Source organism: Tenrec ecaudatus, chromosome 2 (assembly GCF_050624435.1).
Source record: "Tenrec ecaudatus isolate mTenEca1 chromosome 2, mTenEca1.hap1, whole genome shotgun sequence".
Taxonomy (NCBI): domain Eukaryota; kingdom Metazoa; phylum Chordata; class Mammalia; order Afrosoricida; family Tenrecidae; genus Tenrec; species Tenrec ecaudatus.
Window position 1 is genome coordinate 22,694,003 of NC_134531.1, and position 288,358 is coordinate 22,982,360.

At 37.6% G+C, this 288,358-nt stretch overlaps 1 protein-coding gene and 2 non-coding genes across 3 annotated transcripts; all 3 read right to left on the reverse strand.

Annotated features, from left to right (window-relative positions):
- Positions 1-69,364: 69,364 nt before the first annotated feature.
- Positions 69,365-194,575, reverse strand: CDH10 (cadherin 10). Its single transcript, XM_075542552.1, has 11 exons — positions 194,345-194,575; positions 132,040-132,334; positions 129,398-129,517; positions 128,843-129,010; positions 98,579-98,766; positions 96,565-96,818; positions 91,083-91,219; positions 81,107-81,228; positions 73,956-74,064; positions 73,006-73,257; positions 69,365-69,855 (listed from the first exon to the last, which is right to left on the reverse strand). The coding sequence occupies exons 1-11, from the start codon at positions 194,573-194,575 to the stop codon at positions 69,365-69,367; spliced, it is 2,367 nt and encodes a 788-aa protein (XP_075398667.1).
- Positions 166,864-166,990, reverse strand: LOC142441618 (small nucleolar RNA SNORA27). Its single transcript, XR_012782982.1, has one exon. It is a non-coding gene; the product is annotated as a small nucleolar RNA SNORA27 (small nucleolar RNA).
- LOC142441995 (U1 spliceosomal RNA) lies at positions 192,783-192,946 on the reverse strand. Its single transcript, XR_012783267.1, has one exon. It is a non-coding gene; the product is annotated as a U1 spliceosomal RNA (small nuclear RNA).
- Positions 194,576-288,358: the final 93,783 nt, after the last annotated feature.

Consider the following 288,358-nt stretch of genomic DNA (forward strand, 5'->3'; position numbering starts at 1 on the left):
TTGGACAGAAAGGCTTGTTTGTATGTTACCTATATGCTTGTTTAGCAAACCCATACAATGATAGGTTTATTCTTAAGCCTTATCCCTTTGCTATGTGCTTCAAGGGGAAGGAAGAACACAAAAGAAGCACCAAGGACAGGAGGAAAAGCTTATACGAAGATCCATTCACAAGCTAAGCAAAGCCATAGAACCCCGGATGTCTAGAGAAGCTGAAAGGAATTAAGAATCTCCTAGTGACAACAGACAGCATGGTCCGACAGACACAAATCTAGTTGAAGGTGACTCATAGCAACCCCACAGGCCTGGCTAGGGCTGAGTTACTCAGAGTGTAACTTTTCATGGAAATAGAAAGCATCATCTTTCTCCTGAGGAGTGACTGGTGGTTTCTAACTGCGGACCTGCAGATCAAAGCCTAGCATCTATATTTTATGTCTAAAAATAAACAAAAGCAAAGACAATATAAAGGTCTAACCTGCCATGTATGAGGTCAAATCTTTTTATTTTCTTTTTAAAGATAGCTATTCCAGACAGATTCTAAAGCAAAGAAAAACTGTAGTTAAAATATTATTTGGCAGAAGTCACTAAAGAAAATAGAAATCTTAGACACACAGAGAACCATAATTCAATTATAAATCAGCAAGGTCAGTAATGAGAAAGAGCAGACAATGACTTAACCCCAATTATAAATATTCTTGCAAACATCTTAAGGTCATCAATAGTTTTTAAAATTAACAATTTAAACAAATTGTAGTCATGTTCACCTCACACTTACAAAAACAGTTTAATATTAAAATATTAATAATGAAAATCATCACACTAACAGATTGTAGAAAATCTGATAAGCATATAGTCATTTCAATAGATGCAGAGAAGATTACATAATATGGAAATATTTCCACATTTAAGAAAAGTAGTAAACATTTACAGATGCTCTCTGACTGCACCTCATAAAGATACAAAAGCACACTTTGAAAATAAATCTATGGTTAAAAATGTTTAAAGATGAAATTCTTCAAACTGTATGATTATCTAAGTAGCCTACTGGATACAATCCACAAAGCATAAAATAATAAGCAGAGTTTCATGTATATTTAATGTAAGAAAAGCAAATGTATTTTTAATATATCAACTATACATAATCATAATAGGTAGCAGGAAATGCCAATTAAAATAGTGACTAGAAGTAAACCTAGTGTATGATATTGATGAGATAACAGGTGAACATGGTTTAAACAAATTGCATAATTTTAACAGGTGAAAGACTGAAATAAGAATGATCCTTATATTAGGCCTCTGTTCAAGCCCTCCCTCAACACAAGAACTCTTCATTCTAATAAACTGGCATTCTGTGATGCTCACTTGCCTGTCACCATCATTGAAGACAAAATGGGTGCATAAGCAAATGTGGTGAAGAAAGCTGATGGTACCCAGTTATTAGAAGATATAGGGTCTATGGTCTTAAAGGCTTGAAGTTAAACAAGTGGTCATCAAGCAGGGAAGCAACAAGGTCCCCATATAAAAAGCATGCCAGTCTGTTTGATCAGGAGGAATCGAAGAGATCAAGTACCAGGCATCAGAAGATTAAAATCAAACAATTAGATTGATGTGAACAAGGAGGGTCAGAATGGATGCCAAAGGCCCATCTAAAGACAAATGGATAGCCCTTCACAGAAGGGTCACAAAGAAAGAACGGGTCAACCAGGGTGCAGTCTAGTACCAAGGAAACACACAACATTCCTCTAGTTCTTTGATGCTTCCTGCCCCCCCACTTTTCCCCAGTATCATGACCCAGTTCTACCATACAAAGCCAGCTATAATGGAGTATGTACATTGGTACAGATGAGAGCTCTAAAGACACGGAATCCAGGACAGATATACCCCTCAATAATAGTGATGGGAGTAGCGATAGCATGAGGGTATGAGATAGGTGGGGGAGAACGGGGAGAATAGGGGACCTGCTCACAATAATCAACATATACCACACACACACACACACACACATACCCTATGAGGATGAGTAACAGAAACGTGGGTGAAGGGAGACAGCGGGTTGTGTAAGATACCAAAATAACAATTATTTATAATTTATCAGGGGTTTACATGGGAAGGGTGGGGGTGGGAGGGGAAAAAAGGAGCTGATACCAAGGGCTCAAGCAGAAAGAAAATGTTTTGAAAATGATGATGGCAATAAAATCAACAAATGTGATTGATACATTTTTTGTATGTGTTCTTATAAGAGTTGCAAGTGTTGTCAATAAAATGTTTAGAAAAGCAAAAAGAATTGTCTTTATGTATGCTAAAAGGTTGAGAATTTATAAGAATCAATTATACTACAGTTTTATGTACAGTGAGTAAGTCAATTTTATTAAAAAAGGGAAACAAGATTGGGGGAGAAAATAAAATTTAGAGTTCAGACAGTGTATTGTTGTCTTGTTATATAAGGTTTCAGAAGTGGTCCTTATTTTCCTGATGAACTAATGGAACTTGAAAAGCTGAGTTGCCATAAAACAATATTTTAGGAAGATTAGTACTGTATGTGATAGACTGAAACCGAGATGCTGAAGACAGAAAGACCATTTAAATATATCTATCATGTTCTAATTCTAAATGCAACTATCTCAAATTTCTAGTAAAATTACTCTTGTAATCTATAACCATTCAAGGAGTGCTACTTTGAATATGCATTATGACAGTCTGTTCTCCCAGCGTATTTATTATTTTGTAGCATATAAACTTATTCATACATCTTCTTAAAATGGCAAATACTGTTATAAAAATTTCCTGACTGTCTTATTAATATTGCAATAACCATTAAGGCTTTGCAACATATATCTCAGTAATATGGAAGTACCCATTAGCTTATTTTAATACTAATATAATATATAAACATGCCACTTAGAATGCATACTGCAAATTTCCTATGAAAGCATTGGTTGATGGCTTTAATGGTATAATAGGAAAGGAGATTAGTCTAAGAGTGTAAAGGCATGGCCTTTATAGTCAGAATGCTCTGGGCTTAATTCTTGGCTCCACTCTTTATAATTGAAAAACTGGGTGAATTATTTTTCCTTGATCAGATTCAGTTTCCACTCCTTAAAATTGATCATGGTTAGTAATGCCAACCATACAATGTGTTGGGAGGATTAAATTAGATGATTTCTGTGAGATTTCTAGCTCAGTTACTTGCATATCATAAAACAAAACAAACAAAAACATTGCTGCTAATTCTTACTCATAGCGATCATATAAGACAGAGTAGGACTGCCCCATAGGATTTCGAAGACTGTAAGTGGTACACAGGCAGCCTTCTCTTCCCCCAAGTAGCTAGTGGGTTTGAAGTGCCAAAGTTTCATACATATTACAGCCCCCTTCCAGGTTCCTTTAAGGTTGCATTACATAGAGATAGAGAAAAGGGAAATATGCTAGGAGTGATTCTACTCCTGTGAAAAAAGTCTTCTTCAGGCTGAATAATGAAAAATATGAAAATGAGAAGTGCAAATATTAATTATTCATGCTCAATAAATTCAAATAACGGAAAGCATACTTATGATTGACTAAAAGTTTTAGCCGTTATTATAAGTCATCACCAATGTCATGGTGGATTAAATGAAGTCTCTAAAAATAAAATCTGCAGAATAATGATACAAATATTCAATGAAGTTATAATTATCCATGGATGTATTACTCATACAATATATAATTAATAAAATACCTATCCTATTTGATGTAACACCTGTTTTGTAGTAATTACATATTTTTAGAACCACCTTTGTTTAAAATTTACCAAAATTGTTAGAAAATAAGTACTATAACAGATTTGAAAGCATTTTTGACTCTTGATTGACTGGTTATGATTTATAATGTACTATACTCAGTGAATTGACAGGAGTGTGTATGCATGCTAGTGTGCATGTATGTATGTGTGCATGCCCATGCATGCATTTTTATTCAGAAGTTGAGAAGACAGAAACACTAATCCAATTGAGAAGATGAGATGGTTGTGTGAAATAAAGAAAGCAGTCAGAGCCCAGAATGCTGACTTTCTGCTTTAACCAAGGGCTCCAACCTGCATACAGCCATGAGACCTACAATTCAGTATTCTGTCATCTCCCAGCCCGTGCTTCAGCATGGAAACTGTGTCATTCAAGGCGTTTTATTCAAGGAAAGCATTTATGAGCCAGCAATCTCTCTGATACTCTCACTGCTGCAAATGTGGTCTTATTTTATGTCACCTACATCCTTTATTTTATGAGTGATGCTTTTATTACTATGTTGGTTTGGGTCTACTGAGAAACTAACCAGAAACTTGATGTGGTGTGTAAGCAATGTCGTAGGAGGACAGCAGCACGGATAAGAGGTGAGTATTAAGGAGATAGACTTGTGGGATTTTAGACACTGATGGAAATCTAATGTCTGGGAAAGGAGAGAAAAAAGAAAAGATTATTGGGTAGGAAGAATCTTGAACTTTAAGATATTCTTGGAATTCACTGACCTATGACTTTATAAAAAATGGTATAAAATAAACATTTTAAACATTCTTTAATAGCATATTTGAGAGTATGTGTCCAGATCAACACTATGATATAAATAAAAATAAAAAAACAACACTTTCCAATAATGGTTCAGCCAGACCTCTGGGGAGTTCTCCATTCAAATATTTCCATAGAAGACATACACTATCTGTTTCTACTAGGGATACCTCAGGACCCTTTTTATTCTTAATTATAGGCAGCCTGCAAGAAGTGTCACCATCTTCTAAACACAATGATGACAACAGAGGCTCAACGATAAATTAAGGTACCACAGCGGGAGTGCTAAGTGGAGCATTTTCATGGTCTGTATCTCCATACCTGTATGGGGACCATTCTGGGACTATTGGACCTGAGAATTCTTAGAAGATGGAGGGTAAGAGATGGAACTTGAATAAGAGAAGATTAAGAGAAAGTGACTTCCAAGAATTTGTGGAGAAAGTGGAATTAAAAGTTAGAATTTCAATGTAAATTTATTTCTGAACAAAATTGACAGAACTTATGACATTTTTATTACTTCTTGCAACTCTTCTGGCAACATTTTCACTGCTAATATTTGCCGATGAATCATACAGTGAGATCTGATGACTTTTGGTGACACATTCAGTACCAAACTTTGAAATCCAGATTGACATTTTAGCATTCCCAAGAGATCTTATGCTCTCTCAGAAATGAACCAACTGTGTCAAACACATCACATGCACTAGTTGTTTCAAGAGGTTTGATAAAAAGAAACTTATCTTTAAAGTCTCCATCATTACTATAGCTCACAAAAACCAGTAACTGAACAGTTTGCAATGTCTGTAGATTCATCAAGCTGGATGCTAAATATTGGAAGTGGAGCAGATTTGATTTCCTGGATTACATGATCAAGAATATCAGCAGACATGTCATCTATTCTTCTGCGGACTGTGTCATTAGATAAGGAAATTGCACTCAACTTAATAACAAATTAATTTCTGATCATAACTCAATGTCTTTGGCTGCTGGCAACAGTACATCCTCAGCAATAATGTGAGGTTTCGTAGCTCTGGCTATTCTGAGTGCCACCAAATACAAAGCTTCAGCAGCTGCTACGTTTTGTTTTTACTTGCCACCAGTGTCAAGTTTAGCTGTCTTGAGTCCATCAGTTTTGCTTCTAACATAGTTGGTGTCTTTACCAGCAAAGCTTGGATATTTGCTATCAAAATGGCATTTTAGTTTGCTCGGCTTCATAATTAGGCTGATAGAACTTCACAACAAATAATACATTGAGGTTTCTCAATTCCTGCTATAATTGAGGTAAAACCATACTGTAAAAAAAAATCCTTAGTATATTTTCTTTTCCTAACGTTCTTTTCTACACGATCCAATGTCATGGGATGGTTTGCTAATGAAAATAATATATAACAAAGCTTTAATAATACAAAAGATGATACATGGCACAGTTCAGTCAATACCGTTCATTAAAGTTTCCTATGAAACTTTTCCATACCTGTTACTATCACATGGGGGCAGTATTCACATCAACCACAGCTGAATATAAAAAGACCAATCAGCATCCAGATTAAGTACCCATGGTGCAGATAATTTTTTTGCAGTAGTTGATGATTTTATAGTACATGATTTTATATTTACCCAGTAATTTTAATTCATGAAGTGTCATTTTACCTCCAATACTGCTGCTTTCAACACAGCAGCTGCTCTCTACACAGCAGCTGCGCTCTACATAGTAACTGCTCTCTATACATGTATGACTGGTCTGCATAAGTACATCATGGCGCCAACTCTGTCACATACACTTATATTTGTACAGGGTGTATGTGATGGGGTTGGTGTGATGATGTCATCATGCCAGATACTCATATGTGGGCATATTTGCATGTGGGCGGATGGATAGAGGAGCGATGTCTTTGTTCCTAAGAACATTAGAAAGATATGTTTTCTGATGGTCTTAGGCAAACTCTTTGAGAGGGTTGTCTGACCCACAAAGGGGTCATAATTCACAGGTTGAGAACCTCTGGGCTAAAATGCACATTGTAGTGGACATGGCAAAGCTGGAAAAACCTAGCCTAACAGCCTCAGGCTAGGTCATGTCATTTAGTGAAGCATTGGCCTATTTTCCAGTTTTCCTGTGTCCGTCTGAGAAGATCCCCTTCTATAGAAAGTTACAGAAATCTTTCAGGCAGCATGGTATGCTTTCCCAGTCATCATCTAGATTCACTTATTGAGTGGAAGTAGGGGAAACAAAGCAATGGAGAGACAGCTGGAATTTGGCCATTGGCTCACATAGATCTGATATACATGGACTAGAGATAAGAATAGAATAAGGATTGACTGAGCTGAAGTTTATCAGTAGCAAACTCAGGAATTCATATTGACTTCCCTCTCCTTCAGGCCAACTTCCTCCTTCACATATTCTTATCAACACTAGTCCCCTTAGGCAAGGTCATGACAAACCCAAATTCACTGTCATCGAGTCAACATCAACTCATAATAACCCTATAAGACAGGGTAAAACCTACACTGGAGTTTCTGCGAATGTTACTCTTTATAGAAGAAGAAGGTCCCATCTTTCTCCCACAGAGCAATGCCTGGTTTCCAAATGCTGACCTTTCTGATCGCAGTCCAACCCCTATCCTTTATGCCACCAGAAATCCTAGGGCCTGCTTTAGGCAATTATATGTGTAAAGTTCAAGATTAGCATTACTTTGCCTATTGTTAAGTTTTCATTTATCTTTTGTTTATGATCATTAGAAATAATTTATCCTTGGTAATCTATAAATACATAAAAATTAGAGAACATCTGTAAACAATTTTATGGTTTTCAAAAATATCTAAACTTAGAAAACTTTTTATGAAATCTTCATATTGATCAGTTTTCATGAACACTTCATTTTCTCTTGAGTTTAATGTATATGTGGTTTACACTAGTCTTAGGGTCATTTCTTAAATATAGCTCCTGTCATCTTGACTGTAGGTGACTCACCCAAACTACCTGCATTGTGGTATAGAACGCTGAGCTGTGTCACCTTGGACCCAGCGGCCCACATGAATTGAAGTACTTCCAGTATATTAACTGTTTCATGGAAGTGAGTTGTACTAGTTCCTCTGTTCTGTGTGGACTAATAGCTGTTATTTTACTTCATGCTGTATATATAGATATTCTCATATATATTACACATATAATGCTTTCTCAATATTCAATCTCTTTTGTATATAAAGCTCTTTCTTATGCACATATGCATGTTTATGAATTTGTTTCTCTAGTCTACCCCGACTGACACATTATGGTACCAGGAGTGGGGTATGAGAGGAACAAATCAAAGATGGAGAGTAGATGTCTGTTTGACCTCTCCCTCATGCTAGTGTTTCTTCATTGGCTAGCCAAAAGTCAGATATGTCCATGCAATTTACTGGGTTGTTTTCTGTAAAGAACATGGGAAGTTAAAGTTGTCATTATTGTCTTTGGTTCTGTAAGGTCTCTCTCTCCTGGCTAGATTTCAGCCTCAGTCCTTGGCTCCGCACAAGAAAGAATTCATGCCGAAGCTGGACTCGTGATCCAAGTGAATTTAATGAGAGTTAAAAGAAGCTTCAGGTTTTACACAGCACCCACAGGATTCCTCTGACCATGCGGCCTGGCAGAGACTGCTCAGGGTCATGCAAAGATCTCTCTCCCAAGTTTTCCTCCGAAAAAGACCAGACAAACCCCTCTCCCTCTCGGTTCCTGCCTTTTCAAGGATTCCCTGTGGAGGCATGGTGAACGACCCCAGGTCGATCCCATTGGCTGAATTGCAATCACCTGGCCCAGGTGGGCTGCTCCAGGTGTAACACCCATCCACGCCCACCGGCGAGAAAATCCAGCTTTGTGCTATGCTGGCTCTCCTGGGTATGCGTCAATGGACATCTCAATCCCTAGGCTAAGCTGCCTAACGGTTCTAGCTTTGGGTTATTCCTGTTTGAAATGGCAAAAAAATAATGTGATTACTGTATATTTTGAGCTCAGGGGTAGAAACCACTATTTGAAATTCTCAGAAACCATGCTCCTTAGAGAAAATGGCTGACAGAAGGTCAAAATGGCTGACAGAAGGTCTGGATCTGGTTTGATGTTTTCAGAGGCTTAATTCCATATTTTTGTATGAATATTGTAGTTTAGATATGAATTTAGATAAGCTAAATAAGGATTGAATTGGACTATTTTAAGAATTGAGCTAAGCATCTGATTCTACTTTGTTTAAACTGATTTCTTCTGCTTATTATTGTTGATATAATGATTGATAGAAATGTTTATTGGAATGTATGAAAATAGAGTGCTTGTAAACCAACTTGTCTTCAATCATTAAAACTGAAACTGTAAATGTGTTTAGGACAGGCCACAAAGAAGTCTTTTAAAAGATAAACCCCATCAGGTGCTTTCAAGTACTCAGGATTTTTGCATTCCAAGAGAGCTGCCTAGGGGCAAGATTGACAGATTGAAGGAAATAAGGGACTCTTTGGATTTTAAAATTTGTGAACTAGTGGTTTGTGCCAGTAGTTAGAAAAAATCTGGGACCATTAAAAAACACCTCTCAAGGACTGAACATTAAAGAGAGCCTGGGTGCAAGCTGAAATTCTTGCTGGTTGACCACCTGGATCTATTTGTTGAGGGCAGAAATAAAGAGAGAGGTTGAGTCTGGTCACTGACATCAGTGGACCAGTTTACAAGGAACTAGAGGAGAAGACGAGAGCGGATTGACATGTCTGAAGTTCATAACCTAGCACAAGGGGTCTACTTGTTAGGTATTTGTGTCGAGGCCATGGTCTAAAGGCAAGGTGACCAATGGGAACCCTCGTGAGGTTAAGTGAGTCAGCCCACATTGAGTTGATCAGAACTCAACCTGATGAAGCGATTTTTAAGCCTGTGAACTGGTGCACATTGTTGCTGACTTTACAGATGGCCTGTTCTGCTTTAACTTTGTTTATAAATGCGAATTTCACAAGTTTCCACTGGAATAAAGATTCTTCATGTCAAAGATTATGCTTTTCTTCTCAGAGCCCTGGGTTGGTTTAAGTGGGCAGAATAGAAATTGGATACCCAAAATTGGAGAATAAAAGCATGAAATGGTTGGGTTATAAACTTTCACAGGTGGGGGAATATATTCATAGAATTACAGGATGAAAGTGTTACTTAACTGCAATTATTAGGAATAGAATATTTTTGTTTTGTTCACTTATAGAATGTTATGTTTACATGATGGTGGCACAGATTGAATTGCATGCATTTTATTTTTATTCTGTTGTACAGTTGTGCTTTTATTATTATTTGTTTGAAATGTGTACATGGCTAAAGAGTTGTGTGAAAGTTTCCAAATGAAAAGGGGTGGTCTGTGGTAGTTATATAAACTGTTGTCCATTTAATAGTATTATGAGTGAAGGGATAGAGTCTAGCCTGCCAATCATTGTATAGCCAATAAGGCCTCTGGGTGGGCATGGCTTTCCCCTGAGGATTCTGGAAATTGCTGTACTTCCTCCTTGGCAGTGGGAGACACACTCTCTCCCTGCTCACTTCTTGGAAGACTTTTCATGTTACAAGACACATGGAGTTACACTGGTGTTCTGAGCTGGAGAAGCCAGGCATAGATGCCTGCCAGCATTGAGCTGCTTATACCACCACTGGACCCACAAGACTTACCACCCACTGGCCTGTGATCTTCCTGCATTCGGCATCATTGCATGGGTTTTGTGTGTCTGAGGAGGACTTTATAGATTGGTATCAGATATATGGACTGATATCAGACTTATGGACTTGATCTGGACTGTTGGGATGTTTTCTCAATATTCAATATCTTGTTTATAAAGCTCTTTCTTATATTCATATGAATGTCTGTGAATTTGTTTCTCTAAGACTAGAGAACCCCGGAGTGACACAGGCAGGACTGTGCAGTGTTGTATTCTGTTGTACATAGTGTCACTATGGTTAAGAGTCAACTGATTGACACCTAACAACAACTCACCTCTGAGAACTGGCTGAACTCTTAACAGAGACTGAGGAGATATTTGGTAGCTGTTCATATCTCTTTCCCTGTATAAGATTGCACTCAGATCTACAGAGATAAGGAACAGTGTTGAAGTCCAGCACATTCATTCTTTCTGCTGATTGGATCACCAAAAATGTTACTGGTTCTTGCCTTCCCAAAATATAGATTTACTTTCAGAGGTGAAGAATGGATTTTTTGCCTAACTAAATGTATTGACACTCCAAGGGGAGAGAGAAAAATCAACACATCAGACCCTATAACTGACTCCCGGTGCTCCTTTTTTTCCTGACTAAATGAAGTAGATTTTGAAATATTTTCTGGGAAAAGGGAATTCCATGGGGGGTAGCCAGAGTTTCTGGGAAATGAAGTCTGGGGATAGTGCAGTGATTTTGTGTATTTCCAGTTCAAATCTTCACATTCATTCCCATGTGTACCACAAAAATTTATAATTGAAGGCATTATTATTTTGCAATATAAAGAACATTCTATTGTAATGAAATTTTAAAAAAACATTATAGAAATCTAGTTTTACATCTACTAAATAATTGCTATCTCCTGTGTTATTAAAATTATAGCCAGAAAATCCATGCATTATATGGTCATCAACCTAAGATGGTCCGTGGCCAATGTGCCTAGAAATTCCTCGTATAGACATTGGCCTTTAAGAAAAAGAAAGTAGCTTATTTCAAAGAATAGTTCCTCAGATCTAACTATGTGACTAATTAGGTTTTTATACTTTCATGGTCTTGGTTAAAGAGAAATTATACATTTTCAAATACTTCTTCAGAAACCTTTTATTTATGCATTTTAGAACAGACCAGGGTGTAGGCACTGCAGTCATGCATCCCATGTCCAGAGAATTACATCCTTAGCATGTGCTGTTTTGGAGGGGTTGCATCATAAGTCCATTTTTAAGCCAAGGGCAGGTCCCACTGTGACGGTTCAGCTTACCATAACTAAATAGATCCACATCAGGCAAGTCATTGAAGCTTCCTTTTTCTTCCCTTTTAAATAACTTAAGTTAAAGGAAGTGAATCAACTTTTTGATTATTAGTGTAAATGAGTCAGGTATTTTTTCTCTAATATACTTAATTTAACACAAACTGGACAGACTTCAGTATTATAATAAATAGTCTCATATGTCTTATGAAATAGAAAATTGAATGTTTAAATATTGTCATCATTAGCTCACCCAAAGAAGTATATACCAAGAATGTGCCTTAGAAAGCAGTATACTGAGACTTGGTCCTATTCCTGAATCCATTGATGCAGCCACAGTAATGAATCCATACACATATATTATGTATATATGTTGTATGAACACAGACACATATATAATTATTGAATGGGAGATAGACAGATAGACACAGAGTGACAGAGTGCTTTAGTGACTTAGTGGAGAAACACCAAATTTGCTGCCCAGCAGGGGACAGATGAGGCAGTATATCTCATAAAGATTTTGTTTCAGACATCCTAATGATGCTCTTATGGTTGTGGATATGAGCAATAATGAATTCCCTGGCACTAGGTTTGTCTAAGAGTGACACTGTATAAAATTTTTGAGACTATTAACATTTTCTGTAGCTGAGAACTCCATCAAAGCAGCTGGTGGGGTTGAACCACCAATGTTAGATCTTATGATTAGCAAAATCTAATAGGATCATATGATGGTTAGGGATTATGGTACTTACATAATCTCATGTCAACTTGAGTGAAGACGTGAGATCTATCCTGTCAATCAGGCCATACATAGTCAATAATGCCTCTGATGGGCATCACCTTCACCTAAGGATTCTGGGGACTTCCTGCCTTCCTCCCTGGAGGCAGGGTGCATTCTCTCTCTCTCTTTCTCTCTGCTTTACCTTCCTGTGGACAAGCCACACTGGAGCCATACTGATAGCAGTCAGAGCCCTGGAGAGGCACTGGATCCACGTGACTTTCCACCTACTGGCCTGTGATCTTCCAGAAATTGGTATCATTCTTTATGCTGCATAAATATGAAGAGGAATTAATCGACTATTATCAGACTTGTGGGTTAATATTGAACTATGGGCTTGATTTGGACTGGGCTGAGATATTTTATTGATGCATAATTACTTCTTTATATAAAGTTGTTTCTTACATATATATGAGTGTCTCTGAATTTGTTTCTCTAGTCTACCGGGACTAACACAAGGATGATATCAACAAGACAGAGATATGGAGAGATGAAGTCGAATGAAATGTCCCTTGGCCCTTCACTTCCAACTGGAGTTGTTCTTTTATTTCCCTTTGCACCATCTGTCCATCCCAGGATCTGTCAGTGGACTTACAGCCAATGGTTGATTCATTTGGCTGACTTCAGATTTATTTCACTTCTACATCTGCCACCCTGTTCCCCCTGAGTCTCTGTTTCATCATCTTGCTTTCTATTCATCAGCTTCCAGGAGTCAGGAGAAGCATGGCTTTAACCAAACTGGATTGTATTTCTACAATGGTGCAAGCCATTTCTTGATATGAATCTCTTATATCTATATACAATATATACAAGTGTCACTGAGTTTGCTTCTCAAGAGCGCTCTTATCTCTCTCTCTCTCTCTCTCTCTCTCTCTCTCTCTCTCTCTCTCTCTCTCTCTCTCTCTCTCTCTCTCTCTTTCTCTCTCTCTTAACACACACACACACACACAGGAGGGGGTACCCCAAAACACCAGAATTGCCCTAGTTAAAGCAAGGCTTTCATAATAGACATTTTTTCCGCTACCCGAGAATCCAGCATCACTGTGAGTTTGCGCACCCAGTGGCATCGCCTGGGAAAGTTCTATGAGGGCACAGTGATTTTCTTGTTAGAAGCAGTTTTGCTCAAATCTTGCTTTTTTTGTTATGGCTGATTTAAGAGGACAGCATGAGGCTGTGAAATTTTGTTTCCTGATCAGGAAAATTGCCACAAAAACTGTTGTGATTTTGCACACAACTTACAATGACTGCACTATAGGAAAAACTCAAATGTATGAGTGGATTTCTCATTTCAAAAAAGGTGAAATGTCAATTTATGACAAATCTCATTTTGGATGTCTGTCAAATTCCTGAATGGATGAAAATGCTGACTCACATTGAAGTTGGAGTTTATTCCACCAAGCCAGGGTGTTAACAAAGCTTTCTATTTAAAAGTTCTGAAAAGATTGTGTAACAGTGTGTGATAAAAGAGGCCTGGTTTGTGGCAGACAGGGAACTGGTTTCACTACCATGACAATGGACCTGCTCACTATCATTTGGCCAGTTTTTGGTCAAAAAAAGCACGCATCTCTTGCTCCACGCACATAATTCACCTGACCTCTCTCCATGCGACCTCTTTTTGTTTCAATAAATAAAGAGGAACATGAAAATTCAGAGATGTGATTATATTGAAGTGAAGAATAAAATGAGGGTGGTGCTGTCAGCCATCCAATCAGATGAGTTTGAAAAATATTTCTTGGAATAGTCACCGATTTGACAAATGTGTTGAGCGTAATGAAGAGTAAGTACTTTGAAGATGATACAGATGTTTTGTAACAAAATTTAAACACATAGCTTGTGAAAAAATTCAGGTTTTTTGGGGTCCCTTCTCACTTATATATTTACGTATATATACATGCACACATACATCTCTCTATTCTTTTTCCAAAGAATTCCGTGCTCTGATTTTTACCACCTTCAGAATTTTTTAACTTTTTCACACCATACATATTTCCAATTTTCTGAAATATCTTCCTAATAATTTCCTCCAATTGTCCAATATCCTTCAAGATTATTTCACAAGATTACACATAAGGAGTTACCAAAAATAAAAAAAATGTTGTTATAACTTTCTTAATCATCATCTTTTCCAGAATTATGTCCTTTATTATTAAATACTTTTATTAGGGGCTTTTACATCTCTTATCCCAATCCATATATTCATTCATTGTGCAAAGCACATTTGCACATGTGTTGCCATCATCATTTTCAAAGCATTTTCTTTCTACTTGAGCCCTTGATATCAGTTCCTCATTTTCCCCTCTCCCGGCTCTATCCCCCTCCCTCATGAACCCTTAATAATTTATATATTATTATTTTCATATCCTACATCATCCTTTGCTGCCCTTCACCCACTTTTCCATTGTTCATCCCTCTGGGAGGGGTTTATATGTTGATCCTTGTGATTGATAATCCTCCTGGTATCTAATCCTAATCCTCCTGGTATCTCTATTCTCAAAGTTGTTCTTGAGGGGTTTATGTATCCTGGATTCCCGTGTTGTAGTCTCTTATCTGTAGCAGTGTGCATGTTCTGGTCATATCTGATTTGTAAGGTAGAACTGAGTTATGATACTGAGGGGAAGGAAGCAATAAAGAACTAGAGTAAAGTTGTGTGTTTCATCGGTGCTATATTGAACCCTGAATGGCTCATCCCTTACTTGTGATCCTTCTGTAAGGGCATGTCCAGTTGTCTACAGATGGTCTTTGGGTACCACTCCATTCCCCCGCCTCCCATTCATAATTCATGTTTTATATAGTATATCATTTCCATAAGCTTGTTGCTGTTCTAATGAAGAGGACACCCTCAATCCACACAGAAATTCATTAAGTCTTAAGGAAAATAAAGACAAGGATAACACAGAACAAATATTCGCATGAAGGAACACATTACCATGAGGGCATAATGGTGTTCAAGGACTCAAAAGTACTCAAGACAACTCTTTGCCATTGAGTGGATACCTGCTCATATTGACCCAATAGCGCAGGACATAAGTGCCCTTGTGGGTTTCTGAGACTGTGACTCTTTACAGGGGTAGAAAACCTTCTTTTTCCTGCTGGGGACTTAAATAGGAAACTTAAGTAGAAAACAGACCAGTAGAAATGGTCATCAAACCATCACTGATCAATCCACTCTAGTTCTAGGCAGGACTTAAGAATTGAGGAAGGGTACATGATTAGCATGCATACATTACTGCAGATGAGAGACGGTCAACCTGGTGGAATGTGGCTTCCCAGTTGGACGGATGGCCACAAGGTGAGCAGTTTGAAAATGTCAGCCACTCTACTCTTCAGGAAAAAGATACTTTCTGCTGATGTTAAGGTTTACAGTCTCAGAAGCCTACAGGAGACTTATTATCTGCCCTACAAGATCACAGTGGGTCAGAATGAACATGTTGGCAGTGAGAGTGCAAATTACAAAATTGTATAAATTTCTATCAGATGCTTTGGTGACCTGTGTCAAGGTATGACTCCTGACCATTTGGCCCTGGTTACCCCAATTTTCGTAGAGAGCATTCCCAGGAAAGTTGCTGAGAGTGAGATTACTGCTTCATGGGTGAGCTACTGGATTCACAGAAAACTAACTGCAGGGGATTAGACCAGCTATCTCACATCAAGCTGGGTCTGAAATGAGGCGTGCAGATGAAAGGAAAAGAAACATGTACAAAGTATGGGATTGTGAGGATTTCAATCTGATGGACTGAAGTCCCGAGTATATTCAAAACTTGGTTTTTATACTTTTCTTACACAAGGGAATGGTTACAGAATAAACATCAAAGAATTTGCTTTAAAAAAACATTCTGAACCTCTGATCTATGCAGGTGTTACTTAACTAGGCACACTTTCTAAACACTTGAATAATAACAGCACTATATTCTAAGATAAGCACAAGGACATGCAAGGTTCAAAAGAATCTTAAAGAGGTCTTAAAGAACTGAGTTATCTCACGCTGCTTTTAGCTACAAGGTAAACAGAGGCACAGGGGACTAATTAATCACCCACCAATAAACACCTATAAATCTATAAATTATATGTGTTTATTGGTGGAAATAAATTACTCAAATGTCTTGTCTTCAGAAGTGCATCTTATATTATTAGAGAAAAGCTCTATATTGCATTACTCCTTTACCAATTCTGCAATTTGTGATACTTGACCATAATTTTTCATCCAGTCTTGAGAGGGAAAAATGGTGAGGTAAGGTTCATACAGTGATTTCAAGATATACGCCAAGTACACGTCTTATGAGACTTATAGTCCCCATATAAAGAAAATCGGAAGCATGGAACTTGCTGATATATACAAGTGTGGCACAGAAGTTCTGCAGATAGATGTACACATATTGAGTTAAGCACTTAAAGTAATTGCTTTTAGTAATAAACATTCACAGATGAGAACTGTGCTTTTGTGAGGAAAGAACTTGGAAAAAATTTAAGTCAAACCCACATTTAACATTTACCTCATTTTGGTTGGAGAAGAGAGAATTATACTTGAGAATGTATTATATTTTGTTGAAATGCTCAAGATGAGTTAAAATTATTTCAAATATCAATTATACTAGAATAATGTGAATGTGCCCAGGTAGTGAGAGAAAACACGGCATTTTGTTTTGTTTTGTTTTTGTCTTAGCAACTGAGAAATCCAACTTAGTAAACTTAATTGCAGTATGAGGATTATGTTACATACTGTGTTAGTCCAGGTTGACTAGAGAAACTAAATCACAAACATGCATATATGTATAAGAAAGAGATTTATATACAAGAACAATTGAATATAGAGAAAACATCCCAGCCAGTCCAGATCAAGTCTAAAAGTCCAGTATTAGCCCACATGTGACCATGTGTCCCACCTCCAATGAGCTCTTTATCTCCTTAGCAGCTCCAAATGAGGTCATCAAGCTGTGACCTGGTTGACACGCTAAACTCCTCCACCCCTTCACTCTTAATAATTCTCAAGTTGACAACTGATTATGTAACTACCATGGATCACCCCTTCTCAATTTGACACTTTCACACAACTCTTTAGCCATAAATAATTTTCAAGCAAATAATAAAATAGTCATATCTGAACCTAATAAGATAAAACTAAAATATATACAATTCAATATGTGCCACCCTTAGTTAAACATAACAATCTTTAAATGAACAAAACCTAAATATTCTATAGTTTTGTGAACACCTACATCTTAATCCTATAAACCTATGAATACATTCCTTATATATGAAAGTTTGTAAATCTTCTTTGGGTATCTAATTTCTATACTGTCCACCTACATCAACCCAGCACACTGAGGGGACAATCAGATTCTTGGATGTGAAGAACATTCTTTCCAGTTGGAACCTTCTGAGTCCACATCCACAAGCAAAGTCAAATCAGGACAGGCCATTCATAAAGTCTGCAGCAATATTCAGCTGTTCACAGGCTGAAAAATCTTTTTTCATCTGGTCGGTTTCTGGTCAACTCAGCATGGGCTACCTCACTTAGCCTCACCAGGATGCCCATTGGTTGGCTTACTTTTAGATCATGGCCCCGTCACAACTACTTAACAAGTGTAGCCCCCTTGGGCCAGGTCATGAACTTCGGACCATTCAATCCGCTCTCATATTCTCCTTTCGCTCCTTTAAACCAGGTCCACAGTGTCAGTGGCCAGACTCAACCTGCCTCTCTATGGCTGCTTTTCTCCAACTTCCACTCAACAAGTGGATCCAATTGGTCACCTGGCAAGCATGTTAGCCTGCCCAAGTGGATCCAGGTCGTCATCTAGCAAGCATTTCACCTTGCCCACAGGCTTACTTTAATGTTCAGTCCTAAAGAGGAGTTTTCTCCATGGTTCCAGATTTTTTCCAGCTTGTGAAAAAAACACTAGTTCAAGATTCAAAAAGCCAATGAGTTCAGTTTTCTTCAATATGTTATCAGCCCTTAGGCAAGTCTCTTGGGATACAAGTGTCCTGAGTACTCCAAAGCACTGGATGGGGCTTATCTTTTCAGATCATTCTTTGTAGGAAAGTCTTAACCCATTAAGAGATTCAAATTTAATGGCTAAAGGCAAGTTGGCCTACAAGCCCTCTATTTTCATACTTCCTGATAATAATTATTATCATTTTATCAACAATAATAAGCAAGAGACAACAATATAAACAAAGTAGAATCAGATACTCATCCAAATTCTTTTTTTTATTGAAAACATTTATATGTCGTATTAGCCAGCTGGGCTCAGTTTATATGATTCTAATTTTGTTGGCAACATCTAAAGCTTCATAGTCAATAGCCAGTCGAACATATGCCTTCTTCTCACCTTCAGGCCTGATCAAGGTGTTGACCTTGGTTAGGTCAATGTCATAGAGCTGCTTCACAGCCTGTTTGATCTGCTGTTTGTTGGCTTTGACATACACAATGAACACAAGTGTGTTGCTATCTTCGATCTTCTACACGGCAGACTCTGTAATCAAGGGGAAAGTGATGATAGCTTATTTCTCCTGGGGGTGCTCTTCTGAGCGTTTTTGGGCTGCCTTCTTAGTCTCAGGGTCTTGGGTGATGTGCGGACCTTCTTTATCATGTGGTTGTGGATGCCTTTCAGCATGGCCTTCTTGTCCTATAAAGCCTTTGCTTTGGCTTTGGAAGGGGCAGGAGCTTCCGTCTTCGCCTTCAGCACCATCTTCATGAAAAGGCCTCAATTCTTAAAACAGTCAAGTTCAACTCTTATTTAGCTTATCATAATACTTATCTACTATTGATATGAAAATATGGGATTAGGCCTCTGAGAACATCAAACCAGAGCCAGGCATTCTGCCAACCATTGTGACCTTCTGTCAGCCATTTTCATTGATCAGCTTTGAGAAATTTAAGGGGTGACTTTGCCACGCAAACTTGAGATTCACATTGAATCATTTTCACCATTTCAGACAGGATTAACCAAAGACAAGAACCAAACAAAATAATCAAACTTTCACTTCCCATATTCTTTATAGAAAACAACCCAGTAAACTTCATGGACATATCTGACCTCGGGCTAGTCAAAGAAGAAAAACTACCATAAGGCAGAGGTCAGATAAAAAAGTCTACTGCTCATATTTATGATTTGTATTTCTAGTACTCTACTCCCAAAGTACCATAATGTGTTAGTCTGGGTAGAGTACAGATCCATATTCATAAACAGACATATATGTATAAGAAAGAGCTTTATATAGAAGTGCAATTGAATATTGAGAAAACATCCCAGCACAGTCCAGATCAATGCCTAAGTCCAGTACTAGCCCTTATGTCCGATACCAATCTATAAATTCATCTTCACACTCAGGAAGCACATGCAATGATGCAGAATGCAGGACAATCACAGGCCAGTGGATGGAAAGTCTTGTGGATCCAGTGGCTTTAGGGGCACCTCAGCACTGGTAGGGGTCTCCACATGGCTCCATCAGCTCCAGGGCTCTAGTGTAGCTCCATGTGTCTTGCCAGCTGCAATGTCTCCCAGGGAGTGACGAGGTGTCCCACCTCCAATAAGCTATTTATCTCCTTAGCACCTCCAAATGAGTTCATCAAGCTGTGACCTGGTTCACAGGCTAAACTCCAGCCCTTCTCTCTTAATAAATTTCAGATTGACTACAGATTATGTAACTACCACACATACCGTGTCACACTTTTCCCTAAAGACATCCTAATTTTTATCATGTTACCTGAAAACAAATATTTGATGAACACAAATGAAGATATTATTTCTACCATCCACGTTCCTTCACTGCACACACTTATTTCAAATGTGGGCTTAAACAAAAGTATCACACAATAAATAAAATGCCTTAAACAACTGTTCTCCCCTAATAATCCTATAGTAGTTAAAACATTCCACAATCAACTAAGAAAAAAGAGAAGTAATATTATAAACAACCATATGAAATAAAATGGAATAGCAGCAACTTACCCTTTAGATTTCTATGAGTCAATTGACACTTCACACTAATATTATCTCCAGATTTGATGTCTTCCTACCATGTGCCTCTTTCTGAAAAATACTCTTCTGTCTTTTCCATTGCTGTATAATCTGGGGAGGTTTCTTCTGGACTTTTGTCATTTTATTTAATTAATACATAATATTTTCCCACAGACCCCATTATTATTGAAAATATTATCAGCAGAAGTCAATAGTGTATTGTTGAAAAATGGACAAATGTCTAAACTAAGTGCTGTTTCAAAATGTTTTCACTTTCCCTAATACAATAGGAGACATTTGTATGTAAATAAGCACTAAAACAGAAGCACATAGCAGAATAAAATGTATGTTAGTGAGAATAAAACATGAAAAATTATATTACATTTCATCATTTTTAAAAACATGTTTTACCATTCACAATAATTCTAAATAGACTTTTTATTTTTATTTTCAATTAGACACAGTACCCATTTTTATTGTCCTAAACCAAAATATATCATCAGTTTAATATTCATCAGCCTTATTGCTTTTTTTCTTCATGAGGTCTTTAGATAGATTTCCTGACATTTACAACCATTCTGCTCTTGGTATATCGGTTTTGGCACCACCTACAATTTCTCAAAGAGTAATTCCCGTTACCTAACAGTACAACCCTAAAGTGAAACAAATCCAATGCTCCAATCAACCAAGTGCTTTTGGGCAGCTAGTGACTAATTGTTCCCCTTGCTTAAAGTTTCTCCTCTCTATGGCCAACAGTTTGTAGCCATATTCTACCAGATTTTTTTTCACACTACACCATTTAGTAGTACAATTAGGAAAAAAAGATAATGCATTCATTTTGTATTGACTTTGTCATTCCCAGAGGTTTAGAATTTATAATATTTTGTTTCATTTTAACTTTAACATTCAGCACACAAAATGTTTACCCCAAAATGTAATCTATCACATTCAATATTCCACTTACTGATATTGCTACTCAAATTGCACTGATTGGTTTGTAGTTATTAGTAGTTAATTGATTCTTATGTTGTCTGGTATTTTGCTTTCCTGATTCTATCTCAGAGAGCAGAATATCGATATTTTCTATCTTCTGAAAATATTGATAAAATTAACTGTAGATGGATTATTTTATGAGCAAAATAAATTGCAGATATTAGATACTATTCTACCTTTAGTGGCTAAACCTAATTTTGACTTTATAAGTAACCCTAAAATGGTTTTTTAATCATTTAATTAGGGCTCATACAACTCTTATCACAATCCATACATACATCAATTGAGTAAAGCACCCTTATGCATTCATTGCCCTCATCATTCTCAAAATTCACCTTCTGCTTGGGTTCCTGGAATCAGCTCATTTTCATTTCTTCCCTTCCACTTCCTCCCCACCTCCCCCTCCCTCATGAACCCTTAATATAATTTATAAATTATTATTTTATCTTATCTTATACTGCCCGGTTTCTCCCTTCACCCATTTTCCTGTTGCTCATCCCCTAGAGAGGAGGTTATATGTAGATCCCAAAGATCGTTTCCTCCTTTCTAACCCCCTTCCCTCCCAGTATCGCCACTCTCACCATTGGTCCTGAGGGATTCATCTGTCCTATATTCCCTGTTTCCAGATCCCAACTAGACCACTGTGGATCCTCTGGTCTAACCAGGTTTGCAAGGTAGAATTGAGATCATGATAGTTGGGGGGTGGGGGGGTGGGGGGGGGACAGGAAACGTTTAAGAACTAGAGAAAGGTTGTAAGTTTCATTATTGCTACACTGAACCCTGAGTGACTCATCGACTCCCCACTACCCCTCTGCAAGGGATGTTCAGTTGTCTACAGATGGACATTGTGTCCCCATTATGGACTCCCCTCATTCACGACAATATGATTTTTTTCCCAGCCTTTGCTGCTTGAAACCTGGTCCCCTCGGCCCTTCGTGATCACACATGTTGGTGTGCTGCTTCCCTGTGGGCTTTGTTGCTTCTGGGCTAGATGGCTGCTTGTTTACTTTCAAGTCTTTAAGTCCCCAGACGCTACATGTCTCAATAGCTGGGCACTATCAGCCTTCTTCACCACACATACTTATGCACACATTCATTTTCAGCGTTTATATGGGGAAGCTGATCACACAATGATGGTTTTGTTCTTTTGTGTCTGCTGCCTGATCCCTTCAACACCTTGTGTTCACTTAGGCTTGTGTGCTTCTTCTCTGTGGGCTTTGTTGCTTATGAGCTAGATGGCCACTTGTTTGTCTTCAAGTCTTAAGACCCCAGATGCTGTATCTTTTGATAGCCGGGCAGCATCAGCTTTCTTCACCATATTTGCTTATGCACACATCTGTCTTCAGCGATCATGTCAGGAAGGTGGGTATCATGGAATGAACGTTTAGTTGAGCATGGTGCTATTGTATTGAGGGAGTGTGTGCGAGGAGGCCCAATGTCCACCTGCTTCCCTACTACTGAACCTATTAATACATGCACCTAAGTCTATTTCCCCAATAATCATAAATATATTTACATATGCACATGTCTGTATTTAGGCTCCTGTGTATGCCCTTTGCCTCCTACTCCTTTACTCTATTTCCTTACGCTTTCCTCCCGTCCCACTACCATGTTCAGCCTTCATTCTGGTTTCAGTAATTCCTCTCATTTACCTTGCCCTTGGTCACTCCCTACCAGTTCTCCCAACCTCTCCCTCCACTGGTTTTGAACCACTTGTTATTCCCTTCTCTCTTGGTTGGCCTACACCTCCTCCCTTCCCCTACCTTCCACACTCTCATGTCCCTCTGGGACCATTGTTCCCTTTATTTTCTTCTCACATTGTCCAGTCTATCTTATCTAGGTGGACCTGAAGATAAAGTAATATATGCATAAAAATACAGATGGATTTGACAGCACCAAAGTGGCACATAAGTACATGGCATCGACAGCAGCCCCCCAAAATCCATCCTTTATACTCCCTAGGGATGCCATTGTTCTGCTTTCCCCGCTGTTCCATTGCACACCCCCAGTGTTTTGCCTCAGTGTGGAAGGGTCAGCTCAGTCAGAAATCCCCCTCTGTGTCTCAGGTGCTGTACTGTATAGGGCCATGGGTCAGTGAAGGATGTCACATCTCTCCATGGTGCCGGCTATGTGGTCCTCTTTGTACAAAGGGCCCTTCGAGCTGGGCTATCGTCCTCTGAACTTGGTGAGCCCAGGTGTGCTCCGCTCCATTCTCCCTCCTTCCTTTGCTTCAGCTTCCTTCTGTGTGTGGTGTGGTAGGTCAGTTCCTTTCCCACACCAGACCATCTATTTTCATTTTCTGTGGTACTCCCTTTGGTTGTGGGGGTCTGGTTGGGGCTGGTGTATGGTCCAGTCTCTTTGTGGATTCCTCCGCATTTTTCGTTGCCTCCTGGTTTGGTGTGTCATGGTGGGGTCCGTATGCATGTTCCAGTTCTGTGGGGACACAATCAATACTATCCCCAGGGTGGCTTAGTGCCCTGTTCCCCATACAATCCACTCGCTGCTTCTCCCTCTACCTGCCCCACTTCCCCTTCTTTATGCTGGGCTCTCATGTACCTCCTTTGGTGTGGCCTGCCCTCCCTCCAACTGTCTATGCTTCCAGCCGTTTATTTTGAGATAGATGTTTATTCTTTTATTCCTGGGATGCTTATTGCACTTACCTCAGGGAACTCATATTATACCTGTCCCTTTGAGTCTGGCTTACCTCGCTTAACATAATTCTTTCCAGCTCTTCCCGTGAAACAATGTGTTTCATATGATCGCCCATGCTTTTCAGTACTGCATAGTACTCCATTGTGTGTATGTGCCAAAATTTACTAATCCACTCATCTATCAATGGAAACTTAGGCTGTTTCCAAGTCTTTGCGATTGAGAATTGTGTCGCAATAAACATTGAAGCACATATGACTGGCTGTGTTTTATTTGCTGCTTCCACTGGGTATATGCCCAGTAGAGGGATGGCTAAGTCATAAGGTAGATCAATTTCTATTTTCTTTAAGTATCGCCAGATTGCTTTCCACAGTGGCTGTACAAATCTATACTATCACCAGCAGTGGAGGAGGGTTCTTACTTCACCACAGCCCCTCCAACACTTGCTTTCTGATTTGCTGATTTGGGCTACCCTCCGGTTGTTAGGTGGTATATCACGGTCAGTTTGATTTGCATTTCTCTTATGGCTAAGGACCAGGAACACTTTCTCACATGATCATGAGCCAGATGGGTCTCCTCCCTAGTGAAAGTTCTTTTCAGTTCTTTTGCCCACTTCCTTAGGGGGTTAACTGTTTTCCTCTTTTTGTAGGACAAAATGGTGTTGTAGATTTTAGTAATGAGCCCTTTGTCCAATGTGTCATTACTAAAAATCCTCTCTCATACTGTGGGTTGTCTTGTCACCCTCTTGGTGAAGTCTTTTGAGGTGCACAGGTGCTTTATTCTTATTAAATCCAATTTGTCAATTTCCAGTTCACCTGTGTGTGTACCCTTCCCTATTGCAGTGAGCCTATGAATTTCCTGGGCCAATGCTTTGAGGTTAGTCCCAATTCCCTCCTTGATGATCCTGATGGTTTGGGGTTTAACTTCTAGGTCTGTGATGCACCTTGAGTTTATTCTAGTGCATGGGGTGAGGTAAATGTCTTGTTTCATCTTTCTATATGTGGATCTCCATTGCTTCCAGCACCACTTGTTAAAAAGTCATCCGCTTCCCACTTGATATTTTTGGGACCCTTGTCGAAGACCAGTTGTCTATATGCTGTTGATTTTACTCTTGGGTTTTCTATTCTTTTCCACTGGTCTCAGTGTCTGACGTTGTGCCAGTACCATGCTGTTTTGCCCACTGTAACTGTGTAATAGGCATTAAAATTGGGTAAGGTGAGTCATCCAACTGTGTCCTTCTTGAGGAGTTCTCTGCTAATTCTGGATTTCTTCCCTCTCCATATGAAATTGGTGGTCAATTTTTCTAATTCTTTGAAGAAGGTTGATGATATCTGAATTGGTATAGCATTGAACTTATAGAGTGCCTTAGGTAAGACTGCCATCTTTACTGTCGCTTTTGGTTTCCTGTAGTAGGGTATGTTTTGTTTGTTTGTTTTTGTAGTAGGGTTTTATAGTTTTCCATATACAGGTCTTTAGTATTTTTTGTTAAATATATTCCTAGGTATTTCAGTTTGTTCTTAGCTACTGTGAAGGGTACTTCCTTCTTCATCCCCTCTTCCATGGCCCTGTCCAATGTGAATAGAAAACCAACCAACTTATTTTTGTTGATCTTTTATCCTGCTGCTCTTCCATATTCCTCTATTGCTGTAAGTACTCCTGTTGTGGAGCTTTTGGGGTTTTCGATGTACAGGATCATGTCATCTGCAAATAGCTATAGTTTCACCTCCTGCCTCCCATTTGGATCCCTTTGATGTCCTTCTGCTGTCTTATGTTGTTAGCCAGAACATCCAAAACGATATTGAATAAAAGTGGCCACAAGGGGCATCCTTGTCTTGTACTCTTTTTCATTGGGATTGTTCTTGTCGTTTCTCCATTGACTATGTTGGCCCGTGGTCTTTCATAATTTGTATAAGCTTGATGAACTTACCTTCCAATCTTATCTTCATGAGTGTCTTGATTAGGAATGGGTGCTGGATGTTGTCAAATGCTTTTTCTGCATCTGTGGATATTATCATATGGTTTTTATCCTTTTCCTTCTCGATGTGCAGTAAAATGTTGATGGATTTTCGGATGTTAAACCATCCCTGTGTCCCTGGGATGAATCCTACCTGGTCGTGGGTGGATGATATGTTTGATATACTTTTGTATTCTATTGGCCAATATGTTGTTAAGGATTTTTGCATCTATGTTCATTAGATATATTGGTCTGTACTTCTCTATACCTGTGGGGTCTTTGCCATGTTTTGGTATCAAAGTAATGCTGGATTCATAAAATGAGTTTGGGGGGTTGCCATTCTCTTCTATGTTATGGAATACTTTGTGGAGAATCTGTGTCAACTCTTCCCCGAATGCTTGGTAGAATACTGCTGTGAAACCATCTGGCCCTATGGTCTTTTTAATTGATAAGTTTTTGATGACCCTCGCTATTTCTTCTTTCACTATGGGTTTGTTGAGGTTCCTGATCTCTCACTGAGATAATCTAGGTAGAGACTGTTTTTCCAAATATTTATCCATGTCTTCCATGGTTCTGATTTCATTAGAATACAGACTTTCATAGTACTTTGTGATTATCCTTTTAATCTCATTGGGGTCTGTTGTTATTGCCTCTGATTCATCCCTCATCCTGGCTATTGATGTATGTTCCTTTCTATCCTTGGTAAGCTTTGCCAGAGGACTGTCAATTTTGTTAATTCTTTCATAGAACCAGCTATTAGCTGCATTTATCTTTTGCATTGTCCTCTTGTCTTCCCACTGGTTTAACTCCACCCTTATTTTTATTATTTCCTTTATCTTGCTATTGGAGGGGTTGTTCTACTGACTCTGTTGTAGTTGTTGGAGGTTTAGTGTTAACGTATCTGTCATACACCTTTCTTCTTTTTTCATGTATGCATTTAATTATATGAAGCTACCTCTGATAAATGCCTTAGCCGTGTCCCAAAAGTTTTGACACGTTGTATGCTCATTCTTCTTAGTTTCTAGAAACTTCCTAATATCCTCTCTGATCTGGGCCTGTACCCATTCATGTCTCACGAGATGGTTGTTCACTCTCCAATTGGTTGCCCTTGCTTTTCTTGATGCCCTCTTGTTAATCTCCAGCTTTATGGCATGGTGATCTGAGAAAGATGTCTGGATAATATCTATGTGTTTGAATTTACTGAGGCTGGACATGTGTGCCAGCATGTGGTCTATTCGTGAAAAAGATCCATGTGGATTTGAAAAGAATATGAAACCCTATGCTTTTGGATGGAAACCTCTATAGATGTCTATCAGGCCCTGTTGCCTAATTACATTGTTAAATTCTCTGGCCTCTTTGCTGAGCTTCTTTCCCAGTGATCTGTCTTTCTCTGAAAGTGGAGTGTTAAAGTCACCTACTATGATTTTTATTCCATCATTTCTTTTTTCATCTTTTTAATGGTTTGTTTGGCGAAATTCACAGCACCATTATTAGGAGCGTAAATATTCAATATGCTAAGTGCTTCCTGGTTTACTGAACCTTTGAGCCTTATGTAGTGTCCTTCTTTGTCTCTTTTTTTTTGTTTTGATCTTGAGGTCCATTTTGTAGGAGATTAAGATAGCCACTTTGCCTTTTTGGAGGTATCAATCGATTGGTAAACTTTCTGCCAACCCTTTATTCTTAGCATATTCTTATCTGTGCGCTTAAAATGTGTCTCTTAGAGGCAACAGATTGATGGATTATGTTTTCGGAGCCAGTCCTCAAACCTTTTTTTTTTTTAAGTACAAATTGCGTCCATTGGAATTCAGTTATTATCACTATCTGTGGATTCATAGTTGTCATACCCTGTTTTGTGTCTTTACCTATCTCACTTCATATTAGTGTGCTGTGTTTGAATGGAGAGTTTCTGTCATGTTCTATTTTCCATATGAGACCCTGTTGCCCTGGTAATTGTTGCTGGCATGTTGGCTTCTAGATGGAGATGGGCTCTATGGTGGTCTCCTGTTTGATCTTGGTGGAAGTTGATTGTCCAGCCATAGTAAGTCAGCCAGTATCTTCCGCAGGGTCTGGTGACTTGCAGCATATTCTTTGAGTCTTTCCTTGTCCTGGAAGACACTTATCTCACCATCTATCTTAATGGATAACTTGGCGGGGTACAGGATTCTGGGGGAGGCATTTTTTTCTTTCAGCTTTTGGAAGATGTTGCTCCATTCTCTCCTCCTCTTCATGGTATCTGCTGTTATGTCTGAGCATATTCTTATCTGTGCTCCTTTGTATGTGACTCTCTTCCTTTCTCTTGCTGCTCATAAAATTTTCTCTTTTTCCTCTAAGTTGAATATTTTTACCATTATATATCTTGGAGTGTTCTTCTTAGGATTTAGTTTAGCTGGAGTCGTTTCTGCTTCCTGTATGAGTGTCTGATTCTCCCTTATGATGGGGAAATTTTCTTCCAGAAATTCCTTTGCTATCTTGGCTGTTGACTTGTTTATTGTGTTGTGCTCTGGTATACCAATTATTCAAATATTATTCCTCTTCATAGCATCTGTCATTGATCTCAGCTGTCTTCTGTTTCTTTAATTTTCCTATCTGCCCGTCTTTCTTGCTTGCTTAGGACTGTTTGAGTATCCTTGAGATAAATGATACGGTTCTCTGCCTCCTCAAGTCTAATCGTAATTCTGTGACCTTGTGTGTGGCTTCCTTCTGCTACCTCCTCTGTTAACTCCTGCCATTCTCTTTGGTGGGTGGATTTCATCCCTCTATCGTGGATTTCATCTCCTCTATCATTGCATCCTTATTCTGGGTTGCTTCCCTCAGCTCCCGTATCACTGGGAGCATACTTCGGAAGATTTTCCTCTCTGGCAGACCTGTATCTGTTTCTTCTATAAGAGATGTTAACTCTGATACTATGTTTTGTCTGTCTGGTATTTTTGTTGGGAGTGATGTGGTCTGTTGATTTGTCCTTGATCCTTTCATAGGCCCCATGTTTCTGGGAGATCAGGTTTAAAATGTTTTTTAAAAGATCTCTAAACAGCTACACTCATACGAGACAAAAATATATTGTTTTATATAAGGTCAAAGACAATATAGAAAAGAAAATAGTTCACTTCATTAGTTTATTGATTCCATTAAAAATGTTAGCAATTTTGTCATTTTCTTTCTTCTACTTTAATTTTGCTTGATTGCTTATTCTTGATGAATAGTTATCTTTTAAATACTGATTAATAATTTCCAATTATTAGACAAAATATTAATTAGTTCATTTATGATCTGAGATGGCATCCTGGTGGTGTACACTGGGCTGCTAACATCCAGGTGTTACATTAGAGCCCACCAGCTGCTCCATAGAGAAAGATGAGCTGTCTGCTTCTATAAAGAACAACAGTCTCTGCGACCCTCCTGGGCAAGTCTAAGCTGTCCTACAGGACACCATGGGTTGGAATCCTCTGGATGGTTGTGAATTTTTGTTTTTTTGTTAGCTGAGTAAAAGAGACAAAGTCCTTATCTTCTCTGCTATACTACAATGGAAATGGAAACAAAACAGACAATCAATAATCAATTGCCACTCAGTGAAATATATGGCCGCGTTCTACAGCAACATTTACTTTTTTCAAATACAAATATACACATAAATTGTGCACCCATCCAAAAAAATTACTGCGTGGATAGCTCAATAAAATAAGGTCACTGTGATGGTTATATTTTTGTCAATTTATTTTACCTGTATGAAGGTAGAGATAGAGTCCAATTTATCAGTCGGATCACAGGCTGATGAAGCCTACTTATGGGTCTGGCATTTTTATAAGACACATGAAGGAAAACAGAGCCTCCTGCTGCCCCTTTTCACCTCCCACCTTGCCTGGATGGTGTTTCTGACTGTGGGCTTGTTAGCCTGTGGATCCTGAGAGCTGTGACACCCTGCCTTCTCCCTGCATTCTTGGCTCCATGTGGCTCAGCTTTCATGAACCTGTGACCCCCAGCTTCACCTGCTGCTTCATCTACAGTGCTTTTCTGGAGCAGCCGCCAGTAGCAACTGACCCAGACCCTCATTTTCTTTCTTGATATTAAATTATTTCTTTTGTATAAATGAGTCATCTGGTTTTGTTTCTCTGGGAAACTCAGCCAACTAAAGTCTTGCACTTCATATTGTACAATCACTGTTTCTGCCCATATTATGTCATCACCTTTACCACAAATCCTCTGCCCTATCTAGTTTTCCACTGTGTTTCATCCACGCTGCTATGGGAGTGTCATATTAAGGATATTCATGTCTGTTCATTCTGATGAACTATATTTTGGCTTAAAATGAATAATTTTTGTAAGAGCAAGGAATTGTGACCTAACTGAATTCCTAAAAGCAGAGACGCTCTCTCTCTTCCTGGTGCTTCTCTCTTTATCATCATACTATCTTGTGGTCTTAGCTCGATTGTAATGAATATAGTGTCAAATTAGTCTGTTTTAACATGCAATTTTTAATTCTATCTATATGTATCTGTCTTCTCTTTTATCTTGTAGAACACCTGAAACTATTGGTGAAACTAAGATGTGAGTATTGCACTGTTATCGGTTTTAAATTATTAGGTGTTGTTGAATCCGTTGTGACTCATTGCAGCCCTGGTCCTGTACAATCATCAAAACCCTTCCTGTGTTTGAACCTGTTGTCATAGCCACTGTCTTAATCCTTCTTCTTCATGGTCTACCTCCTTTTCAATGATTCACTAATTTACAAACATGACATCCTCCTTTGGGGATTGGTCCATCCTGATAGTCTGCCAGAAGTTCATGAGTTGAAGTCTCATCATCTGTCATCTTCAGAAATTATTTGGCTGTGCAAATTTACTTCCCTTTCTGGCAGTCCATGGGACATTCACTATTCTTTGCAGACACCTTAATTCAAAAGTATCTATTATTTTTCAGATGCCCTTATTCATTGTGAACCTCCTGTGGAATATTTTCCCTGTCTGTCCATTTGAATAATGTATGAAATATTCTAGTTCCAAACCCAGCAGTTCTTTCCTTCTAGAATCTTCTTCACATCAGCCAGCCCCCCAAAATGTTTTGTATTGTACATTTCTAAGCTCAAGTTAAAGTATACATTTTCAGCAAGAACATTGTTCCATCAAGTATTTTCTTCTACGTTTTGTAATTCTTTTGTATTCCATGAGGAACTGTGGTATATAATTTCTATTTTTTCAAATATATATCACTTAATAAAATAAATAATATAAATGCAGTATTTTGCTGTTCCAAGGAAATTGCATAGGAATTAATAGATTCAATATTCAGACTATTGTTATAATGTATACCATTCCATCCTTGTTTTAGAATTTAGAAACCAAACGCATAGAGAAAACATAAATAGGTTCACAAAACCCAGCATAGTAAAGGGCAGAGCTTCAGAATGAAACTAGCCTTTTTAAAACTGAAACATACAATGTTTCCTTCATTAACTGCTTTATCCACTTGTGTTTTCACACATCATTTGGCGACAGAGGAAAATAAGCAGTTTAATTTTATTCAGAAACGCAAATCATTGTGCACACGTACATTCAAAGAATCTTGAATTTCTCAACATGGGATGTAACGTATATCACATAAAGAAACAGCCAAAGGCATTGCAGTGTACACGTTGATGTTTCACTCGCTGTGCCTCATAATCCATAATGCCTTTCAAATTACTAAAGAGCCTCCGGTATTTGCACAAATCCTTTTATATATTCCTTTTAATAATTAGACATGTATAAAATAATTTATTATATCAGTATTTTGTGCTTATAGAGCATAATTACTTCAACGATAATTAGATGCTATTTTTGCCTGAAGAAAATTTCATATTTCTTTCTGTTTGACTCTTGGGTCAGAGTTCTGAAGCTAAGTAGAAATGTGTATAATTATCCAGTGGATTTCAAAAGGTCTAGAATGTCTAATCAATCTGAGACATGCAATGATTTTTCTTTTTTCAAAACCTGAAAATTTAGAAAAAATATCAAGCCCTTCAGACATAATGCAAACAAGGCATCATATTTTATTTTGATTTTACCTGACCTAGTTATCATTATCAAAATCCATAGCTGTAAATGCTGCAAAAAGTAAAATAGCAGTAAATAATATTTTTGTTTTACTCTTTATACAGCTGGGATTTTCAAAAGCAATTTTTTTGGTTTAATTCTACATCATCTCTTCTGACACTTACTTCATTTATGCATTCATTAATGAAATATTCATTCTATGTATCAGATAGTCAGCTGCGTAATTGAATAAGAAAATAAATAAGATATGTCCTTGTTTTGACTTTACATGTAAGAGAGACTAAAGGACAGGTGGAACATGCCAAAGACTAATATAATCAGTGATATAATAGACATATGTATGTGTGAAAACAGTCAACCTGAGGGGGTGGGGAGACAGGCTTCAAGCAAGTTTCCCTATAGGTTTTCTTAAGCAAATTGCTACAAGGTATAAAACAATTTGGCAGAGGGATCAGGTAGAAGAAAAAATATATAAAGAAGGAAGAAGTCCAAAGACTAGACATCTGAAAGGGCATGGATTATTCAAGTAAATAAAGTGAACAAAATATTATTTGGGAAATATAAAACTGAAGGATAGAGACTAGATGACCTAGATGAAGGAAACTCTTTATTTAAATGTTAAATTTGAAAGTAGTATGGTTGTTTGGTACAATGAAACAAAGCAGTAGTCAGCCTGACTCTTGTTCCTACCATATAATTAACTATTTGAGCTTAGATAGATCACTTCACACCTATAAGACTTCATGATCATACTTGAGAAATGGGGATAAATATACACATATGCATTATATGAATTTGACAGATTTAAAGATGATACAATTTATGTGAATAGCTGACTGTCTCATTCAACTCTGATTTCAATTTCAGCCGTCATCTTTATTATTGTGATTTTTCTTCCTTATATTTGGCCTTCATTACATGGGAAGATCATTTTGGCAACTGTATAGAGGAATTGGAAGGGGAGAACTCCAGGCAAGGTAATCTTTTCTTGTAGGTTATTAAAACTATGAAATCTCCATTAAAATATAATACAACAATAACAGTAGCAAAATGAATATGAACAAAAGGTAATATTAAAATCCCATGCAAATGTACTACTTGTACCACTCTAAGACGGGGACTTCTTTGGTGGTTCATGATAGAGCTCTTATTTTCCATGTGGGAGATGTAGATTCAATTCCATGCTATATCCCTGATACATAGCTACCACTTAACAACTATCAATGTAGACTTGCTTGTTGCTACAATGCTCATTAGTTTTTGGTGGGGCTTCTCAACGAGTTATTCTAAGAAGAAAGGATAAAAATGAGTCAGAGAAAATATCTGTATCACAGTAGATCAATCCAAATGCATTTATTAGGTAATACATGACACAGTGGGGGTAGTTCTCTGTTCCTTTGTTCTTAGCAGTTAAAAGTAGTCTTGATAAGAGTTTTACACACACACACACGTGCACACACATATTACCATTTACCCTTGACTCAATTTCAATTTATGGCAACTACAGGAGGTTGCAGTTCACAGCTGTGTAACCCATTGGGCAATAAGGGCACCTTACTGAAAGATACAGTTGACATTATGTCCAACTCCACAGGTAAATATGTCCCTCCTATAAGTACATGGGGACAAGAGAGAATTCATGCGAGCAGTTTGTCATCCCATGTCAAATGACACAGTAAGGCAATAGAAAGCTCTTTTCTGCTTTTTGTTTTGTGTAAGTGCTCACCCAGGAGAGATTCTCAGTGGTTTATACTTTGGGCTGCTACATTCAAAATTGGCCGCTCTATGGGAATAAGATGAGTCTGGCTTGCTACTCTGGTGCAGATATAAAGCCTCAGAAACCCCGGGGGCATTTCGACTGTGTTCTCTGAGGTCAATGTGAGTCAGAGTTGGTTTGGCAGCTTTTGTTTGTTTCTTTTTTGGTTTGAAGATTCTGAAAAGAAGTGATAGTGGAGGATTTATGCCATAGTCTATTTTAAATTAGTTAACTTTTAGCTCTGATGGACTTTTAGGTCATGATCAACCTGCAGCTTCTTGTGTGTGTAAAAAAATCTTTGAAACAAAAGAAGTAAATAAAAAGAAGTCCATTTTGTCCCTCTTAATTTTTTTCAATTTTTTTTCTGCTGCTTGATAAGCCTTTTGCAATAATGCCTTCTACTGCACAATTGATTCCCTTCTCGAATTGAGGGACCCTGTTTTGTTAGATTTGTGTACTCTGCAGCCAACAAAGGGCCTGGCCCCTAGCAGCAAAGTTATTGTGGAGTAGATAAATGTTAGTCTGTCACTTTACTACTATAACCAGTTGCAGTTTGTCTGAGGCATAAATATAATAAGCTACTCCCAGAGTTTTTAACTTTAATGTCCAAATTTAATATGAAATAGTAGATTTCTTTCAGTTTCTACCAGAGTACATTTAATTTCACAAGTTTGCTGTGTCCAGAGTTATGCATCTTTTTCCATTGTTCATATGAAGATGAATTTCTCATTACGTATCACTATTCTGGTTGTAAGTTCTTGGTATTAATTGTCTACAAGAAGAGGCAAAACCTAAGTACAAGTAATACAATGGACTGATAATTATGTATTGCAGCACTGACTAAATTCATCTTCCATAAAAATCAAATTTGTGTTTCTCATGTCAGGAAACCAGAATAGATATTTAATTTACATTTTTAAAGATAAGACCAATATTTTCCTGATTTATTTCTTCATCATGGAACCCATGACAATTTGTCATTACATGAATACAATCATGATATTATACTATGATATAAAGCTGTTTAACCAATTTATTGATCCTAAGACTAGTCTTTAAAATTCTATTAATTTTAAAATGTCTTTAGGAGAAAGTACTTAAATGACAAATTATATGATTTTGCATATTATTTTGAAGAAAGAGCAATTCTTTGTGAAAATTGATTTATGCATCTGCTTTCGAGCTTCTGAAATTCCATCTGTTTGGTGGCATGGGGCCACATAATGAATAGGTCAGGTGCTTTCAGAAGCACTTAGGTGTCCAGTAAAATTGTGCTGTACTTGGCACATTGCATACCTTGTATGTCTGCCAATGGTGGCACACAAGGTCTCTCTGCTCGGTGGGAGCCACCTCCTTAGTCCTGTTTGCATCTGTATATGATTTAAAGCCAAAACTGAATGGATGAACAATGGGAGGGGGCTAGGAAATTTGGTGTGTGTATAGGATTATCTGTATAAGGAACTTTAACTTAAAGGATGATGTCAGCATGAGAAATTAAAGAGTGCTCACTAACTTCTATCAGAAAGACTTCCATTATCAACAAGAAACAATGTACAGATGAGCTCATTCATAGTTGTCATCAATGCAGAAGCTTAGAAAGTGATTTTTTTTAGCTACTGCAAATATTTTATCTGAAAGTATGCCATAGAAGCTACTGTTAAAACTTGTATCTATGAAGTTACACTTCACCTAAGCCTGTACCAGGTAAATTGCTTATTTCTTTATTCATCTCTAGTTTAATCAAGTTATTGTATTATGTGACTTTTCCTAATTTGAAGCCTCTTGAAAAGCACAAATTTATTCACCCAAAACCATTGAAATACAAAGTGTATTCTGTTTAGAATATCATCAGAACCTTAAATTCCCTGATATGGTATTATATTATGTGGCTATATTAAAATTTTTTAATTACGGTATTTTACCTACTTAATTCTAACCATGTTTTTCCTTTACTAATGCATGCTGTTTGGAAAATGTACATACATTGGATTAGCAAGTTTTATTCTGATTCTTTGCCTTAGAAATACAAGTTTATATTACCCTTCAGAAGAACATTCTCAAACAGTGCCTTTAGGAAACTTCCACAACACAGGTCACTTCTCTGTCGTCGCTATAAATTTGGACATTTTATGATGCTTTAGAGTACTCGGCTGGCATTGCCCTCATTTCATCTCTCTCTTGCAGTTTCATAATTCTGCAAGGATTTGGAGAATGCCCACTAGATGGCAGGCAATATCCTGATATCCTCCAATGAATTACTTTTCTAAAATCTTCACTTATGTAGAGGATAAGGGATAAAAATAAACATTGTATAAAAAAGAGGTAACTACCTACTACACTTTTCTACATTATGAAAACTTTCTATTGGAACCGCTTTTACAATTGTTTGATTGTATCATGATTTCTTGCACTATTGATTTGGATCGACAGTTTAATACATTGATAATTGCTATATTAAACTGATATTTCTAGCAAATGGGTGCATTTTTCACACAGGAGGAAAATATTTTAAATATAATTTTTCTTATAAGCCCCCAGTTTTCTCTCAATTCTTCAAACACCATTTCAATATTAACTATATGATAAATCTTATGCCAATTTCAGCAATGAAATACATCAATACCATGTCAAGCAGGTGAGAAATCTATATTCTCAAGCATCAAAGATTGAAATTAGATGCCAGTAAAAGATTGCATTTTCTATTTTTATACTAAAAAAGCCCTGAAGTGGTGATCATTTTAACTAAGTATATTGAGTCATAACATGAAAAAAATTAAAGATACATTTAAATAATTTGGTATTGTATTTAATGAAACCCTTTCTTCTGATGGAATCAAAATTATTTTGAAATCAAATTAGCAAATCAATTTGTCTAACTGATGTAAGATGAAGCAAAGCATGTAGAAACATTTATGGTCAAGTAACTAATGGACAAAATAGATTTGGAGAAGCTAGGCCATTTAAGCTCCTCCTATTTCAACTCAGAACCCATAGTATGGAACTTGAACTGGTGAAATGAGTCTGGTCCTGAGAAAAAAGAGACAGATAAATTCCCCTGAGAGCTAATTGCATTTAAGAGTAAAGGAACAACTCATACCCCAAACAACTGATCCTGGCACATATTTCTCAGTAATGTATTCTTCTGGTCTTTCTAAACGACATCTTAAGCCAGAGCACAATAATAAGATTCTCAAATATCAAAATGAACAGAGATTATTATAGTTTATAGAATGTGTTTGTAATGAGACAAAAGAGCTAACTTCAACGATAGCAGGAATAGAGTGAGAAAGACAACAAAAGAATTTGGAGTAGAGAAATTATCGTGGGTTATTTCATTCACAACAAGGAATCAATCAGTGAATTTGGAGGTGAAATGTTTTTCAAATAGTTTCTTTTCTTTTAAACTGAGATTTAAAAATAAAACCACATTTTAATCAATCTTTTATAATAAAAGTCTCCCAGTCCCCTCATTTGCATTTTCATTATCACTGGTTAGTTCCATATTCATTTCTTGGCTGAGCTACTGTGTTCACTTCAGTGACTGCATTCTTCCACTGTCATCGAATCAATTCATCCCACAGCAGTTACAATTCTTCTGGGTTTAAATCAGACCTCAAGTTCCCATGAATCAAGAATGTTTCTTGACAATTCCTCTTCTTAGATCATGTCCAAGGTCCTTCTGAATTTAAATAAGAATTTGAAGCACATAGCTCTTTGCTTTACCCTTCTGTTCCATCAAATTTGGATTTCTTTATTTCTCTGGTGTTCATGCTCTTTTTAGCACCTTATATTATATATAGGACACAATTAAGATGTCTAGCTACCCCCGTGTCTAAATGACTATTTTTCATGAAAATATTCTCTATTATTTCAATACCTATTTATCAGCAAAAATGATTTCACATTCTGAGAGATTGAACTCCTAGTGACATTATTTAGTCCCTTCTGTTCTCTTTATTGTTCAGTAATTTTACCTCCAGGGCTACTCCTCAATATCTTTCCCAATAACCAAAAACCTTCTGCCAGTCACATACCGTTCTTTGCATTTAGTCTTCTTCAGTGATTTATTTTGATCACCTACCTACACAATTTTCATTGGTGCCTCACTCTCCTAAGAACCCACCAATAAGCATTTTTAGTGTCAGTATTTACATGTGATTTGGAAATTATTTTTTCTAGTGATTAAAATAAGTTGGATTTTAGCAATGGTATTGGTTTAACTGACTGTGTATGGGGCTACATCCTGTAAGTTATCTGCTAAAAATGTATTTTTTTATACCTTCCTTCATTTCCAATGATGTTGTGGTGTCTCTGATATTTAGGCATTACAGATAGTTAACTAACTTGGAGGCCTGGAGGTGTAGTAGTTATGTAGTGAATTGTTCGACGCCAGGAAGGCCATTCTAAGCACCAGCTGCTTTGCCGGAGAGACTAGGCTTTCTATTCCATAAAGAGCTGCAGCCTCGGAAATGCAGAGTAGCAGCTCTACCTTGTCCTACAAGGTCCCTGGGAGCAGGATCGGACTCCATGGCAACAAGAGTTTTGAGGTCCACCTGCAACCAACATATGCATGATTCACGTAAGGCATTCAGCCTTAGCAAAATTTGTAAGCATACAAGTAGACCCTCAGGAGACACACCTTAGGAAAGGAGAGAAATTATCTTCCTGAGATAACTCATCTTAGAATAGTTTATGGTCTCAGATTGTAACTCTGCCCAAATACTGAGAGCTGAGAAAGATGTATATTAGGGAAGAAACACATTTGTTACCTCTCTGGACAGGATCACATACATCGGTGACTGTCCAGTAATGAATTAGAGTTGCTGGTTGATTAGCATCTTTATCATGGGCGTTTGCATTGAGTTTGACATGAACCCCTTATCTGAGCACTGTAACTAGAAGAGAGCTTCCTCCTTTCCACCCCAGTCCAGTTAGAGTAGCAGCATAGGTCCAGGTGAGATTATTCTCTGTTTGGACCGAGACTGCCAGCAGAGCAGGAATTAGCAGGCTTGAGGATTTTGCATTGGAGAAAGTAACCACTGGTTTTCAATTTCAACTTGTCTTAGATATCGTGATCTTTGAACAAAAAAACAAAGAAAGTTGAAACTAATGGATGTCAAAAATCAATTGTTTCAAAAATCATCCTTGAAGAGGGATATTAGCAGAGGAATAATCACCTCCAACTTAGAAGTAGCTAATAAATAACCATAAAATAGAACCAGTTTGTTTTAAGAATAATTTTTACATAAGTATATGTAAATATTTACTATGTATATAAAATATATAATTACATATGTATGTAACCCATAGCTCAAGTGAAACAAGGCATATTTTTGTATTTGGAAATAGTAAGTTTTACAAAGTAGAACAGAATTATATCATAGATAACATCGACTAGCAGCAAGCAAACATTGAAGACAATACTTAAAACAGTTCCTTTTTGATTCGGTTCCAGCACAAGGTCAAGTGAAATTTATGCAGATAAAACAACTAGGAAAAAAAAAGAAAAAAGGACAAAAAACAACTATGGATGTGATTTTACTTAGTAGAAAAATCAAATGTAACTATTCAATGTTGTTTATGCTGTTTTCGACCTCAAATAATGAAAAAATGTTTCCATACAGCAGTAAATAACTGATCAAATAAAATAAAGAATTCAATGAAAGTTCTCAAGAGGACTGACATGTTACAATTTCTAATTTTCTACACTGAAAAACAGATCATTATTAGGTTTTAAAATGCACTCACATATCTAAATGCTGCCCAAAGCAAAGTGAGTCTTTAAACAATATTGTATTTTCTCATCATTTAGCCAAATGAAACTGACAGAAAGAGGGATCCCTGCCAACAAGTCATTTATTATTTTCTGCCTAAGAATGTGATGCACATTAGAACCCTCAATTCAGTAACTACTCACAGTTAGAGGATTTTGTTGAAAGAATTTGACCTTCAGAATAGTGTTGTATCCTTTAAAAGTTTCTAAATGCTTCTTTGCGTGTGCCTCAGGTATCATCAAGTCAATTCTGACTCAGTGGTCCCAGGTAGATGCATACGTCCCAGGTAGATGCAATTCATTGGTGTACTTTTTATTAAAATAAAATAAATCTGATATAAACATATCTCTGCAGTCGGTGTCCAGGCACAGACCGGAGCCTTCAGTGGACACTTGCTTTAGTCTCCTTTGGGGGCCTTCAAAAATAGGTCACATCAGAACAGAGGCTCTCTGAGGTCAGCTGAGGATAGATTGATGGCAGGGATCACACAGGTGTAACCTTGGCAGATTTTTCTCTAAGTATGCAGGATGATCAATTAGGAAAAACATTCACAACATTAAAAACTGCATTGGTGAAGAAATGGACAGAAACATATAAGCAAGAATCTAAAATAAAATAGTATCCTTATGACAATGCCCCTACTCATTCTTCAAAAAGAAGTAAGGGCTGAAATTTTGTTGAGAAAGCCTGCTGCATACACCCTACAGCCCTGATCTTGCCCGATTAGACTATTTTGCACTCAAGACTCAAGGAATACTTAAAAGGATCGTGATTTGTGACCCTTGAGTATGCAAAACTGTTATTTTGATATGGTGTAAATAAAAAGCTCAGAATTCTCTTGAAGAAGGTGAACAAGTTGAAAAGACCACCTTCAGAAATATATAAATATGGCTGGAGGATAAATAAATAAATGATAACTTCCTATTTAGATATTTCATTTGCAGTAATAGTTTTGAACTTGCCGTCTTATTCCTCAGAGTTTAGCCTTGTTTACGGGTAGATCGGAGCTGCTGCTTCCATGTTGGCACCATTGTCCTCTTACCCCCGTTAGTTTCTGCGATTCAGAACAGAGTCCATGAACCACTCTTCATTCTGCTCGCCCACATCATCAGGATAGTCTAATGGCACATTCGTGAGCCTGAGATAAAGACAATGAAAGCTGGCTTTATTTAAAGTACCTGGAGTTGTATTAAATATGTCAAGTTATACTTTACATGGTCTCTTCCCAAGATAATATTTCAACAGTGCTAATCACATGAACTTAGAATTTTCCGCAAGTATCCCTCCACTTTAGTCAGGAACTGAGTAGCGGGAAGTTCCAATTTTTATTATTATTATTTTTAATCTTAAGAGTGCGATGGAAACAGCAGAAGAGCCCTGGTAGTTATGCATGGGACAGCTAACCACAAAGTCAGTAATTTGAAGCCACCAGATTCTGTGTGTGAAAGATAGGACCTCTACTTCTACTTCTGTAAAGGGTTGCAGTTTCGAAACCCACAAGGGCTGTCCCGTCCTACCTCAAAAAGTATTTGAGTCAGAATTGGCGCAATGGTAGTGAGTTAGTTATTGGTTGATTTTTTGTTACTATAAATAGGAGTTCGGATAACATAGTGGGTTATGTGTTTGACTGATAATCACAAGGTCAGCTCGTTGAGGCCACCAGCACCTCTGAAAGACAGAGATGAAGCTTTCTGCTACCATAAATAGGTACACTTTCAAAAACCCGCAGGGGGAAATCCACTCTGTCTTCTAGGGCACCTGTGAGTCCTCATTGAATGACTGGTAGTGACTTTGATATAATACAGAGAATCAAGAGTTCTAAAACCCAAAATGGGTCCGCCAGACTTCAAAGAGCTTATGAACATGTTCCAGTACTGTTATAAGTTGGTACAACTTCTCCATCTCTGCACAGAGACCCTTAAAAGAAAGCTTAGAGCTATGGGTCAGTGAGGGCTGGCCATATAGTCCTCTCTGTGGACTGGCTGCTCTAATTGGGAGCATCGTCCTCAAGGCCTGGTAGGTCAGGATGTGCTCCACTCTCTCCTCCTCCCCCTTCATCTGCTCCCGTGTGTGCTCTGATCAGATATGTACCTCTCCCGGAGTTGCATATTCAGTGTCATCCTTTGAAATAAATTCTTTTGTGGGGAGGGGCAGGTGTCCACTTAGTAGTTGGGGTTGGGGTTGGCCTCCAAGACTTCTCCACTGGACCCTACTCCACGCAGACACATTGTATTCACATCTTGGAGCACTGAATTGAAGTCTGGTCCCTCTTTCCCTGTGGAAATATAAACAATACCATCCCCTAGTGCCCTGTGCACCCGCTACCAATTTATATTTTATTTTTATTTTTTCCTTTCCCCACCTCCCTTTTAGTTGTCTACCATGTGTATCACTGCATTTGGTTTGGTCCCTGCCATATTACCTGGTCCTCACCCCAGTAATGTTTGTATACAGTAGCTTTTCCCCTATGCCTCTTTTGCAAATTTTTTTATTCATAAGTTTTTATTTTCTTTTTCTTTTTTAATATTTTATTAGGGACTCATACAACTCTTATCACAATCCATACATACATCAATTGTATAAAGCACTTCTGTAATTCTTTGTCCTAATCATTTTCAAAGCATTTGCTCTCACTTAAGCCCTTTGCATCACGTCCTATTTTTTCCCTCCCTCCCCGTTCCACACTCCCTCATGAGCCCTTGAAAATTTATAAATTGTTATTTTGTCATATCTTGCCCTGTCCGGAGTTTCCCTTCACCCCCTTTTCTGTTGTCCTTCCTCCAGGGAGGAGGTCACATGTAGATCCTTGTAATCGGTTCCCTCTTTCCAACCCACTCACCCTCTACCCTCCCAGTATCCCTCCTCACACCCTTGGTCCTGAAGGTATCATCCGCCCTGTATTCCCTGTGCCTCCAGCTCCTGTCTGCACCAGTGTACATCCTCTGCTCTATCCAGACTTTCATGGTAGAATTCAGATCATGATAGTTGGGGGGATCAACGGACTCATGTTGTACTTGTCCATTTGTGCTTAACTTACTTCACTTAGCATGATTCCTCCAGTTCTTCCCATGCAGCGATGTGCTTCATACTTCATTACTGCTTTTTAGCGATGCGTGGTACTCCATTGTATGTATATATCACAGCATTTTATTCCACTTGTCCGTTGATGGAAATTTGGGTTGTTTCCAACTCCTTGCAATTGTGAACTGTGCCTCGATGAACATTGGCGCACAGATGTCTGGCCTTGGTTTGTCTCGCCTCTTCTGGGTATATGCCCAGTAAGGGGATTGCTGGGTCATATGGTAACTTGATTTCCATCTATTTTAGGTATTGCCAGATTGATGTCCATAGTGGTCATATACACTTTCAAGTCCACCAGCAGTGGATGAGAGTTCCTGTCTCCCAACAGCCCCTCCAACACTTGTTGCTTTCTGATTTTTTTTTATTGGGCTACCTTTGAGGGTGTTAGGTGGTACCTCATTGTTCTTTAATTTGCATTTATCTTATGGCTAAAGATTGGGAACATTTTCTCATATGTTTGTTGGCCATTCAGATTTCTACCCCTGTGAAACTTCTGTTCAAGTCCTTTGCCCACCTTTCAAGTGGGCTATTGGTTTTTTTCTTTTTGGAAGCTAGCAGAGTATTGTAGATTTTAGTAATAAGGCCTTTGTCTGATGTGTCATTGCTAAAGATGTTTTCCCAGTCTGTGGACTCTCTTATAAATCTCTTGCTGAATTATTTTGATGTACACAGGTGTTTTATCTTCAGTATATCCCATTTGTCAATTTGTGCTTCCTCTGTGTTTGTGTCCTTCCCTATTTCTGATAGCCTATGTATTACTTGTGTCAAAGTTCTCAAGTTGGTCTCAATTCCCTCATTGATGGCCCTAATAGTTTGGCACCACTATGAGACATGATGTGCCTCACTGACCCACAGCCTTTAGGGGACAACACGGGAGAGAGTGTGGGAATTGCACCCGATCTGATGCCCCCACACAAAGGCAAAACACTAAAGGGGAGCAACAGAAAATAAGGGAATGGAGCAGCGAGGTCCCCAGGGAATGCTGAAGGTGGACATTGGGGCCAGGGTGTGGTGCCCCAAAAGACTGGACTGGAAAAGACTCCTAAAGGGCAACGAACAATCCTTGAACTAACTACAAATTTTCTTTCTTATTGTGTTTTGTTTTTTGTCATTGTTATCTTGTTGTTCTTGTTTTGTTGTATATTGTTGTTTGGTTTTGCTCTGTCTTGTTTTTGTGCATGTTATTATCTCCACAGGTCTGTTTAAATAAGACAGGGTGGATGAACAATCTGGGGGAGAAAACAGCGGGACCGACATTTCCGGGGGGGCATGGAAGAGGGGTAGGTGGGGGGAAAGGTAGTGGTGTTAACAAACCCAGGGACAAGGGAACAACAAGTTATCCAAATTGGTTCTGAAGAGGGTGTGAGAGGCCTGGTAGGGCACGATCAAGGGTAATGTAACCAAAAGGAATTGCTGAAACCCTGGTTGGGACTGAGCATGATAGTGTGAAAGGAGGAAAGTCAAGGGAAATAGAGGAAAGATCTGGGAGGCAAAGGGCATTTGTAGAGGTCTAGACAAAGACATGTACATGGAAATATATATATATGAGGATGGGGACATATATCTATGTGCCTATATTTATAGGTTTAGTATTAAGGTGGTGGAAGGACCTTGGGCCTCTACTCAAACACCCCCTTAATGCAAGAATACTTTCTTCTTTTAAATTGGCATTCTTTGATGCTCACCTTCCCAACACAACCACTGATGACAAAGTGAGTGAATAAGCAAATGTGGCAAAGAAAGCTGATGATGACTGAATATCAAAATATAAAGCGTCTGGGATCTTAAAACTTGAAGGTAAACAAGCAGCCATCTAGCTCAGAAGCAACAAAGCCCACATGGAAGAAGCACACCAGCCTGTGCAATCACGAGGTGTCGAAGGGATCAGGTATCAGGCATCATCATAACAAAAAATCTTACCATAGAGAATGAGGGGGGAGTGCAAAGTGGAGACCCAAAGCCCATTTGTAGGCCACTGGATATCCCCTTGCAGAAGGGTCTTTGGGAGGAGACGGACCAGTCAGTGTGCGTTGTAGCAACGATAAAAAATGCAACTTTCCTCTAGTTCTTAAATGCTTCCTGCCGCCCCACTACCACGATCCCAATTCTACCATGCAAGTCTGGCTAGACCAGAGGATGTACACTGGTACAGATAGGAACTGGAAGCACAGGGAATCCAGGGCAGATGAACGCCTCAGGACCAGTGGTCTGAGTGGCGATACTGGGAGGTTAGAGGGAGGACAGGTTGGAAAGGGGGAACCGATTAAAAGGATCTACATGTGACATCCTCCCTGGAGGATGGACAACATTAAAGTGGTTGAAGGGAGACGTTGGACAGGTAAAGATATGACAAAATAATAATTTTTAAAATATCATGGGTTCATGAGGGAGGGGGCACAGGAAGGGAGGGGAAAATGAGGATCTGATGCAAGGGCTTAAGTGGAGAGCAAATGTTTAGAGAATAATGAGGGCAATGAATGTACAAATGTGCTTTACACAATTGATGTATGTATGGATTGTGATAAGAATTGTATGAGCCCCTAATAAAAGATTAAATAAAAGAACACTTTGTTCTAATAAAAATAGGTTCGAATGTTTTTTATAAAGAAGCTAGAAGTCAACCTCACCTTGGACACGTTAACATGAATTATCCATAGACATCTGTATACTAAAATATGTTGTGAAATGTTTACTGCAAAACTGCTGGAAAATATTAGCTCTTAAAATATATGTGAAAATTTCCATGACACATACAGTTTCCAGACTCTAAATTGCTCTCATGCCTTCATATATGTGTTTTTCACGGTCCTTTTTTATTTACACTTTTCTCAAGTTATTTCTGGCTTTGCAGTATCTCACATACATTTTCTTTATATATAGACATACCAAAAAGAAAAACCCGTTGCCAACTAAGAGATTCCAAATCATTGTGACCTTATAGGACAGAGAAGAACTACGCCTTTGTATTTCCAAACCTTTACATTTTTTAAAGGCTGAAGAGTGACTCGTGAGTTTGAACCATTGACCTTCTAATTGGCAGTGCAATATGTAACCAAGCTATCATGGATCTAAATTAAAAAATTCCTTTGGAAGTCCTTTAATACTTAATTCTTTTTGAAACATTTCTTTCCTTTTTTGTGGGTCTGACTTTTTCTTGTATTTAAAACTAGGTTCACAAATTAAGAAATCACTGTAATTTAATAACTACACATAGAGTGTAACACCATATCTAAGAAAGTAGAGCTGATGTGGTTTATCCAGTTTAATTTTTCAAAACCAGATTCCCAAATAACCCCAGGAAGAAGCCTAAAAACCAGAAACCAAGAATTTGTTTTTCTTTGTTGGCCTATGCTCTTGGAATCAGTGTTTATCCACTTTTCTGGGTCTTTCTCCATCCCCGACCCACTGCTTCACCAAGCCTGTTGGCCTTCTTCAGGACCAAGTGTGACCAGCTCCCTACTTAGAGCTTTTCTGGTTGTACTTCTTCCAGGAAAGATTTGTTTTTCCTTCTTCTGGAGATCTAATGAAATGTTCTTGACCACAATAATAATGTAAAGGCTTCTTCTTCTTCTTCTTTGGGTCTAGTTTTTACCTGAATGTGAAACATTGGAAACATGCCTTGGTCAGGTATATCTTAAGTTCTCTTGATATCTTTCATTTGAACACATACAGTTTATGGCAAATTTACTGAGTTTAACATTTCATTTTATGGCAACTGTTATTTACATTGAAGTAATTAAGAATTCAAGTCAAACAAATTCCTGGTCAATTTCCATCTTCCCTCCATTTATTAAGATAATGCTTATGGATCCAATTGTAAGATACTCTGTCCTTTATTTTTATTTATTATTTTAAATTATTTAATGGGGCTTATACAGCTCTTATTATCATCCATCCATCCATCCATCCATCCATCCATACATACATACATACGTACATACATCCACCCATTGCGTCAAGCAGATGCATACATTTGTTACCATCCTCATTTTCAAAACACCCTCTTTCTACTTGAGCCCTTGATATCAAGTCCTCACTTTTTCCTCCCTCCCCATGAACCCTGGATAACTTATACCTGTTTCCTTTATTTTGAGGTGTAATACATACTAAAGGCTATAGTCTGCTTTTCATCAGTAAGTGCTTCCAGCCATTTGCATCTTCAGCAAGGAAATGTGGGTCACCTGCATATATTTTTGTGGTTGCTACTTGCCATCTAGGTGGCTCCCACTCGTGCCGTCCCTATGCCTAACAAAGGGAAGCTTAGCCTGCTCCTCTAAGCCATCATCACAATTGCTGTCATGTTGCAGCCAAGTGTCACTCTGTTAGTCTGGGCAGACCAGAGAAACAAAATTCATAGCCACACATATTTTATAAGAGAGAGTTTTAAATAAAGTGTAAGTGTACATTAAGAAAGCATCCCAACGCAGTGCTGCCAAGTCCATAAGTCTGACATTAACTCATATATCCGACTCCAGTCTATAAAGTCCTCCTCCATCTCACAAAACATGCACAATGACACTGACTGCAGGGGGAAAAATGAATCTATGTGTGTGTAAGCATCTCAGCGCTGGCAGGGCTCTCCACATGGCTGCTCCAGCACCCAGGGCTGCCGAGCCATTTATCTCTGTCCTTCAATTAATCCCACATGTTCATTGGCCAGTTGGCACAATAAACCTTAACTATTATGCACTCCATCTTGTCGAGGGTCTTCCTGAATTCTGCTGCTCTCATGTTCAGTCCTCCTTATTTGATGTTACATTTTCACATTCATATAAAGCAATTGAAAACGCCATGGCTTTGGTCAAGTTCACCTTAGTCCTCAAAGTAACATCCTTGTTTCTCAACACTCCAAAGGAGATTTGTGCTGCAGAATTACCCAAACCAATGGTTTGTTGGATCTTTGACTCCTGCTTCCATAAGCATTGATTGTAGATCCTAACAAGATGAATTCCTTGACAACGCCAAACTTTTTTCTATTTATTATGGTGTTACCTATTGATCCAGCTGGTTTTCTTTCCATTCATTTGCAATCCATATTTAAAATAGAAATCCTTTATTAGCCTGTTTTTCAATTCCTCCTTACTTTCAGCAAGCAAGGCATAGTCATTTTATTTTGAATGTTGTTAATAAAACTCCCTCCATTTCTGATCCTGAGTTCTTTTTTGTAGCTTCTTAGGTTATTTTCTCCAAATATCAGTCAGCATAGACTCAATGTCAGAGAGTTGAGATGGAAAAGATACAACCCAGACATACACCTTTCCTGGTTTTAAATCATGCAGGATTCTCTTGTTCTCTTTGCACAACAGATTACTGGTCTATGTCAAGTTCTGAATGGGCACAAGAAGTGCTCTAGTATTCCCCTTTTTCTCAATGCTATCCGTAGTTTGTTATGATACACAGCCTTTTTCATAGTCAATAAAGTACAAGAAAATATATTTCTGGTATTTTCTGCTTTCAACCAAGTTATATATGTTGATTGTTGTTAAAATATCTCTTCTAAATCAAAGTTAGTCTTAGCTTGGAAGCTTGACTGAAACCTGCATATATTGACTGACTATGCTGATATTTGAAGGATGAGATACTTGTAAAGGTGTGTTTTATATTGAATTGTGGCCCTCAGAAATAAGTATGTATTGAAAATCCTATTTACTATAATTGCAATCAAATTTGGATTTATGGATTTTCTTTGGTACATTAAAGAAGTTGTATCAGCATTGAGCCTATCAATTTTCAGATGTAAAAAGAACAGATTAAGCAGAGGAGTAGAGACCCAAACTGAAGAAAGACTGAATCCATCTGGATATCACCAAGGAGACAAGGAAGAGTAATGAGAAGAGACAAGGATTTTCTTCCAGACGAGACAAAGAAGCTCTTCCTCTAGAACCATTCCCCTAAATTCAGGCCATTCGCCTCCTGAATGTTGATAAAGTACATTTGCCCTTTAAAGCTACAAATGTCATGTTTTAGCACTGAGAAATTGAGACAAAACTAGAAGTAATCTAAAGCAATTCATATTAAATTAAATTAAATTGCAAAATTGAGTGGAATGTAAAAGTTCACAGTAGATGCTGGTATTTGTTATGTATGGACATAACTCCACTTTGGGAGGATTCTGGATTCTTTTTTTCTCTAAAAATGAGTGCCATTTTTGCCATAAAATTGTGCTAATTGTCTTTATGATAATTTTCTTTCTTTTAAACTATTTTGCTATAAAATATCACTCCTTCCCAAATCTGCCTATCAATGCTAGTGAAAAAAAATCAGTGATTATATCCACTATTTTCAAGAACTGAAGCCCCTGATTTTATTTTGAAGCCTAAGTCTATGTTGTTCTGTTTTAGACAGAAAACCATAACATTGAATAACTGCAAGTGAACACCTGAGAATAACATCAGCAGGTTACATGCTGCCGCATGATACGCAGTAGATGTTGCTCGTGAGCAAACAGAACAAAACAAAAGCCCAATGAGTTACTCTGGATTGACTAGGGAAACAAAATCCAGAGATGCTCATATATGTATAAGAGTGAGCTTTATATCAAAGAGTAATTGTATATTAAGGAAATATCCTGGCCTAGTCCAGATCAAGTCCATAAGTATGATATTAGCCCATATGTTTGATACCGTCTATAAATTCTTCTTCAGACATGCACAATAAATGCAGAGACACCAAATGCAGAAAGATCACAGGCTTGTGGGTGGAAAATCTTATGGATTTAGTGGTGGGTGAAGCATCTCAGTCCTGGCTTGATTCTGCACTTGGCTCCTCCAACTCCTAGGCTCTGGTTGGGATCAGCGAGGCTCCATGTGTTTTGTTAGCAGGAAGGTGAAGCAGAGAGAGTATGTAGCCCACCTCCAGGTAGGAAGACATGATTTTCTAGAATCTGCAGAAGAAAGCCATCCCCACACAGTGGAATTATTAGCTATGGCCTGATCAACAAGTTAGATCCATTTGCTTAAATTGACAGGAGATTCTGTAACTGCCACACTCAGCAGCACTACAATACCATGGAGTCCGCTCCAACGCACAGGATAGAGTGTACCAGTTCCATGGGGAAACAGAGAAAGCAAATGTTTATGCCAATAGGCAGTCTCATTTATCTCCCTCAGAGAAATTGGTGGGTTTGAACCTCTGAACATGAACTTGCACCAAATAACTGGAATATATCATAAATCAAGCAACACTTGTAGAGAATATAAATTCTTCCATCTTATTTATCACCTTCTGCAAGAAATATAAATAAATAAAAATGTCAAAAAAAATAAATGATATTTGTTTTGATCACATTTTTCCTATAATATTAAATCGTTTTTAAGTAATTGGAGGCTCTAGGACAAGAAGTAAATTGACAGAATTTCATAATTAACATAAAATTAACTAATATTTTAAATATTGTCCTGATGACAAACATGTATCTGCTTTCAGCATCCACTCCTGAATCCAGAGGAGAATGAATGAGACAGAAGAAATTTGATTTCAACTGTTTAAATTCCCTATTACTCCTTTAGCAGGAACATTACATATGGATCGCTTTGGAGACAAAGTATGTGTTGTCTCAATGATTTGGAGGCTAAAATTACTAAACTGGACATGAACTTGAGTTCATTGACTTTCACAGGGTCTGTATTTTTATGATGTGTGTCTATTATAATATTTTTATAAGATGTCCATTGTGGCATAGTGATTACATGTTGGGCTGCTAACCACAGGCTCAGCAGTTCAAAACCATCAGCTGTCCAAAGGGAGAAAGATGAGGCTTTGTGTTTTTTAAACATTATGGTCTGGGAACCCACAGGGAAAGTTCTACCCCATCCTCTTGGGTTGCTAGGCATCAGGATCAACTAAATGGCAGTGAGTGGGTGTCTTCAGATAACATTTAGGGTATCCAGTTTTGCCTCATGAACAAAACAAAGAAAAATCTACTTTCAAAATGGTTTATATTTAAAGGAACAAAAGTTGAAACGTCAACCTAACTTTCCGGGAGACAAAATTGAGCTCATGACAACAACCAGCATTACATTTTGAAAAGCTTGTGGAATTATCTTGGGAGCTCATGGAGGAGAATTGGGACTTCTTACTGAGTACATTACTGCCCTAAAGTGGAAAAACCAAATTAGTAGTTAGGGGCTAAGCTCAGGGAAACTTGAGACAATTGACAGAAAACTCAATTAAGACGATTAAAAGTAAAAGCCCAACCTTTCATCACATACTGTGACTAAAGCCTTTAAAGATAAACTGGAGGTTAAATATAAGAATGCCAGCCGGTCCCTCTGCCTCATTGTACATTATGGAATGGCACCAGTGTTCAAATGCTAAAATGCGGAGTGAGCCCAGAACAACAAGACCTTGAACTTTGTGTTCACGCTAGGAAATGGTAGGAGTCATGCTTAAAAGTTGGGAATGGAAAAGCAGTCAGCTCTGAATAATAATGAGAAAAATATAATCAAGATTTTTCGCCAGTGTTCTCAATAAGGTTTCTTCAGGGGCACCAGGGAAAGGCTTCTACCAAAGACCCTAGTGACAAGAATTCCATATGGACACACTTGGTTTAGGTAGGTGTATTTGGGGGGGAAAATTAAAGCATGTCAGCTATAATTTAAACTTAAACAGCTCAGGATAGAACTTATAATTTTCCCTTTATAGCAGCCCAAGCTAGATCTTATTAGCTAGAATAAGCAAGACCCAAGAGCATTTAAAATGAGCTCATGAAAAATGAGGAAAACAATCACCATGAAAGATCATTAGCAATGTAAACCACCTATAGCACAGATTTCCAGAATGAGCAAGTCAAAGTAAGGAGTGTGTGTGTGTGTGTGTGTGTGTGTGTGTGTGTTTGGAAAGAAAAACAAGGAGGTCTTGGAAAAATGAAGCAAATAAGAAACCGTATGATAAGTCTTCAAAGTGTTCTTGCAAAAGTTCCATTAGCTTCTGATTCCAATTAACTTCATTTTTCCTCACACTTGCTGAATTCTCCACATCATAAATAAAAAGAAATTGGAAATAGTAGACATAAAAATACAATTACTATAACAGATCTTATGTAGGTCAAAGTTTTAAGTCTTTTTATTAAATTAGAACATTAAGATAGAAAACTGATAGATTTCATGTCTGCATGATCTTTTGTTTAATATGTGAATACATACATTTGAATATGGATGTTTTACATTTCTACTATCTATGATATATGTGTTATGCAAGGTTTCCTAGAGAAACATTTATGATTATAGAAGCATTTTAAAAAAATCTATGTATTCAAAAATTTTAAAAATACACAAACCTTATAACTCTCTGCTGCACTTAATACATTTGATAAATCTGTGATTCTATTCTTGGAAGCATTTTTCAAACTTATTTGTTTGGATGGCTGACAGAAACTCCCTCAATTTTTTATTCACCTCTTCTGTGTCATCAAAACACTATCCTTCCAGATCCATCTGCAATCACAGAAGCATAAAGAAGTTTCATGGAGCGAGTTTAGGTAGGTGGGACGAGGAAGGTGCATGAGGCAAGAGAGACATGCTGGTTTTTTTTTCTGCCAAACACTGGCCTACTGAGATGGCTGTGTGAATAGGTGCATTGTCATGGTGGCAAAACCAGTCTGCCATCTGCCACAAATCAGCCCTTTTTTGTCACACACTGTTAAGCAATCTTTTCAGAACCTCAATATGGAAAGTTTGATTAATGGTTTGACCTGGTGAAACTAATTCCAAATACACAAAGAATCATTATTTTCATCCATTTTGGAAGATGATGAACATCCAGAAGATTTGTCATTGATAGACAATTCACCTCTGTTGAAATGCGGAAACTCCTCCTACACTTGAGTTTTTCCCATAATGCTGTCATTGTAAGTTCTGTTCAACATCCCAACAGTATCTGTGGCATTTTTCCTAAGTAGAAAACAAAATTTCACAGCTGCATACTCTTCTCATAAATCAACCATCACAAAAAATGAGGTTGGAGTGAAACTGCCTATATGAAAAAATTCACTGTGACCAGAGGGAAACTTCCCACATGATGCCACTGGTTGCACCAACTCAGAGAGAGTTGCTGGATGCTCTGCAAGCGTGAAAAAATGTATACTATGAGATCTCTGCCCAGTAAAGCTTTTCTTCTGGTGTTTGGTTTTTTGTTTGTTTGTGTTTGGAGGGGTGGTGGTGGTATCCCCTTGTATGGATCGATAGATAAGAGATAGATAGATAGATAGATAGATAGATAGATAGATAGATAGATAGATAGATGATAGGTTATAGTGAGAAGGAATACAATAGCTAATTAGTTCACACAGCAATAAATGAGGCTCAGTTGAACTCACTTTCAGTTAAACTCGTGTTCATGGGACAGTTAATATACTGAAGGTCCTTCCAATTCAAACTGACTGGAGGGGCAATGTCAAGAAAGCAGGCGGCAAAGCGGAAGGAGGGGTGCAGAGTCTTCCCAGAGACAAGATGAGCAGAGTCAGCCTGCATGCCATAAACAAGGCAAGGTGGGGTGACAACAGCCATAAGATGAGAAGTAGAGGCATAACAGAGGCCAGAGGTACAGCAGCAGTTTGCAATGGAGCCTCAAGGCATAGGGATGCCCTGCACAGGGAAACAATCCCCTCATTGGTAGCACACTGCAGCTAGAACTCAGGAAGCAGCATGCTGGTCTGATCACAAGGGACAATTAAAAAGAAGCTGGAATGAATCAAGGAGCCATTTAGCTCAGTCACATTCCAATCAAATCACCACCTAATTGACAGGTCTATGTGAGCCGTGTTGGCACACACAACAACGCAAGAACAAACTATCACAATTTAGTAGGATGGCAAAAATTTCATTTAGTAGTAAAACATTTCCTGCTTTCCTAAATCTTTAATTTTAGATGGTCTGTGTCTTGACAGATATTTAAAAGTGAAATAAATAAAGGCTAATTCAAAAGTAGGTTTTGTCATTCAGGGGGAAAAAGCCTTGCTAAAATCCTTTTTTAGCACCTTGTAGCGAAGGAAAATTATTCTACTCCTCTTAGTGTATCGTCATACTAGTATTTACACTTCATTAGATTGTATAGCCACTCTATGCAAAGGAATTGTGATAGAGCCATCTATGTGTGGAGTAATAGTGTTTCTTATGTATGATTCTCTGCACACATCTTTCCTTGAATGATAAAAGTCATAAGTCATTGAGTAGTGATATATGTACACACAAACACACATCCATTAGTAAAGATTCTGTGCCTTAAACATTATTAGTAAACAGGTAATACTACAGCATTTATATTACCTATTATTAGATATATAAATATTGAATTTTAATAGAGATCTCACTTTTGCTGCAAGCCAGTGGGTGGTTCAGTGAGTAAAGGTAAGCGCATGGAGAAGGGAAACTTACAAACATTTTTAGGGAAAAAGGTGATGGGGATAAGAACTTCAACCAAGTCTGACTGAATTACACTCCCTGTGTGCAGCTAGAAAATTCTAGTACTGAATGCCAAAATATTAAACACATATCTGGTATTTGGAGTTCCACAGTATCACCTACAGGAAAGTAACATGAAAGAGAAAAGGATTAGAAATGAGAGCGTGATAAGGAGTATAAAAAATCCACTCTGGAATCAAATATAATGATGATTTACAGCCTAGAGAACCCGCTAGCAGGTCACCTGAGGCAAAATCTCCACCAGGACAGTGATGTGCGTGGGTTTGTGTGTGTGCACGTACATCGGGAGAAAGCAGTCCCTGCAAATACACATCATCTTTGGTCAAGGTGAAGGGTAGCGATCAAAGGAGAAGGCCTTCGACAAAATGAATCGACACAGTGGTTGCAATAATGGCCTCGAACATAGCAACAACTGCGAGGATGGCAAAAGCAGGATCGAGGCCTTTCTATTATACAGAGATGTACCAATAGTCAGAACTGACCCCTTGCTACCTAAAAACAGTAGATATGTAGTACATACTAAAAATTCAATAAAAGCATAAGTAGTGGAAAATGGATTTAAGATTAGTATTTTCAAAAAAAAAGAGAAATAGAAACAAGTCTGGCAAACCTTAAATCTTCAATCCAACATCATCAAAGCCATACTTGAGGAATAAATAATTTGTTATATTTAACATTAGAGCTTTGGACTTTGAATCTTTGTGTAGAAAAAAATAATGGCCATTCAACGATACTCACATTCTATTCTGAGAGTTGCGTCCTTAACATTTTTCCATATATGGCAAGAAGGAATTATGATTACAGATCAGCTAACCTTAAATAAAGGAAATTTCCTGTATTTTCCCTAGGGGAAAATATCACCATAAAGGTTTTTAAGAGCAAAAGAGATTTTCACAGCAATGTAATATGAAAGAAGGTGGCAATTTCTGGATTCGGATGTGAAAGGAAGATGAAAAGACTAAGAAAGGTATACAGATCGTAGACCCTGGAAAAAATCATGAAAACAGTTTCCCACAGGATCCGTCATACACACTCTTAGCCCAATACGATAATCTTTTTGATATTTACCCTGGAAACCCATATCTGACATTTGAATATTAAATTTAGAGGCAATACATTTGACTTGTTTTAATGCAGTGACTTTTTGGTAATTTTTAAATGAGATGAAGTCAATTAAATAATATGACCCATATCCTAAATCCCTTATGTAATGCATTATAAATTCTAGTCTGTATGCCTGTTAGTATAATGACATTTTTGAGGGAGTTCTACGTTATGAAATGAACAGATCTCACCTCAAATGAACATGTGAACCAAGTCATAATCAAATTTTTCCTTGCGGGTGGAGGAGGCTGAAAAACTGCACGCTTGTATCAAAGCTATTGCTGTATGTAAAAGAGCTATTTTGGACAACGAGAGAAATCTCAAGACCATTTGGAGAAAAGCCCTTAGTGGAGCACATTCAAAAACTGAGACACAGAGACCTTAGAAAAGGGGAACTGCTAGAGAATATGAGGCTCTGTGGCTGAGCAGTGGGTAGGCTTCTTGGATGATGGAAGAGGCAAAGGCCAAGAGATCATATGCCTAAGTGACCGACGACAGGAAAGGAACGTGGCTACTGCCTGAGGAAAGGCCCTACCCTGGAACAAGGGACTCTTAGGCAAATTAAAAAAAAGATGAAATCAAAGGAAGAGCAGAAATTTTCAAAAGGCAGCTGAAGAAGATAGAGTATTATAATGAAATGCTCAAAGACCTAAAATTAGAAAACCAAAAAGGAAGATACACGCTTACTATATCTAAAGAAAAATAACTAAACAAGACAATTCAAGCCTGGAGTTGCAATATGAAAAGATTCTATGGCAAATTATTGGATGACACAGGGAGCCTGAAAAGAAGATAGGATAGGATACATAGTGTCATTATACCAAAAAGCATTTGTTGACATTCAAACATGTCAGGAGGTAGCATATAACAAGAACCAATGGTGCTGGAGGAAGTTCAATGACACTGAAGGCATTAACCAAAATTAAAGCTCCAGCAATGATGTAATGCCAATTAAAATGTTTCAAAAAGCTGATGCAGCACTGGAAGCACTCGCTTGTCTATGCTAAAAAATTTGAAAGACAGCTACATGGTCAGTGAACTGGTAGAGATCTGGATTTGTATAGAAAGCATACAAATAACCAAAAGAATACACAAATGATAGAAGAATATCATTAATACCACATTCAAGTACAATTTTGCTGCAGATCAACCAACAACAGTTGTAGCACTGCATTGATATTGAGCTCCCAAAGATTCAGGCCTGATTCAGAAGAAGACTCGGAGCAAGAGATATCATTGCTGATGTCAGATGAATTTTGGTTAAAGGAGAGAATACTAGTTATTTACATGTGCTTCATTGACTATGAAAAGACATTCGACTGTGTGAGTCATAATCAACTGTGGCTAGACTTGAGAAGACAAATTCCAGAGCACTTAATTATGCTCATCTTGAACCTGTACTCAAATCACGAGGTAGTTGTAAGAACAGAACAAGGTACCACTGCATGGTTTAACATCAGGAAAGGTGTGCATCATATTTGTTGTATCCCTGCACCATATTTATTTATTCTTTATGATGAGCAAAAAATCAGAAAAACTGGATTCTATGAAAAGGAATGTTATATCAGGTTTGGACGAAAGTGTTTGAACAACCTACTAATAAGCAGATGACTTTGCTGAAAGACAGGTGGGCCTGAAATATTTGCTGATGAAGATAAAATATTGCATCTTTAATATGAATTTCAACTCAATTTAAAGAAAACCAAAATCCTCACAAGTAACATCATGATAAAATGATTAAAGGCTGAAGTTGTCCAGGATAGTTTCTTGCTTAGATCCACAATCAATGCATGTGGGAGCAGCTGCAGAAGACCGCTTTCAAGTGTTGAGAAGCAATAATGTAGCGATGATTGGCTCACATGCATATGAAAGTTGGGCATTGAATAAGGAAGACTGAAGAAGAATCAATGCATTGTAATTATAGTGCTGACTAATAATATTGAAAGCACAGTGGAGTGTCAAAGAACTAACAGATTGGTATTGGAAAGGGTACACTCAGAATGCTCTTGAGAAGCAAGGATGGCAAGACACTGTATTATGCACTTTAGAAAGAACATGATGTTTGGTAAAGTGGAGGAGCAGCATAAAAGAACAGCTTTTACAAGACAAATTGACCCAGTAGTTGCAACCCTGAGCTCACCCATAGCAACACTGATGAGGACAGCACAAGCCCAATGTTTCCTTTTGTTCTCTATAGGCTTACTATGAGTTGGTACCCACTTGAGGCACCCGAAAACAACTTGTATCCACAGAAAGTAAAAATCATATAAAAATAAAAATGAATGTAGTTTGGGTGACATTAAGGAAAATAAAATATTATAAATAGCAAAAATTAGAAATTATAGTTTTAAGTAAGGATTGACTTGGCTAAATTCTATGAAGTCACATTTTAAAAAGATAGTGAAATGTCCCATTGAATTAAATTGGAATAAAGAAATAAATGAAAGTGGTCAGAGGTTAAAGTGTTTAAAATAATACATTGACATAAGGCATCATGCAAAAAAAAAGATATAAGTGTGTGTATGTATGTGTATATGTATATATGTATGTATATATATGTATATATATATCATATTAAATGAATGGGGAAGTGCAGAGTGGAGACCCAAGGCCCAAGTGTCGACCAATGGAGATCCCCTCATAGAGGGGTTTAGGAGAGGAGATGGGTTAATTAGGGTGTGAGGTAGTATCGATGAAGAACACAGCTTTCCCCCGGATCCTGGATGCTTCCTCCCCCCAACTACCATGATCCGAATTCTACCTTGCAGGGCTGGATAGGACAGAGGCTGTACACTGGGGCATATGAGGGTTGGAGGTACAGGGAATCCAGGGTGGATGATACCTTCAGGACCAAGGGTGTGAGGGACGATACTGGGAGAGTGGAGGGTGAGTGGGTTGGAAAGGGGGAACTGATTACAAGGATCCACATGTGACCTCTTCCCTGGGAGAGGGACAGCAGAGAAGGGGGGAAGGGAGACTCCGGATAGGGCAAGATATGACAAAACAACGAGGTATAAATTACCAAGGGCATATGAGGGAGGGGGGAATGGGGAGGGAGGAGGGGATAAAAAAGAGGACCTGATGCAAGGGGCTTAAGTGGAGAGCAAATGCCTTGAGAATGATTGGGGCAGGGAATGTATGGATGTGCTTTATACAATTGATGTATGTATATGTATGGATTGTGGTAAGAGTTGTATGAGTCCCTAATAAAATGTAAAAGAAGAAAAGAGAAAAAAATGATTAGGGCAAAGACTGTACAGATGTGCTTTATACAATTGATGTATGTATATATATGAACTGTGAAAAGAATTGTATGAGCCCCAATAAATTGTTAAAATTAAAATAATAATAATAATAATACATTGACAAAGAAGGCTCAACATCTATATTGATGGCCTTCTTGAAGACAAAAGCCAAATAAACAGAATTAAAATAAAATATAAGCTAATGTATTTAAAATATTAAACTCCCGGTTTATTTAAATTATCTCTTATAAAGGTATATCATCATCCCTGCTCAGAGCAGTCAGTGCACAGAGAAAACCATGTGGCTGGCCCCACTGTGAGACGTGACCTGTCTCACTGACCCATAGCCCTGTAGGGGACAACACTGGAGACACAGTGTGGGAATTGTGCCCAATCTGAGCCCCCACACTGAGGCAAAACACCAATGCTATGCAACACAACAGTAAGGGGAACAGAACAAGGAATTCCCGAGGGAATACCCAAAATAGACTTTGGGTCCAGGGCATGCCATGCTCTCAGACTCGACTAGAAAACACTCCTAAATGTCAACAAACAGACCTGGAACTCTTTATAGGAACTATTTACAGCAGTCCAGTCAAAGAGTTAGGGGCGGGGACATGGGAGAAGGTGAGGTGGGAGAAAGCAAGTGGTATTAACAAACACAGGGGCAAGGGAACAACAAGTGATCCAAAATCAGTGACAAGGAGGCTGTAAGTGTCCTGGTAGGGCTTGACCAAGCGCAATGTTACCAAAAGGAATTACTGAAACCCAAATGGAGGCTGGACATGATAGTGGGACAAAAGGAAAGTAAATGGAAATAGAGGAAATAACTAGAAGGCAAAGGGCATTTATAGAGGGCTACATACAGTCCTGTACATATATAAATATATTTATATACGGTGATGGGGAAATAGATCTATGTGCCTATATTTATAGGTTTAGTATTGTATTAGTCTGGGTACTTTAGAAAAACAAATCTACAGGAACTCATGATAAGAGGGAGTTTTATATAAAGGTTAAGTGTGCATCAAGAAAACATCCCAACTCAGTGCTGCCCAAGTCCACAAGTCCAACATTAACCCATTAACCCATATGTTCAACACCAATCCACAAAGTCCTCCTCCATCTCACAAAACAGACACAATGATGCCAACAGCAGGAGGAAACCTGAGTCAGTGAATGTGTAAGCATCTCAGCACTGGCTGGGGACTCCACAAGGTTGCTCCAGCACCCAGGGCTGCATTGGGGTAGGTCCATGTGCATTCTCCTGGGGGGGTGTCTTGTAGGAAGTGAGTCTTGCCAGCTAAAGCAAGGAACTGGCTAAGACAACTTCACCCTTGTCTGAACTACACAAAGCAAGAGACACAAGAACTCAAAAGACGAGGCTAACTGAGCCATTTATCCCTCCGCACTTCAATTAACCTCACATGTCTTTATTGGCCAGGTTGGCACAATAAAATAAGTACCTCAAGTATTAAGGTAGTAGATGGACATTGGGCTTCCACCCAAGTACTCCCTCAATTCAAGAAGACTTTGTTCTATTAAAATGGCATTTCATGATGCTTACCTTCCCAAGATGATTACTGAAGACAAAGTGGGTGAATAAGCAAATGTGGTGAAGAAAGTTAATGGTGCCGGGCTATCAAAAAGATATAGTATCTGGGGTCGTAGAGACTTGAAGATAAACAAGCAGCCATCTAGCTGAGAAGCAACAAAGGCCACATGGAAGAAGCACACCAGCCTGTGTGATCACGAGGTGTTGAGTGGATCAGGCATGAAAGAACAAAAATTCATATCATTGTGAATGAGGGTGAGCGCAGAGTGGGGACCCAAGACCCATCTGTAGGCAACTGGACATCCCCTTACAGAAGGTTTAAGGGGAAAGCTACTCAGGGTGCTGTGTGCCAACAATGAAACATAAAACTTTCCTCTAGTTCTTTAATGCTTCCTTCCCCCCCCCCCCCCGCCAATATCATGATCCCAAATCTTCCTTACAAATCTGGCTAGACCAGAGGATGTACACTGGTACAAATAGGAACTAGAAACACAGGGAATCCAGGAAAGATGACCCCTCAGGGCCACTGGTAGAAGTGGCAATACCAGAGGGCGGAGGGACGGTGGAGTAGAAAGGGAAAACTTATTACAAGGATCTACATATATCCCCCTCCCTTGGGGATGGACAACAGAAAAGTGGGTTGAGGGAATTATCAGATAGTGAAAGATGATAAAATAATAATAATTGATAAATTATCAAGGGTTCACGAGGGAGGGAGGGAAGGAAGGAGAGAGGAAGGGATGGAGGGAGGGAGGGAGGGAGGGGGAGAGAGGGGGAAATGGGGAGCTGATACCAAGGGCTCAAGCAGGAAGCAAATATTTTGAGAATGATGATGATGACAATAGATGTACAAATGTGCTTGATGCAATGATGGCTAAATGGATGTGATAAGAGTCACACGAGCCCCCAATAAAGTGATTTTAAAATAATAAAATAAAATAAGAACTAATAATAAAAGAAAAATATATATATCTTTTTTTAAGGAGCTATATGGTATTATGGAGAAGAATGTTTTTGTCTTTATTTTTCTTGCCTTTGTGACAAGTGGAAACATGTACGCTGATGAGTACATCCAGCTATATAGTAATTCATCCAATAGTTTATCTCAGTAATTTACTACTCACTTTCACTGCCTTCTAGTCAATTCCAACTCATAGCGAACCCCCAGGAAAGGGTAGAACTGCCCTTGTGGGTTTCCACGGGTGCAGCTCTCACAGAAGCAAAAATCCTCCCCTTTCTCGTGGTGCTGTCTGGTGGTCTCCAACTTCCGAGTTTGCCTTTTGCAGGCCCACTTGTAACCCGCTCTGCCATCAGCCTCCTTCAATGTGTTGCTAGCATTTTAAATTCTTAGATAGGGAAGTTGAGACAGGATAAGATTATTTTAAAATAATCTAGTTCATTCACTTAGCCACTAAATGAGCCAGAAATTGAATTTCAGTTTTCTATTTCTGTCTCTAAAATAAAGTTTATAAAAGTGTGCATTGAGTTTGGATTTCCTTCTATCTAGTCATCGGCATGCTGTCTGGTAGGCTATCACTTTGGGAGGATGATGTAAGAAAGTTTCAATATATAGCTGGCATAATTGCGCATAGCTGCTGTCAAGAATTCCTAGGCAGAGACTGTCATCTTAAAAGGTTACTGTGACATTTCTAGAATATGCTTTTTCAAATATGAATGAAACATGTTGCCTTTTTGATGGAGGGTGGGGAAGGCATGGAACCTGACATTTCCCACAATGCCAAAATTAGAAAACAAAGTATTGGGATTGCCAAGATTAATCAATCACTCACCAGTATTTTTGGAATCCTAACTCAGGTGTCCAAGGCACTGTGGGCAATTAACAGTCACCACGTTTATGTGTCTAATCGAACGAAACCTAAATAATCAGAGGGTTGCTTTAGCCAAAATGATGTCAAGAGAACAAAATTGTCATATATTTGAACTACGGAAGAATGTGTGTACTTTTGAATGAAGGTTTTTCATGATTAGGGTTATTGCAGGTATATATTTAAAATCTGATTACAGTATAATAAAGTTTTCACTCTGTGAAGAAACAAATACAAAATCATATTGTGTAGTTCAGAAGTTGAGTGATCATTTCAAACAAGCGTCTTTGAAATGCTAAAAATGCTAGTCTTACTCTGCTGAAAGAAAAGCGACAAAAACATGCCAGACGTAGACTCCATCACTGCTTTGTGTGCAGTGTTATTTTTTTTTACAAAGATTCATCAACTTTTTAAAATAATTTAAGACTTATATTAAACTATATCAGTGGTCATAATAATGGAAATAAATACAAGCTGTAACACAGCAACACATTTTTAATACCCGGGAGGAAAAAATTTAACTCATTTAAAATCTTCTTGTTGGTAAAAAGAGAGAGGCAAAGATCATGACAAGAGTGGTAGCGTGCTTCTAAATATTTCACCATGTGTAGGAGGTTTGCTCGGATAAATTTGGGGATGAAGCTGCAGTGCTATCCTTCCTGTGGAGTTGCAAATGTCATGTTCCAAATTCAGGATAATTCCACAGCTGGAATAGAATTCCCACAAACCATGGACAGTTTTCTATTATGCCCTCATTAATCTTTAATTCTTCACGGTGTAAGTCCGTGAATACAACATGCCTACTGGGAACTGTGTGGATACGCTAACGTAACCCTGCTTATAATCACAGTGGAACCTAAGGTTGAACACAAACTTTTCCTGTCCTTGTTTTGTTTTTCTTTTACTAATTGGAATTTGGGAAGAGTCTTCTTTTCTTTAAAAAAAATCATTTTTTATTGGGGCCTCATACAGCTCTTATCACAATCCATCCATCCATTGTGTCAAACCCATTTGCACATGCTGCCATCATGCTTTTCAAAACACTTTTGAAAATGATAGTCTTTTTCTATTTGTGTTTTTGCTTCTTTTGCAATCAAACATGAAAGTGAGGCCTACAGTTCAACACAGAGTCAAGCTCTATTTTTGTAATCCTGAACACATTAATAAGAATATCAGGAGAATCACATGTAAAATATAATATATGTAATTGAACAAAGTATGATGAATTAAAAACTGTGTATACGTTTCTCTTTGTTGGTTCCTTTTGAGCCTAAAACTTAAGGTGGGTTATTATTATTTTTACTATGATGGCTTTAATCAGCAAGGCATTATTGACTCCATAAATCACGTTGGCTCCCAGAGACTGCTTGTGGGGAAGTGAAATTACTTGGGGTAACTCTTCTATTCATTCCTTAGAAACTCCCTTTGGAATCCACATATAGCCTCCTCTCTGGGGGATGGGCAACAGAAAAGTGGGTGAAGGGAAATGACAGGCAGGGAAAGATAAGATAAAATAATAATTTATAAATTATTAAGGGTTCATGAGGGAGGGAGAATGGGGGAAAGGAAAATGAGCTGATTCCAGGAACCTAAGTGGAAGGCAAATTTTGAGAATGACGAGGGCAACGAATGTATAAGGGTGCTTTACTCAATTGATGTATGTATGGATTGTGATAAGAGCTGTATGAGCCCCAATAAAAGGATTTTAAAAAAGAAAAAAAAAGGAAAAGAAACTCCCATCCCAGTTTGGGTGGGATGATCCAAATAGGATGTGAAACACTAATCAAGGGGATTAGTGTTTCGCCATTTCACGGGGTATAAACAAGTGAGTCACCTCAGAAATAGAGCGAGACCATCCAGTGTTCAGGAAGCAAGAACAGCCATGAGTGAAGCACATGTAAGACACTGTCTGAAGGAGCGAGGCCAGTGGAGATGGTGCAGGCAGCTGAGGCCCCAGAGGCTGCAGCACTGAGACCAGGCGATCGGAGGAACAGCTTTAAGATCATGAGACAGAGCAACACATTTCACAACCTATTCAACAAGGCAGAGGCCAAAGCACCACCGGCAGGGAGACCAAGCACCGATGGGAGACTTGGTGGCTAGTATTTCTCAGAAGTAGTATTGTGGACAAAATATCTGCGTCTTCCCATTTTAGCAGCTGTTAGACAATGCCCCATAATCATGCGTATGGTTTTAGTTCTGTGCGGCAATCGTACCAGGTTATCGCACCCAGCAGATAAGGAGAGTGCCAGAAGAGGGATGCTTGCTGCCAGAGGAGATAAAGGAGGGCGGTGGAGGCCGTCTCTGCTTTCTCCCTTGCTGCCATCCTGCGGGCCTGGTGTGGAGTTAGCTCCTCCTCTTTGTGTAGCCAGAGGAGGCTAGACCAGAGCGCCACGCCATTTTCTGATGCTCCTTCTGCTCAACTCACTCAGATTGTTCCTGGGAATTCACTCCTGACTTTCCAGCCTCGGTGCTTTTAGGAAAGTTGGAAAACTCTTCCCTTCATGTATTTTGCTGTTTTGACAATTTCAAAATGTAGGATTTCTTAAAAGTGATCAAGAAAACACCAATAGAGCCCTTTGGAAGCAAACACTATAGTCCAAAAACATAAAGAAAAAGATTATGACACAAAAATTATTTTGGCAACAAAGCCCCAGAGAATCTTCTTTGGGGCTCTGGTTCTGGTCCCCTTTCACATCGCCTTTATTGACAAACTTTCAGTAAATCTTTGCTTTGTAAACCTTGCTTTCCTGCACGGACAACCCATGGGATTAGAGACATGCCTGCATATGAGGTAAAGAGAGAAATTAGGAAGTGAATACAGATGTAGTTGCTTATGTTAAAAAAAAGTAGAAGTGAGCAGGGCGTCATCTGCATGTGCTGTAGTGCTTATCAGCGCAATTCGTTATTTATAAGTCGCATTAAAAGGAAGCTGTGAGTACCTTACAGAACTGTTGGAGTAGTTTGGAACAAGCTCTTTAAAGTGAATAGAAGGAAATCTAAATAAAGTAACTGACAGAGTGGTACTCAGGCTGCCAACGAGAACATGGTGGTAGGGGAAGGAAACACATTACTTAATATTTACTTTGGAAGAAACTACAATAATGCAAGGCAGATACTAGCGTAAAAGGAAGAGGACAGAATTAAGTTTGAAAAGACATCACTTATAACTTGAATAACCTTAAAGATTTTCAAGGCAAGTAAGGAATCAAAAGAAGACATTTCAAGAAATAGTATCAGAGAGGATAAGAGAAAGGATTTAACGTTGAGTGACTACTATGTGGTGGGCAGTGAGCACTGACAGAATAATGGGGTCAAAAGATAGGCTCTGAACCTGAACTCAAAAAACACGCAGGATTTTATTACTTTCATCTCTTTCTTTCCATTTCTTATGGAATTTTGCTGTTTTTGAGCATGGACATAGCATTTGGTATGTAATAGGGGTCTGCAGGCTGCCTGTGAATTCCATGCATCTTTTTGTACTATTAGTTCAATCACAAAGACTTTCACCTTTGTGAGCTTTATCCAATTTTATGCCACAGAATTAATATTCCTCAGGGAATGCACCCTGTATTCTTCTATCTGGATGCTTATAAAGTGTAATGGGTCATGAAAAGCAGCTGTTTTCTTATTAAATAGGTAAATAAGCTGTTGGCATAGAGGTTATACATTGGGTTGTCATCTACAAAGTCAGTTCGAAACCACCAGCAGCTCCGCGGGAGAAATACAGGGCTGTCTACTCCTATAAACAGTTACAGTCTCAGACACTCACGAGGGCAGTTCTATTCTGTCCTGCAGGGTCACTGTGAGTCTTCCTTGACGTGATGGCAGTAAGCTATAGATGAATGTGTGAAAATGCACATGTAAACCAGAAAACAGAAGCTTTTCTTGGAGGCTTTGTGGAATTAGTCTCAGTATTTGGAAAACATAGTTCATATCTGTGTATAATGCAATGATATATAATAATACATATATAATATAGATATAATAGAGATAGGTTCGTAAGTGAGCCCAGATAGCTACCTACCCATAGTCCTTAATCTTCCTTAAACCCGTTCCTTTATCTTTGAAAGATCATAGGTATCTAATTACTCATAATTTATATGTGTAAGTTTACTAATGTATCTGGAATTCTGGGATTGTCTGAGTATCTTCTTGACATAAGATAGAGAAATTTGATTTAAGAGCATGGTGTTTTCATTCAATAAACTTTCTTGGATAGTTTGGTAGAGAATTGATCAACTCAATCACCACAATTGACTAAAAGATATGTAAATCATTTCATTTTGCTTTTCTGAATATTGACATCTTGGAAATGGGGATGAGAAGATGTATTTATAATGTGTAGACAAATAAAAGTGAATGTTACATGTTTTATTAAAAATCATGTGTTTAATATGTTTCCATTTTAATTTCATATCAATAGAAAACATTACACACATATAAAGTTTTGTTTAAAATTTACTACATCTCTATGATGATCTATAACATTAGTTGATTTTATAATAAATGTTCTCAACAAATACTTGATGAATGAAACAATACGTGGATAAATAAATGAAGGCCCCAAATTTTCCATTGAAGTCAACAATGTGAAACTGACAGACATTCCCGTCAGTGCATAGATAAAAGGGTGATTGGACACAGACTAGTCTAAATTAGATGACCCTTGGGAGAGGACCAGCCCAAAGAGACTACATGGAATAATTTGAACAGGTTATTCATTTAAAGAATACTTTTAAATATTTATAATTTCTCTTAATGGACTCTCTGATGAAGGATTTGCGAGTCATGTGTCCTTAAGTTGACATAAAAGACTGCTATACATTTCCTTTCTTTATTATTTTTGTTTTAAGGTGATTTGGATCACACTAAATTTCACCAATAAAGTCTCTCAAATATATGAAATCTATAAGGCAAATAAATAAAATAAGAGGGTAAGTTCATAACAATTTGAGTTTTCTGAATGAAATGAACAGAAACGATAGCTAAATAACCATCCTCATTATTAGTATCTATATATAGATTTTTCTCCCTCTTTAGTTATATAGATATATATTTAATTGTATATACATACACAGTTTTATATATATAATTATGTTCTCAAAGCAACTAGAATTCAATAATATATATATAGTTACATATTTTATATGTGCAAGAATATATATATAGTTACATATGGTATAATGTATATTGTCTAGCACGATGTACATGTGATGATGTATATTTATGTTATGTATAATGTATACTATACAATAAATAATATATAAAACCAAATATATAAATTATAATTCAATATACACTATATATTTATATAAACTCTATAATATTATATATAACTCTATATATTGCATATTATATATATATATTTATATCATTCTACCTGCCATGAGAATCCACTCAATGGCACTGTTTGGATGAGTGGGGCGTTATTTAACTTATGGAGCTCACTTTACTGTCAGAGCACATTGCACTCCAAAGGATTTCCCCTGGTTAACACTCAGAAGCCCATCACCAGATCTTTCTTCTTCCAGCCCCTCTGGGTGCACTCAAACCTCCATCATAAGATAGTTCGGGTCAGAACTGAGCATGTGAACTATTTGTACCACCCAGAAACTTCTTATTGGCATCAAATATCAAATAAGAGGCATAAAAGTTAGTGGGGCAAAAGTGGAACTGAAATGTAACACAGTTTTTTAAACAATTGTTTGAAAGCCCTTGATATTAATTAGCATACCTTGCATGAGGAATTTCAAAGACTATAGTTCAACCATATCAATATCTCCTTTTGAAACACCTAGTGTGCATTTTTTCTAGGATATACTTCATTTTTTATTATCAGCGAGGTGTTAATTAAAAGTATCCCACTAGAATAATCAGAGGTTTCTCCTTGCTTAATTCAGAATATATGGCAAATGTTTTTTATTTGAACATGTCAGACAAACCTTCATTATACCAGAACGAATCCTTGATAAACAATGTACCAACTGAGGTCTTACTGGGGGCCTCCGGCATCAGTTAGTCCTTATTATAGGACTATAAATTTAACTAGAGCATATGAGATGCTTTCTTTCATAATTACAACCTTAGGAAAACAACAAAATTGTCTCTGTTCAGAGAAATATGAGCCTTTTCATCCTGGCAGTTGACTGAGACAATTAATTTGCCATTAAGGCTATGTCAATAGTGCCTTGTGGTTTACTGTAAAAACAATGCATTTTCACTAATTGGGGAACAGATGAATCTTTGGTGTTATTTATGATATCTTCAAGCAGGAAATGTGAACTGCTAGCCTTGACCCAATACAGTGCTCCTTTTAGATGTGAGTCATGTTTTGGAGCCTGGGGAACAAGGGTCAGTTACTGGCAGTTGACCTCCAGGAGTGACAGGAAATATGGATAATTCACTGTCACTATTTGTTGCTGCTGCTGCTGTTAACCTTCTACGGAATCATTCTCTGACGAAAAAGCCAGACTTTTTTGCAACTAAATATGTAATGCATATTGGAAAACGACGTAATTACAATGTGCTCTTAATGGAATAGTCAATGTTGATGCTGCCATCACTGGGCATTTTCATGGGAGGTAAGTGTACTTTCCATTAAAGTTTTATTTTAGTCTGAAATCTGGCTTAACAACCATGGCCAATGATCCTCAGTAGCAGACATGCCGTATCATTTTTAAATGTTTTATTCATCCAGGTATTATTTTAGCGATTTATGAACAAAAATAAACTACCAAGTGTGTTTCAGGATATTTATCACGATGGCCATGCTTTCAAGCCATGCGGTAATGATTTGAGTGTGTAAATGGTTCAATACTCAGCTGCTAACTGAAAGTTTAGAAGTACAAGTTCACCCAAAGGCAGCTTTAAAGAAAATCCTGGGGATTTAGAAAAACCTGCCATTGAAATCTCTATGGAGTAAACTTTTCTGACACACTTAGGCCACCATTAGTTAGCATGGAGTTGCCACTGGTACTAGTTTACAAATTAATCCTATTGTTAATATGGTGAGTTTTCCACCAATCAGAACGCAATGAGTGTCATTAGACAAATAATTCCTATCTACGTGTTAATCAGTTAGTCTGAGCCTCAAATAATTTGGTTGATTTTGCAACCTCACCTGTAGTTAAAGAAAAGTTTCACCCCAATATTTGTTCATTGTGAAACCCATTCTTTGTAAGGAAAAAAAGACAGGAAAAAGGAATCTGGAGACAGAGTAGTTGTAAAAACTGGTTTATTTTTTAAAAATAAATACAAAAATATAAATATAAAACATTAGCAGATAAAATTTGATGAAATGAAATTGCACAAACGTTTGTATACCAGGTTGCATATCACACCTACTAACAACACATGTACATTTTCTTTAAATTCAATGTACAGAACAGGATCTATTTGAACTTGTTCCTTCGACTTTTAAAAGCTTCAGTTGCAGGAAGGGCAGGACATGTATCTAACAGAAGCGGCTTATTTGTGAGGTTATTTAAGGGAGACTTATCCTGTTCAGGTTTCAGAAATGATCTTTTATTTACTAAGATGGACAACACTGACTTTCCGTAGCTTTGGCTCTTGGAAGTGATTAAATAAAACGTCGTATATATTCCATGAGACATCCTACAGGAAAGAATTAATGCAATTAATGAACAAATTAAAAATGTAAATGGGGAAACAATTGTGATGCACGGCAGGAAAAGCATCCTGAATATCAAATATTGTGACACGTGGTGACGGCGTGGGTGAGTTACTTCCTCTTGCTTGAACGGAACTCGCGGCCTACGTTAACAGTCTTTGTCACTGTCGCCACCCCCGTACATTTCCGCTAGCTTGTTAAACCGGGGGCCCCATTCTCGGAGGTATTCGTAGTTTTGGTCTCCTTCGGTCGTGCCCGACTCTAACGAGCTCAGAGACTCAGCGATGGAATCGTTCCCTTCATAGGCGTAGGTGGCCAGCGAGTCGTAGGGAGGTGCCGTGGGGTCAAGGTCATGCTCCTTTAGCCTCTCGTTAATGAAATCCCGAACATCGGTGTTATCGGGCACGGTCGGAGTCCTCCGGGGGATAAATAGCGTTTCTGGGATAATGTCCCGCCTCAGCTTCTTTTCTTCCATCGCTGCAGGATTCCTCAGGGTGCCGATATCAAAGGCCTGGGTGTCCTCCTCTCCGCCGCCTTCATCATTGTAGCTCACAATGTTGTCTCTGATGTCTTCTTTAGACAAGATCAGAGGCTCTTTCTTCCGCTGCCGCTTCAGAGCTGCAAATAGTACGACTATAACTTGAAAGAAGAAAAGAGGAGAAATTAGACGTCCGCTGGAAGGCATCATGTAAATAATGAGTGGGAGTAAAGGGGTTGGAATGATTTCACTTTACCATCGAAGGCGTAGAATTTAAAGCCAATTTTGTATCTCCAACTGTTTTCTTTGGTGATCTGGCACTTGTTGAAAGGTTTGGGGGAGGTGTTTATGAAGTGTTACCATCTTTATGTTTTCAGGACTAAAACGTCATCCTTAAATGCCATGACTGATCATACATATACTTTTCTATAAATCGTTTAAGGATGGTTTCTGATTTGATAAGTCGTCTTTTTCTTTTATGTGAGACATGAGATGAGATGGTACAGACATGAGAATACAAACTGAAAGTAACATCAAAGGATCCAACTAAAACCAGGAAAAATCATGCCTTCATTTTTGCACCCTAATAAAGTAAAAAAAAAATACTTCACAAGACTTGTGGCTATTAGTTTTTTGTTAAATAGTGTTGCTGAGAAATTACTAAAATAAATTTACTTACTCACAGTCATCTAATTGATTCTGACTCATAGCAAGGTCGTAGAGAAGGGTAGAAATAAATGCCCCATGTGGTTTTTCCAATACTGCAACTCTAACGGGAATTAAAAGCCTTGTCTTTCTGGGGGTTTGAACTTCTGTTCTTGCAGGGAGAAGCTCAACTTGTAACCCACTATGCCACCAGGGCTCCTACCAGAACAAAAGAAAGCCCAGTAATTTGAACGCTAGTTTTGTTGAGACACGGATAAAATTTTCTGTAGTAAGAAGTAGCTTCTCTGAGTCCAAGAGATGGAAACAATTAGATCATATTAAGATGGAAAGTGCTGCTGAGGGAAATCACTGCTCTTTGAAGATGAAATCCGCAGCTAACGAATGACTTAGTGACCACAGGCAACCCTCATTGAGTCAGAATGGACTCCATCGGAGTGGGGTTGGTTTTGGTTCGAGGCAGGTCATGCACTCAACACAAGGGCAAGTCATTTTCATCCTCAGAGAAGACTTGTCTCTCTTCCCTGAGACACTAATCACAGTGATAGTAATGATGCCAATGTTGTCATCATGGCAATAATACAAAAGATAACAAGAAAACAAACAGAAAGCAAACCCACTACCAGGGAATTGATTCTGACACATGAAAAATTCAAATCAAATTTCCTCTCATGGTTTCCTTCACTCATTATTCCCAAACACTTTCGGGGTATTTCTTTAAACATAAATGTGTATCTGTAGGTTTTGGAAGATGAGTCACTTTAACTCACAGTGACTTTTAGGTCATAGTAGAAATGCCCCACAGTGTCTCCAAAACTGGCCATGTTGTTCTCCCAAGGGTAGAACTGCCCAGCATTCACTTAATGGCTGAGCACTTGACCACTGTGTGGCTGGAAGACTGTCTCTATATAGCCCATCAAGGTGACGATATATATACGAAGAAGCTTCAAAAGTTTAGTGATAATTTCCCATTATATTTTAATTCAATTTTCACAGAAACTTTAAAAAATGTGTGTATGTGTGTGTGTGGGTGGGTGAGTGTTCAGATGGAGGGAGGTGAAATAAATTTTAGATCCTATCGAAAAAATATATGTACAATGAATAACAACCAAGTGTGTGACATTGGAACATGTTTTGAATAGTTCTAAATTTTGCTTTCATTATTTGTAAAGTGTAAATAAAATCCTACAAATCCCATAATCTTGTCGTGAAAGAAAAAACCTGTTTTGAGACAAAGTGCTAATTACAGATTCTGACATGCAGTGAACACATAATGAAAACATGCTATTGTTAATACTATTTGCACTGATGATATTTATAGTACATATTTTACTGGAATGAGTTTGGCTACATAATCTAAAAGTTAATACCCTCAAATAAATATACTATCCACATATTCAAGTGCACAGTCAATTATTACAAAGCATATTTATTTTCTTTCTTCAAATATTTATTTTTTTGATGATAGTTGAATTATAAAATATAAACTTTATTAATGCTTATATATGCTATTAAATATAATCAAGTTTAATAATCTTTGCATTGTGAACAAGTAGTCTGATTAATCACTCAGAACAACAGAATCTATGGGGTCTATTTTTAAATGCAAATCATTCTCATTTTTTGAATTACATTTTATATATATTTTTAAATCTAGATAATCATTTTATACCCTTAATTGTTTATCTAGCATGAGAAATTAACCTTTAGTTTCTTTACTGCAGAACTGGAGCATATCAATGTTATGAGAAAAGTAGAAATGTTTCTTCTATAGATAAAGTAGATATAGACACATTGAATACAGTATAACGGAAGTTATTTTTAAAAGCCTAACTTCATATAAAACCTTGCTGTCTTCTAGGAGTCATGCACAAATATTGCTTCAAATCAGCTTTGCCAGAAATAATTTCAAATTTTTGAGAATGGTAACCTTTCTATGTAGCATAATTTTTGTGAGTATGAAAAGTTAGTCAGACTTAGGTCCAAACATTTTTTTTAATGTTTTGAGATTTTTCTCATGTTGTCCAACCTTAAGACTTGCCTGTAGACACCCTTTTCTCTTCTAGCCCTCGGCTGCCTGTGGTCCTCTTGAGAGGGCATTTGACAGTTGACCCAGAAAAAGGCGATAAACCCAGATTCTGCGAGTCTACTGCTGCTTGGGACATGCATCACATCATAAGCCAGCTCCACTGCCTAGTGATGCCTCTCTCTTCTTTATTCTGTGACCTCTGTTGAAGAGGATGTCTAATTTCCTCATAATTACGACTATACCTAGCAAGAGTTAAAACCATCTTTCTTTAAAACGCTTTGATCCTACAAAACCCATGAGTCATTTGGTTTAGCAAATGTATTGCAAAGATAGATATTTGTCTGTTTGTTTTGAACTAATTTGTTCACATGAATTAGCACCTGGTCCTTGTTGGTAAAGTCTTGCTATTGCCAGTACTGCTTCAAAAACTCTTTTATGTTTTTAAAGTCTGTTAGGAAAACATATCTTAATAGATTTGTTTCCATAGTTATTAATATCTTCGAACATGGGGCTATTTGAGAGGCAGTGATTTGAACAGCGAGTTTTGACTTTAAGAACATACTAAAATAGGCCGCCTAGAAAAACGAAATCTCCCTATCTCCACGGCGTCATCACTTACCCAGCAGAATAATGATGCAGAGGAGAATAGCGATCAGCGCCCCCGTGCTGAGGCCAGCAGGGAGGAGCAGGGCTTCCGCGCTGCAGGACTGCATGTTGCCTTGCCCATCACAGGCGCACACGCGGATGGTCAGCGTTCCCGTGCTGCTCTGGATTGGGTAATCATTGTCTGATATCACCACCGGAAGGAGATAAGTACTAATTTCGTGCCTATTGAATCCATTTTTTCGGGTTAAAATTCTGGCAGTGTTATCTAAAATAAATTTTATAACATTACAAAGGGTTTGGGAGAGTACACTTGTTGCCCTTTTTGGCAACACAAAATTTTTATTAAAAAAACCCTACTTATGTAAAATCGATGTCCATTTCCTAATCTGAAGCCTATAAATATTATCGATTTAAAAATCAGTCTCTGCATTCCTTGATTTTTGATTTTCTAATTCTCTGATAATGTTTGCAAAAAGTTGGTTTTTGGATAAGTGAATGAATGATTTATCAAAGCTGCATAGATGAGAATCTTTACAGCTTTCAAAATTCTTTAATATTTGACACATTAAGAAAAATACATTATAATTAAAATGCTGTTTTTTTTTAAAAGTATGTACAAATACCCTCTTCACACACATACACACATACACACATACACACACACAACAATAACCCGGAAGAAAAAATAAATCATTGGGTCAATTTAAAATATTGTTAATATGTTTCAGTTTATGAAGCAGACCAAACAGCTACATTCCAATGCCTGAGAAACAACAAGCTACCCGATTGTTCTAAATGTTTGTTTCCATTCACTGGAATGAATGTAACAAGTCACTCAAATGATTGGTATAAAATCTGAGGTGACAGATAGAAAGTGGCTAAGAGAATCCCAAGAGAAAACTTTTGAGGACATTTCCTGTTCATGTCACCTTAGAAATATTAGGAACAAGTTTTAAAGTTTACCTTCATTATCCTGTACTGTGAAGTTTGGATTGACAGCAGCTAAACTGAAGAAAAATTTCTGTCCACCTAAAGGGTCATCTTTGTCTACTGCACTTATAGTCTGTATTAGCTGCAGAAAAAAGGAAATATATACATATATATTCATCATACTCCCGTGGCTGCAATCTGCTTTATCGTATGTAAAATTGTAATTCCCCTATCTTGCCTATAAATAAATGAGTGATGAATGCAGTTGATTATACATCTTGGGTATGTAACTTTATTTGAGTCCATTCATATTTTTATTATCATTTTCATTTTATCATATTGAATCTCTTATTTTATGGCTCTTTCTTTGCCTGGAATATTATACTTTGCTTCAAAATAGCTAGTATTATTTTATTTGGAGTTTATTAATATACACTTATTATTTGAATGAACGGGTTTGTAAGAATATATTAGCAAAAAAATCAGGCATAAATTAAATAACACCAAGAAATATAATAGACGAGTAAGAATTTTTGTTTATATCAAGATAAGATCAATATGTTAACACTCCCATAGTCCATTAAAAGGATAGACTGTCTACATAGTGCTAATAGATTTTACTATGTAAATACAGTGTCCCAAAATAAAAAAAATTGAGAGGGTTGGACAATTTGAAGCACAAATTGTGTATTGTGTAAAATAACCAAAAACATTCATTTAATTTTAATATAAAATAATGCGTTTCAAACCCCAATATTGCCATTTATTTGCATAATTTATAAGACATAAATAACTAAACTAAAGTTTTCAGTGAAAATATTGCATTTTAGATCAATTATTATAACATTGCACAGCTGGTCTTTCAGTTCATCATACTGGGGTGGCTTCTCGGTGCCTATGATAATAAAAGCGTTCCAAATACAGCAGGGACCCCATGGTGAACAGGTGTCAATGGAGTTTCTAGAATGAAGACAAACTATTCAGAATGAAAACTCAATTCACGTCTGCAGCATTAGCCCCTGACAACCTGATTAATAGCAACAACCCCTGTTCTACCGCAGTGCCAGAGAGAGAGGCACATAGGATGCGCCTGGAGAAGAACGGCCTCTTCAAAGGTATGTGGACGTTGGTAACACGGAGCAAAGGCGCAGGGCCTTCCCTCAGAGGGGTGCCACCTACTCAAAATAAGAAGAGACAGCAGCAAACATCTAATAATAATTAGAATGTGATATGCATAAAATATGCATTTATGAACATTTGGAAGTCTTTGAAAATTAAGTGGAATGAAATAAGATAAATATCATAGGTGCGAGTGAGCTGAAATGGACTGGTATTGGCCAATTTGAATTGGGCGGTTTTATGGTTTACCAGGCCAGAAAGGAAGAATTCATAAGGAATGATATAGCATTCATGGTCAACCAAACCAAACAAACACATTTGATGCTTTATCTTGAAATATAGTGCTGGATGTCTTAGGTTAATATCTCTATGCTAACAAAGAAGACTAAGCCATAAGATAGATCTTGGTTGAAAGCAGAGACTACCAGGAAGATGTTTTATTGACTATGTAGAACAAAACAAACTGGATAACATTGTGAAGAATGGGAATTTGAGAGCACCTAATTGTGCTCATGAGGAATCTGCACATAGATCAAGAGGTAGTGTTCTTAACTGGTTTACAATCAAGAAATGTGTGTGATGATTGTATTCGTTCACCATGCTTAGTCAAATTGCATATGAGCAGAAAAGAAAATCTGAGATGATAGAAGAAGAAACACAGAAAGGAGGAACGTTCTTTAACAGTGTGTATTATACAGATGACACAGTTCTACCCATTGACTGCAAACAGGATTTGAAGTATTAACTGATGAAATTAAGGAGCCTGGTGGCCTAGTGAGGTTCAAGTGGGTCTGCTAACCAGAAAATCAGGAGTTCATAAACACCAGCTGCTCTGTGGAAGATGAGGCCTTTAACTCCAATAAAAATGTATACCCTTGGAAAGAAGAAGTTCTACTTTGTATCATCAGACAGCAGGAGTCAGAATCGACTCAATGGAGTGAGTTTTGCATAAGAAAGCCTTCACTATTAACAATATTAACAATCTGCAGTGTGGGGATGACACAATATTACTTGCTGAAACCGAGCACTTGAAACACTTGCTGATAGAGAACCAGGATTGCAGCCTTCAGTTTGATTCCAGCTCCCTGTAAAGAACAAAAACACCCTCACAACTGGACTAATAGGTCACAGCATACCAAATGGAGATACACAATCAAGACTCATGAAATCAACTGTTAGGAGATCAAAAGACATATTGCGTTAGGGAAACCTGCTGCACAAGATCTCTTTAGAGCTTTGAAAGTAAGATGTTACTTTGAAGATGAAGGTGTGCCTGATCCAAGCTGTGATATTTTCAATGGTGTCATGTGCATGTGAAACTTAGACATTGAGTAAGTAAGACTGAAAGAGAATTGATATATTTAAATGGTGGTGCCAGAGAAGAATATTGAAATCAATCTGTATTGGAAGAAGTAAGGACATAGTGCTTCTTAGAGTCAAGGATGACAAGACTTCGTCTGACAGATTTTGGACATAGAGTCAGAAGAGAGCAGCAAGCAAACTTGTATCATCTGCATATCGCACATTATTAATATACCTTCCTCAATCCTGATGCTACATTCTTCTTCAGATAGCCAGTTTCTCTCATGATTTTCTCAGCATACAGAGTGATCAAGTATTTGAAAGGATATTTCCCTGATGCACAACTCACCTGATTATGATTGTTTTTACATTTTGATATTTTTATTTATACAGGTTGCAATGTTTTTTTCCACACTTCAGTATTTTAAATTAATTAATTTATTTTTAATTTTTTTATTGAGGGCTCGTGCAACTCTTATCACAATCCATACATACATCAATTGTGTAAGGCACATTTGTACATTCATTGCCCTCATCATTCTCAAAACATTTGCTCTCCACTTAAGCCCTTGGCATCAGCTCCTCCTTTTCCCCCCTTCCTTCTTGCTCCCCTTTCCCTCATGAACGCTTGATAATTTAAAATTATTATTTTGTCATATCATGCACTGTCTGACATCTCCCTATACCCACTTTTCCTTTGTCTGTCCCCCAGGGTGGAGGTTATATGAAGATCCTTGTAATTGGTTCAGCTTTCCACCCTACCGTCCCTCCACCCTCCTGCTATCATCACTCTCAACACTGGTCCTGAAAGGACCATCCGTTCTGGATTCCCTGTATTTCCAGTTCCGATCTGTACCAGTGTACATCCTCTGGTTTAGCCTTATTTGTAAGGTAGAATTGAGATCATGATAGTGAGCGGGTGGGGGGGGGTATTTAGGAACTAGAGGAAAGTTGTATGTTTCATCATTGCTACACTGCACCCTGACCTACTCATCTCCTCCCCTAGGCCCTTCTGTAAAGCGATGTCCAGTTGCCTACAGATGTGTTTTGGGTCCCCAATCTGCACTCCCCCTCGTCACAATGATATGATTTTTTTGTTCTTTGATGCCCGATACCTGATCCCTTTGACACCTCGTGATCACACAGACCAGTATGCTTCTTCCATATGGGCTTTGTTGCTTCTGAGCTAGAGTGTCGCTTGGTTCCCTTCAAGCCTTTAAGACCCCAGCCTTTTGAAAGCCAAGCACCATCAGCTTCCTTCACCACATTTGCTTATGCACCCGTTTTTCTTCACCTCTCCTGATTTTAAACCATGCACTATTCCCTTGTTCTGTTCGCACAATTGTCTTGATCCATGTTCAAGTTTGGAATAAACTCAATGAAGTGTTCTGGAATTCCCATTCTTGTCAAGGTTATCCATAGCTTAAGATCCACACAGTCGAATCCCTTGGCATAATCAATAAGACAACAGTAAATAGCTTTCTGGTATTCTCTGCTTCAGCTAAGTTTGTCCACTTTCTCCAAATCTCTGAAAAGTACTCCACTTACAGCATGGATCAACATCTTGGATTCCAATTATTAATAGCCCTATCAAGGACACAGTAGCACTCCCCCATAAGGTTTCTTACGCTGAGATCTCTACTAGACAGAACTGCAGGTCTTTTCTTAGTCAGAGTAGCTGATGAATTCAAACTACCAACCTTTCAATTAACAACCAAGAATAAGTATTTAACCATTTTATCACCAGGAATTCTTGAACCAATATACTACTCTAAAAACTGTTCATGAAGAACTGGTGTTCAAAACACTCCAACTGACTCCTTATCTAAAGATGTACCACCTTCATCTGACTTCTCCAAGCTTGTTTCCTTTTTGCTTCTTCTTTTTCCAGCTTTGTGTACTTTAGAGTCTATACATTAATGTATATTATTATACATTGTATGTATTCATATAAGCCAAGATTTTTGGCACATTTTTATGCCATTTTTGTGGTAAAATTAGGTGCCTTGGGTGATATTCGGGTCGGCTTACCCATGAGTATATGTTGTAATTACATATATAGAGGTATAGATATGCTTTTTATTTAACTGCTAAATATACTTTCCAATTAAGGAGAGAGCATTTCTTCGATGACCAAAGGAGTCCCGAGGTGGCTCAGGGGGTCACAGTGCCTAACACTGACCACCAGTAAAAGGTCACAGGTTTGAACTACCAAGAAGTGCCTGAGAATGATGGACTGGCAAGTTCTACTCTCAAAAACATCAGTCACCGAAAGTCCGATGGAGCACAGTTCGACCTTGATCCAAATGGGGTTGACATGAGCTTGAGTTGATTAGCGAGAAAGAGGTTTCCTATTGCACTAACACCAACTGAAAGTCTGTGCAGGATAGAGCAGAGTTGCTTTTTGTCCCACAGGACTGCTATGAGTTGGAATAGATTGAAGGGTACTTAAGACAACAAAAAATAACATTATAACAATCCCTCCCCACATCTTTCTGAATAAAGCTTCTCCCTAGCACAGTGCGGATGTGCTCCTGACAGTTTGAGAACAGCCTGCAGTGGGTTAATAAAAACAGTGCCCCGAGGAGTCTCCTGTGAGTCTGCAGCTTGAGATGCAATTGTCTTACCATGGAGATGAAAAGTTATTAAAATACATCTTATTAGCTGAGGGAGTGAACAAGAAAGGGAAAATAACCATCCTTCACCCTGTTTTCTTGCACCTTTCTAAATGAGAAGAGAGGGCTCTCAGTACTACTCAATTAGAAATTAATTCTTGCCAAGAGGGAAGATTTTCTACCCTGAAGCCAGAAACCAGGCAAAACCAAGGAACAGAAAAAGGAACCTTTGGGCTATTAGCTTTATGTCTGTCCTTTTTGTTTTGTTTTCTTCTACGCACATCAAGGGAGAGCAATTCTTTCCCGAGCTGTGGTTCTAAAGGCTCCTCTCAGAGAGCAGTTAATTCAGTGGAGAAGTGGGTGGAAGGAAGGCCTCTATAAATAACTAAAGGATGCCCAGAAGGCTTCTGACTTGATTGGACTCTCTGAGGATGTAGATGGGGCATAGAGTTAGCAAACACTTTTTGATGAAGGCGAGCTGAGGGGCTTTAGTAAATAACCGCTTTTATGTTGCCCTCTGCGATGTCATGCCCTAGAATCCTATCACAGATGATAGAGTTTACTTTCAGTAAAGCACATGGCCAAGGAGACACCTAACAAAGTGGTCTTAGTAAAGATAATTGGAACACAGTTCTGGTGATGCCATGGGTGAACATTCAGGAAGAATTCCAAAGACCATTGGTTTGAGCCCAGAAACGGGAGGAAGATGTGAATGACCACTAAATGAAGATTATAGTTTTGTTAACCTTGTGGGGCAGCTGTGCTCAAGAATATATGATTTTATGAGGTTCATGCTACTCCTGAGGTTTAATTTGGGGTTTTCAGTATAGGAAACCATTGCATATGCAGCCAATTAAACATATATCTTAGCCACATCTCTTTTCCATATGAAGTTATTAACAAAAGCTAAATTTTCATAACAGGGTGTTTTATGACCACTATGTTTTCTTTTACTTGATTTTCTTCCTCTCAATATGCCAGATAGTCTATAAAATCCCAACATTATACAGAAGTTACTGAGCTCTGTGTTATTTTTTTAAGGCATAAGGAAAATAAACACAACTCCTTATTTTGTATATCTTTGAATATATTTGTAAATCAGTATTTATGATGATTCAAATGTTCTGAAAAGATATCTCTTGAAAGTCAAATAGAATAACTAGAGAGAACAATGCATGCTGAAATAGCAAAGTGAGCAATTTATCTCTTAGAGAAAAGGCATCAACTTATATCATGCTGAGCCTGTCAAGCTCAGGGTATTTGGAATGGTATTTTTAGGGAAAGCACTGTTTCATTAAGAAGTAAGTTGGAAGCAGCTAAGTCATTTAAATAAGCCAAATTAAACATTTCCATAGCATCTTCAAGTAAAAAAAATCCAATTGAAGCGATTTTACCATTTCAAACAATAGACAGGCTATTGAATTCCTGTTAGAATCTTCAGAAGGATAAATTTGAGTTATTCCACAATGCAATTTGCATAAAAATGTAACAATGACATTGATGTTTATAAAGACCATCAAATGATGTCAAAATACAATGAAACTTTTCCATGGTTCCTCTTCCTTTATAAAGCACATTTGATTTCCAATTATTATGTAGAACATGCCGCTTCCTTCACTGAAGATAGCACTCAAACCAATTAGGAGTGTTTCTTTCAGCCACATACACTCACATGTTCCAAACAACAAAAGGAAGCCACAAAAGAAATGACTTCAGCACTTGTAAACAAAGCTGATGTAGGAAAAAGGTTTTAATAGACAATGGGCTGTGTCATTATGTCCACGTTGTGTTGTGGCAAGGATGAAATCCACTGTATAAGCAGAAGAAGTGAATCACGTCCTTCTGGTATCAAGAGCATTCTTGTACATATTAATCTGTTGATTAAAAATTTTTCTGATCTTGTGAAATCATCGCTATGAACCCCTTACCTTCAATTTCCCATTTCTTTAGCAGTTACAAGTACTTGACTAATGATACAGCAGTTTTGTGTGTTTCTGTGCTTGAAAGTTAAAAACAATTAAAAGCATAACTCTATACCTCCATTATTCTGTTAACAGCAAAACTTTAGCTTGTCTATCGGAGTTTTATGAAGTACATATAGAACCAAACCAATTATGTGCTTACACATTCATTCCTACAAGTGCTTACCTGTCCTGGCCTGGCATTTTCACATACAAAAGTGTCATAGAACACAGCAAACTGTGGTGCATTGTCATTAACATCCAGAATTCTCACGAAAACAGCCACACGAGTCATCTCCTTGGGATTGTCTAGAAAGGGGGAAGGGACAGTTTGTTTAGAAAAAAGATCGTTTATGTAGCTGATCTAATTTGGACAGGCATCTTGGGGATATTAAGTGCTTCACATACAGATAAGCCCCACGTTAATTCGGCTAACATAATGAGCAAATTCAATAAAGAAAATTACTATAGAGTCTAATTAAGTAGTCATGGATTCAATTATTATTAGACTCAAGAGTACCATTATTATTTTGGAAACTCTTTTTCGAAGTGTCATCTAGTGTAGTTGAGTTCATATTATATTTGTGTCCTTATTTTATAAAATGTGTGTTTTATTGTACCCAAGTGTAAAAAAAAGGAGAACTAGTATTTATTAAATCCTATTGTTAATTTCTATCTTTTAAGCCTTACCAAGTTTTTCTGGAAGGGTGACAAAAGATCATTTGAAAGTAATTTTCCCAAGGTCATTAACATATAATTGATGGGTGTTCTAAACTTTTTGATTCTTTATTTTGAAGTGAACTTGTTTTTCACCAAGACTTCAAGTCCTAGCAGCTTTGTTTGTTTGTTTATCTATCTATTAATTTCTTTTAAAGAAGCCGACTGTATATAAAACATATCAATAAAATATTCCAAATGATACTCATATTACTCTCTAATGTCCCCAAGGACATTTGCTGTATGGTTACTTATTTTTAAATTTGGATAGAAAATTCACAAAGAAATATAAAGGTTCAAATGTGTTATAGATACAGTCACTATTGATGATACTTCAAAAATTCAGCCTTGAGTTTACATAGAACCTTTTGGTTCTCGAATTGGCTCAATAGGACAAATAGTGTAGTAATGAGATTAGCTTCAAATATCTAAACCAAGAACACCAACATTTTCATCAGAGAAAATAAATTTCAAAAGTCACTGGATTTTCAAATGGATTGAAAAAAGTAAAACATGAATACTCATTAATGACTCAGCTAGGGGAACAACATCTTATCAATCATGATGATACTATTTCCATTTATGAACTTTGCAGAACATCTACTGATATTTTAGAGTATTTTATTAAACTCGGGTTCAATTTGTCCTCTTCCATGTTATCACTATATCAGACTTTGACCATAATCAAAGTTTGGTTTGACACTGGGAAAATCAATAAAGAAGGACTGATGGGCAATTAAAAAGGAGGAAGGAGAACTATTCTTTCTCTAAAAATAAATGAATAAACCTAAAACTAAATAAATAAATGGAATTATTTTAAAACGCAGATGAGTTGTGAACAGCAACAGTATTAGTAAATGGAATTTACCAACAAGATTTATGGGAAATAAAACTTTGCCTTGTAAAGTGTATTTCACTCTGTTTAGTCTAAATATATTTCAGGTGCAGTGGTACAAATATTTCCATGTACTAATAGAGAGTATTTGACTACTTAAACTACTTTTTTCTGTTTATCTCTCCTTGTAATTGCATTGTTACTAAACAGTGAAACTAGCGCTTTAAAATGTGTATGAATTGATTACCCAATGGGAACACGAACAAGGGTAAAATTGTACAATGGAAGACAGCAATCTAAATCCATTTAAAGTGTATTTCGCTTTCCTACTCCATTAAAAAAAATTAAGAACAAAACAAAATCTCCTCAGTCTTTTCAAGTCTTAACTTGAGGTTGTTCTAATAAATATTTATTCAGTTCTCAAAGGATCTAATTCTAACCTCATGTAAAGAGCTATGGGAGCTTAGTGGTTACACATCAGGCTGCTAACAACAAGGTCAGTAGTTTGAAACCACAAGCTGCTCCTAGGGAAAAATTCAAAGCTTTCAGAAAGACACAACCTTCTTCGCCTGTGGTTAGATTCATGCATCTGCATAAGAACAATTCTACCCTGTTCTATAGAGTAGCTATGGATGAAAATCAGCTCACTGGCAGTGGGTTTGGTTTTTGGAATCTAACCCTTGCTAGGAAATATACTAACATATTTTTCACTTCTTAATAAGTCAGTAGTGACAAGTGCAGGTTCTGCAGTTAGAACTCTTTTGAATTCTTGGTTCACAGCTTGGTCATTGTGTGTTTGGTCAACTACTCCTGATCGTTAATGCCGCAACTTTACTGGGTAATTACATGGGAAAAAAATAGACGCGGGTCTGTCTAATAAAATAGGCTGGATGAACAATCTGGAGGAGAAAACAATGGGACCAACAGTTCCGGGGGGACATGGGAAAGGGTGAGGTGTGGGGAAAGGTAGCAGTGTTAACAAATCCAGGGGCAAGGGAACAAGTGACCCAGATCAGTGGTGAGGAGGATGTAGGAAGTTTGGTAGGGCATGATCAAGGGTAATGTAACCAAGAAGAATTGCTGACACCCTGGTGGGTACTGAGCATGATAGTGGGACAGGAGGAAAGTCAAAGGAAATATAGGAAAGAGCTGGGAGGCAAAGGGCATTTATAGAGGTCTAGATAAAGACATGTACATATCCAAATATATTTATATATGAGGATGGGGAAATAGATCTATGTGCCTGTATTTATAGGTTTAGTAGTAAGGTAGCAGAAGGACATTGGGCCTCCACTCAAGTACTTCCTTAATGCAAGAATACGTTCTTCTCTTAAATTGGCATACTATGATGTTCCCCTTCCTGACACAACCAGTGAAGAGAAAACAGGTGAATAAGCCAATGTGCCAAAGAAAGCTGATGGTGTCGGGCTATCAAAAGATATAGTGTCTGGGGTCTTAAAGGCTTGAAGGTAAACAAGCAACAAATCCCACATGGAAGAAGCACAGCAGCCGGTGAGATCATGAGGTGCCAAAGGGATCAGTGATCAGGCATCAAAGAATAAAAAATCATATCATGTGTGCTCACCTCCCTGATACAATCGATGAAGACAAATGGGTGCATAAGCAAATGTGGTAAAGACATTTGATGGTGTCCAGCTATCAAAAGATATAGCATCTGGGGTCTTAAAGGCTTGAAGGTAAATAAGTGGTCATCTATCTCAGAAGCAACAAACCCCGCATGGAAGAAGCACACCAGCCAGTGAGATCACGAGGTGTCGAAGGGATCAGGTATCAGGCATCATCAGAACAAAAATTATTACCATACAGAATGAGGGGGAGAGTGCAGAGTAGAGACCCAAAGCCCATTTGTAGGCCACTGTATACCCCCTTACAGAAGGGTCTCGGGGAGGAGTGAGCCAGTCAGGGTGCAATGTAGCAAGGATGAAAAAAACAACTTTCCTCTAGTTCCTAAAATTCTTCCTCCTCCCCCACTATTATGATCCCAATTCTACCTTACAAGTCTGGCTAGACCAGAGGATGTAGACTGGTGCAGATAGGAACTTGGAACACAGAAAATCCAGAGAGGATGATCCCTTCAGTACCAGTGGTGTGAGTGGCAATACTGAGAGGGTAAAGGGAGGGTGGTTTGGAAAAGGAGGAACCAATTGCAAGGATCGATATATGACCTCCTCCCTGGGGGACAGACAACTGGAAAGTGGGTGAAGAGAGCTGTTGGACAGGGCAAGATATGTCAAAATAATAATTTATAAATTATCTGGGTTCATGAGGAAGAGGGGGAAGCAGGGAGGGAGCGGAAAATGAGAACCTGATGCCAGGGGCTTAGGTGGAGAGCAAATGTTTTGAGAATGATGAAAGCAATGAATGTACAGATGTGCTTTACACAATTGATGTATGTATATGTATGGATTGTGATAAGAGTTGTATGAGCCCCTAATAAAATGTTTAAAAAAACAGACTTTCCAGTCTTGTGTAATTTTTTGAAAGGGTAGATGAACAGTTCATATCGCCTTCCAAGTTTGATTACTATAAGCATAATCCTGTGAACAACACAAAAGATTGAAGTTGTCAAGGATATCATTAAACTTGGCTCCAACCAAAGCCCTTGGAGGCAGCAGTCAGGAAACCAGACAACACATTGCAGAGGAACGTTTTGCTGCCAAAGCTTTCTTGACATGCTTAAAAGCAAATATGTCACCCGGACAAAGGCAGGCGGCACAAGCCATGGAATTCTCGATTGCCTCATAAGCCCGCAAAAGCTTAAGGAAGACCAAAGAAGAATCGATGCCTTTGAATTATGGTGTTGACAAATTGAATGTGCCATGTCTTGCCTGATGAATGATAAACTCTTGGAAAAGCATCCAGAATGTTCTTTGGAAGCCCTGAGTTTGAGCTGATGTACTTGGAACTTTTGTCAGAAACACACCGAGCAATGTTTTAAACAGGAATCTAAAGGGTGCAGTGATTAAGCAGTTGGTCTGAAAGATCAATGGGTTGGAGACTTTCTCCCACAAACTTGCTGTGGGAGAAAGATGTCATAGTTTGCTTTTGTAAAATTTTACATCCTTGGAAACCCACCTAGGGCAGTGCTACTGTGTCTTATGGGGTCATATGAAAGATGATAGTCTTTTCCTTGTATTACAGAAGAACGTATGTTCTCCTTTATCAAGTAAATCTTCCACAGCAGGAACTTATTCACTGGTTTTCATACAGTTCAAGTACGTCTAAGAGGGGTGCGTTTAAAAAGAGGTGGAAAGAAAAAAGAAAAGAGTGAGAAAGCTATTTTTCTTTCTTTCTATTTTCCTGCTTTTCCCATCTCTACATACTTATCCCACACGCGTAGTGCTTACAGTCAATTGCTGGAAGTTGTTCGCTGTTATGGATAATGGATCTAATAGGTAGCAAACTGCCTCTTTCATGTTTTCTAGAAGGCCCTTCTTAACCTTCCTATGTGGTTATTGTTCATAAACAAAATATTGTCTTCCTACATAGCATCCTGAAGCAATAAGTTCATCTGTTGGTAGTTATTGACCTTCTAACAGTGCCTAAAGTCCTAGCGACAGAACTTTCCTATCTAACCTATTCTTTTATCAGCCCCTGTTTGGCCACTCTATGGGGGAACTTGTCAGACATTCTATTTGCCCTTAGATCTCAGGACTCTTATAATCAAAAGCTAAATCCACAGTGATAAATGGGTCTGGAGTCTCTAATTAAAAAGCAGTGCTTACATAGGCATTTTTAACTAGCAGTTTATGTGTAAATAAAAACCTTTTTTATTGGCAGTTTATCTGTAAATAAAAGTACAATGCATTAGAAGACAGCATCATACTGACTGGTCATGGGCACGACTCACCCAGAGTCAACGAGGGAAACTACTGGAGCCAGAATGCATCAAAAAAAAAAGTTATAGTGCATGGTGGGGTTTCAAAAAGTTTATGGAAAAAAATAAATAAGAGATTTTTCTTCCTTCTTACAATCTCAATTCCTGATGTGTTCAAGTCATAGTAGAGTTTTGAAGACTCCTTGTATGTCCTAAAATAGATGCATGCCTACACAGCCCCTGAGTTTTCCATATTTATGTGAAAGAATAAATATGTATACATAAGTGTCAACATGTATTATGATGTACATCCTCTACATGATTAGGGAAGGATTTCCACTAATAAGAAAGTGGGTCTAGAATATAGGAGTACCCTTCAATCATAAACTTTCCTCCATTGTTCTCAGAATTGTTTGTAATATTAACTGTTAAGGTCAGAAGTATGTTGAGATGCAGTTCATTGATATGGCCATAATTCCTTATAAGATGTATTATAATTCTGGACTCAGTGTCTGTGATTATATTCCCATTGTGGAGAGAGTTCTATACTATACTAACAGACAGAATTAAGGTGGGATTAAGTACTAGATTTAGTAGAGGGTGTGAATCAAGTGACCCGTTTGTTTCCTTCTGGGTGTGTCTTCTAAAAGACAAAAACCATACTTCCATAAAGCTATTTCTCTGTGGATAAGAAGTGTCTTGGATCCAGAGGGGATTCCTAGGACCAATGGAAGAACATGTTTAAGATCTCTGTCTGAAGTGCCAGAGATACCAGAGACTCAGGAGTAGTACCAAGACTATGGGGTATCTTTTGCTCATGTTGCTTAAGAGTATAGGGCTTTGAGACAGTGTAACATGTAGGCTTCCATGTTCACAGAGGCAAAGGCCAAGGGGCCCAGTGACTGTGTGCTGAGAAACAGCGAGAGATTTGGCCACTGGATAAAGAGTGGTGCTACTGGGAAACAATGATTGCATCCTTATTGTTTAATGATCTTAACTCGGGTAATAAACCCCCTTAATCATGAGCATTGTCTGTGAGTTTACTGTGGCCATTGCAACCAATTACGAAACCCAGCATAGAAGTGAAGAGTCGTGGGAGGAATGGCTGGTGTCAGAGCAGGCTAAAGAAGGATGGGGGTAAGGAATTTCTGACTCCAGCCTCATGGCAGCCAGGAGACCTGAGGAGGTCAGATATCACCCCCTCTACGCCACTTTACTTCAGTATTTAGAGGAGTTCTTTTGTGTCTACAACAAATGTGTTATATAAACCAAGTATATTAAATCACTGATCATGACTTTAATTTTAGATTTTTAGTCTCTACATGACATTAAAAAACACTCTTTAAAGAAGAAAAAGAGAAGTTATTCTATGGTATAATGCACTAAATAATTACCTGGATTAGTACTTGCCACAAGATGTGACAAATTGCTGTAGACTGTAGAATTAAACTGTTAAAGGCAGAGCCTGGAAATACATTGGTAAGAGGTACATTTATACACAGCTCTGGCCTTCCCAGGACTTGGTGTACCGGAAAGCAAATGTTGAAAGTCTAGTAAAAACAAGTCCCTGCATGCTGTTTCCCCTCATCCCCATTCCATTCAATACACAGAACAGCATAATGGGACCCTTACAGCTTGTGGTTTGTCAGGTAGGTATTTCCGGCTGTTACTCTATGGATTGATTTCATTTAAGTGTAAAAAATACATTTAGTTCTTAAAAAGAAGAAAGTAATTGGCCTAGCTTTTAAAAGAGTCCTAATTACTTCAACTAGCTTTAGAAGTTAAATTCCTCAAAGTATCAGAAATGGAAAATGTGATTCTTAGCTCATTTGGATGGAGTAAAGAGCTTGGATCAAGTAGAGAGCACAAACCCTCATTATTCTAGAGTGACCAGACTGCTCATATTGCCCCAAATATATCCACAGGAAGGAGTAGATTTCCCAATAGGCACAGTAAGCAAATATTTAGAGTATCAGCAAAACGGGGCCACTAGTTGTCCAATAGAGCCAAGCAGAAAGAACACAAGGAAGCGCTACAATGGAAGGGAAGTGTCAGGGCACTGAATGAAAAATTTTTAGTGCCTGTGCTTGAGAAGGCTCCTGCCAGATAAAGTTTAGGCAGGCTCACAGAGACGCCCATGCTCAAGGGAGTGGATGCTCTGAGGCCCTATCAGTTCAACATTTTTGTTGCTATCTATTTCCTAGGCTTCCCTCCTGCGGCAGCAGAAACTCCTTTTCACCATAGATCTCAGGAGTGTCTCTCGTTTCTAATAAACAAGATGTGGAGGCGTGTTGTTACATCAAATAAATAAAACACAGTCATTTGATATAATATTGGTTTTGGGTCACCATTTTTTTCTTCCATGACATCCTTTCATTTGTTGATGTATAATTAATTAAGGCCTTCTTTGAAACTGTCATCAAAATTGAAATTTGAGCCATTAAAGCCAAAATCAGTGAAAGTAAACTTTTCATTTTTAAGAGACCAGAATTGATTATTGAAATGACCACATTAACTGATTCAACTTCTTTTGTGTAGACTGTGTGGAATAAGACTATGTGGAATAATACTTTGTATAAAATATGAAATATAATAAAACCCATAATATACATTCAGTAAAATTTTGAGCATCCATTTACTCTTATTCCACAAAATAACGAAAGCACCATTTGAATTCAATTCCTACGACTATAACAAAATGGAGCTTGCTTCCATTGAGTTGATTGCAACTCTTGGTGACCCTAGAGAACAGAGTAGAACTGCCTGTCTGGTTTCCCGGATGCTGTAAACAAATCTTCACAGGAGCAGGCAGTCGCTCATATTTCCCATAGGGCAGTGGATGGGTGGAAATTGCTGACCTTGTGGGTAGGAACCAAACTCATAGATCACGGTTCCATGAGGGCTAACATGCTAGTTACACTGGTAAAGCAGGCATATCTCTAAACAAACACATATGTACAATGGTGACAAAAGTCTTCTACAAAATAATGTAAGCCTTCATGTAAATAAAGTGAAAACACATTGAAATGTAAACCTATGGTTTCTTGACCTATCCCCAGCTAGGAGCATGTCTGAAGGTGCCCTTTCCATTTCTCTAGCCCCTCCCTCAAATAATTCAGGACTGTTTAATTTATACTAGGTCAAAACAATACTTTCAGTTAGCCCGTGGGATGCAAGCTGTGTTCCTGTGGAATGTTCTTTGAGAAGTACAAAGGGGCAAGATCAGGACGGTATGATAGATGGTGTACGGTTTCTCAATGACATTCTAGTAGCTGTGATTGATGCCTAAATTGACACATTGTCCTGATGTGGGGCTTGGGCAGGGTGGGACATGGATCTTTGTTCCATCTTTCTTGGTTTTTCTTCATGTATGTAGTTTTCAGAATGTCTTCCTAAATAAGCCTCCTTGATTATCCTCTGCCTTTTGGAAAATCTAGCAAGATTACCCTTTTGTGATGCCCCAAAGCAGCAGCCATAATCTTCTGAGCGGTTAATTCTGGCTACATTGACTTTGGCCTATCACATCCTTTCAGAAGTCACTCTTTTGATTGTTCATTTTTTTTTTCAGAAGGCACCGTGAGGAGAGCAAGACAAGTGTACTGTTGAGATCAGTGGTCTTTGGCCATGCATGATGACAGCTGTGGTAGGGACATTGAGCAGGTTCAGACTCATAGCACCCTGTGTACAAAGGAAGGAAACACTGCTTGTTCCTGCCTCGTCCTCCCGGTTGTTCTGATGTTTGATCCCATTGAAACAGCTGTCATATCAATCTCTCTTATGGAGGTCCTTCCCCTGTTTCCCGGCTCCTCCATTTTACCAAGCATGATGTCCTTCCCCAGGGAATGGTTTCTCCTGAGAACCTACCCAAAGTGCATCTGACAAATTCTCAACGTCCTTGTTTATAAGGAGCCTCTGGCTGTCCTTCATTTCGAAACTTTGGATTCATTTCCTAGCTGACCAGTCTCTTTCTATCCTGGTCATTTGAGTAAGAATTGATTGACTTGATGGAAGGGTTCTCTTGTTTTTTCAAGAGTGAAAGATTCATTTCTTTCATATTTTCATTTTGCTTTTGCTGGTTTCTAAGTGGAAGATTGTTTTAAATTAAGCATGGAATTAAGTATTATCTATAGAAAAGGAATTATTGTGTTAAAATTCTAAATTTTAATAATCTTGCTTTTTGACCTTGAGCAAGTTAGTGAAATTGCTGAGTTGGAACTAATTTTTTGTTAAATGAGATTAGTGTTATATATAGAGATACACACACACATATATGTAGTTAAATAGATGATCAAATAAATTTAAAATTCTAAAATAATCATTGACACAGTGTTCTTATTAGTTATTAGTATTAAAATATGTACCATGGCTTCCTCTTCTGTAAAAGGAATTAAGGATATAAGACCAAATATTAATTGCTAAGATTAAATAGCATAATATGAATGCAATATTCAGCATACAATCTTATCCATTATCGCCATGTGCCAAATTTTTGTTTTTTAACTCTAAAGTATTATATTTTCCTAAAATATAATAAACTAAATTATAATTATTAGTTCCCTAATTTTACAAAATTAATACTAAACATTGATACATGGAAATATATGTCTATCTTGATCTGTAGATATAATGGAATATATATTTTAAAAATAGACCTAGAAAAGTCTTTCAGAAATATGGATCAACATACCATTTTTACAATAATAAAATATTATAATATAAATCATTGAAATGTATGTATTAATGAGTTACATATATACATAATGATCAACTTACTGATTTCAGAAGCTATAACGGTAAGATTGTGCCATTGAGAAAGTTCACGATCAAGTGGCTTTGAAGTATAAATGGATCCATTTCCAGAATGTATGTTAAAGATCCTGTCAAGGTCTGTATGGCGATCTAAGGAAAATCTGAACATAGAAGGGGGAAAATACAGATTCATTTGATTAATGGTTTTCAGGAGATAATGGTAAAATGCAGAAAAATAAAATTACAAATATCACTAAAGATTCCCAGAAATAACATTTAATTTCTCTCTCTCTCTTTCTCTCTCTGTCACACACACAGAACCACATATACATAAATATTTTCAAGGTATGTGTTTGCACTGTAGTCTGCATTAATTTGTATTATTTAAACCATTACATATTGTATGTTAATTAATTTAATTGACTGAATTTTTTTTATGAAATTGTTTTCAGTACAATAATTAACTTACCAAGTGGTTTTTAACTTGATTAGTGGGCATTCCAAGTCTTAATATAATAGATCATTCAAAAACCTGTTTTTTCCCCATAAGAGCAAATTGGAAATTATTTCTCTTATAGAATCTAGTAATTTGATACCTAAATCACCTCAGTAGTTGTTAAATCATAATATATTTATAAAATTTATATGTCTTCACTAGAATTATTTTAAACAGAAAAGTTTAGGGTAAAAAAGTTTAACATAAAAAGTTTCTATTTAAAATCATTTTACTGGGGCTCATACAGCTCATCACAATCCATACAAACATCAGTTGTTTAAAGCACACGTGTACATTCATTGTCCGTATCATTCCCAAAATTCGCCTTCTGCTTGGGTTCCTGGATTCAACTACTCATTTTCCTTTTTTCCCCTCCTACCCTCCCTGCTCCCCCCTCGCTCATGAACCCTTAATAATTTATGAATTATTATTTTATCTTATCTTACACTGCCCAGCGTCTCTCTTCACCTACCTTTCTGTTGCCCATTCCCCAGAGAGGAGCTTATATGTAGATCCCTGAGTTCGGTTCCCCCTTTCTGTCCCCCCGTCCCCTCCCGGTATCGCCACTCTCACTGGTGGTCCTGAGGGGTTCATCTGTCCTGGATTCCCTGTGTTTCCAGTTTCCATCTGCACCGCTGTGCATCCTCTGTTCTAGCCAGGTTTACAAGGTAGAATTGGGCATTGGGTCCCCATCATACACAACCCTCATTCAAGATGATAAGATTCCCAACCCCGTCTCCCCTGCCCACCCACCTTTGGTGCTTGAAACCTGGTCCCCTCGGCCCTTCATGATCACACATGTTGGTGTGCTGCTTCCATGTGGGCTTTGTTGCTTCCGGGCTAGATGGCCACTTGTTTACTTTCAAGATGGTACTTTTTCACTTATAATAAAACTTTATATAAAGTAAACAAACATTTAAAGTTTTATTATAAGTAAAAAAATACCATCTTGCAAATGGATTAGATGTATTGTTCTGATGTCAGTATTACAACACCTAATGCTAGGATTATCGATATGGGTTGATGTAGCTGGGACACCGCCCATTATTTTGGTGATTTCCAGTCAAGGTGTAGTAGAGGCACACACACCCTTTGTTCCTGTCACTTTCCAATCCCCAAGGATTACCAATGCTTTGTGGTGCTGGAAAGATCAAGCACTATCCCCGTGTTGCGTTTAAGCAGAATTAAGCAAAGGAAGGAGTAATTATTGTTTTAATTCTGTTTTGATGTAACTATACAAAATGATCAAGCCATACCTTAAATTATTTTCTAGTTGAGGTTAAAATGTACACAATGTTTCCAATAACTTTCTGAAATGTATACTTCATGTTTTATATAAATTACCTTAGAACAGCAGTTTGAGGTGTCAGTAGGCCTGATAGAGACTTGTATTTTATGCTAGTGAATTTCATAGTTTAGTTTTTAATTATAGATCAATTCCAAATAAAATAGACTACTACTTCACAAATGGCTTCACTGAACGCTAGCCCTTTCTATTAGCACTGTATGATTTTTTTTCAAATTACATACATTAAAATTCTTAAATAAAGAAAATGGTAGTATCTTTGATTTAGCCATTATTCACAAATTACATCTTGAACTCAGGCAATTATTTTACTACTTGAAAACTACATAACGTTAGTCTCCTCCTTAGTTTTCCACAATCACCTGTCCTCTCTTTGAGTGCATTGTACTTCTGTCATTTACCAGCGTTTCTTCAGCTTTAAAGCTGGAGCTGATACATGAAAGCACCAAGCACGAGGCCTGGAGTCGTGTTGGCACTCTGACTACCATTCCAATCTGAAGCTAAATCTCTGTCCCTGAGGGCCTGAAAGCTCTTCGAGAAGCACGTTAATAGTTCATATGATTATACACACACACACACACACCACACATAATTTGGTCTTTTAGTAAGTAATAATGTTGCAACATATCAATTACAATAAACTCTCCAATGTCATATCTCATCGTCTTTACCGTTCCAGTTTACATGTTTTTGTTTTCTTATTTTACATTGCTCAACTTTTAAAAAGAAATGATGAAATTTTAAAGATAACGTGACATTATATGACAACTCATATTGTGGCTCTACAAGTTCTCAAATAATTGTACAATTCTGCATAGGTACATTCTGTGCTTACTTTCATTTTTCTCTTAAAATTAGTTCTAACACATAGATTTGAAATAAACATACATGATTATTTAATTAACATCAATCATTTGAAAAATAATCATTTTAATCTAATTAATATGTCAGTCCCATCTGTTTATGCATTAGTACAGCTACTTTGCTTCTTTGATACTCTATTAATTTTTACAATTCTCCTGTGTCAGAAAGGCAGCACCCCAAAATAATTGTTTGCATTATTTATTTGGCCAGTTAGTATGGAGTGAATACATTCAGTAGAATATACTCTGTCATCAATAAGGAATGAAATCAATAATTTTATCACATATGGTATATATAAATAAACCACTTCCCCCTACTTCTTAGATTTGTATCCTGATTTCAATATTTTACTTCTTTTTGATTTCAAAAGTAATAGAAATATTTTTATATATACTAAACATGGATGAATCTTTTGATTTATATGTTGAAGTCTTCCTTTGCTTGGCAAAAATCCTTAATTGATCAAACACATTAAACTTCATTCAACACTCTTCAAAATATTTTAGCTTATGAAAAATAAACAAAAGACTCTTTAAAAATCAAGAGCACAGAGCATAACCTTCAGTTACAAGCTCTGCCAAGGCAATGATAGATAAGCACCCTGGGGAATAGTAAATGTGTACATTGGTTATTTAAAAGATTCAGCGTGGAAGGAAAATGGAAAATGAAAGTAATGGAACTATTCTGATGAAAGTAAATGAATGAATGAGGGTTTATAGGGCCGTCATGCTGACAGATGGGAACGCTCCATCTAATTAACAGGTACGAGTTTCTTCTGCCAATATGTATCCTGTGGGCAACATATTGTGATTTTTATGTGTGGGAATAGCAGAAATAAATATATATATCCATATGTAAAATAACACCTATGAAAGTATAATTTGAAGAGATGTAAAACATGACTTTAATTTAAAAAGTGGCAGAGCATACATAATTTTTTATCCAAAACTTGCTCGAGCCCCAGGGCATATAAACTATAGGATCGCTATGTATGTGGCCTAGGAACCCGCTTTTATGCATGGTGCTGCCCAGCTTGAGGGAGGCAAAGACAAGGCCTTCGGATCTCCTAAAACTTATAGCCTTGGGGAGCTATAGGGTTGTTATCTGTCTGAGTGGACTTGAGGGCACTGAGTTATATATGGGTCCAAGGAGCTTAACACTGGCAGTTCAATGGGTAAGTGTTCAGCTGTTTTCTAATATATGTAAGTTCAAATCCACTGGTCACTTTGTGGGAGAACACCTTGTAACCTGCTCCCACAAAGAGGATAACTAAAACCCCAGTGGAATAAATGTACTCAGGGCTTCTATGAGTCAGGTTTGACTGGAAGACACAGAACAAGAGCATTTGTGGACACTAGTTATGCGACACTGGAGAGGCCACTGGCCAGGTCATCCAACAACAGCAAGTAGAACTAGGACTTAAGAGGGTCACTTGGTTCCATAAGAAAGCAAAAGCATCCCATGAATAATTAGGGCACTGGTTCTCAACCTGAGGGTCATGACCCCTTTGGGGATCAAAAGACCCTTTCACAGGGGTCGCCCAATCCTAACAGTAGCAAAATGACAGTTATGAAGTAGCAATGAAAATAATTTTATGCTTGGGGGTCACCACAACATGAGGAACTGTATTAAAGGGTGGCGGCATTAGGAAGGTTGAGAACCACTGACGTAGGGGAATGCACAAAAAACAAGAACACAGGGTGGATTAACAGATGAAAGTATATAATCCTGGTGAGCAGAATATAGTTCATACATGTGTTTCTTTGAAAATAATGGAAATGTGTCTTGGAAAATATTGATTCTTTTAAACTTTGTTTTTTTTTCACATCTCAATAGTGTTTAGGTTTCTAAGAGAAAGAAAAATATTCTTAAAATTACTTGAACTTTTTGGATATTCTAAATTTTATTTTGATTCATCGAAATATCTTCCCATATGTGATCGCAGGGGCCAACTGAGTGTCTAATATTATAATAGAACTACATTGTAACACTGTGCACTTCGATTCTCTTTCATTTCACCTTGGGTAAACGAGTCAATTTTTTAATGCAAAGGCAACCATTAAATCCATCAGCTTTTAGCTGAACAGGGTCAACTTGACAGCATTGGGTTGAACTGCTGAACCGCTTTTTAAGCATCACCTATTATTCACTAGTCTAAAATCCTTAACACAGACATTTGGTTGCATTGGAAATGGATCACTAAAATAATAGCCTTGTTGAATACTAAGGATCAGAATTGCCTATAAGAGACAAGCAGAAGCCCCCTCCATGAGGGATGGAGAACAGAAAAGTGCATGAAGGGAGACATCAGTCAGTGTAAGACAGGAAACAATAGCAATACTTTATAAATTATTAAGGGTTCATGAGGGAGGGAGGGAGAAAATGAGGGCTCAAGTCGAAAGCAAATGTTTTGAGAATGATGAGGGCAACAAACGTACAAATGTGCTTGACCCAATGGATGGATGTATGGATTTTGATAAGAGTTGTATGAGCCCCCAAGAAAAGGATTAATCAAGAGAGAGACAGAGAGAGAGAGAGAGAGAGAGAGAGAGAGAGAGAGAGAGAGAGAGAGAGAGAGAGAGAGAGAGAGAGAGAAGCTGATGTCACAGGCTAGGATTCAAGTGAAAGTTGTACTAAGAGTTGAAATCCATGGAAAGTTAGGTTATGACCTACCACAAACCATTCAAAGACAAAGTACTTGTAATACATACGCTCACAACTACTAGGCAGACTTTATGGAGAGAAGTTTGCATCTTCTATTGCATTGAATCTTTTAAAATAAATCTCAGTATTTAATGTAACTCATTTTTTTTTTTAGTTCAGGACAGAATCATAATTACCTAATGGGGCTTGAAGTAGAATCTGGGTCTCTGGCCATCACAGTACCAATGATTGTGCCCACTTCAATATCTTCATGAACCTCAAACAAATAAGATGTTCTGCTAAAAACAGGAGGTTCATCGACATCTTCGATGGAGATTTTCACAATGGTTGTGTCTTTAAACGGTCCAAGGTAATAAAATCGTGGATCGACATGGGTATTTTCTGCTTCAACCTTCAGAGTATAAAGTCTTCGGCTCTCATAATCAAGTGGCTATAAAAGCAAATAAATCATCAAATTAGAGTGAGGGAAATGAGGTTTTATTATCCCTCCAAGTGACAGGCTGAGTTTTAAAGCCTGGCTGAATATTGTAATTGCAATAAGCATCCTGTCAAGTTGTATATTCACTATAGATTAAAAGAAAAGGTAAACAAGGAACTAACATAATGTTTCTGTATAATGTGAATAATTTATTTACACAAATGTCAACTATTCCTTATTTTAGAATATAGGAAATTAAACATTGACCTTCAAAAATTGTCATATTAACATTTGTTGTACAATTTTAATTAATATTAAAAATGGTTAGATTTACATGCATTTGTGTTTAATTATGTATATGCGATTTTGTTAGGGTATTGACTACTTAAATTTTTTCTAAGCAAAATTTTTGAGAAATGCTTCTTTTAAAATGAATGTTATATTTGGATTCATAAACTATGTAATAGTTTGGAGCATTGTATGACAGATCATTCCCGAAAGGACACGTTGCTTGGTAATATGTAAGGGCAGAGATAAAGAGGAAGACCCTCTTTGAGATGGATTGACACCGGGGCTGAAACAATCGATTCAAATAACAATTGTGAGGATGGGACAGGACCAGGCAGGGTTTGTTTTTTGTTTTGCCCATATGGTCACCATGAGTCAGAACTGTTTTGAAAGCATCTAAAAATAGCAACAACATGAAACTTTCAAAAGTTATATGAAACATTCAGGATAGGAAACCCTGTGTAAAGAGAAAAGAGATAGTTTTAGTTTTGATTATTATTGGGTTTATAAGTATTGCATTTGGCAACAACATAAACCACAGAGAATAAATTAATATTGATATTGTTTAACCACTGTGAGCAAAAATCAAATAAGATAGTTTCTCCTTTTCCCCATTTTAAAAGATATGCTTTATGAACAGGTAAAGATCTTGTTGACATAGACTACCTTATTCCGTATTTGAATACTGAGAAGGAGCACATATTAAGTTTACTACTGTGTTGTTTCCTGGCCAGGAAAAACAAGGGGCAACTTAGCCCTCTTTGCTGATCATGGTTTCTTTAATAATTGTTGTGAGCTTTTGGGTTTATAATAAAAATTCTTGGTTAATTGTGTGTGTGTGTGTGTGTGTGTGTGTGATTAACTAGTTCCTCAGTGATTATTTTATGCCAGAAGAGTTTGCATGACATTTAATTAAGATCTAAATTTTAATGGGCCTTATTCTGTTCATATTACCATGGTACTGTCTCTACTCTTAAAAACTGGTTACCTTTAAAGTGTATCAGTGAGCATATGTTAGCAGAAAGTTTAATTTATATACCAGATGGGAAAATGTGAACAATTAAATTATGTTCCAATTCAGGCTGTCTGTTTTTATTAGCGACGCTCATTATTGCTTCATACATCTGGAAAGATGGCATCCTCCACTTTATGCCTCCAATTCAATGCTTCGCCATTATTAACTATTGAATAGTTTTGTTTTTAAGAAGCCAATATTATTAAGGTGGTCTTTTATAACTATGGCTCAGAAATATGTGCATAAATACCAACTTGTCCGTGACATTTTATAAACTACATATATCATATTTAGACTAACAAAAAATTGTCAACATTTCCAAAGAATCCTTAAGTTTTATAGCCTTCCTTTGTATGTGCAATATGCATTCTATTCGAAGATGATTGTGATATTCCAAAGCTTAGATTAGAGTAATGAAATCAATACTTTAAAAAATACACAAGTGCTGACTTATACTGAGGCTGTATACCTTCTTCACAGTTATGACTCCTTCCTGCGTGTCCTTCTCAGTGACGACGTCAAACACATCAGTCCCATCACCATCAATGATTCGGTATTCGACTTCAGCGTTTTTTCCAGTGTCAGCGTCAGTGGCTTTTACACTTCCAATGGCGGTGCCTACTGGGGAAGATTCAAGAACTCGAAGATGGATAGTGTCTGTAAAAAATAAAGAAAATTATATATGTGTGTGTGTTTGTGTGTGTTGAGGGCAGGACTAGAGACACAACTTTGATTTCTCAATAGTTTAGTAAAGGTAATCATGTATTAGCATAGACTATAAAACCTACCTTAAAGGTCAACTAGTTAATATATCAATTAATTGATATATTACATATATCTATAATATATAACTAATTCATATATATACAATTAATACATACACTCTGGTTACACATACATTAAGATCTAGGGACAAAAATAAAAGTTTAGGTGCTGTGGTCTCTGGATATTACTATGAATAGTGAATACCTACTCCTAATAAAACTAGGAATGTTAGATTCTTAAAGGATAAAATATTATCCTTTGTTTGAACAATCATAACACATCACAGAAGCTAGAGTAAAGGTTTCTCTGTTCTTATTTTCATTTTTCTGTATTTAGTTATTTACTACTCTTGGCTTCTTTTTCTTGCAGGTTAAAAGTTTACACGATCTCAGTTAGAGTAGACAGGGATTCTAGCTGTGACAAGAGAAACCAAAAGATAGCCTGCGGAAGAAATATGAGGATGTCCTTCACACTGTCAGTGTAAAAGCACTAAATTCTGACAAACTCCCCTCCATTCCACAGGAAAACCAGAATTTATCTGAGCTTCTGGTGTATGCAGCTAGATGTACTTCCAGCTTGAACAACCTCTACTGCTAATGAGATTTATGCCTTAGTACCTGATCATAAACTACATGTTGCTGACAGCTTAATCGACCTGAAGCACATTTCTGATTATTGCACATTCTTGCCCATGAACCTTAAGTAATTCTCCTTAATATACATACTACAGCCCAGAGCTCTTACCTAGCTAGTTCTGTGGTTGTCCCGTCTGTCTTCCCTGATGTGTAATCTCCCTTCAGTGGGTTTCAGGAAAGATTTGCACTAAAAGGGGCTTCTCTAGTTCCTGGTCCAGACTTAATTTCAAACAACTCTCTAAATATCCTTTGATCCTATTTGAAAATGCATAAAATTGCTTCTTTCCTGCCCACACATGATCATTCTGAAGTTTATCAAATATACAATAAACACTCCACTAGCCAATCAATTTTAGAAGCTATTTCTCCAGAATGATCTTTAAAACTTGTGTTTTTCCCACTCCAGTGAGTTTCTTAGTCTTTCTTCTTAATTATCTTTCTTGTTTATCTCTCCATCCATCCCGTTATACACTAGGAAAAGCAACTCTCCCCTCATTTCTTGGATCCTGTCATCTTAGGTCTTTGCCTTTGATGTGTCCTATCTCTTGGAAGAGATAAGGGACATGAAAGGAAAATGATAGGAAGTTTGATAAAGGAGAACAGGGCAAGAGGAAAACTCATCATGGAAATGGCTACAACAAGGGTTCAAAGGTAACAATGACCATTGTCATGGTTCTGAAGGATTTGGAAGGCCATACCAACAGCAACAATGTCTTTGGAAAAACATTTCCCCAGATATGCAGTAGGATTCCTCGTTTTCTTTCCTTCAGGTGACTGGTTTCATGAATTCACTAGGGCTGTTTTAACAAAATACCGCAAACTAAGGTTTTATAAGACCAGAAATGTATTGTCTCACAGTTTTCAAAGCTAAGGTTCAAGTCAACATATGGGTCTGGACAATGCTTCTTCTGAAGTCTCTACAGGAAAAGCCTGATAGACCCAAGTATTCCCTGGTGCAGGGCAGTGAATCACTGAATGTGGCTCTGTTAACCCTAGTCTTTATAACACCATGACCAAATGGCTCCTCACCAAATGACCTTTCCCTGATAAGCTTTAGAAAAAGGAAGGAAAATATTGATAGCATTCAGTTGTAAGCAATTGCAAATAGGGTGAATTGTAGATGGCAGCCTGCTGGATTTAAATGAACCATTTCCCAGGAAGGTCTCTTACTACTAGCAAGAAACAGATATCCAGGACAGGAGTGCACACTTCCCATACGTATTGGCTGCACATATGGAGTCAGGAGACTGTGTTGACGATAGAGGGGCAGCCGAGAAGCAAAAACAGCAGAGCCCAGAGCCCGAGCATGAGACGGTGTGGTGGACTTCTCACCCTACAGAGCAACTACATCTGAGTGGTTTTTGACAAGAGGCTGGCTTGTGAAGGGGGCCTCTGGGGACTTAATTGAGGGAGCTGGGTTTGCTGACCCACAGAACTAGACTTAAGTGCTTTTGAGTTGAGGCTTACAGAAGAGTGCCGGATTCTTTGGACTTTTACTGGAAGCTTTAACATAACTTTGAGGATTGCCTGGAAAAGGCAGAAGCTTCGCTAAGCCAAGCTAAGGGAGAGGAAGGCCTGGAAGAGGCCTGCCTGTGTCCGGAGCATTTCTCGCTGGAAGTTGTCAAAGATTTTATGTTGGTTATATCTACAATTAACGCTCACGGAAGCAGCAGTTAAGAAATCAAAAGACTCATTTCAGGGAATGAATCTGCTGCACAAGATTCCTTTACAGTTTTCAAGGATGTCACTTAAAGCTTAGGAGGTGCCCAACCCAAGTCATAGTAATTTTAATTGTCTTTTATGTGTGTGGAAGTTGCACATTGTATAAGGAAGACTGAAAATAATCAACACATTTGGAATATGGTGCAGGTGAGGAATATAGATAGTCTCACAAGAGACAGAACGCTTGCCCTTGAGATGCCACCCTCCCATGATTTTACTTCACACGTCTGTCTCATATCTACAAAGAAGGTCCTGTTCATAATAGCTACCAGCACTTTAGACTTCAACATGTCTTTTTGAGGAAAATAGTTTATCCCATAACTGTTCAATTGTAAGCTTAGCTGTCATACAATGCTTTAATTAAACACAATCTTATTAGAAATAAACCAAACTCAGTGCCTTTGAGTGGACTCTGCTTTATAACAATCATATAGAAATAGTACTCAATGATTTTTGTATAGCACTTACCACACCTAGGAATTGTATTTACTTATTTTTGTATGTACCACGAGGATGCAATGCATTGAATCAAGAAGACCAAAGAAGAATCGATGCATTTAATTATGGTGCTGGCTAAGAATATTGAATGTACTATGGACTACCGAAAGAACAAACAAAATCTATGTTGGAAGAAGAGCAATGGAAGGCAAGGTTGGCCATGGTTTGCCTCACATACTTTGGGCATGTTATCAGGAGAGGCCAGTCTTCAGAAAAGGACATATGCTTGGGAAAGTAGAGGGGCAATGAAAAAGAGGTAGACCCCCACCAAGATGATTTGACACAATAGCTGCAACAATGGGCTAAAACATAATAACAGTGTGAGGATGAGACAGGACAAGGGAGTGTCTTATTCTATCGTACAGAGGGTCACTGTGAGTCAGAACAGACTGAATGGCACCTAACAATAGCAGCAGCATGAGGATTCGATGTAATGCGAGGATCTTGTATTTTGTCAATATTAAATTCTGCGTGTCTATTTAAGGGTATTGACGTATTAGTTGCCTTTTTACCAGCTCTAACTCATGGTGGAGTTTTACTGCGAATAGCCAGAAATTCAGCTTGACCCTGTGCCATTCATCTAGTAGCTATTGAACAGGTATCATTGTTGTAGCTATTGTGTTAATTCACCTAACTAAGGGTTTCCATAATTTTCATTGTCCCTCTACTTTGCCAACCATTATGTCCTTTTCTACCAATTGGTCTTTTCTCATGATATGCTCAAAGTAAGTGATTTGAATTCTCACAGTCTGTGTTAGTCTGGATAGACTAGAGGAACAAACTCATAGACATTCACATGCATATAAGAAAGAGCTTTATATACAAGAGCAATTGAATATTGAGCAAGCATCCCAGCCCAGTCCAGGTCAAGTCCATAAATCCGATCTTAGTCCCCCATATGTCTAACACCAATCTAGAAAGTCCTCTCCAGACTCACACAACACGTAATGATACAAAATGCAGGAAGATCACAGGCTAGCGGGTAGGAAGTCTTGTGGATCCAGTGGCATTTTAAACATCTCAGCGCTGGCTGGCAGAGATTTCCATGTGACTTCTCTGGCTCCAGAGGTCTGACTCCACCAGCCTCTCTCCATGTGTCTTCTCTACATGGATTTCTCACAGGGAGTGAACAGAGAGAGAGCGTGTCTGTCTCCCACATCCAAGAAGGAAAGACCAGATTTCCTAGAATCTTCAGAAGAAGGCCTTGCTCTCCAGAGGCCTCAATGGCTATATCCCAATTGGCAGGCTACACTCCACTCCTGCACTCTTAATCCTCAAATTGACACCAGATTATATAACTACCATAACATCCTAGTTTCTAAGGAACATCTAATAATCTTTCTAAAATCAATTTGTTCATTATTTTGTCATTCTATAGTATATTCATCATCCTTAGCCAAGACTACAGCTCACACCAATATTTCTCAGTTTTTTCATCTTTGTTTTTCACATGCATGGTTAAAAATATCATAACTTACATTAGTACTTTAATTATCCAAGTGGCACATTAATTTTTTTAATTCTTTAAAAAATAAATATTGATGAACCTTATCTTTCAATGTTACTATTAAATAACCTTTTACCAAAAAGTTGATTAGGAAACAAAATAACCTTATAGCACAGAACATAACTGCCCCATAAAGTTCCTAATGCTCTAATCGTTATGGAAGCAAATTGCCATGGCTTTCTCCCATGGAGAGACTGCTGGGTTGAAGGGATTGACTTTATTTGCAAGCAGCTAAATGCTTAAACTTTGTGCTTTCAATGATGATTAGTCAGTAAACAGATTTTTAGTAAATTGGATAAATAAATGTTTCCAAATTAATCTAGCAGCCGAATTTAATCTATTCTCAGCTACTCTTAGTTGATATTAAAGGTCTATTATGCTTTTGAAAGCGTTGATCTTCTTAATAAATATTCGGTGTTCCAAAACTCTGCAAAGCTTTCACAGACTAAAGCCAAAGCATCCGTAAGCTTGCCAGATAGTTAGAATTCTCTGTCCTATATATTTTCCCCTTTAATAATATTTTCTGATCCCAATGAACTTTTATGATGAGGTTTGTCTTACCTCAATATTTGATACATGTTTCCTCTTTATGAAAGAAGATCTGGTGGCACAGTGGTTTACATATTGATTTGTTAACCACAAGTCAGAGGTACAAACCCACCGCTAGCTCCATGGGAGAAAACGAGACTGTCTGTCCCCATAATAATTTAAAGATAGAAAACCCAAAGGGGCAGTTCTATTTTTTCTTACATGGTTTCTATGAGTCAGAATTAATTTGATGGAAATGAGTTTTGTTTCCTTCTTGTGAAACCAAACAAACAAACAAAAACCCTACAGTCTCCTGCCTGGAAAATTCTTTCTCTTCCATATATATTTATTTCTCCATTCTTCTAGAAGAGAACATAATAAACCATAAACCATTAATGGGTATAACTTCTTAAAGCTAATACACTAAATGATATTATAGAACAGCTACCTTTATAAATTAATTTATCATCAAAATAGCAGGAGGAACTATTCTAAAATTAAAAGAATATTGAGTATCTACTTAAAAATCCTTTACAAATATTTTATTGATATTAAGATACAATCTTAATTTCATTTATTTTACAAAGGCTTACACATATAATTTGGTTTATACCAACATCTTCAACATACTAGAGTATTCTTCAATCTATAGATTATATGAAATAGAGTCATGTTTTTTTCTAGTAGTAATCAGTCAAGCACATATACATAAATAAATATTAAAACAATGAACACCTTTATATATATGTTCTATATATACTATCAAGGGAAGCAGATTATTTCCAAGGAGAAATATAACATTTATTCCAATTAATATATACATTTTAATAAATCAGTATCCACTACATTTTTGACAAACCTACAATGAAATTAACTCCTCATTCCTCATGTATTAAAATTCTTTTTTAAATTTCTAAATAACTCATGATTCAAATAAAGCAAACCATGTGAGACAAACAACAAAAACTCTAGAATTGGAAAAAATAAACTAAACTTGTGTAGGGAAAAGAAAAATTATACTACTTAAGGAATGTCATATAATTTTATAAGTTTATTATAAGCAAAGACAGATAAGATTAAACATTAAACTAAAAGAAAGAATAAGGTAATAACACCAATAGCAAAATAATAGGAATAATACATTTACAGGTATAAATTAATGAATTAAATATAAATTTTCAAAAAAGAAAATTAAAATATAAAAATCTAGATCTTTAAAAACTCTCAAACATTAATCTAGCTGGCAAGTTTATATATGGAATAAAAGAAAAGGCAGAACATGTTTTAGAATAAACATTTTAATACAATTAAAATTAGTTTTTAAAATGTAACTTTTACTGAGATACTTCAACAATTTAGATTTAGCAGTACATTGAGACAAAAGCAGAAAAAGAGTAAGAGAAAGTCAATTTTGGCTGTCAAAGAAAGGTCACAATATCTTAAGTTTCAAACATAACTGACCGAAACACTGAAGAAAAAGAGATAAAATTACAATTAATGAAGAATCTATATGGGCATGAGAGAACTCAATTTTAACTCATTTTGAAAAGAAAAATGTCAACAGGTAATTTGAAAAAGATGCCTCAATAAACTTAAGGATAATATTGATTTAAAGATTGTTCAACACTATGTTAAATGAACAGATTAAGGATCTAAAGTTGTCTGTGATAAAGAACTCAAGGTGAGAATGAATATAGGGAATGGTTCTTCTCTTTTAAATTTATTTGTGCCTATAATACCTTGATGCAAATTAATTTAGGAAAATAAATGGAAGGTTGCCGTGATGAAATTAGAAGTGATCAGATTTTGCTAAAACATTATATCATGAGCTCTTTTCAACAGAATATAAAATTTAATTAATATATATACACACATAAGTACACAAGTTAAATTTATTACATATATTATTTGTTCCATTAATTTTCGTGTTTGCAAATTTGCTTTCCTAATTTTAATTTTTAGCTTGGACTACTTTGAGTAGCTTATTTTTATTATTACTTACATATTTAGATGCTAAAATTTTCTATTTTCATTATAGTTCTGCTGAAAGATCCAAAATTTTTTTATCATTTTACTTCTTAATTTATTCTGAAAAAATATCTTTTACAATATATGTTTCCTTTTAATTAATTTGAGACACCTAAGTCATTGTTAAAACCTATATAAGAAAATGATTATGCTTAATTAGTTCATATTATGTGGGGAAGCCAATTATTAATCTGTGGAATGTATATGTCTATATACATATACATACACACACATACACATATCTAGGTGGCATAATTATGATTGATCGTAATTCAGTAAATAGAGCAAATTCATTTTTTGTAGAACAATTTACACAGTTATGATAAAATTTGAAAGATGAACAAGTCATTTATGGGAAATACCCTTTTCCTACAATATCAATGGTGATATTGTATGAAAACTGCTATATGAAATGCACAGGCATCAAATGACTATATCTGTAGAAAAATGTAAACAGAAACTCAACATCATCAATAAAACAATATCAGGGATTGTTTATAGAATAGTTCACCATGTGTTCATATGCAAGTTCAACCTGTAGCTGAAAATAATTTAAAAGTTTGTGAAACCATAGTATTATCATACTTATGTTTTCCTTGAATGTAGTAACCATCTCTAGACAAAGTTTGATATATTGAGAAAGTGGTCAAGGACATAATAAGTGAAGAAAGCAAAACATCACCAAAAAGACAGGAAATAAGTAAAAGACAAAATGGGTGTCAAAAAGGTTTTGGAAATCACTGCTGAGACTAGAAAGACAAAAGCAGAAGGTGGAAATAATGAAGTAAAAGAAAAACTAGATGATTTCAAATCGCCATTTTGGAAAATAATATAAAGTATCAAAATAAAATGTTCAAAGAGCTGGAGTTACAAAAACCAAAAAGGCAAACAAGCTTGGAATTCTCAAGCTGAAAGGAGTGAAGAAAAAATATGAAGCTTCAAGTTGAAATACTGATGGATTCTGCAGATAAAACAATAAACAGTGAAGGAAGCATTAAAAGAGGAGGGAAGAAATAAACAATTGTACCAAAAAAGAATTGATTGGTATTCAACTATGTTAGGAGGTAGCAATATTACCAAGAACCAAAGGTATTAAAAGAAGTCCAAGCTGCTGTGAAAATATTTTTCAAAAACAAATTCCATGAATTGAAAAATTTGCGATGGAAGGGTTTTAAGATGATGCAATGCTGGAAACACTCCATATCTATGCAGAGAAATTTGGAAATCAGTTATGTGGACAAATGACTGGTAAGGATACAAACTGGATTCAGAAAATAACTTGTTAAGAAGGTAAAAAAATAAGAGAGATAGAAGAAGAAAGCAAGGAATGAGAGATATTATTACTGATATTTGATGGACCTTGTCTGCAAGGAAAGAAAACCAGAAATATGACTACCTGTGCTTTATGGATGATGCAAAGACTGTAGATTGTGTGGGTCACAAAAAATTAGGGATGGCATTGAAAAATGGTAATGTTTGAACCCTTAGTTTTGCTCATGAGCACCCTGTCCATAGCAACTTGGATTAAAACAGAAAAGTTTGTGTACAATAGCTTTAGTAGGCATGAATAATCTGAGAAGCTGGACTACATGAAGAACAAGTCAACTGGATTGTAGAAAGATTTACAACAAGGTGTGCCTGACCTTAGCCCAGTTATTTTTACTTGCCTCATATGTATACCATAGTTGGATAATGAATAAGGAAGAACTAAGAATAGTCAACATTTTTAATTATTATATTGGAGAAAAACATTCATTATATTATGGACTGCCAGAAGGAAGAGTGAACTGTCTCGGAGTGCTCCTTAGAAGTAAGAACGGCAGAATTGGATCATGATAGTGGGGGAGGAGGAAGGATTTAGGAACTAGAGGAAAGTTGTATGTTTCATCATTGTTACATTACACTCTGACTAGATCATCTCCTCTCTGAGACCCTTCTGTAAGGGAATGTACAGTGGCCTACAATGGGCTTTGGGTCTCTACTCCACACTTCCCCCCTCATTCACTATTATAAGATTTTTTGTTCTGATGATGCCTGATACCTGATCCCTTTGACACTTGGTGATTGCACAAGCTGGTGTGCTTCTTCCATGTGGGCTTTGTTGCTTTTGAGCTAGATGGCCACTTGTTTATCTTAAAGCCTTTAAGACCCCAGGCGCTATATCTTTAGATTGCTGGGCACCACCAGCTTTCTTCGCCACATTTGCTTATGCACCAATTTGTCTTCAGTGATCCTATCATGGAGGTGTACACACAATGATATGATTCTTTGTTCTTTGATGCCTGATAACTGATCCCTTTGACACCTTGTGATCGCACAGGCTGGTGTGCTTCTTCCATGCGGGCTTTGTTGCTTCTGAACTAGCTTTTTACCTTCAAACCTTTAAGACCCCAGATGCTATATCTTTTGATAACCAGGCACCATCTGCTTTCTTCACCACATTTGTTTATTCACCCACCCTTTCTTCAATGGTTGTGTTCGGAAGGTGAGCATCATAGAATGCCAATTTAATAGAAGAACGTATTCTGGCATTGAGGGAGTACTTGAGTGGAGGCCCAACGTCCTTCTGCTACCTTAATACTAAACCTATAACTATGTGCACATAGATCTATCCCTCCCCCTCATATCTAGACCAGAGAATGTGCACTGGTACAGATAGGAACTGGAAACACAGGGAATTCAGGGCTAATTTTCCCTTCAGGACCAGTGGTGTGAGTGGAGATACTGGGAGGGTAGAGGGAGGATAGTTTGGAAAGGGGGAACCCATTACAAGGATCTGCACATGACCTCCTCCCGGGGGGATGGACAACAGAAAAGTGGGTGAAGGGAGATGTTGGACAGGACAAGATATGACAAAATATTAATTTATAAATTATCAAGGGTTCATGACGGAAGGGGCAGTGGCAAGGGAGGGGAAAAATGAGGAGCTGATGCCAGGGGCTTAGGTGGAGAGCAAATGTTTTGAGAATGATGAGGACAATGAATGTACAAATATGCTTTACACAATTGATGTATGTATGAATTGTGATGAGTTGTATGAGCCCCTAATAAAATGATTAAATAGTAAAATAAAATTATCTATATTCACACACACACAAAGAAGTAAGAATGGCTCAATATTCTTTTGTATCAAGACCTTTGGACATGTCATCAGGATTGAGAAGTCTTTGGAGAATGCTTGGTGTCTGGTCCAGTGTCAACAAAAATAAGGAAGACGCTGGAAGAAGCGGATTGACAACAAGACCATGGCTGCAACAAGGGGCTCCATAAAAACGATCGTGAGGATGGCCAAGGTCTTGGCAGTGCTTTATTCCGTGGGGAGAAGGGTCAGTGTGGACTGGAACTGACTGGATGGCACCCAGGAACAAGATTTTGGGGGTATACTGCAAATTTTAAAAAATGTGCATAACTGTATTTCAAATAGATCAAAGTGCTCCTCATTTTATACTGTTTCTTTTATTTCCAAGGTGATCCCGTTGAGCACAGGCAGCTGGCATGTCCCTTTCCCGAGGTGTTTACCGCACAGAAAGAACAGCAGGAGGGGAGCTAGGAAAGCAGCATAGATGTGCACGCTGACACTGACAGAGGCAAAGTGGAGCCTGTCACCCATCTTCGGTTTCATTCCTCCTTAAAGACATCTATTTGCATGCTGCTTATTTTTCATCTTACAGTTGATGGAGCTTTAATTATGTGGTGTGCTTTCCCATCAATTCCAATTTATGGTTGTTTTAAATTCATTCCCAGGTGTCAGATTGAATCATCTGCTTCACTTTTAATGTCTAGACTCAATAAATATTTCTTCCTGGTAAGTATATTCTTAGTTTAGTTATCCACTTAAGCACAAAGGCATGAATGAAAGGAGAGCGGCAATTAGCTATTTCTTGAGCACATAGACAAAGTTGTATGAAGCAAGTCCAAACCTAGAATTTGTTCGTGAAAAGCGGACTTCTTTAGGACTCGCTAAAGCACGTGGCTGCTTAAAGAGGTATGCTTTGAGACCATGTCCAACAGCTGAACTTTGACTGTTAAAGATGTCAGACAATTTTGACACACTGTTCTATTTTCAGTTTCCAACACTGAAATCCTCCAGGTCACTTGTGCTATTAAAATTCTGATCAATAGCACCTTTCACTTGAATATTAAAAACATGACAGTTTTGTGCACTAGAATTAGAAGTAATTGGCAGCTCAATTGTAAGCAGGAGACCATGGAGGAGACTGAGCAGATCCCAAAGTCGGAGATGTGACAGGGGGACTTGGGTGGTGAGTCGGAGAAGAGATGCGAGGACATAACTGGGAGGGCAGCCAGGGCAAACTGCTTCCCTCCAGGTTTGCGCTTGGCAAAAAGATCTGCTGTCTTGCTCTTGTTTGGATAAAAACAGGCTTCAAAGATATGAAATCTGTCTTTATTCTTTCCCCCCAGCCCTTACTTCCACTTATATTTACACAAGAACTCTCTCCCTTTCCAGCACTGAGACCAAAAACAAATGTATGAACCAACTGAATACCATTAATTTAGTTTTTGTATTTGCCATGCCTGCAGTCTTATTGTAAAGTCTCTAGGCAGAGTGATCGTCTCAAACTACACTTGCTTTATAGAAAAACTGCGCCATTATGCACGTTTATAAACCATTCCACAGTATAATGTTTAAAAGATATTTTTTAATGAGTTGAACAGGAAGAAATTAAAAACAAGTTAAGGCTCCTTAGAGGAAACTGTGGCATACTTAAGGAAATTATACAATGCTAAATGGGCATTTAGGAAAAAGGAGAGGAGAAATGAAAGTCACACCAGAGACCGACAAACTATTGAGGCTTTGGAATGAAGACATTCACTAGAGGAAACACAGGAACCGAAATATATGAGTGCTGCAGATATGATCACTAACTTAGCTTTGGGCATTTCAGCTAAATTAAATCAAAATGCGATGCGGTAGGATGACTTCATTTTCCATCCTTTCCATTGAGGAAAACAACATGGCAAAGCTTTTATTGACCGACCATTGATCCCCAGGGATTAGAGAATCCACAGTGATTCATTTCTTTGAAATTGTCTTCAAGGTAAGTGGCTCTCTAGTGGAAGTACACATTTGGGATGTGGAGAAACAACGCAGGTAGAGAGAATTTGGAGAAGTTAAGAGAACCTTTTGTCTTTCATATTGTATTATACCAGGATTTTTGGTTTTGTTTTTCTTTACAGTGTGTCTCACCTGTAATTTTAGTCGTACTGCAGCAGACTAATTAAGTTTAAATATAACTGCATAGATAGTTTTTTATCTATGTATTTCTACTTCCACCTAGAGACAGAGTCCAAGTGTATTTCAGAGGACAGCATAATAACACACAGGCACATTTTCATCTCTTGTACAATATGTCGAGTTTAATCTAATGATGTTTTGCTGCAGAGTTACAAGTGGTCTTTTGAATAATTTCTAAGTACTTCCTTTATCTTGGAGTCTTACGTATTTCATGCATTTGAAAAAGCGTGTTTCTTCAGGTCTATTAATATAACCCCCAAACCATCTTCCATCGAGCCATGTCTGATTCATGGCTACTCTATAGAGAGTAGACTTACTCTCTAGGGTTTTTGAAGCTGTAAATTGTTTTGAAAGACTTAACCTCAATCTTTCTCTTTCAGAGGTGCTTGGGGCTAGAACTGCTTGCCTTGCAGTTGTATGCCAAAGGCATAACTATGCCACAGGGGAACTTGCATATCAGCAAATTCAAATGATAGTCTACTCCATCATTAGCCTCTGGCTTTGTTCTGGTTTCTCTTTACTCTCTTCCTGAAATGTAGTGGATTTGGTTCCTGTGTATCCCATCTGGTGAGATTCGTGTACATAATCAGTAGATTTTAGTGAAGAAGACATTTGAAATGATTAAGTCCTTAGTCTTGTAAGATGCTATCATGTGGTCTCTTGCCTCATTTCTATCACCAGACCCTGTTTTCTAACTACTTATCCTTTCTCTGTGTTTCCAACTGCCTAATTCTTATCACTTGTAATTATCCATGTATCTTGATTGCACATTTGCTCAATTTCAGAAGGAAGAATTTGGTGGAACTCTTCAGAGTCTTCATCTTTGGCATTCCTGTGAGTACATTAATCTGAGTTATACTCAGGTTAGCAATATTGCTATGTGCTATTGCAATTTGAATTGCAATATTAAAAGAAAGGTTCCATGGAGGAAAGGAGCCCAGGTGGCATAGTGGTTGCATGTTGGGCTGCAATCTGTAGGGTCAGGAGTTCAAAACCACCAGCCACCCTGCAGGAGAAAAACAAAATGTTGCACTCTTACAAAGAATTACCATCTCAGAAATCATCCCCTGGGCCAGTTCTACCCTGTCCTATAGCATCACTAAGTGTTGGCCTCCAATCGATGGCAGTGAGTGAGTGAATATTCAGGAAAAATAAATGCCAAAGGGAAGGGATACAGAGTCACTACATCAGTTAGAACTAGAAAATGCTCAGTTACTTCAGGACAAAGCAGAGACCAAGAAATTAGAGTATTTAAGAACTGCAAGCTGTATTGAAGCCAATACATAATGAAAAGCATATCAATTGAAATGTTTCAACAAATGGAAGAATGAAATTCTCACTTGTGCAAGTCAAGAAATTGAGAAGGCAGCTATTTGGCCAACCAAGTGGAAGATATGTATATCTGTGTCTAATTCAGAAAAAGGTGATCCAAGAAAATATGGAAAGTACTGAACAACACAATTAATATTACATGCAAATATTTTTTCCTGCAACAATGGTTGCAGCAATACAGCCACAGAGAACTGCCAGAAATGTAAGCCAGATTCAGGAGATGACTGGACACAGGTTATCGGAGCTGATATCAAGTGGATCCTCACTGAAACCCGAGCATGCTGGACAGATGTCTGCCTGTGTTTTATTGGCTGTGCAAGTCACATGACTGTGAGTCAAAGGCACTGGGTTTTTTGTTAGTTTGTTTGTGTCTTATCTTCTGCATCTCCTACCAAAATATTAAAATCAAATGGGAATCTTTGACTTCAGGCAAATTCTTTTGCAGAAACCAGGAAATAGCCTGTATTATTCTGTCTCTCAAATCTTTTATGGATCTCTTTCTCAAGTACCTTTGGAGAATGCTCTAAAATATATCTCAAACTCCTTTGCTGTTCTCCTTCTTTGGAATTAGTTCAGATTCACATCAATGATTATCTCTCTGCATACACATGCTCCATTGCTTCCAGATTAAGCAGATAAAGAAACAACAACAACAAAACCAGACTAGATTCCCAGAAAAAAATGTTTCTTAGGTAACATATATGACTCCCCTCAACCCTATACTTTGGTCTTCTTTATTCAAGGAATAAGGCATAGAGAGTCTCATAAAATATTTGTTGAAAAAACTATGAAATACAGTTCTCACATAGGTTACAGTTGGCATGCAAGCAAAGAAACTAAAGCTCAGATATTAAATGACTGAACTGGGATTCCAGATTAGGTCTGACATAGGTCAGAGCGCTTTACTGGTTTTTTAAAAATCATTTTATTGGGGGCTCATACAACTCTTACCACAATCCATACATCCATTCATTGTATGTCAAGCACATTTGTACATTTGTTGCTGTCATCATTCCTAAAACATTGGCTTTTATTGAGCCCTTGGTATCTGCTCCTCAATTTCCCTCTCCCTCCCCACTGCCCTCTCCTTAATGAACCCTTGATGATTTATAAATTATTATTATTTTGTCATATTTTACACTGTCTGATGTCTCCCTTCACCTTTTTCCTATTGTCCACCCCCCACGGAGGAGGTAATACGTAGATCCTTATAATCAGTTCCCCCTTTCTCCCCCACCTTCCCTTCACCCTCCTGGTATTGTCACTCTCACCACTGGTCCTGAGGTTCATCTGTCCTGGAGGTTCATCTGTCCTGGATTCCCTGTGTTTCCAGTTCCTATCTGTACCAGTGTACATCCTCTGGTCTAGCTAGATTTGTAAGGTAAAATTGGGATCATGGTAGTGGGGAGTGGGGGGAGAAGCATTTAAGAACTAGAGGAAAGTTGTATGTTTCATCATTGCTACCCTGCACCCTGACTGGCTCTTCTCCTCCCAGTGACCCTTCTGTAAGGGGATGTCCAGTTGCCTATAGATGGACTTTGGAACCCTAATCTGCACTTCCCCTCTTTCACAATGATATAATATTTTTGTTCTTTGATGCCTGATACCTGATCCCTTCGACACCTCGTGATCTCACTGGCTGGTGTGCTTCTTCCATGTGGGCTTTGTTGCTTCTGAGCTAGATGGCCGCTTGTTTACCATCAACCCTTTAAGATCCCAGATGCTATATCTTTTGAAAGCCAGGTACCATCAGCTTTCTACAAAGAAACTTGTCATATGAAATCAAAGATCAAGAAGATATTCTTTTTTTTTTCATTTAATGTAAGGGACATAGCACTTTTGGAGTTCATTGCAGCATTTCAGACTGTTAATTAAACTTTATTTAGAGGGTCTGAAAAGATTGTGTAACAATGTGTGATGAAAAAAAAAAGGTCTTATTTGTGGCAGACGACGGACTGGTTTTGCCACTACGACCATGCATCTGCTCACACAGTCATTTCAGTGTGCCTATTTTGGGGGGAAAAAACAGCATGCCTCTCCTGCCTCACTCACCTGGCTTACCTGACCTTTGATGACTTAGAAGAGGTAAAATAAAAAGCAAGGGAGGTGCTGTTAGCCATTCAAACATATGAGCCCAAAAAATGTTTCCAAGAATGGACTAGCACATTTGACAACTGTATTCAGTGCAATGGAGAGTATTTTGAAGATAAGTTTGTCTAATAAAATTTATACATTTATAAAATAAATAAATTGAAAAACAATTCTTTTTTTTTGTACCCCACATATGTGTGAATACTTGTGAGTGTATGGATATCTATACACTCATAATATCTACATGTATTCAATAGCAGGCAAGTATAGGAGTGGATGTGGCATGGAGAGTGAGGAAAAATACAACCCAAAAAAGTGAAAATCAGCTCTTATTATATCAAATCTCTCTTGTACTATGTATGTCTTCATATCCAATTAAACTATTTTTAATGGAAATTACCTGTATCTTGCTTCATACAATTATCATAATTTATTGTTGCTTGTAACATGGTTCCTTGATCAAAGTAGGGATTCATTCAATGATTAATATATTGAATAGTGATTTAATAATGCTATTTCTCTGTAGGCAAGAGAAACATGGAGTAGAACCTATACAAATATTTAAGAATATGTCGTGGGTCACGTTGAAGACTATATCTATATTTAGCTTGTGTAAATTGTAGGCAGGCACCTTTGAAGACAAGAATATTCATTTTTTCCTAGACAACAAAAAAATGGGAAAAAGAAACTTTTAAAATCCTATCCCCTTATTTTTCTTGCTAAACCATCTCCTTGGGACCGACCTGACAGTTTCTCTATTTGAAATGCACTTGATAATATAAAAATATGCAGATTAGCCTGGGGCCTACATTACCTTGGGATCCCTCGTAGAGGAGAGGTTGACTCTATTTACAAAGTGAAAATCAGCTCTTATTAAATCAAATCTCTCTTGTGCTACACAGGGATTAGGGTACTCTCAAAGCTCAATGAATGTATGCGTATTAAATCCCTATGTCTAGCAGATGGATATGTGTTTGAAAGGCCTTGTCTCATGTAAACATGCTCCCTTGTCTAAGCAATTGTGACTCATGGAGACCTTCCAAGACGAACCAGAACTCCCCATAGGATTTCCTAAGGAATGGAACATTAAGTCTTTTCTTCCTCAAGTAGATTCACAGGAACCCTGGTTGCAGAGTGGTGATGGGTTAGACTGTATCTCCAGGGTCAGCAATGCAGAAACACAAGCTGTCCCCCTGGAGAAAGAAGGGGCATTCTACTCCTGTAAACAGTTCATCTCAGATGCGAGCACGATGAGTCTGCATCGACTAGATGGCAGTGAGTTGAGTGGGCTTAAACCTGCTAGACAGCAGCTGAGGGCTGAAGCACTTACCACCAGGACCCCTTTGTTTGGTCATTACCTATGACAAAAACACTTTCAAAATTCCCTTGTCATTGTCTCAATATGCATAGGAATTTTAAGAATTCCATATGTTCTGTCTGACGTCATTTTGAGAGCAGTTGAATCAGACTTACCAGACAGCTGTTGATGTGACATACCAGGTAAAACAAAGATTTATTTTGTGGGGAAAGCAGGAGGTCACAGCCAGAGTTCTATTTATTTCATATCTGTTGACCATGAAGAAGAGACTTAGTTTTCATATGTTATTGTTTTTTTTTTACTAACTAATAAAAGTGGCATCCAAACAAACACTGAAACTCACCGCCATTGAGTCCTTTTTGACTCATAGTGATCCAACAGGACAGGGCAAAACTGCCTCTCTGTGTTTCAGAGACTTTGAGTGTTTATGGGAGTAGAAAACTCCATCTTTCTACTGCGGAATGGCTGTGGATTTTGACCTGCAGACCTAGAGAGTCACAGCCCCCCATGTGATTGGTTGCTACCATGGCTCCTTAGAAAGCGGATCGAGAAGGTTAAATGAGTCAATATGTGTATTATATTCTGTGATATTTAGGATGCACTACACAAAGTTGGCTTGTATTAATAGTTTTCACTTCCTGCCCAGATTTATATAAATGTGGGAAACTCAGCCCATTCAACTTTAAGAACATTAACTAGTATGACTTTTCTGTACTGAATAATTCTACAACTGTTACCATTACTGGAACTGACAATTGTTAGGTAAAACCTTAGAAATAATTTGATTGGGGATAAAAATATCTACAAAATGGAGGCCCTGCTAAGTTTATTTGTGTGCCCCAAAGTATCCCATCACTCAATTTATTTTAGTAAAAAATCTCTCCAGAATTTTGAATTTCCATTAAAATTTTATGTCTGTATTAGTGTAAGGAATTATGCCACCGAATGGTGAAAATCCATTGAATTTTGATACTGTTCTCAGTAAGCCATGAGCTATATGGGCTTCAAAAAGTTTGTGGAAAAATATAATTAAAAGATAGTGGCTTTCCCCCCACAGTTTCCTAGCTATCTTGATAATCTCTATCTCTATAAATTCTACCATTTCACAGGACTTGGCATAAATCTGTATGCTTACTTAACCACTATCATATCATAGTCTCATAAATTTAACATAATAGGCAGAAATTTGTCTTAAGGGCCTCAGAGACAAATGAATATAAATGATAGGATCACTCAATCAAAGGAGGATCTTTGTTTGCAAGGATTTTAGCCTGTTTCCAAAGACTCAGCTAAATTTACATTAACATAAATTTGCATGCTATTGATTCTTGGTTTTCATTTGCCCACCTCAGCTGTAAGCGAAACTGCTGAGTATAATACCTGGAGCTTTGGTCTATGAGAGCCGAGTTGCTAAGGAACCCAATCACTGTCAAGAAGAAGATAGAAACACGGTGCTCTCTGGGCCTTTGTCTCAGTGATAGACTATGTGGGATAGAACATTAATGGGAACAAAGAGCTGAGATCTGCTGGAACTGTCTTTTCAGCTGCAGCTCCTTTGCAGTGAAGAACTGTAGCTGAGCCTCCGCTTCTTAACTTCCTTCTCTACTGGGAAAGAAATGGGGTGGATGTGACTGACAGAATCAAGTGCAGTATCAGGCAGTTAGATAGGAGGCAAAAAAGAAAATGTTATCTTCAAACTTAGCATAATAAAACAAGCCCAAATTCAAGGATCACTGCATCTTCCCTTGGTTGAAGAACAAGAACTTAGGTTTCTAGTCCTCATTATAGGAAATATTTACTGGTACGAAAGAGGTAAATACATTAATTTTGGTCTCTATTTCTGCTTATAATTCTGCTTGTAATTCTTAGTTTCAGGTGCCTTTGTTTACTCTTTCTTTGATCACAAAATAATAGCAACAGTTTAACATCATAGTGAGGAAAATGTAAGATTGAAGGCATTAGACACACTCTTAAATAGAATTAGGGAATTAAAAAAATCATACTTACTGGGAAATTATCAAATGTTACCAGTACCAGTTGTCATCGATACAACTGGAGATCAGGACAACTCTATGTAAACTGACGTAAACCTGTGTGCCATCGAGTTTTCTATTTCTGATTATGTTGGAAGCAGTGTGCCCGATCTTATTTTTCAGCAGTACCTCTGAGTAGAGCCAAACCATCAATGTACACAACCCGTTAATCATCCAGAGAATATCATTACATGTTATAGATAATAGAGAAGACAGTGGTCCCTCCTAAGGACATGTACAAGATAAGCAATTTGAAATAGTGGCACTTTTGCTTCTAAAGAGCAATCTGGTTCTACCCCTCTTCAGATGGATTTGTGAGTTCTCCAGGCTGTTCATAGAATAATCAATATTTTTCACCAACACATACTTTCATGCATTCATTATTATTTGGCCTTCCCTATTCATGGTCCATGTGTCACAGACATATGAAGTAATGGGAAACACCCAAGGATTGGGTCAGCAGTCCTCCAAATTTTTAAGATTTTAAAATTGGCTCTTTGCTACAGATCTGTCCAAGGAAATCCATTGCTTGATTTTTTGACTGCTTCTCCACGAGATCCGAAAGCAACAGATCCATTTGGTTGGGACAGAGATACATGTGGTCTTCTGCCATCCAGTTGATCCTGACGCAGAGCTACCTTGCAGGAGATAGCGGGATTGCCCCTTAGGGTTTCCCTGCTGCCATCTTTATCGTTGCAGACTGCCTCACCATTGTCCTAGGGAGGGCATGGCGGATTGTAGCTAACAGCTGAGTGCTTCCCTGCTGCACGGGCAGGACTCCTTCTCTAGCCCCTTCCTCCGTTTTATGTTTCTTGACACTTACCACACGGCTACCATCACACTGAGGATGTATAATTATCTTATCTCTTCCACAGGATACTCAGACGCCTTCTGGACTACCAAACCTAACTGCATGGAAAATACATATAAGCAAACATTGATGTTTAGAGGTGCCATCTAGTGAGCTCAGGACTGATAGAGACCCCAGGTCTTATAAAACAGAACTGTTCCCTAGAGCTTCCTTAGCTGTCATTTTTGTTCAAACTGGTTTGCAGGCCTTTGTTCTAGCTGTAAAAACATTGGTTAGGTTTAAGCTACCAATTTTAAGGTTAGCAACCAGTCGCAAACCACTTACACCACGCGGAGACTCAGGGAACAAAACAAGTGTTAGAAGCACGCGCCTTTCATCACCCATGAGAGAATCGGGACATCACATTGCAAACAGCGCTCTTTATTTTGGTTCTTTTCTTCTCTGACCTTCATGCATTGGTCTTCATTCATTGGTAACTTTGCTAATTTCCCAACTGTCTAAACGTACTTCCACGGTCTTTACGCTCGCTCGCTCGCTCACTCACTCACTCACTCACTCGCTCACTCATTCATCACTCACTCACTCACTCACTCACTCACTCACTCACTCACTCACTCACTCACTCACTCACTCACTCACTCACTCACTCACTCACTCACTGTCATCAAGTCCACTGGGACTCATCTCCCCGCCATCAAGCTGATGCTGACTCAAAGCGACACTAGAGGGCAGAGTAGGACTGACTGGTTTGAGTAGTAGCAGTAGCGGCTGTAACTGTTTAAAGGCATAACAAGCCCATCTTTCTCCACAGCAGCAGCAGCTGGTTTCCAACTGGCACCTTGCTGATCACCACATCACCACCAGGGCTCCTACTAGTGGTGAACTTCTAGGACAGGGTATAACTGTCCCTGTGGGTTTCTGAAACTGTAACTATTTATGGGAGTAGAAGGCCTTGTCTTTCTCCTTCGGAGCTTGTGCTAATTACATCACCTGGTTTCAATTTGAAATTGAAGGGTTGCAGTCTAGCCTGTCAATCAGGTTGCAGTTTGAGCACCTCATTTGGAGGTCCTAAGGAGCTAAATAGCTCACTGGAGGCCAGACCCAAAGATCTGCTTCATCTTCTTGCTGGCAAGCCACATGGAGCGACCCTGATGGAATCGAAGCCCTGGAGCTGGAAGAGCCACATGGAGGCGCATGCCAGCTCGGAGATGCTTCCACTGCCACTGGATCCACAAGACTTTCTACCCAATGGCCTGAAATCTTCTTGCATTCAGCCTCATTGCATGTGTTGCGTGAGTTTGAAGAGGAAATTATAGACTGATACCGGCTATATGGGTAAATATCAGACTTATGGATTTGATCTGGACTGGGATGTGATGCTTTCTTTGATAAAGAGTTCTCCGTTCCACACATATGAGTGCCTCTGACTTTGTTTCTGGGGTGAACCCAGCCTAACACAGAGGAGCTGATAGTTTAAGCTGCTTACTTTGTGGTCAGCAGCCCGATTCGTAACCACCATGCCCCAGGGCTCCCTTAAGCTTACTGGAAGTTTCAGCAAAGATTGGAAATTAGGTGACAACCTCTCTGAAAAAGACTTTTCTACTAGAAAAATATGCACTAGATGGCTAGATGGTTGTTCGTCTATACCCACTGAATTTTAAAAACCATTTCTTTAGTAAAAACACTTTATTATGCTTCACATAAAAGGTTATATATCAACTTAGGTTTTCATTCAATAGTCCTTCCACAAATTGTTCTGTGACCCTGGTTGTAATCCATGGAATACGCCAGCACTGGCCCCACTCCAAGCTAGGTTTCCTGATCCCATTGTTGGATTTTCCTGTCTATACTGACCTTCCAACATTAGTGAATGTTGGAAACATGATGCCCTTTTCACCTCTTTTAGCTTATCTTTCTAAGGAATACCTTACCGGGGGCTATCTCTTATTTTGTAATCAAATCTTTAATTCAGCTGAGAGGTAGCTCAGGAGGGGCTTCTGGTTCAAATTTGAATGTGGTCAGAGGGAATTGGCATTTCCTCCAGTCTTTGGCAGGCCTGAAAGTTTTACCGAATTTGTATTTTGCTCTACATTTTTCACTCACTCTAACTCAGACCTTCTATTGCATTTCTAGTCAGAGTAATTGGTAGCCAAGCACCATGTAGTTCTGTTGATCACAGGTCCAAAGAGGTTCTTTATAGTCCTTAGAGGACATTAGTCCTCTGCACAGACTGATCCCTCGAATCTTCTGTTGGCCTCCTTATCCTTTGCTCCAGAAGAGAACAGACAAAGAGGGGTCTCTTAGATGGTCATTAGCAAATGTTTAAAGCCCTCCCTGCTACTCTACCAAACTAGGAGACAGGACTTTCTGGATTAAGTTGCTTCTGTGCTACATTTAACATGTTTAAATGAAGTATGCTCTTTTTAACGGCACACTAAGGCCTTCCTAGTCAGAAATCAAGTCAGGAATCTCCCTGTGCCTGACTGCCAACACAGAGCCTGTCACTTGAAGGTAAGAAATCATCAACTTTTTCTTCAGTGATTCCTAAAAGTAATGAGGGGAAATGCTATGGATCACAGCATCGTTTCTGAAACTTCTAGTGATTCATACTGTACACGCCATCAGGAATGAACAATTTCTGGTGAAGGGGGAGTTATCCAATAAATGGGAGAGGGAAATGCTCAATGAGATATAGTGACATAATGCACCCAATAATGTAACAGCTTGACAATGACCATGACATTGCCACAGGATTGAACAACATTATGTTTCATTCTGTTATACATTGGGCCACTTCCAATGAGCACCAACTTGACAACAACCACACCAACATTTTTCTTATAATTAAAATATCTTAAATAATCCAAATATTCTGCAATAATTTAAATACATGTATGGTTGTTATGGTGAAAAATACAACCTAATATCTGCAGCAAAAGAGTTTAAGCAATATTTTAACACAGGTTTCATGTCTATCTATATTGCATTAATCTTCACAACTGTATGACCTCCACACCTTGAAAATCCCATGGCTTGGATCCTGTGCACATTGCTGTTATAGTTGTTAGGTTTCCAGCGACAGCAACCACATGCACAACAGAACAACGTGCTGCCCAGACTTGTGCCATCCTCACATCCTCTGGCTGAGCCCACTGTTGCAGCCGCTGTGTCATTCCTTCTTGCTGAGGTTCATCCTGTTTTTTGCTGCCCTTCTACTTTACCATGCATGATGTTCTTTTCCAGGGAACAGTCAGGGAATGGTTTCTCCTAACGCATCCAAAGTACATAAGAGGAAGCCTTGCCATCCTTACCTCTGAGGAGCACTCTGGACTTACTTTTAAAAGCACAGTGCTATCTATAAGGATACCTTAGCTATGTCAAACAGGAGTTTCCTATTATTGCCACTGTCCTTGTGAGCAGGCACTCCCTAAACTCATCCCCTACAAGCCTGTTTGCTATTTGATATGGCCAAGCCACACTTGCCTTCATTTCTCAACAACAGTATTAGATTTCTCCCTTTAAAGTTTTACACGATGCCTGTTCCTTCTGTAGAGTTTGGATGAGATATTACTTCTTCAGTGAAGTGTTTACTGACATTTCAATTGAACATACACTGCTGGCTCTGAAACTTCCTCACTGTTAACCATTTTACCCAGAATTGAGTCAATTCTTGGTTATTACATAAGAGTTTTGTTTATAGATTGCCTCCCCTGCTCTTTGAAATTATAAGAAAAAACAAAAACCTTCATTTTATACAGCCACCTAAAATACCTAAAATAGAAAAAAATGCAAAATAATATCTAATGATGTAACCGACTGCCATATCTCATCAAATCTGATTCACAGCACCCATGTGTACAGTTTCCAAGTTTATACATCTTTATGAGAGGAGACAGTTTCATCTTTCTCCTGCAGAATGGGTGGTTTTTCAAATCACTGGCCTTGTGGTTATAAACCCAACATCTAGCAGAATTATCTCCAGGGCTCTGCTCCTATGAAAGATGATTCTCAATAAATATTTTTAGAAAACAAATGGCTGTAGGATTTGACTTGCGCTGTTCTTCATGATATATATTACTGTTCTCAGCCTTAGAACGATTGACATTTTGACCCGCATCATTCTTGATCGGGAGCGTTTTGAGACTGCATATACAGCGACCCTCATGCCAGCAGTTTCCTGTGGCTGTTGAGACAACCAAGCAGTTGTAAGACATTATGTGTCTCCCCAGGGGAAGACTAGTGTCACTGGTTTAGCATGAATGTCACAGGTTCACACAATGAAATAAACTCAACAATGATGTAGTGTATCTGAGTTTGGGTCTCTCTGATTCTCCTCCTAATGACTTAGAATGGATTGTCCCTATATGTAGCATATTGGGAAATTAGTTTACATTAGCCAAACTGTATGGGAGTTTATGTTGTGGCCCTATTTGGATGAGATTTAATAGCAATAAACCAATAACCAAGAATATCATTGGTGCAAATCAATAAATTGATATTTGTTGAAGACTTACATACACTGAACCCAGTGAACTGTAGAAGAAGGTGCTTCAACAATTTTGTTGAAATGACATTTACAAGATAATATAATTTTTCTATGAACTTTTAAAGTCCTTTCATATACTAAATCAGTCTCAAAAAGTCAATACTATTATCAAGTACTAATGACACTACCCAGCAGCCCCAGTGGCACAGTGGGCTACATGTTGGGCTGTTAAATACAAGACCAGCAGTTCCAAACCACCAGGTGCCCCACAGGAGAAAGATGAGGCTTTTTACTCTGGAAATAATTTACAGTCTCAGAAACCCACCGGGGCATATAGGATCACTATGGGTCAGTGTCAACTCAATGGCTGTGAGTTTTGAGTGAGTAATGACATTGAAGAATAAAGGTGAATTTAATTGACCAAGGTGAAAAAAGGAACTAAGTAAAGCAGCAGTCTGCGTGTGTGCTCACACTGGCAAATCGCAGGTTCTTCTCCTTAGCTGGGGCAGAGAGGGCAGCCACAGCCACAGGAGGCTATTGACTGCAACTGGAAGAGCTTAAACTGAGATTGTATGCACATTGGGAAAATAAACAATAAAAAAAGCATGCTTGGTGTAACCAGTGGTAAAGTGGAACTTCTTAAAACTCTTCTATGTCTTTATAATTTTAAATGAGTGGGTAGACTCGTGCATATAGGGCGTGTGGCCCCTCGGTGCCATGGCATGTAGTGGTTGCCTGTCCGGCTGCAATCCGCATAGTCAGCAGTTTGAAACCACCGGAGGTCCCAAGGGAGAAAGACTGGCTTTCTAGTTCCGTGAAGAGTTACAGTCTCAGAAACCCCCAGCGTGTCGCCATGAGTTGACCCAATGGCAGTGAGGGAGTTTGAGTCTGTTTTGCCAGTCCACTGGGTGTATTCATGATCCACATCAGAAAAGGAAGAGACAAATCCCAGAAAGAAGAGCCACCCGCAAACTACAGGTGGCTAGCGACAGAGGAAGCAGGAGCTGTAGCGCCAAAGCCCTGAGATAGAGCAGAGGAGGCATGCTGAGACCATGAGCCAGAGACAGAGCAGGGGAGGCATGCTGAGATCATGAGCCAGAGATGGAGCAGAGGAGGCATGCTGAGACCATGAGCCAGAGATAGAGCAGAGGAGGCATGCTGAGACCATGAGCCAGAGCAGGCAGAAACGTGGAGACTACGGAGTCGAACAGTGGACTTCTTGGTTAATGTAAAAAAAATAGAGACCACGGGACCAGGAACCTGAGAAGCTTAGGACCAGAGACAAACATGAGACCAGCATGACTGAGGAGTTGCAGACAAAAGAACTATATCCTTAATATTGTATGACCCATGAGCTTCTCCATGAAGCCCATAACCATGAATCATGCCTGTGAGTTCTATGTGGCCATTGCAGTGAGTTATCAAGCCCAAAGAGAAATCGAGAGTCTAGAAAGGACGAAGTGGTGTTAGAATAGGGTAAGCCATGATGGTGAAGGGAATCCTGCCTGCCTTGTGCCCTCTGGTATTTGGCCTGGGGCTGGTGTTGGTTTGCATTCTCTTTCCCTTTTGTGTAGGTCAGAGTTGGCCTCCCTGTCATTTCCTCAAACTGGATATTTATTTATAAGGAGAAAAAGGTAATATGAAACATTTCAATTTTTATATGGATTGCCTTAGAGGATAGTACTGGTTTAAAGGCAAATACATAATTAAAAAATGCTTCCTGCTTTATCTTTAAGGATGATAATAGAAAAAAATAATTAATCATGTTGTATGTCTAGGTAGTTTTCACAGCGCTGGTCTGCTCTCCTTGTCACGCTGACCCTGAACTTCCTGTGCCGATTTTCTACAAGGAGAGCAATCATAAAAGTAAAGGCTAGTTGTGAACTAATACTATTACCAGGAATGGTGGTAAGGTTGCAGCAATATGGCACATACAATGATGTGAAATATCAGTTATATGTACAGAATATCCACATGGAGTATTTTCTTTAATTATTGACTTCAATTAGATGACACAGAAATAAAAAATACCTAGCGTTCCAGATTTTGGATGAATCATGCTACAAAATAGCATTCTAATTGCCATGACTGAGTATTCTCAGGAGTCAGCATTGGTTGTAAATATTCATGGAAGAAAAGATAATGAGAAAATAAAACCCCATCAATTATGTCCACATCTCTAAGTTTATAATAATTTGACAAGACACAAGATGTTCTAAAGATCTTCTAAATGCTTTATGCTGCACATCTGAATTTGGACTTGAATTTCAACACATCCTTTCCTTTTCTCATATTTTGGTTTTAACTGCCGTTACCTCATGTTTCTACACTTGTAGAATGGGAGTAATTCTGCTGACCTGATTTAGCTGTTGTGGGAAAAAATTTAGACAGTAAATAACTTCAACAGTAACACCTGGGGTCCATATCTGACTTCCATTGGCTTCTCTATTCATAGCAGGCAGGGGTGAGAGGCAGGGGTGGGACATGCCACAACACTCCATTCTCTTTTACTTACTCTGAAACCAACGGTTTCTCCACATGCACTCTGCTTCTGTACTGGATTCTATAATGTGTTGCAGTCATCACCCAGACTGTACTTTTAATCCATACAATGATGGGATTTATTATGGAAGGTAAGAGTTTAAACAAATTATGGTCAGTAAGATGTAAGGTTTCAATCATTGGTCTACAGCCACACCTCTGCTCAGCAGTCCTCAGCCACGTGGTCGGTTCTCCTTGGCTTCTGTCTGTGTGGACCAGCAAGTCTGCCTATCACTCTGCCTAACTACACCATAGTCTTGGCGCAGCTCCTCTTGCTCTGTCTCATAGACCGAATGCCACAGTCTCTGATGTCTATGGTCTCAGCCTCTAACAGTTCCAATAGAGATTTGGAATGAGTTCTGATTGCTCTGGGATTTCTCTCTCTGCTCCTGCTTTCAAGGCAACTAATCCTTATAAATTGGGGTGGGAGTGAGGGGTGGGAGTGATAAAGAAAACTGACCAGCCGCCTCTATCAATGTTGAGCCTGCTGTATTTGCATAATCCCACCGGTCCCCTGGGAAACCACAGGGTCACTCATAGTCATCTAGTTAATTCTGATTTCTGGTGACCCTTTAGGAAAGGACCGAACTGCCCCTGTGGGTTTCCCAGGCTGTAACCCATTACAGAAATAGAAAGAAAGCTTTATCTCTGTCCTTGTGGTTGGCATCCAATCTGTAACAACGACTCCACCAGAGCTCGTCCGAGACGTGGGCGGAGAGCCATATGGAGAAATTTTATTCCAACACAACTTGGCGCAGTGCACACTGCAAAGCCATTCACTAGGTGAATAAGGAAGACCGCAGCAGGAACCGTGAATCTGAATTCTGGTGCTGGAGAAGAATAAGACAATTGCCATGGATTGCTAAAAGGACAAATCAACTTGTCTTGGAAGAAGTACATCCACTGTGCTGCTTAGAGGCAAGGATGGCAGGACTTCATCTAACATACTCTGACAGGTTGTCGGGAGAGACTAGTCCCTGGACCAAGATATCATGCCGGGTGAAATGGAGGGGCAGCGCAAAAGAGGAAGGCACTCAGCACCATGGCTGCAAAAATGGGCTCCGGCATAGGAACCGTGGTGAGGGTGCTGCAGGCCTGGCAGTGTTTGATTGTGTTGTGTCATTACAGTTGGAACAAACTCACCGGCGTCTAAAACAATAACAACAAAACTACTATAGGACGTCATGATATTGGTCATAGTAGCATTACTAATATGTGAAAGACTATACAATTTGACCCTGGATGCCCATCGCAATTCTGAATTAAAATATATATTCCACAAATGGTGAATGAATAATAGAGAAGTTATAATGAATCAAAACCAAAGAAACACAGGTTTCCCTTGAAAAGTACTACATTTAAAAATCTTCTCTTAATTGGGAAACATTCATTTGCTTTATCAAGCTGATCATTTGGGAGAGGATTCTATATCAGATGGCAAGGCATATTTTCTTGAACATTTCAAGGCACTGCTCCTCCAAATGGCATTTATTACTAATAAAATACATCTTTTTCCCCCTAAGGAATAGTCTTATTCTTTAATTAGCATAGCTAATTAATAAGGTAGCGTGTATTTCTTGGATGTGTACTCATCTTGTGGGTAACAAGTTAACAAGTTCAAGCTGCAGGTAGTCAGAAATACATAAATGTACAGGCACATGTGAAGGTCATTGTTATATGTCTTTAGGTATGTTCAATAGAAGTATACATCATTATTTTTCATTTATTTTATTCCCATGGTCGTTGACAAAATTAATCTGGGACTTAAATCTGATTAGTTGACAAGAACAACCACAGAAGCCTTCCTCAGTTCATTTGGGGCTCAATTACCATAATGGCATGTCTGATAGATGTACCCTCCTATTCAGGAGGAGACTCAACCGAAATTACTGGCATGTGGTTAGCCAGCTGAAGAAAATCCTACCTGAATCCTCTCATATTTCTGAGAGTGATTTCAAACAATTAAACCTAGATCCTGCAGCTATCCATAATTTGTGTCAGGAAAACAATGCCGTGGAAAACAGGCAAAACGTGTCTTACAAACACAAACATCCCTGGGGTTTCCTAGGCCAAAATTATTTTTGATGGAGGCCTTTATGGACTTAAATATTGCTATGGCTCTTTACATTTATCACAATGCAAAATACTTCAGCACAAATATTTAAGCCAAAATACAAACCACTTCAGAGAAATCACATACACAAAAAGCTGCTCCTGGGAACAAAGAATATGATGAGCATTCACTTTCTGCCACGTTCCTAGTCTCCGTCACATTCAGCTTTAAATATGAAATCATTTAGAACCACAGGACCATTGGTATTCCTGGCAAAGTCCATTAGAACTGATTCCATCCTCTCTGGTTGCATGCATCGATGATTTGTACAGGAAAGGAGGATAAATATATGTGCATAAGAAATGGTTCCTAACCTATTCTGAACATATTGTCAGAGATTATGAGGTCTAATTATGTAACATAGACTAAGAAATAGATCATAGGATTAAAGATACACAGAGTATTTTAGCATGGCTGTGATTTCAATTACATTGCTGTTAAATGCAGATTTGACTGATTTTTATATTCTTTCTAGGAAGCATTTTCTCTAGCTGATCCTTTTAACATGCCAAAGTAAAATTGCAATTAGAAAACTCTACCCTCATTTTCAAATCTCTTTATTACACTTCTAAGTAAAATCAAGTAATTTCTCTTGTAAATACATGACTTAGATTACTTTAGTGTAAGATTATTTCCTGTTACTAACATTAAAAATAAAAAGAGTAAAATATTTAATTTTGTCTTTTAGTAACAGTGAAATGATCAGGAAACACAAGTTTTGGTCATTTCATATGATATTTTTTATTTTTTTTACATTAAATGATTGCCAATTACTAATAATTATAATAGTTATTTTAAGTAAAGCCATGGCGGCTCAAGATTTAGTTGGTTGGTTGATAATCAAAAGGTCAGCCAGGGGTTGGAACTCATCAGCTGCCCAATGGGAGAAAGATGAGGCAGTCTGCTTCCATAAAGATTCAGTACCTTGGACAGCCTATGTCCACTATCCTACAGTGTCCACTATCCCACAGTATTTCCGTGTGTTCAAATTGACTTGCTGGCACACAACAATATTCTATGTTAATCTAATACAAATGCCCAGCAAAGAGACACGTAACGACAGCTTACTCTGGGGGAATCGAGGCGGGTTGTCGTTGACGTCTGTCAGGGTGATATTCACCGTGGTGGTTCCAGATAAGCCACCCATTTGGCCGCCCATGTCTTTGGCCTGGATCACTACCTGGTATTGTTCTCGATTTTCTCTGTTCATATTTGGCAAGGCAGTTCTAATTATACCTTGAAAAGAAACAAACAGAAAAATCCTTAGTTATTCTCATACACATCTCTCAATTATGATTATATGATTAAGTCCACAGATACTTAAAAATAGCAACATTTTTTAAAGACAGAAAGTGTTTTGCTATTAATTTTATGGTTCAGAAATTGCAAAACAATGATTAGATTAAACATTTTATAATGTGTGTCCTTTTTAATTCCTAATTCATACCCGAAGCATATTCTAGTCATCTCAAGACACAGCAACAAATATAGTTCCATTTAAGTGACCCGACAATTCAACTTTGAATTCATATCAAGTGTTAAGAACATTTTATTCTCTCTCCTTCTACACATAGACATCGTAAAGAAGTACTGAATTAACATAAAGTAATTTATTTTCCTGACCTGTTTCAGGCTCCACAGAAAAATAGGGCTGACCGTGCAGTATGCTGTAGATGACACGGGCACTGTTCCCGTACGAGGGGTCATCGGCGTCTGTAGCTGTGACTCGCACCACCGAAGTACCTGAAGTATCCAAAGTCAGCTTAGTTCTGCACAGCACCAGAAGGAGGAGCAAAAGCACTGGTTTTCATTGAAGACTTACGTGATTTTTGGCTTTAACAATGACCTCTTAAAGAAACATTTGTAAATATATTTGGATGAAAATCATTGGTGCGGGTATATATATTTGTTGTGCCTGTGTGTATATGTATTAGCATATATGTAAATATATACTATATCTATGTATTTATGTCTATAACTATCCGTATCAACTCCTATATGTATCTATGTTATTTAAAATACTGGGTTTTATGTATGCTATATATTGAGTCAATAGTTGTGTTCTTTATGCATGCAATAGGTAATGCTACATTGTATCAGATCATAATAAATTCAGTCATTTTACAAATGCTCAGGTTTGATATTGAAATTCATTTTCACATAATAGATTTGTTCTGGGGAAAGGGCATATCTAATCACAAAGGAGTAAGTATGTTCTTCTTCCCCCTCTTGACTCATTAACTATAAAAATAATTAACATACTCTCTAGAATACAATATTATGAATATATTAATTTCTAAACTTAGAAGCATTCCAAAAAGATACCAAGTTTCATGAACTATTCAAAGATATCTAATGAAGTTCAGTATATCTAAAAGGGTTATGTAATAAGGAAATTGGTCAAATTATTTGGGATTGAGTGAAATAAAATTTTAAGTAACAGTCCCAGACAATGCTTTTGAAAAATGCAGGGTTGGGGAGATGTTATTATAAATGCTCCAGTGTGAGTAGACCTGGGAGAATAGGAAATGTTTATTAAAGGGTTTATAAAATTTAACCACATGTGGGAAATGCCTTCATTCTTCCACTAACTACAAAAGAGGCAGATGATAGAATGTTAGATAAGTAGATAGATGATAGATAGTATAAATGAATGGATGGTATATGGATAGATAAATGTATGGACATTCTAAATAAAAACCTCACTGTCATCAAGTACATTCCAACTCACAGCGACGCTAGGACAAAGTAAAGCTGCCTTTTGAGTTTCCTAGGCTACAAATCTTTACAGGAGCAGAAAGGCCGAGCTCTCTCCCATGGAGCGGTTAGTGAGTTAAGATTGCTGACTCACTGGTTAGCAACCCAACATGTAACCTGTTCTGTCACCAGAGTGATACTGACTGATATCAATATCAAACATATTGATAGCTATATCTAGATGTTTTATTAATGTTCTTTTATAATTTTAATTATCTGTCATTCTCATGTAATTTTAAGAAGGATGAAACAATAAATCAGCCTTAACTTTTTTGCCCTTAAACAGAACTTCCATTAATGCACACCAAAGAGTAGTTTTCAAATATCTTGAATGCAGTTTTCATTTATTGGATCTTATGTATAATGGTTGCAATTAAAGGATGGCTTTGAATACTTGATTTGAAACAATTTAGATAATCATTGCAATTCTTTCATTCACATATTCTAAATAACTAAGATGTATTCTTAAGATAAATTTGGACTATTATGTATCTATATCTAGCTATCTATATGTACATCTATATATCTATACCTATTTATATCTGTATATGCGATGGGTGGTGGCATCATGGGTTACTTGCTGAGCTGCTAGCCACAAGGTCAGCAGTTTGAAGCCCCCAGGGGCTCCAAGGGAGAAAGGTGAAGCTTTCCACTCTGTGAAGACTACAGTCTTAGAACCCCGTTGAGGTCATTCTACTCTGACCTACGGGGTTGCTATAAATCAACTCAATGACAGTGAGTTTAGAGTTTAATTTATTTATAACTACCCCTGCTACTAAAAGGATGCTGACTTATAGTGACCCTATATACTTTTTCTGAGGTCATAAATCTTTATAGAAACAGACAGGCCCTTCCCAGTACATACATCTTTGTAGTGGTTTATGGGTTTGAATAATTTTTTTGGCAGTTAGCAGCTCAGCTTCTAAGCCATAGCATCATGCATTCACTGATCATCTTGACGGTTGCTATGAGCCTGGAGAGCCACAGGGTTTAACTGTATTATTATGTTTGGGAATATGACTTCACATAGCTGCTCTCCAAGTCCATTAGAGAAAAGCAATCCCAAACATGAATATTTTTACAGCTTTCAACCTAAATTCAAGAGCATTTTATTGACTCACGAAAGAAGCATTTACGTGTTTATGATGTAAAGATTTGGGAGAAATACATTGAAATGGTTTCCCAGGATCACTTTTACCCCAAAAGAGATCATTAAAAGGGTTTCTTTATAGGGCATCAAGGATGATGCCCGTAAATTGATCACACAAAGATGATGTCAAAAAATTGACTATAGAATTTAAAAATTTTCTCTCTCTCTGTCTCTGATCACACAAAGATGATGTCAAAAAATTGACTATAGAATTTAAAAATTTTCTCTCTCTCTGTCTCTCTCTCCCTCTCTTTCACACACACACATACACACGAGGTTTTCAAAGTCATGGATAAATGAAAATAGAATTTTGCCGAAAATTTTTCATTGTCATCGTAAATTTTGTACGGGAACTTACCAACAACAGCCATTTCAGGAACAGTTGCTGTGTAAATTTCTTCTGGGAATGTTGGCTCATTGTCATTGATATCATGGATTTTTATCACAAACTCAGACTCTGGTTCCACTGGCCTCAAAGTTCTTCTGTTAATAGCTTGTGCACGCAGGGTATAAAAGGCCTTTTCCTCCCTATCAATTCTTCTTGTGGCATGGATGTCACCCGTTTTTTCATCAATGATAAAAAGAGTACCAGCTCCATCTCCAGATAAAATATATTTGAGTGATCCATCTCCTTTATCCTGGTCTGAATGAAGCTATAGGAAATAAAATACAAATGTATATGTATATACACACACACACACCATACTGAGTAAAGTTACATAAAGGATGAATAGATTCAAAGAAGGTTCATGAAATAATGGGGCCAATTGTATGAATAATGCATTCAGTTGTCTTTCATTCTTTAAATAAGACTTGAATACATTTGCATTCACCCTTATATATACACTAACAGTATCTTTTTGTATTTCAGAGCAATCCATTCTGAAGAAAATAAAGGCAATTAAAATGAATCGAACATAACACTCTCTATATTTTGGTTTTCAAAATAACTTGGATGACTAAGGTGAGCCTGACCATAGTCATGTTTGTTTGTTTTTTAATCACCTCATGTGCATATAACAGTTGGGCAATGCATCAGGATATCTAGAGGTGAATTGCTGCCTTTAAATTATGGTGAGGCATATTGAAAGTAACTCAGACTGCTGCAACAAACAAATCTGTCTTGGAACAAGGTCATCTCGAGACGTGAGAAGGGCTAGACTTCATCTATCATGACCCAAGGAGAAACTAGCCCAAGAAAAAGATCCTTAGTGGTGTCATGGTCACGTATGAGACTGGCGACCACAGGTTAGCCATTTGAAACCACCAACGTCGCCAGGGAGAAAGACAGGGTTTTCTACTGCCCCCAATAATGACAAACTTGTGAACCCACCGGGGCAGTGCTACCCTGCCGTATAAGGTCACCATGGGTTGGCAGTGAGAAAGCAACATGCTGGCAAATTAGAAGGTCATGAAAAAGAAGAGGATTTACAGATGGATTGACCAGGAGATGGACTGGCTCTGTGGCTGCAACAAGGAGCCCTAAGCTGTGCATGGGAAACATTTCTGCGGCACTGCGTGGTAAAGAAGCATCTTGATGAAGAACTAGCTTCCTGAGAAGTCATTCATGTGAATATTTTAATGTTATAATCCCCTCTCTCAAAATATTCCTGTGAGTTGAAAAAAATACGTATTCTTATACTGCACCGGAACACATCTCCCATAAACACACAGTTAGAGATGTCTCAAGATAGGTACACATGGTTCCTGTGAGTCAGAACCGAGTCAACAGCACCTACAGCAACAGAAGTAGATGAGACATACGGAGAATTGTGTACAACACAGCTCCTACTGTTGAAAACATCACGTATCAGTTCACGGTCCATGCAAAAGGCAGTCGCTTCTTCACTAATGTTTGCTGGGCTGTGAGAAAGAATCCAAACTGCTTGTCCATGTATTTCAAAGTTATAAATCAAGTTAATAAACTGTAAAACAGAATATGTCCTAGCTTCTAAACTTGTCAAATACATCGTCTTAATAAGGACATGTTTTGTTCGGGGAAGCCAGTGCAAGGAGCGTCTGTTTCCTCCCGTCTTGCCTGCATTTCCAGATTCAATGAATCGCTGCAAAGAACATTTGATGCATTCTTGTGAGTTTCTACATCCAGAGCACAAAGTGTAATTCCCAGCACGAAGTCAATGTGTTACTGGGAAATCACATTTCTATTATTTTTCATCAGGTGACCATTGAGGCTTAGTAGTACATAGACTGGAAGATGGGGCTGACCCTTGGATAACTGCTACGTGGCAGAGAGCCTTGCAGGAGCTGAAAGTAAGGTCAGAGTTATTTGGCAGGGAAGAATGGGTCCCCACATCTTGGTCCTTATCCAGAAAGAGCTGCTTGGATCCAAGGGGAATATATTCTCTAATGTCCATTGAGTTCCTATCCAAGAGGGAGGGCATCTCTACAGGAGGAGGAGAGCAGACCTTTGCAAACACAGGGACTGTGTGTTTTTCTTGGCTCCCCTGCCAATATTCTTTTAATAGCCTAGGATCACCCAGTTCTATTATTTTCAATGAAAGATTGTGATGTTTTAATTGTATAGATTTTCTGATTTCTACAATGCATATGGTACACAACTTAGACACAATAAAATGTGTTTTCATTAATATCATCTACCATCCATTGTAAGTTAATTCAAGTACCCAATCTATATCCTAGAAAATTAAATGGAGGAGACAATATGCTTTGATTATGCTAAAAAATTATACAGAATTGGATATGGATCTAAATATGGTTTATTTATTTTCCCTTTAGATTAGCGACATCAGCAAACACACATCAACAGAGTAGTAGTATTCTTTAATTAATAGTGGTTATTGTGTCTTCAGCAGCTCATCTATTGTTTGGAGAAAGTGTTGTGGTAAATACATTTAAGCAATCACTGGAAAGAAACTGATTTGCCTGTTATCTAAATAACAGAAGCATCCATTATCTTTATAATGTATTAAGAGATCTATAAATATAGTTTTTGGGTTTTTTATTTTTTTAATAATTCATAAAGTATTGCTGAGAATCTCAAGAAATATCTGCTATTAGCTAAAAAGCTCTCAGAAATGAATATGACAGTGTTGTCTACTCTCAAAAGTCACAAGATTGATGTTCTTTAGTAATTGAAAATCCACATAATTTCCAGGAAATGTTCTTATTGTGTGAATATGCAATATAATGGCAATCTTCCAAATGTTAGATCTAATTATTGTACATGTCTTGTTCTGTCTGAGCAACAAAATCATTCTAGAAAAGTTTATTGACATGATTAACCACGTGGTCAGAAAACCTTATTCCATGGTAGACAGTTATGATGTCCATTGTCTATTCATTCAATAATCCTAATTGAGAAATATTTGTTAACTTATAAAAACCAAATTATTTATAATATATGTTGACATTTCCATTCTGAACCATGAAGGCTATGGAAAAAAAGAAGGCTTGGAAGACCAGCACAAGGTTTGTTTAACAGGAATGAGTGAGAATTTTCTTAAGTATATGGTATCAAATTGGCTTAAACATAGCAATTGTGAGGATGGTGCAGGACAAGGCAATTTTGTGTTCTTTCCGTGGTACAAGGTTTACTCTGAATCAGCACCCACACATCAGGACCTAATAGCAACAACATGGCTTCCTAACTACCAGATAAGGAATAAGGCTGAGGTTGGAAGCAGAGGAAATTTTATATTTTATAAATGTTACATCTCAGAATGAACACTGTCTGAATATAGAGCATCAGTTTAAGGTGAGGAGGTAAGACTGAAATCATTAAGGTCAGTCTGGTCTCCTAATCAGAAAGGATGTGAAAGAGTTGCTAATATGGGGAATTTTTATGCAGTGCTGTTTTAGAATATAAATCACGGTGGGAGTTTTACCTTCACTCATAGTATAGAGATTTGAAATTAAATTTTGTAACCAGACCACATGCTGTGGGAATTTCTTTTGGATTCAAAAATTGAACATGGTTTAGGTAGTAGGTTATCGAAAGAATGAGGGTTGAAAGACTGGCCACGGCTTTGAGAATCCAAATATGAGGAAAGGTGTACTTTTTTTCCCAGTGAGAATATAATTAAGAGAAGCAAATTGTGATCTTAGAGGCCAAACTCAAAATACGTTATTCTTAGGCTGTTAAGAGTCTCCATTAGTGACAATTTGAATTGCAAAGGAAACAAACTCCTCTTACATTGCAAAGGGAAATAAAGGAACATTAGTCCTAAAAGTAAAGGGTAAAATTGACTCCATTTAGGAAACTGACATAAGTCTATGGTTATCAAATATATTTTAATGTATTTGAATTGGACACATATATAATTACACATGTTACAAGAATTAGACACGTGTATAATTAGAGAAGTTATATTTATTACAATGAATGAGGCAGAGCGATGACTTTCTAGATCTCCGGGTAATTACTACCCTTCTTGGTGAAAACGGATGAGACACAAAAGCTCACTAATAATAGGAGATTATATTGCGCTCTATACTGTGGATTATATTTTATTCCTAAAACATACAGAGTCCAATGCACAAAGTCTTTTACTTGGATTCTTCTATATGTGTTTCCTCTCTTATTTTTAGAGTTTTCCCTTATTATATAAATGATATATTTATTTGAATATTTTCTGTGATATCATTTTTGTCACATTCCAACTCATTTCCCTAGTGAAGGAAAGAAAAGCATAGGCTTTCCAACTGTGGAATTTGTATTATTCTCTATTTCTACTTGGCTCTAAAGCATTCATACTTGAGTTTATTTAACACTCACTTGAACAGAGTTAGTTGTTTGTGTTCTTGAAAAATGGAATGACTGATCATAGATATGCTCCATACTGTACAACAGTCACTTTGAGAGAAATAAATTTTGTATTGATTTTGACCTTGTGCTGTTTTATGGCACAAGACATTAAGTTTTCCTTAAACAGAGCAAAAAAGTGTCAGATTATTGCGGCTTTACTTTCTCTGTAACACCTGTTCTTTGGTATGAAACATTTGTGCCACAAATCTTTAAGAAGAATTTTTATGTTAATACTGACCTTTCTTTCCTTGAAGAAAACCTATTAAAAATTCACAACCTGCTGTGTTCCTTGTAAATTCACCAGTAGATAAAGGACATGGCAAGAGACATGACAATTAGTGAAAATAGAACAACTGGTACTTTGGGTACATATTTAAAAGCCAATTTCTTATTAACTTTAAGTTTACATATTTCTAATTATCACTCATTATTACATTTGATTACATGGAGTCATGTAATATTTAAAATTAAACAAATCATCTAACGTAAGCATATTTTGAGATGCGGCAAGTTTCATAACATTTTACAGCAGTCCATTTACAGTACCAATCTTAAGATACTTAGCAAAGAAAGCTACTGAACTAGAGATGTGTGCCTTATCCAGTCTAACATCTCAACCTTAAGAAAAATCAAGTCAATAGGCTCAAGAGTATTCTAATGTGAAGCCTATATTAAATAGAAATTATCCATCAGAATGAGAGGTATGCTCCTCAAAATTTTGCCTCAAATACATTGGGTCACTTTGATTTTCCAGTAATGCACATAAAATGAGAATTGATTAAAAAATGAGGATGGATTATAAAACTAAGTAAAACTATGTAAACAAAACAGTAAATTCAATTCATCCTTTACGCAAGGGATAATAGATTAAAAAAAACACAACAGAAACAAAAAAAATATTATTTTTGCTTTATTTTCATCCTTGGTTACATAAAATAAAGAATGACTAAAATTATTTTTAAGAAGATAAACCATGTTTATTAATTCAATAAAAATGTCAGATTGCTCATCCCAAATAATTTAAACACAAAACGTTACATGGCATACTTTCCCATTCAGAACATGGACAAATGTTGTTGCAAGATTTTTACTTGGAAGTCAGGGAAAGGAGTGTATTTGTGTTTCGTCATCATTTCGCAAGGGTCCTTGAATAGGAGTGCAAAGGGCTCCATGTCACTTTGTGGAATCCGTTCTGGTTGTTTGGGCTTTTGTATAAGAAAGAACTTTAGATCACGAAGTAATTGTATATAAGGAAAAACACCCCAGGCCCATTCAGCTCATATACAAAAGTCCCATACTAGTTCAGAAGTTCAAAGAGCCCTCTTCAGCCTCAGGAAGCCACATGCAATGATGGAGGAAGTTCACAGGCGGGTGAACAGGTCTGGGGATACAATGTCAGTGGACACATCTCCAGGACTCACACAGGTCTCAAGATCAAGGCAGAGAGAGTGGGGGAGGTGCCCAGAATCCTCCTTATGAGGAAGTCACACTTGCCAGGAGGCATCAACAGGCTGTGACCTGATTGACCCCAGCTACACTCCACCCCTCCCCTTAAACTGACATGAAATTATGTGAGTGCCACTTTCAGTAAACGAAAAATTATCAGAGATTGTTATTATCTCTAAAACACAATGATAATTTTATGCCTGCTTTTCATTCAAAGGGCGAAGACACTCTACACTTTTTTTCTAACTGTATCCAGAATGCGGTAAATATGCGATGCTATTTTGGGTGCAGCATCAATATGGGCATTCTGCTCTAATTGCTGCCGTGAGTACATGATATCAAATGGGAGTTAAAGCATTGAATCAACTGCTTTTAAGTTTCTATACAATAAAAACACTGGCAAAAATGAGCCAGAGTCAGAAAACATCTGAAAGCATGTTAAAATCAAAAACTACAATCTGGTTAGAAATCAATAAGTGGTTATTCCTTTTGTTGTGCCTGAGGAGAAATAGAATATGTCCGCCAGAAGAATCCAAGCATACTGCCATTGAATCACTATGACTCAGCCACCCGAGAGAGCAGAGCACAATTGCTGGCTTCCGCGGGGTTTTGAGGCTTAGATTATAGCGAATGAAAGGCTCATTTTTTTTTTCCCCTGAGAAGATGCTGGCTGGTGGGTTTTGAACTACAGACCCTGTGGTTAGCAGTCCAGTACTGATAACACAGCACTCCCAAGGTGTGTATGGCTGCCTTTAAACTGAGTTAGATGAAGTTCACAGAGTCAAATTGGGAAGATGATCTCCAAATAATCATCACTGTATCAAAGAACAAACTGGCTATAAAATAATAATAAATTAAGGAGGCATGATGGATCGTGAAGATTGAGAAAATAACCTTAGAACAGTATATTCTCGGGATCAGAGGTAAGCATACCCCACCCACTGCCCTGGAATTACTTCTGATTCCCTGTGACTTCTGATTCCCTGTGAATTTTTCAAGGACTAACTTTAAGCAGACACTTGCTGCGTCCTCTTTCCCTTTAGAGCAAATGGTAGGGTTGAACGACACTCCGTGCAGCCAGTAGATCAACAGTTACCTGTCACAGGCAGCAGGGATCCCCAGAGACTACATCGGAGTATTTCAAGGGGAGATGAACACTCAAAGCTTTGTGGTTGGCAAACAAATAAAGTGGTGTGTTTTTCACATTTGATCAGGTTCCTTAGAAAACTCATCCAAAAACAAAAACCCCAAAGAGGCCTCAATTCAACAATTAGGGGATTCTATCAACTGAAAAGTCTAAAATACCAACACACTTTCGGCTCTTTAAAGAAAAAAAAAGATCTCCCATTCCTGTTCTAAATTTTTAATTAATGTTTAAATTTAGATGTCCTATACTTATCTCCTCTACTTTTCCCCAGCTCTCCGGTGATTTTACAGGGTAACAGCACAGGGACGCCTGATGTTCACGCCACCTCTCATCCAGATACAGCGCCTCTCTGTGGAGTGATTTCCCTCTGCAGAGTGTTCTTATCTTCAAGGTGTAAAGAAGACCGAATATTTTATATGGTGCCGTCAAGTGTGTCTGACCTCACAGGGAACTAATCCACAGCAGAAAGGAAAACTGCCGGGTCGGGGCTACCCTCACAGTTGCTATGTCTGAGCTCGCTGGCAGCCGCCGTGTCGGTCCGTCTCCTTAAGGATATTTCTCTTTACTTTCGCGGACCCTCAACCTTGCCAAGGAAGACGTCCTCGTCCGAGGCCTAGCCTCTCCTGATAATATGCCCACCTCCCCCCCTTCGAAGGAGAATTATGATCGATGCTTCTTTCAAGAAAGATTGTTTTTGTTTTTCTGGTAATAATTTGAATATGCTTCATCAACATCATAATTCAAAGGCGTCAATTCTCTGATGGTCTTCTTTACTCACTGTGGAGATAGATAGATAGATAGATAGATAGATAGATAGATAGATAGATAGATAGATAGATAGATAGATAGATAGATAGATAGAGTTAGGGTTCTTGGTTCAGGCTTCCCTTAATCCTCAAAGTGACACTCTTGCTCTTTGACACTTTTGTCTTGTGAAGCATATTTGCCTAAGGTAACATCTTGTTTGATTTCTTGACTGCTGCTTACGTGGGCAATATTGTTGGATCCAAGCAAAATGAACTCATTGACAACTTCAATCTTTTGTGCATTGATTATGATATATCTATTCATCCATTTGTTAGGATTTGGGTTTACTTTCCATTTGTGAGTTGCAATGCCTACTGAAGCTGCAGTCTTTGGTTTTCATCAGCAAGTGCTTCATCTTTTTCTACTTTCAGCAAGGAAGGTTGTGTCATCTGCATGTCACTTATTGCTGTTATTTGTGTTGAGTTGATTGTGATTCATAGCAACCCTGTATATAACAGATTAAAACACTGCCTGGTCCTGTGAGATTCTCACATTTTTTGCAGTGTTTGTGCTCACTGTTGCAGCTGCTGTTTTTATACATATTATTGAGGGCCTTCCTCTTTTTCACTTCCCTCTAACTTTACCAAGCCTGAGGTCCTCAAGGGACAGATGATAATGGGTCCAAAGTCTGTGGGATGAAGTCCTGCCATCTTTCTCTCTAAGGAGCATTTGGAGTGGGCATGGTCTTCCATTCTATGTTAACACCATTATTCAAACACATCAATTCTCCCTTGGTCTTCCATATTCAATGCCCCTATTTTCATATGCATATGATACACCAAAAATGTCATGGCTTGGGTCAGACTCATTTAAGTCCTCCTCAAAGTGACATCCTTGCTTACTTGCTTACAATTTAAAGAGGTCTTGTGCAGAAGATTTATCCAAATCAGTGTGCATTGGATCTCCTGACTGCTGCTTCTATATACACTGATTTTGGATCTAAGCAAGACAAAATCCTTGACAACCTTAATCTTTTCTCCATTTATAATGAATGATGATACCTATTAGACCAGTTGTGATATGAGGATTTTTGTGATATATATATTGCAAGTACTAAACTGTTAATTACCCTTCCTCCAATTTTGACACGCATTCATTTGCCTATAGTGAAGTTTCTTGGATTATTTCCTCAGCATATGGTTGGATAAGTATGGTGTAAGTATACAACCTAATATATACATTTTCTGATTTTAAACTGCTCAGCATTCCCTTGTTCTGTTTCAATGACTGCCTATCATTCCACGTACAGACTGAACATGAGCACTACGAAGGGTCCTGCAAGCCCCATTCTTCTCAGTTTTATCCATGGCTTTTACCATCCTTATAGTTGAGTTCCTTTGCATAGTTAACAAAAGTAACTATCTTTATGGTAGTCCCTGCTTTACGTAATATCCACCTATTGTCAGCATGCCACATCCTCTTCTGGATCCGACTTGGATTTCTAGCAGATTCCTGTTGAATTACTGCTGGACTTCTCTGAAATTATTTTCAACCCAATTTTACTTGTATGTGATATTAATTATACTGTTTGCTACTTTCCACATTCTGTCAGGTCATCATTTTTTGGAGTGAGTAATTCTAATACATCCTCAGATTGTTGAAACATTCCAATTGATAATACATCGACCTCTGGAGCCTTGTACTTTCTCACTAAGTCCTCCCATGCAGTTTTGGTTTCATCTAGCAATACTACTGGTAATTGATAATGTATTATCTCTTATAATGGTTGAATATCGACCAATTAGTTTCCTGAATTATTCAACATTTGATTCATGGAAACCTTTGACTAGATCCTTGAGGCATGGGGCTTACCTGCTCACCTAGTGTTGTTTGAAACACTGATGGCATTGTTTCCAGCATCACACAACATGCAAGACAGTACAGTACAAAAAGCTGAAAATGAGTAATGCATGCATTGTACATACGGATTAAGGATGACGTGTGAAAATCCTCTTAAAACTATATATATTCAATTAATTGAAACATAGTTAAATTCCAAAAACTGGGTCTTTATGTGAACGTAAGGATTATGTGTGAAAATAACAAATGACCACATCACCTTACCCCCTCACTTTTACTGTGAACATGGCCCTAGTGCCCTGTGGACACTTGCCACCATCAAGGCCCTATCCCCAATATAACCTCAAGGACTTGTCACCCTCTGCCACACACAAAAGGGGGCTGCACAGTTTTTTCAGAGGCAGTGTAGTCCAAAGACACCTCCTTTTTATCTCGGAGACGCTTCACTTTCCTGCTTTCTCCATATTTTTAGGATTGATAGTCACTGCTATTTCCCACTGACACCAAACAAAAACAAAAAAGCTCATCGCCCAGTCAAATCTGACTCACAGACACCTTATAAGGCAAGGTAGAACTGCACCTGTGGGTTTTCGAGATGGTATCTCTTTACAGGAGAGAAAGCTTCATCTTTCTCTCACTGCAGTAACCCCTACGTCACCATTGGTGGTTTTGTCAGGGGCAGGTGGCTTAGAAGGGTCAGTGGGCCACGAAGGGCAAGAGTAAGCAGACAGCTGAGTTCCACAGCTGACCTCTTATAATAGAAAAGCCCAGATCTTGTTGGGTTGTGTTGTCACCCACTACTTCCATTATCTCAGTAGAATTCACAATGCAGGATTTACTTAAAGACTGTGAAAGTCATCCCAAGACTTTGCCTTTGAATTTAAACTACAGCTAACAAATGCCACTTACCCTCAAACTCTACTCCAGGCCTAAACAATACTGTGGCTACCCAAGAGAGGGTATCTAAAAAAAGCTAAAATGTCTTTCAGTAAACGTGGCATATCTAAGACCTGGGCACCAGAAGTCCCTGCTTCAAGGTCACCTGTTGCCATAGAGGATAACTTTTCTCTTGCCATGATCTCAATATCCTATTGGCAAGCACCTGTTCATCATTGTTCCATCTCCAAGAGACATACCCGAGTCCTTCAGACTTTGCCACATAATCTGGAGACTCAGTAACGCCTCTGTTCTCCTAGACAATTGAATACTATACAGTACTGAGATTCTGCTCTATGTACACACTGGGTCTGCTTGCTATGACCCCACTGGGAATTTATGTGTTTATTACTACCAGAAGAGGATTCTTAATATGGAAAATAATTGGATAGATGTTTTCCATTTTATAAGTGTAAAAAGTTGGATAATAAAATAACTGAAAATTGTTGATTATTTGTGTATATTCTAATTCATATACTTATATTTATTATGTATGTACTAAAACATATAAAGTATAACAGAGAGCAAATTTAAAATTGCATATTATATTTTTTATAGCAGAACCAAAATATAAAGTTTGGATTCTTATATTGTTGTTTTTAGGTCCCATCAAGTCATCTCTGACCCATAGCATCTTATGCACAACAGAACGAAACACTGAATGGTCCTGAGCCATCCACACAATGGAACCTATGTCTGGGCCCATGGATGCATCTACTGTGTTAATCGATTTGCCTCACAGCCTTCCCTTTATCAGTGCCCCTCCACTTTACTAAATAAGATGTCCTTCTCTGGGCACAGATCCCTTCTGAGAAGATGTGCAAAATACGTAAGACAAAACCTTTCCATCCTTGCCTCCAAGGCGCACTCTGGCTTACTGCTCCCAATTGGTTTGTTCTTTCAGCAGTCTATGGTACTTTCTTCAACTGCATTGAGTCATCTAGTCTTCTTTATTCACTATCTAACTTATACCTGCAAATGATGCAGTGGTGAATAGCATGGCTTTTGTCACTTGCACCTTGCTCTTTAAGTCTTTAAAGAGGTCTTATGCAGCACATTTACATAATGCAGTACAGCTTTCCCTGTGGCTTCCATAAGCATTGACTACAGATTTAAGCAAGACAAAATCTTTGACCATTTCAAACTTTTCTCAGTTTTTCATGTTTTTACCTATTAGTCCAGTTGTGAGGATTTTGGTTTTCCTTACATTGAGTTGTAATGTATACCGAAGGCTACCATCCTTGATCTTCATCAGCAAGTGCTTCAAGTCCTCTGCACTTTCAGGAAGCAAGGCTGTGGCATGTGCATACCACAGGTTCTTAATAAGCCTTCTGCTAATTCTACTGATGCTGCTCCTCCTCATGTAATTCAGTTTCTCTGATACTTTGCTCAGCATATATATTGAACAAGTATTGTGAGAGGGTACATCTCTGGTGCACAACTTTCCTGATTTCAAACCGTACAATATTCCCATGTTCTTTCACACAACTGCCTCTTGATCCATGTCGGAAGAGATAAAGACACTTGACATTAGGATCTAGTAATAGGAGATAAAGGCACTCTCAGGCTGTATTCTATTTTTATTCAAAATATCATTTCAAGTGTTGAACTATTTCATCAAAGAATGTCAATATACTAATAATGGAATTCTTAAGTAGCTTCATATTATCCTGTTTTCATGTATAATTTTATTTGTTGAATGATCAACTTTAAGAAAAATGTATTCTTGAGCTGCTTTTGAATATTATTCTGAAATTCCATTAGTGTATTTTTCTTATTTACATTTGTTACTTTTCTCTCTTCCTGCCTTCTTTTTTATCCATGAAGAAAGAGGAATAATCTTAATTTTCCCATAGTATCATTTCTCAAATTAATTTCTTTAAAAATGTACATTGGAGGTAGTTTTATGAGCCATGGATATATTTAGTATCCCTCCTTTTGGCTGACAGTTTAATCGCATGTTCAAAAATTCTTTATTGGGAAATTTTAGAAATTGTGTTAATATCTTATACTACTCAATATTGTTAAAAGTCTAGTCAAATTCTAATTAAAAATTAAACTGAGATGATTTATATGATACAATTTCATTGAACTCTTTCAGTGTGTCAACTGATGTCTTTCATCAGCTCTAGAAAAATATTGTCATGTATTTTATCATATTTAACTTTTCTTGTCTCTGTTAACCTTTTCTTCCACCTTCTTTGGGTTTTCACTTAAAGGTTTGTGAGACCTTTAATGTTTATCCTAGGTTATATTGTATCCCACTTTCTTTTGTATTTAACTTTTTATATTAAAAATATGTTACCTTAACTAATTGGGAATATCTTATGACTCCCAATCTCCATTAAGATATAATTTGGTTATTCTAAAGCTCTATGTCCCTCGTTGAATTTTTATTCCATAAAAGGACAATCACTATTCTATTTATGAAAGGTGATTTTCCTTTTTTTTAACTATGCTGAATTTCCTCAGGTATATGTGATATTTTATTATTCACTTATATATTTTAATGAAGTTAGAAGCCCTTGTTTGTACAAATGCCAAAGGCTTGGGGAGAATGCACAAAATGTAAGTAGTTGGATATACAGAGGGGATCACCAGATGGAAGACATGGGCCTCTTGTCCTAAAGTGAACTTAGAGAGCACAGTTAAACTCTGCAAACACGTCTCCATGACTTGATGACAACTGAGTTGGTTAACAGGTTTATTAGAGGACTATGATATTGTCCTTTTCATTACTTTGAAGCATGACCAATGTACTTTTAATTTAACTTTATCATATCTACTTATTTATTCTTTAAACTAGCAGAAAAAGTAATCGAGTATACTGGGTACCATGTTGAGGGGAAACTTTGTTTCTAAATAGTGTGTTTTTATTAAGTCAAATTGAAATTGTACTCTTTAATTGCTTCATTACATAAAAGGCAGTTTTGAATATTGAATTATAGACAGGGTGTCAAACTAAAAACACAGGCCATTTGGTGTGACAGGCACGATTCGCATTTAAAAATTTTGTTAAATTTATATTTTGAAGTGAGGAGTCAGGAATGCGGAGAGGATAATTAAAACACTATATATTGCTTTTATTTAAACATTTATTTTATTAATATATTTATAAACTAAAATTATTATTTTTTTATCCAAAACTTGCCAGAGATTTCCTCCTATTAGTCTTCACTTACCTCTTATGTTGTGACCGGGAAATATAACAAAGTAACTACTAGAAACACAAAATGTTGGGCAGCTGACAAACGTGATGCACAATCATAATGGCTCCCCTCTAAAAATGTTAACTAGCGCTGCCGCTAGGTATGATTCATAAGGGCACAGCCCAGAGAGCTCTTTTTAACCTTTTTGCTATTGGGATCTGTTCACATTTTGTGTCCCTGAGCGTGGCAGACATATTGCTTCCAAACGCTGCGGCACGTTTATACACGTCCACAGGCCTCCAGGACAGACACGGCCACGTGTCCACTCGACTTTAGTAGTTAGAGGGTTAATAAGGGAATTGTGTGTCTGGTATTCCCTGGATCTCCCCTAAGTGCTATTTTCTTCACGACAATTTTTCTATTTTCATTTTATTTCAGAGCATCAAGGGCCACAAAAAATTACCTCGGGGGTCGCATGTAGCCCACGAGCTGCCAGTTTGACATCCCTGATTTATAGTATATAATATAGCATCGTCAAATTAAAGGTAATTTAAAATTCATAAAATATAATTGTTTTTATGATATATGCTTGATTAGGCTTTATAATATTTTCATAAAAAACAAAATGAAAGATAGCCTACATTCCCTCATTATTGCAAAACACCTTGTGAATGTCCCTGTGATGATAATGAGTAAACATTATTTGACTGAATTTACCATGAAAGGCTAAATCCCTGGTTGATCTTTTTTTTTTAGAGCACGTCTAGCATACTATAAGGAGTGAGGATCAAAGACACCTTTCCCACCTCTCTCCTGCCTTTAAGGTCCACAGAGGAAAGAAGGAAGAAAAAGAAAGAAATGAGAAGGCATTGGGAAGCAGGGCACGGATCCACCCACATGGGGAGGGTGCTGTTTATGTCTCTACAGGAAAGGGAGAGAGAGAGAGCAGACCTCACTCTGTACACCAAGCCGTTAGGACGACATACCTGCGAGGAGCATCTCATTTACTATCGAGGATTTGGGGGCCAACCCTGTCCAAGTTATGCTGACCCCTCCCCAGAAGAATGTGCTGCAGAGGACAGCACTGAACAAACAGGCTGGGGAGAGTGACCTGTCTGTCCCTTCCACGTGGGAGAAAACTCAGAGGAAGTAGAGAGAGAGAGAAAATAGACCTCATCTTGGCACACCAAGTCTTGAGGGCGACAGTCTGCTCAGAGGAGCTAATGCACAGAGAGGACCCCAGGGCTGGCCTCAGCTTGAGACATGATGTCCCCACACTGGATCACAGTGCTACAAAGGACAAAGCTGTGGACACAGTGAGGGGAGTGTGTCTGAGCTGACATTCCCACCGGAGAGCGAATCAAGAAGGGAGCCTAGCAGATGAGCAATGCGATCAAAGTCATGAAATCCAAAGAGACTTCTGACTTGGGGGTCAGTACTTGGGACCTTGACTTACCTGGTTGGGGGATATTCGTAAAGGTCAGCAGATAGCCCTGAACCTATTTGTAGGTTTTTTAAAAACTTGCAATTAATGTATTTAATGTCTATCTATATAAGAGAGGCAGGAAAAACAATCCTGAGAAGAAAGCTATTAGACCAATGGTTTGGGAGATGCCGTGGGAGGGTAGCAGGCCCCACAGAAGGGATGATAAGATACGTTCAGGGTCCAGTATTAGCACTGATGAAACACACAGCATTTATCTAGTTCTTTAATACTCCCCGCCCCCCACTATTATGGCCTCAGTTCTGCCTCATGAATCCTACTTGACCTGAGTGTGTACATTAGTACGGCTTTAGATATATTCAACCCAGGATAGATAAACCCTCAGAAACAGGGATGAGGGTAACATGCCATGAGGGTAACATGCCATGAGGGTACAGGAAGGGCAATAGCTAGCAATGATGTCTGTATAACCCCCTCCCCGCCCATGAGGGGAACAAATAACAGAATTATAGGTAAAGGGATACATTAGATGGTGTAAGATTATATTTATATAATATGTAATTGTATATTATATAATATATTAAGGGTTCACAAGGGTGGTAGGGCGGGGAAAGAGGGGAATAGAGAGGAGCTGATATCAAAGGGTTCAAGAAGAAAGATAATGTTGTGGAAATGATGGTGGCAGCATCATCAAGTTCTCCTGATATAATTGATTTGTGGATTATTATAATATCTGTAAGAGCTCCCAATAAAATTATTTAAAAGATAAAAGATGATTAACCCCCTCTAATGTAATCAATTATATAATTTTCAAAACATTAGCAACTAACTTATTTTCTCTCCCATCCTGTAATAGAAGAAACTGACCATAGTTTGTTTTTGATCCAGTCAACCAGTTGGCATCTAATAGAGTTGGTCTCCTGATGCCCTTGACTACCGACAGCTCCACACTGGCCAGAGGTGAACTATGCTCTGCAGGATCTACAAGGGCTGTGTTCTCAGAAGCAGATAACCAAGCCTGTCTTCCAAAGCACTTCTCCTAAACAGCAGTATACACTCAGTCATTTTCCTAATTCATTCACAAAAAATCTTTACATGTAGTCATACTTATTTTAAAAAGATTAAAAACAATGTTATTGTCATTTTAATTATAAGACTGTTTTATTTAAAAAGTCATAACAAGACTTCTGCTTTAAAAAGGCATAGCAAGAAAACATACATGAGGTATTCCACTTTTCACGTTTTCATGGATTTACTCATTGCCTTTGCCTAAATTTTATGAAAAAATGTTAGTTAATGTGTATGAGTGCTAACAGGCACATAGATAGTGTTCTCTTTTATAAATATATTTTTCACTTTCAACAGATCCTAAATATGAAATACTCAATTTACTTCCTTCCTGTCAGTGTAGATGCTGTCTCTTTATGGCTGATGCCTGCCTTCTTGACAATGTTTTCAGTTAAAAAGTGCTTTACTTCGGCATTGAATTTCTTTCTTCCATCTTTGTGTTTATTCCCAATAAGAGAGCTCGATAGTTTTCTTTCTCTTTTTTCAAGCACCCTTAATTTAAATAACTATCATTATTTCCCTTGATGTCATTTTAAATTTATACCCATTCTGATGTTGGTAAAACAAGGTCCAGTTGTTGGCTGAAAGGAAGCATTCAGAAGATTTTGATATAATGTTGTGTTTAATTTAATATATGATCCCCAGCCCCCATCATATAAAAATAGACAACACACCATTAAAATTCCATAGCTTAATTTCATCTTTCAGCCAGGATGTTTGCTTGCATGCTCTAATCATTAGTCAAGGGAAAAGAATATGATGTGAATTCACAGTGCTTATTTTCAATCAGTTGTGAGGGAAAAAAGCAGCCGAAGGAGGCCTGAGGTTACTGATGAAACCTCTGTCTAATAAGAGAAAAAAAGGCTACTTCAGTGTCTGGGCAACCGATGATGTTCTAACAAAAACCTCCCTACAGAATTCAACAATTACTTAAAAATTGGTATACTCACTAAACAAAATAAGATGAATGGAATGGATTTAAGATGCAACTAATGGTGCATGGCAATCCTCTGAAGCAGAAACAGAATTTAATTGTTTTAACCCCTTTGAGAAATCATTGCCATGGTGTAATATTTTGTAAAAAGGTTTAAACACCTCCAAATTTCAATTTTTAGAACAAAATCAGAGGAGAAAAATAAAATAATATTGATTACAATATGAGTCTATGGAACATAAAACAAAATAACTACACAACAAAGAATCTAAAACCACAGATAATAATTATTTTAAATGAAGGATACAACATAAGTATTCTGTATTGGTAAAAAACATTAAATGGTATTAACCTGTAAATTTTCATTAGGAAATATTAGTTAGCATGTATAGTGCTGAGAAAAGTTATTGTCACTTACTGTTTAATGAAATAGCATATTTTATTATTTCATGGTGTTAATTTACAAACCCATGACATAATTTAAATATTTTTTACCATAAGATATAATGGGCTTCTGAATTTTCCAGTAGTTTAAAAAATGCACATATTCTTTCAGACCATTGTTTAGGTTTATTCCGTAAGTACAATGTGCCAGAGCCTTTAAAGTACACTCATTAAAGCAAAAAAATACTTAGGGTGGGCATAATAAAAGTCATAATTCATGTAGAATAAGTTTATTTTACTTTAGGTAGTCTTGCTTTATATGGCATGCTTTATTCAATATGTAAAGAAGATACGTATAAAGTTTAGATGATCATAAAATGTATGCATGTGGGACTAATTATTTCAAGAAAGCAAAATACAGAGTTAAGAAATGGTGTATAAAAATCAAGAGGGAAACGTGATAAAGAAGAAAATATACAAGTGAGATAAAGATTGCTTCATGGAAAATGTTTCTTTATCTTGTAATTCCATTTCTCTTCCTCCCCCCAAAATTTAAGTTCCTGCACAAAAGAGAAAATGTAAGAAGAAAAATTATGCTGGTTATTACCAGGCATACAATTTAACGTCAAATATATCAATTCACATCATGCGATAATCAGGGTGTTTGCTGATAAGGTTTTTACCCTGTTGTGATCTCCCAATATGAAATTTATGATTTCCTTACGTGATCAAAACACCATACTTCATGTGTTAGAAGATATCCATCCATCTATCTATCTATCTATCTATCTATCTATCTATCTATCTATCTATCTATCTATCTATCCTTCTTTCTATCATCTATTGAACCTAGTCCCAACTCAGTCTCTCATTAAATAGTTCATGAATTTTAAGATCCTACCCTGCAAAATAAAAGGAGCCTCTGGCCAAAAGGTAAGTGCTCAGCTGCTATGCAAGTGGTCACTCAGCAGGTCCCAGGAAAAGGACCTGTGGATCTGTTGACATACAAATGACAGGCAACTGTCCCTTGGAGTGCCTATGATTTAGAGTTGAGAGGGGATCCCCAACAACAACCACACCCTGTGAAACACGAGCAATATGCCTGACATGGGGTTAGATAAAGGTTCAGTTTGAAACACTTGTTTTCTCTGTAGTAGTATGAGTCTTATAAAAACAACAACAAAACATGTATTTCCTTCTGTATTTATTTTGATAATAAATTAAGATAAAATCCTGTTAAAATAGATAACAGATAAATTATTTTCCCCTTATTTAACAGAAATAAATAGTTAATGAAAATAGGCTGTTATCACTTCTTTCACTCTGGAAAATCACTCCACAAACTCCTTTAGCTAAGTTGTTTATCAGGTTCATGGCAGTCAATTACAGGAATGAACAGACATCTCCTGAAATTTGCTGTTTTGTTTGAATACTGTTGGGCTATAAACATGTCAATACAAATGTATGTCTGGGCACATAAAAGAAACTTTCTTAATTAATGATTTACATTTCTTACCAACTAACTGCATCACTGTATATGAATAAATTGAGCCAAATCAATATCCAATCAAACATACTTCCTCTAGATACCTCACTATTAGACTGATTCACATTCCAGACTCTCTTTATTTTCAAAAAATATATTTGCTGAAAGAAAAAAAAACCAAAATGTGTCAGGCAAACTAAAATTCTGAGATCAGTGAACCATCTTTTCTGAAGCAATTAAATTTGTGGTCATACTATCACCCAAAATGGATTCATCTGACACTGATATGGGTGACATTTGAATAAACAGAATATAAACGAGAGAAACTGATTGCAAAATGAATCTTTGAGAGAATATTCCCAATTTCAGAGGGGAAAACTTTTAAAAATCACAATAAAAAAAGATGCAGCAAGAACATTTTCATTTGGAACAATTTCACTCATTGAAATGCAAAACAAAATTAACTCGATTTTATAGGCCAGATTTCAGTTGCTAAACCATTTTGGGAAAGGTAAAAATTGTACACGTGGCCATACTTTCTGTTTTAAACCGTGTCTCTTTTTGCTGTTTTGCTACCTGCTTTTCATTGCTACTAACATACTCATAGTTTTCATTGTTTTATCTGCACATTTTTTAACAGCTGACTTGTGTCTTGTCTCTAACATAACATTTTTTGACAATTTAGTTTTAGTAATATAAGATCACATCTGTTCAACTATAAGCAAGCCTATCCTTACTTTGTGTTGATTAAATTCAAAGAAGGGAACAATGTGACATTTAGAAATATTTTTCACTCTGAGTCTATGTATGTATGCCAATTCAAGGTTTTGTGTGTGTGTGTAAATCGTGTTCTACACATTCTTTTGGCTTAGCTGCTTCCTGCATAATATTAAACAGCCAGACTGATAGGAAAATGAGGTAGGAAAGAAGCCCAACCATCGTGAGAGCATATGGGCAACATATAATTAGTACTTTTGCTGCCACTTACATTTCTACTTCCTGTAGGGATCTATTTTGCATGTGCATGTTTGGATTACATATGTCTTCTGATTGAAGCTATTTTGAGTTTGACTGAAATGGGCCTCAAAATATAAGAAGAAGGTTGTACTTGTGGAACACACATGATAGGTTTCTAGAAAATTATGCATTCCTCACTGGCTATTGACTTGCATCATTATAAACTAAATGAAAAAGTATTCTTATTTCATCAAGAACAATGAAACCTTAGACAATGGGAAATTTGATCATGTTTTCTCCTTGACAAATTATTACTAATAGGTCTATGTACTCAATAATAACACTTCCCACACAAATGAAATAAAATAAGTATTGGGGCTCCTCTCTGGTGTTTTAGATATATTAACATGATATTAAATTTCCTGACCCACCAAGCCCATGGAAGGTATTCTGACTCTGAGCAGCAAATGCACAGAGAGGACCATAGGGCTGACCCCACCACAAGACATGATTCTGTCACTGACCCATAGCACTATGGTGGACAACACTGGAGACACGGTGTGGGAATTGTGCCCTATCTGACCACAAAGAGGTGAAACATTCAGGGTGTGCAACAGAATAGCAGGGAGAGAAAAGCAAAGCAATGAAGTCCTTGAAGATATGCCCTCATCATACTCAACAGGGAAACACTTATAAATATGAACAAAAGACCTGGAACTATTTACAGGCTTTTCTTTTTTGTTGTTGTTGCTTTTGTTTTGTTTTGCTTTATTTTGTTTTTGTGCTTCGTATTGTTTTTGAATGTCTACCTAGATAAGTTAGATGAGGTAAGCATCCTGGGACTGATGATTCCTGGGGAACAAGAGAGAGGGGAAAGGGGGGAAGGTAAGGGTGCTGCCAAAAAAACCCTAAGGACAAGGGAACAACGAGCAATCTAGAAATGATGGAAAGGAGGGCATAGGATGCCTGGTGGGGTTTGATTAAGTGCAATGTAACCGACAGGAATTATTGAAAGCTGAATGAAGGTTGAACATGATAGTGGGACAAAAGGAAATTAAAAGGAAATAGAGGAAAGAACTAGGAGGCAAAGGATATCTGTAGAGGTTTAAAAGCAGGCATGTACATGTTTTATAGAAATTTAAATATTTATACATATTTATATGTATGTGTATATATATAAAGGGAAATATATCTTTATACATATATGTATACATTAAGCAGTAATGTCTACTTAGCAGATAGACATTGAGTCTCTACTCAAGTAGTCCCTCAATGCAAGAACACTTTGGTCCAATAGGCCAGTATTCTGTGATGCTCACCTTCTTGAATGATTGCTGAAGATAAAATGGGTACAAAAAACAAATGTGGTAAAAAACGCTGATGGTGCCCAGCTATCAAAAGATATAGCGTCTGGGATTTTAAAGGCTTGAAGATAAACTAGTGTCCATCTAGCTCAGAAGCATCAAAGCCCACATGGAAGAAGCACAGCAACCTGTGTGATCATGAGGTGTTGATGGGATCAGGTATCCGACATCAAAGAACAGAAGTCATATCATTGTGAATGAAGGGGAGGGTTAAGTGGAGATACAAAGTCCCTCTGTAGACAATTGGACATCCCCTCACTGAAGGATCATTTGGAGGAGATGAGTCAGGCAGGGTGCAGTGTAGCATTGATGAAGAATGAAACTTTCCTCTAGTTCTTTAATGTTTCCTCCTCCCCCACTATGAGGACCCCAATTCTACCTTAAAAATCCAGTTAGACCACAGCATGGACACTGATACACATAATAGCTGGAAACACTGGGAATCCAGGACAGATAAACACCTTAGGACCAATGGAGAAGGGATACCAAGAGTGTAGGGGGATGGTGAGGGGAGAAAGAGGGAACTGATCACATTGACTGACATATGACTCCCTCCCAGGGGGCAAAACAACAGAGCAGTGGATGAGGGGAGACAGTGATCAGTGTAAGACATGAAAACAAATTTATAAATAATCAAGAATTCATGAGGGAGGAGGCAATGAGCAGAGACCAAGGGTGCAAGTAGAAAAAAACTGCTTTGAAAACTATGACAACATAGGTACAAATATGCTTGACAATATGGATGTATGTATGGATTGTGATAGGAGCTACATGACTCCCCAATAAAATTATTTTTTAAATTATAATTTAATACACCACTTTATCTCATTATATAATAATAGATTTGAGTTCATAGGCTTACTTTATTGGTTAAGTCACTAAATATGTTAATATTGTATAACTTCTCTAAGTCCTAATTTTTGTCTTGGTAAAATAAGTATAAAAATCCTGTTTTGATCATATTGTGTTATTAGAAATATAGCATGCAAAATGTTTAGCATTAACTGGTGCATTTTGCTCTCAGAAAATTCTAGCTTGTATTATTTCTCTTAATGTATTTAAAATTAAAAAATATTTTTATTTTTGTTGACACAGTATATAGAGAGTAAAAAAATAACCTAAATCATAGTTCATTTGAGACAAGTAAACTAGGGGATTAACAAGACTTTCATGTTCTACACTAGTTATTTCAAATTGTATTTTTGTATAGCATTAATTTGTATTTCATTGATAATCAAGAGAAACTAATAAAAAATACCCATATGAGAATATTTCAAAAGCAACGTTCAATGGGTAAAGGAAAATAACTAAATGTGGGTGCTTCTGAACATTTTTGAGAAAAAACTCCATTATCTTTTCATTCCAAATTTCCACAGCATATTTGTAACCTCCTTGTATTTATATTTATTAGCAGTGTTTAATAAATAGCTTCTGAACTTGATGTTAAAGTGAAATAGCTATGAACGAAGGATCAATTTCAGGGTAATTATTCAAATGCTCTGGACCCTAGTCCATTTCTCTCTCATCCTTTGTTGTAACAATTCTACGAAGGTTGCCTCACTGTGTACTTATCCCATCTCTCTCACCATCATATTAAAATGACAGAAAGTATCAATGTTTTCCATTGAAGAACAAGAGAGTTGTGCTATTTGCAACATGTACTTTAAAGTGCAAGGAAACCTCTTACATTTTAAAATAAAATGAAGACTGTGTGGAATGATGGGAAAATCAGAGCCAAGGGAAATGACAAAATGAAATAACCTGAGAAAGATCAGTCAGTCCTTTAGGACTTCTGGAAAAGCTCTAGTTTAAATTGACATGTTATAACCATATGAATAGTTCAGTGGACAATGACCACAGTAATTATTAATAAGCCACATTCAGCATGCCAATAGATAACAGGGTTATATTTTTATCCTCACTGTGCACTATAGACTATGTTACATGTTAGAATGATGAGATTTTTAACAACAAAAAATTAATATAGATAGATAGATAGATGATAGAAACCCCTAGACAATCAACCAACCAACAAACTTTTAAAACCTTTCCTGATTCAGACTTTAGACATGTCTTTAGAGAAAGGCCTAGAAATCTAGTACCAAAAAGCTATCCATTGAAATCTATGAGGAATACAGTGGTCCTCAGACCCATGTGGGGAAACCATGAGTCAGAATCAACTCTATGAAAAGTTATTATATTTTGGATACTTTAATTAATTCAAATGTTTTCATTGAATACACTAGTAGGCATGTGTAGTCAGCAATAAAATATATTCATCAGGATTTTGAGGAAAATTTAAACTGGGGTATAATTTTGATATAATTATTATTAAACTATTAATTATACAAAAAGAAGCCATGTGCACTTATTTGCATCTAAATTGGAATTAATTAAAATTGAAAATATTAAAATGTTGATTCCTCATTGACAAGTGATAGCCTCCTATCAAGTGTTCAATAATCATTTGTTAAATAATTACAATATAACATGATAATTAAAACCAAACTCATTGCCATTCAGTCCAGACCAACAGAAAATGACCCCACATGATGGTCAAAGTGCCCCCTGTGAGTTCTGAGACTGTAACTCTTCCCAGGAGAAGAAAGTCTGTGTTTCTCCTACTGAGAGACTGCTGGTTTCAAACTGCCGCCTTTGCAAATATCAGCCCAAGGGCATGATGTTGAAAAAGAATGATATGTCCATTCTTGAACTTCCAAATGAACACAACTGACATTAAAATAAATAAATTAGAATAGTCCTCATACATTAAAGATATTGAATAGAGAATTAAATTCTACTCACAAAGAAATTTGAGTCTCAGATGGCCCTAAATTGTATTGATTTTTTAATGCCCATCAAATTGAATTCTGTTATACATTTAATAAAGGAATTATTCCCAAACCGTTTCAAAAAAGAGGAGGAAAATATATCAGTATTCAACTTATTTTATGAGGTACATAACCAATGATACCAAAGTCGGACACACAGAAAAGATGGCCCGAAATATGTCACTTCTGAAATTACAAATATCATATTTAAAATCTCATCAAATAAAACACAGAAATTTATAGAAAATCTAATACCTACACAAGTACAATTCCTTACAGGAATACAAAATTAGTTTTATTTTCAAATATATAATAATAATTCAGTATAATTTAATCATGACAAAAAAGGGACACGCAATATGTTAATTTAAGTAGATGCAGGAAAACCTTTGATATTGGATAAAACTGTCAACAACTAGTGACTGTAAAGAAAGATCTACCAATGAATAAAATAAGTATACATAATGCTTGAAGTTAACACCGTAAACAATGTAAAAACTGGATGCTTTTCCTTAGAAGGTTGGGCCCCAGCAAAAATGTTCTTTCTCACCATATTCAGGCAATGTAATAATGAAAATCCTACCTAACAAAGAAAATCCAAGGCTTTAAATTTAGTAAATAAAAATTAAAAGGAGGTAAATAAAACTCTCTTGTTTAAATATTAAAATGATCACAAATCTAGCAAGGATGACTCTAGAATGCAACTCACAGGGAACAAATTACAGGATCAAAGGGAATTAATACAGCGGCTGGTGTAAGTTATGGCAAGATTAATAATAACTACTTATAATGTAATAATAAGGGTTCCTAGGGGCAGGGTGGAGGAGAGAGGGGTTCAAGGAGAGCTGATATCACAGAGCTTATGAAGAAAGAATATGTTTTGAAATTGATGGTGGCAGTACTTGGATAATTGTACTTGATCTAATGGAATCATTGATTGTTATAATATCTGCAAGAGCTTCCAATAAAATGCTTTTCAAACAAAAAAAAGAATTATTATGTGAATAACTTTTCCTCAAGTTTTTGAAAATAAATTGTTAATATGATCTTCTACTAATCTCAAGTACTTTAGTTAACATTTCTTTCAAAAACTTGGATTTCCCAGCACAAAATCAGAGCCATATTATTGACATAAATTTGATATCACCTAACCCTCAGTCTTCAGATTGATTGAATAATTTGCTCCAGGAATTTCTTTTATACGTATGGATGGTGTCATGCTCAGAAGCATTTACAGCTCAGAAGCATGCTGTGGTTGTTGTAGGAGCCATCAAATTGCTCCCAACTAACCATGAGCCTACTTACAAGAGCACCGCTGTCCGGTCCAGCACCATGGTCTACGGGTCTCGGATTTGAGCTCATAGTTGCAGCCGCTCTGTCAATCCATCTTGAGGAGCGCCTGTCTGTTTTAATCTGCCTCTCTAACAAATATGGCATTTTTCCCTCTTGACAACATGCCTTTTAATAGTTTTTGACACAAAAAGTGATTATATTAAATTCAGGATTTGAAATCCAAGACTAGGTGTTTTGTAGTATGTATGCAGCTCAATATTGGTTTCCTAATAGTGCTCTGATCTTACTGCCATCTAGTAAATGCTACAATTAAGTTTCTACTTAGTCACTGATCATATATTCTTTGATCATTGGAGTGCATTTTCAAATCAATTTTTCCTTTGTTGTTATTCTTGTTGGGTGTAATTGAGTCTGTTTGACTTATAGAAACCCTACATAAAACAGAAAGAAACAAGAATTTCAGCCTTCAGAATGGGTGACAAATTGATTAAAAGAAAACAAAAGTCTTCACCCCAGGACCAGTAGCAAGCATCATGATACATGGAGAAAAGTTTCAGGTTGTCAAGGATTTTGTACTTGGATCTACAATCAGAGCTGATGGAAGCAGCAGTCAAGAGAGCTAAGGAGCATATTTCATTGAATGAATTTGCTACCCAAGACCTCTTTAAAGTGTTGAAAAACAGGGTTACTTTGAGGATTAAGGTGAGCCTTACCCAGCCCACACTATTTTCAGTTGTTTCATATGCATGCGAAAGGTGGACATCGAATAAGGAAGACTGAAAAAGAATGATGCATATGAATCCTGGTTCTGCCAAATTACCATGGACTGTCGAAAGAACAGATATATCTGTCTTGGAAGGGGTGTGCACAGAATTCTCCTTAGAGATAAGAATGACAAGACTGCATCTTGTGTACTTCGTACATATTGTCAGAAAATACTCATATCTGGAGAGGAACATGAAGCTTGGTAACGTAGTGATGTAAAGAATAAGAAGAACATAGGTTGACACAGCGCTGCACTGATGTGTTCAACCATGACAATTTTGAAGATGACACAGGACTGGGTAGTGTTCCATTGTGAAGTACACAAGGTCTCTAGGGGAGCTTTTATTGAAGGTGAGTTATCCAAACTGTACTGTTGATAGATTTTTTAAATGGACACAGAATAATCATATAGGTTAATTATGAAGCTTTTTAAAAATTAAGAGCTGTATTGAACAGTAAAAGACCATAAAACTATGTTAAGAACTTTCCCCCATAACTACAATACATCTATTCCTTATTTGTGTACAGAGTAGGGTGTCCCACAAGAATTTCTTTGATAAACTTTACCCCATCTACAGTACAACCATGACCTTACCACATCAGATTTCTTTTAAGTCCATAAATACAAAAAGGACATTGAAAAGGAATGATTTGAGTCTCTTGGGGATGCAAAAATTGTCCTTTCTACATGGTGTATATTGAAAAGCCCAGCACATTTTGGAGAGGAGAGAAAGAAGAGTGAAAGCCTACATGGAAAATATGTTAAGAAAATAGCTTCACATTTTTAAATTTTGCTGATATAATAGAATTGCTGTTGGTAGGAAGAAATATATATATATATATGTATATATATATATATATCTTCTATCCATAATATGAAAAGAGAAGGTATGATTCAATAATTAAAAGCCAAACAACCCAATAAAATATTTGGTAAGAACTTGAAAGGACAGTTTATAAAAATTACATTAAAAGGCCATTTCACACAATAAAAGTTCTTAATCTTTTTCATTATTAATGGAATGGAATGTCAATAAAAAACACTGTTCACACTTTTAGAATAAAATGACACTGAAAGCATCAATGGCATCCAGGACATTGAGCAACCATAACTCCCCGAGGTTATTGATGGAATTGCAATATGCTGCAACCATTCTTAAAAATTAGAATTTTCCCATTTGGTGAAATAGACTTACATGATGACTTAGAAATTTTATCTCTATGTGTGTACCAAAAACAAAACATATAAACCCCAAATTACCAAATTATACAGCAATAATGGGATGGATGTACAAATTTTGGAGTGTTAATATTAAACACTACTAAGCAATAAATAGGAATGAACCACTGATATAAGGAATAACAAACAAACAAACACACACACACGAGGTAAAACTGCAACAGCAACATAAAGCTTTTCTGAATAGAAGTTGCATACAAAAGAGTGCACAAGCTACAAATCTGTTCACGAGAAATTCTACAACTGGGACACTAATCTCCAGTGAAATAAAACAGAATAAAATGATAGTGACTGCAAAGTGTGAAGAGTACTTGTCCAGGCAATGGAAATGTTCTACAATGGCATTTTACTGGGAAGGTACATTTATTTATCAACTGTCATCACACTACTTGAGTATATTTCACTGGACACAAATTATATTCCAAAATATAAAAATGTTTTTCAAAAATATTTATAGAGAAAATCTTAATAAGCATTGACTACTCTTCTTTAATTTATAAAATGTTGTTTTATTATTATTATTTTTTCAGCGCTATTGAATAGAAGGATAGATTGACTAGGTATTGGGCTGCCAAGGACAGCATAAGCAGTTTACAGCCCTTCTATTTTACCAAGCATGGTGTCCCTTTCCAAGAATGCTCTCCCGATAAACTGTGCAACGTGCCTGGTAAGAAATCGTGCCATTTTGACTATACTGCTTCCAAGACAGATTTGGTTGTTCTTCGGGAAGTCCATGGACTTACAATAATCTTCCCTAGCACCATAACTGAAATACATTGATCCTTGTGTGCTGTCCTTTATTCAATGTTCCAATTTCACACGCGTAAGAGACTACAAGACATAATAGTAGAGTTTGAATCTGGCACTCCTTACTCCTCAACATGACAGCTTGCCTCTCAGTACACCAGAGGGGCTGTGCCACAGGCTACTCAGCACAGCAAAGGCTTTCATTTCCAGACTGCTGCTCCTATGAACTTTGATGATTGTGGATCCAAGTAAGTATGAGCCTGATGCTGCATTCTTTTTTACATAGTCTAGTTTCTGAGATCATTATATCAGCATAGATACTTAAATACATATGGTGAAATGCTACAACCCTAATACATGTATTTCCTTATTTTAATCCACTCAATATTCTCTCATTCTACCAAACAAATTCCCTCTTGGTCAAAGTATACGTACCACATGAACACAATCAAGTATGCTAGAATTCCCATGTTCCTCAATCCCAAATATGGGTTGTTGTTTTGTTTGTTTTTTATTCACACAGTTGAATTCTATTTAATGGTCAATAATATGTAATTAAACATGTTTCTCCATCATTTGTCAATTCATCTTCTGGTTGTAGCCTTCATGATGCTCAAATACCAGCAGCTATGTTACATACCAGTGGGGTCATGTGAGTTGAACAGATTTTAGCAGGGCTTCTACACTAACAATCTAAGGAGGCATGACACAAAATGACAAGAAGCAGATGCAAACATTTGTTAATAATTGGAATGTGAAATGTATAATAGATGAATCTAGGAGAACTTGAAGTCTTCAAAATTGTATGCAACACATAAAGATCGATATCACCTCATTAGTGTACTGATGGACTGACGTTTTCATTTTTAATCAGATAACCATATGGCTTGGTATACTATATCTAGAATGAAAAAATAATGAGAAAGGACATTGCATGCATTGCCAAAAAGGTCATTTAAAGATGTATCTTGAAGTACAATGATTTCTGTGATAGGATAACATCTACATGCATAGAAGGAAGTCAGTTAATACAAGTATTATTCACATTTATGCCCCAATCACTAAAGTTAGTTAATGAAGCAATTGAAGAAAACTGTCAGCATCTTCAGCTTGAAGTTGATCAAACATGCAATAAAGATGTATTGATAATTATTGGTAATGGGAATGCAAAATTTGGAAATAAAAAGGTAAGAAGGGCTGTTTAAAAATAATACCTTGGTGATAGAAACAAAGCTGCAGATCATTCGATAGAAGTTCTCAGAACCGTTGAATTCTTTATTTTACTAACTTTTTTGGAAAAATAAATGGCAATTATGCACGTGGACCTTGTCAGATGGACACTCAGAAATAAAATTAACTACATCTGTGGGAAATGAGGGACTGACTGTGGTACAGACCATAAATTCAACTTACAGCTAAAGAAAATTAAAATCAAAGTCCACAAGAGCCAAAACACAAGCTTAAGAATACTGCACCTGAATATTAAGAAAATCACAAGAATTGATTTGACTCATTGAACATTAATGACAGGTTTTATGAGCTATAAAACCACATAGAAAATATCGTACATGAATAAAAGCAAAAGTTCATTAATAAAATACGGGTAAAGACAATAAACATAAGGAAGGACTCTCAAACATTTTGTTAACCTGAGAGCAGCTAAAGCACATGGAAGAAATGGTGAAATAAGCAAGCTGAACAGAAAATCCCAAAGGCATTGATGGTTTCCTGAAGGATCAGGCTGGGGAAATTGAGGGAAGATTGATGCTAATGGATACAAGAAGGAAGAGAATGTTCTGATCATTTGTGAGATCAGTTGTGAAGATGACTATATAGCCCTTATTAATATGATTAAGCTGTTGAGATGTATGGTATGTGAAATATACCTCAATAAAACTGTTTTTTAAAGGCAGTTCTGGAAGATAAAGAGAAGTATTGTAATGGCAAAGAGCTAGAGTTAGAAAACCAAAAAAAGGAACGATACGCTCAGGACAACTTAAGCTACAAGAAGTCAAGAAAAATGCAAGTCTGGAGTTACAGTATTGAAAGGTTCTACTGGCAAAATATTTAACAATGCAGGAAGCATTAAAAGAAGATGGGAGAAAATCCCCAAAGAATTTGTCCACACTCAACAATTTCCAGAAGCAGCATAGGATCAAGAACCTATGGTAGGAAGGAGAATTCCAAGGCTCGTTGACAGCATTTATGAAAGCGTGTGTCCAGAAAATGATGGAATACCGAGAGAAATGTTTCCACAAGTGGATGACGTACTGGAATCGCTTACTTGTCAATTTCAAGATATCTTGAAGATAGCTACTCGGCTAGCTGCCTGGAAGTGATCCATATTTTTACTCATTATAAATAAAGGTGACTCAACAGAATTCAGAAATTAGTGAATAATAATTATTGTCAGAAAACAAAGATTTGCTGAAGATTACTCCACAATAGCCACAGTCGTATATCAACAGCAAGTCATCAGAAACTCAAGCATGATTAGAAGAAGTATAGCAAGAAATCTCATTGTTGATGTCAGCTGGATTTTGGCTGAAAGCATATAATACCAGAAAGATAACTACTTCTGTTTTATGAACTATTAAAAATTATATTCCCTTTGAATTCACCTTTGCTCAAACATATTTGCAAAACCATTCAAATATATGAATCATATCAAATTATGAATTGCATTGAGAAATATGGGAAATCCTGTTCAATGTATTGTGCTTATAGAAAAAAATGCTCATGAATCAAGAGGCAGTCCCTCAGTATCATTGATTCTTAATCAGATGAAGCTTCATGGACCAATATGACCAATTCTTTTGGTACAATGACTGTGTGTCCCTTCCATCTTCTTTTGATGTTTCCTGCATTATTCAATATTTTATCCATGGACTCTTTCAATATTACAACTCCAGGCTTGGGGTTGAATTTCTATCCATAGACTCTTCAACATTACAGCCCAGGCTTGGAGTTGGCTTGATTTTTTTACCCCCTCTGGTATTTTAGCTTGAGGTTCAATGAATGTGTTCTTCCCTCTTGATGTTCAGATTCCAGTTACTTGCATATTTCATTATAATACCTTATTTGGTCTTCCAGAGCTGCCCTTGAAAATTGGGTCAGCCATTTGATTCATTTTTTTCTATTTGTTTGAGCTACTTTATGATTAATTGCAACTTACAGAATCTCATCTGGCACACATTTTGGTCGTTTCTTTCTTGCCTGTTATTTTCATGAAAGTTTACCTTCTTCACGTATGATGTTCTTTATGACATCACACAACTCATCAGCTCTTCTGTCTCTGTGTCTAATGAGTCAAACCATCTATTGAGATATTCTTGAAATTCAGGTGGGAATAGTCAAGGTTCTATTTGGCTTTTGTGGGCTTGCTTTAATTTTCACATAATTTATGTTAAAGCAATCCAAGGACAGGTAAAGGCTAGGGTGGGATGAGAGAAAGTAATCATAAATGAAATAAATATGATGCCCTTCTCCTTCGTGAAAACCTGTTAAGAGGTTTTGAGAGTGTCTTCCTATCCTTGCTTCTAAGGAACAGTCTGTCTTTTCTTCTCCAGGTCAGATGAGTTCATTCTTCTGGAAGTCCATTTGCTATCCAGTGTTTTTTGTAATACTGTAATGCAAGAAATAAATTATCCTTAGGTCTTCCTCATTCAGAGTAGAGCTCTCTCATGCATATGAGATGATTGAAAATTGCATGGCTTGGGGCAGGAGTAGCATATGGTTGGTTCTAAACCTTCCTAAAGCCGGGAGCCTTTCATACAGTTCCTCATGTTGTGGTGAGCTCCAACCATAAAATTATTTTCACTGCTACTTCATAACTGTCATTTTGCTACCGGTATGACTTGGGCGACCCCTATGTAGGGGTTATTCAACTCCCAAAGGTGGGTATGACCCACAGGTTGAGAACCACTGCTTTACAGGGACATCTTTGTTTCAAATATGTTAATGGGGTTTTATGCAACAGCTTTGCCTAATGGAATACATCACCTAATTTCTTGATGGATGTTTCAACTTCCAAATTGACTGATTCTGGATCCAAGTAGAATAGAATCATTGACAACATCAATCTTTCCTTCTATTCTTCATGAGGTTGTTTATTGGTCCTGTTGTGAGGATTTCCCTCTTATTGATGCTGAGGGGGCACCTCTCTGCATATAACAAGTCTTTGATCTTCATCAGTGAGTGCTGAAGTTCTCTTCATTTTCAGCAAACAAGATATATCATCTGTATATTCCAGGTTTTTAACGTTTCCCTGTAATCCTGTTGCTGGGTTCTTCATATAGTGAAACATTGTGCTTGTTTGTTCAGCATATAATTGAAATGTGTGATTAAAGGAAACAGCCCTGCTATACATCTTTCCTGATTTCAAACTGGCAAGTATTACTGTAACCTTTTCAAAAGTCTTCCTGTTGTACAGGTTTCACCTAAACATATGCGGATGTGATATTAATTTTCAAGTGTTCTATTTAATTTGGACAGTTTTCAATTTTCATTGATACATATATCATATATATATATATACTTCATGTATATACATACAGATAATGCATATATTCCACATCCCCAATACTAATGGCATTTTGAGTCATGTCAGATCAGTAAATGAAGGTTCCATATGTAGGCATATAATCAAGGATGATTCTACTTTGAGGAGACAGGTCTTCTACAATCTTATTTTTTGTGCCTTCCAAGTTGAGGAGGTTAATATTTCTATTTTATATAATACAATGTTCCCTACATTTTCGCTAGCTATATTTTCAGCTGCAGATTGCCATACCCTTCTTAGTGTGTTTTAGTCTAAAAAAATGTCTAAAAAACAGAATACCCATCATGGGTGACTGTTGATACTAGAAACACTGGTGATACAATTTCTTTTCTCATAGCAAGACACAGCCACCACAGAATGGGAACTGGAGAGAGAAGTGGATTCTGGTACACACAGTGAACCCCACAAAAGACTGAAATTTCATCGTAACTCTACAGCTAGTTAAACCCACATACTCATTCTTGACTCTTAGTTTTATGATTTTTGAAAACAATATAATCTTTATTTCAATTTTCTCCACAGTAAAATGGAAGTTTTACTTTAAATTTCACCTTCCTTTAAATGTGTCTGTTATTATCTATTATTCATCTTACATTAAATGTGTCTATTGTCATCAATTAAATTAATTTATTAAAAGTAATTAATAGTTAGTTTAAAGACATGTGTTCCTTTATTATTATTGTCCGTACTTGGTTTTAAAACTTCTGACTAGTGCAAAAAAAGGTTATATTGGTAAAAATAAACCCAAACTCATTGTTAAGAACTTATAACTAAATATAAAGTTGTAAAAATCAATAATAGGACTAAAAATCTATACCATGTAAGTAGTAATCAAAGTAGGTATAGCTAATTTAATATTTATTTTTAAAGGAAAGAGATACAAAGTATATCACTTTATCATGGTAAAAAAATAAGTTCAAGTTACTAAAAGTTAACACAATTCTGTTCGTATTGGCCTAATAAGACACTTCTCACACGCGAGTTCTTTATGATGTTTAAAAATATGTAATTATAAATAAGTAAATATTCTCACAAGTAGTTTAAAGCTCCTTTATACATACAGTGCAGAAATATATACTCTGCTTTCCAAAGAGTATATTAAGGGGAATACATTTCAAATGCAGTGATATTATAGTGAAAACATAAAGCAAGCACTACATTAACCAGGTAGCAAAGTTGATATCATCACTGGTGATCACTGTGATATTGACAGATCACATCATTTCTGTGGTCTTCCTTTTCAACCCCTTAACCCCAATCTAGCCAAAAAAATAAAAACATTAGAAAAATCCAAATTGAGGCACAGTCTATAACAACAGCAATAAAGCACAACTGATAAGTGTCCTCACACATGCTAGGTGATGTCAAGTAGGGTACCAATCTTAAGGACCTGATGTACAACAGAGTCCCACCCTGCCATCGTCACAAATACTGCTATGCTTGAGTCCATTGTTGCAGCTCAAATCTTAAAGATTGCCTAAAACAAAATAATCCTTATAATAACACAGCCCAGAGAAACCCAAGACTTAGTTTAAGGCAATGTGTTACTCAGGATCCTATTGTCGAAGGGGAAAGCAATATTGGGAAGAATATAACGAAATCTGAATAAATTATAACACAATAATAATGTATAAAATAAATACATAAGTGTATAAAATATACTTATTACTTGTAATAAGAATTCCATATTAATCTACAACTAGGAAGAAAATATTAACAACTGAAGATGTTAAGAATAAGGGAAAATAGGGGAAAGGTAATGAAAAATACTCTCCTTGCACCTCCTACAAAAGCTGGGGACTTTCTAAAACAAACGTTTATATTTCAAAAGTCTCTTCTTAAATTTGGTTTGCTTTAACAAATGTGTAGTAAATGCCATATAAGTTATCTACTAAATCTAAAGTCTATAACAAACCCCTGTAGCCTTCCAACCAATCAGAAAATTAATCAGTTGCTGAAATTCATGTATTCCCAATATTCACCAATTCAGAAACTATTTATTTATCTGTTTGTTTGTTTACTTACTTATTCATTTTAACCTGTTTCCTCTGACAGGAACCAAGACAAACACCTAGTTTGCCTGAGTTTTGAAAGGATATTTCTTTTGCCCCACTTGAATGACCAATAAAGACATAAGTCCAATTGGCAAAGTGAAAAGGGGGTGTAATACAGAAAGTGTTTAAAGAAATAGAAAAAGAGGTAAAATTTCCCATCATCACTTCATGTGGCTTGAATAACTTTAATTTTCAAATCAGTAGAAATGTTTAGAAAAACTAAAAACAAAACAGTGAAACACACGCAAATTACACATATATTTGAAAGAAAATACAAAAACAAAGTTACAAATAAAACATGAGCAAATTGAACAAAGGAATACTATATCATTATTAATTTGGATGATTTCAAATACCTGTACATTTAATTTAAATAAGAAGAGACTTCAAATAATCCATAAGATCAAAAGGTTAAATTGAGAAAATAAGCAGTGCAAAAGATTCATACATGCACTTGATAACATTTACATCCTTTTATTAAAATACATAGTACACAGAGATTTTAGTATAATTCCTGAATAAAGCAAATCTAAAACATTTTTGAAAAGTGACATATTTCATGATAAAAAGGATCCATATTAGCTTTTGCTTTTAAAATAATTGTAATAAAGAAAATAAGATGTCTATATTTTGCATCGATATTTAAATTTAAAACTCGAAAATAAAAGAGAGAACCATTAATGTGTTATTTTTGACAAAATTTGGAGAAAATTTAATTTTACAAAAGGATTCCCTGATACCATTATTCCACCAGTTTCCTGTAGGTTTGTCATACTCTGATGACTTGAATGTTGCTTTTCTAGTTAGAAAGTAGAGGTAAGGTAGAGGAGCGACAATAAAGCGGGAGTCCCTCGCTAAGATGGGTCGACAAAGTAACTACAACAATGCGCTTCCACATAAGAATTATTGTGAGGATGGTGCAGGACAGGGCAGTGTTCCTTCAATTGTACATGGGTTTCTAGCAGGCAGAATCAAATCCATGGAATTCAACACAGCAACATGTTCCCAGTATTTCAAATACGACAAGGGTCTCCCACAGGGAATAGGTTTCAAAGGAGCTTCCCAACTCTAAGCTACAAGGAGAAAGAACCCAACTCATTAAGCTTGGCTCATTAAATGCATGTGCATGCACAAAAAAATACGCACACACATCCTTATCAATGAAAATATTATGGCCAGCAGCAATTTTTTTTTCTAAAAATGAGCCCCTCAGGTTTGAAGCCCTCAATGTGACTGGGTCAGAGAGCCTTCTACAAAGTTGATGAGGCCAAAGCCATGTCTAGAATAAAGCTTCTGGAACTACCATTTGCTGATATGCTGCAATTCAAAATGACTAAAAAACAGCTGCAAACACCCATCAATATGCACAACGTGGAATGCAAGAAGTATTAATCGAAGAAAATTAGAAATCATCAAGAGAAAAATTGAATGCACAATGATCTACATGCTGGGTACTTTGAGGTGAAATAACTGATATTGGCCATTTGAATCAGACAATTATACGTGAAAAATTTACTATGCCAAAAATGACAAATTAAATAGGAAATACCAGCTACTCATGTCAAAAAAAGAATATTTCAAGACAGAGCTTTCAAGTTCACAGCTTTCCGTGATAGAGTAACATCCCTATGCCGATATGCAGAGAGGGAGAAGTCTGCAGGTGGAATCAACTGGAAACCAATGAGTGTGCAGTCTGAAATTGATCAAACATGCCATAAGGATGCTTTGACAATTACTGGAGATTGGACTGTAAATGCTGAAAACAAAAATTGGTAGGTAACAAGTTGTGGGCTTTAGTAAAGAAATAACATCATGGAACACATGGTAGTTTTCTGCAAGAACAATGACTTTTTATGGCAAATATTTTTATTTCTCAACAATGTAATTATGCAAGTGGACCTCCCTAGATGGAATCTGCTACATTTGTAAAAAGAGATGATGGAGAATCTAAATTTCATCAGTCAGAGCAAGCCTAGTGTCTCACATCAATTCCCTCTATGTAAATTTAAGTTGATAATATAATCAATTGCTCATATGCAAGTTTAAGTTAAGGCAAAAGGAAATCAAAGCAAGTCAATAAGATTCAAAATACTACCTTGAGAACATCTGTCCCTCCTCCAAAATTTAGGAATCATGTCAAGAATCTATTGGATGCACTGAACAGTAAGGGCCAAAATATAGAAAATAAAAGACGCAAATGTTAGAAGATACTCAAACTTCTTATTAAATATAGCAAAGTGAGCTAATTCACATGGAAACATTATAGTGAAATATGTAAAGACATGGATTAAAAGGACCAAAAGAGAAAAACATTCTTAGAAATTCTCTAAGAGAAATAACTAATGAAAACAAGTTACTCAAGATGCTATGTGTAGATTATTGAACAATGAAGGAAATATCAAAAGAAGACGAAAGAAAAACTGCCAGTCACTATTCCAAAATCAATTGACCAGAGTTCAATGATTTCCAGAGGTACATTATGATTAAAGTCTGAGACTACTGAATCTACAGTGAAATAATTGATTGGAAATAAGAGGACAGGAATTTTAGCTTACCAATTATGATTTTTCAATAAATAAATGTAACCTTAGAAGTACTTACTGGTCTATACCAAGAAGCTTGAAAATTGCCTCCTTATCAGTTTCCCAACAAACTTCCTAATTCCCAGAGTAGTCTTCTGTCCCAACGGTAGCATTTGATTCTAATTTAGACTTTTTATATTTCAGGACCAGTCATGTTTCCAATAATTTCTAAAGTTTGTCTGTGTTGTGTGTGTGAAAATGGTTGCAAATAGGCAAGGTGCCAAAACCAGTGAGCGAATACACTCATATCCAAAAAGGTTTATTCTTACCATATATAAATATAATTAAAAATTAATGAAGCCTGGTATGTTGTGATATAAGGCAAATAAATAGAAAGACTCTAGAAAATTAATGAAATAGCACAGTAGATTATTGAAGAGTGGACTTTTTCTTCTTTTCTGAGAAAAAAAAACCCTTTACAAGGGAAGGTTAGTATTATGGAAAAAAATACATATAAAAAAATTCAATGATCCCACAGCAACACAGAATGACAAGTAAACACTTCAAGTACCCACAAAATCTAAATATAGAACAGAAAATTATTTTACTTTTAGAAGAATAACATATTCATGACCTCAAAATAAAGAAAGATTTCCAAAAGAAGACATGAAAGATGCCTGATGTTTCCACTATAATACCATTGAAAACTGTGCTCACAGAAATAAAAGAGACAAGAGAATGGACAAGCAGGTCATAGAATGCACCGTGGTATTTGCGGTGCTTATAAGTAACAAACAAAATAGCAGTATTCTGAATTTATAAAAGATCTACAAAGAAACAATATTCCGTACACCTCCTTATTTGCTTTTCATATTATACTTCATTGAAAAAATTAAAAACAGAAGAGAACTTTTACATGTAGCCAAAGCAATGCCCACTGTTGCCTAGAGCCCCTCCTGCTGTCACAGCCCCCACCCCACCCCTGCCCACCTGCTGCTCTGGCCCTCATTCTCCACTTTCCCCTTGACCTAACTCATGGTGGCCACACTGGCTCATAAGGAGCCTCTTTCTGAAGGAATTCGGAACTGCCTTCCAGGGTTTCAAAAGCAACCAGGTTGCAGCACTTGACACTCAGTTAGAAACCCAGTGCTTGTCCACCCGCCCAACAGTGCTCTTCTCCTGCCTGATATCACACATTAATTGCTCTTTCCTTTCTGAGAGGAGACCAGGGAGGGTACAATGGATCTCGTTACCCCACAACTAATCATTGATAGTCCCCAGCAACTTCTTTCTCTTCAACTCATTGCTGCTGTGCTCATTACTAGACTTCACGATTTATTCTATTAATTTTTTTTATAACCACAATAACCCCTCCCTCTAAAGCTACCACTATAGATGTTTGCTTCTCTACAGAAAGTCGATTCACAAGTCTTTCTGCAACATTTTCTCTAATTTCTTTCTTCTCATTACCTTTGAAAAACACACCGATCACAATTATGAAATCACCATCCCACTGAACCTTTTACATCAAGGTCACCGATAATCTTTCTGAAACTATACTCGAGTTATTTCATATATATATATATATATATATATATATATATATATATATATATATATATATATATGTCACATTGTATTTGGATTGAAATAAAGTGTACAAAATTTATTTTCTTCACTGAAAATGCCATTAATATTTTCATTAATATTCCATGTATTATTCATAAATAAACCACAAAACCCTTAATTTTGCAAGCTTTATCTGACTCTTGCATATGAATGAAGTTAGTAGATACAGTAATGAGGAAGGCCAGAAGAAAACAGATCAGAGTCATTTCAATAGTCTCTCTCATGTGATTTGATTTTGTTATCAGGTTTTTAAAAATATATATATAGTTGAAGTCCCCTATTCTCCGGTTATTAATCTTTTATTAGAGTTGGATATTTAATAAGGAAGACGGTAGAAGAAACAATGCTGATTGTGATACTGGAGAGTAATACTGAAAGTACCATGGACTGCTAAATGGACAAACTGACCTCGATTGGAAGGAGTAAGGTCAGAGTGCTCCTGAGGGGAAAGGATGGCAGCACTGCCTTTTACATACTTGGGACGTGCTAGGAGATAGTCCCTGATAGTCATCATGTTTGGTAAAATAGAGGGACAGCGAAAAACAGGAAGGCCCTTAATGAGATGGATTGACTCAGTGGCTGCATCAATGGTCTCAGGCCCAGGAATGGAAGTAAGAGTGGCCCAGCCAGGGCAGTGCTTCAGTCTGCTGTACAAGAGCTCCTGTGTTTACTTTGTGGGTTCTTACGACACCCTAAGCACTGAGTTTTGCCAGTCCCTCAGATAGTACTGTTCAGTGCAGTCATTACTGTGGCACTCTGTGTCTATACATTTATCTGATTACTCGATTTACATTAGATCAATATGTAGTATGCCTTCCTGGTCATGCACCGACATTCATGTGTGCATATTCAGAGCCTCAAGTGTCCCTAAACCACTCTTTCTCAGCTGATGTCCAGCTGAACCATTCTCCACTGGCACTGGAGAAAACTGGTTTGGGATTTGCTCATTTATATGCTGTAACTACCACAGCGACCAAGGTCAGATGTCTGAAATCAAAGCGCCAGAGAGGCTGCCTTCCTTTTGAAAACATTGGTTTATTTCCTTTGGAACATTTGGAATCTCTCCACAAGTCTGGGCGCCTTGCCCCTTCTTCCATTTCCCAGTGCTGCAGTCCAACCTTGAGCTTTGCCATCGCCTCTGTTTTTCACTTTGTCCATCTGTATGGACCCTTAATGTTGGTTTCAATTTTAGTAACTTCACCAGGAGGCAGGAGACTCATAATTAATAATATACACCTCATCATCATCAACAAAGTAAGGAGAAGGGAGACGTGAAGAGCAATGGTAATAAGATACATATTTAGATGAAATAATAGTCCTTATTAAATATTTATTTAAATTAAAAATAATAACTGATCATGTAAATTATTTTTGTTTGTGTATATGTGCATGTACATATATGTACACATATCCATATAAACATACATAGACATATATATAAAAGCACTTCCTTCTTTTTCATTCCAGCACCCAAAGATACCAACTGAAAATTTCCATATATGAACATACAGCAAGTATGAGACATTAATGAGCTAAACACAATTACGTACTTTGCCCCTTTTTATTTTCTTTACTCAAAAGAACATTATGCTTCAGTACAATGGGAACAAAACTTAATTGAATATATAATTATATGTTGCCTCCAAAAAAGAAAATGAGAGGGTGCTGCTAGAAACTCATAAAACCATAATAAAAATTCCCAGTGCTTCCTAGCCATCACACACACACCTGCTACTGATGAAATAGAGACAGAAATATTCTGAAGATCAAATTTATGCGAGGCTGACTTCATTGATTTTGCATTTACAGAGATGTCTCCTGAGTTTTCACTAAAACTTATTAAATCAAATGTTACACAATCTTCTTATACAGATATATTTCAATGTTTATACTTAGAAATTGTAAAGTTAAATTTCTCTCACTTTGAATATTTTAAAAATACTAAAGTTTTCCAAACTTACATTGGCAGCAGAATGAATGTATTGTAGTCATTTTCTTTTGCTACTAAAATCTTCTTCCAACAGCTGCTAGCAAAGGGCAACCAAGAGACTAAGATGGCGAAATACACTATTTTTTGGAAAATAAATTTACAATGGTCACTTATGTAAAATTCCAGTGATAAGCAAATTCAATTCATATAAACTACAAGAGTTAATTTTAAAAGAAGTCATCTGAATAATTAAGAAATAGGAACATTTGATGAAGAAGCCTCTTTAACGAAGAGCTAGAGAAATTGTAAATAAAGCAGAGAGATATTTTAAAAACTGGGCTTCATTTGAGGAAAAGATAAAGACAGAACTCACAGAATCCCAGTCAGTCACCCGAGGTTCAGAAAAGGTGGGATGCTGAATCTCACCAGGATCCCTGGAGTGCAAGCAGTACAGGAGAATGTAGTGTGTGTCCTAGCGAGGTGCATATTTGTGCTAAGCATGCTGCAGATTTGTTGTTGTTTTCATTAAGGTTCTAAAGTAAACTTGTAGCAGAAAAGCATTGATGTTTGATGACACGTGTCATGTAAAAGTAATTCTAGCAGTGAACTCAGACGCGGAAGGATGCCAGAGGTTGTTTGGTTTTTTTAACTCGGCACCCTATACTTACACAGAGTATGAGTTTTGACATTTGGAGTGTTTGCTGTACAATAGTAACAGGAATTATAGTTTTCATTATTTTTAATAGAAAACAAATAATACTTACACACAAGCAATGAACCCTCAACCAATTTCTCAAAAAGAAACTGAAGATAGAGCAAGACTGCAGTCTATGAGTGGCATGCTGCACTCAACATGTAAAATGCTTAAGACACCGTTACTGGATCCCATGAAGGTCAAGATGAAACCACTCAGCTTCTCTAAGTGCCAGCAAAATCTAAAATGCACCTTCTTTTGATTTAACACCTTTTAAAAAAGTTTTTAAAACATGTATGATGATTGTGAAGTAAAAATAATTGTATCTGAGCAGAAACTCTGTTTTCCTGAACATCACGTTGATAAAAAGTCTTCAATTGAGTTCTGGGGATGTAAGCATATTTCCCTATATGACTACTGTCAAAATATAACTTTATCTAGTGATTCATATATTGCTTTAGGTTTGAAATGCTACAGCAAGAGCGGATCTATCTGCCAAACCTTATCCTGGTTCTGCAGGCAAACTCTATTTTAAAGTGCCCATATTACTATCTCCTTTCAGAAGTAACATTAAAAAGTTCTGACCAGCTCTGACGCATGTTCAATTTTTTGTGTTCTTTACGTATAAGGAAATTATGCCTACAGATACTCAAATGTCCCCTTATTAGAAAAGACTTTAAAATCTTTTATCTAAAAGAGATTCTGACTGCCTCTCCCATATCTTTGTGATTTATTTTCTTCCAGTATTTGTTCCAACTAAAATTATTTAGTGCGTTTTTTGTTTGCTCATTTGTTTCATAGGGCATCTCCTTTTTAAGATTTCTGTGATTCATAATGCCAAGGACACATAAATCTTCCCTTATTCAAATAACTCCTTCCACCACATTCTACAAATAAAAACAGGTCTAATTCTAGGGAACACTGGATGCTGTTTTAGGTATATTTTCTGTTCACATCTAGGCACACTTTGAAAACTGTGTTTTTGTTGATTGGCTGCAAGTTTATTTACAGAGCACATCACTTTCCCATACTATAATTCATTAACATATTTGTTTCATGTCATGAATCACAATCCCCACTATGTAACAGCACTTAAGATATTTCTGTTCTGTATTTTTATTTTCATGCCTCTTCCTAATCCTTGTGAATTTTGTCTTTGGTTAAGTGCTGCTTTATTTTTTATCTCAAATGGTTAATTATCTTATGATGTACAAGCTATTGTTCCCTTAATAAGTCTGCATGGCTCAATTTTGGAAGAATAGACATGTATACCATTTTTATTTAAAACTATAAGTAATCTGTGCATGTTTTACCTTGAATCTAAAACGCCATTTCAGTTGATCAAATATTCAATAAAGTGTTTCAATTTTATGTACCATCTTGTACTGTGAATCTCAGTTCTAGTTCTTCCCTGTACCCAAGCTGCAACTAGTTCAACTTAACTTCAGCCTAACTCTCATTGTGGCCATGGGTATGAATGTTAGAGCAAAGTAGATATAGACTAAGAAGGCAGGACACTTAAAACGCCTGGTTCATGAATGCTTCCAGTTAAGTAAGTCTAGCATGGAGATCTTTTGTTTATGGGATATTCCTCCTCTGGAGATATCCTATTATTTTGAATGAAGCCAGCACCCCAATAAATCTTTCTATAAATGCATTTATATATGCATATATACTTTAACTCTTCAGTTTCAATATTTAATAGCGCTAATAACAATGGCAGCCCTCAAATACTCGTACTTGAACTTTATTTGCAAACAGCACAGATGTGGTACTTCCGGGGGTTTGTTACGTATTGTTTGCTTTCAGCTTTCTGGGCTGACTTTGTATCTGACACTGGAACAAGCTATGGTTTATGTATTCACATAAAGGTTAGGTACTTTGCCTGAAGATAAATTATATGCTCCTCACTGTGTCTTTAATAGCTGCTCATTGCCTTGCCTTTGTTAGCTGAAGTCAATTTAGATGCTCAGGATGATGGCCACATGCATAATGAAGGACTTGGTAATCCTTGTTATTTCCACGGTCATTTGCCAATCAAATCATGTGATGCATAAAACTTTCATCGTCTTACTTTCAGAAGTAATTCACCAGTCCTTTCTTCCTAATCTATTTTAACTTGGAGGCTCTACTAAGACCTGTTCACCATATAACAACCTAGTGGTCCCCACTAAGGTGCTCAGACGTAAGGGGTTATGCATTGGGCTGCGACCACAAAGTCACCAGTTTGAACCCATCCGACGGCACCATAGGTGGAAAGAGGAGACTTTCTGTTCCTGTAATACATACAATATTTGAAACTCACAGGACAAGTTATAGCCCGCCTTACAGGGTTGCTGTGAGTTGGAATATAGTGAATGGCAGTGAGGATTTTTTTGAAAGTCATGACTAGCAGATTATTTGTGCTTGTGCATAGGCAAGTTGCAATGACTACATTTTAGCTTCTCCATCTGGAAGTAAAAAAAAAAATCAACTACTGTACCATCATTTAACAGCTAGAGTAGTCCTCCTATAAACTGAATTTTGCCTTCAAAAAAGATATGCTGAAACCTAACCCCAGTACGTATGAGTGACCCTGCTCAAAAATGAACAGTTTTTTTAAGCTGTTATTCATTTTATTAGCATCAGGTCACACTGGAGTAGGAGAGGTTCTAAACCAATCTCATTCATATGCTTAGAAAAGAGAAGAGACGTTGGACAGGTGTTTATGTGAAGATGGAACGGAAATTTGGTGTGATGCATCTACGAGTGAAGGATTGCTCAATGGTCAGCCGTTACTAGAAGTTATGCAAGAGGCATGGACGAGATTCATGTTCAGAGCTCTCAGAGTGTATCCATAAGAAACAATGTAATAGCAGTTGCCTAGAGAATGGTGAGACCTTACATGTCTGCTGCTTTAAGCCACTCTATTTGTGGAATGTTGTCATATAATACTCAGAAAATATAATATATTCTTATAAGATATTATAGGAATTTGGTCAAAGAAAGAATAAATCCTCTATTTATAGTGGGTTTGGGGAGCCTGATAGTCTACCATAAAATATGATCAGCAGTTTTCAGTGGGGTATGCCTTATGGATTAGACAGGCTATGATCTAAGGGTCAAGCCATTAGCAAAAGCAAAGAGTCAAGTTTGGAAATCCAAATATTGATGGCAAATTGAAAGAGAAGAAACATGACTATATTTCAAAGGAGTTTCAGTGGAAACAACCCCTGTCAAAATAGAATAAAAGCTGAGTTATTTAGGAAAAAATCAGAAACCGTAGGATACCTCAGGGTCATTTAATATTTTTTTCCTTCAACAGGGCTTCTCTACTTCAGGCTTATTGATATTTATGACAAAAATATTTGGGGTGCTGTTCTCTTAATTGCAGATTGTTTCACATTATATCAATCTGGCCTCTACCCAATAAATACATCCGTTATCCCCTCCCTTATCTAGTTGTCAGTAGTAAAAATGTCTACAAAGATAGCTGAATTAACAAACCAGTCTCTAGTGGAGGAGTATTAATGTAGGTGTTACGTGCTCATTCTTATTCCAACAATGTGCTGTATGTGAGCAAATAATACAGCAGGGGGTTGAGATTGGCTTGTAAACCAGAAAACTCATTCTGTTGGTTTCAGTCCTGTGGTGTTTAGAGTCAGGGAGAGGGAATGGGACTATTTAAAGGTGAAGAGATCAAATGCCTGCGCAGAACACAAACAAGGCTAAAAATGAGGTGGCTACACACAGAAGAAACAGTCCAAGAATAAACAGGGAGACTGTTTCCATTGGCTACTTAGAAGAAGGCTGATTAGCAGGAATTATGAAGGAACCAAGCCAGGGAAGAAAATCGTGAATCATATGCCTTTTACTTAGGAAGCGAGTTCCCATATTATCTGTGAAGAAGGAACCATAAAGGCCAACATAATCCTTCATCTGCTAAGGCAGAAAATAAACAAGTTTGCTCTAGCTGTTGGCAGGCATCCGTGCAAGGCAAGAGATACCCGTTTGTAGCATAAGCGCATAGATTTCTCATTTTCCAACATGGTAAATAATGAGAATTTGAAAGAAATTTTAAACCAAAACTTACTGAATTATGTGTCAAATATTTTATGGGATTAAGGTGAATGATATTCATGAAGTATTCATAGCTTAGAATGGTCTCACGCACTTGAAATGGAAGATTCTCTGGATAATGTATGGTTTCACTATATTATTAATATATAATCAGTTATCCTAATTATCTTTTAAAAATATTTTTACTTTCTGGAGAGAATCATTTTACTAAATGACTCAGAATCAGGTCTATGGTCGGCCCCTTGTGTTCTTATTTCTTTCGGTATTTTGGGATTTTTCTCAATCACTGGTTTTGATGAAAAATCTATTTTCAACATGCTTTGTTCCACTTGAAGAAAATTATCATATAAAAAAGTTCGTATGATAAACACCATTAGTCATTCCCGTAGAAGTCTGTATTTGTTACCATTAAAAGTAGACTCAAGAGTATCTATGACCATGTCCTCACTTATGCTAGGTGACAAGGATGGAAATTCAATAGTCAAGGTCCAGGGCAACCTGGTTAAGACATAAGATCTTTTGGATAAAAACTTGGGGTAAGATAAAATTGAATTAATAACAATATGTTTAGAAAAAAATCTGCTCCACAATAAATAGATGGATTAAAAATATTTTGACACTGGCTGGCAACAGCATAGTTAAGTGGTTTCTTCTTTTCGGTTCCCATCGTGTGGGCGCACAGAAAGAGAAGCAGGTGCGCCATGCTCTGATTATCTCACTGAACTTAAGGAAAATAACTTACGTGGAATATTTCAAAATCTGCTTCGGTAACTTACTCAGGGAGTAAAAAATACTCCCTGCTCAGCGTGAGCAGGTCAAGAAAATGTTTATAGTCTATTATTGATTTTCTTGGTTTCTCAAGACCATAGTCATGGTAGGGGGGATTTAGCAATTGCCAGGGCATTTTATAACCTTTCCACCCCCACCCTTCTGTTTTCCGGTCTGCCTCACTGAATCTTTTCTCTGCTTTCTCTTTAAATGCACTTTGAAACACATTGTGTTGTTTGTGATGGTGTTAGGTGCCAGCGAGTTGATTTCAATTCATAAACACTAAATGTAGCAGAGTGGAGCAGTTTGCGAGGTTTTCTAGGCTGTAAGCTATGGTGCTGGAGAGCAATATTGGACTAATCTCAAGGTTGGAGGTTCAAACTCACCAGCCATTCCAAAGCAGAATGAGGAAGCTACGTATTCCTATAAAGATCCACAACTCCCCAAACCCTGTATAGAGTTACGAAGAATCAGGAGTGTCCCCATGACTGTACATTTGGTTTCGATTTGGAGTCTTAAGAGAAGCGGAGTCCTATGTCTTCCTCCCACCGAGCGGTATGTATTCAAAGGAGAAGTCAGCTTGGCAGCCACGCACTTCAATTAATCATTGTACCACCATTGTTACTTTATAATGCTTCACATTTATACTGCGTTATATTGTGAACTTGTTTTCCTGTCAACTTACTGTACTGTGGGACTTGCATGTTACCATGAGGCCCAAAGCTATGTCACCGGTATGTTAAATGCCAGCCTGGTCATCCAACGTGAACACACTTCAGTAGAACTTCCAGATTAACAACTGATTATGAAGAATGAAGTGGTTGTCCAGTTCTGAGGAATTACTCACTGAAAACCTTCTGAAGAGCAACAGAACATTTTCATGAACTTAACAACATGAACACCAGCTAAGCATCGTCAGACATCGGTCTGGAGCAGAGCCCTTCGGGCTGGAAGGCTCTCAAAATGTGACTGAGGAATATCTGCCTTCTCAAATCGAGGGGACCCTAACGGAGAAGATGGGGCAAAGCCTGTGGGAGCTTCGTTTGCTGGTGGAGAAAGACTTAAAACGAGAAGAAACAGCTGTAAAAATCCATTCATAATTAAAACTTGGAAAATGCAGCGTATGAGTCTAGGGAAATTGGAAGTTGTAAAAATTGGATTGCATAATCAATATGATAGGTAATAATTAGTGTGCTAAAATGTACTGGTATTGATCATTTTGAATGAAGTAATACAATTATTTACTCTTCCGGGAATGACAAGTTCAAGAGGAATTTCATCACATTCATGGTCAACAACAATACATTTTGAAAATGGAATGGAGGAAATTCATTCTTAAAGAAAGGAATGTGAGGAAAGGATCATGAAACTATAAAATATCAGAAGTTGATATGTAGACAGAATTATTATGGTTGACAATTGAATGTATACCACTAAGATGAAACCCCAGTTGGTGGTGCAGGAGAAATGTAAAAGGAAACAGAGGAAAGATCTAGGAAACAGAGCTATAAATAAAGGTATAAGCATAGGTGCGTATGTACATGAATACTTTTATTCATAAAAATAGAGGCATTGGCCTATGTACATATATTTATGCAGCAATACACTGAGGTAGTGGACAGGTTTTGGGCCTCTTCTCATACCCTCCCTCAAGGCAAGAACACTTTGTTCTAACAAACTGGCATTCTGTAATGCTCACCCTCCTGGCACAATCACTGAAGACAACATGGGTGCATAAGCAAATGTGGTGAAAAAAGTGAATGATGCCCGACGATTAAAAGATATAGCCCCAGGGGTCTTAAAGGTTTAAAGTTCAACAAGCGGCCATCTAGCACAGGAGCAACAAGCCCACATGGAAGAAGCATATCAGTCTGTGAGATCATGAAGTGTCATCAGGACCGGGTAACAAGCATCAAAACTGGTAACAAACAAACAGACAAAACAAAAAACATATTGTTGAGAACAAGGGAGTTGGAGTAGAGAGACAAAGTCCATCTGTAGACTGTGGAACATCCTCCACAGAAGAGTCATAACGTAGGAATGAGTTAACCAGGGATCTTAAAGCACTGACGAAACACACAATATTCCTTTGGTTCCTTGAGGCTTCCTCACCCCTCACTGTCATGACTCCAGTGCTGCCTCTCACTTCGGTCTAAAGCAGAGCATGCACACAGGTACAGATAAAAGCTAAGAGCTCGGGAGACACAGAATCCAGAAACAGGAATGGGACTACCGACACCAGAAGTGTGGGGGAAGGAGGGAAGAGAAGGGGAGGAAGGAGGAACCATTGCACTGATGGACAGGTAAACACAACACACACACACACACACACACACACACACCTCCTGGAGGAAGAACAACAAAACCAAGGAGGAAGGGAGTCAGCAGTCAGTGTATGATATGAAAATAATAATATTTTATAATTGATTAAGGGGTTATGAGGATGGTGGTGGGGAGGGAGGGAACAAAGGGGAGCTGACACCAAAGGCTCAATAGAAAGGTAGCGTCCAGAAAAGAATGATGGCAACATATGTACAGATATGCTTGATACGACTGATGTGTGGATGGTTATGAGAGTTGTAAGAGCACCCAATAAATGATCTTTTAATAACAATAAATAAGAGAGGAAGTCCCAATAGACAAATCCCCATATGGTCCTATCTCAGCCAAAGCAGGCCTAGGTAAATGACACCAATCCATGTTTTGTGAACTGAGACGAGCTATTCACCAGGAAACCTAGTAAGATTCTTGTTCTCTCGAGGGTGTATGGGAAGGTGTTCAGAGTTAGATGGGATAAGCTTGGACTAGATAATAATATTATCTTATTCCACAATTGCATAATGAGTCTCCTTTGCTCCCCACAACCCATATACACTGATTAGAGGATATGCATTTAAGCTGTGTTTAGTTTCTCTAAATAATTTCAGACCCATTTGAAAAGACCATATGCGGTTTGACTTGTGCTTTTCAACAAGGAGCCCAGGTAGCCGAGTGGTTAGGCATTGAACTAATAACCTTAAAACAGTTCAAACCCATCGACTTCTCCAGAAGAGAAAGACCAGACCATCCGCTCTCATACAGATATATCGTCTTAGAAACACCTGATGTATGGTCGCTATCAGTCAGAATCTACTTAGCAACAGTGGCAGTGGTATGCTATTTCACAATTGCCTTTCTTAGGACTGGTAATTATAGTATGATCATAGGGATAATTATAATTTTGGTAAAAAGTAGACAATGGAGTTAGTATAATACAATATAATATAATATAACATAACATAACATAACATAACATAACATAACATAACATAACATAACATAACATAACATAACATAACATAATATAATATAATAGTATTTAATGTAATAGTATTTAATATAATGATATAATATAATAGTATTTATATTTTCCTGAAAATATAGAAACTGACATAAGCAGACGAGCCCTATCGATTTGCTTTTATTTAGAGATATTATTATTGTAAAAAATTAAATAAAATGGAAACATTTATTTGTGTCCTGATTACAGAATAAAGTAAGAAATGATACACCTTGTAGCATTCAGAAAGCCTATCATTCTTGACTACAATGGAATGGAATTTAAAATGTTAGCATATAGTTTCAGAGAAGAAGTAACGACACAGTAGTACAAGAGTACAGAGACACTGAGGAGAAATGATAGCAAAATTAAAGTATTGATGCAGGAAACTGATTTTTTTTAAAAAGAGAGTTAACAAAATTGGGTTGGCCAAGGAATGGCCTTGGTTTAAGGAAATGCAACTAGCTAATGACCATGACCTTTCAGACTTTTATGGATTCTTGGGTGAAATTTCCTAAGGAGTCTTGTGTAATGTCAATAAAGTTGCCTCGGAAATATAAAGCTACCCCACGGGGATTTCTACGCCTCTAAAGAGTTACGCCTTGGAAATTCACAGGCCAGTTCCACCCTGCCCTACAGGGTTGCAATGAGTTAGCATCAACTCCAGGACAGTGCATTTGTTACGTTATTTCATTTTATTTTGTTTTGGTTTTAGATTGCACAATAAGAGATGTACAGATATAAACAAGGACTTTGATGGAAAACAGACTCAGGATCAATTCCTGGCCCTCTGATGGCTAAATAAATAAATAAATAATTTTACCTCAAAGACTCAGTTTCCTAAGACATAAGCAATAAATAAGTTCCAGTTAGGTCTTCATTATGTAAGGCACTTAAAACAGTTTGCAGCACATGGAAGAGTCGGTAACTGGGAAGAGATGGTCTTTTAAGATCTAGAGAACAATGTGTGGGATGAATACTGGCTGTCGCTGATATGACACAGATGCAGAGGAGTGCCTGAATCCTGAAAAAATATTCATGAACCGTAAATTATTTAGCCAATTATAGAGTAGACTTCAAAGCCAAAGCCTACCTAAAGAGTACTGGTAAAAAAAAACACACCAGCTTTTACATCTGGTTCATGAGTCTGAGAGGCAGATGTCCTTCTTGTGATTGATTTAAAAATAGTTAAAGGCTGGGGGACTGTTGCAGAGGTTTGGGAAAGGAAATGAGGTTGAGAATGATAAAAATTTGTTTTACGGGTTTTTCTTCCTTTAGAGCAGAAACGACATGCCAATCCTGAGTGAATCAAATTCTCTAGGTACGATTCATATATCAAATTCAGGACACAGGGGATGGCTGTATTGGTTGTTAGGTACCTCTGGGTGAGCTCAGACCCACAGCAACCCGATCCACAACAAAACAAAGCATGACATGGTCCTGTGTCATCCTCAAAATGGTTCCTATGCCAGAGCCCTTCGATGCAGTCACCATGTCAATCCAACTCACCTCTAGGCTTCCTCTTTTTCAAACACGATGTCCTTCTCCAGAGACATACCGACAATATGTCCAAAAAATGTAAGAAAAGGTCTTGCCATCCTTGCCTCTAATCTAAGGGGCACGCTGGACTCTTCCAATACAGATTAGTTTGTCTTTTTAGCAGTCGATGGTTTTTTCCATTTAAATGTATCAATTATTCTAGTCTTCCTACTTCATTGTTCACCTTTCCCAGGAATATAAAAGAATTTAAACTACCCTTCAGTCCTCAAGGGAACATCCTTGCTTTCCAATACTCAGAGTCTTCTGCAGTAGATTTTTTTTTTTGCTTCAGCTGTGGTTTATTGACATACAGGTAGGCTCTATAGCAACAGGCCTGGAGGTGGCTGCCACAGGGGTTGGGGGACAATGGAAGGCAGTGGAGTGTTTTTGTCTGCACAAGTGTTTGACAGCTGAGGAGAGCGCAGGAACTCGTGTCCAATGCACAACTAACACGTGGGAAGGGGGAGCAAGTTCAGGGCTGGAGTCTGCTTGCACTGGAAACACTGCTACCCTGCCACTCTCAGGCATCTGGCTTTTGCTGTCTGCTGACCCCAGGCAGGCATTCTCTGGGCACCCATGTTCTGCAGGGACTGAATGGAGGACACAGAGGCCAGCTTGTTGACCTCTTGCATTCAATAATCATGGGGCCTCCAGTCCCGCAGCCCTCAATCTTCCCTGGCTTGGGTAGTGCCACAGAATGGGCAGCCAGGCTCTGAGCAACCCCACCCAGTCTGCAGCAGATTTAACTACTGAAATACATTTTTTTATTTTCTTGACTGCTGTTTCCATTAGCATTAGTTGTGAATCCAAATAAGACAAAATCTTTGGACAATTTCAACCTTTTCTCCACTTGTCATGACCTATTGGTCTAGTTGTGAGGATTTTGGTATTTCATAGAATTATAATACATAAAAATGCTAAGTTGTGTCATCTGCATACCACAGGTTGTTAATAAGTCGTCTTCCAGTCCTGATCCCTCATTATTCTTCCTATATTCAAGTTTCTTTGATGTTGACTCAGCCTATAGGTTGAACAATATGGTGAAATGGTACAACCCTGGGACTCACCTTTCTGACGTCAAACCATGAAGTATTCCCTTGTACTGTGAGCACAACTGCCTCTTGATCCATGTACATGTTCCAATGAGCACAACAGAATGTTCTGGAATTCTTATTCTTCTCAAGGTTATCCACAATTTATTTATAATGGCACATCCAGTTGAAGGCATTACATAGTAATGAAACAATGGCATAATTTTCAGGTACTTTATGCTTTGAGCACCGACCCAGCTGATCCCTATTTTCCAAGTGTCTTCTGAATCAGACTTGAGCTTCTAGCCGTTCCCTGACAATGTTGCAATCACTGTTGGATGATCTTAAGCAGAGCTTTATTGCACACGATAGCAATGATACTGTTCTATAGTTTGAGCATTGTGTTTTGTTATATTTCTGTGGAATAGGCATACATAGGAATATCATCTAGTAATCTGGACAGGTAGATGTCTCCCAAATTTCCTCACATAGATGAGAGAGTTATGCCGAGTGATTCTTCATCTTTCTGAAACATGTCAATGGGCATTCCATCAATCGCTCTAACTTTGTGTTTGGATAATGGGTTCAATGTCATTTGAAATTCTTCTTCACCACCCTTAGTTCTTGCTCATTTTCTACCTCCTGAAATGATGGCTCAACTAACTATTTTTAGGACTAGGCTCTGTGTACTCTTTTCTTTTTCTCTTGATGCTTCCAACATCATTCAACATTTTGTCTACAGAATCTTTCAAGATAGCGACGTGAGGCTTGCTTGTTTTTTTTTTTTTTTTGAGTTATTTCAATTCACAAGGTTGAGCCTGTTCTTCCCTTTGGTGCTTTTATTCTAGGTCCTCACATATTGCTCTGTAAGAGTTGGCTTTGTCTTCTGGAGGTGCCCTTTGAAATTTTCTATTCATCTCCTTGAACCCTTTGAAATTTTCTATTCATCTCCTTAAAGCATTCTCCCAATGCTTTAGCTACTTTATGATTAAGGGCATGTTACAATGTCTCTTCCACTTGAATCTCTTCATTATCTGTCTTTTAAATAGCTTTTTGCTTTCTTCATGAATCATGATTTTGATGTCGTCCTATTGCTCATCAGCTTTTTTGTCATTAAAGTTCAATGTGTCAAATCTATTCCGGAAATGATCTCACAATTCAGGTGAGATAGCTTCATGGGCTTATTTGACTCGTGGGGGCTGGTTTTAGTTTTCTTCAGCTTTATACTGAACTCACATATGAGCTATTGACCATCTGTTCAACTGTCAGCCCCAGCAATGGTTTTAGGTGCTGATATTGAGTTTCTCCAATATGCACTCTCATGCATGTAGCCAATTCGATTGCTGTGTATTCCATCTGGGTAAGTCATGTGTATAGTTGTCTTTAATGTTGCTGAAAAATATAAAAGTAGCCTTTTGTATTTTCTATGAACAGTTGTTTGTTTGCAAAATTGTATCATGTGATCTCCAGCTTTATTTCTGTCACCAAGTCCACGTTTTCCAAGTACTGTTACTTCCTCTTTGTTTCCAACCTTTGCATTAAATGCATCTTGATTCCATATTTGATAAATTTCTAACTGAACACATTGATACAATTCTTCATTTTCTCATTGCTAGCTTTTGTGGTTGATTCGTGAATAATACTTGTATTAATTGGATTTCTTTGAAGGCAGATATGTAATCCTATCACAAACAGCATTGTATTTCATGGTCCTTTCTGACAATGAGTGCCACACCATTCCTTGGAATTTGTTATTCCTGACACAGTAAATATATGATTTTCTGTATTAGAATGGCCAATAGGAGGGCATGTGAGCTCACTAATGCCTAGGATACTGATCTTTCATGTGCTCCTTTTCATTTTTGACTCCTTCCCATTTTCCTAAAGTCATACTTTGAAGATTCTAACTTCTGAACATTAGGAGGTTTGGGAACCATTTATTCTTATCTTGAGTCATGCTTCATCCATAAATGAAGACCCCAGTGGCTCCAGTCCCATAGGCTTTCTCCAACTCGTGTCACCATGGTAGCCTCCCCTCCAAGAGATCAGCATTTTTTCAGCCTTATTTCCAGTGCTCTCACACAAGAAGGGCCTGTCCTCTGGAGTATCTTAAACCATGTTCTTCTTTCGTTGTTTAGGTTTTCAAGATTTGACAACACTTCAAAGCTACGCATAAGGTTTTCCCAGCTTTCTCCTCGGAAGTGGAGAGCTCCATGGAAGTGGAAGTTCTGCCTAAACCTGTTCACTTGTGGTGAACCTTCTCGCATTTGAAATACCAAGTCACACAGCTTCCAACCTAACAGAAACACACAAGCTGCCAGATTCTGACAAACTGACAGACAAGTGATGGCCAGGTATGTGAGGGGAGATATTCCTGTTGTGAGGAACATTCTGGGAACTCAGAACAGAGAACAAAGAAGAGAAACGTCTGTGCATGGTGAGGACAACACAGGATGGCACATAGGTAAGAGGGAGCAAAGTAAGCACTGAAAGATTTACCCAACTAAATGCTTTGAAAAGTGAATGACATAAAATTTCTCCAAAAATGTTCTACGACTGTTCATAGGGTTAGAGCTGAAAGAGGATTATTGACGCACGTGATCTATTTAACATAAAAGCTATGATTCCAAATCGCTTCTGTTTAAATCTCTCTCAACAGTGAAATCAACTAATGTCTTGTGGTCTTTGTTTACAAAACTCAAAGAATATGATTATAAACATATTTATATGTTATACAAGAATATCATGCATGAAGAAAGCAAAAGATAAAAAGTAAACAAAGGATAAGCTGAAGCTGATGACAAAAGAGGCTCCGAGACTTTCTCTGGAAACTAGAGTAGCCAAAGTAAATGGAAGACAAGGTAAAGCAAATGATCCAATCACAACATCCCAAATGGTCGCAGAAGCAGACAACAATTTTTAAAAAGCATTAAAGGCCGTGAAGACAAAACCAGACGCCTGAAAAGGAAGAACATGGTCAGATGTTCTCTCACTTAAAACACTCAAGGAAAATGTCAGGTCTGAGATGGCAATATCGCATCGTACCGGAAGCGTCAAAAGAAGGTTGAAGGTCACTCTTCCATCAATCTATTCAATGTTTACACAAAGTCACAATTCCAAAAGAATTGGTCAATGTGCAACATTTCAAAAGGTAGCAGATGATCACGAACTGACAATATTTGAGGAAGAAATTCAAGATGTACCAGATTTATTAGTGAAAACAAGGTTCCAATAATTTACAGAAGAGAAATAGAAATACTTTAACAAAAAAAAATCAGTGCTGGAAGCACTCATTATTCTACGCAAAAAAACAAAATTGGAAGCCTGATCAAGTGACTGAAAGAGATTTATATTTGTGCCCATTCTGAAAAAGGTGACCCAAAATAACGTGGAAATTATTGAATGAAATAGTTAATATCAAGTGCAAATAAAACTTTGCTGGGGATCAACTTTAAATGTCCAGTTATTTAATCAGATTTGGAAGAGGATGTATCATGAGAAATACCATTGGTAACATTCAATGAGTCTTGGCAGGACCCAGAGAATACAGAAAGATAGCTAAGTGTGTTTCATTGTCTATGCGAATATTTCCGACAATATGAACCCCAACACTATGGAGAGTATTCAAAGAATGGGAGAGTGAGAACAATGAATGTTACTCTTGAAGAACCTGTGCATAGACCAAGAGTCGCTGGGCTAGTAACACCCTGGTCTTTGTTCCGGCAGGCTGTCCTGAACCTTGTAGGATATTCAGGAGAAACTCATAGAAGTCTGTAGCATCCCCCAACACCACTTATCCAAAGCCAAACCTCATTGTCTTTGACTGATTGTGGAACAGAAGGAAATGGTCCCCGTGGTGCTTCAAACACCGTAATTTTCAGAGCAGCGCCAATTTACGTCTTTCTACCACAGAACGACTGCTGGGTGGAAACGGCTGAGATTGTAACCCCGGCATCATCAGGGCGGCTTCCAGTGCCAGGTAAGGAAAGCAGACCAAGCCCCTGCTGGTGAGTTGCTTTTGACTCAAAGTGTCCCAGAAGGTTAGCGCTGACCTGTCCCCAGCTGTCACCTTTAGCACCAGCAGAATGTCTCCTCTAGTCACACCACCACCAGGACTCAGGTATCTCTATGCATTGGCACATGTCACAGAGAGGGCAGAACTTCCAGAGTGGGCGATCACTAATTTACATCCTCTCTTTCATTGCATTAAATGAATTGTAAAGTTACCAAGAGAAAAGAATGCGATTTTACAGTGATTTACACAGAAGACAGTCAAGCCCAAATGGTGACAAATGAGAAACTAAAACACTTGTGATTGTTCTTCAGCACATGTGAAATAACAAGAAAGAAATGAAAAGCACTTGCCTCCGAGAGGACACCCGTGCCATTCTTTCAAAATTAGCATTTACCTGGGCCCTGAAGAGCAGTCACCGCTGTCAACCTGTTCTCTCCCAGCTTTCAAAGCCACAGAAGGGCAAAGGCGATGCCTTCAGTGAAGCTGCCATTTGGTCGCGTACAAGTCGTACATGGGGAATCTGTTCTCTTGCTTACTGCCACCCTACTCCTTCTTCATAAACAGCACAGGGCGCACACATTTTAATACCGGGATAATTCGATATTCAAAGTTTAAAATGTTGATCTAACTCAAGCACAAACTCGAAGCCTTATAGAGAGAGAGTTAAAACCAGTGTTTCCTCAACATACATGATCCAAATCACTTTTATTTTTTATAATTTGTAAAACAATTCCCTTGTGTTTTCTCTTGGCATTTAAAAATCTTTCATTTTATTTGTTGTTGTAGCTTTTGAGAATAAACGATAGCAGAACAAATGCCAATTCAACAGAGTTTGCATGTACAATTGAGTGATACATGTACTGCATTTTTTTGAGCCCTGGCGATACTTTGGATAAGCATTGGATTGCCGGCCACTAGAGCAGTGGTTCAAATGACCAGCTGCTCTGAGGGAAAAAAGCTGAGGCTTTCTGCTTTCATCAAGCTTGACAGATGTAAGACCACTATGAGCTGAAATGAGCTCACTGGCAGTCAGTGAGCTGTGTTCTTCACATTGTGCCATCCCTCTGACCCTGCGTTTTTAAGTTGCATGTCCCCCGTTAATATAAATTTACTGGCTATTGCTTATGGAAAACTGAGTTTCAGCTTATAGTGATGGAAAACCCACACTGATTGGAGGTGGGGTACTTTGACATTTTTACTAGGAAGAGAGGCCACTCTGCTGGCCATATGTGTAAGTCTTTTTTCTACATCAGGTTTATAGTTATAGCCTAAATCATGCTACAACTTTGGGTTATGAATGACTGCTATTTCACTTGCTATTCTACATGTATTTCAAAGTTGAATTCATTTTGTAGTGTAAAAGCTTGCTTTCTTTGCCTACGTAGTGCGACAAATGTTTGCCATGGAAAAGATGAAAGTTAAAAGCGTATTTGACAGTGAGTAAATTTAATATCAAGAAATGAGGATCCCACCTTCCTTTTGGCAACCAAATAGCAGAAATCTCTCAAAATTAAAGCTATTTTTCATATTTACAATTATAAGAAAATTATTTTAAATGGGTTAGAATGGAATGTTGCAATCCCACTATTATGGAATGTTTTGTTTTATTTGAAATAAATTCCACATGCTATGAAACAATGAATTATTTCATATGTCTGGTCATGACCTTTGTTATGATCACCGGAAGATCTTCATTTTCCTGACAGCTCGGAGCAGTAATGTGGGGGAAGGATAGTGACTGCGTTTTAATTCAGCTCTGAGAGACTGTTCACCTGGGAAACTGTGACTGTCATCTTGCTAGATACAAAATGAGTTATCTTATAAAGAAATTGGTTTTTCACTTCCAGCAAAAGGGAAGGTCCAGGAGTGAATGCTTCCCTTTTCTCCTGAGATCCTTGCACAGTGAACCCCCTTAGTCCAGGAAATCACCAGGAAATCACCAGGAAGTGGCACAGGAGCAGCAGAACCAGAAGCCACAGTGACACAGAGTGGAGGACCTTTCAGTCCAGAGCAAGTAAAGCGGTGTGTTTTTGGAAAGGAGCCTGGATTGGGGAGTGGGGTATCTTGAGCTAATTAATTGGGGAAGCTGGGTTTTGCTTCCTCATATAGGAGGGAAATATTGCAGAGCTTTACATGTGAACATCTGGTTTGCAGAAGGCTATGGATGACAGCGAAAGCCCAAAGTCCATTTGGAGGGTCTATACGTGGAGTAAGCCTCCAGTGAATTCCCTGTGTCTGCTAACCTGCAGAGTGCATTGGAAAGTGAATTATTGCTGAGACAGTTAGATTAAAATTTAATAACATATCATTTGATGTCCCTTTTGATCCATTTTCAACTTGTATTTTTTAATATTTCTGCTGTCTTTTTGATTGAGAATTTGCTCTGCTTTACTTTGCTATTTTTGTTTTATATGTTTATTTTCATATTAATTTCAGGGTAGGTAAATTTATAGTGAAAATAATGATTGTTTTATTGTGGCAGAGAAGGTTGGGGAAGTAGGGAGCTAATATTAATGAGAAGAAGACAATGTTCTAAAACTGATTGTGGTAATGATTTTACAATTCTTGTTCATATGATTGAACTATCAAATTGTAGTGAGTAAGAAAGAAAAGAAGAAAGGATGCAAAGAAGAAAGAAAGAAAGACATAACCATGGAATGCCAAAAGATCAAACAAACAAATCCATCTGGGAAGAAAGACAGGCAGAACTCTTCTTAGAAGCAAGAATGGTGAGATTTCAGCTCACGTGCATAGAACGTGCTACCAGGAGAGATACGTCCCCGGAAGGGAAAAAAAAAGATGGTTTTAAATATAACAACTGTGTAGATTGCACAGAACTGGGCAGTGTTACGCATAGGCAGGATCTTCGTGAACCAGAACAGACTCAATGACTTCCAAGCAGAATTTTACTGGTCCACCAAAGAGCTTGAGCAGAGTGCCTTAGGTTTCAGGCCTATCGTGGAATGGCATGGCCTTTGGGCATTCATGGCAGCACTAAAAATACTTGTTAACATTGTTCAAGCAGAGCTGATGCCAGGCTAATCGACTGAAGGTCAGAGAGAGGCCTGCCTATAGACACAGCAGTAAGACATTGTCCCATTGAGGGCCTTCAACCACTGTGGCCTTCAACAAGGTCTACTGACACAATGTGAGGGACCATGGGCTCAAAGAGAACATAATTGTGAGGATCATGCAGCACTAGGCTCTGTTTCATTCTGTTGTATAATAGGATTCTGTGAGTTGCAATAGAAGTTAGCTAAGGATGACTTGAGGGCTAGTTCAAAACATTAAGTTTCTATGCTGTTGTGATAAAAGTTAGTATATACCCTGTTAGGCAGGGTAAACAAAAACATGGTAGAATAATATATTCATCCACTTTTTCATTCTACCAAACAATAAACAGAGTGTAATTTCAAACTCAATTGCATAGTTTAAAACTAAAGCCTCTTGGGTATTTTAAAATTAAAGCTATTGTCTCCATTTTGCACTTTATTAGAAAATATTAACAGACATCAGTAAAACAGAGAAAGTCTATCTGTGATCATGAAGAATGTCTACTGCATTTAAGTGTTTTGTTTTAAAAAGTCAAGTATGTATTTTTTCAATGTAAAATGTACATGTATTTCCTTATAATTCATCATGTAAGGCACACATACACACAGAAACTATAAACTGGACTTGACAAATCATTTTTTAAGTTTCCCAAAATAAGATACAATGTGATTTCAAAAGTTTGTGAAAGAAATGAATTAAAATATGACAGATTTATTTTTCTCAAACCCCCCTTTTAATAATGGTTGCCAAAAATAGATGGCGAGAGCCTGACAGTTCTGTTGATCTAATGGTTAAGCACAGGTAATGCAGGATGAATCTTCTGAATTCATTCCTTACGCTTCTTATGTATTTCTGCATTAAATGTTTTTTTATTTGCTTTTATAGCACAGTATATGAAAGAATAAATTAAGGTATAAATCAAGGTGCATATATCGTATTTCCTGTCTTAATTGCCTATGTCAATTTTAAGTTTTAGAATGGATTTCTCTGTTAGACAGCCAAAGTAAAGCAGAGACTGAGGGATCTGATTCAAGACAATGTGACTCAATTCAATCAACCAAATAACTTTTAAATTCTACTCCAATAGATATAGGAATAGACAAAAGAGAAATATATAGCATAGTTCTTGACTCATGGAGTTGATATTCTTTTGGAAGAGGAAAAATAATTAGTTTGATTATAATAAGAGAGCATACAATTTTATGATAATTCAATTTATCAAGCTATTAAATTTTCATTAAGACCTAAATGAAGAAAATAGACATAAATAAGCAAATGAACTGTTCTGAGTGATCAGGAAGAAACAAGGACACTTTTTTTCTTCTTCTTCTTTTTTTTTTTTTAGGGGAGAGGGCGAACGCAGTCCCCCACTACCACAAATTATGCAGTCGAGTTTCCCACATTTGGGGAAATCGCAGGGGTCAGCACATCCGGAGTGCAATGGATAAGCCTCGCCCTGGGAAAACCACCTTCGTGATCATGGTGTCTCCCCTGCCAGGTAAGTATGACACATTTTTATATTATAGTCTCTACCCCCAAGATTGCTGCTATTCTATTTGCATGTACCTGATTTCAAAATCTAAAATGCACCCTATTGTTGCATCCAGCTAAAATTCAGCTCTGTCTTCTGATCTGAAGCATTCAATTAAATGCGACTCATTATGCCATTGCTCCTGAATGCTCTCTGGTAATATTCATTATATTACTGTTTGGATTTATTTATTTTCTTTCTCCCTTAGTCAATATGACATTTAAAAGTTAATGCACGCTTCTTCATCTTACTAGACATCTAAAAAGGGACTTAGATCATTGGAGTCTGACCAAGCCAGCAGCAAGCATTTAAGATCAGTGAAAAGCATATTTCCTCAGAAGATTTAGGCTTTCATCACAATGTTCATTATTTAAATGAAACGACTGCAATCTAGGTTAATGCAAAAGTATCCAACACAGGACTGTATATTATATCTGATCTTCTGTTGCTAGTACTTTTATTTTCCATAGGTTCATCATCATGGACAGCCCATAATAATCTTATGAGTACCAAAAAGCATTTATTCCAAGTTCACAAATTTTCAGTATAACTTACCCAAGGGGGGGGGGTAAATTAATACAACGCTGTTGCTTAAAAAATCATTGTTTCCCTATATTGTAGTTTACATTTTATTCCCAACCAAAAGTATTCTCACTGACTTTTATAATTGACTAGAATAAAAACTCCTCGCTATGCACATCATAACTCAGTAAGTAAACTGCTTCGCCTGCTAGTCTCCCTATTTGTTATTCCTTGCATAATTGTATTTGTAATGGGGCTCACAAATAAATAGCACTCACAAATTGAATAGGTTTTCTTACAAATAAGATTTATTTTTTGCCTCGGATCATATATTTAGTGACACTTAATCTCATTCCCCACAGGATAAGCCTTAAATATTTCTTGTCTTACTGAATTCACAAGCAAAGAGAACTATACTCCCATATATGCAGTTCCATTTTAAATGAATATATTATATAGTGTTAGTACTATCATTGGCTACAAAGGCTAATGCTCAAATACTGCCACTTTTAGTCTATTTTTAATCCACCAGTTAGCAGAAATAATTGATTTAAATAATGTCCCATTTGTCATATTATAATAGCACATATTTTTCTGAATGCTAGAAGTATTCAATAAACAAAACTCTATTAAGAATATTTGTAGTATCAAATACAAAAGAATGCTGATCAAGTATATCTGTCACCATGCATACTCGAGTATAAACTGACCCAAATATCACCCAGAGCACACAAAAACGGCTTTAAAAAGGTGCTGAAAACCTAGGCTTATACGTGAGTAATACAGTGCATACATATACACACATGTGTAAAGAAAGAATACAAATCTGCATGATTTCAATATAAACTTACCTTGCCTACATATTGATAATCAGATCCGGTATATTCCTCCAGCAGGAAAAACTGATTCCACATCCAACCCCGTTTCTGACGGTGGAGAATTCTGCCATCAGTCCTTGGTACACGGGTGCCTGAAACTCTGTGTTGGGGCACAGACGTCCTTCTGAAGAGAATCTCTGGGCAACAGAAATGCAGCAGGCATCCCCAGAGTAGAAAGATGAGCAAAATTTGATATAATGTCATAGTGCCCTCCTTGGCCAATCTCAGTGTGGATGAGGAGAAAGAAGTCCTATTTTTCCAGGCTGGATTTTATTGTGTTTCCACTGGCTTCCAACAGTTCATCAGTGTTTGGTTCATGTTTCAAAAAGCTTCACACAAACAAACAAACAAACAAACAAAAAAATCAGTCAGTTGACAAGCTTATGAATCTAATATGTCCCTTTGAATCTAAAATGATTATTTTATTGTAAAGTATAGGAACAAAAATATTTTCCTCCTTCATAAAATTGTAATTCATTCATTAGCGATTCATTCATTCACTCAGAAACAGTCATTATCTACTAACATATCCAAAATTTAAGATCCAATAATTATAATTTCTTTCAACTTCAAATATCAATCACTACACGTGTGCATGTGTCTGTGTGTGTGTGTATGTGTAGGACAAACATTTATTGGTTTTCAGGACTTATAATTTCCATAAAAGGCAGGGGGGGTATTTCATTTTTCCATGATTATTTTCAAGACTCATTTGACATACATTAAAAATTGTAGAGCAAAACTGTTTAAATAAATATCAGGAAACATACATTTTGTTGTATAATACAATGATATTTGAATGTTTCACATAGGGTAAACGTAAAGCAATGAAAACAAATAAACATTAAGGGAAAGCCTTTAGTTGAAAATCTTCCATGACCTTGAACTCACATTGGTCTGTGAAACACCTAGAGTCTCTTAAAGTGCCAAATACCACTATGAGAGCAAATACATAGGCAATATTATCAATCCTACTGCAACCCACTGCCACTGAGTTAATTCAGACTTATAGAAACCCTATGTAGAGTTTTTAAGGCTGTCAATCTTTATTGGAGCACAGAGCCTAATTTTTCTCCCTAGTTATTCCTTGTGGATTGATCAGGTACCAATTGAATTGTTTCAAGTCAGAAAGCCGAACAGGCACTGTAAGCACTGGCTTGCCTATGCTAGGAAAATTGGAAGAGATCCACTTGTCAACTTGACTAGAAGAGATCCATATCCATGCTTATTCAAACAAAAGTGACCCAACAGAATGTTCAAATTATAGAACCATATAATTGATATCACACGCAAGTAAAATTTGACTTAAGATCATCTAACAACAATTGCAGCAGTACATTGATAAGGAACTGCCAGAAGTTCAGACCAGGCTTAGGAGAGGATGTAGAACAATGGCTGTCATTGTTGATATCAGATAGACCTTGGCTCAAATCAGAGAATACCAGAAAGATGATTACTTGTGCTTTATTGACTATGCAAAGGTTTTTTAACTAGGCAGACCATAATAAACTGTGGGGGAACTTTTGAAAAATGGGTATTTCAGAAGACTTCATTGTGCTAATTCAGAACTTGTGCATTGCTCAAGAGGCAGTTATGTAAATAGAACAAGGGAATGCTTCACGGATTAAAGTCAGAAGGTGTGCATCATGGTTATAGTCCCTTTCACTGTACTTGTTCAAGCTGAGCAAATTATCAGAGAAATTGGACTATATGAAGAATGTGGTATCAAGATTGGATGAAGATTTATTAACAAGCTGCGGTATGCAAATGAAATAATCTTATTGCCGAAAGTGAAGAGGACTTGAAACACATGCTGAAGAAGATCAAGTATTGCAGCCTTTAATACAGATTGCAATTCAATGTAAAGAAGATCAAAATCCCCACCATTGAAGCAATAGATAGCATTGTGAAAAATGGAGAAACGTTTGAAGTTGACAAGGATTTCATCTTGTTTATGTCCACAATGAGTTCTTATGGAAGTCGCAGTCAGAGGACCAAAAGACATATCACTTTGGGTACATCTACTGCACACGACCTCTTTAGAGTATTCAAAAGCACGGGTGTTACTTTGAGGACCAAGTTGCACCCGACACATGGCAGGGTATTTTCAATGACCTCATCTGCATGTGAAATTTGGGCATTGAGTAAAGAAGATCAGATAAGAATCGATGCATTTGAATTGCGGTAATGGAGAAAAATCTTCAAAGAACCATGTAGTTATTAAAAGGACAGACCTATCTATCTTGGAAGAAGTAGCATGAGCATGCTCTTCAGAAGCTAGAATGACAAGATGTTATCTTACATGCCTTGGACATGTTTTCTGGAAAGACTAAGCCCTGGAGAAGAGCATCATGCTCGGAGGAGTACCAGGAAAACGAAGGATCTCAATAAGATAGCGACAGATGGACACGGTGGCTACAACAATGGGCTGGGTGCAAACAAGGGACAGGAACAATTGTGAGAATGGCAGTCCTTCATTCTGTTGGGCATATTGCTGCTGCGGATCAGCACCGACTCTGTGGCACCTACCACGACCAACAAGGGCTAGCGTGTTTAATCGCCAACCTTGCAGTTAACAAAGCTTACCTTGCAGTGCCAGCGATGGTTCGTGAACCCAAACCCAACCCATTGAGCTGATCCTACCTCCAGGGCTCCAAGAATTTAACCTCCTTAGTTATATTTCTGATACATTTGCATAATCTATCTATTTGGGACTCTTCCCTCCCAACTATCCTGGTCCTAACTCCAGACCATCACAGCAGCATGCTCATGTCTCTAGAGAACGGTCTACTCAGTTGCTCCTGCAATTCTCTTCTCAACAAATACCTATCATAATGCCAGCCAAATTAATTCAACCATACCACTGCTCTGAGTAAAGCACTTGATGGCTTCTCCTTCACCCTGAAAAGTACATAACATGTCACCTTCTTAAGCAGGGCATTGCTACATGTTACCTGAGAAATTATTTTAGCAGATATTCTCTCATATAACTTCTCCTCTCCTTTCCTGTCTTGCCTCAAGACCAGTCATGACAAACCATATATTTTAAACCTATTTTATATATCTTCTTAGGATTTACTGTATGTAATAATTGTAGCTTTTTATTTATATTTTATATCATATGCCTTTCTGACACAATGCCGTGTTAATATTTACACATTGCCTAGAACAGAGTCTTTGTATAATAGATACTAAATAAACAGTTGTGATGCAATAAATCTACTGAAAATTGATGACACACCCAATCACCATTAACTCTTTCATATAATTATCCCCAAATAAATTTCCCCAAATAATTTTATATGGGAACACATGTTTTTCACTCATCAGGTTTCATTTAATTCTTAATTTATACTTTTATTGTCATATTATTTTTATGTTTCACAACTTCTCTGTGTATTGTGCCTTGTTTTTGTTTCCTTGTTTGGGTTTGGGCTTTGTGCTTTTTGGGGGATATGGATTTTATTTCAGGATAGATTAGATATTTGTTATAAAAAAGTAGTTTGCCAGTCAAAAGGATTGAAGGGTAATTCTAAAACACTGTAATGCATTCTAAGTTCTCTGAGATTTACATTTATATCTCTATCTACATTGATTCATAAACAATCTGTTTATAGTTTGGTTTTGTTATTAAGAAGATTTAAAGGTTAAACCAAAAGTAGTTTAGACATTAGATAGATGATGAACCAGTGTTCCCTCCCATAATAGCTCTCTAAGGCATGTGAAGGATTTGAACATGGCAGATGTAAGCTATATTAAAATAAAGACATATAATACTATACCCGAAGCGCAGCAAATATGTGGTATGTAAGATGTTCTTCAATAAGTAAAGCATTGGTTTTACAGAAACACGTTTACAAAAAGGTGGTTTGCCTTCTCATGTCTTCCAGGTGGGCACTGGAATCTCAAGGATGGGACAGGGACAGGGAAACCAAAATCATTGAGAACCATATTCTTTTGCAAATGGTATGTTTCCTTAAATCCTGTGCACACACATCTAACACAAGAAAATAGCAAAACTACATAAAAATGTCTAGCTTAATGTACTCATGCATACACCTCACATGTCTCTTGACATTTCCAAACATGAAGTTCAAACTCATTCACCCTTATTCAATAGTATGAAAATATCATATTTGTATCATGATGGTAAAAGTCATGGTCAAGAAGTCAAGGATTGAGTTTAGTATACCCTGGTAATTGGAAAATAAACAACTGAAACAGACTTTACTGAAGAGTAATTTGCAGCCACGCCTAAGAGTGATTAAGTGCCCGGAATCATCCGTGAGGCAGGCACAGGTTCAGAATCTGTGCTACCACAGGCCTGCCACAACCAGAGCGCGGGTGCGTCCCCAAATAAGTGGAAGGCAGTATCTTTGCACTTGGCAGTATCTGTGTACATGGAACCAGCTGACCAGGAAAGTTGGGCCTATCTCAATTCAGTTAGAAACATGTGATCCCTGTTCATCTGCAACGCTCCCGCCCACCCTGATTCCAACGGCCTGAGCTTGGTAACCAGCTAGCTAGACAATGAGACGGAATGCGAGCAGCTATACCGCACTGACCGAACTGACCTGACCGGAGAGGCCTCAGACCAGAGAGAGGACGGAGGTGCACAGAACAGCTCACTCCCTGACTTGGGGCCAGCTCCCCTGGGTAGGGTGTTTTACAGGGTGGAAAAGTGAGTTCCCCTGCACTGGAGAAAGCTATTTGCACACCACAGAATGAATCTTACCAGGCAGGGTATGGCTTTTGAAATTTGAGGACAGGCTGACAAGAACAAGTAGCTGGGAACCAAACTCCCATGTCAACAGACACAAGAAAAAGATTGAACAATAAACACACAGCCCCCCCACCAAAAAAAGGGAGATTGAAGTCAGCAACAAGTAAAAAAGATTAGTATATCAATTTATACAAAATTTGCTTTAAAATTTTGTATGGCACAAGTCATTCTTATCTATCTCACTTTGTTCACCTTAAAACAATTGCCAGCAGCTTTATCATAACTTTTTGGTGATCATTTCATTACAATAATAACATCAACTGTAATGTTAAAAGCATAAGACCAAATATTTTGAGATTAGTGTTGAGGTGATTATACTTATAAAACTGTTTTACATTCGTTTCTTCAACTTCAATAATCTAATGAGACATTTCCTGAATAGCCCAACGTACAAATTAATATTTAATAACATTTTTGCATAATTCAAATATATACCTAAAATAATTTAAATATGTCTAAAATATGCTAAAGTTTGTTTTTTTCTTGACAAAATAATTTCAATGATGGAAATAATACAAATGGAAATCATATGAAAAATCCATATTTAATTTTCCCAAAGTTAATGCCTCCTAGGTTGAACCTCTGCAGCTTCTGGTTGTTGTCATGCGCCATCGACTCTGTTGTGTTTCACAGAGCGATATGCACAACAAAACAAAATACAACATGGTCTTGAACCAACTTTACAATCGTTCCTATGCCTATGTAACTAGAAACCCAGAAACAGCATCTTAAATAAAAATTCATATGGTCTTTGCCTTCACCTTTTGACCAAAAATATTTCTTCCATGATGTGTTAGTCTGGGTGTACTAGAGAAACAAATCCAGAGAGACACTCACTGTATATAAGGAAGAGCTTGATATCAAGGGTAATTGTACATTAAGAAAACATCCCAGCCCAGGACAGATCAAGTACATAAGTCCATACTAGTCCATACATTCTTCTTTAGACTCATGCAGCCATACAATGCTGCTGAATGCAGGAAGATCCTAGGCCAGTGGGTGGAAAGTCTTGCGGATCCAGTGGTGGTGGCATTTCAGCACTGGAGTGGTTCTCTACATGGCTCCTCCAGCTCCAGGGCTCTGGCTTCATCAGTGTAGATCCATGTGGTTTGTCAAATGGAATGTGTCTCAGGGAGAGAGTGTGTATCTGTCTTCAGTGAGCTATTTATCTCTGTAGTGCATCCAAATGAGGTGATCAAGCTGTGACCTGACAGGATAAAATCCACCCTTCACTCTTGATAGTCTTAAATTGACACCAGATCATGTAACTACCACACATGGTGAAAAGAGTATATACTCTCAACACTTTGCTTATTTGTTTTGTTTTGTTCATTATTTTCCCTCATTCAGTGTCATATCACACTATTCTACACCATCATATAGTCATGCAAGCTAGTCTTCCTATCTACTGAAAGGGTTCCTTAACCTTCATATACCTTATTAAATAAAAATATTTAGAATGTATTCTATAAAATATTAGCTAAATTAATTTTCCCAAACTCAATTTACAAAGGTTCATATATATATAACTTGTTAAATGTGTCTCTTATGGGCAAGACAGCAGACACAGCTTTTTTTCATTCTCATATCTGACACATGAGAACCCTACTCAACAGATATCACAATATTGACAAGTTAGTTTTAAGTCTGTTTTGCACCTTACTTTGGGTATGAACTACACCCTCACTAATATATTCTGAAAAATGTTCACATGATTTCACTTTATTTAACATTACTCACTAGTAAATACATGTTTCTAGGTAGATAACAGATTTCTACATACACATTTCTTTGATTAGCAATTGATATTGCAATAAAATATTGTTTCTTAATATCTTGGCCTATTTATGATGAACAATGAAATGTAAATATTAGCATACTTTGTTATTATCTTAGCATGAAAATAATAAAAGGTGATATTAAAGTTGAAATGGTAAACAAATTGGTAAGGAAACAAGTAGTATGATACTATTGTGAAAATATCTCACAGTGAAATTTCTGAAAACTAATGAAATTCTATGATGCCATTTCTGGTTAGGAAATTTCACTTTCAGGAAGTGTTTTCAAACTACAATTCCTAGGTTTCATCTCAAAAATCATTTTTTGCATATATCTATCCCAGGTAATCTAATAATTATTAAAGTATACCTTGGCATTCTACATGTCAAGAACACCTTCTGAACAATGCTTTTCAAATTTTAATATATATTCAATCTATCTGGGGATAAGTTGAATTATCTATATCCTGATTCAGTAGGTCTGGCTTGCTGCCCCATATTTTGCTTCTCTAAGAAGCTTCATCAATACCAGTGTGATTGAATCTTATGGTTTGAATAGTAGTAACATGATAGGATGTCTTGAAGCTAAAATCTTCAACTTGGAATTTAAAAAAATTATTGCTTCAGAGACCAGGGATGTATCCTCCTACAATGATGTAGTAATAAGGTAGACCTTGACTAGAAGAATAAATAAATCAAAAGAGGATAGGTAGTTAAGTAAATGAATAAAAGTTGTTAGATACCATTGATATGTTTCCAACTCATAATGACCCCATGCACAACAGAACAAACACTGCTTGGTGCTGCGACATCCCCACAGTTGTTCGTAGGCCTGATTCAACTGTCCCAACCACTGTGCCAACCGACCATTTTAAGCAGTTTTCTCCTTTCCGCTGTCTCTCTAAACACCCCAACATGATGTCCTTCTCCAGGAAGTGACCTCGCCTGACACCATGTTTAAAATACGTGAGACTCAGTCTCCCACCATTGCCTCTGAGAAGCACTTTGGCTGTACTTCTGTGAAGATAGATTTGTCTGTCCTTGTAGCGACGTGTGGTACTGCCGGTATTCTTCCCCAGCACCACAATTCAAATGCAGCCACTCTTCTATGGTCTTCCTAATTCAATGTGAAATTTCCACATGCATATGAGGCAATTAAAAACAGCATGGTTTGAGTCAGGCACACACTAGTCCTCTAAGTAATTCTTGCCTTTCAGTGCTCTAAAGGCGTGAAAGGGCTAACAGGAGAATGTATACAGTTGGAAATTAGAACTCCTGACACTGTGGGCTAACCGGAACATGTATACAGTTGGAGATAAGAGCTCATGACACACAGACTCAAGGAACAGGAATGGGAAGAACAGCACCAAGAAGTAGGGGAAGGTGGAAGAGAGGTGAGGAAGCAAAGGGGAAACCAAAAACAACAATCAACACATAACCACATGCACCTCTAGTGGGATGAACAACAGAAACCGTGGGGCAAAGGAGACAGCAATCTGTGTACGATATGAAAATAATAATAATTTATAATGTGGCAAGGGTCACAATGGTAGGAAGAGGGGAGGTGGAGAAAAAAGAGGAACTGATACTAAGGGCACAAATAGAAGTAAATATTTAGAAAATAATGATGGCAATATATGTACAAATATGCTTGATACAATTGATTTTTGAATTATTATAAAAAGTTTTAAGAGCCCCCAATAAAATTATCCTCTAATTCAAAATACAAGTCTTTTGTTCTTCTGACTACTACTTCCTGAATCATACCAACTGATTATTGCGAGAGGATACAACCTTGATACACATCTTTCATGATTTAAAACAATACAATATTCCCTTGTACTGTTTACACAATTGCCCATTGATCATGTAGAAGTCCCACGTGAGCACAATGAAATATTCTGGACTTTTGATTCTTCTCAAAGTTATCGATAGTTCGTTATAATCATCATGGTTCAATGCCTTAGGATAGTCAATAAAGCACAAGTAAACATCTTTCTGGTATTCTCTGCTTTCAGTCAAGATTCATCTGACATTAACAATGAAAACCCATACTCCGCATCCTGTTCTGAATCCATGCTGAACCTCTGGCAGCTCCCAGCAAACGTACTGTTGCAATAGCTGTTAGATGATGTTCGGAAAAATTTGCTTGCATGCATTATATGAAGAATGTAGCATTCAAAGTGGATGATGGCCTATTAACAACCTGGTATATGTAGATAACACACGTTGCTTGCTGATGCACTTGCTGATAAAGATCAAGGACTGCAGCTTTCAGAATGGATTATGAGCCATTGGAGAGAAAACCGAAATCCTCACAACTAGATCAATATGGAGCATGATGATAAATGGAGCAAAGATCGAAGTTGTGTAGTTAACGGGCATCTTTCCTGGACTAAGTCAACACTCCGGGCAGCAGCAACAAAGGGATGAAAAAATGCAGCAGACTTTTTATAGTTTTGAAAAATATGAAAGTTACTTTGAGAACTAACGTGCGTCTAATCTGTACCATGGTATTCCTTCATATGTATTTGAATGTTGGACATTGAAAAAGGAAAACCAGAGAAGAACCAGTGATTGTCAAGTACGCTGCTGGCAAGGAATATTGAAAGTATCATAGACTTACCAAAGAGCAAACAAATGCATCTCGGAAGAAGAGCCTGGGAGGCATGGATGGTGAGACTTTGTCTGGGGTACTTTGGACAGAAGTGATCAGTCCCTGGAGAAAGACACCCTGTTTGGTAAAAGTGCCAGGCGGTGACCAAGAAGAAGAGCAGGATTGACAACTATGTCTCCAACAGAGGTTCCAGCCTAAGAACAATTGTGAGAGTGGCACAGGGCATGGCAGTGCATAAGGTCATGCCGGATTGGAACTCCCTTGATGGGACTAACAGCCACAGTTCCTACACTGTGCATATCTTCATATGGACACAGCATGTGGACATGGGACTCTGAAAAAGGAAGCTGAGAAGAATCCGTCATTTGAATGGTGGTGCTGGCGAAGGGTACTGAAAGCACCATGGATGCTGAGAAGAGAAACTTACGTATATTGGAAGAAGTAAGGCCAGAATGCTTCTTAGTGTAAAGATGGCAAGACATTGTCTTACATACTTTGAACATGCTGCCAGGAGAGTCCAGTCCCTGGAGAGGGACATCACGTGTGGTCCAGTGAGGGAGTGATGAGAGAGAGGAAGACCTCGGAATGGATGCAGCACTGCATCAATGGCTCAGGCATGTACATTGTGAGGATGACTCAGGACCATGTGGTGTTCTGTTCTGTTGTGCACGGGACGGTTGTGGGTCAGAGCTGAATCAATGGCCACAAAATACAACATCAACATGTCCTTATAGGCTATTTTCTACTTGAACCTTAGTTAAGATTTAAAATCACCTTTCTTATTACTTTATTACAACCAATATTTTCTCTATGCCCTATTCATTTTATGAGGCATACAGTCAGCTAAAAAGAGTGGATTAGAGAGCATAACATAATTGGTATTTTACCACATCAAAATTACTAATTAAATCTACATACCTCAGAGCTAAACAGTTGAGCTGCAACCCATCCTTGGTAATAAAATGAATTAACTATTCTTCAGGTAATTGATTATTTCTTCGGGACATTAATGTATAAGGGGGATTCAAAAGAGTTTGTAGAAAAATTCCATTTTCCATTACCTCTTTTTTTAACCTTTCGAAGCCCTTTCACACACACGTTTTCTTCTTTTTTATATTGGCTTTTTAAAATAGTAAGGCAAAAATGTTTCTTTTAAAAATCTACTCAGAACAAAACCAAAGATATCTAGGTGGCTAGTTTTAATTTCTTTACAATTTCCAAATATCCTGAAGTATAATGAAATGTGACTCTAAGATACAAACAGAGCTTTTTCAGGTGTGTTGATACAAATACATAGTTCCTGAATACTACATTTACTAGTGTTATTATTACTGCCCCCCAGCTCAATTCTGTAGACAGCACTTAACCATTTGCACGGTCCGGAGCATCCGACCGACTCTGCATTAAATGTCTTGGAGGCCACATTGAACCTCCTTTGGCTTCCTTTGCCACCAGACTGGGGTCACACCACCTTCATTGCTTGTCCCTGACAATTCTGACACCAATCGTTCCTCCCATCGCACCGTACATCTCTGCTGTGTTCGAGAATTAATTTCATTGGCCCCACAGGATCGAGAGCATTTCCTAGGGAAGTTAACAGGTTGCCCCAAGTCAGGATCAGTAAACAGCAAGGATAAAGCCATCGATCAATAGCAACAACTCTTTTCAACCAGCAGCCAAGGGTCACTGTAGCATCTCTGATGCCTGTGGGTTCTTGCCTTCCACCTCCATGGGCCAGGATCCTGCCTCTCCCTCTGTCTCACTAAGGCCAGCTAAGGAGAAGTCTCTGAGTCTCCATGCCACCGCGCTATGTACCTCTGGTCTCAGCCACCGCCAACTCAGGCAGTAAGATTCCTCTCTCTGAGATGGCACTTCTACAGAGGGGAATGGTTTTGATAGAGGTTTTGTATCTGTCTTTTAGCAGACCCTACACCCATGGAAGCAAGGGTCTACATTTAGTAACACCTTCTACTAAAGTCAGCCATGTAGCAGTGAACTCCCTCCCAAAGGGGATCGCAGGCACAGGCACAGAGTGCAGAATTCTAATCCATCACCTAAGCAGTCAGGACAAGAAGGGCCATATGAATAGACATCTCACAGACACAATGCATATCTATTTTATATGCACTTAATACAATCATATGCATGTAAACAGCACTATAAGATATAACTGAATAGAAACAGAATACAGTTCTCCCTCCACAATTGCAAGGGCATGGTTCTTGGACCTACGGTCATACTAAAACCTGTGGACCCAGTGCCTTATGGAAAATGGTTTTTCATTGCATATCACCTATACATGTCTCCCCCTTACTTTAAATAATGTCTAGATTGCTTTCAGTACCTAACACAATGTAAATGTTACATATATGTAAATAGCACATTACAAATGTCTCTTAGCCTTTGGAGGACAGCTTTGCCCACATAATTTCTGCTTTGACCGCACAATTGATTTTTCCAAAAAAATATTGTGAACTCAAGATGTAATATAGATTATTAAGGGAAAACTATACTTGGATCTTACACAATATAAGTCCATATGCTTCCTTATGTTTTCCAAGAGTAAATTATACATTATCTAATATCTTATAGAAACTTGTGGTTCTATATTGAATATGTATCTCTCCTAGTTTTTATATATATATTCCTTATAAAAGTGAAAGTTAATGCACAGTCATCAAAGTTATTACTGTACTGGTGCATGCAAAAATGTTTCCTGGATTGGTTCAATCATCCTTATTATTGTTTGCAAACGTTACAGTGAGAAGGTAATGGGGTTCTTTCTTTCAAACAAATAAACAAACAATGGCCCCAACATGAAGAGCACATACACTATTTTATATCCGTGCATTTGACCTTACAGAACTTATATGCACCCACAAAATTTACCCATGTGAGCAATCAATAAATACCTCACTGATGAATTAAATTAGTGAGACAAAGGTTTGCTAGTTCGATATAGATCCTCACATTTCATAAGGAATGATTTCCAAGGAGCTCAGGCCCTTATTCCTCTTCTCAGTTGAAATACCTTTCAACCAAGACAATTTGGAATTAGTCTTATATTCCAGACATGTGACCTGTATCTGATCCAGTAATGAGGTTTTCTGCTTATGCTATGTGCTGAGTCTTAATATTATGACTCAACAAAGCACATCGTGTCACCCATATAAATCTCGGGTAGTAGTAGACAAGGCATATGTCAGGGGAAAGAAGCATTCTTGAGGAGGCACATCAATTGGTGCTGCCATTACCTCTAAGAAGAGACCTCCTAATTGGCTCCAGGACAACAGTCTAGATTCTTGCAACTCTCCCAGCAGCCTCTTTAACTTCAGCCGTCAATGTGGCAGTCCCAGATGTAACTTGATCCCAATCAAGTTAGCAGTACGAGTACAGCTGTGACATTACACCTGCTGTTTCCTAGAAGTCCCATTATACTGTAGCTAGGATTTCTTTCATCACAGGGAAATTGGTAGCAAGAAAGCTCTCAGGGAAACTTAAGGATGTTAGGGGAAAAGCCACCTGGTACCTAATTTTCTTTGATCCAAGACTTGAACTGCTTCTCAGAGGCAATGAGTGATGAGATAGAGCTAGAGTTCAGGGCTTTTATTAGAAATCCCTCCGATAATGGGAGATTATTTCTAATTCAAGTCTTTATTAGTAGACAATGAAGAGGGAAAAACAATCTATTGCTGGGGCAAAAAAGAATCTTGTAAAGAAAATTCCCCTTCAAAGTTACTGCTATGCAGGCCCTCTGTGCACATAGCTAATGAATATGTGTAAACAAAATCATGACACTTGAATGTGTTGTGCTGTGTGAATGTGTAAAATATGCACTCAATGGAGATTATCTTTAATGAAAAAATGCATTATTTCTATTATACCTGAAATGCATGCATAGATACTACATTCATTTCTGAAAATTAGCCAAAAGTGTGAAAACACAAACACATATTTTGTCCATTAAAAATTGACTTAAGTTAAAGGTATGAAAATTGTCACTTATAGGAGAATAACTATGACACTCATCAGCAAAATCTTTGTGACATGTACTTATGAGATAGTCAGGCTTCACTAAAGGAATCAAGAAAATATCTTCCAGTACTAATTTTAATTATGCTTCCATGCTGGTGCAATCCGTAACACTCCATTTTTAGAAAACCTCTCTTAGCTCTGTGTAGAAACACATTCCATGTAGAAGGACTAACTCCTAAATTATATATCTGTCCATGAAATGTAAGCTCAGAATAGCATTGTATTACTTAAATTTCATTTTCTTGAAGGCATGAAAGAAGCAGATTACAACTTATTTTCTAGGAAAAGTGGTCTGTTAAAGCAACATTGTTTGTGTATATAAAGGGGGCTTCAAAATGTTGAGGGATAAATTTCTTTATCCTTTCATTCAATTTTCCTATGACGTTTTTGACACCCCTTCATATACAAGGATACTTTTTAAAAGTATTGCTATTAGGACTTTCAATCCATACATGCATGGATTGATTCCAAACACACCATGTTTAAACACGTCTCTATAATCATTGGACAGCTGCAAATAAGTTATCTCAGTAATATGCTTATCTTCAGCTTGTTAGGCTGCCTTCAAAGAGAGGTCCCATTAAAGCAGTATCTTCAGAGCAATTCTGAGGGACCAGTGTAAGACTGAGAGGTTAGTTTAAAAGATATGAAAACTGGGTTTTTGCTATTGTTCTTGTTCTAGTTTGTAGGGGGGAGTTCTCCCAATGATGATCTTGATAAATGTTCCCAAAGAACACGGGATATGTGAGGAAAAGTCCAATAAAGTTGAGCTAAGAATATTTTTAAGGATAGAAACTGTGCACTTCCTCTCTGAGATAGTTAATTTATTGTGCCAACCTGGCCAATAAACACATGTGGGATTAATTGCAGGGCGGAAAAAGAAATGGATTGGAGAGCCTCGCCTTTCTTGTCTCTTACTCTTTGATCATCAGACTAGTGTGCGCCTGCCTTGCTTGGTCTGTGCCTCAATTTGCAATCTACACTACCTGTGGGACACATAAGCTGTGGACTGTGTTGCTGTAATTTAAGGTTCCATCAAGACCTGCTTTGCCACACAATTGGAATTTTCACCTCTTGAGCTGGGGACTGTCAGACCCTGTCATCTGGCTGACTGTTGGTGACCTGCCTTGCTGTTTGCTACCTGTGCCGGGATAGCTGGAATTGCTCTACAGAGGACTACCAGGTAGTCCTCAAGACTTGAAAGACTGCCAGTGTCTCACAAGTGTCTCATGGGAGTGAGTCGCACTGAGACATTTGTACTGCTTTATAATTTAACTGTTTATTCCTTGTGTTATATATCTATATATATAATTATTAGCAATCTGGGGTTGTCTCTCTAGAGAACCCTGTCTAGCACACTCTCTCACGAAGGGTAGCAAAGTTTGCCCTAAGACAATTCTCTTGAGAAACTTCACCCCTTACAGCCCTAATCTTGACCTTTTAGATTACTTTTTGTTCCACACATTCAAAGAATATTGGGAAAACAGGTACAAATGGCGTCCCTCAGAGGCACCAGAAACTTCGCTTTAACGTGATATAAATAAGGACCTAGAATTCTTTCGGAGAAGAGTTAGAGAGATGGGAACAATACTTTCAGAAGTGCTTAAGCCAATTTGAAGGACATATTAAGAAACAATTACTCTACATTATTACTACAATTTGGGCAATATTTTTAATCTGTTCTATATGTAAGTAAATATACATATATAGAGAAAGAATGCCCTGATACCCCTGTGGTTAAGAACTTGAGTTTTAACGGAAATGTCAGTGGTTTGAATCTACCATCACGATGTGGGGGAAAAGAAAAGGCAATCTTCCATAAGGATTACAATCCAGGAAATCAAATGAGAGGCAGTCCTACTTTTTCATATAGGATGGTTATTAATCAGTTGTCTCCATAGCACATAATATCTGGAAATGTTCAGATGGAACTGGTGCATAAAACTGTAAAAAGTGAACAAATATGAAACTATTCTCCTCATTTAAAAATGATAACAGGAGCATATTAGAAAAGTGACTAAGGCAAATTCAAGAGTAGTAAAATTAGTTAATGTGGCTCTTCTAGCTAGTCTCTAACTCCAACCAAATGACTTTTCACAATATGAGTCTGGTAAGAAGGTAGGAGGTGGGAGAAATACTGATCAAATTTTCCTATGACTATCATTTGTATGGAATTGTATGATGTCCAGATTAGGTATTAATAAGGTGGCTTGAAAGGGGGGGAAATTGTCTATGAGTACCTTGCCTGCAGGAATCCCTACTATGCATCTTGCTGCATATAAGATGAGCCCTTGGTGAACAAAGCTGATGGTTCCCGACTATCAAAAGATATTGTGTCTGGGGTCTTAAAGGCTTGAAGATAAACAATCAGCCATCTATCTCAGAAGCATCAAAGCCCACATGGAAGAAGCACACCGGCCAATCTGACCACAAGGTGTAGAAGGGACCAGTTATCATACATCAAAGAACAAAAAATCATACCAGTGAGTGCCCACCTTCCCAATATGATCACTGGAGACAAACGTGTGCATAAGATAAATAAGCGGACATCTAGCTCAGAAGCAACAAAGCCTACATGGAAGAAGCACATGAGCCTGTGCGACCACGAGCTGTCGACGGGATCCGGTATCAAGCATCAAAGAACAAAAAATCATATCATTGTAAAAGAGGGTGAGTGCAGAGTGGAGAATCAAAGCCAATTGATAGGCAAATGATACCCCTTTACTGAAGGGTTGTGAGGAGGAGATGAGCCAGTCAGAGTTCAGGGTAGCAATGATGAAACATATAACATTCCTCTATTTCTTAAATGCTTCCTCTCCCCCCCTCCCCCACTATCATGATCCCAATTCTATCTTAAAAATCTGGCTAGACCAGAGGATGTACATTGGTACAGATAGCAACTGGAAACACAGGGAATCCAGGACAGATGACTCCTTCAGGACCGGTGGTGAGAGTGGCAATGCCTGGAGTGTGGAGGGAATGTGGTGTGGAAAGGGGAAACCTATTACAAGAATCCATTGTCCTCCCTGGGGGATGGACAGCAGAGAAGAGGGCGGGAGAGATGTCGGACAGTGTAAGATATGACAAAGTAATAATAATTTATGAATTATGAAGGGTTCATGATGGAGGTGGGTGTGGAGAGGGAGGGGAGAATGAGGAGCCAATATTAAGGGCTCAAGTGGTAGGCAAATGTTTTGAGAATGATGATGGCAACAAATGTCATATATGTTTGACACAATGGATGGATGTATGGATTGAGATAAGAGTTGTACAAGCCCCCAATAAAATGATTTAAATTAAAAATAATAATATTAATAATACTGTAAAAAACTGAGCCCTTTGAGAAGTAGGGGGAGGGTAAACAATGCGGTTGGCTTCCCAACCCATGCAGTAATTTAAGCTGCATGTTTTTGTGCAGGAGGTTGGGTTGTGGAGTAAGGTACCTTGGGGCACTTAATTGGAGGAGTTGGGCTTGCTGACCAACAAAATTGGAGAGGAGAGGAATGATTTATAGGTAAGACTTATTGGAGTGAGTGCCTCTGGGCACTTAATTCTGGGAGCTGGGATTGCTGACACATGGAACTTAAGCTGAATGTCTTTGGGATGAAGCTTCCAGTGGAGTGGTATGCCCCACAGGGCAGTTATTAAACATGAAAGAACTTTGTAGCATATTTTTATAGACAACTCAATCCTGAGCATTTCTCACTAGAATTATAACTGGTTAACTTCCTCAATAAATGTTAATGAATTATTTTGTGAGTTTTTAAAAATCATTGCAATGGATTCAAATCTAGAGATAAAACAGAGATCATTAATTAAGAAAACACACCAAACATGGGTGTTCTGAGAGGTCTTTTTGGAAGAAGGTGTGTTGTATCCAACAAAATACTAAGAATAGGGAATGTGTGTGTGTGTGTTGTGTGTGTGACTGTGGGCATTGTCTGTGTACACATAGACAGACATGTGTACAGCTCAGGGAAGTGGTATACTGTCCCTTGATCTGGAATAAAATATTATGAGTCAAAAATGGGAACGTCAGCAGTTCTAAACTGCCAGCCACTCGGTGAGAGAGATGTCCTACTCCTTATGGCCTCAGAAATCCACACGACCAGTTCTACCCTGCCCTAATTGATTCCATAACAGCCAGGAAGCTCAAGAAGAAGAAGAAAATAATTTGTTTATACATTGATGACATTAAGTATTTTCTGTATTTTTGCATGACACAACTGTAAGAGGATTAAGCTCAAAATTAACTTTAGATTGTGACATGCTGCCCTCTGGAATGCCGCTCCTCTACTCCACAGCCACAGTTCCAGTTTCTGCCTTATCCAGAAATCTGTAATAATTATGCTGCTTTCTAGGCACCATCACTAATGCTGGACTATTACCCCAAGGTCAATAGTTCAAACCAACTAGCTGCTCCAACAGAGAAAGATGAGACGGTTTGCAACTATGAATCTTTACAGTTTTACAAATCCTCTACAGGGTCGAAATGAGTCAGAATAAACTTAATGGCCGTGGGTTTTTAAAGTTTAGGCACCTCTGCTGTCATTTGTTTTTTCCCCCAACATTAAATAATATTAGGATTGTTTACATACTTTTTATTGTGAACAAGGAGAAGGATTACAGCTTCCCATTGAATAATTCCTAACATTTTTTCATGTCATTAGTAACAATCCCCACAATGTAACTCACTTCCTCCCTATAGTTACCATTCCACCTTCTTTCCTTACACTTCTGAATTTTTTCCTTTGCGAAATGCCCTTTTGATCTTAAATTTTTGATTATTCAAAGGATACATGCTTCCCTAGTAGTACTATTTCCCTTTTATAAATTCCCATGATAAATTATTTATTTATTTTGATAAATAAATTTTAATGTGTTTTATAAATCCAAAATATTGTTAATACATAGTAAAACATTTTCTTTGATCAAGAATGTCATTCTTTTATTGACAATTTTAAAGGAGGTTTTCCTGACATAAATAGATTTATTTTATGATAAAACTCAAAGCATCATGGGTCCTAAACTCTGTGAGAAAGTTCAAAGCATCGAGGGCCCTGCCTCATTGAGAAGTCTAATCTGACCTTAGCAGCAAGCATACATTCACTGATGTCTGAACAGTATTTCAGAAATGCTCATTTTATCCTGTGATTTAATCTGACAGAGATGGAAACTCTTTCAAAGGCAATGTTACGTGATGTGCTCAATCTCAAACAGTTAACATTATGGCCAGAAATATAATTTAGGTCACCAGATTGCCTTTGCAGGGCACGGAAACCTCCTGCATAATGTAATAATAAATGCATGATATCATGATGAAAACAAACACGTTAATGCCCTTATGTTGTAGACATGCTTGCAAGTTTCCAGTTTGCTAAGCATCAATAAGAAACCCACTCAGATTTCTGAAATATGGCCACCAAGCGTGCCTACATATAATCAAGTCATGGGAAACAATGTTTATTAAAAACATTTCTAAAATGAATTTAAAACTCTAAATTCTACAGATTTCTCTTCCTTTCTAAGATGTCACTGACAAGTTGAATTTTAAGTCCAAATATATTACTCGGTTTCCCTTGCAAACAAGTTTGGATAGCCAATTTGTTTAGAATTATTGTGGAGGAAGGAGAGTTTTAATTGGATAAGGGTGTTATATAAGTTAATATATTTTTCCCATAAAATCCATGAATACTGTTCAGGGTCTCTATCTTCCCCCCTCACTACCTTTATATCATGATGTACCAGGATTTCAGCAGGGGAATTCGCATTACAATAAAGCTTGTGTCTGGAAAGCAGCTGTCAGGTGATTATGTGCCTCTCCTCCCTGGTTTTTAGGGGTTTAGGCCTGGATCGTCTTCTTATAGGAAGATCACACCATTAATATCAGGGATTCTGACTTGTTTACAGATACCTCCCTTGTGACAAATTGGATGAGTATTTGTTTGTTCTGTTTATGCCAGTAATTCACGTGCTGATCCCAGTGCTGAACCTGTTGCTGGCAGAGTGAGAGGCATGCACCCCGCCCAGGATCCAATTTCATTCCAAGGTGTGCCCCACTGGCCATGGAGTCCCTAGGCCCTCTACTAAATCTGGTCAGACACTGCTCTACTCACTGCAAGTAAACCGATTGTCTAGCACCCGTGCGAGTTTTGTTTTGCTTGAAACCTCTAAATTTCAAGTTTAAGTGCATGAAATCTTATGTGCTAATATTCTTGACCCCACAGTTTAAGGTCTTCATATATATATATATATATGAAAATCATTACTGTAATTAATTTTGATTATTGTGAATTTAGGTTTAGATATCATACATGTGAAAATATGTCTCTGGAACATTTGGTTGGCAAATGCATTCTTTTTTCAAAAAATAATTTTATTGGGGGCCCATACAACTCTTACCACACTCCATCCATCCATCCATTGTGGAAAGCACATTGGTACATTTGTTGCCCTCATCATTGTCAAAATATTTCCTTTCCACTTGAGCCCTTGTAATCAGCTCCTCATTTTTCCCCTCCTTCCCTCACTCTCCCTCCTTCACAAACCCTTGAAATTTTATAAATTTGTATTATCATTTTGGAAAATTCATTCTTGAATCAAACTAATTACTCTGGGGAAAATGATATTTGTTGAAGGCAGTGAAATTTATACTATTTTATACATGAGTAAATTGTGCATTAGCTCCTGAAAGAATGATATATTTGACTATTAGTAGTCACAATCACTATGGGGAACAGAAAGTTTTATCAATTTCAGTAGCATTTTAGGAAGCTAAAATCCCTAAAGAGAACAAATAGTTAGTGCTGGACAGCTACCATTCGACATTACCAAATCACGAAGCGGTGTCATAGAATACAAGGCCTTGCATCATAGGCTTCTATTGAGTTGAAATTTACACAATGACAAGAACAATATTGCATTAATGTCCATTGTTGTTGGGTCCATTGTGACCCGTATTCACCCTACAGGACAGAGCAGAACTGCCTCATCAGGTTTTAAGGCTTTAATCATTACCAGATTGCCAGGAGCCCTCCTGGTGTCCCACTCTGTCCTCCAGGGTCACCACAAGTCAGAACTGACTCGATAGCAGTGAGTTTGGTTTGGCGCAGAATAGCCAGATCTATTCTCCCACAGAATGGAGCCCTGGTGACACGCTCTTGTAAACCCTGGATAATAAATCATCTACTCCTGTAAATATTTACATGCTCAGAAACTCTATATAGTGTTGGTTTGAGTTGTGATCCACTTGATGGCAGTGGGTGTAGTTTGTATTCTTCTGCAGAAGAGCTGGGAGTGCAGCCCACAAACACTGTGCTTATCAGTCAAACACGCCACCCCTGTGCCATCACACATAATACATAACACTAATTATAGCATACAGTATACATTTCATATATGAAACTTACACATGCTCTATGTGTGTATTTGCATCTTAAAGTAAGATATATCAGGGAAGGTTAATTTTTTGTTTATTGGTGTATAGTTCACATATTGCAATTCAATAGTTCAATCATATGAAGATGTGTTGTTGTTTTTTTTTTAATTTTTTGAAGATGTGTTTTAGAGCCATCGCCACAATTAATATAAGAACATTTTCTTTTTTCCTGTATTTATTATATAACAATTTCCCATCCCGAACTCCCCCCTCCCCCCAACCATCCTACCCTACCATATCCCAAAGAAACCAAGAATCTAGTTCTGTCATGGTTTTTTCACAGTTAGAAATGAAAAACTTTCTCTAGAAAGTATATGTGAAAGTGAAATAAATGATAGTCAAAGCAAGTTGGAAAATTAAAATAAACTTTAATAACTCATAATAGCTGATTTTTTAAATGTCATAAAAGTACATTTACCAGGAAAATAAAATGTTGGCAAAATATTGCTTATATAGATTAAAAGGAGAGATCAAAGGACTCAGAAATAAACTCACACCCCAAAACAAAAACAAAACTCATTATTATTGAGTCAATTCTGGCTTTTGGTGACTCCATAGAATAAGGTAGAATTATGCCTGTTGGTTTCCTAGACACGGACCCTTTATCAGAGCAGAAAGCTCTATTTTCTCTCATGAAGCAACTAGTGGTTTTAAACTCTTGACCTTGAGGATTGTAGGCTAAGGTGTCACACTACACAACCAGGACTCCTACACCCTCTTACATAGATGGGCATATGATTTTCTACAATAGAAAAAAGACAAATCAGTGGATGAAAATTAGTATTGGAATATAAAACACAGCTAAAATGATCAAATATTCATATAAGCCCCAAATCATACTAAATAAAATGAAATTGTTATATGTATTTCTTTCTTTAAATAATTAACTGGACCTGTATCATAAGTTTAACTGTGAAACTGAAAATTCTGGAATATATTGTAAAAGAAACATCTTGTGAATTTACTTGGGAAAAACTGCTTAGGTCATGGTATCTTAAAAATATGACAAACCTCACTTCAACAAAACTGTAAACTACAAACACTGTTTCTTCAAAATGCAAAATTAATAGAATGAGAAGACAAGTTACACCTCAGAAGAAGTATCTGTAGAATTTTGTATAAAGAATGTACACATTCTATAAAAAAGAAATAACAAAATTGCATCATTGAAATAAAATTTTTAAAAATTAAAGGAACTTCATCAGTTTTTCTCCTAACTACATTACACTTCATTTGAGAAGTTTTTTTTAAAGTCCCTAAGTTCGGGAAACGATGCAGAACAAGAGGAAGTTTTTTATATATTGTTGATGAGAACACCAAAAGTTATACTCATCAAAACGTTCTTTCAGTTCATAAGCATATTAACGTGCTCATATATACAGGGCTCTTCTCAGGCGGAACACATAGGTGCTATATTGACGACAGCTATGGGGGAAAATTAGGAAAAAGCTCAATATCATAGGTGGGAAAAAGGCTAAGGGGAGATTGTGGAATAGATCTGTAATTTCTCACTTTTAAGTTGAAATTGAAGCTGAAGAAAATTAAAACATGTCCAAATGACTGAAAGTACACTCATGTGTATATCCCACCAGATTTAGATAGCATCCCAGAAACATATTTGAGGCATTGAGCACTAATGACTGACGACAGGGCACCTCATTTGACGGCATTAATGGCACCATACAGGTAAAAAGGAAAAGGCCATTTAAAAGGAAGGAGTGATATAAATGCCCAAAATGCATGTTACAGAGACAGAAAATTTATGTTGAAGGTAGAATAGCTAAAGTGAATGAAAATGTAATGAATGCAAAAAGCTAAACAAAATATGTGAAAATTGAGTCAAGTAGACAACGCATTATAATAAAAATGTGCAACAACCAGGAGTAAAATTACCAAAGGAATGAATATACTTGATATTTTTTTCAAACTGAAAACAATACAAAACAACATACAAAAACCCCCAAACCTTTAGCTTGGAATACAGAAAGATTCTGTAATCAAAATATTGAATGACATAGGAAGCAAAAAAAAGGATGAAAATAATCAACAAATTTACTGTACTGAAAAGGGTTAGTCAACAGTAAGCCATTTCTAGAAGAAGCATATGGTCAAGAACTGCTGGTATTAAAGCAATATGTCCAAGTGTGTTGTTGGCACTGGAGACAGATAAGGCTCAGGAAATGGTAAAATACCCTTAGAGATGTTTAAATGAATTCATGGAACACTTGTGCGTGTCAGCAAATTTTAGGGCAACTATCTGTGCCCATTCCATAGAAATAATTATAATCGAACAAATCCCATAATATAACAAAAATAATCCAACAGAAATCAAATAAATATAGTCCAAGAGAAAATTTTGATTCAATATCAGTAACATCATATGTTATTATAATATAGGTAAACATAAAATAACAGTATATTGAAAAATGATTCACAGGATACTGTGGGAAAAGAATGGCACATGGACCTTGGGAGAAATAAAGAAAATCAGAAAGATAGTTACTGTGTTTTATAGATTATGAAAACAAATTTGACTGTCTAGATGACAAGACATTGTGCATAGCATTCTGAAGAATAGAAATCTCAGATTTGTGGTAATACTGAACTGTGATAAGAAGAAACAATTGTTGAGCAGAAAAAGATGAAACTGCTTGGTTTGAAATCAGAAAATGTATGTGTTATGGTTCTATCCTCTCATTGTATTTATTCAATCAGTATTTGACCAAATAATACCAGAAGCTGAAGTATGCAATGGAGAATAAGGCACCAAGACTGAGAGAAGGCTCAGTAACAATCAGGGTACTGAGATAACAAGTAAGCCTTGCTTGCTGCATCAGTTACATAATTCTATGTCAACTTGAAGTGTAGGGGTGGAGTCTAGCCTGTCAATCAGGTCAGAGTCTGATAGTGCCTCCTTCTGGGCATAACCTTCTCATAAGGGGGGTCCTGGCCGTATGTGCTCCCATGTTCATTGCAGCACAGTTCACAATTGCAAGCAGTTGGAAATAATCCAAATTTCCGTCAATGGATGAATGAATCAAAAAACTGTGGACCATACTTATAATGGAGGACTACATACCCTAAAAAGCAGTGATGAGTGCATGAAGCACATTGGCGCATAGGAAGAACTGGAGGAACTGATGCTAAACAAAAGTAAGCCAAGTACAAAAGGACAACTTAAGTGCACTGAGGCAAGCTAAAACCTGGGGCATAGGGGAAAAGCTACATACAATCTTGGCAGGAGGTCCAGGTACGATGGCAGGGGCCAACCCCAAGGGTACATGCAGCAGCCAACTAAATAGGAATGGGAAAGAGAATGAGAGAGAGAGAGAGAGAGAGAGAGAGAGAGAGAGAGAGAGAGAGAGAGAGAGAGAGAGAGAGAGAGAGACATGGGTAGTGGGGGAGCAGGGCACTAACTCACCCAAGGAAAGAGAGAGAGACCATTCTTCAACCCAGTGCACCAAGACATGAAAACAACATACTGGCATTTACCAGGGAACCAATAGAGCGGTCTGTGGGGCTATCCCCAATCCCAACTATGTGGACCTGCCCCTCAGAAAAATGCACTTCAGAGGACAGCACAGGGAGAGGGGCACATCTGATTAGAGAACACAGGAGAAATGGAGAAGGATAGAGTGTAAGGGAAACACATGGCCCACCAAGCCACGAAGACTATATTCCTGCTCAGAGCAGACAATGCACAGAGAGGAACATAGGGCTGGCCCCACCATGAGACAAAACATCCCTCACTGAACCGTAGCACTGCTAGGGACAACACTGGAGACAGGGTGCGGGAATTGTGCCCAGTCTGACACCACCACACTGGGGTAAAACACCAAGGGCACACAGCAGAGAAGCAAGGGGAGCAAAGCGGTGAAATTCCCAAGGAATACCAAAATTAGGCTTTGGAGACAGAGTGTGGTACCCCATCAGATTCGACTGGGAAATACTCCTAAATGTCAAAAAGCAACCTGGAACAATTTATACGCTTTACCATTGTTTTATTGGCTTTGTTTTTGTTGTTTTGGTTTGGATTGGGGTTTCTGTTGTGGTTATTGTTTTGTTGGGCTTGTCTTCCTTTGTTGTTTTATTTGGCTTTGCCTGCTTTTTGAGCTTGCTAATGTTCCAGCATGTCTATCTAGATAAGATAGGCGGGATAAGCAATTCAGAGATGAAAACAATGGAACCTTGGTTCCAGGGGGATAAGGTTGGAGAAAGGCAGGGGTTGGGGCAACCAACCCAGGGACAAGGGAACAATAAGCGAACTAAAATAAATGGAGAGAAGAGCATCGAGGCCTAGTGGGGCTTAATCAAGGGCAACGTAACAGTTACTAAACCCAAATGAAGGCTGAACATGATGGTGGGAGAAGAGGAAAGTAAAAGAAAACAGAGAAAAGAACCAGGAGGCAAAGGACATTTATAGAGGTCTGAATACAGGTATATACATATGTAAATATATTTTTATATAATGAGAGGGAAATAGATCTATGTGCTTACAACTATATGTTGAGAATTAAGGTTGCAGATGGACATTGGCCCTCGACTCAAGTACTCGCTCAACACAAGAACACTTTGTTCTAATAATCCAGCATTTTGTGATGCTCACCTGCAGGACACGATTTCTGAAGACAAAATAGGTGCGTAAGCTAATGTGGTGAAAAGAGCTGATGGTGCCCGGCTATCAAAAGATATAGCATCTGGAGTCTTAAAGGCTTGAAGATAAACCAGTAGCCATCTAGCTTGGAAACAACAAAGCCCACATGGAAAGAAGCAACCAGCCTGTGTCATCATGAGGTGTCAATGGAATCAAGTATCAGGCATCTAAGACCCAGAACAAAATCACACTAATGTGAATGGAGGGGTGGGAGGAAAGAGGCGTGGAGACCCAAAGTCCATCAGGAGACAAATGGACATCCTCTCACAGAAAGGTCACAAGGAAGAGATTACCCAGTCAGGGTGCAGTAATGCACCGATGAAACACACAACATTCCATTAGCTTTTTAATGCATCCTCCCCTGCACTATCATGACCTCAATTCTACTGTACAAATAGGATTAGACCAGAACATGCACACTGCTACAGATAAGAGCCCGGAACACAGGGAATCCAAGACAGATAAACCCCTGAGGGCCAATAATGAGAATAGAGATAGCAGGAGGATAAGGGGATGGTGGGGAGAGAAAGTGTGGACGGATCACAGAGATCAACATATAACACCCTCTCAGGAGTACGAAAGTGGGTGAAGGATGACAGAGGACAATGTAAGATATGAAAATAATAATCTATAACTTGTCAAGGAGGGAGGTCAGGTGGGAGAGGGAGGGGAAAAACATGAGAAGCTGATACTAAGTACTCAAGTAGAATGAAAATGATGATGGCAATATATGCACAAATATGCTTGACATAATGGATGAATATATGGATTGTAACAAGAGATGTAAGAGCCTCCAATACAAATATTCAATTAAAAAAAGAAAAGGAGGGTTCTGGCAACCTCCCTCTGTCTTTCTTCCTTCACCTTCCTGTTGAGGAGCCACACTGAGACCTGTGTGGTCCCGTGGTGCCTCCACCAACATTGTATCCACAAGGCTTTTCAGCCTCTGGCCTGTGGTCGTCTTGCATTTTGTATCATTGCATGCGGCTACATGAGGCTGAAGAGGGACTGAAGCACTTATGGATTTGAATGGAACTGAGCTGGGATGTTTTCCCGTTATACAATCACTTCTTGAAATACAGCTCTTTCTTACACATGTAAGAGTGTCACTGGATTTGCTTCCATAGGCAACCCGGCCTAACACACTTGCTGAAAGTGAAGAAAACTTGAGAAACTTACTGAAGAAGATCAAAACCACAGTTTTTAATATGGATCTTGACTCATAACCAGAAAGATGTTTACCTGTGTTTCACCAAGAATGCAAAAGCGTTTGCCTGGATGGACTATAACAAACTATGGGTAACTTCAGGAAGAATGAGAATTACAGAAAGCTTCAGTGTGCTCTTGATGAACTTGTGCATGGTTTAAGAGACAGCTATGTGGACAGAACAAGGGAATATACTGCCTGATTTTAAATCAGGAAAGGTGTGCGTCAGGATTGTATCCTCTTACCATATGCGTTCAGATTATATGTTGAGCAAATAATTGGCGAAGTAGGGATTTATAAAATCTGTGGTATCAGAATTAAGGGAAGGCTTAATAAAAAGATTCAATAGGCTGATGACACAACCTGCTTGCTCCAAGTGAGGAGAAACTGAGGCACTTGCTGATGAAGATCAAGAATTATAGCATGTAACATGATTCATTATAAAGAAAACCATCCTTGTCTCTAAGAATCTTTCTGGCTGTAGGTTTTTAAGACAGTAATATTTATGCTTTCAGGAGTCTCTGCTACTTTTAATTCTCATCAGCAATATCACCATTCAAATATATTGATTCTTCTTTGGTATTTTTGGTCTTCTCTATTCCATGTCCAACTTTCACACACATGTGAGGTCACTGAAAATATCATGGTTTTAGTCAGGCTCCCTTTAGTCCTCAAAGTAATCTTGCTTTTCAACACTTTAAAGAGGTCTTCTGAAGCAGATGTACCCAATGACTACTGCTTCCATGAACATTGATTGTGAGTGGATCCAAGAAAGATGAAATTTTTGATAATTTCTATCAAAGACAATTCAATCAAAGAACTGAACAGAACCTGTCAAAGGGAGCTCCAGAAGCCAAAGTAAAATACAGTAATGAAATGTGCGAAGACCTGGAGTTAGAAAGCCAAAGGGAAACATGTTCAATGTGTCTTATTTATTTATTTATTTATTTATTTTAAAGATTCAATGTATCTTATACTGAAGCTAAAAAAAAATGCAAGTCTTGACTTGGATATCTTTGAATTCTACATGCAAAATGAAATAGAATATGTCTTAGTACTGATGTATATACTAGCATTATATCAAACAATATGAATGTATGTGAAATATTTTGCAAAACAAAGATTAAAAATAATAACTCACATATAATGTTATTTATCTGACACCCAAGAAAGGGTAAATGTAAAGGGTTACATAACAAATCAGTCATTGTCAGTGCACAGTGGTAGGATATAAATGGCACAAAGTGAAATGAGGAAACGGCTCTAGGAAAATATGTTTTCTATTTCAGAGTGGTGGTTGCTATATGACTCCATGCATCTGTCTAAATTCATGTAGCCATACACAGAAATTAATGGATATTTTGGAATTTCAATGATACCATGAAATAATTGGATAGTTTTATTTTTGTAAAGAAAAATGATTTATTATAATTGTATTTATAATATGTTAAATATTTTTTCAAATATTAAATATATCAGTAAATAGGAATATTCTGTTTTGTGCATTTTCAAAAGCTATATAAGAAGCAAAATTTATATCATTGTAATTATATATATTGAAATTATATATAGCAATGACCTGGAATAAGGCCTAGGACATGTCAACGTCTTCTTCTGTTGTGCTCTATTTTTGGAATTGACTCAATAGAATCTTACAACAATAATTTTATCTCTAAATATAGAACCAGGAGCTCTGATGATATAGTGACTTATTCCTTGGGCTGTTAACCACCAGGTCAGCAGTCCAAAACCCCCGGATGCTCTGTGGGAGAACAAGAGTATATATTCCCATACAGAGTTACAGCTTAGAAACCCACAGGAGCAGTTAAACTCCGTCCTACAGGGCCACCCTCAGAGGGATTCCACTTACTGTGAGTTTGGTTGTGAGTTTAAGTGTTCATCAGGAAGGTTCCTGATGTAGTTCTATGTCCTCTGGGCAGTTCTGACTCAGAGCAGCCCAACAGGTTGAAACACTGCCTCATCCTAGGCCACCATTGTGAAGTTGTGCTGTAGTCAATATGTCAGTCCATCTCCCAGGGTCTTCCCCATTTCCCATCACTCACTATCCAGTACGATGTCTGTTTCCAGAGACTGGTCTCATCAGGTAGCATGTCCAAAGTAGATTAGATGAACTCTGTCCATCGTTGCTTCCAAGGGCAATTCAGGGCCATAGCTGTCCAAAATAAGCTTGTTTGTTCTTCTCAAAATCCATCGTCAGTTAATCATTCTTTGCATTTACCATATCACATGCATGTGTTCATCTGCAGTCTTCCTTATTCATTGTGAAAATGTCATATATGCATTAAAGGCAATAAAGATGCCAAGATTTAGGTCCAGAGTCCTTCCATACTCAAAGTAGTATCTTTACTGAAGAGCAAGACATTTAAAAAATGTCTGTGCAGCCATTGTGCCAGTGCATGATAGCATTTGACCCTTCACTATGACTTCCATGAGCATTGATTGTGGATCTAAGTTACAAGGAAATTTTGTAACAACTCCTATTTTTTTCTCCATTTTTCATTGTCTATTGACCCACTTTCTAGGATTTTATTGTATTAATGTTGGGATGTAATTCATATTGAATGATGTAGACTTTGCTTTTCATCAAATTCCAGTTCATTTTTGAGGAGCTCCAATTACTCGACATTTATTCTTCAAACATTATACATTATGATTATTAAGATATTTCTGCAGCTGTTTCTTCTCCTTTTGAGTTGTGCTACATTAGCAAAAAAAGGATCTCTCTTATTCTCTGGCTTTCTCATCGTCTCTCATCTCTCTCTCTGAGAGAATATACATATATGGACCATATACATATATGGAGTATATATATATACATACACATATATATACAAGCACACACATTAAGTGTATATAATGGAGTGTGTGTGTGTGTGTGTGTGTGTATATATATATACACACACATTAAGCTTTGTTCCACCCTTATCATCGATTCTACTTTACTTTTCAAAGGCAATTGGTTCTTACCCATTTTGTGAGCCTTTCAAACTGAGAGGCTCATCTTCTGGGTTTATGTATGAGAATATTCTGTTGCTATTCTTAAAGTTCTCAGTGGATACTACATCAGAAATGGACAGTTTATTCCTTCTTTCCAGTCTATTGCTAGCCTGTAAATTCTGGGGACACCTGTCCACCATAGGTGAACCTGTTGTTATTTGAAATGGAATTGGTCTACCTTCCAACATATAGCAACATGCAAGCCACCACAGCAATGCAAACCAACTGATTAATGGTGGAGGAAGGTTCATGTTTGGTAGATATTGTTTAGCCTGGACTACTTGCCAAAAGGTTGGTGGTTCAAACTTACCCTTCTGTGCTGTGGAAGAAAAACCTGGCAACATAGCTGGGGTTGTCAATTGCTCTTAAGTTAACTCTGAAGCATAGTGACTGTGTATAACAGAAGACAGCTTTCTTTGTCCCTGTGCAATGCTCACATTGATCACTGTCTTGGACGCCATTGTTTGAAGCACTCTGTCCAGTTGTCTCCATGGAGGTTCTTCTCTTTTGCTCATCTTCTAATTTGCCGAGCATGATGACTTCCTCCAGCAACTGATTTCTCCTGGTCACATGTCGGAGGCAAAGCAGAAGCTCCCCATTCTCAGTTTTCAGGAACATTCTGCTGTTACCTTTCCCTGAGGCAGACTTGCTTGTGTTCTTGGCAGTCCGGGGTATAGTCAATGTCCTTTAAAAATGCAGCAATTGGAGCGTGTCTATGCTCCTTCGCTCTTCATGGTTCAGCTTTTCAAGGCATAGGAGGCATGGAAAACTCATGGTTTCTATCCGGCTTGCATTAAACATAACAGTGGCAACTTTGCCTTTTAATACTTCCTTGACATCTTTTGCAGCAGATTATCCCAATGAAATGTTTGAGATGTAATAGGCTGCCCACTGCAATATGCAGAGCTCAGGTCCTCTCCGTGACATTTGCAGTCACTGTGAGTCAGAATTGACTTACCAGCAATGGAGTCTTTGAATTACCCAGAACAGATTGATCATTTATACATTTACCCTGAATCCGTGGGTCCTTAATTCTATTTTGAGATATGGGGAGGTCCCAGAGGAAAAGTTGTTTTAAAGTGTACTCAATATCTCATTTTCTGAGATCCTTTCAATCTAGCTAGTTATCAGTTGTACAAACAACAATATGCCAAATCTATTTTTTTACCTCATAATTTAATCAGGACTTTACATTTTCAGCTTGGCCTGGACACTCAGTTTCAGAAAGCAGGGAGAGAGTGCACTGGTGCATAAACGATCAGTGCACTGAGAGCCGGCGCCTGCTTAGGGGAGTGTGTAATCGAATAAAGTGTTCATTGATGTCAGCACACCGGCTCATCAGATGCGGGTTGATGCTGATGCCGGCAGCGCTGAGACTCCTACTCCTTCTAATTAGATGACTGAAGTAAGATTGCATTTTCCCTTGCAGACGGATACAAGTGTGGGAGAGTCATTCTCAAAAGGGACTTCGATTTACAAGAGGCTGAAGCAACAGAACAAAAATAAGGAAGGGCACACATTAGGAAAAGCCAACTGTGGAAGCGAACTTGACAGAGGTGCATTATTTATAAGAATGTACCTTGTGAAAGATACCACCAGGTTCTGCTGTTCCTTCTTCAGTCACATACAAATTTCAAACATCAATGATAAATGAGGGGTATATTTTTATGTTTTATGCGCTAAGCTTTTCCTATTGTATGTCCTAGAGAAATTCAAGAGCTGTGAATTACAATCCAATATAATTTATTTTATGCTGTTTTGTCTAGTGTGTCCATCAGTTGTATCTTTTAAAATTACATCTAAAAATGTTGAATTAATAATTTTTTTAAAGGAGTTAAATGATAAACCATTCAGAAGCTAGATAGAATTTTTCTGTTAAGATCTTACAAATGAAAGGTTTGTTCACATTGCAGCAAATAATCTGTGATGGTTTTATAAAAGCATTTTATTAATACTCGATATATTTTCTTTCAAAAGCTGACCTAAATATTAAAGGGTATCCATAGTGAAAAGGTATTAAGTCTGTATTATTAGAAAGATGTTTTTATATTTTATAGTAGGGCTCTGAATGCTTTACTTGATAGCATCCACCTAAATGTCTGGAGCTGACTGACAATATTTTGAAGACCATGATTTGGAATTGAAACATCTTTAACAAGAAAGGCTAACTAATGTTTGAACAAAAAGCAATATATGTGAGAAAACACTTTGTATTTTAATAATAAACAGATGGCAAACAAAATTTCCTTAATGGTAATGAGGGAGGATACGAGAGAGTACTGAATTTTGCTACCAAACTTCCCCATCTCTTTTGACTTGTCTTACTGCCTCTGTCAACACACTCAGCTCCTTATTGAGTTGGTTTTCCTTAGGTTCTGAACATTTTAACAAATTAGATCAAAATATGAGTACTACAGATTACATTTTCCAAATATCTCAGTGAAACTAAAAGAGTGCATCATCCTTTCACTTCTTTGATTCATTTAATAAACCAAAACCCATTGCATTTAAGCAAATCTCAATTTACAGCAACACTACAGTGCAGAGGACTGCTGCACAGGATTTCCAGAGGTGCAAATCCTAATAGAAGTGAACTATCTCATCTTTTTCCGGAGTAGTTGGTAGTGTAGCCGCTCAATATTTAACCTCTATGCCACCTGGGATGATTTCTTCCAAAAAGTTTCCAATGAGTCTGACTTGGTTCTGAGGCTGTGGGTTTGATTTGGGTTATTGGGTTATGTAATCAAAACAGAAAGGTCAAAATATGCTTGAAATTCAACATAGGAAATGGACAACTTATTGATGCAAATTGAATAAGCAGCAATGTTGAAGTTATTAATATTAGCTTATTTTTTAAATTTCCCACAGAACATCTCATTCTGTGGCGATATTCTGGTGAATTCAATGTTGTTCTTTAGTCGGGAGACTCTGAATAATAGGTTCCCAGTGTGAGGCTGGAATAAAGCTATGATTACTCAGCACTAAGATTCAACGTTTATCTTCATGAGTACATTTTAGTACAGATTATTTGAGAACAGTGTGTGTTGAGACATGGAAAGCTTTACTAAAATCCTCTAATTGGAAATAAATTAATACATAAATACATAAACACACAAATAAATAAATAAATAAATAAATAAATAAGGAGAACATGAAGATTCCCATCCCACTGGAAAGCAGGAAATGATATGAATTCTATGAAATGACTCAGAGGTAACATTAAAACAAGAAATAAAGGGGAAGGTGATCAGAGAGCATCATCTCCTGACTGTTTATTCCTCTTTGCTGCCTCTAGTCAACACCCCATAGGCTCCCTTGGAGGTTGGGGAAGATGTGCTGTAAAGACAAAGTGATTGTAGATAAAAGATGTCCAATGAACCTGAAGGAGGATTCAGTTGAAGGGTAACCCCATGCAATTTAGAATCTAATCTGATTCAAAAGTTAATTTACAACCACGGCACAAATTTATAAGAAGGGTAGAAAGACAAGAAAGCTACAGAGGCGGGGGCTAAAGAAGTCAGGAGCATATTGGAACAGGGCACCATGTCTCCACTAAACTCCTCAACTCTATCAGGTACCCATGAGAATTATTTTTCCCCATAGCTTCCTGTCAAAAGTTTATCTAAGCTTTGCCATGCAAATCCCAAATTTCAGGCTATAAGGTTAGGCAACCATTTAAGTCACAGCATAGAAACAAGCTGCCAAGCTAGGAAGTATAACTCACTAGGGTGCCCCAATATTTCACTATTATTCCACATATACTATAGTTAATGCTGAAGAGGGACTGATTTAATCTTAAGCCATTTGTGGCAAATAAACTCCCTTGTATGAACAATTGCTATGTGCTAATTGCTAAGCAAGGTATTTCCACAAATGTCATTTATTACTGAAATGCTGTGAAATAGATTTCTAAATATATAACTGGAGAAAAAACAACAAATCTGTAAAATAAACATATTGGGCTATGGAAAAAAAAGCATCCTGTTCAATGGCTTTTTAAGGACAAATAGAATTTTTTATATTAACTTCAATAAACATTAGTTTAATAGTCCATTTAAAAATTATATTGACTAGGGTTGTCTGTATTTTTTGCTTCCATTATGTTAATTGTATTTGATTAAATTTAGAGATGCATATTTAAATATTAATGTGGCTTATTCATATTGTAAATATGAATGGTTGGCCCCTATCAAAAATAATTATGAATAAATCATTAGGTTTTCTCTGAATGAGAACATTAAACTGCTCTACCAAATGGAATTATGATCCCTGAATGTAGAGCTTATATATTGATTTAATTTATTTCTGGTGAAATCCTCATATTAACATCAATTTATACTTCCTGGTAGTATTCTCATCTTCAAAATGATATTTTCCTCAGTTCAGACCCTCAGAAGATTGTAAGTTCCATGAACTTCCTGTGGGCTCAGTAAGGTGAATGAAGAATAAAGACTGAAAATTATAAGGAGGTAAATAATACCAATCTAACAGGGGTGCATTCTGGAGAAGGTAGGGATGTTGCCCTGCTAGTTGATCATCAAAGGTCATAAGCTGGTATTTTTCTGCTACTGACAGACATGAAACCTCACAGTGATACAGTAGCATTTAATAAAAATAAATAAGAGAAAATCCTCTTCAGGGCTACTGTTTTCTCAGGAACCATTACAGGTCAGAAAATTTTCTAGAGAATTTTGAATAATATTTCTCATTTTAGATTGTAAACCACTTTGGGAAAGACTAGGTAGAAGTTAGATTTTAGCCTCAGGATCTAGTTTGTATTGTTCTGTATAGTGTCACTAAGTAAATTCTTGGAACTTCAAAGATATTTATTTTTCCTCAAAGGATCCCCAGGACAATGTCTTATTAAGTATATTGTATTTGATTGATAAATAAAGCTGAGGTATTAAATCAAGTATCCAGTGCAATACAGCTAGCTAATGGCTGGGCTTGCATTTTAAAAGTCCTTCTCTCTCTCTTTTATTATGAAATTGTTAAACAAACATTAGAATTCTCCTATCTTAAAACATCAAAACAAAACAAGGAAAATATAGCTATAAACTACTGTCATTGAGTCAATTCTGACTCATGGGGACCCTAAAGATAGGGTAGAAATGTTCCCTTGGGTTTCCAAGACATTATGGGTTTAGAACGCCTCATCTTTTCCCCTCAGAGCAGCTGGTAGTTTCAAACAGCTGACTTTGCGTTTAACAGCCTCATGAGTAAATCACTATGCCCCCAGAATAGTTCTATATAGATATGGAGGGGAGAATTTAGCAAAATCGCTAGAAAGATTATTGATGAATTTTTGATGTATTTTAAAAACATACATTTTTGATGAAAACACCATTGTTTATATACATTCTTAATTTAGCAATTGAGATTTTTACATTTCCCTCTCTGAATTAAGAAATGTTTTACAATCCATGCTGGCGTGCATGCCCTTGGGTCAATTCAGATTTATGGGGTTGAAACATTGCCAGGTACTATGACATCCTCACAATTATTGCATGTTAGAGGCCATGGTTCCAGTCATTCATGTTATGGGTCAGTTGAAAGCAGTTCAATATGTTGTTGTTGTTGTTGTTGTTAGGTGCTTTCAAGTCATTTCTGAATCATAGCAACCCTATGGACAAAGGAAAGAAATGCCTGGTCCGGCGCCATCCTCATATTGTTATTAAGTTCAATATCAGTGGCAGAAAATTTTGTGGCTCTTATAATCGATTAACTACAATAATTTCAAATATGTGACTGATTAAAATTATTTTAATATTCATTACTATTGAACTAAAACTCAAGCCACATGACCACACTCTACTGGCCCTTGGAAACTCAGACATCAATACAAATAGACACACTGCGTGTAAATTCTTCATTCAACGTGTATTTGTTTACTGAATAATTCATACAATGAATCTTCGGTGGTCGTAGTGGATGCAGAAGACCCACAGTTCACAAAGAAGTCTTCACGCCCCGCCAAGGCTTGTGATCGTAGAAGCCTCCATTCTACACACATATTTTGCATAGAAGGTTTTTTGCTTTACATTTTTCGTGTGTTCAACTTTCAGGTCTGCTCCTTTTCAAGCAGCATAGTGACACTGCTCAGGGGTAAATTTCACATTTAGAATATAGCTTGGTAATCCATCATAAATTTTATGAGGGGGATTCAAAAAGTGTGTGGGTAAATTTCACTGTTTTCCTTCCATTTTTTTCTGAGATGTTGGAATCCCTTGAATAGGGTCATCAGAGTTGCTGATTAATTTTGCTATTACTCTTGAGTCTTTTAAAAAGATATTTTGACTTCACTGTCAGAATTGTGCAGCATTCTATTTTCACTGCTCTGAAAGACGCTACCCAGGTCTGCTGCCTTTGAGACAAACTGCAAGTAATTGATTCTGAGGGCCATCCGTCCGTATCTCTGATAATGCTAAGCACTTTGATAGAGGAACACACAAAACAGAATGTGCTACAATGTTTCCCCATCTACACTTACTGAGGTTTCGACTTTTTGAAACAGAATACGATAAATAAACCATAGATAAAGAAAGTAGAATCCGCAGTGGAGGGTGTGCTGAGAGTGTCTGGTGTCAGCTGACACTGGGTACTTTCATCTTTGTTTGGCTTCAGCAGTAGTCAGTAAAGTCTCTCCAGATGAACACACACAGGAAAATCAAAGCATTTACATTGTCATCTGTTCGTATATCTATAAGCAAGTATAAAGACCTGGGTAGTTTTTTTTTTAAGTCTCATTTTCACAAGATTCGGATTCACTTTTATAGTCTTCCTACCTAAAAGAGAGACTAAATCATCTTTATTTTCCATCCACTCACTTTCTTCCTTGCAGGGGATGTTTTCAAAATTCTGTTGTTTACTTTCATTGCATTCTTCAACTCTATTGTTTGGCTCACAAGCATCCGCTTGGCTGAAAACAAATAGGCACATAAAAATGGAAATGACTGTGGTAATAATTTCTCTTAGCAGAATTAATACCAGACTAGTGCCAACAAGTTGGAGAACAAAAACATCCCAAATGTTCAACACTTCCAAGATGGGATTCTGCTCCATGTTCTCCCGCTCCTCCCATAAGTTAATCCCTTTGCACCCTTGGGTGCTGCAATTCAATGCACATCCCAGAGGAACTCATGGAACTTTAAGGACATGGTTCACATGGTTCTGGGTACTGTTGAGTCCCAAAGACAAAGGTCAGGCAGAAGCAAGTCAAATGCAGGGTTCAAAGCCAGAAGCTAAAATGTACAAAAGTCACAATAGTTAGGTCTTTTTGTTTCTACCAAAACTTGGTCAAGAAACAGGGATATGACTTTCCATGTGATCATGTGTATAAGAAGTATGCAGTCGTACTAGCACATGTATTCTATCCAAGGGAAACAAAGTGCGACTTTGTTCATACTTTTACAAAGGTTAGATCTTAACCCTTCCTTAATGCTGTCCCTTAGTAACATAGAGAATGCCCTCAAAAGTGAGATCATAGCTACGGGCACAGATTCAGAATTACAATGGTCACATAAGGAATTGCGGCTAAAAGGTTCACAATAATCGACTATGACTCAGACAGATTGCATTTACCTTACCATGAAAGAATGCCATCGGAAGCATTGAGGGCAGCCTGTGAACACTTTCTCTGCACAAGAAAGAAGACAACGTCGCTACACTGGAGCTCATGGAATATGTCTAAGGCTTTCGATCAATGAATTAAAGACATAATTTATGAGACATTACAGATACTTTATAATCTCTGTTTGTAGTAGGGGTGAAGGAATCCGTAGACATAATTCTGAAGAAGCTTCTCTATCTGAAGCCTTTCTGTACAAAATTTGGTGAAAATATTTTTCTAGACGATGTAAAATGTCTTCAGGAGCATGCTTAGTATACAGTGCTTACCTGACAGCACAGCTTAGACATTCTAAATGACGTCTAGCCGGATGAGGCTTTTGAGGGGCATGTTTTCAGGTTGTATTGCATGGGCAGTGATCATCCATAAGTCTTCTAAAAACGGTGGTTCTAAAATAACTCAAAGCAACTTCTCACAATTGATGGAATTACTCAGCTGGATCTAGGGAGAGTCTATACAATTTCTACACAGATGTATGAAGCAAGAAAATGAAAACACGTATGGATGAAAGACAAGCTTGAGTGTTGAGACTTGGCACAGCACAACATGCAGTATATTCTTTTTAAACTTCTTAATACCGTAGAGAAATAGAAAAAAATGTCATTTTCACAAAATGGATACCAGATCTCATACACTTTCAATGGAGCTACTCTTTTTCCTAAGCTTATGGCCATGAAGGTGGAAATATTAAATGAAAAGAGAAATACAAAGAATCATGAAACTGTGTATGAGTTTTCCACTAGAGCTGTGACTGGTTTTAAAATCTAAATTATAGAAGGCTCACAAATTAAGCACCTGGATCAGAAAGCAGCATGACATTCAGAAGACAATGAAATGAGCGGAGGGTCAACGCCAATGTCTTTTACCAGCACAAGCCTTCTTATTGTTGGACCCACATTCTGCTGAAGCCAGAATTTTAATCTTGGTTATCAGCTCAAGAACACAGAGGTAGGCGTGCCTATTGGGCTATTGGTGTTTGCACGGTTCTTCGAGTCCACTGAACTAAAATACTGAGCTTATGTTTTAATTGCTGCCTACCATGAGAGTCCTCATAACTGGACCAATAGTTAACATCTTGATCAGTGGAGAAAAGGTCGCAATAGCCAAGGGTTTTTGTCCTGTTAGGATCCACAATCAATGCTCATGGAAGCAGCAGCCAGAACATCAAAAGACACATTGCGTTAGGAAAATCTTTTGCAGAAGACGTCTTTAGAATATTGAAAAGTTAAGATGTTACTTTGAGGACTAAGCTCTGGTTGACCCAGCTGTGGTATTTTCACCTGCCTTATATGCCCGTGAAGTTTGGACATCACATAAGGAAGAGCAAAGAAGAGCGGATAGTTTTGAACTGTGGTGTTGGCGAAGGATATTGAAAGTAGCGTGGATTGCTAGAAGGACAAACTGCTTTGTCTTGGAAGAAGTACAGCCAGAGATCTCCTTAGAGGGTAGGCTGGCAAGACTTCACCTTACATACTTTGGACATATTTTTAGGAGAGACCAGTCTCTGGAGAAGGACTTGGTAAAGTTCTTGGGCAGCGCAAAAAGAAGACCCTCATGAAAATTCATTGACGCCATGACTGTAGTGGGCCCCACCACAGAACAATTGTAAGGATGGACCCTATTTGGTTCTGTTTGCATAGGGTTACTGTGGGTGGGAACCACTGGATGTGACCTAACCACCACAACAAAAGTAACCATTAGATTCATGCTGAACTTGGCTTTCATTTTTCCTTTTGACCAAATACTTGACTGTGAATATGCAAATTGAGGGCTTTATTTTGTATACAGTTCCCTTCTGTATTTCTTTTAGTCTAGGATAGTAATTTGGAGAAAGATGGGACTTTCTACTCCTATAAAGAGTCACAATTTCAGAAACTCATGAGGGCAGCCTGACCCTGTCCTACACGATCACTCTGCATCTGAAATGGACTCACTCATTGGCAGTGAGTTTGGTTTTAGTTTTGAGGATACTGATTGGTGAAAATCCTTATTCTCTAGTTTTACACATCATGCCATAACTGGTGAGTAGGACCACTTGCCACCAAACTGACACACGGTTTTACTATGCTTTCTTCTCCATTTGCTTATTACCTAAAATCACAATAGTGGCTTAGCCAATCTGCCTCTCTACATTCGCATCTTACCTCATTTTTTACTTGATCAACATTCTCCTGGCTTACTGGATTCCACACATTTCCTGTAATACCCTAGCCATTTCTGCATCCGGATCCTCACACTTCCTGTCCCTGTCCCTGCCCTTTCAGTGTGGAATGCTCTTCTGCTCACATCTCATACATTTCCTCTGTCCCCCCATTCCCAACATAAATATCACCTCCTCAAAAACCCTTCTGACACTGTTCTTTAAACTGATCCACCAACAGAATCTCATTCATGTCATCTCATGTGTTTCTTAGTGTTTCAGAACGTGATGTCTTGTTCCCTTTTATTTATTAATTTTTTATCCTCATTCACTACAACGCATGCTCCCAGAGGACAGGAAATGCACTTCCTGCTGTGTGCGGCGGCCACAATAGAAAGCCAAGGGCCATGACTGTAGATGAGCAACAAATGAAACCACAGACACATCAATAACCTCTGTTCTCTCCAAGGCTGGAGAGTTTCCTAAAGCTCTGAATGCCCTGTCGTACATAGTGCCCGTTCTTCAAATTCTCAGCTTCTGGTGGATATCATGCCTCCAGGTAAAGATAAGCTATTCTCTAATGATATGGCTTCTCATTAGACATTGCTTTATATTGTGAGGTTGGCATAAACTGGCTCATACACTACGTTCAAGAAAGTAATCAAGGCTGAACATTCCCTATTTTGGGGAAATTATAACTTGAGACAAGATGTCATTCTTTTGTGATCAATATTTGGAGATGTTTAATACTCAACTTCCTTAGTAATTAGAGATGATTTGACCATGATTTTATGTCACTTCTCTATTTACATTGTCAATTATTAGCATGACTTGTGTTTTAATTACTACAAATTATAAAAATAATAGTGTACTTTTTAATGAAACATATTAAATTTTTTCTAGCTGTTTATACTATTTCCAATGAAAGTATATAATCTATTACATTGCAGAGATTTAGCTATTATAAGTTGAACAAGAAAAAGACGGAGGATATGGCTATAGAATTGGTAGGTGGATGGTATTGAGGTTAGGTATAAAGAGACTTCAGCTGTCATATCATTTTTTGATTGTAAAGGCCACATAATATTCAAATATTCACCATACTCAGGAAATTTGGGTTACTGTTAGCCACAAAGTTGGATTGCTGTTAGCATCATGACTTGCACTTTTGTGAAGAAAATTTAATATGCGCTTTGTGCTTGTGACATATTGAAAGTTGGAAAAGAAAAGGAAAAGCGAGCATACTCTGTACAGATTTTGAAAAGGAAGTGATGAGCTTGATAAATGTCAGGAAGTCGATGCAAAGTAAGGGCTAGAGTGCAATTATTGAAACTCTGGACACATTTACTATTTTCCACATGAAAAAGTACTCTACAAACTATTGCTCTTATTGCATGAAAGCATAAATGTGGAGTAAAATAAAATTTACTCTCCAGAATGCTTTGGTAGATACTCAGATGCTTTCGTCGATTTCAGAAAACAAGAGTATCAAGTTCATATTTCTATGAGACCCTTGGAAAGTGGCCAACGTCTGGTGTTTATCAATTTGTCTATTAGCTAAGTTCACTCTGTGGCATTGGCCATAAATTACAGCAATATTCACGGTGCATGCACCATCTTCCCTCCCACTCTCATTTTACAGGCATTTTCTTTCTTTTTTAAAAAGAATACTTAAGTAGTATCATGATGTTAGAAAAGCCCCAATCTATCATTATTCTACTATTGAACACAATATTACATCCTTTCAAAATGCACGTCTTTAGAAATCTCTTCATCCACTATTTGGACAATGACAAAGTGCTCCCCAAAGTAGATCCCTATCTGAGTGTCTCTATGGTTTGTTTGATTTTACTGTGGCACTATTCACATCTTAACCCAACAATTAGTTGTCATGAGGGATGAAATTATATAATATTTACCTCAAACACACAATGTCATTGAGTCAATGACCACCCACAGTGACCCTAAAAATAGGGTGGAACTGCCTGTGTGAGTTTCAAAGATTGTAACTGTTTAAGAGAGTGAACATTCCCACCTTTCTCCTCTTGGGGGTTTTGAACTACTCATCAAGAAGATCACAGCTCAACCCCTAAGGCCCATGACACCAGGACTTTCTACTCACCAGATTCAAGTAACAATTTGGAAAAGCCTCCAGGATTCCCACATGTTCCCTAGCGAAAATTGCCCCAATTGAGAACCCTTGGTGCATATAATTCTGATTTTTTCCCTACTACAGAAAAACATAAGAGGCTCAGGGGTGCAGGGGTTAAGTATGGGGGCTGTTGACTGCAAGGCCTGCAGTTCGAAGCCACTGACCGCTCCACAGTAGCAAGATGAGGTTTCCTACACCTGCAATGAGTGACAGACTCTGAAACCCACAGGGGCAATTTTACCCTGTCCTATAAACCCGCTGTCAGTCAGAATTGACTTGATGGCAGTGAGTTTATTTTGATTTCTTTTAGTATAGAAAAACATTGTAAGATTATGTGTAATATTTCTATTTAGTTGAATACCTCAACTACACACTCAAAGCAAACCCTAAACAGCATGCTAAATTCTCTAAAAAACTAAGCTGAATTAGGATCTGACAACAGGCTCAAACAAATATTAATTGAACATATGTTTTCTAATGGATTTTTCTATGCAATTTTACCATGTTAGCTATGTTATAGAAACTACACTTTTAGTTTCGTGAGACCTTGAATTGCAAATTATCTCCTTAAAATGTTAGGAAGCAGAGATGTCATTTTGTGGACGAAGATGTGCATAACCCAAAACATGGTATTTTCAATTACCTCATGTGCATGTAAAAGTAGGACAATGACAAAGGCAGGGTGGGAAAGAATTGATGCAAATGATTCCTGGCCTCACAGTGGTTACAGGTTGTGCTGCTAATTGAAATGTTAACAGTTCAAAACCACCAGCTGCTCTGAGGGAGAAAGGTGAGGTTTTCTATCTTATTACCCACGGGGACAGCTGTACCCTGCTGATCGTGTCTCTATGAGTTGGAATCATCTTAATATCAGTGAGTGAGTGAATTATTTGAATTTGATGTTGGTAAAAATTAGATGAACAAACAAATCTCTTCTGGAAGAATTACAGCTAGCATATCCAATGACTGCAAACTCTAGAACCTAGACTCATACAAATGTCCCTCAACCTCTCTGTGTTTTCTCAAGTATATATTAATAAATGTAGGCTCTCAGTCTCTTTACTTTGAGTAATTATCAGAGAAAGAGCAAAAATATCATTTACAATTAAGTGTGTAATGAATAGATGTACTTTTTAGGAGCAAGTGAGTTAGTTACAACCCATAGCCACCCTATGTTATGTACAATAGAAGGAAACAATTTTGGCCTCTGTGCCATCCTCACAATTGTTCTGATGTTTCAAACTGATTATTGTCTGATGTTTTCATCACTGCAGCCACTGTGTCATTCTACCTTTCTCTGCCATTCCACTTTACCAAGAACGATGTCCTTTTCCAGGGACTGGTCTCGCTGACATGTTCAATGCCCATGAGCGAAGTCTAGTCTCACCATCCTTGTCTCTAGAGAGTATTCTGGATGTACTTCTCCCAAGACAGGTTTATTTTTTGGCAGTCCATGGTACTTTCTTTTTTTTAAGATCATTTTATTGCTCAATACTCTTTGGCAACACCATAATTCAAATGCATTGATTCTTCTTTGGTTTTCCTTATTCGATGTTCAATTCCACATGCATATGAGGTTATTGAAATACCATGGCTTGGGCCACTTTTACATTAGTCCTACAACAAACGCCCATGCTTTTCAAAACTTAAAGATGTCTTGTGCAGTAAATTTACCCAGTGCAATGCAATGATTGCTTTCTTGACTGCTGCTTGTATTGATTGATAAGGTTTATTAAATTCTATTCTATAATAAATAGGCAAGAGGAGTAACTACAGAAATTGACACGTGGGACAATATAGAGGCAAGAATGTTAAATTTTGAGGTGTATGAACATTGTAATGAAATGACTGTATGTATCTTTTAAATATAATGACTGCTTTTTTAGTTTGCAGAAATTATGTAATTAACATTAGTGGAATTTTTACCATTTAGTATAATTTAGGTCTATGGCAAATTTCAAAAATCATTATATTTTCCTCTATTATAGAGAACACAAAACCAAAACCAGACAACGAACAACATCTAAAATATTAGTGATTATAAAACTCTGCTGTGGAGTGAATTTCAAATCACAAAGACGCTACTGGCCAGGGGAAGGTGTTGGAGATCACTAATCTTACAGGAGCAGAGAGCCTCCATACTCAGTCCCCTGAAGGGTGGCCCATTTGTTAGTTGGTACAATCTAAGCATTAGAATCTGTGTTAGGCCAGGCAGACTAAAGAAACAAACCCAGAGACCCTTGTATATATTTAAGAGGGAACTTTATATCAAGAAGTAATAATGTATCAATGAAACATCCCAGCCTAGTCCAGATCAAGTCCTTACATTTGCTATTAGCCCATAAGTCTGATATTAACCCATGAATTTCTCTTCAGACTCATGCATCAAATGCAATGACGCTGAATGCAGGAAGATCACAGAGCCCTGAGTGGAAAGTCCTGTGGATGCAGTGGCAGTGGACACCACTCTAGGGCTCTGGCTGCCATCAACGTGGCTCCATGTGGCTTGTCAACAGGAGTGAGAAGCAAAGAGTAAGATTGTGGCCCTCCTCTAGGGAGAAAAGAGAAAGTTCCCAGAATCCTCATAACAAGGCCACGCCTACACTGGGACATCATTGGCTATGAGCTGATTGACAGGTTATACCCCACCCCTTCACTCATATTATCCTCAAGTTGACATGTGATTATGTAACTACCACAGGAGCCTAACCCTTAACCCACTTTTCAAAAATGAAACAGGTGTCACTAATTTACAATATGGGGGAAAGTCATTCAGCAAACTTCTGTTCATAAACCGCTGACTAGTTGAAATGAAATCATATCTTCATACATTAGGAATGTCAATGTAAATTTCAAATGATTTAAAGAGCAAAAGTAAAGCGAAAGCACTATTTTTTAAAGTTAAACATTTACAAATTTTCTCAGGTCCTGATGAGTTAGTCACAGGTTCATGGATGTCACAGGGTAAAAGATGTCTCATAGGAATATTTCGCAATTATTTTTAACTCTTCATGTGCTCCTTTTATTAGGATTGCATACACACTTTATTCGTCATATTCCTTGGGAGAGCCTCCTTGGGGCATAGTTAGAACTCACAATTCAACCCCATTGATTTGTGTATTATCCACGTTTCGTTTTCTAAAGAGCTTTGTAGCAGGAGTCCTGTGCGTAGTGGTTATGTGTTGGACTGCTAGCTGTAAGATCAGCAGTTTGAAACCGCAAGCCGCCTTGCAGGACAAAGACATGGTTTTCGACTCCTGTAAAGAGTTACAGCCTTGGAAACTCACAGGGGCAGCTCAGCCCCGGCCTCGCTTGCTGCTGAGTTGACTTCCAAGGCATGGCAGTGAGTTTGGGAGGTCTTTGGATCACAGATCCATGAGCAAAGAGCTATTAAGATTTTCTTTTGCTTTATTTTGTGTTTTACTCAACAATATCATAGGAATTAATGACAGATATAAGCCTTGAATATAGTTCCAGATACCCATCCCTTTCATATAATAAGGGAAAGATGCTTTTAGGAATTTTGCATAGACTAATGGGAAACCATGAACCTAAGTCCAAATGAAATCACCAAACGGTGATTGCAAAATAGGCTATCACCTGCAGCATTTTAAGTACACTTTAGAGAAAACTTCAATACGCTTAGCTGGGAATTTAATCTATATAATGGCTATAATAAAAACAACAATAAATGTACACATTTTCGGAGATCTGCACATTTGGAGGAAAGCGTGGTATATGTAATAACGAGTTAGTGTCTCCAAAGACACAGAACTTTGCTGGTTTAATGGGAAAATCAAGGGCAATCACAGTGAAAGGGTAGGAACAGCAAGGAATAGGCCAGGCCCAGAAACAAAATAAGAACAGCTATATAATAACATGTGTCATTGCTTTTACCATAAAGCTGAACACTGCACACCTTTCTAACGAAGGCCTTTAATTCCCGACTCCCCAGTAAAAATTCCTGAGAATATCTGTGCTATCCTTTTTGCAGATCGAAAACCCACATGTGCTTTCGCCACCACCAACCTGACATGTCAACATTCTCAGTGATATGTCAGCGTGTACAAGAAGGGTGTTCAAGCAGCAACAGCTCAGGAAAGGAGGAGAAATAATGCCACTATCGAGTTAAGTCAACACACGTTTCCACCCCCAGTTTTTAAAAGTTCCAGCTAAAATTTAAAATGAATCTTTAATATCCCGTGTTTTGAAGTGTCAAAATATCTATTTAAATAATGGCTTTTTGTAACCTAAAGTAAAATGCCCCCTGAACACAAGGCGTTGAGAGATTGGGTGGCGCTTCTGAGAGAGCAGTGGAGAGGATATGAGGACTCTGTGGGCTGTGAAGGTGAATCGGTTGCGTCGAAGTGCACTGGCAGCATAAAAGGACAGAATAGCAAGTTCAAAAGCCCAAGAGCTTGGCCCTAGGCACAGAGAGAAAACCACGGGAATTTAATATTCTGATGGAATAATCTTTCATTATTTATAACGCAATGCCTATGGCAGAGTAAAAAACTCAAAAGTTGAACCTGGAGATTATAAATTTAAAAGTTGATTGGTTGGCCATACTTATCACTTTTCTAATATGAACATTAGTGAGTTTATTAAAACATAGACTTTTAAATATTGGAGCCGGGTAGCATGGTAAAATCCAGGTAGACCACCAAAACTCAAACTACCAAACACCCCTGAGATGGTAGAGACTCTGTATCTGTTAGCTGAAGGAGCCTTTTCTCCCAGCTCCTAAGAGAATCGTTTCATCTTACTTAAAACCCTACAGCAATCTCAAGTGAAAGATGTATTATAGTGCAGAAATTTACTCGACACGGCTCTGTGAACTATAGTTTCAATACTACCAAATGACTGTGTGCGACCCTGCAGATTGAGTATATTCTCTCTTTTCCTTATGGGTAAGAGCTAATGGGGGAAAGAGACTGATACAATTATCTGATGTGATTGCAAGTCATTGTTAATAGGGTTAGCTCTGATTATAAAAACTTGAAACTCTAACATGGGCATTGGTCAAGTTTCAAGTTCTCCTTCCTGGTCAATGTAACATGAGCCACCTCAGAAGGAGGAAGAAGTGATCTCACCACCATCAGGAAAGAAGAGTGAGGAGAGGGGAGCACCCTTTGGAACCCAGATCTCCATTGAGATCCACCTCCTCATACAGGTGACAGAGCTTTGAAGAATCAAGAGCAAGAGATGGAGCACTGAGCTTTCTGGCTCTCCACGTGTATCAGCAGCAATAAGAAGTCTGTAACATTGCTCCACAGGAGAGGGGCCAAGAGTTGCTTGACTGCGAGGCCTGGCTGTGAGCACAACTAGAAAGAGCTGTCCCCGTATTGCACCCTGAGTATTTCCGATACTGGATTGTACTCTGTTTGGTTTTCGAATAAGCCCTGTGAGTAGTTTCTGTGAATTTGATGTGGCCATTTCAGTGGGTATGGAACCCAGCAAGGACGTGCGCTGAGAGGGTCTTCAGAATGAGAGCTGGTGCAAGGTGGGTTCCAAGGTTGGACTGGAGAGCTGTCCTTTCCTCACAGGAATCAGATCAGGGCTGCTGCTGAGTGTGATTCTCCTTCCTCTTAGTAAAATCAGAGGGCGTCAGACACTAACCCAACAAAACTTTTACACAAGCGAAATCTGTTTTTTCATGCCCACTAACCACTTCTAATTATCTCCAGATCTAAATTAAAATCAGATTGCAACATGCTTTCGAATGAAGAAGTAGAAATTCAAAACTCAAAATTCTAGAGGATATCAGACATTCCTCTAATTTTCTGATTTATATCAATAAGCATGTATAGGAAAAACAGGAACATATATTTAGGAATAAACTAGAAACTACTGAATGAAGGAGTGCAGAAAATAACAGGGTTATACTATGTTTATATATAATTCTTCATAGAAAGGTGGAATAATTATGCTGCTCAGAATGCGATAGTGGTTTTCTGTTTTGCGTGGTTAGCTAACTGAAATAGGGCTTAATGAGGACTCCAGGATGCTTGAAAGAATTTGATGCATTGTGTAGGAAATTGTTCGATTAATTGGGAAAATTAGAATGGTGGAGTAATTTTATCATGTGTGGTCCACTCAACTGACTGCTTACGTTCCATAAAAGAGGATGAAGCTGTTTTGACCCCAGATACTGAGAGGACATGGAAGACAGTATTAGCAAATCTGAAGTGGGGAGTTGCTCTCTTATAGGAAGGCTACTTATAGATGTCACACTTAAAATAAGTCCCCTTATTTCATTGTGCATGATAGGAATACTGCAAACTGAGAACAAAAAATATTGAGCTACCAGACACAATATGTGATTTATACAATTCATAATGGCACTTCAAAGGAATACTTCAGTGACTAATTGATCACAGACTTCAAAAGACTAGAACATATGTGCATGAGATTGAAAGCACTCTCTGTTGAAAAGAAAGGATTTGCCTTGTTCTACTTCAGCAAAGAGATGTGGCCCCTTCCGTAATATTTGGACACAGGCTGCTTCAAAGACAAAGCCCACTGAAGGATGGAATCTCTGAGACCTTTTAAGGAAAGACAAATGAACTTCCCAAAGGAGATTGTGGATACTTACCTCACTAGCTGAGCACAAAGGAGAAAAGCAATACCCAAACATTTTGAGAAATGTTGATAACAGCTACAAGCTAATTAATAACTCAGGGACCCAGATGCTTTCATGATCCACTGGTCATAAGCAGGACAAGCAGTGCTAAAATGGACTTTTGATATGATTTTACCTCATTTTCTGCCCAGAGAGGCCCCCATTTAACCAATGGTAATTTGAACAGTTTAATGATATGCCATTAGAATGGATAGACCCAGAACTTGAAAGAATCCTCCACAAGTGATCTGACCCATTAAGAACGAAACAAAGAAATTATCTGTTTCATTAGGAAGAAGCTCCCCGACACTGTAAAACACTTTTGTAGACGAAATACCACAAAACTATGGAAATGTAGCGGATAGGATCATTAGCAACTAGATTAAACAGGTAAGAATAATGATAATTAACACAACTTGATTTACTTCATCTGTTTAAACCAGAAGAAAGCTTTATCCACAAACTCTATCAAGGAGGGCTCTGGTTTCTGATAATATTCCATATGAGGCCTCATTACTGGAGTAATTAAATAAAATGTCTGACATCTGAAATAGAGTTATGGATGTGGAAATTTATTCTTCTCTGTTCTAATAAACAGCATATCAGAAGTATTGTGTTTCCATCTGGCAGGGTTTGTAATTGTGTTAGTTACATAATGTCGTGTCAACTGGATAAAGAAGCACAGGGATGGAGTCTAGCCTGTCAACCGGGTCACAGCCTGATGATGCCTCCTGATGGGTGTGGCCTTCTGAACACTGGGAATTTTCTCTCTTTCTCCCTGGAGGCGGGCCACGCTCTCTCGCTTTCTCCCTCCTGTTGACAAGCTGTGTGGAGCCAAGCTGAGGAGCCACACTCAGAGAGCTGAGGGATCCACGTGGAGACCTGAGCCACTGCTAAGATGCTTCTGCTGGCATTCCACCCCAGCCGGCGATCTTCCTGCATTTGGCATCATTGCATGTGCTGCATGAGTCTGAAGAGGAATTTATGGTTTAATTTCAGACATATGGGTTAATATCAGACTTGTGGACTTAATCTGGACTAGCCTGGGATATTTTCTCAATATACAATTGCTCTTTGGTATAAATCTCTCTTACACATATATGAATATCCCTTGATTTGTGTCTCTAGTCATCCTGGAAGAACACAGTAATGTTTCTTCATTGTCCTACCTCAGAGTAACACCATTTCTCTAAATACCCTTATACACTAACCCCTATGGATATCGATCGTTCTTTAACAGTATAAAGCATATTAACTATGTACCAATGGTTTTCTGGTAAAACTGGAATCGTGAGAAGTAGCAATCCAACAAATTCAGCGAAGCAATAGAAAGCTTTGTATTTCAAGGCAATGTACCAAATCTAGCCCCAAGCCACAGTCATTTTGTTCGTTGATCCTTTTGATAGAAAAGATTAAATCCTATCAAAATGTCTCTGGTACATGGAACTCATGTAATAGCTGTAAGACTGTGGTAGCTCTAATCAGAGAAACGCAGAAGAATCTTCAAATATTTTTGAAGGGAGCCAAATGCAATTGTTTGTTGTTTGTTTAAGAAACTGATCGTATCTTACTCGTGGTCCTGGTGTTGAAAGAATGCTTACTTTCACTCAAGCAATAATCCTGGAGGGACTAGTACTCTGTGTCAACTGCTCTTTTTGTTATTTCTCCATTTGTTTGTGTTTTTCTGTTGTTTTTGCTTTCATTTTGGTATGACCAAACAATAAGTGTAATCACAAACAGCACCACTGTCCCTACAGAGGAAGTGGTTTCTAAATGTCAAGAGTTGATGATGTGTTGATAACGATGTCCACATTCCTAATGATTCTCCCACTGAGGCAATACCATAGTTCCTGACTCTGTATGAGTTACTAGGTGACCACAATAGAGAACAATATTCCAATATATTACACCAATGACTATTTCAGAACTGTTACTGACAGCAGCTGAAATAGGACTGCAGCAGCATCGAAGCTCCAGCATGAGCCTCAGGAGAGATCAGCATTAGGACGTTTGGGAAGGGTAAGGAGCTATGTAGCTAGATCTTTCAGAATGTGCACACACATTCAATAATTGTGTACGGACATCAGCAACCACTTAGAAGCCTGCTTGGTGAAGAAGTGTTGGTATACATGGGACATTCAGATGACTCATGCCAGTGTCATCTTACTAAACATAAATATAATGAAATGAATAGACAGTGTTTATTTCTGAAACAACATAAACTTTTGGGTAAAATGTTGCTGAGGGTTCCCTACGCCATCTCATCTCGAATGCAAATATGAGAAGTTGGTGATTTGCACAGCCTCCAACTTGAATGGACTAGCAGACAGCTGTTCATTAAGAAGGTAAGTAAAGATTATTGGCTAAGGTTCTAGTTCACAATTGTGTGGGCTTAATGCAAACAAAATGTGTTTAAATATATTTCTGTAATAAGCATAGACAAGTTTGCTTGCACACCAACAGTCTTATCTAGTCTTGTTGGGGAAATTTACACTCAAAGCAGAAAGGTCAGATCAGAAGGTTATAGAAATTATTTTGGGGGCAGTCGGGAATCCAAAACACAATCCTTATATATTTTCTCAAAGGGAACATGACAGCAATGGGGAATTATTTTAGGAATATTAAAAACTGAATTGGAGAGGAAAAGGCCAGAAATTTTGAGGCAAGGGATTTGTATCCCCATCATGACACTGCACCTCCACAATCTTCTGGAGTAGTAAGGACTGTTCTGTAAGAATTTTGTTAGAAAACCTGGCCTGATCTACCTTAGAACCTGATCTTCCCTCTTTAGACTTCTCCTTGTCCCTTGAACTCAAAGAGCATGTAAAAGGAACACAATTTAAGTACCTTGAAGGTGACAAAACTACAAATCTATGAGCCCAGTGTGCTTCGTTGTCCATGGACTGGAAACAGCACCTTCAGGGATCGTGGAAGACCACAGAAGATGGTGGGAGTCCTAAATCCATTCCAGGTCCCCCACACGGATTAGGCTTCCAATGAATATGCTCTGACTTCAGTGCAGGGATGTAAAGAGCCTTATGATTAGAGAGATGATAACTCATAGAGGATTCAGGCCGATAGTGTTAGTTTTAAATGTAACCCCTTATCATTTTATCCTCTTTACACTCATTTTAAAGTTGAATATTTCCTGTTTACTTTTAGATTGAAAGTTTTGTATTCTGTCTAGTTATTGTTGTTTTTTTAATTGTTAGTTTACTTCCTGTTTGTGTTCTCAGGATTTTCTGCATATGAAATGCCGCCTAGGTAGATCTACAGAAACAGTAATTAGATTGATAATGGCCTAGAACCAGGGCAAGGGAGGATGAGGAAATGGGGAGCTAATAAAAAGGAATATAAAAGGAAAAGTTGTGAAATTGTGGAGATGTTTACACAAATCTTATTAAAATTATCAAAATCAAATTAAAATTACATTTTAAGATATGTGAAATATATGCCATTAAACATTTTTAAAAGAATTGCATTGAATCAATGAATATGTCAAGAAATAGCTCCACAATTTGATATGTTTGTTTACCAAAAGGTTTCTGTAACATTATAGAAATACATTTTTACTTACCTTCATACATATTTTATGGTCTTAACCAGAAGTCAACATATACTTTTTAGCTCTTCTTGTTATAATTCACAGGAAAAGGATGGTTTGAAGTGCACAACTAGGAATGAAACATCCCTATCTCATAAATGAATTACTAACAACATTCGATCAACTTTCTACCCAAGAGAGCAATATTTGCATCAAGAAACAGATAAGCATAACATTGATGTATAAAAGCTGATACCAGCCCATGGCCATTTTGAATTTTTCATTCAACTGAGTAAACAAATCGGATCCTATCAATATTATTTGTGATGACAAAACTTATATGGAAGCATAAAGTATCATTTTTCTAAAATGAGTGTCTGTAGAAATATGCCTAAATCTACATGGTGTAGCACCAAAATTGTGCCGGCCTCTACTACAAGATAATGGAAGAATACACATCTCCTTATGAGAAATTATAATAATCCACTGATTTATCAAGAACTAAAGTTTGTGTCACCTTATAAAATAAAATTCTGAACTAGTTGAGATGCTGATTGAAAGTCAGGGCAAAAGAAAAAAAATTAAGTTCAATATGCATATGCAGAGCTGCATTGTTAGTGTTAGAAATTAACAAGATTATCCCATTTGTTTCACCAACCATTTCTCTTTTCCTCTGTACTCTAGTATTTCATATACTTTAAGTTAATGGCGATGGAAGTTTATGACTTTGCACAGCATGACATAATTTTGAGTTTGAAGTTAATGAAACAAGACCACGCAATTCTAATAATTCTAACTGATGAATTCAATGTGAAGATTAAGAGTTGCAGGTTTCCAGATAGATTACAAACTCAGTTTAAAGAAAGGGAAAACCCTCACAACTGGACCAATGGATGACATCATGATAAATGGAGCAAAGATTGAAATGGGCCATGTTTTCATGTTGGTCGGGTCCATGAGCAACGATGGAAGCAGCAGTCAAGATCAACGGATGCATTGCATTGGGTCAATCTGCTGCACAAGAACGCGTCCATGTGCCAAAGAGGAAGGACGCAGGTGTCCTGACCCAAGTTATTTTCAGCTGCCTCTCATGAAAGTGAAAGTTGGGCACTAAATAAGGAAGACTGATGAAAACTGATGTACCTGCATTGTAGTGCTGGTGAAAATTACTGAAAATACCAGGGACTGCCAAAAGAGGAAACAAATCTGGAAGAAACACAGCCAGAATGCCCCTAGAAGCAAGGATGACAAGACTTCATCTCAAGTACTTTGGACGGGTTTTCAGGGAAGGTCGGGGCCTGGAAAAGGGATATCATGAGTAGCAAACAGAGGGGCAGTGAAAGAGAGAAAGACCCCCCCACAAAATGGATTGACAGAGTGGCGACAGCAATGGATTCAAACATAACAGCTGTGAGGAGGGTGAAGGACCAGGAATTGTTTTGTTCTGTGTTTTGTAGGGGCACTGTTAAGTCAAAACCTGCTCAACACAGCTGACAGCAACAATGGATTATATAGAGCCTAGGTTTCCACACTTAGCTGATCACTGAAATCACCTGAAGATCAGGTGAAATTACGGATCCTGGGGCTCCTTAGAGATTCGCATTTAATTGGTTGCAAACAGACTCCAAGGATCTGTTTTTTTTTCACCAGCTTCCATGGTGATTCTAATGGCCAGCAAGTTTGGAAACCTAGGATATAAGGAATCATTCGGAAAAGTTCAGCTAATTTAGGATTGATAAATGGTTCAGATATTACTCCCCGACCTTTCAGGAAGAGATCATTTTCAACATGCATGATTGCATTTGATTATTTTGAAACATTTTCTTTTATAATTGATAAGGCAATTATTATAAGAATCATGATACTATTGGCTAAGGCATGCATACTGTTTTCATTAAATAAATAATTATTCTAAGTATGTTATCTTATTATTTAATTTAAATCTCACTAATTAGGACTTCTTTATCAACCAAAACTTATACACACTCATGCAAGTTTTGCTCTGGGATGGACAACATAAACTGATTGCTATTTGATATATCCATGACATATTGTTAACTTTTTCAAGACCTAGAAGATACAAAATAATTGAATAAAAATATCCATACAGGAAGGCACATAAGTTAGTAATTCAGCAAAAATTGACATTTGAATCACCCTACATAATAAGTAACCTGGTCTCTTTCACATAGGGACCAAGAGAATGTAAAAATAGGCCACAAATTAAATTCCAAGTACCTGTGATAACAGCCATTGTTGTAAAGTCCACTTGTATCTCACAAATGGTCTTGGTATTGGTCACAGAAGGGCTTACAATAAAATTTAATAGCAAAATTTTAGTCAATAGGGATTAATGGCTGCTATCTAGTCATTTACTCTTCAAATCGGTGCTGTTATGTGGTTTTGCACATTGTTCCAAGAAGCTTCGTCTTGTGTTGTTCATTTACCTAGCTGTCTCATGTAACTCTGTATTCCTACACACACACCTTCTCTACTTAATCAGTTTGATGATACCTTTATGCCTTACAAGGAAGGACTTGCACAGTTGCAGTGGTCAAGGACATAGACAAAGAAGGTTGCTTTCAGAGTTTATTGAAAAACAGGTGCAATATAAAGAGAAATACATACACTACATATTGGCAAGGATGACAAATGCGAGCAAAATTCACAGAATCTTGATAAATGATTGCAGAAACATGCACGCCACTTTTATAATGTTACAGAGAAAATATGGTTGTTCTTACTTCTGTTGGGTAAGAGAAGGTTGTTGTTGCTATTGTGGCTGTTGGGTGACATGCACAGTGACATGCATAACAGAACACAGCCCTGCCTGGGCCGGGGTCGCCCTTACAAGTGCCCTATTCTGACATGCACAGTGACATGCATAACAGAACGCAACCCTGCCTGGGCCTCGGTCGCCCTTACAAGTGCCCTATTCTGACATGCACAGTGACATGCATAACATAGCACAGCCCTGCCTGGGCCGGGGTCGCCCTTACAAGTGCCCTATTCTGGAGCCCTTTGTTGCAGCCAGAGTGGCAATCATCCCTTTGAGGGACTTCTTGATTTTGGCTTCCCATCTAGTTGACCAAACATGATGTCCTTCTCTGGGGACTGGCCTTCCTGACAACATGCCCAAGTAGGTAAGAGCAGCCGTTGACATCCTTGTCTCTAAAGAACACAATGATCTTCCTGCTTCCAAGACACATCAGCTGGTCCTTTTAGCAGTCTGTGATATTTTCAACACGCCTCTCCAGCACAACACTAATCAGAATAAGCACTTAATGTGCGTGTGCCCTTTATCAAACAAATTATATTTCTAAAAATTCAGCAGTTCCACATCAATACTGTGTAATGAATAGAATGGAGCACATGAAAACAGGCCTGGAATAAAATGTGGGAACAACTCAAATGTCCTTCAACTTGTAATGGCTAGTTTGCATGTCTTATGATGAGCCTGGGTGAAGGTAGAGCTCCAATCAAACCTATCCATCAGGCCCCAACCTAATGACACCTGTGTGAGCGTGAAGCCTATTTATGAGGAGAGTTGCTGTGGGAAACCTGTCTCTTACCCCTTGGCTTCCTGCTTTCCCAGTCCTATGTTGCAGGCTTTTGCCTGGTGCCCCATGTGGCCGCCAACCCTGGGAGCTGTCAGCACCCTGACATATCCCTGCCGACATTGTCTGCATGACGCTTCACTCACCAGCCTGTGGTCTTCCAGCTTCCGGCTTTGATTTCCTGCCTCTTGCAGCAGCAGATGAGCGACACTGGTGGGTGACAGCCAGCATCTGCCCCATGGACTTGCCTTAGATTTGGCAGAGATGCTTTCTTAATATCAATGTGTCCCGTGGTATAAAGTTCCTGTGTGTGTGTGTGTGTGTGTGCGCACGCGCGTGTGTTTATGGTTTCTTTCTGGAAACTTCAGCCTCACACACAACTTAATGACTGAATGGCACTGAATGATATTGGAAAAGTTGAAAAAATGCAACTTTAAAGTCATTTTGATTATGTATATTTTTATCCTATGTAAGATTAGACAATTGCCTAAAAAGCAGTTAAAGATAGTACTTATTTCTATATCCCATACTGCAGCTACTATTTTTCTGTCTGTAGGAAGAGACCGATACTTGTCAAAAGGAATAGCAAAAATGCATTTTATCTGACATTTTAAAATTGAGATTTTAAAAAAAATGTACCTTTAAATTTTTTTTCTTATTCAGTATTTACCAAATATTAATCAAACAAACAAAAAAGGAGTGAGAAGAGAAGAACATCAGGGATATAAACCATAAATTCAGATGATAAAGCAAACCTTAAAAATGACTCATCACTGTATCTTCAATGGTTAATTTCAAAAAATCCTTGATCTGATACAAGGCTACACATCTATTAATTATGGTCAAAGGGAATTACGTTAGACCAGATTGACTAGAGAAACACCCAGAGACACTCATATATGTATAAGAAAGAGCTTTATATCAAGAAGTAATAGTGCATCCATAAAACATACAAGCCCAATCCACCTCAGGTCCATAAATCTGATATTAGTCCTTGATTCCGGTACTATTCCATAAGTCCCACTTCAGACTCACACAGCCATGTGCATTGATGCAGAATGCAGGAAGATCAGAGGCCAGTGGGTGCATTGTGTGGATCCATTGGTGTGCTGCCATTACACATGTTGCGTTTCAGCTTGGCTTGTCAACAGGAAGGTGAAGGCAAAGGGGGTGGGGGGGATGGGCAGGGGCAGCCTCCAGAGAGCCATTTATCTTGGTTGTACCTCCAAAGGAGGTCATCAAGCTGCGACCTGATTGACAGGTTAAGCTCAACCCATATCTTCCTTCAGGTGCCGTTGGCACAAAAAGTCCAAGTATCATAGGGATTTACCAGAAGTTTAATCCATGCATGGACACTGCAAATGAATTTTGGGATTCTATTATCATCTATAGCCTTCTGCAAACCAAGTGTTCTAGATTTAAGCTTAGAGCTCTTCCCTCCTTCAGATATGGGTTTTACTACTTACAATCCTTGTATCGCATAGGCTTACATGCTTCTTTCATGTGGACTCCACTGATACCTCCTTGGATGGCTGCTTGTTTTAAGACAAACCTTTATGATGCCAGATGCTTGTCTTCCTGGTAGGTGGGCAGACGAAGGTAGGTTAAAATACCTTATCATCTTATCTCCCTTATCACCTATTTTAAAATAGTTTCAGTGTTTACTATTTTCTGCTTTCTTTTCGATTGAGGTGTTTTCATTTAAGTCCAGTCATTGCTGTTGTTTGTTTTCTGGCTTCCTATTTGTGTTTTGTATGGATTTTTAAAACTGTTTTATATGAAATTCAGGATAGGTAGATCTACAGAGACACCAGCTGGGTTGATAATTGCCTTGGAGGATTGCAGGGTCGGATGGGGGCAAATGAGGGGCTGAAAACAATGAATACAGAGAAGAAAAGGTTCTGAAACGGATTCTGGTGATAGTTGCACAAATCTATTATTGAATGCTCAAATTGTATGATTGATATGTGAAGCAGAAGTTAAAACTTTTTAACAAAAATATCACTAAGGGCTCATAATTACTGGTGATTCTCAAGTAGATTCTCAGTAATACCGTGCCCATGTGTACAGTGTAGAACCACGCCATAAACTCCCCTGTTGGAAGCAAAGCGCCAGGCCTAGCTTCTGAGGCACCTGTGAGTGAATGCAAACCATCAACCTTCCAGCTAGTGGGCAATTATTTAACCGTGTCCTATTTAAGCAGCTTTTATGAATCAGTTCAAAAAATTATACCCAAGGCCTCTCAGAGCGCAGTAGTAACCTAACCTGGTGTCAATCGAAGGAATAAGAGTGTAGGGGTGGAGTCTAGCCTGTCAATCTGGAGATAGCCAATGAGACTTCTGTATCGGCATGGCCTTCTCCTGAGAATTCTGGGAATTCTGGTACTTTCTCCTTGGAGGCAGAAGATACCTCTCTCTCTCTCTGCTACTCCCTGGGAGACATTGCAGAAGAAAAGTCACATGGTCCCAACCAGACTTCTGAAGCTAGAGAAGCCATAGAGAGATCCCAGCAGGCACTGAGATGCTTACAACACCACTGAACCCAGAGACTCTACCCACTGGTCTGTGATTGTCCTGCATTTGGCTTCATTGCATGTGTTTCGTGAGTCTGAAGAGGACTTTATAGATTAGTTTCAGGCATATGGGGTAATATCAGACATATGTCCTTGGACTGGACTGGGTTGGGATTTTTATTAATGCACACATTTCTCTTGTATATAAACATCTTCCTTATACACATATGTGTGTCTATGAATCAGTTTTTCTAGTCTACCTGGACTAACATACAGAGATACAGTAGTGACAGCTTACCAGCTACTAAATGTCCTGTGAATTTGAGTTATTGATTTTCAATAATAACTTTGTGAATGACATCACTTTTACTTAGTTTTCTGCAGGCGACCTTAACAAGTCAGCTCATATGCCTCAAAGGAAGCAGCCATATCCAATGTTAGAGTTTCCAAAATTCCATTCCCCTGGGCCCGACTCTCGGGAATGAGACTGTGGCAGAGATCTGTCCACCTCCGCTCGGTGAGTTTCCCCACCATTTCCCTGATAGTCACAAAAAACAAACAACCGTAATTCAGATTAATATGGGCCACCCCTACACCCAGTGAGAGACAGAGAGGGAGCACAGGTCAATGAACTGTTGAATAGAGTATTAGATAGCTCTACAGTTGTCCTGTATGTGATATTTTAGCTATATCTCAGATACATTTCTAACTTGTTTGAATGTCTCAGATTCATGGCCACTGACTCATAGTGATCATATAGGTCGGAGTTGAGTTGTCTCAGGGAATTTTACAGGCTGTAAATCTTTGAATAAGCAGAAGATACAAACAAACACACTGCCATTGAGTTGCCTCAGACTCACAGTGACCCTAAAGCAGTGGTTCTCAACCTGTGGGTCACGACCACTTTGGGGGCAAACAACTTTCACAGGGGTTGCAGTGGCAAAATGACAGTTATGAAGTAACAACGAAAATAATTTTATGGTTGGGGGCCACCACAACATTAGGGCCTGTATTAAATGGTCACAGCATTAGGATGGTTGAGAACCACTGCCCTATAGGATAGGGTAGAGCAGCCCATTGGAGTTTCTGGGTCTGTAACATTGTTTACAGCAATAGAAAATCTCATCTTTATCCAGAGGAACAGCTGCTGGTTCAAACTGCTGATATTGCGCTTACAGAACAATGTAAAACCCACCATGCCCCCCGACCCCCTTATATGTAACGAAGTTCACTAAAACTGCTGTCACATTCTCTCCTTTTTCCCGCAATAAGCTGTATAACAGGAAATAAAAACTGTATTTGTCGTTTTAAGATAAAATAGTGTTTTACTTAAGATATATTTTCCTAGCAATATCTTACAAACAAACAAAAAGCAGAAAGATACAATTGAGTGGATTCTGATCCACGGTGACCCTATGCATATAGCAGAACTGCCCTGCATATGGTCTTCAATGGCTATAAACTAATAAAAGTCAACTTCAGACTAATCACCCAAGGCGACCCTGCTCTGAGCTGTTCCCTTTTCTGTGATGTTGCTCTTGTTTATGGTGCAGCGGTAGTAGTCTAGTACGAGCCATTTGCTCTACCTAGAGATTTTGTTTTATTTTGTGTCCTTACACAACTGTTTACATTTCTCTTATTGGAAAGCAATTTTTCATTAAACAAAAACACTGTCACCCATCTTAACAGTGTGAATAAATACCTTAACACCATTACTACCCTGTCAAGAGTGAGATCTTTAAACATAAATTCCCCACAAAGAAGCTATGAAACTACTTTTCGGGCACTCTCCCCAGAATCTATTTTTAATATAGGTACTTTCTTGTTCATTATTACCATTGGCATTCCAATTTTATCTAAGGATTTTTGTGAAGGTTTTTTAAAAAAATCATTTTATTAGGGGCTCGTACATCCCTTATCACAATCCACACATACATCCATTGTGTCAAGCATATTTGTACATTTGTTGCCATCATTGTTTTCCAAACATTTTCTTTCTACTTCAGCCCTTGGTATCAGCTCTTCATATTTTTCCTCTCCTTCCCTCCCTCCCTACTCTCCCTCCCTCATGAAGTCTTGATAATTTATAAATTATTATTATTATTTCCTGTATTACATTGACCAGTGTCTCCCTTCACCTTTTCTGTTGTCCCTCCTCCTGGGAGGGGGCTATAAGCAGACCATGTGACCCTCCCCTCTTCCCCTCACCCCTTCTCCCAACTTCCCCTTAACCTCCTGCTATCTCTACTCTCAGTATCAGTCCCAAGGGGTTTATAGGTCCTGGATTCCCTGTGTTTCCAGTTCTTATCTCTACCAGTGTACATGCTCTGGTCTAGCTGGATTTGTAACGTAATATTGGGGTCATGACAGTGGCAGGGAGGAAGCACTAATAAGCTAGAGGAAAAGTGGCATGTTTCAGTGGTGCCATACGGCTGTGGTGACCCCCAACCATAAAATTATTTTCATTGCTACTTTATAACTGCAATTTTGCTACTGTTATAAATCGTAATACAAATATCTGATATACAAGATGTATATCTGCACTCTGCATGTATACTCTGACTGGCTCATCTCTTTCTTGTGACCCTTCTGTAAGGGGTCGTCCAAATGTCTAGAGATGAGCTTTGGGTCTCCACTAATACTTCCCCTCATTCATAATGATAAAATCTTTTTGTCTGGGTCTTTGATGCCGGATACCTGATCCCATTGACACCTCATGATCACACAGGCTGGTGTGCCTCTTCCATGTGGATTTAGTTGCTTCTCAGTTAGATGGCCGCTTGTTTATCTTCAAGCCTTTTAGACCCCAGACACTCTATCTTTTGATAACCAGGCACCATCAGCTATCTTCAAGGATTTTTATTTGTTTCAATTTACTGATGAAATTATTTATGAATATATGCTTTAATCTTTTCCCTATTTCAGTATTTTAAAACTATTTTGAACCATAAATTAAAAATAAGTGAACTTAAGTGAAGACCATAAATTAAGGCAGGCATTCAACATTACAATTTCTTAGTTCTACTCTATATTCTACTGTAGAATTCCAAATAATACTTGATTGCAATATTAATAAGGACATACACAATGTATGCTCAATTTAACAAAGGTAGGTTGAATTCAAATCTTTTTTTGAAATGTGTAAAAGTGGACTTGCAATCACTTTTGTCTACTATCAACTTTTTTTTTAATGGTTTCTTTTTTTTTTTTTAATTTTAACAATTTATTGGGGCTCATACAATTCTTTTCACAGTTCATATATATACATACATCAATTGTATAAAGCACATCTGTACAGTCTTTGCCCTAATCATTTTTTTCTCTTTTCTTCTTTTACATTTTATTAGGGACTCATACAACTCATACCACAATCCATACATATACATACATCAATTGTATAAAGCACATCCATACATTCCCTGCCCCAATCATTCTCAAGGCATTTGCTCTCCACTTAAGCCCCTTGCATCAGGTCCTCTTTTTTTCCCCTCCTCCCTCCCCCTTCCCCCCTCCCTCATATGCCCTTGGTAATTTATACATCGTTGTTTTGTCATATCTTGCCCTATCCGGAGTCTCCCTTCCCCCCTTCTCTGCTGTCCCTCTCCCAGGGAAGAGGTCACATGTGGATCCTTGTACTCAGTTCCCCCTTTCCAACCCACTCACCCTCCACTCTCCCAGCATCGTCCCTCACACCCTTGGTCCTGGAGGTATCATCCACCCTGGATTCCCTGTACCTCCAACCCTCATATGCACCAGTGTACAGCCTCTGTCCTATCCAGCCCTGCAAGATAGAATTCGGATCATGGTAGTTGGGGGGAGGAAGCATCCAGGATCCGGGGGAAAGCTGTGTTCTTCATCGATACTACCTCACACCCTAATTAACCCATCTCCTCTCCTAAACCCCTCTATGAGGGGATCTCCATTGGTCAACACTTGGGCCTTGGGTCTCCACTCTGCACTTCCCCCTTCATTTAATATGATATATATACATATATATACATACATATATACATATACACATATATACACATACATACACACACTTATATCTTTTTTTTTATTGCATGATGCCTTATACCTGGTCCCTTGGGCACCTCGTGATCGCACTGGCCGGTGTGCTTCTTCCATGTGGGCTTATTTGCTTCTGAGCTAGATGGCCGCTTGTTCACCTTCAAGCCTTTAAGACCCCAGACACTATCTCTTTTGATAGCCGGGCACCATCAGCTTTCTTCACCACATTTGCTTATGCACCCATTTGTCTTCAGCGATCCTATCATGGAGGTGTGCAGTCAATGATATGATTTTTTGTTCTTTTATGCCTGGTAACTGATCGCTTTGGGACCACTCGCTCACTCAGGCTGGTGTGTTCTTCCATGTGGACTTTGTTGCTTCTGAGCTAGATGGCCTACTATACTATCAACTTTTTAATTTAATTCTTTTCCAAAGAATTAAAGACAAGAAATTGGTATCATTATTGTGTACATTTGAGTGCATCAATGCTATATTTTTTCAAAAATGTACTTCCAGATTTTGACATGTTTAGTGTTATTTTATAATTCTATCTCACTGCCATCAACTTACTTCCCACACTAGCACCCTGGTAGACAGAGTATAACTGCGCTTGTGAGTTGAGACTGTAACTCTTTATTGGCAAAGAATGCCTTGCTTTTCTCCCATAGAGAGGCTGATGGGTTTGAACTGGTGACCTGAGGTTATCAGCCCAATGAATAGCCTATTATGCCACCAGGGCTCGAAACAGTGGATAATAGTAATAAGAAAAATTGAACTTTTGACCCAAAGTCCTATAAATAATTCACAATTAAGTAATCAAGAAATTATTTTTATCAAGTATATATTACTGATGTTTACAAAGATAATTTATCACTGATATTACAAAATGCATCTAAATACTTCCTAATAGGTCATTGAATTCCCATATAAAATAACATCTGCAAAAGAACAAGAAATTCGATGGAAGAAAATGAAATGTTCTATTATAAACCGAGTTTCCTGATCATGCATAAACATTTGATGAAATTGTTGTAGAAAGCAAAGGAATTACTCAGATAAGTGAGCAATAAAACTTGTTTTCTCCTTCATGAATCTATTAAGCAGCCACCAACCATTAACGGTCTACTTGATAATCTGCTGGATAGTCAAAAAATGTTACAAAATAGTTTTCACTCCTTTCTTGACATCACATTGCCTAAATAAAATTTGCGAGATAGTGTTTGAAAGGATTAGTTAGTACAGCGTAAATTCAGCATTTTTAAAAATAGAAACTCCCCCCAAATTTGTTTTAAGTTTGTCCACTTAATATTTGTGCAGACGATTATATTTATTGATAGGTTTTAAAAGTAAGATTTCAACACTTTTGTAAATATGATATTAGTATACTTTGAAAAAGAAACAGTAATTGTGCATTCAGCAACACCCTTCAAAATGTGTACACTCAGTAGCTGTTGCCTTGTTAACTGGTTTTGACTTTAGGGTCCCAAACAAGCAGGCTTCAGTCTCAGCTCAATGTACTATTTCAAAAAACCTGAAAATTATTGCCTTCACATCTATGTTCAGTCATTTTAATCTGATTTTATCTATAATCATTCTTGAAGTAATAATTTATTTTTATGAGATATGCTTCTAAATGGGCAGATGATTAAACTCTCAGTAGTCTCTATAAAGAGTTAAACCCTGGTAGCACTAGCAAGTAAGCTTTCAACTTCTTACTTCAAGGTCAGTGGTTCAAAGTCATTCCTTTTTTCTCTGGGAGGAAAAAGAGAGTAACTGCATCTCTAAAGATGCATGGCCTCAGAAACCCTACATCGGTGACAATGAATTAGAATCAACTCACTGGCAGTAAAGTTTCTTTGTTTTGCTTTGGCCATTCTAGATGCAATAGAAAACAAAACAAATCAAAAACTTAACCAAACAAACATGGTAATTGGACACTGGTGAATTGGAGATGATAAATAGATAGATAGATAGATAGATAGATAGATAGATAGATAGGTAGATAGATAGATAGATAGATAGACAGACCAGTGATGCCTCCACTAATACCATGCAATGATTTAGATAGGATTTAAATATGTAAAATGTGGGTAGGTGAATATCGAATGCTAACATCTTGATATTCTGAAACAGTTTGGCTTTATTATCAATAATTATAATGGATCCCTCTACATGATTAGCAGCCAGGTACACAGGCCAATTGATGATGTTGAAGCAGAAAACTGCCTTAGTAAATTTCAAAATGTCCTGAATCCTTGGGTGTTGATATATACTGTCTATATGAGTACAGAACTCTAGATTATTCATTTATCTTAATGTCTAATTGCCTTTGTTTCCATGTTCTCTATAAGCAAGTAACCAAGAAAGGAGCTGACAAATGATTATAATTTGATTGATTCCCTTAATGAACATTGGGAATTACTTCCTCCTCTAAAAACAAACAAGATCTTTAGTGAGTGGCAGCTGAAAGCAATTTTCATATATATTCAAGACAACTATGATATTTTCACTTCCTCCTATATCCAAAGAGAGCATATTAAAACCAAAACAAACACACACACCGTGCCCACAGAGTGATGTATAGTATCCGCACAATTATCCCATAGGGTTTCCAAAGCTGTAAATCTTTATGGAAACAGACGGCCAGATCTTTCTCTTTGTCACTAAATAGAAAGGTACAATGTTGCAATATGCCAATGACTTTAGCCTTCATAATTCTTTCCCACACCCCAAAAGCAACAATTCATAAACAAGTATTATATTTATGCATCAGTCCTTTCTCTTAAAAGTTCCCAAGACTTGAAATATTATAAGCATTCCTCTTTGCAGGTGTTTTAATGTATACAAGAATATAAAAAGTGCACATTAACACAACTGTATGATGAAATAAGAGATGTGTATTTATAGAGAGAAAATTAATAAAAGTTACTTTCTGTTGAAATTAGGTTTTATAATTTATTTATGTATGTGATAAAGACACTGGGGAAAATATGGGTGAAGTTAAAGTTAAACACAGATAAAATGCTTGAAAGTGACCTAATGTTTTTAAATAGGCTCTGTAAGAGAAATTTGATTGTATTTTTTATGCACTTAAATAAATTTACATTAATACCTGTGTGTTAAAACACAGGAAATGCTGCAACAGAAACAGAAGTACCTACAAATCAGATTTTCTATATGCTTACAAAGTGTTTGCTTCTTCTAAGAAATCAAAACAATAAATTCCATATACAGCTAAATTTTCATTCCATTCTCTATGTTTTTCTTCCTGCATACATAGTTTTGAAGAGAATGGGAAATCCAGAATATGGCCTTGTACTCATGCAGCCCTCACACATGGATCAAGAGGCAGATATTATGAAAACAGAACAGGGGCATCTTCCTGGCTTAAAATCAGGAAAGATATGTTTAGAGCCACAACCTCCCACATACTTATTCACTCTGTACACTGAGCTAGAGTAGGTAAACTAGATTATTTGAAGAATGTGGCATCAGGACTGGAGGAAGACTTATTAACAGCATGTGATATGCAGATGGCACAGCCTTGCTTGCTGAAAGTGAGGAGGACTTGAAGCACTTGCTCATGCAGACCAAGGGTTAAAACCTGCTGTGAGTAATATAACTCAATGCAAAGAAAACCAAAGTTCTCACAACCTGACCAGTGGGCAGCCATTTGATAAGTGAAGAAAGGATCACTTGTCAAGTTGTCAAGGATTTTGTCTTGCTTGGATCCACAATCCGTGCCCATGGAAACAGCAGGAAGGATATCAAGCAACACGCTGCCTCGGGTCAATCTGCTGCACAGCCTTCTTTAAACTGTTGAAAAGCCAGGATGTTCTGCTGAGGACTAGTGTAAGCATGACCCAAGTCGTGGTTTTTTTCAGTCACCTCATATTCTTGTGAAAGTTGGACATGAAATGAGAAAGACCAAATAGAATCAAGGAATTTAAAATATGGTGCTGTCAAAAATTATTGAAGTTACCACGGACTGCCAAAAGCCAAAACAAATCTGTCTTCAAGGAAGTACCTCCTTAGAAGCAAGGATGATGAGAGACCATCTCACATACTTTGGACATCTTGTCAGGAGAGGTCAGTTTCTGGAAAAAGACATCATGCTTGATAAAGTAGAGGGGCATTGAAAGAAAAGAAGACCCTATATGAGATGCGTTGACACAGTGGATCCAATGCAGGGCCAATGAAAACGATAATTCACAGCATTGAGAGGTGTTTCTTTCTGTGGTATATCAGGTCACTTTGCCTCAGAACTGACTCAAAGGCACCTAACAATAACAGCAACCACAAATACATAACTGCCTTAAAGTTAGTGTGCATTTTATGTATATTTTAATACAATATATACTTTAATTTTATATTGTTTCTATTTAAGTGATAATAATTCCCTGCTTTTCTTCCTCTTCTTTTTTGAAAAATCTTTATCTTAAATTTTTTCAAATAAATCTAGGTTAAAATCATGCATCAGAATACTCTGTAGCAGTGAAATGAAAGTGCATATTTATATGTATCAACATGGATACTTCTAGCAAAATGCAGTGCTTAGGATTTCTTAATCCTTGATGTCGTATTAAGCCATTCAACTTCTCACTCATGTTAATAGATTTGCTTCTTTTCTCTTAATAGGGAGACTTCTATAGCTTCCCTAATATTTCTAAACTTAGATTTGTCTTTGTTGACTTTTTGTTAGATAGCTAGAAATGTGATTTTTTCATTGTCAGATGCCAAGGAAACAGGTCAAACTCAGAGCGACCCTGTGCACAGCAGAACAAAACACTGCCTAGACCTCTGCCATCTTCCTAATTGTTATGTTTGATCTCATTTTGCAGTCTCTAATTCAATTTCTCTCATTGACTCCTCCTTCTCTTTTTCACTGACCCTCAACTTTACCAAGCATGATAGCTATCCTTTTCCACGACCTGTCTCACCTGATGGTATGTAACTTAATTATTTATACCTACTATAATCTGAAAGCATATTCATGTATTTAAAATGATTCCATATCCTTTCCAGATGTAAATACATATATACTTAATAATCTCCATATCTGGCAAGCAAACAAACAAAAACACACAAAATAATCCTCATGACCATTGAGTCGATACCCACACATGGCAACCCTAAGGGAGAGGGTAGAAATGCGCCAATGGGTTTCCAATATAGTAACTCTTTATAAAGTAGAAAACCTCTTCTCTCTTCCATGGAGCTTTTGGTGATTTCGAACTACTGGCTGTGAAGCTATCTGCCCACCAAGGCTTCGAAAGATTAAGAAATAATTTTTATTTAAAAAGCCAAATGTTTAAATTTTGTCTAAAATAAGTATTAAATATCAGTATTTGATGCTAAGAAAGGTATCAACCTGGGACATATAAGTTTAGTCATGTGGGTTTTTTTTCTTGTCCACATCTGAGCCTCGAACAAAGGAAGAGTTCTAAAGTTGAAAAAGCACCTGCAGACTCCAAAAGACCAAGCATCATTGAAAGCCAGCTCTGTTTCTAGGCCGATTGACGGACATTAATTGCGGCTGGCTTACATTTCGGTTAGAATGACTCTAAGAAAGCTACTCTGCATGTGTCCGGTACGTAGCACCGCGCTTCTGAGGCCGGCCCTCCATTCCCTGCTCTTCGCGTTTCCACAGTCTCCAATTGGAGCCCGTGCCAATCAATTTTCATATAAAGTATGTTGACAGACGACACGCCGACAAAATATACAAATCCTCGAAAGCAGTGATCAATTTAGCTAGCTGACTGCCCTGGACAGTTTGTTTCAACTTTCGAAGGTTTATGGAAAACCCTTAGTTTTATCTTATCGTCAAGGTCTCACTGCCAGCATAATATAAAAGACACTTGCAGCTAGCAGCATTGGACTTCCTATTCTGAAGCGGGGATATCCTGCAGGCAGCAGACATTGCTAGGTGGAACCCACTTGAATTCCGTATCCGCTGTGTGTTCAAGGGCAGATCTACAGAGGTCAGGTGACCTCCCGGAGGGTGATCGCACCCTCTCCCTGCCGCGCACAACGGAGGGGCTCAGAACAGTAATGGGGAGAAGGGAACCGATGCAGTTTCCTAGTCTCCCCCAAATCTCTACAACTGGTTGTCATCCAGAAATGCAACAAAACTTCCTATCCGTTCATTTCACTGCGCATTTCACCGACACATATTTATTGAGAACACAGGGCAGTAAACTAATCAAACAGTATTCTCAGCCAGCACCGGGCTTCCGTTTCAGTAGGACTCAAGCAACAAAATACAAAACAGCAGAAATAAAACCAAATGCATCCCCCTGTCCACAGGCAGCTTAGTGTCACTGGAAGGACACCAGCAGTAAACAAACAGAGCAAGGGGAGCAGGTAGAGGAGGTTATACGTGAGAAGGGTCGAGGAAACAACAAAACTAGGAAAAGGGTAAGGAGCCGAGTGAGCAGGGGGATTTCAGCTTTGAATTGGGCTGTCAGAAAGGTCTCGTGTAAGCAGGTGATACTTCAGTGGAGGCCAGGATGCATGTGGGTAAGGTGGGCAGATAGATGTCAGGAAAGCTTTCCACGCCAAGGAGACAGCAGCAAGCAAAGACTCTACCAAAGGCAGGGGCATAATTGCATTTTATTTTTGCTCAGAAACCGAGTCTGCCATGGCATGCATTCTGGGAGATCCGAGTGAGTCTGGAGCAGGAATGGAGAGCATGCTGCCTCCCCGGATCTTTGATTGTCTTTAGTTTCTACACCAAGTGAGGAGTTCGGACAGGAGAGTCGTACCTATCATCTCAAGGAGGAGGTCTTCCAGTCGATTGAAGTGTGGAACCACAGAAATAAGGATTCTAGTGATTCTCTCAGATTGACAGCTTCAGACATGTCAACACAGACCCCACTTGCTGGCTTCCAGGGCTGACCTTTGACAAAAGACACACATCGGCTACGGTATTCCATGGCTAACTAAATATGTTCCCTTTGTAAGTGTGATGGGCAATGGTACTCATGCGCGATCAAGAACATGTTTAATCACATGCGAGCTGTGGCAATTGCAAAAAGGGCAAAGCAGAGCCATGCGAATCAAAGGCCATTTCCCCCAGAGAGCCAAATAGGAGCCAGTAGCTCAGTTGATACTAACGGAGACGCTAGAGCAGCTTAAAAGATTTGAAATGTTTTGTGCTTGGTGAGAATTTACAGATTCAGGTATGTATTTTAGATCACTTCAGCTCCTGATTAGAAAGTGTAGCACAATTTTAAACCCCTATTATTTATAACAGTAATAAGCATGCTATATTTTAAAAATGCTAATATGAAATTTTGGCTCTACTAGATGTTTTTAATGCCCTATAGGTCTGCAGTGCTGGTGGGGAAGAAAAGGTTAGAATGGAGAAGGCATATTAGTTATAGTCATACGGTGACTCTCAATATTCATGAGATGTAAAACCTTACTTCATGTGAAATAAAAAAGAGTAAGAAACAATACAGAAGTTGTGTTTATATAGCACCTATGTTTTTAAAATTGATGATTAAATTAGAACAATTCTATTTTGTAAAACCCAGGGGGAGAATTGTTAGAAACCACCTAGTTCAATTGTTTTATTTCAAAAATAAAGAAAGGATTCTGAGAGCAAACAAGGTTATGTGACTTGCATACCAGAACTTAGAGCTGGCATCTTCTAGGAGCTGTGAAGATGTGAAGCCGCTTCAGAGAATACTGTGCCTATCGAGCAAGTGTACAGGAAAAGGGGGTAAATGGCACATCTCTCCCAGAAATAAGTATTATTTCACCTTTGCTTTGTGTCATGAAGGCAAAAAGATCTAGAGCTTAGAGAGGGAGTTACGGAAAAAGGACAGTCACTCAGTGTTCATTTTGCAACCAGTTCCAAGGCAGCCGTTCACAGAGATGCAGGGAAGCTAGTGAGGCTCACTCCCCGTGGGGTGACTAGTTTTACTTAACAGTCTTGGACAGCTGGAGCGTGCTCAGCTAACAACCACTTCAGCATGAAAGTGTCTGTTGATTGCATATAAAATACGGCATGCGATAAGGAAAAGTCATAGCAATATCCAATAGAACAAATGTGCAGCAAGAGTCCAAAACTATAAACCGCATAACAAATTTTGATAAGGGAACCAGCATTGCCATAAGCATTCTAATACTGGAGCATTCGTCTCAATTCATGCACAGATTAAGCAATCTAAGAAGAGCTCTATTTTCAATCACTTCCCAGATACCAGAGCAGAAAGGATGCAAAGGAAGCAGAGGGAAATTAGAAAACCCAACCAGGGAGAAAGTCATGTCTGGCAAGAGTCTTTCTCTAGTTCTTCAAAATCAGGTGAACAAAAATACTTATGAAATCACACAGCCCTCTGGTCTGATCCCCTCTTACCTTGCAGAGAAGGATGGTATCCAAAGCAAAGCCAGCAGAACCCAGGGTAGAATGCCGAGTGCGCTCACAAGATGAGCTATGCTTTTAAATAACTGCACATGTGTTTTTAGGGATTTGTCTCACAGCTTGTGCCTTTTACTTTCTTTTCTTTTTTTTTCCCCTTCACACAACTGTCAACGGTATCAGTGATGAAAATGAAAAATGTATCACTCAAAACTTTTTGTTGTTGTTCGGTTTCTGAAATGTACCTTATCTGGTGATAAATGAAAGTTCCTTCCCCGCTGCCCCCATCCTCAGAAACTACATTTCTGTTACATTTCAACACTATCAAAGTGAAACAGTAGGCTGAAGGGGGAAAAAAGGACAGAGACAGCTATCCACACAACACCTATTTTTTGAAAACTCACTAGGTTCTTTAATGTGTGGCAGTATAGGGGACAAAGATACTGTCATCGGGAGTATTCTGTCGTGAGAAAGAAACAATGTAAAAAATGCTAATATACCCTTCCATGCATTGATTTTCTCCGTAGTACACTTCACAATCAACTAGATTAAATTGTTATCTTCTTTATATTTTTATTGTTTGATCATCTAAGTTGCTACGTACAGGAGATCCATAGATTCTAGTTTACTTTGTGTATGAATCTTCCCACTATCTTAATAGACATTTAAATGAACGAATCACCAGATATTGTTGGAAAAGCTATAATCAAATTATGGCTAAAGAGATTTATCACTGAGGAAGGGAAATATAGTTCCTTTGAGACATTTAAGGACAGATCTTTAGGATGTGCTGACACAAGGTGTAGGTGTGGCAGCGACACACGTCCGAAAGCTTTCTAGGTCAGGTTTGAAATTGTGTGGTCACGTTGATTAATTGCCACCCAGAAGTAAAGTTTAAAGGGCTTTGTTGTTCTTGTTCTCTCATTAACCACCCCTCACAGTTTTCATTTTCTATTTTGCCATTTAAAATAATTCTAATTTGTGGGTTTGGGATTCAAAAAGGGACATAGAAAGAGCACAGGCGTCAAATATCCTATATGCCCTGTTATGAGGAAAGGAATGCAAATTGCAGAAATATTGAGTTGTTTGTTAAATGTCCTTTGATTGGAGAACGGGAGGAAACTGAATTTGTATTCTGATATGCTCACTCTTTCTTTTATTAACTTATATGAACCATGAGTCGGAAAGTCCCCATGCTACGCTTACTGCATTTCCTCTAACAAATATAATAGAGCTGGGAAATGCCTGCAGAAAGACAACGAGAGGATCATTAAAGGAAGAGAACCGCTTTGTATAGGAAGACCTTAAGATTAGAATCTTCAATCTGGAAACTTTGACATCTATTAAATCACGAAGAAGGGGGAGAGTGTGAAAGCCAAGCTATCCACAAACTTCAATTATACAAGGTCTAAGGGCACCCTTTGAAGTTTAGAAGAGATAAATTTAGGACAAATAATGGGAAGTGCCATGCTACTTTATTTATTAGGTAGAGCATTCATGGAAGTAACACAGGCTGAAAATATAACAGGTTCATAAAAGGTTTAGATAAAAAACATACAATAAATCAATTCTAGGCTACTAAAGGGAATCGGCTCAACATACCATTAATACCACTTTTATCTTTGTCAAAGTACTTGGCCTGCCTGGCTCTTTGGTTATATTTGAAAAGACCAAGTTTAAACTTTTTTTCACTGGAATTAAAGAACCAGGTATCTGGGAAGATGGAATAAACAGCATCAGCCGATAGTATGCATTGCATTACACGGTAAGTATTCAAGAGAGGGCGGTCGTTTAATGAATTTCTCATAACCAAGGTACAATTTCTAATGATCATTATGAAAATAATACTAGTTATATTGAATTATCTGGAGATACTTTCCTTTCCAGTGTTTGGGCTAAATCTTTATATTTAGCTCCAGATAGAGGTGATCCGGGAAAATCCATCTATCTATCTATCTATCTATCTATCTATCTATCTATCTATCTATCAAATATACTCATACACATGAAAACACACTAAAGGTTTGTTATATATTACATATGGATTCTAGATTTTAGTGTGCAGAAAGTATTATTTGGAAACACCTTTGATTCTTGGTGCTAGCAATCCTTCAAATTAACCTATTCATCACATTTCAAAATATCAGTCTCTAATAAAAGATACAATACCTTTGCTAGATATTAACTTTGATTCAGTTGTTTTATTTGCATTTTATTTTATTAGAGGGAAACAATTCATTTCAACTCTATCTTGAGTCATTAATCTAAATCTTGTTCTCTTATCACAATGCTACCTCATACTCAATGCTACATCAATATGAATAATTATAGAATGTTATCAGCATATAAATAAATGCACACATTTTATACAATTTAATAACATGATAAAGATAAACTTTGGGTTAGTTAAGGTTTTATGTCAACTTGACTGGGTAAGGATTCTCAGTGGCTTGGCAGTTAAAATCTTGTAAGTTCCCATGATGTGGCCTAACATAATTTTATAGGATCTGGATGGTATACAAATTACTAACGTCCCACACTGATACAAGCATTCCATTTGATGTTCCTTTGGGATGTCGTCTACTTCCTAAATAAGAGTTTGGTTTAGGAAAGCATACTTCCTTTTTGCTGGGTTTCAATTCTACATCTAGCTTGTCTACTACCAGTTCTGCTCACCTACTTCCAGTTGTCTGAACCTGACTATTGCTATCGCACCTGTGGACCATGGATTCTTTTGCCTCGTTAGTCACAAGCCTGATGTTCTGGCCTTGAATTATTTTGCCTCTGCAGCCTTCAACCTTTGGTCTTCCTACGGATTTGGAGTTCATAAATTTTTGCAGCTAAACTAATCAGGAGGAGCTTTCAGCCTAACATCTAACCCATGAACTTGTAATCTACTTGGAGTTGGACTTGTTCACTTTTATAACCATATGAGACATTTTCTTGTGTATATATATATATATATACCTAAGACACATGTGCTTATAGTTTTTATGAAATTATCATAAACTATACTTTTAAGTGAAGCATAAATTAAGTAGCATTTAGGTTAACATCAATATTACTGAGCAGTTATTTTTCCCACACAAAAAATAAGTAGCTTACGGCTATGTGAATATGAGAGCCCTAGATAATAATTCATATGGAATAGAATAATCACTGCCCACTTTCTCCATAGAGTAATGCTTTCACATAATTTATATAACTCACCATACATCAGTTGAATTCCTTGAGGCAAAAAATGCAAAAAATATATAATCACTTCACCACTTTTACTTTCTCATTATAAGGGGGACAAAAGGAACAATGATCGAAAATGGAAGTGTGTGTCAGAAAATAACAAAAGAACAATTTGTTGCACATTACATCTATCTTAAAAATTCCATTATATGAAAATATTCATATTATCAAAGAAAGTTTACATCACCTGAACCCTTCTAATGGAAGATAAGTTATGAGATAATGTATCTGCCAGTGAAAAATAGTCTTTAATAGTGGATATTCTTGGGGTGGGGGAAATCACTTGTACAGTTAAAGACAGTTCAAAACTTTTACTAATTACTTGTCTACTGTGTACAATCCATTGTTCTAATCACAATAGGCATGTATTGGATTACTTTTCCTTGATGTCACCTAAGTGATAGTGATAGGGACAACCTAAGTTATATAGAGAAGAACAGATTTTTAAATTTTCCATTTTTCTCTTACTATGCTTCATGATGATCGACAAGCCCTTTTTGACTGGTGATAAAGAATGGGCAGGGTCATGTGAAGATCATCAATTGACACAATTCCATTGCTGCCTCCAGGTTGGCTGACCTTTGGAGAGACAGCAGTTCCTAGTTGACCTTGAAATCACTTGGTCCAATATCGACACCACCAGTTGGTGCATATAAAATGCCAAAAAAATGTAGATTTTCACTTTCTGTGTTGCCCTAACCCATTCAAAGGAAAATTATAAAATACATAAAATTAAATCCTCCTGTTTGTATTATCTCAAGTCTTTAATGAATCCTCTAAACCATCAACTAATATCTGAATCCTATAACATAAGTTTCTTCAAAAACATATTTTTCTATGCAGACATGTGGCTTACTTCCTTAACAGACAATCAAAATTCACTTTTCTTTTAGGTTACTTTGATAAAACTTATGGAATACTTAGCATTTTCAATTATCCTATATATCTTCCAAGTCAAGGTCAAGTTGAAAATGGCATTGCTGTGGTGATTGCAGTCCTCTAACTTATCCTATTGGAGCTGTGCTACACAGGGGCAATGCCCACAAGTTGGGGGTTCAAACCCTGCAGCTGCTCCTTGTCTTTTAGCTGCTGTAAATACTTCAAGGCTTCGAAAACTTCAAGGGCACTTACAGGCTGTCTTGGAGGCTACTAGGAATTGAAATGAACTCAATGGCAGTGGGAGAGTTCATTTAATTTATCATGATGATTCCCAGTATCTCTTGTATTCCTTGAGTCATTTGGGGACACACATTAAAATTCCAAATTGCCATGCCCCCTTTCTTTTCTTAGTAATAAAATGTGTCCCATAGATTTTCTTTTAACATTCACCACAGTGTGTAGCTGGAGTCTCGAAAATATGTGTTTGAAATAATGAACGGCTATGCAGCAAGAGTCTATTTTGAACATTCAAATAGAATTTTGTATATCTCAAAATGAGTAATGTCCCTCTCAGTGCAACTGCTTTAAAGAATAAACACCTGTCACTGCTCATGTATTTATGAAACGTTCACTTTTAAATGGATTTTGGAATCCATTTATTGACTAATGTAAAAACATCTCAGTATTTTACACTTCACTTCTTAATCTGATGTGCACATTCAAATCATCCAGCAAGAAGTTTAAAATCTACTTGGCCATTCCATAACTCCAGAAATTCAGATTCAAGAAGCCTAAGGTGGAGACAGTACTGCATATTAAATTAATAATGTAACAAATAAATGCGCAAAACTATCAGGCTGAGGGGGGAAAAGCAAGCTTTAAGCTACCGATGAATAAAAGAAAATCTTGTTTAGTGGAAAGAAACAATGATATTACATCTTCTAATATTTTACTTGCTGTAGGATAGTTAGCCAATTTTATTTCTCTTACAGATCAAATACATGAATTTCCTTATCACAGCATTACAGAATTGGGAGATACCATCAGATAAATATTAAGATTTTAGACACAATAAAATTCATAATTGTTTAAAAAAACAACAAAGCATATAAAATATCTGAGACAGATATTGATCCGTGGTTAAAAACAGGTACAAATAAATATGCTTTTATGAAAGTTAGAGTGTCCTTATGATGGAACAATTAAAATAACATCATAATAAAAATAGATAAATAAAATTGCGTCTAGTTTAATAGTGTCGAGTATTAACCCGTGAGCCTGAGAAAAGTGACCAAAATGAACAAATTTAAAGAGATTGAACAACAATAATAACTAAAATTAGAAAAATTCCCCCAGAATCAAGAGCTGGTGGATTTGTCTGCACTACAAGCTAATCGTGTTAAAGGAATTAAATGAAATCACAAATGGACTGTTACCATATGATACCACTTATGCGAAAAGTTTAGGATAGATAAATGTGTCTAGTGTAAAATTTATTAGTGAGCATAAGGAGTAGAAAGGAGAGGGAGTTTAGGATGCATTGAGCATCTGTTTTAATGATGGAGAACATGACTGGGGATGATTTCACAACACAATTCATGTAAATGGAGCCTCTAAGTTGCGCATCATTAAAATGTCGAAAAGTGTTGTGCATAATAAAATGTTCCAATAACTGATAAAAGAATTATTGCAGTGGTAGAAGTGGTATAACGCCACTTAGATCACATTAGGATAAGGAATATGAATATTATCCAGTAACCAATAATAAGACTGATAATATCTACTAGGTACATCTAAAGTGGCAAAAATATCTAAATGTTTTATAGGTGTAACTTCCTATAAGCCTTTCAGTAGGTTTATGAAGTTCTTATTAAATGCCGGTGAGTCAATTCCATATTGTTGTCATCCATTTTGCAACAGAGTGAAATCCTGCCTGGCCAAGTACCATCATCACAATCAATGCTGTATTTGAGTTCCTTATTGCAGGCGCCATGTCAATCATCTCATTGAATGGCTGCCTCTCTTTTGCTTACATCTCCATTACAAAGTGTCATGTCTTTCTTCAGTGGATAGACTCTCCCCATTCAAAAACATTATACAATCATATTCTGTACCCTACTCCTTACATGATAACCAAACTCACTGCCATCAAGTCGATTCCAACTCACGGGGCCCATATAGACAGGGTAGACTAGGTCTGTGGGTTTCCAATGCTATAACTGTTTTCTGAAGTGGAAAAGTTCATCTATCTTACCTGATAGATTTGTTAAATCTTCTGACCATTAATGATAAAGTAAATTTCTTCACCAACACAAAAATGCAAAGGCATCGACCTTATTCTTTCTTCTTTATTCAATATCTAATTTTAGTATATGTATAAGACAATTGAAAATAGCATGGCTTAGTCATAGACCTCAAAATGACATCCTTGCTTATTAGCATTTTAAAAAGGTCTTTTGCAGCACATTTTTCCAACCCCATCTATCAACTGTTTCCCGAAAATTGATTGAGAATCTAATGGAAGTAAACTCCTTGGTAATTTCGATATTTTCTCTATGCACCAAAACATTGCTTATTGATACAGTGGTGATGGCCATTTTGTTTTATTTTGAGGTCAAATTCATACTGATGACTGTAGTCTTGTATCTTCATCAAGTAAGGGTTTATTTTCTTCCGTTGTTTTTCTTATAGGCTATTTTCTCTGATTATTTACTCAATACGTAGATTTAAAAAGCATGGCTAAAAAATATAACCTTGACACAAATCTTTCCAGATTTTAAATCACATTGTATCCCCTTGTTTTGTTCTATGTTCTGGTTGCACACGCACGAGCAAAATGATGTGACCTATAATTATTATTCTTGACAATGTTGTATATAACTCATTATGGTTTACATAGACATCATTATGGTAGGCTTTGCTTTAAGAAAAATCAGTCTGATGTCAGCAACGATATCTCTTATTTATTTTACATTCTCTTCTGAATCTGGTTTGAATTTCAAATAGTCACCTCTGGTTGTACTGCTGCATCTATTTTGCAATCTCTTCAGCAAAATCTTTCAATTCCTGGAGTTTTAATCATGAATGCCTGCAAGGAAGTTTGGACTTCTTTCAATTCTACCAATTCTACTTTCTGAGAGGGTTGAGCATTGACCACTTATTTTGAATACAGTTAACCTGTGTATCCTTTCCATTATGTTTTGATGCTTCCTGGATCATTAAATATTTTATCCATCAAATCCTTCATTATAGCAAACCATAATTTGAATCCTCTCTTCTGTACTTTCAACTTGAGCTATATTGAGTATGTTCTACCATTTTATTTTTATAACTTCAGATTTTCTTAAATTTCAGTATAGTACCTCATTGTCTTCTCTAGCTGTCTGATAAATCACTGGTTTTTATAACAAACATGTTATGTAATCCCGGGCATTATTTTTCAATATTTCCAATCCAATATTTCCAAATCCAAACATTCTGGCAAGCAATCATCCTTTGATTCCAACTTCCATAGCCCAAACAATAGTAATTATCAGTGCATCTTGGTTGCACATTTTATCATTTTCAGACTGCCGAAGTTGATGAGAGCTTCAATGTCTTCATCTTTGGTATTAGTGACTGATAGATACATTTGAATAACAAGTTTATTAATTAGTCTTTCTTATAAGTGTACGGATATTTTTCTATCACTAGAAAAGTTGGAGGAAGGTTTCGGAACAAAATGCAAGGTGCAGATGACACAATTTTGCGTGCTGAAAGTGAAGAATATTTCAAGCACTCAATGATGAAGATCAAGGATTACAACTCAATATAAAGAAGACCAAAGTCCTTGCAATTGGACCCATAGTTAGCATCATGATAAACTGCGACAAGTTTGAAGTTACCAATGGTTTCACCTTGCTTGGATCCACAATTAATGTCCATGGAAGCATTGGCGAAGAGATCAAAAAACAAGTGCGATTCGGTATATATGTTGCACAAGACCTCTTTGGAGGATTACAAAAACAATGGTGTTACTTGGAGGACTAAAGTGGGTCTGATCCCCTTGAGATAAAACCCCAAACAATTAGGGCCATTCATGAAGGAATTGGGACAAACCTGGGAACCTTGGCACAGGGAAAACATAGGTTACCGGAAATAGGGAAGGATACACATACAGAGGCGTCACAAATAGACAAGTGGGATGTACTGAAGATAAGACACCTGTGTACATTGAAAGAATTCCCCAAAGGAGTGCTAAGAGAGTCCACTGACTGGGGAAACCTCTTTAGCAATGACACATCAGACCAAGGCCGTATTACTAAAATCTACAATACTTTGCAAGCTTACAATAAGAAAAAAACAGCTAACTGCCCACTGAGGAGGTGGGCAAAGGACCTAAATAGAAGTTTCAAAGAATCTGAAATCCAAATGGCCAAAAACATATGAGAAAATGTTCCCGATCATTAGCCATAAGAGAAATGCAAATTAAAACAACGAGGTACCACCTAACACCCTCAAAGATAGCCCAATTCAAAAAATCAAAAAGCAACAAGTGTAGGAGGGGCTGTGGTGAGATAGGAACTCTCATGCACTGCTGGTAGGCCTGTATTATGTACAGCCACTATGGAAATCGATTTCTGATTTCGAAAATAAATGGAACTTGAGCTACCATACGACCCAGCAATCCCCCCAGGGGGTTTATACACAGAAGGGGCAAGAAACAAACCATGGCCAGACATCTGTGCTCCAATGTTCATCACGGCACAGTTCACAATCGCAAGGAGTTGGAAACAACCCAAATTTCCATCAACAGACGAATGGATTAAAAACTGTGGTACATGCATACGATGGAGTACCATGCATCACTAAAAAGCAGTGATGAACGCATGAAGCACATCGCCGCATGAGAAGGACTGGAGGAAATTATGCTAAGTGAAGCAATCCAAGCACACAAAGACAAGTACAACATGAGGCCACTGAGGTAAGTTTATATATAAAAAAAGAAATGAAAAATGCAAAAGGGGCACAGGGGGGAAAAAAACTACTGTATACAAACACTCCAGGAGTGAGGTCCAGGTCATATGTCAGGGGCCAGACCAAATCCAGGGGTACATATGGTAGCCAATTAAAAAGGAGTGGGGGAGGATAAAGGGGGAAAAATGATGTGCGGCGGGGGAATGGGGCACTGAAACACCCACGGCGGTGGGGAGCAGGTATTGTTTGCGTCTCCACAGGGAAAGAAGGACCAGATTTAAATCCAGCATTCCAGGATGTGAATGCAGCATGCCAGCATGGAGTGGGGAACTAGTGGAGGGGCCTGAGGGCTCAGCCCCAATACCAGCTAATTGGACAACTGCCCCTCCCCCCTGAAGAGTTTACTTTAGAGAACAGCACTGAAGCTGCAGCTCTGGAAGAGGGACATGTGTGATTAGAGCACATGGGAGCAAATGAATAGGGAGGAAGAGAGAGTGAAGCACATCCTGGCCCACCAGGCCTGGAGGACGATATCTCCGTTCAGAACATCCAATGCACAGAGTAGTCCACAAGGCTGATGCCACTATGAGACAGCATGTCCTTTGCTGACCCCCCTGGCCCTACAAGGGACAACACTGGAGACTCAGTTTCGGGATTGGCCCAGACTGACCCTGCCACAGCAAGGCAAAACACTAAAGGCTTGTGGCAGAGCAATGGGGCCAGGGAACAGAGCAGGAAGCTCCTGAGGGAGTGAAAAGGACAGACTCTTGGGCCAGAGCATTGGACTTGACTGGAGGACATGCCGAGAGATAAAAAAAAAATCAGAACCTTGATCTATTTACAGGATTTTTTTCTTTTTAAATTTTTTTCTTTTAATTTATTCTTTTATAGGCCATTGGTTTTCTTTTTTGTCATCATCACTGTGTTCTCATTAATCGCTTTGTCTTGTTATGCCTTGTTTTTGGTACATATTATTATCTCTACGGATCTATGTAGATAAGATGGGCTAGATGAACAGTCTGGAGGAGAAACAATGGGACCAATGGTTCCAGGGGGAAATGGGAGAGAGGGAGGTGGGGGTAAGAAGATGGTGTTGACCAACCCAGGGACAGGGAAGCAATAGTGATCCAAAATTAGTGGCAAGGAGGGTGTGAGAGGCCTGGTATAGATTGAGCAAGGGAAATGTAACTAAGAGAAATTATTGAAACCCAAATGGAGGCTGAGCATGATAGCGGAACAAGAGGAAAGTAAAAGGAAATATAGGAAAGAACTAGGAGACAGAGGGTATTTATAGAGGGCTAAATACAGGCATGTACATATGTAATTATATTCACATAGGATAGTGGGGAAATAGATCTAAGGGCATATATATGAAGGATTAGTATTAAGGCAGGAGATGTATATTGGACATCCACTCAAGTACTTAATGCAAGAACACATTGTTCTATTAAATTGGCATTCCAGTATGCACACTTTCCCAACATCATCCCTGAAGACAAATGTGTGCATAAGCAAATGTGGTGAAGAAAGCTGATGGTGCTCATGTATCAAAATACATAGTGTCTGGGGTCTTAAAGGCTTGGACATAAACAAGAAGCCATCTAGCTCAGAAGCATGAATGCCCACATGGAAGAAGCACAACAGCCTGTGTGACCACGAAGTGTTTAAGGGATCAGATATCAGGCATCAAAGAACAAGAAATCATATCAGTGGGTGTACACCTTCCTGATATGATTCACTGAAGACAAATGTGAGCATAAGCAAATGTGGTAAAGAAAGCTGATGGTGCCCGGATATCAAAAGATATAGTATCTGGGGTCTTAAAGACTTGAAAGTAAACAAGTACCCATATAGCCAAGAAGCAACAAAGCCCACATGGAAGAAGCACACCAGCCTGTGTGACCACGAGGTGTTGAAGGGATCAGGTATCAGGCATCAAAGAACAAAAATTCCTATCATTGGAGTAAATGAGGGGGAGTGCAGAGTGGAGACCCAAAGCCCATCTGTAGGCAATTGGACACCCCTTTACAGAAGTGTTTCAGGGAGGAGATGAACCAGCCAGGATGCAGGGTAGCATAGATGAAACATACAACTTTCCTCTAGTTCTTAAATGCTTCTTCCCTCCACTATTATGATCCCAATTCTACCTTACAAATCTGGCTAGACCAGAGGATATACATTGGTATAGATAGGAACTGGAAACACAGAGAATCCAGGACAGATGACCCCTTCAGGACCAGTGGTGAGAGTGAGCGATACCTGGAGGGTGGAGGAAAGGTAGGGTAGAAAGGGGGAATTGACTACAAGGATCTACATATAACCTACTTCCAGGGGGATGGACAACCGAAAAGTGTGTGAAGAGAGATGATGGACAGTGTAAGATATGACAAAATAATAATAATTTATGAATTATGAAGGGTTCATGAGGGAGGGGGGAAGAGGGTAGCAAAATGAGAAACTGATATTGAGGGCTTAAGTAGTAAGCAAATGTTTTGAGAATGATGAGGGAAACAAATGTACAAATGTGCTTGACACATGGATGTATGTATGGATTGTGATAAGAATTTTATGAGCCCCCAATAAAAATGTTTTTAAAAATAAGTATATAAAAAATAAAGTGTGTCTGACCCAAGCCATGGTATTTTCAATTGCCTCATATCTATGTGAAAATTGGACACTGAATAAGAAAGACCAAATGAGAATTGATGTATTTGAATTGTGATGTTGGATTTGAATATTGAAAGTACCATGTGGACTGCTACAAAGACAAACCAATCTGTTTTGGAAGAGGTACAACCTGACTCCTTCTTACAAGCAAGGATGGCAAGACTTCATCTTAACACCCTTTGGACAGGTCATCAGGAGAGACAAGCATTGCGAGAAGGACATCATGCTTGGCTCAGTAGAGAGACAACTGAAAAGAGGAAGGCCCTCAAGAAGATGCACTGACACCGTGGCTGCAACAATGCCATCCAGCACAGGAACAATTGTGAGGCTGGAGCAGGAACGGGCAGTGTTTCAGCTGTTCTTAGAAACTAATGCCACGTGAACATGCGCACAAGTTTAACTCTCTCAATACCCTATGCTTCTATGATTTTTTATAACCTTTAGACAACATTGTGATTGTTTCCTGGAACATGCCATTGAGATTTAGGAATTTCGAGTAGCATTTATGTTTCCTAATATCCCAATGTTAATACGCTGCTTCTTGTCTAAGTAAGAACAAATAAATTAAGCAAAATACATCTTCCAATGGCCTAAAGAAGGCAGTGGGGGTAAGCAGGTAGATCAGTTAGGAGATTGTACAGAGAGCCATGTACTTCCCCTTTAAAAATCCAACTAAATACCCCTTCCAAGTTCTGACTCGTCTTCTCTGGTGGCTAAATGACGGTATTTTTTCATCTGCATGCCTCTAAAGCTTCATTCATAATGCAAGCAAAATCCTAAAGGATTCACCCCATATTTCCCTTTAAATGTGGCTCTCTTGTCCTACATTTAGATCTCACTGAAACAGGAACCAAATCTGATCTATCTCTGTTTTCTCTCTCTAGTAAACTCTATCACCTCCTATGGCTCATGGATTCTGAACTCCAATGTGTTCGACTTTTGAAGGAGAGTTATAAATTGAATTTGTTTCGGTAGTGTGTGTATTTGGAATCAAACGAAAGGAACAAATGATAAAATTAACAAGGCAAAGGACTAAATACTAAAGACCAAAAAGAGTTGAGATTCATAGGCAATGAATCTTTGTTGAGCCCTGGGCCAGTGGCGACATGAAATAGTAACACCAGCCCGGGATGAGAGTGAGCTCACACACCCAGCTCTTATCACGGAGGCTAGATTATCCTGGATACACAGGTATGCTGCGTTTCACAGAAATGTGAGAAGGAAGTACTAGAGGTTTGTTAACTAGAAATATCTTGGGTTGATCAGTGGCATTTACTCACTTGGGAAAGTGTCTTCATATGTTTCCTGCTATATTTAGGATTATGCCTTCACTATTTATTCTGAATTTCTTTTGCCTGAAGCTATAGCACTCTGTGAATATGACATCATTAAAAATTTACATCTAAATCTTAAGCATCCCTAAAATCTGCCCTCTTTTTCAAGTTGAAATAAGCACTTTATATATTTATCTGAAACAATACTACTGGGTATTCATAGAAAAAAAAACTCAGCAGACTTTAGAGAATCAAAGCAAATCAATAGAACTGTCTCTTAGAATAGAAGCAATTGTGTTGACACAAAGAATATGGTTTCACGAGAAGCACAGTAACCTCTGTTTTCAGCTGGTCTATTGGGCTGTGTTAGAAGTGATAGGACCTGAGAGTTGTTTTACATTTACAGGCAGTCTGCTAGTTTTGTGGATCAAGCACTGGGATGCAAACTTCCAGGTTGAACGTTCAAACGCTCCAGACTGTCCCAAGGAAAGAGATGAGGCTGTCCGCTTCCATAAAGATTTCAAGTCTTGAAAAATATAAGGTGCAATTATAACCTGTCCTCCAAGATTCCCATACATCAGAATCAACTCTGGGCAGCGTTGGAAGAAAGAAAAGCATTTATTTGCTTGATAGAGATGGTAATGGGAGGCTTATCATGCACACTCTTTATACGAATTTCTAATACTTTCAGTTAAAACTAATTAATTACTCCCCTACCGCAGAGATACAAATCAGGAGGTGTCCATACTGGTTCGTATTGTATCCTCTGATTGTACTAAGCTATCCGATTTCAATTCTTGGAATTAAAATGTTACTCGGGTGTTAAGGAAGATGATGACGACGTTGAAGATGTTAGTCACTCCCTGCCATTGAGTCGATTCCCACTCCTAGTTGACGCTATAGGAAAGCATAGAGCAGCCCCTATGGATTTCTGAGACTCATTCTTCACAAGAGTAGAAAGTGTCAATATTCAAAGTGATCATAATGCTTTAGGATGGTATCACAAATGTGTCTCAATATATGAGATAACCATAGACATAGACTGATACAAACATGAAGATAATATTCTCTAGGTGAGGTACAAATATTATTCTCTTCAATCAACTGTCTTTATTTTTACCTTCATGCAATAAAGGAAATATAAAAATGGAGGAATAAGGCCAAATAAGCAATAAATCCTTGTTTTAAAATTAAACATCTTATTGTCCAGTTGTTAATAAAACATGTTTATTGTTCTGTTGTAAGCCCAGGTACTTCCTTCTACAATTACAAGCGAAGCAGTAACTATTGATCCCCCCTCCATGTAAAAGGATCAGTAAGCCGCAGACTTGGTAAAGACGTCTGAAACATAGTGAAAATAGGAATTAGTCTAGTTAAAAAAATAATATGTACAAGCAAATAAATGTACTGTTCTGACTTTCTCCTGAGCCCACTGAAAAACACACTTGAGGACCAGAATTTCCTGCAATGAATTTTTGCTTTTCAAATAGTTGGCAAATTTTTATTTAACATTTTGAAAATTACAAGTACTTGTATGATGACAACACGGCCCATGGGGTTTTGTCGTGGTGGTGGTGGTTTATTTGTTCTCTACACTTTTGTTTGTTTTGTGCTGCACAGCGAAGATGCTGAGCCTGAGATTGTCTTGAAAAACTAAACATGTAAAGAGTTATTAGGGTTTACTGTCACTTGCAAAGTAAAATAGATTTTAGTTTTATACAGGTATCTTGTTTCAAGGGTTTATTTTTCTTTCTTCAAGATCTTGTTTAGATTTGTGTAAAACAGAAGTAATTCAAATCAATATATAAAATTTAATAAGATTAACATAAACTTTCAAAAAAACTTTGTAATTCCTTCAAAGTTTCCAAGTTGCAATATTTAGTTGAAAAGGAATAAAGCTGAGACATCATTCTCTAATATACTCTGAGGTACCACCAGGTGGCTCCCAACACCTAAATATGCTATTTATCTCTTGACCTCGCATATGGTTCTGTTAGAACTGTTAACAGTAATTTACTTCGACAGATGGCTACCACTTCATGTTCAAACCATTTACCAACGCTTATCAAGGTTAAAAGTCAAATTTTATTATTTTAAATGCAGATATTAAAACAAACAACATAGTAAGTAAAGGGTTGAAAGTCCTTAAATGAAGATTTTTTTTTCAAAAGAAATGATTTGGGGTCATCTGCATAATTAATTGTTCAATAACTGTTTTCCTGTTTCTATTTAACCAAATTCTCCTCTAATCATAAATCATGCAAAATATTAATCTCACATTCTTTTCATCTAAATGAAAACAAAAAAATGGCAAGCTAGTGAACATCTTTAGTTTGATAAGAGAATTTTAAAACTGAAGGAAAACCATTTCTAACTATTAAACTCTTGAAAGGCCTAATTTTATATATGCAACTATGCATGCTTTTACCAAACCAAGCAAAGTGAACTTAACGTGCATATGTGATTAATATATTGTTTTAAATTAGCCATATTGGTCAATAAGCCATAAAGTTCAATCATTCAGTCTTTATTTATATATTGTAGTGAGGCTGGTAAAAATGATTGTAACTAGATTAATGCAACACTTAATGATGGAAATATGAGAAATGGTGGATTTGGTTAAACAACATAACTGTAAGCATAGTTGTGATCTACAAAGAGAACTATATTTATTATTATCATTGAATCATACCTGTTGACTAGATTTAGTGGTGTGTATTTTGGCTTCACCAGTCTCTCCTGTCTGAGGAAAACACACAATGCTAAAGAAACACTATAATTATGTGCATTTCTAAAATAAATCGATTCGCTAGTGCTGAATTCTAAATAAAGCTGAAAACAAACAACTGTGTTATGATTCTGGATTCTGAAAGCTTCAAACGAAAGTACTTATAGATAGATCCCCATATAAATGCAAACTAACAAGTTACTTTGCTTTGTTTATGCCACTCATAGCATTCATTTCTAAAGTTTTGGGTTTTTTTAATTGTCATGGAAATAGAGCTGAAATAAAAGGAAGGGAAGGCCAGAAAGAGTGGTTTGAAACTGATCTTCAAATCACCTTGGATGCCAGGAATGGAGAGAAGGGATAATCTAAATAAAACCTGCTAATATTTTCACAGTCTGCAGGAGGCTGTCTGTCTTCATCAGACAGCTTCGGTCTAAGAAAGGGGTAGCCCTCCACCTTTCAGCCTGGAGCGCAGACTGCAGAATTATTTTCCCGATTTATGGGTGTCCAGGCTTTAATGGGGTTATTTCTGCGATGCACTGCTTCTGCTCATCGTTCTCTCTCTAATTCTCATTACTCTGACCTCAGGAAGGAGAGTTTGTGAAAGAAACCTGTAGAGGAGTCTGTTCAGAAATGGCTCGTGCTTCACCTGAGTGGCTTTATGTGGCTGATGGCGTTCGCGACTATACATCTACGTCTTTCGAATGCTTTCTCCCTCGGTGTCCCCTTTCCGACTCTTTCATGCCTGAATCAGAATTGAGTCACTCGTTCGTGCAATGACGGACTGTGATACGGAGGCTGCAGGTTAAGTTTTCGAAGTTACGTTCTGTCTCCTTACACAAACTGACATTTCACAATCGTTAGGGAATTAATATCTCTACCGCCATTACATGCTGAGCCCTTGTCAGTTACAGTAATAAATTATATAAACCCTTTCCAATTATAATGACAAACTTTGTCCTTGGGAAAATTCTATGGCTCAAACTCTACTTTTCAGAAAAAGAAAAAAAAGAGACAAGAATATATGATGTTGTCACTAGAATTGGGGACACAATTAGACCGAGCACACCAAAGATTTTTTGCTTCTGCTCAAGTCCGAAATTATTAATTATTTAAAATTTTGTTGTAGCTAAAATCACATCATATAGTTGAAACATTTTCTAAAAATCAAGCCCACTGCTCTTGAATTTATTTAAGTGCATAACAACCTTATAGGATAGGGTACAACTGCCCTCTACGCATTTCCAAGGCTGTGACCTTTAAGGCTGGTGGCATGTTGGTTTAAGCGCCATGCTGCAAACCACAAGGTTGGAGGTTTGAACTCATCAACCACTTTGCAAAGAAGGACAGAACTGTGGACTCTCACAAAGACTGACAGTCTCAGACACCCAAAGAGACAGTTCTACTCTATCCCCTGGACTCACTGAAGGTGAATTGACTGGATGGTGGTGGATTGTATGTGTAGAAGCAGACTATCACATCTGTCTCCTGCAGAAATGCGTATGGTTTCAAACCACTGGACCCTGTGGTTAGCTTCTGCCTGCTGTACCCACTGCAAACCTGGGTTCCTTGAAGTAAATCATGATCAATATTAAATACAATGCGAGCTCATGCATGTTTAAGGACTACTACTTCTTAATCCTGCTACTCATATGACCATAAAGGCCTTTAGGTAACAAAAGCAGTTTGTGCTCCACTAGGATGTTGGTGGTTTGTGCTCCACTAACAATGTTGGTGGTTTGCCTCCCATTGTCTCTCAGTACTGCCGAAGACTAGGCTGGCAATCCGCTGCCTTGAAGATTACAAGATATGTGTGTGTGGGGGTGGGTGGTGGGGGTGAATCCTGGAAGCAGCTCCACTCTATAAATAGGGCTAGGATGAATTTGCCCAATATCACAATACTTAATTGGTTCACTAATAATAACGATACCAATTATAAAATTGTAAGAAGTAATAATATTAAAACTAGTGCACCTGCCATGTCCCAGATACTACTGTTAAATTGTATACAATACTATATAATAATACATAGAGCTTTACATGTATTACTTCTTATGATCATGACAGTAACCCTATTAGAGTTAGCTAGTTCCTATCAATCCCACTGTATTGATGAGAAAACTGCATAATGTATGAAATATTTGATACGAAACTGTAGGTTTGAGTTTGAACTCAAACAACTTTATGTCACAGTTCATGCTTTCATGTGTCAAACATCTCTTGAGGGCTCTTAGCTTAGGCTTGATAAGAAAGACAAATCTCAGTACCTTGGACTAGGAGTTATTGGTGTCTAGTCTCCCTATCAAATGTAACCCGTGGCAGGAATCCTCAGGAAAATTTAATACTATATAGGAGAAATTTCATAGTAGAGTGACCAAGTTTGAAAATGAATGGCTTGTTAGATAGAATATTTTAACTCAGTGGGAATAGGGAAGGTACATTCCATAAAAAATTTTAGCAACAGAACTTTGGGGTCCAATATTTGTTTCAAATACATATTTTTCCCATAGGCTTGTAGGGTAGGAAGCATATACTAGAATCTCTAGGCTAGTCTCACTGAATGCTGGCTTCCTTCCCTATGGGTCTCGCATCAGCAAGACGACCATTGACTATTGCCAATGTGAAAAGAATTATTGTCATCCAAGATGGCCGCCAGTGTTAAACACTAATTCAGATTCCCCTCACAGAGCTACACTGAATGAATCCTAAGTTACAGAAAACGTATCTTGAATTAAATTGCTAACTCTTTACGACATTCTCTTGAAACACATGGTTTGTATTTGAATAAAATTACGTAGTTCAAAATAAACAGGCAAAGATAGAGTACTATGTAATTCACTTTAAAAGTACATAATATAAACTCTCATATGTTAATCAAAATTCAAATTTAATGATGAGTCATGTGCAGTGGTGTCTCGCCCTCGTGGGGGGAGGTGATCTCTTTGCTTGGGTTTCTGGTTGTTTACACCGGTCATGGTTTCCAGCGGCATTAAAGAATCCTGATGAATGATGAAGTACATGAATGGATTTTAAAAGGTTTTCTCATTAGTACATATCATGGAAAACCAAAAGAGCACACTCCCGGTTAGATACAGGAATATGAGATTGCTCAATTTTTCTGCTATGTGTTCTTGCTACAAATCCACTATACCGAGCAATTAATACGATATTGACTAAGATTCTTACTATAAAGTACATGATATTTTATTGTGACTGTCTCACTTTTGAACCCTCTCACCTCAAACAAACACTCATATTGAACTCATCATTTTATCCCTGGGTTGCCAGAAAGAAAACAGTTCAAGGCAATGTATGCCCTCACATACACTGAAATTAATTACAAGCAATGGAAAAATGAGTATGTTATAGTTTAGACACTGAGAGGCCACTTAAATGTCTGAAGAGCGATGTGAACAAGAAGACATATGCAATAGAATAAGGAGGAGTACTTGATAACCTAATATCAAAAGACAGCTAATGGATTGAGTTTCACAGTACCTTAGTAGTTAGCCTCTTGTACTATATTTTTTTATTGGAATGGACTTTTAGGGACTAATGTAAAGGGCTCTGAAGTCAAAGTAGTGGTTGTCATTTCTCTCATTGCGAATCTTCCTTGAGTTGGATGTTCCACAGAAGTTGTAAGCCTCCTGATTTGTTCTTAGAAAATTAGCATTATGTATATTAGGTAAAGTTTTAGTAAATAAAAAAAGAATTTCTGTTAACTTAGAACTTAGGAATATTTCATTTCTTACATCCTCATTTATTTTCTTCTTTAACAAAAATGTGTGAAAATAAACATCTATCTCTTGCTAGTGATGTTTCACAATTAATTTAAAATTTAATACCACAAAACCACACACACTGCCATTGAGTCAGTACCAATTCATACAGACCATATGAAACAGAACAGAACTGGTCCTATGGGTTTCTGAAGCTGTATATATTAATGGAGGCAAACAGCCTCATTTTTCCTTGGTGGAGCATATTGTGGGTTTGAAGTACCATCGTGCAGTTAATTACCCAATATTGAACCCCCTGTGCCATATCTATTTAAAAGGTATATTAGATATAAAATATTCTCAGTATCATAGTTCTATAGAGATTGATAGATAGATCATGGATGGATTGTGTGTGTGAGAGAGAGAAAAGAGAGAGAGAGAGAGAGAGAGAGAGAGAGAGAGAGAGAGAGAGAGAGAGAGAGGAGATAAACTTTCCAGGCCTCCCTAAGTATTCGATTTTAAACTAATCTCCAAAAAATAATTCAAGCCTTGGTTGAGGAAAAGGTTTCTATTCAAAGGAAGGAAGCTAATACAGACAGACTAAATGTGCCTGTTGGTAGTTTTCACTCTCCAGAGACTACATATTTAAAAGCCACTCTGGTGACAAAATACAGTTCAAGACTACAGAGCAGGAATAATCCCAACTTATCACACTTCAGAAAGAACTCAAGAAAAAAGAAAAAAAATATATTATGCATGACTAGGCTAATGGTATCATTTTGTTCTCAGTTTCTGTTTATTTGATTAAATAAAGTGGCATACACTTTATTTTCATTCTTTTATTGATTCTTATATTGTTTCATTCGTTGATCTCTAAAACAAATAAATACCACACTATTTGTACTGAAGGCACAGGTAATTCATATTCCTATTCTTTATTTTATTAACAATAAATATAAGCAAAAAGAATTAAAGATAACTTTTTTCTGTTTAAAGAGTAAATATTCCAGTAAAAATAACTAGTGATAAATATACTTTATAGGTTGATTTATAATAGAAGTATGAAAGCTCTTAAAGCTCCTGAGATTTTCAAATATTCTGAAACATACCTATATAAAACTATCAATTTAAATTTGTAATCTTAAAGATAAGTTAGACTACCCAGAGACTCCACAATGTTTCATTTCACAATACAAGTTTGAGTCACCATTTAGGGAATGTGCACTACTGTATGAAATCCAAAATACCATGATTGTTTTCAGAAAGAGATTGTTCAACTTGATTTTATTAGCAGTGGAGTGAAATAAAATTAAATAATAAAAGAAGAATCACTCACATTTAGAAACTTGTAATATTATCTTTGCTCAGATGCATCAAAAGCAACTAAAACTTTTTAATAGCCCAGGAAAAAACATTGATTATCTTTCTAGGCCAAAATAATGACATCAACTTTCAACTTCAAGTCTTGTATTTATAAGAATTAAGTGAACAATGTAGAGAATTACCTGAGTAATCAAAGGCAAAATATTTACTTTATTTATTTCACTACTTATTTTTATTTATCACCCATTCTATCTAATTGGATCATTACAGCTTGTTTCCCATAATCTCAACCATAACCAAGAGGGATCAATTCTGTTTCTGTAGTCCGAATATTATCTAGAATAATAGACATCTATTCAATTTGTGTTACACACACACACACACACAGACATGTATATAGATACATATGGGCTTTTACTTTCCAGGTTTAAAATTATCTGTTGCTTGCAACATATAGAAATGATCATATCTAATGAAACAATGCTTCCTGGAAATAGGCAAAGAAGTTTTTTTTTTAATCATAGTCCTGTCAAAATATGTCAATAGTCACTGTTTTAGCAAATCAACAAATATTGTCAATCAATAATTCATCTACTAAAAATAACAACTAATGTGACTGCATTCTTGATTCTGATAATTTGGAGAAGTCATTTCATTAACAAATGCTTAATGTCCCATATTTGCCTTGCTAGTGCAGTAAATGGTATTGGTGCCCATTGTTATTTCTTAAATCCTAGATGTTTAAAGATCTCTGATTATTGCTTTCATTTGAAGTGGCACACTCGAATCCACTGAGCTCTCATAAACTCTATGCTATAGTGCAAAGAAAAGCAGAACGGATCCGATGCATGATGTGGGAGAAGATAGAGCACAGGCTGTGCACTCACAAGACTTTCAGAACTCTTATTTAATGAAGGGTCATACACAGAAGCACATGAAACGTTCATGTTAGGACTTCTACAATTGTCACTAAGGGTAGAGGGAAAGAAGAAGGCATGGGAAAAGGTAAGGAAGGAGGGAGGAAGAAGAAGATAAAGGGGAAGCAGAAGGGCACTTGTAAAATGATGAGCATGAGCAGTAGGGCACTGAAGTGTCCCCACGTGTGAGTTAGTGCTGACAGTCCTTGGGGGAATCAGCGTGGTCTTACAGTTTACACTCTATGGCTTAATCTTGTCCTGAAGCTCGACATGCTATTTAACTTTAATATATAGTTCTTTCTCGTGTAGAATATAGAGAATAAAGGCTGCTCTAAAAAAAAAGAAGATGAGAAATCGGGGTACCATCATTTGGCAAAGTCCTTAAATGTTGCTGACAATTCTCTCAGGATAAGTGTCCTTTTACTGCAAGGAATTGTTAAATGAAGGCATTTCGACCTCCCACGGGGACACATTATTTTCGAGGAATGCTACATTTTATGTCCCAAGATGATTTCAAACTCAATTTTGTTTAACCAGTCATTTTGCAATTGGGCCGATTTCTTTAACTCTGCCACCATTACTGTTAATGCATACCACATGTCTTTTAATCAATTAGAAGGCAGCATATTACAATCGCTCCAAGAGAGAAGACAAGTATAGGACAAGCATACAAAGGAAGGGTTGAAAGTAAAATAGCTTCTATTTTTAAAAAGGCAAAAAAGAAATTCCTTCTAAGAAGTTGCATTAACAGTCAAGAGCTAAGCAAAAGTTATATATTTTTAAAGGTGCAAAAACCTAACATATTCTTTTAAATGAGCAATGCTAATATTACATTAAGGATAAAGCAGTCCCAGAAATCAACAACTTGAATGGGAAACAACTGATTGTGTGACAGTAGTTTTTTTTCCCCTTAAATTGAGTGGATTCAATAGTTACAAAGAAGGTAGGGGAAAGGGGGGTGGGGGATGGGGAGGCCTGATGTGCTTAAAAGATCGTCTTGTGAAGAGAAACAACACAAATGATTTTTTTAAGGCTCAAGAGCTCATACTACAATGCCAAGTTAGATGAGGCTGCTGTAATCCCAGAAAAGAAGAGAGAGGTGACCCTGAGCTGAGACTGTTATCTTACAAATCAGGCTCTGCTTGTTGATGAAGCTGTATTCTTATTCTTAGGAGTGAAAGAAGACTAGTTACACAATCTGTACTTTGGGGTCTTAAACTTATTGAAGTGAAAGAAGCTGGGTGTGCGTGAACACAGCCAATATGCTTTAATTGGGAGAAAATGAAGCGGATTTAAATATTTTAAAGTATGGAATACTTTTCATCTATTTCAGGTTATTGTAGTTATAAAAAAATAATAACATCTTGATGGACTCATGTCCTGACATCTGTCAGGAAAGGGCAATTCGATTTCACTGTATTGACTTAACTTTCATTTCCCTGTTAAATATTCCCTGTCATGCCTTGACAATAATTTATTTTTTACAAAAAAACTCCCAACTATTTTTTTCTCAAACATAGGAACCAGCTACAGTCCTCGGAACCATGCCTAGTACATTTCAGCATGTCTCAGGAACAAGAGTTAGGATTGCTTTATGCTCCTTGATTTTTTTCCACTTTATTTTTCACATGAATGTGATAGGAAATAGATTTTTCTAAAACCCCTTTCCAGATAATAGTATGGGTTGATCAAAAGGAGACTTTTAAAATATAGAACTAAAAACTCAGAGAACAAATATATACATAAAATGATATACACACATGAATTATTGTGCTTCTCGCTATATTCCCTTAACTATCTTCTCTCAGTATTTTACCAGCACTTCTGACGTGACCACAGTAATCCAATGTGATTTGCTGAGTAAAAATAAGACTATATTATGGCTAATGCTTTTGAAGCCCAAGGGCTAGACTAGAAGTACTTAGTTTACATCCCCTGATTTGTATTAATTGCTTATTATGCAACACTATTACTGCTAATAACACTTAACAAAGATGGTTCACTTTGCTGCTGAATCAGCATCAATGGGACCAGCACTGTCCTGTGCTGCAGCCTAGCGGAAGGATTTGGTATCAAACTGACAGGCCCCAGGAGAACACAGTCCTGCCACTTGCTACAAAGTGGGTTAGGAAACAGAGGACACAAGTCAACAGCCTGGGCATCAGCATATTAATAAGCACTCTGCCTCAGTCATTTGCTTATATGCAAAATTAGAAGCTCA

Excerpts from the sequence above, each read along its gene's own strand:
- CDH10 (XM_075542552.1), bottom strand. The coding sequence starts at position 194,575 with ATGACATTATATCAAATTTTGCTCATCTTTCTACTCTGGGGATGCCTG. Across the intron at positions 129,518-132,039 it reads TCCTGAAATGGCTGTTGTTG|GTACTTCGGTGGTGCGAGTC; the intron begins GTAAGTTCCCGT and ends TGGATACTTCAG. Across the intron at positions 74,065-81,106 it reads AAAATGCCAGGCCAGGACAG|CTAATACAGACTATAAGTGC; the intron begins GTAAGCACTTGT and ends TTTTTTCTGCAG.